This window comes from Barbatula barbatula, assembly GCF_947034865.1.
Source record: "Barbatula barbatula genome assembly, chromosome: 4".
NCBI lineage: Eukaryota > Metazoa > Chordata > Actinopteri > Cypriniformes > Nemacheilidae > Barbatula > Barbatula barbatula.
Window position 1 is genome coordinate 7,641,084 of NC_136768.1, and position 285,368 is coordinate 7,926,451.

Sequence of the window (285,368 nt, forward strand, 5' to 3'; positions counted from 1 at the left end):
CAGGTGCTCATATAGACAGTCTCATTGACTCCACCAGGATAATAATATTCAGTCCCATTCCCAACACTACAGGGGAGCTTCCTCTGTTCGACCGTGACCTTTGTGTAAGGTGGGGGAAACGGACATAGGCGAAGGTATTTTGTGCTTTAACAGTTGAACCATGGAAATGAAGAAAATCATGGGGAACTAAAGTGCAGGGAGAACACAAGACTTTCTTTTCCAAGAAAGGCACAGGAGACTAAGAGGGAAACAAATGTTATATGAGGTCAAACGGCTATGTTTTAACATGGCGATGATTTCCTTTATTGGGATGAATGAGGCCGAAAGGTAAACACGATATTTTGGTATGTTGTTTTTGAGAGGTGCAATTACATTATTCTTCATTGATGATGTCCGTATAGAGTGGGTATGGAAAGTATTCAGACCCCCTTACATTTTTCACTCTTTGTTGTATTGCAGCCATTTGCTTAAATCATTTAAGTTCATTTTTTTTCTCAATGTACACACAGCACCCCATATTGACAGAATTATTTATATTTTTGCAGAATTATTAAAAAAGAAAACTGAAATATCACATGGTCCTAAGTATTCAGACCCTTTGCTGTGACACTCATATATTTAACTCCGATGCTGTTCATTTCTTCTGATCGTCCTTGAGATGGTTCTGGAGAATCATGAGGTCAAAGAAACTGCCTGAAGAGCTCAGAGACAGAATTGTGGCAAGGCACAGATATGGCCAAGGTTACAAAAAATGTCTGCTGGCTGCACTTAAGGTTCCTAAGAGCACAGTGGCCTCCAATATCCCTAAATGGAAGACGTTTGGGACGACCAGAACCCTTCCTAGAGCTGGCCGTCCGGCCAAACTGAGCGATCGGGGAAGAAGAGCCTTGGTGAGAGAGGTAAAGAAGAACCCAACGAACACTGTGGCTGAGCTCCAGAGATGCAGTCCGGAGATGGGAAAAAGTTGTAGAAAGTCAACCATCATTGCAGCCCTCCACCAGTCGGGGCTTTATGGCAGAGTGGCCAGACGGAAGCCTCTCCTAAGTGCAAGACACAGGATAGCATGGATGGATTTTGGTGAAAAAACACCCGATGGACTCCAAGATGGTGAGAAATAAGATTCTCTAGTCTGATGAGACCAAGATAGAACTTTTTGGCCTTAATTCTATGTGTGGAGAAAACCAGGCACTGCTCATCACATGTCTATTACAGTCCCAACAGTGAAGCATTGTGGTGGCAACATCATGCTGTGGGGGAGTTTTTTTAAGCTGCAGGGACAGGGCGACATGTTGCAATCGAGGGAAAGATGAATGCGGCCAAGTACAGGGATATCCTGGACGAAAACCTTCTCCAGACCTCAAGAGAAAATTGTCTGAATACTTAGACCCATGTGATATTTCAGTTTTTCTTTTTTAATAAATCTGCAAAAATGTCAACAATTCTGTGTTTTTCTGTCAGTATGGGGTGCTGTGTGTACATTAATAATAAAAAAATGAACTTAAATTATTTTAGTAAATGTCTGCTATATAACAAAAGAGTGAAAAATTGAAGGGGGTCTGAATACATTTCCTACCCATTGTATGTTGAACTTGCATATACTCCTATCCACTTCGTTTCAGTCAGTTATGATATGAAGTTTGGATACATATTGATATTTCCTACCGGACTTTTGTAAGTGCATCGTACAATGGGTCATATTGTATATGGGTGTGAAGGAAAGGGGCACAGCCCACACTCTTTCATGCTCGAGAGACGGGTTTGGATGATTCTTGGAGCCCGAAAGTACACCACCGTCCGCAATCATAACATGTCGCTGCTTTTCTGGTCTGCTGGTTTTGTTTGAATGAGTGGTCTGAAACGAGGTTTTTGCAGTGCAGATTGTAGCTGGTGCTGGACCAGATGTCAGCCTCTTCCTCTCTTTACACAAGGTTCGGTGTTCCAAAAGATACAAGATCTTTCTGAGAGGGAATTGAGCAAATCTTGAAGAGAAAGGATTTGTTAGGATTATAATACAGTACATTCAATTATCAATGTATTGTTGGGACCCATTTTAACCGAAGATTGCCATCTGGTGGCGAGTCTTTTCACAATTAGAGAGCCTTTCCAGAGTGCAGTGTGACCCTAAATACATCATGATGTAGGATTATGCTACTGTTATATGAATCATTTGGAAAATGTGTTTCTTATTTTGCAAGGTTCGTCATTTTATGCCAGTTTGTTGGCAGAGATGATGCTACAGATTCATGGATGGGGAATGCATAGGCTATGAGTTTCTTCCTTTGAAAAGCAATGATGGGAAATGCTTACGCAAGCCTTTAAAATCTTAATTCTTTAAGCTTAAGAAGTTGGCTAGTAGTTTTAATGAGTGAAAAAAGCACTGTGATCAAAGGCGCAGAACAGAGGCCCTTATTTCATTCACTAGATTAGGAAAAAGCTTTTGAAGGAAGAATAATGCTCCTTTGGATTCCAGGAGATAGTGTGTATTTTATAACTGGATTAGGGGTTTGTAGAAATATGCATATTCGTGGGTTTCACTTTCTTTCGACAGGGTGGGATCGGGTCACAAGTTAGACTTTTTGCGTGAAAAATGTGCAAGATCATAAAAAACTGTGTCCAGAACCGTCTCCTTAACTTCATTCGGCAAGGCAATATGAATGCTTTTATAGTTTTAGCTGTCATTTTTCGATTTCGCGCTAAAAGTCAGTTTGTCCTCTTTGCGTCAGTCAGATTCATCCGCGCCAAGGAGCAACACAGAAGCACAAACCGCGTCCAGAAACGAACTGCGCAGGTATCTTGCAATTTATTTCACGTTTCAAACACACGTGGATAAAGCTGCGAAAGTTACGGATTGCCATTTTTAGACGTCGCCGAACTGTTCGGTAGAGTAAAGCGCTCCGTTCTGGCAACCTTTGTACGCGCACCCGTTGACCCTCCACAGAAGCCTTTACGCTAAACTAACAACGTCCGCAAAATTAGCGAACGGAAATGCCTGCGTTCTAATGTGCGGCGATAAGCGTTTGGAATCTGCGGTTGGAACGTTCCGTGGTTATCTTGTTGCCGTGGCAACCTAGGTTTGTTTTGAACGCGATGGATCCAGATCCGAGCTGCGGTTCTCGGAGGGATTTGTGGACTGGACCGAGCGCCGTGTAAAATGAGATACAAGAGACGATGAAGTGTTCGAGTTGGGTTTGTGGGAGCAGATGTGGGCCACTCACCCCCATTTATGACGTTCGTTTACTTTACTGGTTTCTATTTAGCACGTTCAGAGCACAGAAAAAAGGGTGTGTGTGTGTGTGTGTGTGTGTGTGGGGGGGGGGGGTGATAGAACCTCATTTACCCCAATGGATTCCGTCCTTATTTCTGAGAAATCTTGATTCACTGTTGCTCCTTATAGGTGGTTTGGCCTGTGCTGGTGTAAAAATGTTAAAACCCGGTATCCTTAGGGTTAGTATGAATGGAACAGTTGCGTGGTTGTTCCTACACCCCTCTATAGTGCAACCACGAGCTGTCAATCAATGAAGTTGCTGTGACAGCAGAGCTTATCCACTAAATAGCCTCCTTCACCTCTCCAGTCTGCTTGAGCTTTTAGGTCTGGCAACTTACTTTGAACTTATATTCAAAGTCGTTATTCATTTAGCGTGAATAAAAGACAAAAATTCATAGTCAAAATAAAGATATTTATTCTCTTTATTCCCTATTCACAGAAACACTTACTTTTGTACAAGACCTCCACTCGTGCACTATTCGTATTTGTCTAACAAGAGTTGGTGACCTAGTTTGTTTAGCTAGATATGAAGTTATTATAAACTTATCTAAGCTTATTTCTGTCCGAGTCGCTCCATTGCCTTGTGTAAGATCTTCAGGTCTTCCCTCATCTGCCCCAAAGCATTCTGGATCTTTGAAGGCTCGTCCAGAATCTCCATGCTACAAGTGTAAGGATCATATTTAATGGAGAAGGGTTTCTGAATTGTGGATGAGTATTGCCTGCGGAACAACAGCAATGTCAGTCACGGAGGAACTTTACGCTGACTGGTGTATTTTAGTTCTCCTCGGAGGGATCTACAAATGGGGAAGCAATCTGAGGAAAATATTAACACCCACCTCAGTTTGTGTTTGGCATCCTCGAAACTCTCGGACACGAAGTACACGGGCTGATACGAGTGGTCCTGGTATGGTTGGATTGCTGTCTCAGCTGGGTCGAATGGTTTGTATTGAGGCTCATTAGAAAGAGCATACTGGAAAAAGACACGATTCATTATCCAGATGTGTACGAACGCAGCCTTGAGGCCTGATTACTTTTTATGAATTGTCGGCCAAAACCCACCAATCAGGTTCTAAAGTGAACACGGGCAGCCAAGGGTGATGGCAAGAGAAGAAATCTGACTATTTTCAATATTTATTAATGTTCTTAATATCACGGTTAACTAGGAAAGCCCTTGTCATAGCCAAATATCTTAGACTAGACTGTTGATAAAAAGATAGTCGCTTTTTATCTTTTGGCTAATCTTTATAGGAATCATGTGACATGGTTTTATAAAAAGTGCTTAAGACTCTTGTTATAAATGACTAAAGAACAAACCGTGGTTCATATTGTGTTTTTGAATCAAGACATAAAAACTATTACAAAATGTATAAAAAAATATCCTACCAGAAGTTCTCCATAGGAAGACAGAAGTCCAGCACCATAGGCCTTCACTGTTTCATTCTGTTTACATAGACCAAACTCCACTGTAAACCAGTACAGCTGTGTGCAGAATTTCAGGATGTGTTGTTTAGCCATATTTACACAATCCAGTAAACACAATCAGCTAAACAATACCTAATGGTTAAATATAAACAGTTTGTACATCTAGGACGCAATAAATCTTTATAGATAATTAGCTTTTACACAATTCCTTGCAGTCTGAAACGATGTCCACAAGGGGTCGCTAAATACTTGCATAAATACTCCACACACGCGTTTATCTGCACTTTGATTATTTCCAGGTGGATTTACTAACCGTGGATAGCTTCTCAATATCCTCATCAGAAGCTCCAAGTGAGGCAAGTCCAATCTCCTGCAGGATGAAATAGTAAGTGACAAATACAAGCAGTTGTAAATGAACAGGATTCATTTATAGGTATTAAAGTAACACATTTAATGAACACTCATATTACCTGCGAAAATTGAGCAAATTCTTTGTCTGCAAGCATAGGGATATGTCCAAGTAGTTCATGGCAACAGTCACTGTGAATTTACAGTCCAGTCATGAAAATATTAATTTTGAATATAACAAAGGTTTGCAAAATGAAATGCTGTGTCACTGTACGTACGGTTCGGGGGAATGCATTGGTGCTGAGGGGTGACGAATGTACTGGGTACACTGGAACACCCTGAAGGCTAGGCTTGCAAGGAAGTCTCGAGCAGAGAGAAGCCCTGCCACTGGCCGCAACTGGAACCCTGTTCTTTCTAAACAAAGATACAAACACACAAACACACACAGGCACCAGAAATTGTTGATTCATTTTTGCAATGCATATTATACAGGTCTTTTACTTAATTTTGCTAATAAACAATGAATTTCAAAGCAGCCAAGGTTCTGTTGCAGCTGGCAGAGCATGATCCTTAATAAAAGCAATGGGTTTGAGTCCCACATGCATAGTGATAAAAAATATACACATTAAGATAATATGATAAATGTGTCAGCTACGTAAAAGAAAAGCAAAAAATAAGAATGATTTACCTTTAAGAAATGCAGACACATCTCTGAGCTGAGGAATTTTGTCCTCCCCATACAAACGTTCACTCTCCAGCTGTCCCAGGGCGTCTAGGTACTGTCTGCATGCGTGACTCGGGTATAGGCTGGTCAAGGTTCTGTAGACTTCCCTCCTGTCTCGTCACAATCACGTGGCATTATCCTTCTGTGCATATTATATATATAATAAATGCATACTAAAACTTGTCTTGTAATTGGGGAAACCTACCAAGTGGCGACCTCCTCAGGAGTGTATTCCACTAAAGGCAGGGGGTCTTCACTGCAATGAACAAAAAGACGAGTGATTTTTTTTACATATTATTTAATATAAAATAATGACATTATTATTATTTATAGTTTACTTCAGATTACTTACTGCTTGTAGTTAAAAGCAAGCTCAGTGATCAACCCTCTTCGTTTTCTGTACTCCGGATCGCTAAAACCCTGAATAATAAAATCACTGTCACTGGTAATTCTTATTGATCTGAATAAGACGTGTGCGTAGAACCAAATTATAAATTATTGGACGTAAATATTATCAGCATCCATGTTATTTCCTTACAGGGTGGTCCTGGTCAAGATCAGGGTCGTATTTTGTTATCAGATGATTGCATTTGTCCAGGTCAGCAATCTTCTCTGGAAACCACGGAACTAGGATTAAAGCATAGCAAAAATCGTGTTTTCGTTTTTATAATTCGTTTAGAAATAAATAGATTCATTTAAGATGTTAAAATTATATAAATAAATAATTATAATAAACCTACACTTTTCTTCTTGCACCAGTCGTACATCATCTGCAACTCTTTTTAGGGAGTTGATGAAGATGTCGGTATGGGAGCAGTGCACTTCACATCTCATGAAAAACTCCAGATAATCACCACCGCTGTTCTTCAACTTTCTGCTCGGTCGGCTCTCAAGATGAAGTAGTTTGGCTTCGAAAGTCTAAGTTGAAAAAAACAATTTCTATAGAGTCGATTTATTGAACTTACAATGACGCATATTTAAAACCTTTTAACACTTGCGTATTGGTTTGTCATCAAATGTGTCTAAAGGGCTCTTTTATGCCTGTATGGTTCCATAATAAAAATAATAAATAAAACATTTAACCACAGAAATGTTCTTGCAAAAAGATTATCTGGAAAAAGGTTTAACAGAATTTGTAACGCAAGCTTGTTGTTCTGGTTCTCAGGTTGTTTGGGATATACCAATTTTTTGAAATCTAATTTCAATTGAATTTATCCAAAAAAATTATCTCTGACATGGTGTGTTAATGTGTTGGTTATTAATTTAAAATACATAGGATAAATAAAGTGGCTTACCTCAAAGACCTTACCCGCTTTGAAGAACCCTGCGTTTTTCTCATTTCTGAGTGTAAAGAGGACGTTGAGAGTGACCTTGCCGCTTATCTCTTCCTCAAAAACGAAGCTGTCCCCACACCGCGAGGGTCCCGGTGAGGACGAAGCGCTCTCTCTCTCCCGCCGAGCATCTTCAATCAGACTGCGCTTTCTGCCACTGAAAGGAATATTCTGCCCTATGCTCTCCGTCTTCATCGGTTCCTTTATAAAAATGTGGCTGTATTTGTCAATGTATTCAAAATAACTTCGAAGTACAGAAACGTTTCCCCAATGCTCTGCCCAAATTTGGATAAATCTGTATGCTCAGACTAAAGTCACAGTCATGGCAATTTATATAATGAGGTGCCAAGACTTTATGCAAATGTGTTACGCAAATGCACGTCTGATTTTAAGGTGAGATGCGTCATGGGTTTGCGCTTTTCCTTTTCTGGCACCAAATAGCCACGTAACGTCACTGGTGTTGTTCAGCTATAAAATAATCAACGACACAAACCTAACAGTGTTGTTGTGAAAGATCACTAAATGAGCATTTAGTGGAAATGTGATAAATCCATCTTGATTTGTAGCATAGCCCAAAATTAAATAAAAGCAGAGAATTGAGATTGTGGTGCTCTCCAAGGTACTGAAACAGACTTCTGTGCGCATGCCGCAACACTTTTCTTTAGGAACAGCGACAATAATGATACAACAACCTTTATTGGTTACTTAAAGTACATTGTAACAATGCATGCATAACATTTCACACATAACATGAATACTTCATATAGTCACAGATAAATGATATTTTTGTCTTGACTAACGTTTAACAAAGCCATTTTCCTCAATGAAATGGCTCAACGCGTCGAATTATCCATCCTTTCATCCTGTAATTTCGGTGATTGCGGGTTCGTTAGAGGAAATTGTCTCGTAAAAATGAAGCAAGAAGCGAAAATAAGCAGCAACAGCTGAAGCAAATACTCGACGGTAGGTAATTCTTATTTCTTTACGTTTTCACTATCGAAAAAATAATCTAGTATCAATGTATAAAGTAACTTTTTGTTATTTAAAAGCGATTAATTTTGCATAGCTATTTCGTTATCTTTGATAAATATGTAGCGCCTAAATATTTGTGGACTTGCAAACATGCAATAAATATTTTCTACATGGAATACATAAAGACTACATTATGACAAGTCGCCTTCTAGAACAATAAAAAGGCGAGGACGTTGCGTCATAGATTATGGATTAAAAGCAAGACAAATAGCTAATGGATTTAAGGATTTTTCTCAAGCACACTCCAGCATTTCCTCTTTATTTTTCCTTCCGGCACTGTTTTATTCCATCTTCTGCAGGGCATTACACAAGATTGACATCTCACCTGAGAAAATGAAAATGCATGTCATTTCAGTTTCTATAACGCAGATTTCGACGCTACACCTCACATTTGCATATTATCAATTTAGTGACATATATGACAAAATATTTTAAACCAATTAATTTACATGTTTAGGGATACAGGACAATATGCTTTTAACTGAACCATTAATGTGATTCTTATTAATTTACCAACAATATCATGGATACTAATAATTTTCAATGATTTATGCTTGTGTTTAATGGACAATTAGTTTTTCTGATGTAAAATCCTGAACACACACCACTGATGCTGTCAGCCAGATTTCTCAGCTGCTGTGTGTTATCCAACACTTCAATTCTCTGTGTGTAGGCATTGTAGCGCACAGAGAATGGTCTGGGAATGGTGGTGGCGAATTTCCTACAAAACGCAAAAACACAGAAATAAATAAATGCTTTTTGAAAACATGGCTTGTTGGAGAACCATCCCTTTCTTTGGGTCTATACCTGACTTTTTCTTTGGCATTCTCAAAACTCTCGGCCACAAAGTAAACAGGCTGGAACTTGGTAATGGGATACTTCTGCAAGCAGGTCTTCTCTGGCTCAAAGGGCTGAATGTTTGGCTTCTCTGACAAACAGTACTGCAATACAGTAATATAATAACTCAATTTAAGTCTCTTTTACCAGTCTTGTTCCTAAAGTTGAGTTACTTCCATACTGTAATACTTTTCTCTATTTAGAAAGAGTCTTGATCCGGAGATTAGAGCAGGAAACAACAAAGAATATTTTGAGCACATTGTTGCCTTTTGCACACATACACACCTGCAGTTCACCAAAAGATGAGAGCAGTCCTGCCCCATAAGCCTTTATATCATTGCCTTGTTTGCACAGACCAAATTCCACAGTAAACCAGTAGACCTGCAAACAAAATTTTACTCTGTTGTAATCATCCAGTCCTTGTGTGTAAACCATATCTAAATGATCTACAGTACAACTATTAATCTATATGTTTTTGTAAATTAAAATCTAAACGCACTGTAGCCAGCTTCTCAATGAATTCATCAGGTGCGCCCAAGGAAGCTAGTCCAATTTCCTGATCGGACAGAAAACATAAAATCACACTGATCAATGCTCTTCAGAGATCACCGCATCACAGAAGACAAACATATATTTGCATCCTTGCATACAATAATGTGTGAGCATCAAACCTGTGAGAATTGTGCAAAACTTGGGTCGGCAAACAACGGAACGTGTCCCAGCAGTTCATGACAGATGTCGCTGAAAAAATACCACCAGTTTATTACCAGTGCCTTTATATGTTACATTACTGTTGACATGACACACAGTTTCTGCCATGACCTCCTGCTTTGCACATGTAGCCATTAACTGTAATTATTATTAAAAACACAGCACTCACGGTTCGGGTGTGTACATAGGCTTGGAGCTGTGCCGTATGTACTGGGTTGAGTGAAAAACCCGGAAAGCAAGTCCTGCAAGGAAGTCACGAGAAGAGAGGAGACCTGCCACAGGACGCAAAGCGAACCCGGTGCATGCTGGGAGAATCATGAAAGGATGTGTTAGTGTGCATCAGAATAAAGAGCACTTGATTTGAATAGAAAAACTTGAATGTAACCATGAATAAATGGTTTATTTTGTTCAAGTTTTATTGTTTTAAAATACGATTTATTTTTTAAATCTAATACGCAATGCGTAAAAACAACAGCCATTTGTTGGTTACATAGTCAGATTGGCTCAACCAGTTGTGTGAATTTGGGGTGGGATTATCTATATTTCTGACCTGTGACAAATGGTCTTTATTTATTATTTTAGTCATTATTTTTTCAATTCCATTTTGCTTATGTTTGTGGCACAGAAATTACACCCTTCCCCTTTAACTGAGTGTTAAAAGGGGAACCATTAATCCCGGTCTTGTACAACGTAAAATCTTACACTGCAGATAGCTTGAGATATCCTCTAGCTGTGGTATGTTGTCCTCACGATAGCCACAGTATTTCTCCAGCAGTGGAAAAACACGGTTGTGTTCACGGCAGGCGTGTGTGGGGTACAGAGTCTTTAACTCTCGAAAAACCATTCCCCATGTGGCCTTCTCTTCAGCTGTGTATTCCACATGTGGAATAGGTTGTCCACTAAGAGAAGATGAGAGAGACAATTTAAACTGAATAAAAAAACTATTTTAACAAACCCATTCATTTTATTCTATAGTGCTTTTCTGTGTTTACACAAAGTACACATGCAACAAATTACATTTGTGAACGCATCAGGGAAAATAATGTAACTTTCTTTCTGTTCTTCGCATAAAGCTATGATATGGTTTTTTTCTTTTTCAATGGGTCATTTAAGCAAGATATAGTACTTTGGTATAGCAAATTTTTAAGTCTAACAGACAGCACTAACTTTTATTTTGTTTTTGTATCCCACAGAAAATCATACTAGCACAAAGGTGTGGAACTATATGAGGGTGAGTAAATATGAACAGAATTTCCATTATTGGTTTGAACGATGTTTTTAATGCACGCCCAAATATTTGCATACAAACATATCACTGAACCCAGGGGTGTTTATTGACATAATGTGTACCAAGTTGCTCACACACGTCATATCTATCTGTTATGGTCAGATGAGTGGTGTTGTAATTGATTGGAGAGTCTATGTAAATATCCCTCAGGGGGGCGTTGCATTCAACGCTCCTGCCCTTTGTAGTGGCCGTGTGAATAATGCAACTCAATTATGGTGACAAAGCTGTCGGCGCTCGGGACCCCACTGGAACCCTGTAATTTAGCCCTTTTGTTATGCAGGGTAATTTTCCATAGAAAGTACAACAAAAAACAGGGGAAGCTCTAAAAACCCATGGGAAAGTGGAGTAGGAGGGGGAATATACGGACAGGGAACACGTAAGCAATAGTTACTGTCTGTAGTTGTATGCGATGTCAGCGAATTCCTTCCTCCTGGTGCGGTACACAGGGTCTGTGAAGCCCTGCGAATGAAAGGCAAGAAAGAGCGATGTCAGAGCGTCTGATCTGCGACCACAAAGTAGATCTACACACAGATCTGATCTCTCAGCAGCCTTTGACAGTATAGCACAGCAGTGAAATACCCATTCAAATGAAGCCTTTGTAGAGCGAATGCATTTCAGTTTAATGATCGCTGCAATTATTTATAATTACAGGGCCCCAATTAAAGCGATGACATCAATTTGAGGGCCCCTGCCCGTTTCCATTAGAATAAAGAGTGATGCTCCCATTCTGACCGTGGGCTTTTAGCATCGCACATACAGGCTAGGTTATCTTTAAAAACACTTGTGTACGCCCACACACGCATGCGTTTAAATGAAAATGAAGAAGTTTTCTCTCTCACTTTCGTTTATATATGCAAACAACCCCCCCACACATCTCACTCGTGTGTACTGCCACTTCAAAACCACAACACACACATGAAGTGCCTTACAGGATGATCTGAATCCAGCTCTGACCCGTAGCTGAGAATCTGGTTGGCGAAACGGTCCAAGTCCCGGATGTCATTGGGAAACCATGGCACTTTTGATGAGAAAAGAAAAAAGTTATTTTTCATCATTCATTCATTTCTTGTGTGCATGCTGTGTACATTTTCTGAACATCTGAATTAAGGAATTAACTTAAATAATATAATGAAAGTTCTAAAGATAAGTACATATCAAAGGTGGTTTTGTGAACACTTAAGTTTACCGTAGGCCTGTATTGTCCAAGACCATTTAGGCAGGCAGGAAGAAACTCTGACTGATATACAGTAGTGGCCAAAAGTGATTTCCAACTTGAAAATCGATGATTGGTGTCTTTGACTTTTATGGAAATATGGCATTGAAGATTCTGTAGGTATATGTATATGTTTTGTGTGCATTGTTTAGTTGTGCTTGGAGTGTAAAAACACAACACATGTGCATGAAAGTTGAATTAAGGTCCTGCAGAATGGCTGAGTCAAAAACAGAATATCAACAAAATGTTAACAATTTGTAAAACTGTAGTGAAAGTGTGCTTTTTTCCTTAGAGTCAAAATGTCTTTGCAAATATCTATTTTGTACTATGAGCTATTTTAATCTGAGCGAGCATTAAAGGCAAATATTGTATTAAATATTGCCCCCTCCTGACCTCACTTTTTCCCACTACTGTATAAAGTGATAAAACAACGTTTTAAAGGGGTTTATATACCGTTGTAAACAAAACAATAAAAATATGCACAGACAGTTCTGTTCATAGATATCTACTCAAGTTACTTTAACAATACTCCGGTTATATTTTTACAATTTAATGCAACTATGCTGAGACTAATTCAGTCTTGATCTTGTTTTCCATTGTGTGATGAAAATACAGCTTTATAAAATTGAGATTAATGAACCAAGTTCTGGATATGTGAGAAACTGGCTAATATCAATGTTGTGGTCATTAATATTGGCATGCTAAGGGAGATGAATGAGCCAGTAAACAAAAGCGTTGTGTGGAGAAAAAGCCAGAGGGTGACAACACCATCCGGACTGAGGTTAAATTCTGCTCTACAGCAGCCAGGGCTGTATATCTTCTAGATGTCTGACAGTTAAACTCTTTGGGGGTCCGGCCATCTTTGCATAGTTGACCAGTGAGGTCCAGCCTAAGGCGGTCGGGACAAAAGACCCTGAGCTTCGGCTGAAGACCCAGACTGGTTTTCCTCATAGCCCATAAATATCCATAAATGATGTTTTCTTATTGTATAGAGGGGGAAATTGTGGTGAGGTCAGTTGGTCTGTCACTCTTTGTGTTGAACTTTGACCCCGTACCCTGCTGAACTGCCTCACAGGATTTGTTCAATATGCTTTGGAGAGACATTCGCCGCCGGGAACAGACATTTCAGTCTGTTAGTGCTCGAAAGCTAAACTAATGTAATTCTGGAAACAACCAAAGAGAGGAGCCGAGTGTGAGGGTCTGTGCCATCCATCTCCATGGTGACATTTATTGGCGGTACATCAGTTCTATTTCTGCACAAAAGCTTTGTTTTCTTCACATTCCACGCTATCCTGTTCTTGCCCTCAACTGCACCCTGGCACAGAATGACCTCACTAGAGTTCTTATTTGCTCTTACAGCAATACTGTAGTACTGTAGTGGTACTGTTGTATCTCTGTTTCATCTCACCTGTGTCTTTCTGTTTGTTGCGTGTCAACTCGTGCACCTGACCTCTGATTTGTGTGCGTAGACCATCTACAATTTCATCAAGATCTTTGGAGGAGGCCGGATCCACACTGACGAAGAACTCGTATTCCTCTTTGTTCTTGCGTGACGGACGGGACTCAATGTGGGTCAGATTAATGTCTTTTTCCTGCAATGGACAAACAATATGAAAGAGAAAAAATATATATAAGGATAGATAAATTAACATCTAAGATGGCACATTAATCAAAATAAAGTAAATAAAAAGTGTGGTTTTGTTCACTTTCGTTTAACAATCTTTTATAATCTATAATAATCCATAACTGATATAATCCATAATTGATGAAACAATATAAAATATTGAAGAAAATATATCATTAAAATAATAAAGAAGTGCTTTATTATTAAGATCAATATGTTAATATTAATATTGTTACTAAATACATTTTTATACATGGTATTTTGTACTAATATAATATAAACATTTACAGTGCATCCAAGCTATTTATAATTATATTTCTAATATATTTTGGGGGGATTAACACAGAACATAGATACAGGAACAGTTTATAATATTGCTGGTCTATTCTAGAATTATTAAATTTCCTAAATTCATCAGAATTATATTCAGATCTATTTTATGTGACCACTAGATGACGCTAAAATCCTACTTTCATTATTTCCACCACAACGTGTAAGACACATAATTAGAATTTTTGTGTTTCTCCATTTTTTTTCTAATTCATTGGCAGTAAAATACGTTTGTGTACCGCATCAGTAAAACGCTGTTCCACACTGGGCAGACAAAAACATTTGTTCAGCACAAATTTTGGCACTCTACTTGACATCACAGCATTTCTTTGACCAATAGGAGAGGAGGGAGTTTTGCAAGTGTTACATGTGTTTGTTTTATGTTGTTTTGTATGTAGTTTTGCCATAAGAAAGGGAGGATACTTCGTTGCGGTTTACTATAGGTCCGTATAGGAGGCGGATGAATGTTTACGATGTTTTGGACAGTCTCGTTTCTCATTAGTTCCTCATGTTTCATCTTGTACTGATTGAATCCATATGGATCCTTTAGAAGTCACATAACAATTCTGAATACGTTTTTGCATTGTTTTTCTGCTTGTTTGTCATTGTTTTAGTGCTGGATTTGTGTAATTCATGAGTTTGAATGGGGTCAAGCATTCTTAGATCATTGTTAATGTCATCCACATTAGTTAATGATAAATTCTAGTTTATTCCGCTAAACATTGTTTCTATTTAGTATTAAGTTCAAAGTTTAGTATTAAGTTTCTTGTATTAAAAGACAGGAAAGTTTTTTTGTTATTTTACTTGCTGTTAATTGCTTTGGCTCAGGCCTAGATTTAAGGCGTTACAACGACACAAGCTTTGTACTGAGTTTGCGAATATGGATGGGCGGAGTAGGGGGTGTTTCGTGGGGTGGAGTAGGGAGGCACAGAAGGGCCAATCAACACACAGCAGCAAGGCTTTAATCTTTATTGTAGCAACAGGGGGTGCGTGTTTGGCACATAGCCATTATTGATTTGCAGGAGAGCACCAGAGAAGCACAAGGTAGCATTCAGGCTCATAAACTTTCTTCAAAAGTTGCACAAAGCAGCAGGCGTGCTTTTAGGAACAGGGAGATTTATAGCGGTATGTAAAATTCAGGATGCTTGTATAGCTTTCGACTGGTTAGTAACATTATGGCAGTATGGGTTCATTAAAACCATCCACTTTTCATCCAGTCTACAGTCACATTGTCACAAATCTAGACATGCTGTACTTTGATACAAGTGGGGCGGAATTTTGGAAATGAATCAAGAAATCTTGGCATTATTGAAAAGCACAGAGACTGTGTTCGTGTGTGTATGCACGTGTAACTTTTTTATTCCCGATACCTTGCTTGATTTTATTGATGTTTTATTAATATGTACGGAAACGTCACTTTTCATTTTTCTTTACTGAACTCGCCCTTTTTGTTATAGTATGTGTGTGTGCATTTGAAAGGTTAGATGTTGGCATCTTAAAGAGAGTTCACCTTCCAAAAAAATATTTTGTCCTATTTTCTCACTTTCTTGTTTCTCTTTCTTTTGTGTCCGTGCCCGTTTCACTTCATTGCATAATTTTCACATAGGCTACATGTAAATAGTGACTAAGGCTGTCCCTATTTATTTTACAGGAGAAATAAAGTGAAATGAATTTGTGTAAGTAAATAATGATTTTAAATAAAGAGCTGTTAATTCTTCAGATACACTTGGTATGGTTTAGCTACTGGTCCGATTTACTCTCACTATTCCAGCATTCTTTGCTCGTAGTAAAATACAGTATACCACGTTTTCATAGTAAATGTGGTATGTCAACATTTCCTTGCTGTTTCATAAGATGAGGGCGGGCAGTTTACAAACTTTACCTACAAACATAACCTTGCATACCACACATCATTACCCAATCCCTTACAGATACAAATAGTCTTGTTCAGGGTTTTTATATTTCTAGAGATATCCATTGATATTCCTCTGTCCCTGATCCTGAAGTTTTGGCTTAAAATAAATGTGAGAGGGTTGCATATTATTATTATTATGAAAGAGATGACGGACACACACACACACACACACACACACTTACTTCAAATAGTCTAAGCACCCTTGCGAGGGCACCAACCTCCTCATTCAGAGAGAAGATGCAGGATAGTACACCTGATTTGTTGGTCCGTTCTTCCAGATAAGAAGAGGTCAGGGACCCCTGTTAAAGAAACAGTGAGATATTGTTGACACCTGACTTCTGACACCTAAACACGACAAAATCAATAATGTGAAATGAATGTACTTGAAATGTGTTTGAAAGCAATCTCAGTGGCATTAAATGCATTTTATGTAAACCTGGGTTATTGTACCAGGGGAACTGAAATGACCCGTCTGTCTATTTGAACCCAAAAAAACATATTTTAAAGATGCAACACTGTATGTTAAATACTAGCAAAAGTATGTTTAATGTAACACTTTTTTCTTTGTTTCTGTAAATAGGCGTGTGTGTGTGTGTGCGCGTGTGTGTGTTGAGGTACTTTAACTCATGACCAAAGTCACACTTGCATTCCTATGAACCCACATTCCTATGATTTAATCATTATCATTACTTTCACCTTTCCCTGCTTTAATCTGCTTGATTCTCTTTAGAGAACAAAAGATATACAGGCTATACCAAAACTCTAAAACACGTTATATGTTGCCTTAAAAAATATTAATCTACACTGTGTCTTTAAATCCCTTTATTCTGTGGTCTGGATAATTCCCAAATCAGGTCTGAGAAACATATTGACATACAGATTTTCTGCACCATATAGGCAATATTAAATTCTAGTCTAGTAAACCTTTATCACTTAATTTTCAATGTTTTGTTATCCTTAAAACTGTGGAATACTAATAATTTAAAAATAATAAACATTATGTAAGGAAACATTTAAAAACGTAAAGTATTATTTAAAATGACATAAAAAGATGAATAAATGACCTTTTCCCCCTGTTCCTCCTTTATTTGTCTGAAACCTGCGTCCATTCTTGCTCAGGTGATGTTGCTGTGCTCGATGCTTCTGCCCACTCTGTGCAACCTATCCAGAACTTCAGCAATTTAACAGCACCACGTGATACCACACCCCCTGAACGGCCCGTGTCCCTGTCACGCGACCAATTTCTGTACACCCGTGCATGGGATGTTTGGAAGCTTCCACAACAGCACATCTGGTTTGTGTTGTCTAGTTTAGTTGTATAGATTTTTAAGGGGTGGTTATGGGCGAGATGGAGTTTAAAGTCAGCATTGTATAAGGATTTTTTTGTGGCGTTTAACAATGACTGAAGCATTTTTTATTCGTGGGTTATTTACATTTTGATAAAAAAATAATCGAATGCAAGAATTGTCTTGGAAAATCACACAATATGCGACAATTCTTAATATTGGATGCCATAAACACATCCTCCACATATAAAGGTTGATGTTCAGATTATACCCATGCGATGGCACCAAATACAAGTTGATTATATCCAGGTGACCGGATATGTTATCTCTGGTGGGTATTTTAGACAATTTACAGTGTGCATTTAGTTCGAAATATTTCAAAGACATTAAAATCAAGTAATGTCATTTTTAGATTATCTATGGTTTAATTTATTTTATTATGCACTGTTATGCCCAGAAATAGTGTCCGTTATATACATAGCACAACTCCACCGGAAGGTGGCAGTAGTTGTATACATTTTCGCACGTATTCTAATCGTAGTCATCAATAGCTGTCTAAAAACTTTTCTATACTATTAAGTATGCCAATTAATCCTCACATCAAAATGTAGGTCCATAACACAACTTTGATGTAGGCTATCTATGGACAGTTTAATTTTCTTTTCTTTCTTTTGGAAAGTTAAAATCTTTTCAAAGCGCTGAAACAATAACAACACAAATCAGCTGGACACCAAACACCCGCACATGTTGCAGGATAAAAGGAATTTAAGATACAGTAGCTAGACTGTGTTATAATAAAATCGAGTTTTTTACTTTTACATGACATGTCACACAAGATTTGCCTATTGTTATGGCAGTTTCTTGACGATTCGTTGTTTAAATAAAGTTGGCCAACCTTTTTGTATAGCATTGTTATTATTGGCATCTCTACTAGTAAATGTGTGCGTGTCCTAATCATGATGTAACGCATAACAGAAAGTATTATGGATTTAATGATAATAATGGAAATTGCAAAGGAAACGATAATGATTTATAGTATGCTGTGTTCTGTTGGTGGTTATCTGGTAGATGGAACCAATAGAACCCCCTTGAATCCTGCTGGAATAAGGCCCAAAACACACAATCTAAAAGGAAATTGAATGGTTTTGGTCAACAACTGATGGTTCTTAATGGTATTTTTGTTATAAAAACAATTAGAATTGTTTTTAAATACTCATTTTAAATATTTTTATATAATGCTGTGGAATCGTGTAGAAAGTGAACACAGTTAACAAATCCTCAAGTTCATTGGTGAATATGAAAACGAGGGTAGGCCACCACAGTCTGAGTCAACACGCTCTCAAAACGGGCTTTCTGAAATAGCAGCGCATAAACGACACGCACCTGCTCCGAATGCAGACCATGCATAGTCATTATAGTCAACTTGAGTCTGTACCACACAAAAAAAAACGTTACAATGTAGTTTTAACAGCTAACAAATTGAAATATAATCCCTCATATCAAACTCGGCTTTATGAAAAGAAAACAAACGGCTTTTTTGTTTGTATTATTTTAAGACGGCCAGAAGAGCTTCAATAGAAGTTCTGACGCCCAGATGTCATATTAATTATTACACCCGGGAATGACTGGAGCCTTCCCTAATCTTAAAGTATCGCGAAAGAAAGAAGAGCTTACAAAACGCTAATTGGACTCCGCAAATGCACTGACAGAGCACGGTGGATATGTTTCAGAGACTCCCAGCCCGAGTGAATAGAACCCACGCTTCTTTTCTAAACGCCCTTGCTGCGCTAAAAAAGTGAGAAGGGAAAAAAAAGTGAGGGGGAGAAAAGAAAGTTGGAGGGGGCTGGGTGCTTGAATGCTGGCCTGATCTTGAATGCCTCCTCCAACTAAGAGAAATTACACAATTTATTGCCCCCTCCCAACTCTACGCGCATCGCACACACAAAACCAGCGCAAAGTCATTCAAGCAAACTTGCCTTGGTCAGAGTAGATGGGTGTTTTCACGTCGCGAAAGCAATGTTCCATTATCATCCTCTGTGAAAGAGACGAAATCAATCGAGAGATAGTGCGCCGCGTCTACTGTAAGAAAGAAACGTGTGAATAAAGTGTAACTAATCGCGCGGAGAAGCTTGTCTTAATGCGCGTCCACAAAATAACCCATCCGTTCCGCCTTCCCAACTGTGATGATTTCCAATAATAAGAGACCAAATTCGACTTAGCCGGACAAAGATGCTTTATATGGAGCAATATTATATGGCTGTAAGATGTTAACAATGTAACGGAGGCCAGACAGTTCAGTTCGTTTTTGTGGGACAAGTGTTTTCACCACATCCTGAATGCAGGAATACCGAGTCCAATGAAAGCAATGTGCTTAATACTCTTGTTATTCAACTGTTTCGGAATTATTTGCTGTATTTGCTTAAGAAATGTTATGTTAAATGTTTATTTTTAAACATCAATACAGTAAGTGTCATCACGTATACGAAGGAGGAGATATGAATGTGAAAACTAATATTTTTTACAAAAACATTTGTACATTTTGTTTTTGTGTATTTGTGTATTGCTGGGTTCACAACGTGCATCGATTTGTGTATTTCCCATATTTTGGGTTACTTGTCTTCTTAAATTGAAGTCATCATTTTTATATTAAAAAGTTTAAAGACAAGTGTAACGTAGTTCGACTTTGGAAGATTCACGGGATGCCTTTCATGGCTGATCGTAGCTTGTGCGTGTGGTTTTGTTCTCCCAGAAACACTTGTCATAACCGAAAAAACACCTTTAGTCATTATTTACGAGAAGTTGTTTACTCAGCAGCGGCAGGAGCGGCACGCGTCTGGCGTACGCTACGCAACCGCATCTCAGTGCAAGGTGAATGCATGAGGCGAGAGGGGGCGTGGTTAGGGGGAGCGCACGGCGGGCCGCCGTCGTATTGAAAAGGCCGCGCTGTTTCCATCTCACAAATCAGAACAGGTCGAGAGTCCAGAGCACCGAGTGTCCAGTACCACTTGAGAGCGAGCGCATAAAGCCACACGTGAACGCCACGAGCAAGACGCGCGGCCACTGGGCACTCCAAACAAAACTTTTTTTGTCGCATAGCACTTTTCCTCGGGAAATGGACATCACTGCCAAGATGGAAATAAGCCTAAACCAGCAACAGTTCATGCCACCGTCCTGCTTTTTCGCCGCAGCCTCGCAGAGCATCCAACTCAGTCCGACCGACAGCCAGTGCAGCAATAAGTCAGCGTCAAAACAGGGGAAGAGGCAGCGCTCGTCTTCTCCGGAGCTGCTTCGATGCAAGAGGAGGCTTAACTTTGCAGGATTTGGCTACAGCTTGCCCCAGCAGCAGCCACACGCTGTGGCCAGGAGGAACGAGAGAGAACGCAACCGGGTAAAACTAGTGAACAACGGCTTCGCCACGCTCCGCGAGCACGTACCCAACGGCGCGGCGAACAAGAAGATGAGCAAAGTGGAGACCCTGCGCTCGGCCGTTGAGTACATCCGTGCGCTCCAGCAGCTCTTGGACGAGCATGACGCGGTTAGCGCAGCCTTCCAGTCGGGCGTCCTGTCACCCAACATCCCCCAGAACTACTCTAATGACATGAACTCTATGGCCGGGTCGCCGGTGTCATCGTATTCCTCAGACGAGGGTTCCTACGACCCCCTGAGTCCGGAGGAACAAGAGCTCCTTGACTTCACCAACTGGTTCTGAACGTATTGTGAAAGGTTCGTTTTCTTGTCTTTTGCGATTCAATTCCATCCATTCGGTTACTCTCATTCTGTTTTAAGGTTGTTTACACATGTGTATTAATCTCTGATGTTTTTCAATAGGAAAAGCCTAAAATCGCAGCACTCGCTTTGGAAGCACTCGGATGACCCCGTCCTCCAAGAACACAAAGCACTGCGTTTGCGCTGCAGTCCGGTTCGGACAGACTCACATCTAGAGATTGCCCATATAAACCGGCAGACTGACAGCCACCGGAGTGTCTAAGAACCAAAGGACTTAAGAGGGATGACGGAACCCCTGCAGAAGCCAGAGAGTCCGGCCCTTCCAGCGCATTCGCCCAAGAAATCCATTTTGAAAAAGACTTTCCACTAATCTGTGGCGTATATACAACGGCAATATATAAATGTTGTTTATCCTATGCTAAAGCTAATCAGAGATGGTTTGCCCTGTTCGTATAGACCCCTCTTTCATGTAAAACTTTAACAAGATGCTTCCAACGTGGCGAATTTTATTATATGAAGTTCTATTTGTATAAACCTGTTGAGAAAATGTTGTTTTTAAATATATTAAGCTATTTTTGTATGTAAGAGATTTATAGATGTTTTGTACACATTCCTTGTAATATGTATATATTTTTGACCTATAGCCTGCCGTTAAATGCTCATTACCTCTCGCTTCAGACTTATAGTCTCAGATGCATCGCAGCTGGCAGTTTCGGTTGTGGAGGTTTAAGATGAGTTTAAGACTCAAGAGTTTAAATTTCAGCACCGACGTGTCTTATTTATAGGAGTAATAATTGCAAATGTAATATGACTCTCGGAGTTCATAGTGATCAAAGGTTATGCAGCTATTGTCCAAACGGAACACAACGACGGTGTTTTGTGTCTCCATACTGCCTGTTCAACTTTGCCTTTAAAATGCTGGGGTTTGCTTCTCTCAGAAAATAAGAAAAATGCCTTATCTCCAGATTTTCTATACTTTAGTCTCATAATAAAAGTTTCAAAAAAATGATCTCGTCTTGAGTGTGTCTCGTGTATTGGGAAATATTCTGCTATGTTAGGGAAATAGATTTCACAACAATAGAACCAAGAAGTGATACAAAAGTGATAAGCCTGCTAACCCTCGGCAGTCTAACTGTCGTCAGGCAGGAGAAGACGTGACCAGCATACTGGCAGTTTCAGAGCTTGGGCTTATAATGAATGCCAATTTGGTGAACACATAGCATTTGAAAAATAAGCATGTTCTCATTCATAAACCGCTTGTCCGGTGTTTTTGTGCAAAAGTGGAGGAACGCATAAAACGCACGAGAACTGACAACATACTTGATATTTGTCTGTATTTTGACCTTACTAAAATGTTGCCGCTGAAGATCATTCAAATATCCTATTTGGATGTTCTAGAGAGGAAACAAGTTAGAATACTGATACATTAATGCACTTCGAAATGTACATTTGCTACATACTAATTATTTGATATTCTACTACTAGGCCTTCTTTATATAGGAACATGAACAATGGTTTTATAATAGTAGAAGTGTACAACCATACTGATTGTCATTCGGATCACCATATTTTTAACAAAACTTTAGCTGCTATTGTGATACAATTTTGAATTGGTGGTCACTATGGCCATTGGATAACATGGAAAGGAAATGTACTTTTTTTACTTCAAAAACATTTGACATCGTGCATAACTCGGAGAAAGGGTCGTGGGCTTTGACAGGTAAAGTGTGCGGGCGCGTGCCTGCCGTAATGAATTGAATGGCCCTGTGCGCGTGTGCGGCGCTCGAGTGGAGTCGGCTGAAGGCGCGTGTGCCTTTCTGACAGCAGCGCGCGACGCGCGCTCAACAACTGCCCCTTTAAAAACACAGCGTCTAGAAGCGCAGGGGCAGGTGTGAAAGACGAAAAACAAGTCCTTGGCGAAAGTAGCGCGGCCATTGTTCAAAGGTAGAGCTTTCCATAACTGTAGTTTTAATATGCATTTCTTGACGCGCAGCGCAAAGATTGTTTTTAGGCGCGTTGAATGGTCAACTGGCTTGAAATATATAAGGGTTAATCCACGAGATGGGGACAGTGTTATTACACCGTCGTGAGACAGAGCTTTTCAATTCACCTGTTGTGTGCTTCTAGTTAAACCAGAAAACGTTATGGAGACACACATTCCCTGTACAAGCTTCACGCCATTCATGCAACCTGAACTGCGTCCAAGTTTGTTTAACAGTGTGTGTGTGTAGTTGTGTGCGCAATCCATTCGTGCCCGTCCGCGTGTACATCCCTTTGTGGCAGAATGTTGCCTCCTCATTATGGCACGCCTGAATAGAGAAGGAACGGCCGCATGTAACCCACACTGATTAGTGATCTGGGCCCCTCTGATGTTCTCTCTGTTGAAATTCACGTGGACTTCTTGTGATCAGTACCCTTCAGGTCCCTTTCATTCCTTTTAAAAAGTGCAGCCATCCTTGCCTCTCAACTTCTTCCACAGACTTTGTTAACTCCAAAGATGCAGACTGTTAGACAGCACTCACTTCCTCATAAGTGCCCAGAGAGCTTTTCATGACCGTCCAATCTTTAACAGAAGACCACAGCCATTTCTTTAGGCTAAATGAGACCGGTCGGTCTCTGTTTTTCTCGCTACCTCGGTCCTTTTCAATTTCCCCCCACTCTCTTCTTTCTTATACAAATGCACACTTTTGTTATGTCTGAATGTGACGGTGCTTTCTGTGCTTGTCAAAGCTTTTCTGTTCCCTTTCCTGCGCTGAGTTCTGCAGAGGTTGTGGGGTGATTATTATCAGTGATGATAGGATGTTTATTTACTGTACAGGTCTCAGTGAAATCTCACACGATCACATTGTGAATTATAGTAATAAAGGTTCTAGCCCGCATGAAAAATGAGCTGCCTGACTCGGGCTCTATGTGCAGAGCAAACAGTATTTCAGTACCACAGACAGCACTCTTCTGCACTCCACTAGGCTAATGTTTGGCAGTGGCTGCTCGGCCTGTGTGTGCAGCCTAGTGCAGTGAATGAAACCTTTCCTTTATTGTTAAAAAATACAGCAAGCTGGTACTAATATGGATTTCCCACTTTGCAAACATCATTAATACAGTTTTAGCAGTGAATCTGTGTTGTGGTTGAATAGTGATGGGCATATATAATGTACTGAAAGAATAATGATAAAATTGTCAGTCATTTGACACTGATTTTTTATTTAGTTTGGTCAGTCTTCATCAAAATCTCACTAGTTCCATGCTATTGCTGTACTAAAGCGAAAGGGATAGTTCACCCCAAAATAAAAATCCCCATAATAAAACCCCATGTCATTCCAAACCTTTATGACTTTCTTCTGCAGAACACAAACGAAGTATTCTGAAGAACAGTCCGAATAGCATGGGCCCCATTGACTACTATTGTGTGAACCAATGCTTAGATTTCTCAAAAATTAATCCTTTGGCTTCCACAGAAGAAAGAGTCTTTTACACGACTTTAAACATTTAGATAAATTGTGACAGTATGTATTATTTTGGTGTAACCCGCTTGATTACTGGTGGAAACAGTTTTTATTAATGCCGTCACAGGTTGTTGGAGTCGTCAAAGGGATTGGCGATGACCGAGTTGTGGATGAGGATGAAGAGCGGCAGGTGAGCCAGGAAGTCAAGAAGGTCGAGGGAGCGAAGGTTGCGAAGCTCCCGTCTTACCGACACCTCATCCTCCGACCTAATGCCGCCGGCTTTGAGCTCTACAATCAGCTGCTCTCCGTCTATGCAACCCTGGGGCGCAACATCACCCCCTGTCTGCGTCTCCAGCAAGAACAGGAACAACTGCTGTGAAAAAAGCATGCATACTCAGGTTGGTGAAAAGCAGCATGCAATACAACATGCAGCAAGTTCATACTTTGTAAAGCTTAAAGGGACAGTTCACCGTCGACCAACATAGTCAGAAAAATTGCTTTTTTAAAATTGCTTTTTAATATAAAAAAGATATATTGAAGAATGTAGGAAAGCAAACAGTTCTGGGGCACTTTTAACTACAGTTATCATTTTTCCTACTATGGTAATCAATGGTGGCCAAGAACTGTTTGGTAACAAGGATTCTTCCAAATATCTTTCTGTGTTCATCAAAACAAAGACATTTATGCAGATTTGCAACAACTCGAGGGTGAGTAAATGATGACAGAATTTTTTATTTTTGGGTGAACTGTCCCTTTAAGTACGTTGGACATGAACCTTCAGTGATTTGTCCATAGATTGCAAAACCAGTATAATAGCTTTGTGTTGCACTATAGCATACTGGACTCTACTAGCAGTACATTACCATTACAAAAGTATGCAAAGTACACAACAGGACAGGACCGGATAGTCAGTGCAATGGATTACTAATTGGGATAACCTGTATATGTATGTGTGCGCGGCTGGATGCGTGCGCTCCCTTCACACGTGTGCTCTAGGAAGCTCGAGTTACAGCAGTCTTTTCCTACTCTTCTGTAAGCGCACCTGTTTGCACAGTTAAATGCATCCAAAGTAATGACTAAAAGTGAGTGTGTGTGTGTGTGTCCCATAATCCTCTGGCAAAGTGCCTCCTCTCCCTCAATAACAATTCATGCCCAGCTCCCTCTGTAATTAGCCTCCCTTCTCCGCCTTACCTCAAGACCAGGCAGGGCTCAGTTTCCGTAGCCTCTGCCTTCAACTTTTAAGTCTTCGCCCTTTTCATCGGCCGGCCCTCTCTGTTCAATGGGTCCGGTTGGGTCTGGCTACTGAATGGCCACCTTATACCTCTGCTTTATCCGAGATGAGCAGCATGTCTTTGCCTGATTACAGAGCACGCTGCACTAGATGTACACTGCCGGCTACTTTAATGAGATTACAGGCTTTAATCCATGAATACGAAGGAGGGGGAGAGCTGAAGGGAAAACGAGTGAGAGATTTCTCTTTTTTACAGCACTCCCCATCTCAATGAACATGGGAGGCGCTTGACGGAAACGGCTAGTTTTACTAAGCTCGCGTTTGAGTTTGAGGCCTTTAAGGTGTTTTGTGGTCTCTATTTCACTGTAATTAGCAACCAATAACAGCGAGAGGGGGGAGAAAGAGAGAGAGAGGGTCAGAATAGCAAAATGATCAGGAACAGTTTGCCAGTGTGTGTGACAGATGTTCATTTTTAAGGTTTTCTTGGGATGCTTAAGGGCAAATGATATAAAAACCCTTGCCTAAGTGGTGGATGCACTAAATTGTATTAAGTCAATGGCATTTTTACAGTGAAAACACAGCTCTTTTTTATGTAAATAAGGCTAATAATAGATTGCTATTGGACAGGCACTATTGCGCCATTGCTGACCACAGAATTCATGCGGTAAACAGAAATTCATTTAAAAGAGATTTGTGTGATCACAGCAGCAGTAATTCATCAAAGGATGATCAAATGATGGGGAATAGCATTATAACAAGAACATGCAAGCATGCTTTTGGCATTTTAAACAGCTGATTCAGGTACCTGGATTGCAGTGTTAAAGCAATCCTGTACGGTTTCAGCAAAACAGACAGAGCAACGAAAATAGTTGCCAGTAACATTTATGCCTAGTAAATCTCCCTCAACCACCAAATTTCATAAGTATTGACAGAATACAAACCTTGGCTTTGTAAAGCTTCATCTCCAAAGACCTGAAATCCATCTTGCTGATAAGGGCGCGCATGAAATCACTGTAAACAAAAAGAAAGACATTTCTGCACGCATGTCACTTTTTATGTTTGGCCAATTCCAGCGTTATGTATGTGACATTTTCAGTCAAAGCTGGAAATATAATTTCTTAGAGTCTAATGTATTTTAAACCAGTATATTGAATCATATCTTTATATTTTACTAAACCCCTGATGACGGAGTCCAGACATCAGAAAAATATCAATCTATGCACAAGTTTTATATTTTAAAAGAGAGAAAAATGTATGCGTTATGGATGTGACAAAAAGGGTGTACGGTCTTGGGAGACATAATACTTTCTGTATGTGAATTACAATGTGGAAACCAGATGCAATACTATCCTACAACTAGAGAAGGGATGGTTCTTTAAAGAACAGAAAATAGTTACTATTTACATTTTTGTTTGTCCATTTATGAGCAATATGAACAGTTATGGAAAACTAGTGCTTTAAAAACTTTACGTGAGACTTGACATGGATATTTTAACCACCTAATATTTACATCTCATCAGATGTTTGGTAAAAAACATCTTTTTTGACATTTCAATTCAAGTTTATAGGGCATTTTACAGTGTTGCATTGTTTCAAAGCAGCATTATAGGAATTACATGGAATTGGCCATTTTTCTAATTTTTTAATCTTTTTCTCTGTACGGAGTCGCAATAACCATTATGGAACAGGCCGCTCTTAGAGGTTATGCAAGGATAGATAGTAAATGTTGGCATATTTTGTCGGGTACTTTTTTCAGCAGGGCCGAATCTTGTGGTGCGCCGTTGTTTTGGGTGGGGGAGAAGCATTGATGCTAAAGTGTTCTGAACCCATTGTGGTTGCTCATTATGCCCTGTCCCCTAAAACAATGATCTCGAACCTAAGGCCAACCCGCCACTATAACGGATAAAAAATAGAGCAAGTTGAGGGGGTTGTTTATGGGACACGCACTCAAACAAATAAACGATTGCACACGCACACACTGGAATAATTACTCAGAGAAGCTTTTCAGCTAAGACAGAGCTCCACTGTCCAGCATGTGGCACTGTGTTGGTCATCCGCCGTTTTTACGAGCCCTTTAGTTCAGAGGGCATGATGGAAAGAGTGTAGTTACTACCACACCAAAATGCACCAAAGTGTGCACCCTGCCACTGGCCGGTTTGCCTGGGCTTGTGGTGTGGTGGGGGGTTGATGGGAATAAGAGAAGACAGGCCAGCTAATGATCATTAATTGCACTAGGTTTGCAGAAAAAGAGCCCAAAGTCTAGCATGGATAATAGCCAAGGCAGTGGATAGCGCCAGGGACAGAGAGGAGGATAATAGCAGTTCTAACCCATTTCTATTGTTGAGGTCTCCCCCAAAACCCCATCCACGCAAGCCCAAGCAGACCCCACGCTTACGTAATTGTCAGAGTTTGGCGGTCGTGGCTGGGGGGGCGTATGTAAGATATGGTTGGAGTTTGTAGGAAGGGGGTCGACTGACCCACTTAAAGTTTGGTTTAAAGAGTGGCTGGAGTTGTTTTGACAAGCATGTTTTGGCGGTAAGTGTGTTTATGTTTTAAAGCAGGTCAGAGGGTGTGAAGGCAATGTGAATGGAGGTCAGAGACAGAAGGGATGTTAACTGAGGTTGTTTCGGGTTTCCCTCCTTTTTTATTTTGTATATGTGCAGTGGGTCACGGAGTTGAATCAGACCAATTACGGCACCGATTTTACTGCCCTCGCCCCAGAATCAAAACCTGTGAATATTTGCTCACCCTCATGTCATTCCAAACCTGTATGATGTTCTTCCTTCTGCAGAACACAGAATAATTTTAAAGAACATTGGAAACTAAACATTGGTCCCCGTTGACTTCTAGCATATGGAGACAAAACCACAGAGGCATTTTGAGGCACCTATCACGCACTGTATGGAAATGTGGTGGTTAGCCACACGATTAGCTTTGGATAAAAGTGCCGAAGCAAGGACAGGTGGTGATATGCAGACCATCAAGAGGTAATAGAAGAGATTTCGCAGAGGCAGGCATTGAAAGAATATAATCAGTCGGTTTGTATTTTATCAGCCCAAGAGCATTGTGTCCACCACAGATCTCACTGTAATAAGTGATCTGACCGTGGTGTATATCAGCTAATGAATGGGGTCAAATCCATATCAGGGTTCAGAAGAGGTTGATAGAAAAGGTTAAAGCACATAAATGTCTCTATTGTGTCCGTCCCAAAGAAACACCCTTGTTCCTTTTCATTTGTTTCATTTGTCCACTAGCTCAGGGAAAATGCATCGCTCACACACTCAAAGAGCAATGCCGTAAATCAGCGGAGAGGCGTGACCCCAAATCCCCTCACACACATAACCCAGAATGGGCCCCTGGGTTGAGTTGAAGCTGTTAAGATACTAAAAAAGTGAACGGGAATGAAAGAGCCTGTGTGTGGGAATCTCTGGCATATGGGCTGTAACGTAGCATCACAGCCAAATGCCCCCAAACCCTCATCGCAGTAATGGACTTCGAGGCGACACACGACCGCCCAAGCTGTTTTGGGTCACCCTCGAATCACATGTGTGCAGGCAGAGCTGTGTGTGTGGATAGGAAGATGACTCTGGTGTGCCATGACGTGCCGTTATTTACATATGCAAGAGATAATTTATAGTCAGCATGTCATAGCAAAACATCGCGAAATAAACCTCTACAGGTCGCGAGTGGTTTTTTGTCATATCCTTTTAAAGATTGATTGTACATAGAATAATAATCAAATATATGGAGGTTTTCAGATATTTCTTGTATACTAATTTTAGTAAATTATATGCATAATTGTTTGTTCTTCACATGCTCCCCGGCATATAAACGCTCATGGACTGTGTGTGTAATTTATTTAAGGTCAGTGACTGCTCTTACAACGCTATTGTGTGAAATGCGTATGGGTGTGGGTCAAGCACTTGATCTGTCAACTCACTCCAACGTGGCTATTTTCTGGGCCAAACTGGCCACTACCGCAAACAGCCGCAGGTCTGTAAGGCCTTCTGTTACTCTGAAATCAACCAGTTCCAGTATCTGAGAAGAGAGAGAGAGAGAATATGTAGGTAATGTCAGGATATTTGGATGGATCCAGAGAGGCCTCTTTTGTATAAGATACATTACTGGTCAAAAGTTTAGGTCACTTGAAGTGAATCCGTTAAAGTTTCCAAAATATAATTATGTGAACATATTTCTTAACAAAACTAAAACGAGTTTTTTTATGTTTTTGAAACTGCCACTTGGACTGAATAACAAGGAAGAGCATAAAAAAGCATCTTAGTTTAAGGCCTCAGGAAGCTGATTGACGAAATGGCAAAAGTATATTTCTGCCAAATCTATGTAAATAATTTATTTATTCCTATATTCAAAGTTTATTTTATGTGAGTTTGCTATTATTCTCATAATTTACCACTATATATTTTTTATTATTATTTTAATTATCACATCATTGTCCTAATGTTTGTCTGCATTTTTGGCAACATTGAAAAGGAATTCATCAAATCATATTCAAATAAGATAATGAATATATTTGAATATGCAATGTACACTTTAAAAAAGCCAATTCAAGCAGTGGGGAAAGATTCTGTGCAGTCCTTTCTGGACAAAGTACGCCTCATTGCATTAGTTTACAGCATCTTACAACACCAGACCTAATTTTTTGGGTGTGTTTTTGGTCATCTGATGTGCACAACAATTGTTCTAGCAAATTGTGTACCAAAGCGATGGAAACGGTTGCTGTCAACAATCAACGCTTTCAACAGAGGCACTGCATTATTGTAGAACCCCTCACCAGACTTCAACATACGAGAACGACACAGGCGGAGAATATGCTTTTTGAAAATAAGATTTACCCTATAGACATAGATTTCCTCCTCGTCTGTCAAAAGTGCTGGGGGAATGATCTCCTTCAGAGCTACCAGCACTTGCAAGCAGCTCAGATAACCATCTCCATCACTATCCGCCTGCAGGTAGAGCATTAAACAGATAGCATCATCAGTGATTATTTTCCAAAATAGCAAAAAAATGTATTCATTGTTATCGCTGAATTGTGGAAATGAACATGGAATGTGCTTATTTTACTTACGGCCTCAAAAGCTTTTTTGTACAATGACAGCTTGTCTTGGCTAAGGATGCAGTACTTTGCAAGGAAATCAACTGTAAGGAAACAAACAAATAACGATTTATGTAAAGAAGTAAGATTCAGTACTAAATGTGAAATCATCAATGGTGTACTTGTTCTTCCATCTAAAAGTTGAGAATGCCATCACAGCTCACTAAAACTCTCTGTCAATTGAACTTTTTGTTCCTTTCAAAGAAAGGAAAAGACATAAAGATAAAACACAACGAAATAAAATATATGTGTAAGTCCAGAATAACAACTGCTTAGACAAGCTAGGCCTGTGGATTTGCCGTGTTCCTTGAATAACAATGAGATCGACCTCAAATACCGAGACATTAGGTACACGGAGTGTCAGAAAACCAACCATGTGGTCTCCAAAAGCTCACCTTCAAGAAGAGAGCTTAAAGACAGATGGGACTGAAATAAACAGTAGAAACAAGATGAGTTGCGAAAAGAGGATAAGAACAGTAGAGTAAAAAAGTTAAAGAGAAGGCCATGCATAAGCTGCCGTCACCCCAACACATGAAACGAAAGGGAAAGATGGACAGAATCCACTGAATAATAGATCTATTCATCGGCGAGACAGAAGAATAGGGAGGAAAGAGTTGATATCAGTGTGGATTTAAAGCACTGGACCCAATGAGCTGCGCCCTGTTCACAGGGGGCCGTTTCAATCTGCCATTTATCAGCTTACCCCTAATCAAACCCGGGCCTTGCGTGGCCTCTCCCATTCACATGCAAAACGTTACATTCGCATGTAGTCAACTTGACTTGTTAAAGCCTGATTGATCAAAACCTCGCGGTCCAGGGACGCACATCTGTTTGCAAATAAATGCGATCTCCGAGCTTCTGGTGTCGCCCCTGTCCCTCGACAGCGCTCGGATTTAGGTTCGAATCTGAAACAGCGATGTGTTCGGATCATTGAGCTGATCTGGATTGAGAGAATGGAGATGATTGTCTCTTTATCTGCACTCGTCATCTGGCTTTGATGATCCCAAAACACTGAATCTGCCATCTTGGGTCTGCTGCCACTGTCTGGATCTAATCCAGATTGGCTCCCGCACATGTGCCTCGGTCTGTTTTCTCCCTGTCAGATAGAACTCACATAATTCGAGAAGTGTGTTTTCTACATCCATTGAGGTCATAAGGTTGTTCTTGGGGTTATTGAGTTCATCCAAACCGTAAAAAATATTACAAAACTGTAGCCAGAGGCATGAGATAGTGTGGTGACTGCTTACAACATTTACTGTAAGAGCTGTCATACATTAAGGTTTGAATCTAGCCTGCAATCATGTCCGAATCATCTTTTTCCTAGTGTTCCTTACAATATTCCTCTTTTTGCACCAAAACATTATTTTTTTATTATGTTTATCTTTTTTTGTTCCTCGGATGTTTTAAGTCAGATTAATGTGTTAATTTAAAAAAGCGAATCATGTCATGCTGAACCTGTATGACTTTCATTCTTCTGCAGAACGTCAAACAACATTGGACCCCAAAAGCACAGAGCCATTTCTCAAAATATCTTCTTTTGTGTTTCAGTAAAGAAAGACAGTCTACGGATCTTGAACGAGGGTAAATAAATGATGACAGAATTTTTTATTCTTTTATTTTCCTGTAAGAAATAAAAATACAAGACTTGATTTTAGAAAATATAACATTTAGATAGAAAGCTCACTGACAAAATATCTTAAATTATAGTTGTTTTTCCTGCGCCATTGGTTTTAAACAACATTTACTTAATTTGATTACATTTGTGCAAATAACAATAACTATTTTGGCAATAAAGATAAAAACATTTAATTCAAGTCAACGATTCTCTGAAAATACTATACAATATATATACTGTATATACAATATATTATATATATGTATATATCAAATTTAGCTTCTTATGTATTTAAAAAAAACGTATTTATTTTTTTCAAATGCACTGGTAAAAGCACATAAATGACATTGTATTGCATAAAAGCTATGTTGAATGCTTACAACATAACTTTACATCTTATTCTTTTTGAAATGCTTCTGAAGTATTTATGATGGCGTATCGGCTATCTTCTGCCCACTGAGGTAACCCAGTGTTTATCTATTTATGCCTGCACCACTTTCTGCCCGTCTGCAGCTCTACCAAATCCTTTATTTTACCTCCTCCCGAGGCCTTTGAACTTCACTATAGTCTCCTGTTAAACTCCACTATGGATGTCTTTTACACCCCACCAGAGTGCTGCGTCTCAACTCAGGCCTGCCTGATGCAGGCAAGCGCACGGCTTGAACACAGGGGGATTTGTGGCTGATGGTGTGTGTGTGTGTGTGTGAGTGTGCGCGTGTTGGGGGGCTCTCCGCCGTGGAATCAAGGGAACAAAAGGTGCAGTGGAGTGAGAGATTGAAGGAGGAAGCACAAGCAAACGTGCGGGAAGGGGAACAGAGGGGGCACAAAGCTCCTGGGCTAACGCCTCCCGCCTGATAGCCTTATCTGATTCTGCTCCAGCGGCTGATGGCTTTTTTTCCACCCTGAGCCTTTGCAGCGCACAGGTTGGGTCCTTTGGTGTGAAGCCTAGCAGAAAATGTTAATCAAGAGAAGAAGTCTTAAAAAGAGGTGGAGAATGAGACAGAGAGATTGCAGGAATAGAACTTCTCTGGTAATCTGTAATGGGACTGACGGTAATTCAGTAGCAAATGAAAGCAGAATAATAAAAGAAGTGTGACAGGGGCGATGAGAGCCGGACGACGTGCACCCCGTCACCCATATTTGCGAGTTTGTGCTTTGTTGCTCTCTTTTTTTGATGGAGTCACTTCTTTAAGAGGCCTGATGGCCTTTAGTCTGTATCATTCTATCCGAAAGGCCCAAGATGCCATAGAAAACCACAGTCACATCCCATTTAACACACAGTCTTCAGGGAAGAACCCCACAGCTGTTTCACTGCAATGCAATGATTGCTGTTCTTTCACGTCTTAAGCCAATGAATAATGGATGTTCATTTTGTCCGTGTGATGTATTGTTGCCGCCTTTTAAAATGTTAGGGTATAAGTTTGCACATTTTTGGGGGGTCATTTGTTTGTGAAATTTGTGATATTTTATTGTAGATTGACTTTCTATTCATACTTTTATTTAGGATGCCGACCATGCTGACACGCACACACAAACACACGTTCCTGCTCAAAAACACATTATCATCCTTACACAGAGACTTATTGTGCGTATTGGGGCCGTTTTGTGCCCGTGTTTGTTTGTGCTCCATATTTAATCCCATAGCTTTGTTTATGTTCATCGTCATTTAGAAAGACTCCCTTAAAACGTTTATTAACAAGGTCAGATTGAGTATGCGGCCTATGACCTCTTTCTCAGATTGGGGTCGGTACAGTATACAGTATAAAGTGTGACAGATCTTAGTATTGTTAAAAACAAACAAAAACGTTATATATTGGACTCTAAAAGTGATGGTAAATGCATAACTTAAAATGTTGTCATCATTTACTCACACTCATCGTGCCAAATACTGCTGGTTGACGGAATTCAGCACAATGGCAGTACATAATGGCTCTTTTTAACACTCAGATAAAGCATACAAGAGTGTCAGAAAGAAAGTATGCTCCTTTGCCAAATACAAGATTGTAAAGAAAAACATTTAATCAATTTATATGTATTAATTGTTGTAATTGCTCCGGTCGGAGAGGTTTTTTATCATAAAAATATACATTGAAACTATAAATGGCTAATAACTGGAGAGATAATGACAATCAATTATAATATATTATAAATATAAAGCAATATACACTACCATAGAACTCGTGATCTTAGAAACCTTATTGCTTAGAAGGCATATGTCTTTGTTAATGATTGTTAAAAAATAATAACCAAATTGTTTTCTTACAACTTATTTTTGGATTATTTCAATGGTATACATTCTGTAAGTAATATAAATGTTATACATTTTCAAAATGTATTAATTCATTTTTAATTGTGCGTTGGACTGAATAATGAAAAAAAAGTAGCTAAAAAGAGTTTTTAATACTGTAATACTGTTTCTTCATAATTTTGATGCGCTGAAATATAGTTTTATCTCGTTACTGTTCATGTTTTACAGTTTACATAACTGTAAAACCCTAATAAACTAAATATCCATGATACATAAATTATAATGTTCAAAAACACCAGGGCAATATAAACAGATTCTTATGTGCAGATAAGCTCCTAAAGCAAGTTAGTTAACATGGTGTTCTCTGTCTTAAATGTTACACATATATCAGCATCATCATAAATATCATTTTTTTCCCACAAAGTAATGTAATCCAATTGGTTTACATTTTTAAGAATACCTTAATCGTCCATATACATTTTTGTGGAGCACCGTAGCTGCCCTCCTTAGGCCAATAGCATTTGTCCCATACCACACACTTTCTAGGCCCTTTGTGTGCCACGTGCTGAATTCTTTGGTGCAAACTTAACTGACAAATAACTTACACAGGCCGTCCAACTCTCTGCTGTGCTCCTTGATTATTCAGAAATTGGCACTGTACTTTGGTCCCTTTGAACAAGTGCAGGGGGCAAATTTTGGCAGACCTCTTGAGCGAGCTTTGTTGTTAGCCGCCGGACACGTGGCTCCTCCCCTTCACTTCCCCTGAAAAGGAGGGTGGAATAAAACAAACAAAGACACACGCAGGCCCCACACTCCTCCTGCTGGCTGTGTGCCATGTACTCTCACAAATGCACACACAAACATGCACACCACAATCCCTTACAAACCACTATACCCTGATCTCCAGCGATAACTTCACAAAGGCTAAATCATCTGTTATAACTTATCTTCAGCGATAACCCCACAATAGCCAAATCATCTGCCATTATAGCCGCAGTTCTCCTTGACATTGTCCCTTTATTAGGGGCATTGTGGAAAAGCCCTCTCTGTTTGAACGCGGTATAATAGAGTCTTTGACAGATTCACTTTTCTCCCTCTTGCTGTGAGCTTTGAAAACAGCGGGCATATTCCACGCTTCGTGCTTATCAATACCCGGACTGTTTGTTTGCCTAGTCGCTCTGAGCTAATGGTAAATAGACACAGCTATTCCATCCCTTAAGACTGTGCAAATAGCCAGTACATAAAAGGACTGTACTCTTAGACACACATGTACATGCGTACGCACACGCCTGCATACGCACACACATTCTGGTCGTTCAGGACGCTGAGCTTTTTGAAAACACCATTCATCAGCGGGAAAACAACAGTGTAGACAAGGGAGCTACATAGTGAGCCTCCTACACAGGCTGAACACTAACCGCTAGCAAACTCCAAGTGGAGTGTGTGCCAGGGTGGGGCCGTCTCAGGTCCACCAGGTGTTCCTCTTCAACACTGACATTTATAAGAGATCCCCAATCTCTCCAAGTGACCAGAGGAAGCAGATAAGGACTGTGCTTACTATAGCATTCTACCATACTACTACTCTGAAGTGTTCAAATGACTTGGACAAATGCAATTTTCAAAACAGACCCTGAATAGCAGAATTCTGAATAGCATATAATAGTAATCTTTTAATTTCTTCCTTATAAAGAAGTTTATGAGTATGCTATTCCAGTGTGGTCACTGTGTGGAAAACCCTGTCCCATGAGGCAATGCACTTTTGGAGGCTCTATTGACAGAAATGCAATAGAATTGACATAACTATGTGTTCGGAGTTGAATAAAGACCTTACATGATGAAGCGTTATGTTGTCATTACATTATAATGAGCTATTTTTATCGACATACACTGCGGGTCCCCTTACATGTTGTTTGTTGTATTATCTAATTTGTGAAAGAAGCGAACACGTGACTACATCTTAGTCCTCTTTCAGCCTCTGTATTGCTTCAAAAGGGAGGCTTGGAGTAAGCGGTTGGTGGCAATTTGCGACCTCACCTCTAGATGACGCAAAAAATTACACAATGGTCCTTTAATAGTGTAAAGAATGAAACTTGTCAAAAAGGAACTTTTGATTGCTTTAAAAAATGATATATATATATATATATATATATATATATATATATATATACACACATATATATATATATATATATTGATGAAATGTAAAAACATAAAATAATTGTAAATTTGACTTAATCAAGTTTGATGGTACTTAAAAATTGAAGACAGCAAAAAAGTATACTTTGAATTTTCCTTGCAGGTCAGCCAAATGCATGTAAAATGTAATGCAGTATGCAATGCAATATTCAATTCTGAACACAGCAACAGACAAAACAAATTCAATAAAGCTTGTGGGCTATTGTATATACAGTACATATCCAGCCAATAAGTGGATACCTACAGGGAGGGGCCACAGAGAGGGAAAGCAGGAGGGATAGAGACAAGAGTAGAAGAAGATAAGAACTGAATAGAAAAGATATTGGAAAGCCAGACCTATTTTAGGACACTTGTTTTTGTGCATTGATTTTCTAGTCTGAAATGAGAGAGTGGGTTAAAATTATGTCCAATTAGAGCTTTTCAGGTCCTAATGAGGCGCTACACTCACAAGTGTCTGAGAGGCCTCACGCATATTCATACACACAATTCACTGCCCATGCTGGAGTGAAGGTGGTCTGCAGTTCAGATCCTATGGAAATAATCGGAAAGCAAATGGCCTTGAAGCAGGGACAAATGTAGGTCAGGTTGAGAAGAATCTGTACTTTTCATATTTTCATATTTTATTAAGGAATAGGAAATGCTTTTTTTGTTATTAAAGGCGAATGTTGGGGGTACAAACAAACTCTACGTTTTTATGCACAATACTGTTTTGAAAGCAATATATAAAATATATATATATGTGTATATATATTGACGAAAGTTATATCATAAACAGAATACTCATACATATTGATTATATAAGGGAAACCTCCTTCCATACTTTCTCTCGCTCTCTCTCTTTTAAAATCCTCTCACTTTTATGTAGGCACACACACTTGTGCGATGTGAACGACAGCTGCTCGCTTCCTCCTCTTGTGTTTGATTAGAAGCTGAAGGGACCTGTCCAATCAGGCCTATTCACACAAGGCCCCTGCATTCACACAAAAAAAAACGCCTCAGCCCCACGACCTCCAACGACCCCGCTGGGGCTCCACCCCTTCACCTTGACCTTCAGTACACACCCACTCTGCTCAGCACTCCAACCGCTCTTCCAATCATCAAAAAGGGCCGCAGCCTGCAAATTAAGACCATCGAGGCAGACCAGCAGAACAGCAAGCGCAGCTAATTAAAAAATCAAGTGCGACGCTCCCGGCTCGAAACTAAACAAGAGACGGTGGCCTGACTGGAGTGTGTACACAGTGTCAGATTACAGCGATGGGTTGAGCGTACGGATGGCGTAAGCAGTTTTGTTGTCCTCAAAATGAAAATGACGGCCTGTTGAAAGGGCTCTATCAATCAACACATTTTAAATTGCACAGCGATGGTTTTGTTGGCATTGAAATTGAACACGTTCCAGTTGCAAAAGGTCCTAGTTGAGATGAGGGTGTGCTGGTTGACCCAAAAGGCATCTTGGTTACCTTAAACAGCCCTGTCAACTAGTTTTGAGTGTAACTGGTGAAGAGGATTGCTATACCGACCACTGGTAGACCAGCGCTAAACCAACCTGGACCCACATTTTTGTCGATGGTTTTTCCTAGACAGATTTCACAAAAAGCAGCTGCAACGGGAGAAAACACATCCAAACAGTAAAAACACTTTTGAGTTTGGCGACACATGCCCGGCAAATACTACTAACACAAACAAACACAGAAACATGCTGCAAACTTTTGCAAGACAAACAAAAAACGCACTGCAAGCGGCACAGAAGACAACGGAAGTGTTTCCGGGGGACCCCAAAAACTGATGCACTTGACTGGTACACGCTTTTTTATCACTGTTCAAATTCGTTTGTGGAGTTGTCAGTCACGTTGAAGGTAATCTTTTTGCTTTATTGCTTAATATAACATTCGTAACGTTCGTCCTTTGGATATTATTATTTTGAACAAAGAAACTATGAGACGTAGTAGCTGCTCGACATACTTTAACAAGTGTCACTTTAAAAAAGTTTAAAGTTCTGAAACACTTCCGTTTTCTTCTGTGCCACTTGCAGTGCGTTTCGGTCAGAGCGCTCCATGAATCAACTGTGTTCCGATTGATATGATCCCTACCCAGTGTTCACTGCTCTCTACTCCTGCACACAGGATATCGGCTGAAGTTTGCTTTTGAAGTTAACTTCAAAACACAAATTTGCGTTAAACGACTGCCTGCAACGTCTTAACACACAGAGAAAACTTACTACGGATGTTTTAAAGTGGTGGTGCAACGGTGTGTCATGAATTCTGATTTCTTTACAATGTTAAACATGCTTAACATGGTCAACTTTTCAAAAAACTAGTTGAAGGTGTTACGTAGTATTTCTGCACTCCCCCAGCGTTCGTACAGGTGTAGGAAAGTTTTTTTGAACATGAAAAATTGTTACATAACAACTTTTCTTAGTCCCTAATCGGATAATTCCCCGGCCAATGTCTCACACTCTGATTTTGCCAGTTTGCCAAGATAACAATTTCTACTATCAGAAGTCATAGATTTTAATATCTGCTGAAATAATGAATCAACATTTTGGAAGACCAATTAATTAGAGCTTCTTTATCCATTCATTTTAAGTTAAGTGTACTGTATGCCATTAATTGTCTCATATGCATTTATTTGCAAGTTTCTTAAAAACTTTTTATTTATCAAAGTACTTTGTTTGAACTTTTTGGTGAACTGAAACCAGAACTGACGACTCAAGGAAGTCTCAAACGAAAAAGCACCATCTGAGTGATCTTTTCAGAAGTGGTTTTATCTGAGTGAATTTACTTACAATCCTCAAACTTGGAGCATGGGCTCTGATGAGTGGGATGTGCTGGTTCCTTCCCATCCTGCAGTTTGGAGTAAATCTCCAGAGCTTTATTCTTCCGCTGTGTCTTCTTGCTGTCTTTCTTTTTCTTCCTCTTCTCTCTCAGTCTGTTAGAGGTGTTCATGTGATCCACATTAGCGTGGTCTCTATTGTCTGGGCGTATCTGCACCTGTGGAGTTCCCTTTGATCCTTCTTTATGGAGGAGACAACAAGCCATAGAAAAAAGCATATTAGATGAATTAGAACCAATAAATATACAGTTCCTACTTTTGAAAATCACTCATTCATTAATATAAGTTTATCCTAGATCATGCCATCAGGGGGAAAACGGGGAGAAAACAGGTCTTGGTAAAGAAGACCACACTACGGCTCACTATATATTGGGCCTTGAAGAGGTCCAATGAATTTGATCAATGGCCTAAATATAAAATCACAAATTGCCTTAAATGAAAAGAAATTTGATAAAAAATCTGAAACTAAAAAACACTTAAGATATGTAATGCATTGAGATATGTAATGAGATACGTCTAAGCCTTTGGTCTTTTTTGGAAACTATGCTTAGGTTTTTTTTGTGAATCGGATACCAATGGGCCCTCCGTGCCAAAATTCTCCTATGCTCCCCTTAATTCTTCCTTTCAAAATGCACTTATTCAGTTTCCTTCCTACTTTGCACTTCATAATCACATTTTCGGTCCTTCCTCAAAGACACCTTTCAAAAAGCAAAATGCTCTCTTGAGAGACCTGGAGGTCTGTTAATTTGCCAGCGGTCCCATGTTAGCAGCTTTCATTAGACACATTGAGAAGTCTTCACAAAGCACTTCCTGCGTTTTGAGACACAAAGAGCAAGATCGATTAGCACCGAACCTGTGGGGGTTTCTCGATTGTGTGTCGTTCACCATTTAAATTTAAAACACTGGACTGTGATGTGGCTTTGTGTTACAGTGTGAGAGAGAAGAGGCCTTTTATTCAGATTAACAAAACAGCACGTGAATTCCAGGGGTCAGTTTGTTAATAATTGGCATTGTTGCAACATAAAAATACATGTTATTAATGCTTGACATTTTTTTTACCATATTTAAAAAATACACTGTAAAATATTCCAGCAGCTGGGGCACCAGTAAAGTACCGTAAAATAAGCCTGTCACTTAACATTTTATGTCTTTAATGTTATTTTACACCCGTCTTGTAAATTTGCAGTCTATTTGTGATGTATTACATTTATCTTACCTTATTTTAAAAACATGTGAAAAAGACTGTCAAACACTGAAATTACCTAAAACAGTCTTTACAGCATATGTGCGAAAATTGTCAAATATACAGTGAAATTCTCTGAAATATACTGTTTTACTTAAATATTATGCTAGTATTATAACTGTGATATTTCTCAAATAAATATGACATCATATTTGTATTAAAACAAATGCCGGTTTGAACTCAAACCCAAATACAAAACCTGCTATATTAACATAAACATAATTTATCCTTGCCCTTTTGACAAAGTTGCCTAAAACAAGCCATTATAAAACACTGCATAGAAAGATTCTTCTCGCAATGGGTGTGTTCCCCTCAATAGACAATATGGTGTGATTATTTATAAAGATTATTTACATAGCAGCAGATATTGCAGATAAGAGCAGATGCCTCTAATCTGATCCATTCTGATCATATAACTGTGTTCTGGCTCTACGCACCTTCTGGATGCATATAAACCGATTATTCACCTTGACAGATGCCAATGCATCACGTTTAGAATGTAACGGTTAACAACAGCCATATTTTATGGTTTTGCACGATGGTAAATGAGACGTGAAAATGGACAGTTAAGCATTTGTTCGGCCACAAGACATCTGTGATCTGTTTTATGCTACGTGAGGACACTAACAAAAAGGCACCTTTGCATGAATCCCATAAGGGCGAACAGATTTATGTAGTTTATGATTCATAGTTTATGATCCATACACCACTTTGGTCTCGCAATCCAGATATCTGAGCAAGCGGACTGTTGCAAACCTGCTCTGATGTTGGAAAGTTACCTGTTCATGCAAATCTTTTATTTATCAGCCAATCACTTAAGCAGTTTGTTGAAAAAAAAGAAGATTGCTGGCAAGCCTTCACTTATGAGATTAGATTGACTCTCTGTGCAAACAAAATTTTGTCATTGCTTGAAATATACATTTCTATGAACATTGTTGACTTTACATGTCAAATTTAATCATCAGCCTACTTAAAGTAACCACAAAAAAATCATAAATAAGATGATAGTTCACCCAAAAATCTGAATTCTGACATCAGTTACTCACCCTCATGTCATGTTAAACCCCTATGACTTTCTTTCTTCCGAAAAACACGAAAGAAGATATTTTAAAGAATGTTGGTTTCCGAACAGTGGTGGTTACTTCTTTTGTACAGACACAAAACCAATGGATGAAGTCAATGGATTTGGTCACTAACATATATACTTTTGTGTTCTGCCTAAGAAAGAAAATAACAGGTTTGAAATGACAAAATGGAGAGTAAATGATGACAGAATTTTCGTTTATCTAGTTTATTTAATTTTCAATGAGTTTGGGTTTACATTGGACTCCTGCTTCTTAGTTGTTTGGGAGGTCATTCTTGAGAGTTTTGTCCTAGAGAACTTGGATCACATCCATTCAACATTCATCGATTCACTGAATTAAATATTTTAAAAACACATAAGATTCAGTCATTACATTTTTTAATTACTGTCTCCAGACCCTGACTGTTGCGTGAAATCAAGTTTCACAGGGCAATTTGCGAACCCAACTAATTCCATTCAGCGTGGCCTGTAAAACCTCCTTTTCTTACACTCCATAATCCTCCAATGCAGAACAGCGATTACCGAACGGTCAAAGCTGGAAACGAGGCACTGACCTGCTTAGAAACCATCTTAAACCCACACACGCCAGGTTACCATACCAACTGGCCAGCCTGAAAGACACAGATAGCTGGATTTGGCTGAGAGTGTCAGAGTCAAATCCTTCATCAAGCCACCGACCCCCTCCCACCCCTGACAAGGCCACAGAAAACAAATGCACCCTCGGTTAACACTCTGCCCGCCCTCCCATGTGGAAATCCGAGCATGCAGCTCACCAGAAAGAAGCAAGAAGGTCGGCCGTGTATCTCTTTCTTTGTATGTTTGAGAAAGGGATGAGCATCAACGACACAATCGGCCGGCAAGAAGCTTTCAGCCTTGCCACCCAAAGCCCAGAATAGTGGGTGGGGTGAAGGAAAAAGGGAAAATCCCCCCATGATTATTATTCAATGTTCTGATTGTCCTTTCTAAACTTTGGTTTCCCAACACGTCATTCCATTCTAGGGGCTCTGACAAGTGCCAATCAAAGAGTCGGTATCCGGGTCTCAGCACTGTCCAAACGATTGAGGATTTGGTAAACAATGGCTTCCGAGGCGTTGTGTGACAGCGCTGAAGTGACAATGACGGCGGAGTGACCGTGTCAGTGTGTGGTCCTGTTTCAGGGGGAAGCGATCCGGCTCTGAACACGGCTAATCTCTGCTTCTCCATCTCCTCCATTCACGCCCTTAATCTGTTCGGCAGTGCCTGGTGTCTTCCAGGACAATCCGCTCGGGTCAGTCCGGCTAAGTCTCTTCTGTTTTGTCCTGGATGATGGCACATTCATGTTACTGTGACATCTTCAGGTTCAGCTGAATGCTAAAGACTGTAGTAAACACTGGCGGGGGTCGCCAGAGTGACCAGAAGAAAAGCAACAGTAGCCAAACCATCACAAAAAGAGATTAGGACACCAATGAATTCATTACGAGTCGGGAGGACAATGGAGTGGTCAAGGAAGACAGAAACACCTTCATTAGCGGGTGTGAATTGCGATTTTAAAGTCACATATGAATAACTGATTGCATCTTGCTCACACAATCTTCTTTTTTTTAAGTAGATAAAAATATTATCATTTTTGAATACATAATCCACACACAACAGTCCCAAAAAGCATTTCGATGCTATTTGTATTGAAGAATAGATTCATTCGTGCAATAAATCACACACATTTTAATTTTGCTCCAATAAATTTGGAATTTGTCTTCATCTTGATTCCAATATATCCATCAATTCATAATTAAAATTTAACAAAACTTATTTTTGTGAAACATTTTGCTTGAAAAGTGAGTTTATGTCATTTAAAACTTTCTTTCTTCTGCAAAACACTAGTTACCAAACAACATTGGCCCCCATTGACTTGCATTATATGGAAAAAAAAAACACTGAGACATTTCTCAAAATATATAATGTTTGTGTTCCGCATAATATACAGGTTTTGAACGACATGGTGATGAATAAATGCGAACAACATTTACATTTTTGTATGAACAATCCCTTTAAGTTTAGCTTCAATGTATCAATCCATTCTAAATAAATACGCAGAGGTAAATACTTTGTTAATACTGAAGACTTTTTTTTACCATTTTAGTGGATTTAACAGTGAGCAACACCAAAAAAAAATACTAACCTCACTATTCTTAGCTTTGTATACTGTGCTAGGCTTTAATGGACTAGTTTTAATGCACTTATGTATTTTGTTGCCTATGTTGTTATAATTGCTTCCAATGTTTCCTCATCTGTAAATCGCTTTGGATAAAAGCTAAATGTAAGTGTAAACATCCTTCTTTCTCTCAATTTTAATTCAAACGGCTCACTCTTACATTTCTGTTTGAGATTGAGTTGTCCTTTCAAATCTTGCATATTTTTGATTCTCAGAATAGCCTCAATCAGTGATAATCCGCACACTCTTCTCAGCGGGAGGCGTTAATCTCATGTCCAGTGTTTTGGTCACATTGAGACCCCTTCAATACCCACTGGCCCTGGCGTGACCTCAAACCGACCCCACATCGACCCTCTCTCCAGGAGTGACCATGTCTTTGGACTTTGTGGAGGGTCATTGAACCCAGACCCTCCCACCGTCTCCTAGGTTACACTGGTAACATCTCTTTTGAGTTGAATTACTTTTATTTGTCTGCCTTGGTGAAATAACTTAACCTAAGGTCTTTTGATCATTTTTGTTTCGGTTCGTCTTCAGTGGCTAAATGAAAGTCTTTTGGTGTAAGGACAAAACCTGGCTTGTAAAATGCTGCTTCTGAAAGATTTTTTAGTCAATAGCCCTGTGTTAGTATCTCAAAAGCCACTCACCTGCCAGTAAAGCACTGGGAGAGAGAGGGGACCAATAGGTCAGGTCATTTTCATCTGGCTGCTCCCAACCTTAGGGTGAAAAGGGCAAAACAATTTAATAAGATCTTCAGCAACCACAAAAGCTTTGTTGGTAGCAATCACCACAAAAAAGACTTGGCCACCCACCCATTTTTATGTTCTATCTACAAAAAATAAAATAAATAATACACACTATTAATCATAAAAACACATTTTCGCTAAGAACCATTGTCACATTCTCAAGTCAAACAGAAAATCAATTATTTCTAAACTGCTCATTTGGGTGAATGGTGATCATAGCTGTCAAATACGATGTTCAAGTCTGGATTTTCAGTGAATAACAACACATTCCCAGTCTGTTCCTCACATACAGCTATCATATGGCTTAAAGAGACATCAGAAAAATTCTGCATGAGTCGTATGGACAATTTTTCATCCCGTTTAGAGGCTGACAGCCTCTGGTCCCATCCATTCCTATAAGAAAGACAGCAGTATAGAGATCCTAATAATCTAAACTGCCCATTTAAGGACCTCAAAAAAGAAAAAAAAAGAATCATCCATTTTAACATATTTTTTTGTCTTTAACGTCCTCCGAGCGGGTTGTTTTGGGGGCAGCTTTGTGCCCTGCAGACATGCCAATCTAAACTGCTAACGGAGGAAGGTGTCTGATGGAGTGACATGGAACATTACTTCCTCAACACAATGACTGATGCCGGTCATTATCTGTGTTCTGTACAGCTATCACAGATGCAATACAGTTCAGCTTCATTGGAGTGCCACAGCTAGTACTGAAATCGTTTTTTTCCCCTTACATTTAAAATGTATGTGTTATACCCTTTAAATCTCTTTGTGGGCCTTTATTTCATTTATGTACATAAGATGGCCACACAGGGGACAGGTCTGGCATTAAGCAGCTGGCAGGTTAAACAGGATTATATGGCTTAACTGTACCGGAGGCACAAGGATACCAAACACTGGCCTGGCAGTGATGAGACTTCAGTGGAGTGGCACCTTTACTCTGAAATGTGTAGTGTTTCAATGATGAACAGCTTGCATCTTGGAAATTTAATTATTTTTATCTATGTGTGGTTACCGATTTAGACAGCTGTTACATATGATTACATCACAAACAAAGTTTTTCACCTGTGGTGTGTTTGGTTATGTACCTTGTACGGGTCTCTCTTTGTTTCTGGAGCTGCTCTCAGAGATCCTTGAGTTAAAAGAACATGAAGATGATGTCCCTGATCCGCATCCCTGACTGATGGGCTAATATCACCATAAATGAAACACAGCCAAATTAAAGGGGTAGTTCAACCAATAATGTTTTCTTTGTCACCTGCCTAATCTCATGTGATTGCGAGTCTGCATGACTTTCTGTTTTCTTGAAAACTCAAAGGAACATTGGGGCCCCACTGAATGGCCACAAAACCTTTGAGACATTTTGTATCTTTTTTTAATATAATCTCATGTCATTCCATATCTGCATGACAAAACCACTAAGACCTATTTTTTAAATACCTTTTGTTTCCCACATGAGAAAAAAAATCATATATAGGTTTTGAATAAATGAAGACAACATTTTCATTTTGGGGTGAACTATCCCTTTAAAACACACATATCACAGGTTTATGTGTGTTTCAACACATAATTACATTTCTGTCCTTTGAATGTGAATATGTGTGTCGGACTCCATGAACATGCTTCCATTGTGCTAACAGTCTCCCTTCCTACGGAAGATCTATTGTACTCGGTCATAATTGACTGCAGCATATAATGCATTCATGTTTCGGGCACCATACCGCCTTTCTAACGTCTTACTTTATGAAAGAAAGATGAATGCCCTCATTCCTTTGCACATGCATCCATTGCATTAAGCCCTTTTACCCCTTGTTGACATTGTTTACCCCACCAAATTTGCCCCCTCTGCCTAGGCCTTTCAGTGGCAAAAAGAATGTCCTTCAACCCTATACATTTATTATGCATTATACCAGAATGTGATCCACAAAAATAGAACTCACAACCCTTTGCATTGCTGTTTCTATACAACCGAGGTAAAGCACGCATGATGCGAGGATTCAGTGTGAATCAGAGGAGACTAAAAGCCAAACTTCTTTCTCAATAAGAGACTGCACCTTTTTCTCTGCCCCTTCCTGTCCTGTTATTGACTGATTAGCCCCACACCTGCCGCCCAGCATCGAGCAAAAATCCCCCAGTCGCTTCTATTCAGTTAACCATGCAGAGCTGACAGCAATAAAGTCACCATGGATTCCTCTGTGGGTGTGTAGGTTAGCGGTCGTGTGTTTAAATGTTTTCATGAGGGAGGTCCTCACCTCAGGGCAATCTCTGTGTCCCTTCAAAGTCGCCAAAGAATCTTGGGCCTGGCACATGTCGCTGTTTCTACCACTTAATGGTTTGCGGCTTTCCAAGACTGCAAACAGACACACACAGACACACACGCATGACTTTGACAGGCCGGCAGACGAATTATACACACGCTTTTTGAAAGAGAAAGGGATGAAGAGAGATGATATTGAGTGAGTAATGCCTTGTATTGGACATGACTGAAGTCCTATAATCCTTCAGCAAATAGTGATAGAAATGGAGCCTCACAAACCTGCAGCAGCACCTGTTTACTCGGAGCATGCCAGGTGCAGACACGCCTAGCGAGAAGTCTGGCCTCTCCACGCGCTCTCCGCAACTCCCGCCGCGTGTTCGTGCCAGACTTTAGAAACACATTAACACTATTTCAAAACACTTCCAATCAAGATATAATCGGGGGCACGTGGGCCTCCTTTGTAGCTTTTATCTGTGGATTGCGCCTGAACAATGCACAATGAACTGCATCGCTGATAGGTGGGCTGTCGTGGCTGAGCGTGTGGATGAACCGAGGTTTTGAGTTAATGATAAACTTGACCTGCTTTTTATCTTGATTAATATGACTTTTTCATAACTCCATAAAGCTTTTTTTTGGAGGAACAACAAGCTGTTGCATCTTTATGGCTTCAGTGAAGGACTTGTAGCCGCGCGCCCTGGAACAGATGAGAGGCATGCCGTCTGTGGTTCAAAGGTAATGACAACGGGGTTACACACACACACTTTTATTTGTGTGTGTGTGTTTGTAAGGAGAAGCATTAGTCTCAAGGACGGCCGGCAATCGGCACACCCGTAACGTTATTCCCCGACGCCCTCTCCTTTGCACTTAAATGATTGCCAAATTTCCCCATCTCAAACCGACCGTTCCTCTCGGAGAACTTCCCTCCTAACAGTTTTCAGAGTTATTTAAAGGCAATCAAGACGCCGTTGCTCATGAATGTAAACATTACAATCTCAGGTGAGAGATAGCACAGCCGAACGTGCCTGCCTCGGCCTTTACGCGCTAACATGCACCCGGGCGGACAAGCTTATACGTGCACACACCCACACACAAACCGACATGCACAATCCATTCCAATAGAACGCATCCACTGCGACACCAGACAGGTGCTTTGCAGCTTGCTATATGATATGAATTGTACCTGTGGACTGATAATGTTGGGGAATGCCCGAGCTCCAGACTCGGAGGTCAGGTTCGTAGTCCTCTCCGTCTGGAGAGTTACGCCATTGCGGACTCAGGATGGAATCGGGGCTCTCCGATCCTCCCCTCTCCAGCAGTAAGAGATGCACACGGGACAAAGATCCCAGATCCCCTGAATCACAGCCCACTGTAAGAGCCGCGAGCCCGGGACTCAGATCTGTGAAATGGAAAATACAAGAACAAGAATTGTTACATTAAATATAGATGTGAAATAAAAGAACACACGCGTCTGTATGTTTTCGCTGGAATCAATGGACATCTGAGAGAAACTGTGATAAATATTGATTATATATAACCATTCAATAAATAAGAAGAGCTAGTTTAGCAATGAAACAAGTTGATCCCAGTTTAGGGGGTCTTGACTACAACCCTACTAGCTTGTAAAAATTGTTAACGTAAGTTAACATAAAACAAGCTTGCATTAGGCTACGTGTTAACGTAAATGTCGAGATTAATTAAAACACACTAATACAAAGGTAACTTCATGACAATGTACAAATTCCTCAAATTCCACACTTTAGCATTATGGCAAATGCATAGGGAATATTGTTAAGATGTTTTTATTTTCTTGATTTCTTATTTTCTTCTCTTTAATAATATTGGTGACTAAAACTATAAAGATAAAGGGATTTCATTAGTGATTCTTTTATGTGAGCCTGGTGTGACTTTTATTACAGTAATTAACCTCTCCTCACCTTCAATGTTGAAAAGACTCACTAACTCTTTAACGCAACAAAGCCTGAAACTTGGTCTAACGCTGCCACCCAGGTAGAAGCTTCCATTTTAATTAAAAACCCAAACTCAATTTGCTCAGTAAAGCACTGGTCGGATTTCACTGTACTCCACATAGTTTTGAATAAAAGAAGATTTAAAGGTGCTTTAAATAATTGTTGCAGTTCTTTTACAAAAAGGCTTGTGATCTTGACTTTATGGTAACATCTACCTGCACGAATGCACAAAACAATTGTTTTGGAATACTGATGATAGAAATGTGCAATATGTGGCTCAATTTATTTGCTTAATTTGTCCAGGTATGTTGAAGATAAGTGTGCCACCATAAACACAGAACTATTAGAATTTTGTTGTTAGTTTCATTGTAGTTTTATCGATAGCTTATTTTATATTTTTTATATGTGAAGTTACATTTTCTAACTATTTTGTGGGCTTTTGGCATTTTATTACTATTTGTTTTATATATTGTTACAATATATTGTTTCAGTTTTTGTTTATTTTTTATTATTTTATCATTCATAGTTTTGTTTTATTATTATTTGTTTATTTTATATTTTGTGTACATTTCTTTGTACATTTCTGTTTTAGTTTGGCTTATTTAATTTGAATTACCAATTGTTGTGCTTCAAATAAGCTCATATCAGTTTATTGCTGAGGCATGAATGGTTTAAGTTTTTTTAATAATATTTAGGCTGGTATGTTTTCTATTTCAAAATTAACAGAAACTTTTTCTAACCGATTTCAATTTGAAAACATTTGGAGGTTCTATGCAAAAAAACCTTATAGTAACTCTACAACAACCCGTTTTGTAAAAAACACCAGAACTGTAGATTCTTTGACTCTACAGACTATACACACGTGATTCGTAAACTGAACATTACTGTTAAAATCTTGAATAGGGCTTCTTGTATAAAAGGAGCTAATGACAAACATGACAGGCCTAATATGCAAAAGTTCTGTACAACCTGCATAACAAAACATGTGACCAGGCAGTCTGGCAGGGGAAAGAAAGGTGATAGGGTCAGGCTAGGAGGTCAGGTCATACAGATGCCCGGAAAACCCTTAACACCTTGTTAAGTGTCAGGAGGAAATCCTGGAGAAAAATCCACTTAGGTAATGCCCACCTCTCTCTGACCACAGTAAGCACATAGCAGTCATCCTCAGGACAATGTAAAGACAGACTGTCTAAACACAGGATTAGCTGTTGGATGACAACAAACAAATTTAAATGACGTCTGCAGGGCAACTGCGTCACGGACCAGTGAGGAGGCTGGCTGGTAAATAACGTTTAGTAAGCAGCTGATGGTTTTAATCTAAAGTCATATTACAATATTTCAGATCTGATTCATGGTTGAATAACGGAATAACTGTGTATTTACATGCGGGCCTTTTCTATTGAAACCAAAATGCAAATAAACTGACAAATTATTGTGACATGTCAAACCAGTATGCCAGTAAGTTTAAAAGCAAACAGGCTTATCTATTTCATCTCTTTCATCAGTCTTGCTCTGGATCAGATGGCTGAGAATATAACAATTAGTTGTTAAGAACCTCAGAATATGGAGTTCTCTCACAGTCAATGCATATCTAGGGTCCAAAATATCAGAGATTTGGATGGGGCCAGTACCCATGCACCAACACTTTCGCAAATGCATCGTAATCTGCTAAAACATATTACTTAATTGCCCACTTGTATATAATGGAATTGAATTTAACATGGCATGAGGGTCAACCACATCCTGTGTGAGCTGTGGTTTGTGAGACTGCATTCATGGTCAGTCAGTATTACCTGTGGTAGACTGAGATCGGTCTGTTTCGCTTCCGGCTGGGTGGTCCGGAGACACGCAGGGATCTGAGCGAGGAGCCAGATCATCCAATTCGGCAAATAAATCGGACTGGGACCTGATGGATTTGGAGTCAGGGGTCCCTTCCATTACAGTCTCACCTGAAAGGCCCAAATGCATTTGTGACAAGCTGAGCTCCAAAAGAACAACCAGGCAGAATAATACAGAATATTAATACTGATAGTCTTAGTATGTATTTTTGTGCTTATTGTGTATTTCAGTGATAAAATCAGTTGTTGAGTGGAATGCAATTGGTATTGCGACGAATGTTCCCAATGTAGAGCATTCAGTTATTTTTCCACGACAGTTAGGATGCTAGCACAGCTGTCTATATAAGCAGCTTTTTGAAGTATAGCAATTATGTGTATTTTTTAACAATGTACAAACATTTATTTAGCAATGGACATGTTACCCACCAAACGGTCTTAAATCAGCAAAGATCAAGAACAATACAACTTTCGGTTGTATTATTGCTCAGGGCTGAACATCATCAGCACGGACCACAAAAACAACACCCACCCCTCCAGCAGCATCTCATTTTCCTAAAGTGACTTTTGCCCTGCAGCCTCTGCAGTTTACCTAGAAATTAACAGATACGCACACTCTCACGCATGTCGCCAACAGTTTTTTAATGTCCTGAAATCATCGTGCACATCTCTTTAATAGCTGCTTATGTAAAGTGACATCAATAGACCTTTATTATGAATCCCATGTCGAGCTTAAAAGTGATAGTTCACCTTAAAAAAATATTCTGTCATTTACTCACCTTCGAGATGTTCCAAATGTGTATATATTTCGTTGGTCTGATGAACACAGAGAAAGATATTCGAAAGTATGCTTATAACCAAACAGATCTCGACCCCCATTGACTCCCATAGTAGAAAAGTTACTTCATAATTAAAAGAAGACATTTTGAAGAATGTAGGACAGCGAACAGTTCTGAGGCACTTTTAACTACCATTGTATTTTTTACTACTATGGTAGTCAATAGGGGTCGAGATCTGTTTGCTCATAAGCATTTTTCCAAATATCTTTCTCTGTGTTCATCAGAACAAAGACATGTATTCAGATTTGGAACCACTCGAAGGTGAGTAAATTATGACAGATTACTTTATTTTTGGTTAAAAAATGGAGTCCCTTTAGCATTCCTGTTTCAATATTGTATACTCTGCCACACACACACATGCATACAATATATATGTAAATCAATATATACAATAAAAAGCAGGCAAAAGCCTTCAACTAGAGCCTCTGACACATAAAAAAGTCTGTCTTACACACACACATACATGCAGCTATTGTATAGAAGCAGGCCTCGGCTTACCACTCACAGACACAATAGAGGGACTTGACTTGACACTTCAAAGCATATTGGTGCTGTCAAGCTCCCCGTCATCTTCAGCCAAGTGCTTCTTGAGGCAAACTATGTGTCTGAGGGTGTGCGTGCGGGATTTGTCTGGGCCAGCCTAAAGGCAGGGTCTGTATGAACCAGGGCCTGGGGCCAGATTTGATAAAAAAATTGAATATTTTGAGCTCATTTAGCGATTTTGAAATCAAATCAAACTGCTAAATGTGCATTTAAACATGGCAACACATTGCTTTCTCTTTTTTCATGTTTCATGACTGCGTGTTATGATATTTTGTCACAAGATACAGTAGAACCAATGAGATTTGAGGTTAAAGCGATTTGTGAGCATTTGTGAATTTAGCACAGATTTGGTCTGACTTGATTTTGAATACTTAAATTAAAATGAATCGGTATCTCTCACTAACCATCATTTCGATTCACGTGACACAATTTTTAACCAACTGGCATTCATCCATCTGGATAAAAGGTGGATGTTTGGGGATTTAACATTTTTATCCCCATATAAGAAGACAACCTTGGATTTAATTAATGGAAAAAAAATTATAGTTTGTGTTCAACCAAAGAAAATATGTCATATACATCTGGGATGACCTAAGGCTGAGGAAATTGCGGGAGAATCATCATTTTCAGTGAACTTTTCCTTCAACACTGCTTTATTTCTCTCTCTCTCTCTCTCTCTCTCTCTCTCTCTCTCTCTCTCTTTCTACTTTTTCTACTGGCCACACGATGTGAAGACTGTGAGGGTCGGTGTGTTTGGTAGGGGGTCTCAGTGAGGCCTGGGGGTCCCGCTCATTGTCAAGGACAGTTACACTCTAGAGATGGCGTTGAAAGAGGTCGCTGCTGGGTCGGCCACTGACTTTTAGACCACAGCATAGGGAGGTGACAAAGAGCCAAAGAGCTTTACAAAAAACTAAAATGGCCCACAGTGATGTATACACATAACCACACTCACAGTTGACAGAAATGATGAAAAGGTCAGAAACAGCCCCTTCTAGGCACAGATACTCACAATGTATTTTTCAATGTCTTGCTTGATTTAAGTGATATGAGAGTGGGTACATGTAAAGTAAATCTAAAATAAATGTATAGTTTAAAGCTAATAATGGCTGATCAATTGGACTAATAACATTTAGATATTTTTTGGCAATGAAATTGTGATGTTTCTTGTGATGTTGCATTCTTGAGACACCAAGAAGTTGTTGCTTTGTCATATCAGTCCTTTAACAAAAAGAGTTCAAGAGTTCTCAGCAATTTCTGAATAGTTTGCTCACTTTCATAAACACTCAGTTTGAGTCAAATGTCAGTCTTTATCCAGACAGGGTATGGTAAATTAGCAAACAGAGGGCATCTAAGAGATGGCATTGTAGCTGAGGCTTGCTCACTGTTCACCTGTCAGCGAGGCGACGGTCAGCTCGGATTTATGACCGCTGCTCCACACGTCTGCCTTTCAGGGAGCAAAGAGAATAGAGAGAAAAAAGGGAAGAAAGAAGCGGACGCGGGAGGCTAAGGCTCAGGGGAGAACGCCACACACTTGCCGCCCCTAGCCCACAACGTCACCTATTGTAAAGGCCTAGGCTGCTTTGAACTGGGGAATCAAACGGTACCAGCCTGATTCCCCGTCAAAAGAACCCCCTCGTTTTCCCTCTGCTTTTAGAAAAGTGAAAAAAGAAAATCTCCTTGCCATATTTATGATTTAGTCGTTGTGTTGAAAGAACTGAAGCTCCTGCTCATGATGTTGGACTTTGATTTTCTTTTGTTGTCTTTCATGTCTGAGGTACGCCGATTGTTCTGTGATATTTAGCCTGACTGACCCCTGTGAGTGTGCATGAATGTGTGCAAGACTATTTCTTATAAAGCATACGGTGCATGCAGGTGTGTGTGCTTACATGGGCAGGTTTTTATTCTTCTTCATAGGATTACATTTTAAAAGCTTCTCAAGAAAGGACGGCAAACTCATCTGGGTTCATAAATTGTAATATCTTATAGGGATATTTCACTTAAATGTTTTTATTATTTCAGTATTTTCTTACTGTCATGGCATTTCAAACCTGTACGACTTGCTTTTGTCCGCCGAACACAAAAGAAGGTATTTTGAAGAGGGTTGGTAACCAAACGACACACAAAACCACTAAGACATTTCTTTATATATTTTCTTTTGTGTTCCACAGAAGAAAGAGTCATGTACAGATTTTGAACAATTTGAGGGTGACTAAATTAATTCCCTTTGAAACTCACCTTGAAATTCATCTTGCTCTGACATGATGGGTGGAAGCACTCGCCAGAGGTTCCATTCTGATCGACTATACCCTGCTGAGGAATTACTCTGTCTGGACTTATTGCTGGACTCGGGACTCAGACCAGACTGGCTCAGACTGGATCGGTCATGCAAGACTTCATCCCTAAACTGCTGGATGTCCGAAGCTTGCCTTGATTGAGGGCTCTGAGTCAGATTTTTCGGGGTATAAATCGGGGTGTCATGCAGAAAAGTAGGTGTTTCTTGATTGCATGAGATAAGGGATTCAGAGAGACTTGCTTGCGGAAACCCCATCGGTGAGCTGGTCCGGCCACAACTTTCTGGAGCACTGAAGTGGGGATCAGGTGGTGAAATATCGCCAACTGTATGATCATTATTCCGGTTGTGGTCATAAACATGGTTATCTTCATCATTAGGACCATTGTCAGCACCATCATCAACGCTGAAGTTTGCTGGGAACACAATGAGATAAAGAAACATACTCTGTATTAAAACATCTGTCCTTGCTAATTGTTGGAAATCATTCCCCCAATCTACATTTTTTACTTAGTTTAAACAGTCAAGTGTGCATACCTGACAGGGCATCAGAGAAGCTGCTGTTGAGGTCAGTGCTACGACTGAACTGGCTGGATGCAGGCCGACTGAAGTCTGACAAAGAATTTGGAGTTATAGAAGAGTTTGGGGTGGCTGGTATACTTGGGGTGCCAAAAGTGGATGGGGTGGCTGGAACACTTGGGGTTGTTGGGGTGGAAATTAGGTTTGGGGTCACTGCCTCACCCTTAACCATTTCTTGGTGCCCCTGATTCAAGTATGCTGGAGCAGAGGGTGCTTCTTGTGCCTCATCTTCATCTCCGAAAGGGATGTGTATGTTGGGGGTATAGAACCTCTGAAGGTGATCAACAATCTGAAGAGTTGGAGTTGGACTTTCTGGGATTTCGGGAGAAGCTTCACTTGGAATAGGGGATGCCGGCACATGAGGTATGTCCACAGCGAATTGTCTCTGGAATCTTCTGTTATCTGGGAAAAGAAGACATTGACAGTTATGAAATTATCGTGGATATGAAGACTGTTATGAGGACAACCTGTACAGAGGGCCTCCAGTAGTTTACTTACCAGTTCTTCGAAAAGACTACTCAATGGTCAAGGTTAGGTTCACTCTATAGAAAATCTTTATTCAGAAAACAATGCAAATGGCAAGTGGATTGCTAAAGCCAAAAATCTGAAATCCTTCCCTAAACAAATCATTCCCCAACACAGAGGACTAATACATGCACATCAGACCCTAGTCGGCAGCTGTCTTATGGAGAGATGAACGCCTCAACAATCCAGACAGCCAGGGATACTCACACACTCAAACACACACTCACTTGTGTACATACACACACATACATACACACGCACCCACATACACAGCCTTAATGACAGGCATTGTGTGGGGCACACAAAAAAACGTCCTGAATAATTAACATGGGGGTCCTGCATGAGGGTCAAGCAAAAGCGTATTCATCATCATTTACAGCTTAAAGAAGAAGAGCGAGGCAAAGGCCATCCAGCCCAATAGCTGACGCTACCCCACTCCACTGAGCCTCAGAGCAAACAGTCTTTTGCCTGTTGTGGGCCCCTAGTCTCTAACAAGGGCCCTGGGACACCCCCTGCCCTTCTAAAAGTCTGTGCCCCTGCAGGAGCAGCTGTCCAGTTCCCAACTCAGTATGCAGAGTGCCTCTAAGATATGATAATCACCACTCGTGACCACTATATGAAGGAACTCACTCACATAATTGGGATTAGAAACCCCATACAGCTAATTATGAATGCAGTGACAGCAAAGCAAACAAATGAGTGAAATCACACTCTTTCGGCTCTATGTTCCCTTGTGCTGATGCCCGCTGCGGGATATTTGCAGAGACGTATATGTTGCATGATGTGCAGTATATGCAGGGCTTGTTCTTGCTAATGCAACGTTTTGGTTGACTTGTTGGCGACTAGCCATTTTTGGATCAGCATTTACCAACTCCATATTCATCATATTCATTCAGTTATTATAGTTTTGATTTTAGTTTTATTAAGTTTAATAATATTTTTAATTAGCTTTTTTAGTTTTGGTTTTGGTTTCATTTTATTTAAAGTTTTAGCAATTTTGGTAAATTGTGTCATTTTATAATTTATTGATTTATTTTTAATGTTGCTATATAAGATTCATTAATTTGTATTTTTGTTTATTTTTTGTTTTTGTTTATGATAACAATTTTACTGCTTCAAACTTACTTCAGTTTATTTTCCTCGAGTTAAGTTTTTCCAAAAAGTTTTAGGTCAATATTTTATTTGATTTCAATGGAGAGGAACGTTTTCAAAGTAAAAATTTTAGTAAACTTAAATAACCTTGGTTCCAATGGCACGAATCTACAAGTTGAATACATTTATTGCCGTTTGTTAGAGTCTGAAAGATTGCTACGCCCCGGAAATTATATATATATTTTTTTTTGATAAAGCAGCATCCCTGGCTCTCCTCCCCTATCGTTTCTGTATGGTTGTTGTCCCTCTGGCTGATCTCTTGCTCGGCCAGTGTTGTGCAAGTATCCCAGCAGGCTCCTGTGTTCAAGCAGACCAGAGGCCTCCACACAATACACACTTGTTCGACTCAGTCTGTGTCACAGAGGAGTCAGAGGACAGAAAAGCGAGAGAAAAGCATTGAGCGAGTGGTAAGAGACGAGAGAGAGAGATTGGCAGCGAGAGGGTAGAAAGTGCATAGCTGTACTGCTGCTCTTACAATACCATTGCTAGTCCATCTGTCACACTCTCACACATACACACGAATAGAGAATGCGTGTGTGTGTGTCTGTGTGCACAACATGTGTCATATCGCACTGTTGCTGCCTCACATCACCCTGCCCCATACACCCCCCCTCTCCTTGGGGAGCTAAAGGCAGGTCGGGCTTGATTGTTCGACTCTCCGAGCACCATATGGCTGTATAATTAGTTTTGGCCTGTGATGTGGATAATGCTCCCATCTCTGTTGACTCCCAAGCATGCTACGAAAGCTGCAGTCCTGATTCGCATTAATGACCAATCCTGTCCAAATACCTTTACATAGCACAGAGGCATAAAGGAAGATGCAGGATACACCACCAGGAGGGCGGCGCCAAACAAACATAAACATTGTCTTACAATGGATGCATGGCAGGTTACAGTAGGCCTATATGATTTTTATTTGATTTAGGGTTGATCTAATTGTTCTGAGATAATAATATACATAGTAATTCCATCATTTGTTCTAGGGATTCGTCCTCTAATTAGTGCAATTGAGGTCACTATAATTATATTAAATACATAAAAAAGAGAAAACACTGTAAAAAAGTCTTTGCTGTTTTAAAGGGACAGTTCACCCAAAAGTGAAAAATTCTGTCATATCTTATTCACGCTCGAGTAAATTTTTCAGTTTGTTCTGATGAACATCAGATTTCGGAAAGAATGCTTTTAACCAAACAGTTCTTGGTCACAATTGACTACCATAGTAGGAAAATTTACAATGGTAGTCAAAAGTGCCCAATGAACTATTCGCTTTCCCGCATTCTTTTTTCATTTCTTTTGTGTTCAACCGAACAAAGAAAGCAATTTTTCCTATTATGGTAGTCAATGATGTCCAAGAACTATTTGGTTACAAGCATTCTTCTAAATATCTTTCTCTGTATTCATCAGAACAAAGATATTTATACCGATTTGGAACAACTTAAAGGGTGAGAAAACATTTATTTTTGGGTGTTCCTTTAACTTTTTTATTTAAATCAACTTGGCTTTACAAGTAATTTCTAATTACATTTAAATTATATTTAGGTTTTGGCCAGTAATAAATTTATATAACTATGAAACATAATTTGAAACTGCTTAACTTTAATGTGTTGAAGTAATGTAAAATGCTGAAATGACTTTTGAGGCCAAGTTGAAGGTACTAAAATACAGTTACAGTGAAGTAAAGTGACGCTTTAAGGTAATATGTAAATGTATTTGAATGAGGAAAATCATTTAAATACTGCATGGTAATGACATTATTTTCAAATCAATGTTCCCACTGAATTTCACTTGGCTCATGAAAAAAAAACATATATTTGTATTTCCCTGGAAAGCAGATGATATATCCGACTGTTACAAATTAAAATTCAATACATTTACATACACACTTTTACATTGACACTTTTTCCAAAGCTTTCAATTATATATTTTTCATCAGTGCCTAATACATTGACATTTTCATCAGTGTGTGTTTCCCTAGGATTCGAACCCACAACCTTTGCACTGACATTTATTAAATGATGTCATCTAATCAGACTGAAAAAAACTTCTATTAAGTCTATATATTAATATAAACAAAGAGCTTTAATGAATAAATAAAGTACTGACCTGGCCATGCTTGATGTTGTGGACGAATCAAGGGCTGTTGTCTTTTTTTTTGCCCCAGAGAAATAGGCTGTGGTCGGGGCTTTGCGCTTAGGAAATGTGGGGTTCTAGAGTGAACCGGACGGGCCTCCATGTGAGCATAAAAACGTGAACACAAGGGTGGAGGGCCATTCTTTTGTAAGATAACCTGAAAAGGTTCAAATAAATAATGTTTTATTTAACTCAGATAGTAACTTTGAATATCCCTGCATAAGTTTGAATGAGTTGTTAGTTGGCAGTTTTTTTAACTGCCCTCAATAAATCATTTCAACTAAAGCTCTCTGTAGTGCCCTCTGGTGTTGACTAAATGAAGCTGCTGTAGTTACAATGGAGCTAAGCCCCTTAATATTGACTTTCATTGTGACCACCTACGTTCAGCATTCTTGCTGTGGTGACAACACAGTTCATCTTTAGATAACCTTTGTTACAATGAAAAAACAGCTGTTGTTTAATATTGACGTTTAGAAGTTAACAGCTAGCACGCAGTCATGGCCTCAGGGCAGTTTACTTTCCCTGTGTTTTTACATAATAAACAGGCAAAATGTAAATTATTACAGGGCCTTTGAACATACAATAATGTGCAGTTTTAATTTATTCTCAACTTTGCAGTTTTTGAGCTTTATCATCTTTCAGTTAGCCAAGTCTGAACGATTTGGGGATGTTGGGAAATGTGTGTGTGTGTGTGTGTGTGTGTGTTTATTGTGTGTCTTTTTTGTGAGGCCAGACGGGTGCCACTCTGCCTAAAAGCTGTAAGAGCACAAGCCCTAACCTGTGCAATGCCACAGGGCAATGTTAACAAGAACAAATACACACACACGTCCCAATGTCCTTATACCTTTTGAATTGACTGACAGTAAATTGCTGAGTAAACACAGTTTGGTCCGAGTTGACAATGTTATCAAAAGAGACACGAGCTCGCTGTTCCCTGCATGTTGGAGCCCAAAGCGGTGACCCGAAACCATTTTACACTTGTTATGGGCCTCTGACAGTAGTGAAGCTCTCCTCCGATACAAACAGATCCTTCTGACCTTTTATCTGACTTCAATCATTCTTTCATTCTCTCTGTCTGTTTCAACACACCTGTCTCAAACACTTGAAAAAGTGGCCATTCTCTTTTCTCCGTGTTGTTAAGGTTAGTGAAACATGTAATCTTCCCGGCATTAGATCACTTCAAACCTATAATTACACGTCTTTAACTTGGGCATATTATTGAGACTTTACTCTTTCTTTTTGGACTGTATCAGTGACCACATTTACACACATATATTTGTTATGTTCTAAAGCCTTAACTCTGAAAATCTTTAGAAATATTCCTGTATACGTGTAATTATTTATGCTAAGTCCTCCACATTCTTTTCTCATTGTTCTTTTCTCATTGTTAAACTGAAATTACAAAATGTATATAATTTTTTTAATAATTTATCATACTTGTTAATTGTCATTCATGTCTTTAAAACTAATGTAATGTACTAGAATGTATTATGAGATGTAAGTCATGAGACAAAAAATTGAGAAAACAACATCTTACACAACTTGAAGTCTGTAACCTGAAATAACATTAGTCGTCAAATGCGATGGCTAACTTTGGACAATTGCTTTTTTTTAAATATTTTAGTAAAGATGCATAATCAAAATTGTATGCATGTTGCATTGGTGTGTTTTATTTTTTGTATAAACTGAAGCTCAGCTTTGAGAAGAATTTAAAGAGGAAGTGACCATAATACCATCCCAGCTCAGGCAATTCCATCACCAACCAGAAGCTAAGAAGGACTACTTGTCACATTAATGCAAAATTTCAGTACTTAGTATTTAATGCTAAACTTACATGACAGTTCAATTTAATTTATATAGCGCTTTTCACGATGTGCATTGTTCCAAAGCAGCTTTACAGGAGAAAATAAGAAAAACTGAAAAAAGGTCAAACACAGCACAGTACCTGCATGGTGTTTATAGAACAAGTTGAATTATTCTAGTAAATAATATCTAATAAATGCAGTCTCCTGGTGGTTTATTTAGACAGTTTCTACAAATAAAATTCTCTAAATCACAACTAATAAACTTTCCCTATTTTTCATAAACATTTAATCAGAAACTTTGAATCAAAGTCACTGAGTGCAGCTGTGACACGTCTGAGGGGACCTGGCCCTCCCGGCTGAGACTGGTCTCCCGAGTCTTTTTTACTCCCTTTATTTATCATTGGAGTTTGGGTTCCTCGCCACAGGGCATTGTTGACTGCATTTATTAGATATCATTTTCTAGAATGATCCTACTTTTTCTTCAAACACCATGTAGTGTGCTGTGTTTGACCTTTTCTGTGTTTACTTATTTTCTCCTGTAAAGCTGCTTTGGAACAATGCACTTTGTGATATAAATGTTAAACCCTGATACCCTGTGGTTGGCCTTTTTGCTAAATAATTGTGTCCAATAAATACCTTAAAAGTTTAGTGTTTTGTCCATACGTCTCATATTTTGACTGAACCTGACCGGCATTAAATATTGTACAGATATACCCTTCTGACATCACTTCTGGCCACCTATTGCCCGTTTGTTGGACAAGAGCTGATATACTGTAAAAATGAATATATTTTAAATGTTGTGAAAATATATTAACATGCGTTGACTTAATCTTGGTTATGTAAATCCTGGTTATTTCATATACACGAAACTTTACATGAACAGAATAATATAAATAAAACAATTCTTGTGCATGTAAACCCATCTAGTGTATTTGTCTCGCACACGTCCCTCAACATCCCCAAAACTAACTATCAGGCTAACGTGCATCCGCTCTGAACCCAACCTTCATGAAAGGAAAGCATTTACTTCCAGAAGCTGTTTGTAGTCTTCTGAGAGTAGCATTGTGTATTAAACTCGAAGTGTCTTTGACCTTGTGATGGTGTTTGTAGCCCCATGTCGGGCCTGAGGGTCCTCGGGCCCAGTGTGTGGGCTTTTCAGGGGCCTGCAGGAAATGACATGACCCCCTGGCGTCAGGCGGCCCACACTGCGGGCACACACACGCACACAGCCTGTGCTAATGTCATTAACCTCGCGTGTTCGTGCCGGACGGCCTTCTGACGGAGATGGCCGATGCACGCTCATGAGTCTAGGGTGTCTGTAAGGCAGAAATCGCAGATGGCCTGCACCGAGCAGAGGCCTGCATACACTCCTCAGGCCCTTCACAAACACATGTACGTCCATATAGACACACAGACATACACACTTAATAGCACTGCCTCTGTGTGAACCCTCTGTTGGCGAGGGGAGGTGGGGGCAGAGGCAATCGGGGGCCAAAACAGAAGTGTGTCTCTGTGTCTCTGTCTGCGGGGAACAGAGGATTCCTCTCAAAAAGGCCTGACGTCTAAGAAAGCCAGGCTTAGCGCTAACAAGGTTAAACCCCGCTGAAAAAGAGTGACTTTTTCAATCAGCCAGATTTGTGTTTCTGCCTGGGCCGTAATTAGCTTTACTGTAGGACAGAGGGATGAGTAAGAGAGAAGAGGAGGGAAAGAGATGACAGTGGGGTGCATTGTGGAGTCTCCGAGATTGGGAGAACCAAATCTGATTATCCGCTCGTGTCAGAAGCCAATCTCAGATGGAGCTTAGCGTTCGAACCAACTTTCTACTTTCTGTCCCGCCAGACAATGAGGCTACTTTTCCATCCCCTCCGTCTCTTTCTTTCTTTTCACCTTCTCTTTTAAACTTCCAGATGCGTTTTGAGCAGCTCGGCCTCATACTGTGCAAAGTATTTTACCGTCTCACCTTTAGACCTTCAAAAATATGTTTCACTAATCCACAGTCAGAATTCACTCTCTTATTCAATGCCAATGCAAGCATGCATTGTCTCCCGATCAGATGCCTCCGTGTGCCATCTGAATGCCGCTCGCCCTCCTACGGTGACCTTTCTTATGTCCACAATGGTCTGGAGCTACATATCGAATTAAATTAGCAAAGGGCTTCATACCCAACCCCGAACCAAACCATAAATCACAGTGTAAACACCGGTGTTTGTCTGCAAAGCGGGGCGTGATCAGGCGTGTGTTTGCCCACCTGTGCGTGTGTCATCATTTCGCCGTACAGTATTAAGGGCCCTTAAGGATCCCAGTGATGTCGCCTTAATGTCCTGTCTCTTTGGCGACAATGTCCATGGAGACCGTGAGGCATGAAGCCAATGGGTGGGTTAATAGTCTCTCGTTTTCAATAGAATGTTTGGACAAGAATTGCAGCCGTAAAGTTGAAAAAGCATGAATGCGGCAATGCGGTCAACGTTTTATTGTCGATAGTGTACGGAGTTGATTCAGAGGGCAAAAGAATGTGCCGCTGCATAAGTGTGTGTGCGCTTATTCATACTTATGTGCTTGGCTGATTGTGTACACTGGTACGTTTGTGTGTGAAGGGCAGTCAAAGATGTAAATTAGTCAGTTAGAAGCTGGTGAATCTTTGTCCTCTTTATTTTCTGTTTGTTTATCCAGAGGCCAAGACAGGAAGGCAGCCCACACAACTCGCTGTCGCTATGGCTACCTCTCAGTTTCCTGTGGCACATTCACAATGCCTGGCCCCTTTAAGAGGGTGACAGTGAGGTAGATAGACACAGGCCATAAGTGCATGTGTGTGTTTGTTTACAGGAGTCAAATTCGTACATCAGCCATGTCTTATTAGATTATGTCAATGTACTTCATGCTCAAATTGTGCTTTGATGATGAAGCTTAATTACTTTGACTAGCGAGTGTCAGTAGTGTAACTGATATTCCTAAAGAAGTATGCATGAAAACTTACAGTGTGATGTTGTCCTCTGTTCCACAGGACCGCTTGCTTCACAAGGCAGATGTAATATGACGGTGCCTACAAAACACAAAACTGGTTAAGATATGATATATGCTATTGATAGTAATTCAACGACTGACTGCACGTTTGTGCTACAAGCATGAGCAGTGACCCAAACTGTGTGGCTTATTGGGAGCAGTTGTGTTATTATTTGTCAAACTATCCACTGTAGATGGCTCGATTGTTTTGTCTGTTGAACAATGAAACTGGAGAAAAACATACCATTGACTTGTATTACAGCTGCACGATATTGAAGAAACATTTGAAATATTATAATTTGCTTAATAATCCGATACACGATATGCGATACAATAATGGTTCAGGTTTGTAAAATAAAAAAATTTAAAAAAGAATTATAAACCCAATAATGTTTCACATTATTTCTTATAATCTCTCTGCTATCTGCATCAACCTAACATTTTGACTTTTTGATAACTTTTAAAAAAAATGGTTTAGTTACTGCAAACCTTTGTGATATGCATATGTTTGATATTTGTGCAGCCCTAACTTGCATTTAAAGAAGCGCAGAATTAAATATCTTTAGAGACAAGAATGTCAAAGAGACTTGGAGATGGATTCGGGCTTGTAAGAACCCACCTAGCAACGCCCTAGCAACCAATAAAAATGAGCCTGATGAGCTAAACACATCAGCCATTTTTGCCGATTACAGTTAAAAGTCCAGTGGGTAATTTTTTGGGGAATCTTTGCAAATGCAATATGTATTGAGAGGTGTATCGAGACCTTACATAATAAAGCGTTATGTTTTTATTACCTGAGAATTAGCTATTTCAATCTAGACCGCAGGTCCCCTTAAATGGAATTCGCCATGTTGTTTCTACAGTAGCCTTAAACAGACAAACTGCTCTAGTGTGTTTCGTAAATATGTTATTTCCTTTAGCAAAGAAGTGAAAAGATGACGACAACTTAGTTTTGTGTCAGCCACCGTAGTGCTTCAAAAGGGAAGGGTTGTGTGAGCCGTTGTTTGCAATTCGCAACCTCACTGCTAGATGCCGCTAAAATCTCCAAATTGCTCCATTAAGCTTGCTGCGACATGTTGTGTTAATTTTTTTAGGTAATCTATCTTTTTATCCACAGAGTTTAAGCACAAGCACTGGCTTAACCAACAGGAAGACTCAGACAACCCCACGCACACACAAACAGTGATTCATAGGCCTCTTTCTCAGAGCGTCAATTGACCCTCTGTCTTTGGGTGAGAGCTGCATTGCATCTCAATAGTGAATGCCGACCACTGCACCAGGCTTTTTGTAGAGTTCATCATGTTCTCATCAGCCATCTTCTCATTTAGTTGCGATACAACCAGCCTTTGGTGGCTTCCACTCCATCCCTCAGCTCCTCTTTTCTTATCCCCTCTTTTCACTTAGTCTCGGAAACTCTCATCTGTTTGACCTGCGCCCTGGAGCTCCAGCAGAGACTCATCTATCACCAGAGACACCTCTCCATCTTCTTGCATATCCTTCTCTGTTCACTGAGGTCATCTATCTCGCCGTGGCAGATGCCATAGCTTCTGAGTCAGCTCCTGCGTGGTAGCCTGGTGGTTCTTCTCTCTTTCACTGTGGTCGCACACTGGGACAGGGGATTGTGGCATATGAAGCCACCGGCCCACCTGTTGTCGCTGAGTGTGGGGCCTGCAGAGTGGGACCAAAGGGAGAATATTGAACGCCTGCTTGAACCTGTGTATTGAGGAGCATTAAGAAAAATCACTATTGACAGCTTTTGGCATTGTTCTTTAAAAGCGTGAGGTTTGGTTTGAGGTTTGGTTTATAAAAATGTATTGTTACGAATTCCCAATTCTGATTGGAGGAGCTCAATTTAAAGCTATTTAGTGCTTCCTGGTCTGTGGGACATGTGTCCACCTAGTTGGGCCATAGCGGTATTTGCTTTTCATTACCAAAATATGATTAGCAAATGTGTGGTAGGCCACATGAAACAAATACTGGACTATACATAGTATTTACTTAGGCTGTCACTGTATCAGATTTTCACTTCACGGTTATCGTGGCCATAATTCCTGGCAACGATATATAAACATGATATCTATTCAAATCTTTACTTAACAAATATGTTGAAATCAATATGTTAAAGTCAAATTCATCTTCAATTTTGTTTATCTTATTTTTTGGGTTAATGATTTTAACATCACTGTTTTTGACAGTACGGAAATAATGTGACACACATAGTATTATTACAGTTAACTTCCTAAAATGTAGTATACTGTAATATTTATACTCCGCAGTAAATGCTTAGTATGTTTCTGGGCAGCTTACCCCTATGAAGTTTGTGAAGTTCTGGCATAATTCAAATAAATGCACACTTTATGAAGTTTGTATGTTTCTCTGCATCTGGAAACAGTCAGGATTATAAGCTTGTAACCAAAATATGAAACAAAAATAATATTTATGAAAGTAACTATTTGTGATACGTATTGGGTACAGTTCATGTAGACTAGCTGTACCATGTTTAACAGAATCCATTATTAGACTTGACAATCATGATTAATAAAACTAATGCCACTTGTTGATAAACTGCCTAATAATTTTCTCTCTCCTTATTATACACTTCAGTTAAATGATTGTTGGACGTTGCACAATGACACAATCATACAGCCAAATAACATCCACTTTTTGTGGTCCCTACTTACTCCTTGAATGTGAAATCAAGTAGGTCTGGACACATATGGCTGGTTCTGGGATGGGAAAATGTGGAGAGCTTAGAAACCAGTCGGAAATACAATTTATGTTTGTTCTGTGTGGAAATGGGAACAGTAATATTCAGTTTTAGCAGATTGGCAAAGGGTACATTACAGAACCAGGTCACCTCATGAGACCTTGAGATTCATTAAAAGTCACAACCTGCTCCTGCTCAACACTAGAGGCTTCTTTTAAACATCAGGAAGGCAGATTGGTTGAAAGCGTTCTTGATTAGATGTCATATTCATGATGTAATCCAACACCCTGCTTTAGAGGTCACAGGACGAGTGTTTTATTACAATCGGAGCTCTCAAGCAAACATAAATAAGTAAGTCCCAATGAGTCAGCCCACACTCTTGTGTTCTGCTCTCTGAACTTCTCATCATTGAGGTCCGTAATGAAATTGGACAGGCGTGATTGGTGCCTTCTGTATCCCATCGTCCAATTCTCCAGATGAGATTAGGCCAATTCCAGGCAGATGGGTTTTCCATTGCCTCTGTGTCTCAGGGGCGCACCAATGCCGCTGTTATTTGGGCTTTTCCTGTCAGGAAGGCTGTTTACCATCGCATCGCACTGGCTAGGACAGGAAATGCACCAGGGACACAGGAAATGGGACGCATGTCAATTTTAAGTAGTTGGAAGAATGAAGATCCAATTATTTGATTTGTTAATAAGCAACGTCTCCTACTGCCATTTTCTGTTTCACTTATGATTTAGGAACCCTCTGCTTGATTCCTAAGGAAATGTCTTGCATCCTGACATCTGCATATTTGCTAACATTAATAGAGGAACTCAGATCTCCTATGGTGAAATATAAATAGGGACATGAGCAATGAATTTGGCAATTGCAGACCCGCAATCTTCCTTCGACCTCTTTGTTGTTAATTCAAAGCAATGCCAATCTTCCTAGACGGACAAACTTTTCAATCTCAGTGGAGTTGATATAAGCAGATCGCTGTCCAAGCTTATAAAGCAATCTCTGACAAACCACATTACACAGACATCCATGGCTGAGTCCACACCAAGAGAATTACCAAGCTAATACACAACAAACACACACCCTAACATCATCCACGCACAACTTTACAACACCCAACATCAATCAAACCACAAAAGGACCAAGAACACATGAGGAAATCCTTTTTCCCTCAAAACAATGAGGTCTCCAAACTGAAACCCTATTTAATAGTCTACAAAAGGGGGCATGCATTGATCCCCAGCATGAAGGAGACCAGCATAAAACACATGCACAAAACCGACGGCCCGCTGCCGCTCGCTGGGTCAGCTATGATGAGCTATGAATGTAACCGTCCAACCAATCGGGCTTAATAGTGTCCATCCTCGCCAGCTTTGCAGAGCCAATGGTGTGTGCGCCTTTTGACTCGGAAGGTCAGAGGGTCTTCGTAGATTCTGTGACCCCAAAAGGAGAGGAGAGAATCAGAGGAGGACCCCCACAGCCAGGACAGAGCCTTCTTTATGCCCTAATCTGCTAGCATCAGAGATCAATATGGTGAGTCGTACTGCTACAATAGCAAGAGCGGGAGTTAGCACCTTGCCCGATTCTGGAAGCTCACTAGGGGGGCATAAAGCGTGCGTCTGTATTGCCCGCTCGAAGCGATTCCGCTGACCTCTGGCACAGCCGCACCCCGACAGCTAACCTGCTTAACATTCATTACCAAAACTTGGACAGATGCTCCGATTTTAGACATGCTGTCCTCTTCTCAGTCGTCCCCTCTATCCCTCATCCTCTCAACATGGGGTTGATTCCAAGTGATTTTTAATTTCCAAAGCAGAGATCAGAGATACTGACAGGCAAAGCTTAATGTGAGCCATTGTAAAGGGTTTTTGAAGAACCCCGGTGGGGCGGAAACGTACCGTATTTCTCCAGTGATGTGGTCTGGAATCGGGTTGCCGGGCCTTGGTGTTGACACGTCGCCACGGGTGACTGATGTGGCAGAGGGGGTGAGGGCCACCCGGCTGTGCTCTCATAAATCGGGGCTTCGTGAAATAAAGGTGCCACCTGCCTTTTTCTTCAGGTGTGAGCGTGCTTTGTTTTCCATAGTTCACCTCCATTTCCTTAAGATTTTTGAGTTTATTTCAGCCAGCAATTGTCTTAAAAAGTGTTGCCGCTGTGTCCTCTCTCTGCTCGTGTCTTGCAATTTTGTTATGGAATGAATCATTTGTGTGTAAGCTCATTGCTTCTGTTAATCATTACACGAAACCAGTCACGTATATCGTTCATTTTTTAACCAAAAAATGTGTTAAGGCACATACACACACATACACAGGGCCAAAGCACTGGACAGCAGGAAAATATACACAAAGGGCTTTTCAGAGTGTGGAGAGAATGGACAAGGATCAGGTTCTGTCCTGCTGCATGCATAAATCTGCCGTCATGCTTAATTACATTACTGAGGATTTACAGAGTCGTTTTAAGGAAACCACACACACTATCAGTCCCACAAATCAAAGCTTATTAGTGGGAATGTGTGCGAGTGTGCGTTTCCCTTTGCGTGTGTCGGTTGGACCGTAGATTTATCTGCCGTTTGAATCATATCTCATTAACTTGAGAGGATTGGGAGGTTTATGCTGTGCTCATTCTCCCCTCAGCCTAAATTTCAGGAGAAATATTAACCAAGAGCTATTCAACTAAATATGAGCTTGTTGCCATGGTGGCATGATAGAAAACGCGTTCAGTCAAACATGAAAATAAAGTTTGAAGTTTGGGTTAACTGATGTCATTAAATTAAGTCACTTTTTAAGTGAGATTTACACTGCTTTGAGATTCACAGAACATCTCTCCGGATAGAAATTATTGAAATGCATTCTGGGTAATCCAGATGCAACAAAGCCAGTTGCTAAGACACTGGTGGAAAAATGCTTCTCAGATAAACGTTGCCTAGACAGACAGGCAGCGTGTTCAGCTATTTAATGTCTCATCATGTCTCTCAGTTACAACAAAACCTTGTAAACATAAAATAAACAATACAGTCGGGGTCAAAAGTTTACACACACCTTGTAGAATCTGGAATTTTGAAAATGAAGGTTTGTTTTTAATTTATTACTGAACAAGCTATTGCACATAAAAACGTTGACATAACAGACGTTTACTAATTATACACAACACAGAATAAAAATAACACAGAATGTGTTAAAAATAAACACAAGTACCAATGCAAGTCAATGGGTACCGCTGTTGTTCTGTTACAAACATTCTTCGAAATATCTTCTTTTGTGTACTGCAGAAGAAAGAAAGTCATACAGGTTTGAAATGCCAAAAGGGTGACTAAATGACATATCTTTTTTGGGTAAACTATTCCTTTGAGAAGGCAACATTATACATTAAAAGCCAGGTGTTTGTAAACTTTTGAGGGGTTATTATGTAAATTGCTTTTATTTTGTGTTTGATTTAACAATTGTTGTGTAAAATAGCTAAAACTACTAAATGCAAATATTGTATTTTACATCGAACCATAATTCGCTAAACCTGAATATGCTTTTAAGACTTTGAAAATGCATCACACAATCATATGAATGCTGAAGTTAGGTCTATAATGAATAAAGACCTAGCCATTCTACCAGGTATTGTTAGCTTAAAAGCTGAAGAACAAAAGCTGGTGGTTCTGGGCTCAGACCATCACAGCAGGAGAACCGAACCCCCTGTGAGACTTACTTACTCTCGTCCTAAACTTCATCTCGCCCGAGAGCCAACACTGAGTTGTTACCCTTATCAAAAAGATGTTTATTCAAGTGTGCTATACGTATACTTATTTTAAACTTTAAAATAGTAAAGTATACTTTAAGTCTTCTTCTAATGTACTTCTTAGAAATATACTTTATGGACTTCTCAGATATAACTTAAATGGACTCTTAAGTATACTTGAGTTTCCTCAATGAAGTATATTTGGCCTACACTTGTACTTCATCTTTTGACTTCTAAGTATACATGGCTTATTCTTGTGTCTATTCTTCTGCTTGAGTAGCCTATTAAAAAAAACTTTTCTCAAAGTTAGCAGTGCTCTTCTTATTATTTAGTTTTTTTTCTGGACAAAACTTTGCGTAGCAAACTGTTTGCCCATAAATGAGGTGTTAAATTAAGCGGCTTATACAGGAGAGTTGTGCTATGACTTGAAAAGTTACCGTGCATCGATTTTTTCCACAGAAAGTAAAGTTTATTTTCATTGGAGTATTTCAACATTCTTCATAATCTTCACCTTTTCTTCTAGTCTTTCCACAATGTTTTTTTAATTAATTTACATCTTCTAGTTTAACAAGTATGATTTGGCTTGGAATTTTTTTTTATACAAATGTGTGGAACTTAAATGTTTGTCATGATTCCGCTATCATGTCATGTTAATTCTTGGCATAGCCTTAGGTTTTGTGTGAGAAAGACATGGCTTTGTTTTGATTTTGACTTGCCATGTGCTTTCTCGTATCTCGTCAGTGTTTCCCGCCCTTTTGTCTCGTTAACCTTCCCATTTGTGTTTCATTACCTACACCTGCCCCTTGATAATTTTCCTGTGTTTGTTCCCCTTTAAAACATCCTCGTGTTCATTGTCCTGTGGTTGGTCATTGTATGTTGTTCGCTACCTGTTTCTTGGATTATTCGTGTCTGGAATTATTGTTACCCTGTGTTTAGTGGTCTGGTCTGGTCTGGTCTGGTCTGGTCTGGTCTGGTCTGGTCTGGTCTGGTCTGGTCTGGTCTGGTCTGGTCTGGTCTGGTCTGGTCTGGTCTGGTCTGGTCTGGTCTGGTCTGGGTATTTATTTTGTTCAGTCTAGTTAGTCTGTGTCCTGTTGTCATTATTATTTATCTAGCCTTGTTTTACTCCCTCGTGGGTTTTTGTTTTGTTTATTGTAATGAAACTTATTGTAACCCCTTCATCCCTGTGTCTGCCTGCACTTGGGTTCTCCCTCCTACACCGTTCCTGACAATGTTTGCCTAAACAAGTCAACAACTCTATTTAATTTATTTTGATTTGACATTTTTCTTTACTTAGTTTAACTAAGCAATGACAAGAATTATAGAACTCAACATATTCATTTAACTGTACGCACAAGTAAGTGTAAGTTACATGTGTTCCTATCATTTTTTTTATTGCTGGATGGCTTAATTTTCATGGTTCAATGACATAACAGTCATGTTAGATGAGTTCTACGTTAACATTTCATAATAGTGCTGTAATATACTGTCCTTTATCCATTGTGTTGAATTGCGATTAGCAAACTATCAATTGCTAATTGTTTTGACTATTTGTAGATGAGTTAATGTTGTTATGGGTATAATATAAGTATGAAGATTAAAACATGAATTCCAATTTGCATTGGAAAGGTAAATTTGGTCTGTGTTGTAAATTATTGATTTATAAATAGTGTTTAGTATTCCTCCATCCTATGGATTATGTAGACACATTTTGTCTGTCATTTGCAGAAGTTGGGTTCTGAAGCAAGTGAAAGTATATATAGTTAGTATTGTGTGTTGCATAAACATAAAATCTACAAGAACCACTCAAATTTGTGTCAGTTTGTATAATTCAAGTCTGAAAATGATTAAAGGTGTATTTTTTACATAAAAAACAGGTAAAGTGTGTCAGGTGGGGATTAAATCAAGGTGGATGACGGGGTGCAGTGCATGCTGGGGAATGAAGTCCTTGGGGTAAACAGTCCAGTGAATGTGAACAGGAATGGCGGGGAGAAGGCTCTGATGCAGGGGATTGTATATAATTTGTATTTGTAAAGCTGTGAAAGATTTATAGAAATTGCATAACAGAAGAGAATTTAATTTACTTATTTTGTTGGTTTAGCTTACATCAAAACCTGATATATACAATGTATTTTCCTAATATTTTCCTTGTAAGGTGAACACTTATGTTAATGTAATCAATGATTTAGAAACAAATTAGAAACTGAATAACAAAGGGTTTTGCCATTTTCAGCATTCTCAGGGAAGGGATTTTGTGAGTGTAAATAATGGCGAGATTGCTATCAGTGAAAACAAATTTGCAATTCGCTTGGCAAAGTCCCCCAACACTGTGCATTAACCATCTAAACAAGTTGTGAACAATTGTGTAGCTTTGTCATTTTGTAGAGCGTTTGTATATGTACGAGGACACATATGACCGAGAAAAATAGAGAGGTGCGGCTCATTAAGGCGAGAAACCGTGAACGTCCAAACAATATCTCAGGAATTGGGCCTGTACTCACTCCTGGACAGGCTATTCACCTCTTGTACAAGTGAGGAAGAAAAGAGAACTCCAGACTCTCTATAAAGGCCTTTCAGGAGTGATTTGTTATTCTCTTTTTTTCTTACTCTGCGAAAGGGTCAAAAGAAGAAAAGTGGGATGGGGCTTTTCAGGGAGGAGACCTGAATAAATTTTACATACTCGAGGCGGCGTACATAGTGATTGCTGCTTCCCCTAAAACTTTCTTTTCTTTCCACGCTCTCCCTTTTTTTCAGAAAACACTTTCCCCGCTGAATGGGCACCTATTAGTGACTCCATTATGGAGGCAGAGCACTTCAATGGCTCCTGGCTGTGAGGCTGTATGGTAAAGCCTCAGGCTCAGCGCAGCCCACCCCGAACCGTCTCCTGCGGTCCACACTTACTGTATTGATAGGTAGACGCGATGTTGGTTTGTGTGGGGGGGATGGGGACTCTCGTCCTTCATTTTTGTGATATCCAGGTGTTTTGGGAGAAAGTGTGGCTTTGAAAGAGAGAGAGACGGAGAGACAGAGAGTAGAAAAAAGTTGGAAGTAGGGGGGGAAGGCATTGTGCTGTGCTTTGCACACTAGTCACTTAAAACCGGAATGTAATGTTCAACACGCATTAGCTGATCTCCATAATAATCCCTACATACACCCCCCCCCCAAACACTCACAACCCAACCCAACAAAACACGATTGACATCAGGCAATCCACATGCACTGTGCAACACACCAGGGATGCGTTTCCCAAAAGCAATTTTAGCCAATGTTTATCATATAGCGCCATTGGTGTCAATGGTTCTAAAATCAATTAAAGATTACAATGCTTTTGAGAAACGCAGCCCAGAACGGTTGCAGAAAACATTTGAGGAAAATTATTTTTTTAAGGAAAAATAAGGAAGTACATTAAACACGAATAGGACACAAAATAAAGTAAAAATAACGTTTTTTTTTCTGTGGCCAATAGTCAGTGCTCATACAAAGTTTGTAATTTTTAAGAAAACACTGCTACATTAAAGTGCAGTTTTAATGAATATTAATGCTCTGAAATTTGTGATTTTGTTACATTAAATCGAAACAATAGATACATTTTATTAAAAAGGCTGAAAGTAAGAAAATAATAATAATTATATTATAATAATTCAAACGATATAAATTATAATTTAAATAATTATATTATTTTATAATAATACAAATTATTAATCCGTCAGAGATTTGGTGTTTAAACACTGCTTTATGTTGGTAAAATAGTTGGTAATATACATATGTAATATTTCATTAAAACATGGAAAATGTGCTTCTAATGTCTAAAAAATACCTATGCCATGTTTATGAAAGGAAGAATATATTTTTTGTTGAAAAATCGAAACTGCAGGCAAAAAACTGCCAATTGCAAACAAGTTTCTTTGTTTTCTTGCCTTTTGCCCACAACTCAAAGTCTGTTGACCATCCCCTTCTCGGTTCCATTTACAAATCATTGAATTATAGTTCCAGATTGTGTATCTCTCTGCAGATATGAGTAAATAATGATTCAAATTCTCTCAGCCTGAATGCTGCAAACATTGTTTGCCATTTTGTGTATGAGACCCGTCTCATGAGCGTGTCACAAAGAATTTCTTTACTGTAACAAAGGGGGCGAGCATTAGTGCGGTGTGTACGTATGGTCATGTTATTGTGACGAGGGCCAATGTGATGGTGTGTGTGTTTGCTATAAAGGAATGGAAAGGGCTCGGGTAAAAATGCTGGTGGGGTGGGTGTATATTTCGAGGTAGTGTCTGTATGTGTGCAACGGGGCTTGTGTGTGTTCACGTGTATGCGTGTGGTTAAGGATAGAGACTAGAATTCAGAAAGCAGGGCTCTGTGTTGAGTATGAGTTATTGTTTGGCCATGCTTACCTCCACGGGGAACCATCTGCTCTCTGTCAATGCGTCACCTGCTTGTCTGAGCCGTCACCACGGAAACAGGGGGAGGAGGATTAGGAGAGGTTAGGCTTCTGAGGGGAGGGCCCATCCAGGAATATGGAGGAGGTTGCCCTCGGAAACCACTATAATAAAGTCAAAATGACTAGAAAAATATCACCCTCTGCTGGTTAAAATGTCTGGTATACCATGTTAATAACTTGGTACCATGTTTATGACTTGAAGGGCTTTAACAAGTGTTGTACTACTCCATTCTTTATGGTCTTGTCTCGGTCTTGGTCTCAGAATTAGTGCTCTGGATTTTATTCCAAGACCGTTCAAGACCATGCAAAACTGTGAGAATTACACAAAATTACTGGTGGTTTGTCAGATTTATTTATTGCATAATTGTTCTATAAACCTTGAGTTAATAAGTGACCCAAGTTTTTGACACAATTAATAAAATTTGTTCTAAAATTGTTATATGTTACAGTAGGTGGGTGATAAAACCTGGAACATAAACATCTTACACATACATTTCTGCTAAATAAATCACACAAGTTACATCTATTATTATTTTATTACTTTTTAGATTGTTGTGGATCTTTTGGTGCTGGTCTTAGTCTCGGTCTCGGCCTGCCCTGGTCTTTTCTTAGTCTCGGCCCCTCAAAGTCTCGACACACTTTGGTCAAGGTCTTGTTTTTGGTGGTCAACTACAACACTAGCTTTAACTATTGAAATATGAGTCTGTATCTATGCACACTGCAATTACAAATCACATAATAACAAGGCGTTGATAGACAAACTCATCTGTCTGTAATCATGGTTTCCTAATAGTGATATAGAAGTGTGGACAAGCAACGCTAGAACAACAGACAGTACAAACACACATCTTTGTGTTTATGTGTACACTACAGGAGGCGTGACACTCCGGTAGCCTATCATATCACAGTGTTCTAATAAACAGTCCTACAGATACGGGTCTCTGTGCATTCAGAGATAAAGCAAACACGTTGAAGCTGTATTGAAAGAGCCCTGCGTGGGTGGAGACTAAATACAACCGGGTTCTGCTTACAAACATATACACGTGTCTGTCTGTTTGTCTATCTATGCACAAATTATATGACAATTACAAAGTGACATATGCACTAAAGCTAACTTTTTAGCAGGAATACAGTTTGTTAAATCACAAAGAACAGTGAAATTCAAATCAAACAGTTTCTTTAAATACAGTTTGATAAAACCATGGTGAAAAAGTATATTACACTTAAATGTAGAGACACTACCTTTTGTATTCATTTTACGAGAAATAGCTTTTAAGATTTCTTAGAGTAAACGTAAGAAGGTCTAAGTGGACAGAACATAAAAACAAGTACATAACAACTATAAGATTAATTTAAAGCACTTTAAGGACATTATGGAAGTGTACCTAAACACAGTAAAGTTCATGTAAAGTTCAACTTCATGTACAGCCCAGTATTAATAACCTGAATAGATTAAATACATATATTGTCATTTCAAGCCTTTATGACTTTATTTCTTTAGCAGAACACTAAAGAGAATATTTTGAAGAAAGTTGGTAATCAAACAGCACCGGCAACCATTTACTTCTATTGCATGCACATAAAACAATGCAATTGAATGGGTGCCGTTGCTCTTCGGTTAACAACGTTCTTCAAAATTGGCTGTTATTTCAATTAACTACTTTAAATCTTGACAGGGAATGAATTCTCAATGAAAAAAATGAGATTTCTGAAATTATTTTGTAATGTTAAAACATATCTTGTCATGACTTATTGATCACACTATAACCGTATACCCCATGTTTACATTCCAATGTGATCCTTTTTTTATTTAAGTCAGCACTATCCAGTCACACATAACTGCTCACCTGGTGACTCCGATCAGAGATCTGCAGCGTCTGCTTGAGTGACAGGTGAAAGTGACGGCAGTGTGCTTAGAAAACATCTTTGTGTTTGCTCAAGAGAGGATGGAGGGCCACCCCCTTCCACCAGGCCACGTTCAGTAGCCCATGTCCCTCACAGGCTCATCAGGTAGCCGTCGCGCTGAGCGCTCCCCTAAAGACAGAGTGTTTTGTCACTCTTACTGAGTGTTGCTTTGACGGACCACAGAAGTGTTGCCATTTCCTGTTAACACTCACACCCTGAGGCTAAAACTCTGTATCTCTCTGCATAAGGTTTCATGCCTTTATCAATAAAGTTACATTAGATACAGGGTTGCACTTTAGGTATTTGCTGAATAAGGGTGAGAGAGTATTTGCTTTTTCATTTACCTGTTATGTGCTCTGAAATAATTTAAAAACACATGGTTCCAGTCCTCAATGCTGGTCAATGGCAGTATTCCTGCCGTCTAAAATACATAATAAGAATGAAGTATCAAGTGACACGACAAAATCTATGTATTTACTTTAAACCACCTAGTTCCAAATATCAATTTAGTTAAAGTCAAATCTTCTCCACTTTGGATAATGGACGTGTTCCAATAAGTTTTGACAACCATTTAAAAGTATACTGAATATTTACAGTACAGTAGCCTACTGCTTTTATAAAAGCAATAATCCCTTGAGGCTGTATCTCACTAAGTCCGAGAACCACTTGTGTCTGTAGAAAACTTTTCTTTTGCCTAAGTTTTGTTCATCTTCATTAGCATTCTCTCCTTTACTTGGCCTCCGGGCGAGCATGATCCTGGGAGAGAGGCTGTCAGGGCCACGTGTAATGGGGGGGGCTCTACGCCGTGTGTAAAATTTGATTAAGCGGTGGGCGAGCGTGTCCGAGCGTGGCTGTTGTGTGGACCAGCTCGCGCGGCTGTGGTTTCCCAGCGTGCCGTTTGGAGGTTAAGTGCCGGAGAAAATACTCTCATTATCCCGAGTGAGAACTGCCCATGTGGCTGCCCGCTCGACCTCCCTCTCTCTCTCTCTTTCTGTCTCTCTATGTCACTCTCTCTCTCATTCATCCATCCTTCTAGGGCCGCACCACTGAAAGCCTCCCTTGACCCTCTACCTCTCTCTCTCTCTCTCTCTCTCTCTCTCTCTCTCTCTCTCTCTCGCTCTCTCTCTCTCTCTGCCCCCCTCTCCTCCTCTGCCTCTCTCTAGTCTTTATGTGTAAGAAAAGAGCTTGTATAATAGCAGAAGAGAGGCCAGTGTGGATTCTTCAGCACCCCTGTGGACTCTGAGCCGAGGGCTGTGAGATACTCCACATGTGGAGCATGTGCAGAGGAGCTGGTCGTCATCCATCAGTCAACACTGACTCCACTTTCACTTTCTCAGTTTTGCTCTTTATGGGTTCAAATGCATAGTACATTCAATGTATGAGATACGTTTCCAAAATTGCCAGTGTTACAAAAGGTCAAATTACCTCTCACAGTTTATACGGTATATATATATATATATATATATATACAATTTTACTTGCCAAATTAACTGTGTATTTTACTGTGTACTTACTTGGACAAGCATTATGCTATTGCTTACTAACAGAGATAGAAAAATTCTATTGACTTACATTCAAGGGGAGGGACAGATCTATATCTGGGGAACAGAATGATATTCATCTTATCAGTGGAGTGACCAAACTGTTTAACAACTGAACTCCATTTAAATAAAGGATATACTGTAAATAACAGATTCCATTTAAACACAGAATCAGTCTAATCTTAACTTAAAGATCTCAACTTTAAGAAAATATATCAGATGGGGATGGGCTTGGTCCAGCAACAATCAACTAACAACGACTTAAAATATCAAAGCAAATAAAAGTTACAATGCAAATGTAAGCATATGCTTAGAGTTGTTTTTTGTGGACCATACTGACAAAATTTTAATCTCAGGTGTATTTAAATCGTGCAAAACTGATTTTAACTTCTATCTATTCTAATGTCCAATCATTTCATTTTTGTTAAACGTTTAGGTTGAAATCATCAGAAGGGGGATTTTTGGTAAAGCAAAGCTTAAATGTCACAGAGCACATCTGCTCAGACTGAGGAACTTGTGAGAACAGATGCTCTGTGTTGAATCTCTATTGCAGTCCTCAATGCTTTTACATTCAGACACTTGAACCATAGACACACAGTTGTGCATTAATGCCATTTGATTACATTGCACTCGTTAAAAATGTGTGGCAGACGAAAGTGTATTTAATGGAAATAAGTGTCACATTGACACATATAACAGCTGGTGAATAAGATGAGTGAAGAGATCACACTTTCTAACGAAAGCGTATTGCTGGATTTACAGTATAGCTTGGCTACAACATGATGATGGCAACACCAAGACCACTGATACCAAAGAAACACAAAACTGCCGCTTTGGATAAAAGTGCTGGCCAAATCCATTAACGTACTTCTGATATTTAATTTAAACAAATGCGATTTAAGTTCATTTTCAAATAGGATGCTGTGTTTGTTTGTTGTCTGATGCATCTGATACATTTTTCATGAATCTTAAATCTTCTGAAAGACTATATTCCTGTGCTACAAGAAACATTTGGGAAACATCAAAACAAGATAAAATAAATTAATAAAAATAAATAGTTTATAATTGTTTTTATGCTAGCCACAAACCTGGAATCTCTTAAAGTCCCTGTGAAATTAAAAATGACAATTATTTTTTCATGAAATATTGCAGCGTTTATAGTAAATAGTTTATCAATGTGGGTCATTTTCTTTTAAAATGCATGTACCATCATAATCTCCAGTTATAATCTGAAAATGCACTCCCGCCCTGAAATGACTATCCATCTCTAATGACGTAAATTAGACGGCTTGGTTGGAGCATCCATTGACTCCTCCCCTTCAACTGTCAGTCTGCCGCCAGCTTCATTTCAAAATCAATGCAACAGCTGTTTTTTTTGTGGTAGGACAACTCTTATACTGCCGCTGCTATCTAAGCAGCACTCTATCGCCAAAATCCTACTTTTAACTTTGTTACGCCAGTAGGTTCACAAGCACCGCCCATCACCTGCTTTACATCATACAAACAAATAGGCTCTGTTACTTTACTTTTTTATGGTAACACAGGCTACTTTACTTTACTTTATCTGGGTACGCTGGTTACATCAGCTTTGTAAACAAAATCACGTGTATCGCTGACAATGGGGAAACTTTGTGACTGTATTGACGTCACACGTATCAGACAATTGCGCTTATCAACCACATGGGGTAACCATACACCGAAACGGCTCGTTTTTGCTTTTAACATGATTTTTAAATGTTATCCTTTGCTTTGCACCAATCACAAAGACAATTTAATCGATTTGAGTCAATAACAACATTAAAAATGATTTTGTAGAAATAGAGTCGAATTTGACTTTAGGGACATCAAGAGTTGAGGAATCGACTCTTTTGGAGTTGACTCCCCATCCCTTATTACAAGTGCAAATGATTTGTATAAAAATAACGATGTGCATAGATTAATAATTTGTTACAAATATGTCACTACTGTGTAAAACAATAAGAAATATCATTTTTAATAGCATGCAGACTTTAATACTCTCAAATTCATACAAGAAAATCTGCATAAATGTGTACACCCAGATTATGTAGAATGATTCTTACCTTTCAGTTAAAAGGAGAAAGTAACTTTATGCAATCTTCTTTTTTACACTGAAAGAGTTTAACTTAGATGTGTTGAAGGAATAAGTAGGAGCAAACCATTTTTCGTTTCTTGCTTTATGTCAGCCTCTTGTGGAGATTATTGTCATTGTATCTCAATAACTTTCAGTGTTAACTGGTAACCGATTTGACAATTATTTTTTATGTACCAGTTAAAACGTTAATTGCGCGCAAATTCATTTAATACGAACGGCTGTTGTAGAATTCTACGCATTTTAGGTTTTAAATAATTAAAACACCCGCGTGTTCAATATAAAAATCATTATTTATATTGATAAATATCGAATCCATATCTATTTTTATTATTGTTTACAAACATTGTTGTTTGTATATTACTGTCTGCGTGTCATCTCATGTTTAAGAATTGGCAGCAACGATTTGATGTTACTCGAACCACGCTGTACCGAGCATTTTAGTTGACTTTTATTTTGACAAATCCAATTCACTTCCTGGTTATTGAGGGCGCAAAGACTATAGAAAATACTTTCTAACAAATGAATTATCTAAAACTTGCGATTTAACGAGCGTCAAACCAAGAGTAAATGCTCCATAAATAGCGCACTCTCATGGTTAAAATGTGTTTATGTTGCAACTACAGAAGTATGTTTCGCAGAGCCATGAAAATCTAGGCCTGCGATTGGTTAGTTTCACAGGTAATGGTCGCGTGGGGCAACGAAGATTTCATTGTAGCGTAAACAAGAGAAAGGCAACACATGATCATTCACAAGTAAGTTCATCAAAGTATTTTATATTCAGCAGACGTATTATTTCTCAAACGACATGTTCTGTACACTACAGAGAATGCTTAAATTGTTAAGTATGGCATAATTTGTATTAGTAAGCTCAGTTGTTCGATCCCAACAAGTAAGTTAACGTTAGTAATATGTAAGTTAAACCTGTAAACAAATGGCAATGAAGATGTCATGTTTAATGTTTAAGATGCTGACTGTGCTAACGTTAGATTTAGGATGTATGTGTTTGAGTTGTGCACGTTGTGCAGGGTGCATCTGTGTATTTACGTACATTTGTATTACAGCCGTCACCTTGAAAGTAACTGTACACAATGGCTAGCGATATTGGTAAGTGTCTATTGTAAAGCTCATTTTTTCATGACACATTCATCATTTTCAGAGTATTTTTACCATTACAAGATTACAAAGAAAATACATTTAAAGGTCAAAACTGTACATGTGAGTGGCAGGCTGTGTCTCACACCCCTGCGGATTGAGACAGATAAACACACTGGTGTGACTCTCATCATTATGTCTCTCTGCTAAGCTCGGCTCATTACAGATGTCCAAGCGAGAGACAGGGATTTCAAAAGCAGACTGTCAAGGGAATAGCACTGAGTGCTTACACGTGTAGACGACATTATAATAACCTTGATCTGCCCTTTACTATATTTGTCTATGCCGCTAAAGAGGATGCTGTTCATTTCAGGTGATGCTCAGGCTGAACTCGACTCCGTGGAGGCGGAGTTAGATATGGTGGAACTGCAGATCTCCGAGCTGCTGGAGAAGCAGTCAAAGCTGAACTCCAGGAAAAACAAGCTCCTAAAGATCATGGAGGGAGCATGCAGCTCGGCCCAGCTCTCAGGATCCAGCAAAGCTCCCAAGACTTCCTTCAGCAAGCAGGACCTACAGCACTATGAAGAGTCAGGTACTGCTCATGTTTCACAGTAACTACATGCTGTCACATCGGTTTTTTGCATGATCAATATTTTTTTATTTCTTGACAGACTTCTCGTGGTCTAAAGAGGTTCAGGGGAAGCTGATGAGTGTCTTTACACTCTCAAAATTTCGCCCACTGCAACGGGCAGCTATTAATCTAAGTATGTCAGGAAAGGACCTGTTTCTTGTCATGCCCACTGGACGAGGAAAAAGCCTGTGTTACCAGCTGCCTGCCCTCTGTTCAAAAGGTATTCTGATTCAATTCATATTCGAAACACTGTCAATTTAAAATTGTTTGTGTTTATTTGTTTTCATGTTCCATGAATTTCTTATTCTATCTATCTATCTATCTATCTATCTATCTATCTATCTATCTATCTATCTATCTATCTATCTATCTATCTATCTATCTATCTATCTATCTATCTATCTATCTATCTATCTATCTATCTATCTATCTATCAGGTTTTACATTAGTTATAGCCCCACTGGTGTCTCTGATGGAAGATCAACTGATGTATCTGAAGTCTATTGATGTGGCTGCAGTAACTCTGAATGCCTCCAGTACAAAGGTATGATGATACAGCATCTGTATCAAAGATAAACAATTATTGGATGAGCTTTGCACGTGTGACTGGTTAAATGCAAGCAACCAATATGAATTTTCATCTGCAGGAGGACTCTAAGCGGATCTTGGCAGGCATGATCGATAAAAACAGCCCCTTCAAGTTGCTGTACGTTACCCCGGAGAAAATTGCCAAAAGCAAGCTGCTGATGTCTAAACTGGATAAAGCGTACAACATGGGTCTTCTGGCACACATCGCTGTGGATGAAGTTCACTGTTGCAGCCAGTGGGGTCATGACTTCAGACCAGGTGGGATTTTGTTTTGTTGAAGGCTGTTTGATCTATTTTAAATAAAGCTTGAAAAGACTGCTTCGTTTTATTTTAAAGATTATAAACTCCTGGGGATTCTAAAGCGCCAGTTTCCCAAAGTTCCATTGGTCGGACTCACTGCCACCGCAACCAGCAACGTCCTTAATGATTGTCAGAAGATTCTGTGTGTTCAGAATCCGATCACTCTGACAGCACCATTCAACAGACCAAACCTTTATTATGAGGTTAACATCCTTGCATTCTGCTCCATTTTGTTGCAACTTCTGTATTGTATAAGAGTGCTGACTAAGTTGATTTGATCCGTAAATTGTCATCTCAATCTCTACAGGTTCGGTTAAAGGATAATGAAAACTGTACTGATGAGATCGCTTCATTGATCAGGGAAAGATACAAAAACCAGTCAGGTAGCTGTACTTTGTAGTATTTAAATTGAAAGGTTCATAGCTTCTAATAGAGTTTATGTTGAACCCAACCGATCAATAAATGAAAAGGACTTAATAAAAGGAATGACTGCATTTTGTACATTGTGTTTGCAGGTATTGTGTACGTTTTTTCCCAGAAGGATGCAGAAAATGTTGCTGTTGACCTACGAAAGCGGAATATTCTCGCCCAGCCATACCATGCCAACATGCAACCCACCGACAAGACTCTCGTCCATAAACACTGGGCCTCCAAGAAGATTCAGGTGCACACCCGCAAGGTTACTATTACCTCCCTCTGTATGCCTGTTTGTACTAACCTCTGTGTTGTTTGTGCTTCTGTGCAGGTGGTCGTTGCGACCGTGGCGTTTGGCATGGGCATCGACAAAGCTGACGTGCGGTTTGTTATGCATCACACCATCAGCAAGTCCATTGAAAATTATTATCAGGAGAGCGGACGTGCAGGTTGGAGAACATAAGAACTGAGAATCTTTCATCAATTCAGATTAAAAAAAACACTATTTTTGTTAATTCGCTGACATTTGACTTTTGTTCTCTAGGAAGAGATGATAGCCCAGCAGACTGCATTGTGTTCTTTGGGTTCATGGACATCTTTAGAATAAGCACAATGGTTGTGATGGAGAACACCGGGCAGCAAAAGCTGCATAATATGGTGGCGTATTGTCAAAATGTGGACAGGTACTGCTTCTGGTGTCTTGAAATGCAAAAGATTTGTTTCCATTGCTTTGGTTTCTATATAATGGTTTATTTTGGTTCTGTTGAGCTGTACAATTGTAAGTCATTATTGTCTATTTAGGTGCAGGCGTTCTTTAATGGCCATTCATTTCGATGAAGTTTGGAATGATGATGAGTGCAACCAAATGTGTGATGTCTGTCGGCACGGCAATGGTGAGCCAAGAATCTCTTGTGCATGTCTCTTACCATGTAGCACCTGGTAGCCATTGTAACGGTGTGGGGTGTACTTTTTTAATGCTTAGACTATGTCACAATGGACATCACCAAGCACGCACAAGATGTGGTTAGTATCGTAGAGCATGCGAGCAGCATGGATGAAAAGTTGACCCCTCTGAAGGTCTGCGAGGCTTGGATGGGAAAAGGGCCTGCCAAGCACCGCAAAATGGCAAAGATCACGTCTCTGTCACGCTTGGAAGTGGAATCCATCATCATCCACCTCTTGGTACATGGCTACTTCAGGTACCAACTCTCATGACTTAACATTACACAGGAAGGGATTAATATGTAGCACAATTTAAACAACTAAACTAGATGAAAAGCTTCCCTTCTATTTTGTTTTGGTGTTTTATTTATTCTCTTCCTTCATCTATAAGTGAGGACTTTAGCTTCACACCCTACACAACTCACTTTTACCTGAAGCTGGGCCGTAAAGCAGCTCTCCTGAAGAACAGCAGTCACTCCATCACTATGAAGATGAGGAGGAGTTTGCCATCATTTAGCACAGTAAGACAGTTGACAGAATCAGCAGCGCTCTTTTTGTGCTAGTGATCCTCTCGTGTTTTTACCTATAGATCCTAGATTTGTAGATTGTAACATTTTTTAAATGTTGATTATTAATACTTTCTTGAACCTCTTCAGTTGTGACTAATCGTCAGATTCAATCCACACTTATTCAGATCTTTATAGTGTATTACTTGTTAAAATTTGGATAAAAACAGAAATAATCTTTAAAATCTTGTCAGTTATAGAATTACGCAAAATATCGAATTTCTATGGAAAAATATATATATTTGTATTTACTGGATCTGGCCTATAGTCCATGCTCTGTTGTAACTGTTGATCTTTTTTGTTTATTTGTTATTGTGTCTTTCTATTGTGTCTTTTTTAATATTACTGTTAGATATCATCTTAATTTATGAGGGGTGCATCACCCTTTACTGTTAAAGGCTTTTCTTTATCCTAGACATGACTCTAGACAGTGACAGCATAGTTTATATAGTGTCTACTATTTCTACTAGTTCAACTTTCTTTACCACTCTTTAAACTAATTGAAAGTAATATTCACAACTTTAACAATCACGTAAAGTTTGGTCGATCCAAACTGTATTTTAACAGTGCTTGTTTACTACATTAATTTAAACGTTAAATCCCAAAAGCCTGAGAATATAAACAACACTTAAGCAAGAGATGATGTCAGATAAATTAGGGATTGCTGAAATCTCCCAGCACTCCAGAGCTATTTTAAGCCTGTGAAAGCCCTTTTCTATCATGTTTATGATGGAAAGCTTTCCAGCCAGTAAGAAAATCAGATACGTGATCGGAAATGTTACACCTTGTATCTCTTGTTCTCCTACAGTTTATAGTGGCCACCCATACAAATGACATGTAAAACCCCACAGGTAAAGAGCTCTTGTGCCGCCCCACAGGTAAAGAAAGTGTCAGAATATGCTGGGAAGAAAACTAGTGCCAAAGTAGAAGGAAAAAGACCAGCTGAAAGTGACCATCACAAATCTGTGGCCAAGAAAGTCAAGAAAGACACTCGTCCGTAGTCCAGAAGGAGCAGAATTCAAACGTACAGTTCATTTACTCCATTATCCATAAAAAAAGAGTTTAAGGGAATACATCTTTTTTAAGACCTTTTCTTTATTTCTTGCCTGCGCTTAAGTTTGATCACAAATCTTAGATATTTTTTACATTGCACCCTATTCAACTGCATGATAGTCGTATCTATTGGGTATGAATTTGCTCATCCAGCATTTGTATCCACTTGTGGTGTTTGCATGTTACATAGTTTTAAATCAAATGAATATTGGCATTATGGAGCTAACCAGCTAAAATGTTTTGCATGGGCCAATAACCCCTAACATACTCAAGACAGCAATGCAGATAAAAAAGCTCTACTTTGCTCTCTTCTGTCTTCAGGAGGTTCAGTCAGTTGAGATGCAAGAAGCTGAGACAGCCATGATTGACATCAACAACACTGCCAATCAGATACCCAACAAAAGTAAGATCTACAAGAACCACCAGAACATGGAGAAAAGACTCACTCACAGCCTGGAAGATAATGTTGCTTCAGACGCAAGCGAGAATTTAATGCAACCCTCTGTGTTTGAGGTTAAAGTGGAGGTCAATGTAGTAGAACAAAACTGTATGACCCCCAAACAAAACTCAACGTCACCAAAAAGAACACAAAAACAACCCCAGAACTTCAGCTGCATTGGTGAGGTTGACCAACCAAAATCAGATCTGGTGAGCACCCCTTCAGAGATTTCCATCATATCTGCAGCTGCTGTTGAGGAGTTGCACCACCTGCGCAGTTATTATAGCAAACAGTTAAGGAGGATCAACTACATTTCCCATGAGCACCTGCAAAGCTCCCAGCCTGGGATGCTGACATGCATGAAAGAGCCATTCAAAAGCCTCCGCTTACCATCAAAGACAACCATAGCTAGAGGGGCCAGAAATTTATGGACTCGCGTTAGTATGAGAAGGAAACTCATACATTGATTATGATTCGGGTTTCTATTATATGTTATGGAAGGTTAAGCTTTGTTTATGGTTTAAATATGTACATTATCTTGTTTTCAGGAAATAAACCTTTTTGAGTGATTTGCTACTAGGGGCATTTTAAAACTTGTTTGTCCAGAAGAAACATTGAAAAATTGTCAATACGTGGAATCTGTTCCACTTAAGTTGTATTGGAACTGACTACAGTTGTTGATATGAAATTGTAATAATTCATATTTTTTTCTAACATTTCATAAAGATGATCTTGAAATTAGTCAAATTACTTGAGAATACTACAAATATATATATATATATATAAAATATTTACATTGCTTAAAAATATCGACATAATAAGTCATAGTTGTTAGTACAGTACTTGATTCATTTTGAATTTAAAATAAAATCATGATGATTCACTTTGCATAATAAAATAAAAAATCAACCGATTACGTTTTCCTACATTTACTCTTACTCATACTGTTAATATGCTAGTTCTTATTTAAAATAAAATAGGCTAGTTTAATTTGCTTCGTCATTTAAACTCGCTGCTGGTACATTGTACATAAACGAGAACCTGGTACTTTTATTTTGAAATAGCGAAGCTGTTCTGACTAGATCATATGTGTGTGTTTGTAGTGGATTCAATCTTTAACTGTAACTTGAATTATGATTAATGTGCTTAGATTTTTGATACACACTTTAACTTTAATGGTTATCTTATAAGGGTTTTATAAAATATGCGTTCGGTAAGTTATGTCCAGAGAGTGAGTTTGGGCTTCACAGGAACACTGTTTCCACACGCTATTTGTCTTGGGGATGCAGATAACGACTCGGTAAGTTAGAAACGTGTGCATGTGTAATTTAAGTCGAACATAAACTCATTAATTCACTTATTATATACACCTTTATATCTTCAGTATAAGTAGGCGCTTCTCTTGTTGTCATTTGTTCACAATATACAGTACATTTGTCATGTCTGTCGCAGTTAAATGAGCTGGTGGTGGGTGACACGAGTGGGAAGCTGTACATCTATAAAAATGACGATCCTAAACCCTGGATTACTCGTTCATGTGTGGGCATGGTGAGTAACATTAATGATCAAGAGGATCACTGTCATGTCTTCTCATGATGAGCATCTTTTCATGTGACGTTTTTTTCATAGTTAACGTGTGTGGGAGTGGGAGATGTTTGCAACAAAGGAAGGGTAAGTAAAAAATACTAAGGAAAAACTACCATAGTGGAGTCATTTGATCAAATTTACAAGAACAGAATTTCACTGGTATTCAACCAGACTGCCATGGCAGTCACATGGTACTTTTGGGTCCTTGGGTTAAGCTTTAAAGGACACGCACCCTATTGAAATAAATATTCCACATTTATTGAAATGTCATTTTTGATCACCGCAGAACTTTGTTGTGGCCGTGGGTGCCGAAGGCTGGTTTCATCTCTTCGATATCAATGCTTCTACAGCCAAGTCTGATTCCTCAAGCCAGCAGGACGGTTCGGTTGGAGATGAGCAAAAGCCCAGTTTCACCCAGCACATTCCTGCCAACACCAAAGTGATGCTGATCAGTGATATCGGTGAGGAGTCATGCTTAGTAATAATATGAAACAATTCGTCCAGTTATCTTACGATGGAAGATATATTGTGGACACAGATGGCGATGGACGCTGTGAGCTTGTCGTCGGATATACGGACCGTGTGGTGCAGGCATTCCGTTGGGAGGACCCTCCCGATGGTTCAGACATAAGCTCCGGTCAGCTGGTACTACTGAAAAAATGGCTTCTGGAAGGACAGGTACTGATAAAGATGACTCAAAAACATCACTTGAAATCGTGTCCGCTGCTGCTTGTGTGTGAATCAGATTTAGAAATTAAAATGTGAATGAGTAAAACTTCGCAATAGATCACAGTGAAGAAACAAAATATATATAAAAGTATTACAGCCCTTTTTTCTGGTTTCCGCAGGTTGATAGTCTTTCAGTAAACCCAAGTCCAGAAGGTCTTCCTGAACTCATGGTGTCTCAGCCCGGCTGTGGATATGCTATACTAACATGCTCTTGGACACAAGAGGGCGCTTCAGGACCTGGGGATGAAAAAACAGCCAATCCTTGCAGGTGAGAGAATAAGGATTGTGGATGTCGTGCAGTGAATCATAAACCCACTCAATTTAAGAATAATTCGGATAGGGTATGGTCGAATAATATGTGTTTGTGTGCACAGGGAAGGTTCCTCAAGAGATGTTATTCTTCGTCTTACCACCGGACGCATCCATAACAAGAACGTGTCCACTCATTTGATAGGCAGCATTAGCAGAGGTGCCCAGAGAACATGCAGTCACGCTTAAATCGCATGAAGCACGCATGTCCACCTTAAATGGTTACTGAAAATTCTGCCATTAATGACTCACCCTCAAGTAGTTTACCATCTGTATGACCTCCATTTTTGCTGGAAACACTCAAATCAGGAAGTTTTTGAATATAGTTGTTAGTTTTGTTTGTTTACTCACAGAAAGCATCATCGCATTAAATTTATTTATACTGAGCCACCAGAGTCGCGTGGACAATTTTACGATGTCTTTACGCACTTTCAGCACTTTTAAGATTGGTTGCGTTGCAATCTAAGAGGAGTCAGAAAGCTTCCAAAACTACCTTAACTAGAGGTCATACGGATGTTTAAGTACTTGAGGTTTCTTCAGAGTTACAATTTAAGCGTCTTGCTGCCAGTACACGCAGAACCTGAAGTCATGTTAAAATGACACGGTAAAGCTTTTCCAACATTTGTTTGACTGTTATTTTTATTTACATGCTTACAAGATGCAAAAAGAAAGTGTGAACGAGATTCATGTCTGTCTAAATCAAATATTAAGTAAACTATATTAGTAAACTAATATTTTAGAATGTTTAAAGCATATTATAAAATGAAATTAATACAAAATTTGAAGAATTATATTGAAGTTGAATTGTCTATTGGATTATATACCTCTTTAACTACAACAAGCCACATTTGTTGGGTACAAATTATTCACATAATCTCATCTCAAATAAATCATTTGTCAATTATAAATCAACAATTACCGTGATTGTGTTGATCTTTGTCAAATTAAGGTCATTTTATTTCAATTTAACAAGCATACACAAACACATTTCTTGAGTATTGAATGTTGTGTATAAATTGTGTTCCCTTTTTCATTTTCTGTAGGTGCTAAAGACGATTCATCTAAAGGTGGTCTGTTTGCTCTTTGCACTCTGGATGGTGAGTGTTAGTCCCATTGCTGTGAATGGCTGTCACATTCCAAAGGGGAATTGAATGATGTTGGGAGAGCATGTGCCCAGTCTAACACCACAAAAAACATCATGCTTTCCTACTCTGTCCATTGATGAATCTTGGCTCAGGTGTATATGTATGGGATGAATTTCGATTTCATTTGGATTTTGAGACTTTTTTTTATGCGGTTTTGCATTGGACAATCCACACACACGCAACTGCAGATCCATGCGCAACCGTGCAGAAAACAAGAACTACCACTAGATGGCAGGCTTACGGAAACCATAGGTGCTGGTCATATCATTAGAATATCATCAAAAAGTTGATGCATTTCACTATTTCCATTAAAAAAGTGAAACTTGTAAATTATATGAATTCATTACACGCAGACTGATATATTTCAAATGTTTATTTATTTTAATTGTGATGATTATAACTGACAACTAATTAAAATACCAAATTGATAAGGCGTTTTAATCTCAAAGACAAAGCATTTTCTCATAAAATTAATAGATGCAGTTATTAAAGTTTCAGTGCAGTAGATGAGTCGATGCAGTTATTAAAGTTACAGTGCAGTAGATGAGTCGATGCAGTTATTAAAGTTACAGTGCAGTAGACGAGTCGATGCAGTTATTAAAGTTACAGTGCAGTAGACGAGTCGATGCAGTTATTAAAGTTACAGTGCAGTAGATGAGTCGATGCAGTTATTAAAGTTACAGTGCAGTAGATGAGTCGATGCAGTTATTAAAGTTACAGTGCAGTAGACGAGTCGATGCAGTTATTAAAGTTACACTGCAGTAGATGAGTCGATGCAGTTATTAAAGTTACAGTGCAGTAGACGAGTCGATGCAGTTATTAAAGTTACAGTGCAGTAGACGAGTCGATGCAGTTATTAAAGTTACAGTGCAGTAGACGAGTCGATGCAGTTATTAAAGTTACAGTGCAGTAGACGAGTCGATGCAGTTATTAAAGTTACAGTGCAGTAGACGAGTCGATGCAGTTATTAAAGTTACAGTGCAGTAGATGAGTCGATGCAGTTATTAAAGTTACAGTGCAGTAGACGAGTCGATGCAGTTATTAAAGTTACAGTGCAGTAGACGAGTCGATGCAGTTATTAAAGTTACACTGCAGTAGACGAGTCGATGCAGTTATTAAAGTTACAGTGCAGTAGACGAGTCGATGCAGTTATTAAAGTTACAGTGCAGTAGACGAGTCGATGCAGTTATTAAAGTTACAGTGCAGTAGACGAGTCGATGCAGTTATTAAAGTTACAGTGCAGTAGACGAGTCGATGCAGTTATTACAGTTACAGTGCAGTAGACGAGTCGATGCAGTTATTAAAGTTACAGTGCAGTAGACGAGTCGATGCAGTTATTAAAGTTACAGTGCAGTAGACGAGTCGATGCAGTTATTAAAGTTACAGTGCAGTAGACGAGTCGATGCAGTTATTAAAGTTACAGTGCAGTAGACGAGTCGATGCAGTTATTACAGTTACAGTGCAGTAGACGAGTCGATGCAGTTATTACAGTTACAGTGCAGTAGACGAGTCGATGCAGTTATTAAAGTTACAGTGCAGTAGACGAGTCGATGCAGTTATTAAAGTTACAGTGCAGTAGACGAGTCGATGCAGTTATTAAAGTTACAGTGCAGTAGACGAGTCGATGCAGTTATTAAAGTTACAGTGCAGTAGACGAGTCGATGCAGTTATTAAAGTTACAGTGCAGTAGACGAGTCGATGCAGTTATTAAAGTTACAGTGCAGTAGACGAGTCGATGCAGTTATTACAGTTACACTGCAGTAGACGAGTCGATGCAGTTATTAAAGTTACAGTGCAGTAGACGAGTCGATGCAGTTATTAAAGTTACAGTGCAGTAGACGAGTCGATGCAGTTATTAAAGTTACAGTGCAGTAGACGAGTCGATGCAGTTATTAAAGTTACAGTGCAGTAGACGAGTCGATGCAGTTATTAAAGTTACAGTGCAGTAGACGAGTCGATGCAGTTATTAAAGTTACAGTGCAGTAGACGAGTCGATGCAGTTATTAAAGTTACAGTGCAGTAGACGAGTCGATGCAGTTATTAAAGTTACAGTACAGTAGACGAGTCCATCCATCCATCCATTTTCTTCCGCTTATCCGGGACCGGGTCGCGGGGGCAGCAGTCTAAGCAGAGATGCCCAGACATCCCTCACCCTAGACACTTCCTCCAGCTCTTCCGGGGGGACACCGAGGCGTTCCCAGGCCAGCCGGGAGACATAGTCCCACCAGCGTGTCCTAGGTCTTCCCCGGGGTCTCCTTCCGGTCGGACGGGCCCGGAACACCTTCCGAGGAAGGCGTCCAGTAGGCATCCGTAACAGATGCCCAAGCCACCTCAGCTGACCCCTCTCGATGTGGAGGAGCAGCGGCTCTACTCCGAGCTCCTTGCGGGTGACCGAGCTTCTCACCCTATCTCTAAGGGATCGCCCAGCCACCCTGCGGAGGAAGCTCATTTCAGCCGCCTGTATCCGGGATCTTGTCCTTTCGGTCATGACCCAAAGCTCATGACCATAGGTGAGAGTAGGAACGTAGATTGACCGGTAAATTGAGAGCTTCGCCTTGCGGCTCAGCTCTTTCTTCACCACGATGGACCGGTACATCGACCGCATTACTGCAGAAGCTGCACCGATCCGTCTGTCAATCTCCCGTTCCCTCCTCCCCTCACTCGTGAACAAGACCCCGAGATACTTAAACTCCTCCACTTGAGGAAGGAACTCTCCACCAACCTGAAGTGGGCAAGCCACCCTTTTCCGACTGAGGACCATGGCCTCGGATTTGGAGGTACTGATTTTCATTCCAGCCGCTTCACACTCTGCTGTAAACCGTCCCAGTGCATGCTGAAGGTCCTGGTTTGAAGGGGCCAACACGACGACATCATCCGCAAATAGCAGAGTCGAGATCGTGTGGTCCCCAAACCTGACACCCTCCGGCCCCTGGCTGCGCCTAGAAATTCTGTCCATAAAAATTACGAACAGAACCGGTGACAAAGGGCAGCCCTGCCGGAGTCAGACATGCACTGGGAACAGGTCCGACTTACTGCTGGCAATGCGAACCAAGCTCCTGCTTCGGTCGTACAGGGACCTGACAGCCCTTAGCAAAGGACCACAGACCCCATACTCCCGAAGCACCCTCCACAGGATGCCGCGAGGGACACAGTCGAATGCTTTCTCCAAATCCACAAAACACATGTGGATTGGTTGAGCAAACTCCCATGCACCCTCCAGCACCCTGTAGAGGGTGTAGAGCTGGTCCAGCGTTCCACGGCCTGGACGAAAACCACACTGTTCCTCCTGAATCCGAGGTTCTACTATCGGCCGTATTCTCCTCTCCAGTACCCTGGCATAGACTTTCCCGGGAAGGCTGAGAAGTGTGATCCCCCTGTAGTTGGAACACACCCTCCGGTCCCCCTTCTTAAAAAGAGGGACCACCACCCCGGTCTGCCATCCCAGAGGCACTGTCCCCGACTGCCACGCGATGCTGCAGAGGCGTGTCAGCCAAGACAGCCCCACAACATCCAGAGACTTGAGGTACTCAGGGCGAATCTCATCCACCCCCGGTGCCCTGCCACTGAGGAGTTTCTTAACTACCTCAGTGACTTCGGCTTGGGTGATGGACGAGTCCACCTCTGAGCCCTCAGCCTCTGCTTCCTCAATGGAGGACGTGACGGTGGGATTGAGGAGATCCTCGAAGTACTCCTTCCACCGACCGACGACATCCCCAGTTGAGGTCAACAGCCTCCCACCTCCACTGTAAACAGCGTTGGTAGGGCACTGTTTCCCTCTCCTGAGGCGCCGGACGGTTTGCCAGAATCTCTTCGAGGCCAGTCGATAGTCCTTCTCCATGGCCTCACCAAACTCCTCCCAGGCCCGAGTTTTTGCCTCCACAACCACCCGGGCAGCAGTCCGCTTGGCCTGCCGGTACCTGTCAGCTGCCTCAGGAGTCCCACAAGCCAACCAGGCCCGATAAGACTCCTTCTTCAGCTTGACGGTTTCCCTTGCTTCCGGTGTCCACCACCGGGTTCGGGGATTCCCGCCTCGACAGGCACCGGAGACCTTACGGCCACAGCTCCGAGTGGCCGCTTCGACAATGGAGGCGGAGAACATGGTCCACTCGGACTCAATGTCTCCAGCCTCCCTCGGGATCTGGTTGAAGCTCTGCCGGAGGTGGGAGTTAAAGATCTCTCTGACAGGAGACTCGGCCAGGCGTTCCCAGCAGACCCTTACAGTACGTTTGGGTCTGCCGAGTCTGTCCAGCTTCCTCTCCTGCCATCGGATCCAACTCACCACCAGGTGGTGATCAGTTGACAGCTCCGCCCCTCTCTTAACCCGAGTGTCCAAAACATATGGTCGCAGGTCAGATGAAACGACCACAAAGTCGATCATCGACCTGCGGCCTAGGGTGTCCTGGTGCCACGTGCACTGATGGACACCCTTATGCTTGAACATGGTGTTCGTTATAGACAAACTGTGACTAGCACAGAAGTCCAATAACTGAACACCGCTCGGGTTCAGATCAGGGGGGCCGTTCCTCCCAATCACGCCCCTCCAGGTGTCACTGTCGTTGCCGACATGGGCGTTGAAGTCCCCCAGTAGGACGACGGAGTCCCCAGTCGGAGCACTTTCCAGCACCCCTCCCAGAGACTCCAAGAAGGTCGGGTACTCTGCACTGCCGTTCGGCCCGTAGGCACAAACAACAGTGAGAGACCTAACCCCGACCCGTAGGCGCAGGGAAACGACCCTCTCGTTCACCGGGGTAAACTCCAACACATGGCGGGAGAGCTGGGGGGATATAAGCAGACCCACACCAGCCCGCCGCCTCTCACCATGGGCAACTCCAGAGTGATGAAGTGTCCATCCTCTCTCGAGGAGTATGGTTCCAGAGCCCAAGCCATGCGTAGAGGTGATCCCGACTATCTCTAGTCGGAACCTCTCAACCTCCCGCACCATCTCAGGCTCCTTCCCCGCCAGCGAGGTGACATTCCACGTCCCTAGAGCTAGCTTCCGTGTCCAGGGATCGGGCTGTCGAGGCACTCTCCTCCGACTGCCGCCCGATCCACAATGCACCGACCCCCTATGGTCCCTCCCGCACGTGGTGAGCCCACGGGAAGGCGGCCCCACGTCGCTCCTTCGGGCTGAGCCCGGCCGGACCCCGTGGGGAAAGGCCCGGCCACCAGGCGCTCGCATACGAGCACCGACCCCGGGCCTGGCTCCAGGGTGGTGCCCCGGTTGCGCCATACCGGGCGACGTCACGGTCCTTGTTTTTGTAAACATCATATGGGGTTTTTGTAGACGAGTCGATGCAGTTATTAAAGTTACAGTGCAGTAGACGAGTCGATGCAGTTATTAAAGTTACAGTGCAGTAGACGAGTCGATGCAGTTATTACAGTTACAGTGCAGTAGACGAGTCGATGCAGTTATTACAGTTACAGTGCAGTAGACGAGTCGATGCAGTTATTAAAGTTACAGTGCAGTAGACGAGTCGATGCAGTTATTAAAGTTACAGTGCAGTAGACGAGTCGATGCAGTTATTAAAGTTACAGTGCAGTAGACGAGTCGATGCAGTTATTAAAGTTACAGTGCAGTAGACGAGTCGATGCAGTTATTAAAGTTACAGTGCAGTAGACGAGTCGATGCAGTTATTAAAGTTACAGTGCAGTAGACGAGTCGATGCAGTTATTAAAGTTACAGTGCAGTAGACGAGTCGATGCAGTTATTACAGTTACAGTGCAGTAGACGAGTCGATGCAGTTATTACAGTTACAGTGCAGTAGACGAGTCGATGCAGTTATTAAAGTTACACTGCAGTAGACGAGTCGATGCAGTTATTAAAGTTACACTGCAGTAGACGAGTCGATGCAGTTATTAAAGTTACAGTGCAGTAGACGAGTCGATGCAGTTATTACAGTTACAGTGCAGTAGACGAGTCGATGCAGTTATTACAGTTACAGTGCAGTAGATGAGTCGATGCAGTTATTACAGTTACAGTGCAGTAGACGAGTCGATGCAGTTATTAAAGTTACAGTTGCGTGTGTGTGGATTGTCCAATGCAAAACCGCGTAAAGAAAGTCTCAAAATCCAAATGAACCGAACAGGATGTATGAACGCTCGTCACAGGATCCACAAATGCACAACTTCTCATTGGTTTGGGCAAAATCAATATACATGAACACAAAATAAAACATTGCGATCACAAATCTGCCTCTATTTGTACAAATCGCTTCGTGTTTATTCAAATCTAAATTTCACAGAATCAAATCATAAGGCATTTGTTTGTGAATCGTAAAATACAAATGAAACGTGTATCACGTTCACTGATGACTGTGCATGCATTTGTTAATCATTTTGAGTCGAAATTCATCCCATACATATGAAGATAGGCTTTTTACCATTTACTCTAAAAGCATAAGCTTGTATGCTACACATCTGTCACCCACCATGGCTACATAGCTGCATGGTGCCAGATCAGACCTTTTTTGTGTTCTGGAAAAAAACAACAAGTAAAAAGACAGATGTCTGGACTTCATCGGTGGAGTAATGTCATTGATTGGTTAACTGATTTTCTTTTCTTGGAATTATGCACATCCAGGAACTATTAAATTGTTGGACAGCTCTGAGAATCTCCTGTGGTCCGTACAGGTTGACCACCAGCTCTTTGCCCTACAGAAGCTGGATGTTACTGTAAGTCTGATGAGCTTATGTCAAGCTTCTAAAAATGGGGTCCTGCCTGAAAATATAACCAAACATTTAGTCGAAATCAAACTTTGATGCTCCTTATTTCATTATTAGATTATGAGACCTTAGTATAGATTTCATAGAGTCTCAAATTATTGCATTTAATAACTAAGAAAACAACATTATTTCCCTCAGCCACTTAGAATTACTTCTTGATGTATTGTGTGCTTGTACTGTAGTTCCTTCCCCGTGCCTGCCTCCAGCAGCTCGTCTTTTTCCGAATCAATCGTACAGCTGTATTTCTCTTGTATAAATTTGATCAAACTAAATAATATTTCGAAGATACAACATATGGAATACTACTGTATATGTACTCAAGATTAATATGAGATTGGCAGAATCTGCCTGTGTTATCCCATCTTTAACATCAACTTGACTTCTTTATTGGAGGTAACAGAATTTGAAGTTAGTTTAAGTTCCAAATGACATTATGTGATGTGTATTTGTGTTTGGCTTCTGTTTGTGTTATGTGTACGTGTGTGCTCAGGGTGATGGGAGAGAAGAGGTGGTGGCCTGTGCATGGGACGGTCAGACTTACATCATCGATCATACACGTACGGTGGTCCGCTTCCAGTTTGATGAAAATGTGAATGCGTTTTGTGCAGGTGAGACCTCACTCCTAATCTTTATTAGGATATACATTCAAATGATTTAAATCTGTAGGTACTTTAAGATATATTGTGACAATCAAGCACAATTGTTCAACAAATATTTATAACCACGATATTTGCTCATTATAGTGGAGTGTAGTGGTGCACCGAAATGAAAATCCTGGGCCGATACCAAAAATTCAGGATGCACTTTGACGAAAACCGAAACTGACTTTAAAAAACATTTTAAAATAGTTTTTATATAATTTTACTAATTCCACACTAAAACCACAAAAATGGAAGAGAGCATATTTTAAAACAATGCTAAATATATTATTCTTCCTTAATTATTGCAACACAATCAAATATAACTTTTTTTTACCAATCATCTAAGCATTCTAGTACCAGAATTATTATATGCGTAACAGCTGTCAAGTTAAAGTCAAACTGTGTGTACTTCCATGTAATTCATGTATCAGCACGTGAGCTGAACTGAGGGAACCAAGAAAGAAAAATTGTTCACTGAATTTATTAGGGATGCACAGATGTATAGGCCACCGAATATTGGTCTTATTGTATTTTTATCTCAACTTGTGCCTCTGTTAAAATGTTAAATGGATCCAATTCTTGTCCAGAAAAATTTGTTGAATGCAGAAAATTCAGCTTATATTGTAAAGTACTATGCAATTGACAAATATCGGTATCAGAATCGGATAATAGTTGTTTGTTAAAATGGGTATCAGCCCTGAATATTTATGTGTTAATAGAATAACATGCATGGTGGGAAAATAGCACTATCCCTCTTACATTCACTGTAGCTCAAATCTTCCTCTTCTCTCTCTCCTCATCTCTCGGCCCAACACTGAAATCGTTGCAATTAGAGGATGAAATTACGAGAGAACCGTTGTGGACAAACAGCAAGACTTGCATTCATGTCGACATTCAAATGCACTTGTCGCACACAACAAAGCCTCACATACATAAAATGTTTATCTGCTCGTGCACCTGTGCCTCCGTATTTATCCCGTGTGTGTGATGTGCGCTCATTAAAATGCAGCCATGCACTCTGTGAGTCTGCAATATGAAGGGATTGTTGAGGAGAGGTGCCTTCCAGTGAAAAACTCATGTTGCGTGAAGCCTTGTCTATACAGTACTGGTAAACTCTTAATGGCCAATTTCCATTTAAAAGTGTACACAGAAAATATAGTTTGATATACGCATTCATAGAAGCAAGTTTGTAGAGTGATGTTTTTTAACACGAAAAGCTTTTATTTGACGACTACACAACCGAGCTAGTTTTGCGTTTTTCAAGTCAAGTACCGATTACATGTGTTAAGAAAGTAAATACGGGGATTTTGATTTCTCGTTGAATGTAATATTTACTTTAGAATGTGCTGTTATTGTCTCCATTAGGGCAGTATGCCTGTAAGGAGGGGAAAAACAGCCCATGCCTGGTCTACGTGAGCTTTAACCATAAGATCTATGTATACTGGAGGGTGGAGCTGGAGAGAATGGAGCCCACCAACCTGTTGGGTGTACTGGAGGAGAGGCCTGAGTACACAGCCCTGCTTCAAAGACTGGGAGTGGGTGAGTCAACGCTGTTTTAAGCATGTGACTGTAGAGATCATGAATTCCACGATAAGTATAATAGACAGCATGGATGGATTTGTTTCAAAAAGGCCAAAGGGGGTCAGGATTTTCTGCTCACTCAGACTCCTGCACATGCACAGCTGTTAATAAATGCCAGCGTGATTTCCTGGGGCCGCTGTTAATAATTTATCCTTTAAGTGTGATGTGCCCCCGCAATGTGATTTTTCAAAGAGCGATTAGCTTACCGTGCCACAGGACGCGGACGCCCTGGATGTCGGTAGGTGAAAGGGTGCATGAAAAACTGAGAGGTGTTATAAAAACTGTTACCTACATAAACTACATTTACATATTTATGCCAAATAAGGCACATATGACCGCTCAATAAATGATGTTTGTTTTTCTTCTCTGTTGCATATTGTTGTGTGCTCCAATTTAAGATCAATCTGTACATCACAAATGACACGCCTCTAGTTGAGTCTCGTGCATTAATACAGAAGCTTTTATGTATTGGAGAGAAAAATGCTTTTTGTCACGAAATGTGTACGTGAATGTGTTTTTCTACAGTCAAAAAGCTTTTATTCCCTTATTATTGGGTGATGCTTTGGTGAATGCCCATGGGAAAATTATCTAAATTCTATAAAATTCTTCCTTCTTACCCGTTTTTTTAATAGTTTGAAAGAACCTGGTTTATAATGAAATGTTTAATAATCTTAAATTAGTCGCGCTTATCTACAATATTGGATGTATTCATTATTTTCAGCAATACTATTTATTTCATGCAAATATATTCACAAGGAGACATTTAAAAAGCATTAGAGGCATGATTATTGTGCCGTTTATGATTCAATGAATGCCCTTCATCTCCCACAAGCCATTTAACCTGGCTCTCAGATTCCACAATATCTCAGGTGAAGTCAAAAATGCATTCTGACATAAAGTAGGCTTGGTACGTGATGTTACCTTGTTTTCCGCAGTCAATGTTTTCAAATAAAAGCAGTTGTACACTTTTTACCTTTTCATTCAGTCTTGGGGAATTTTATATTAATATTTAGATACTGTATATCGGCCAATAAATCTGTTATCGGCTTCCAATGTAAAATAATTAAGTTATCGCTATCGGTCAAAATGTACATATCTGTGCATCGCTAGACAGAACCAATATCAAACATACCTAAAATCTCTGGGTTTGTTTGTATGCATTTTACAGATATCACAGACACCGATGCTGTTCGGAAGCTCGTTGGGGATGTGCTCTACGGGAACATACAGAAACACGTCACAGAATAACTCAAGACCAAGCTTAGCTTTTCTGTAAATAGTCTTAATAAAAAAAGTACAAATATTCCCTCCTTGTCTTTCGTTTGTCGTTTGCCAACATCACCATTTTCATTTTTTTCCCTATCAAGAATGAAAATGTACAGCTTCAGTTTAAATTTTATGGATTATAGCCGAGAGAGACGTAACGCCAGGTGAGGTAGCGAAGAAAAGAGCAGCCAAGACCACCGGCTTTCAAGAAAAAGCAGTTCCTGTTTCTGTAACGTGGGAGAAGCCCGGGGGGAGGATTTTGTGTCCCCCCAACCGCTCTATGCCTGTGGAGCTTTATGCATTATCGATGGATTATGGAGATACTTTGCAGAGGGACTCTCGGAGGACACATCGATTTCAGCTTTTGTGTTTGAATGCGTGTACTTCTGAGGCTAAGCAATGTTTGGCTCAGGTGTCATCATGCATTATCGGCACTTGAGGTGCAGGAGCTAGAGGAGGATTGACAGATTGAATTGTGGTCCCGTGTGGCTTCGCCCGAGGCATATCTGAGGTCTGCAGTTTACTAAACAACGCTGGGAATTCATGAGTTCTGCAGATAAAGCTTATGTTGCGCTGGAGGGCCACAATCATGTTAATATACCTACTGTCATATTTTCATAGAACATTCCTACTGCAAAATATTTGTATAGTCCATGCCCACTGTATTATATTCTCTCATATTGTATTCTGTATTTATTCTAACTGTATATCCTGCACTTGCTAACTGCACTTCTGGTTAGACCTAAACTACATTTCGTTACACTGTCCTTGTATGTTTAATCTAATCTAATAATATATGTTCATTTATAATTATTTTAATTAAAACTAGTATTCACTTACCAATCTTCTCTTATTATGTGACAATAGCAGAGACTTTGGGTAAATGGCGAATTTCCCGTATGTGTGTTATTGTTGCACAAATGTTATCGCCGTTTGTCTATTTTGAGCTCTATGATAGCCGTTCAGGGCCTTTTTTTTGCTGGCATTTGGCTTGATGCCTGATCCTCCCTGAAAATTACGGACAAAATGATTTGCCCTTAAAAGTGCAGAGTAGAATGAAAACGGAACGGTCAGCACTTTGGTCAGTCCTGTCAAAGCAGCTTCCTGTTTGACCGTAGATGGCCATGCGGTACATCAGATAAACCTACTGGTTGGGTTACAGTGATAGTTCACCCAAAAATTTTAATTCTTTCATCATTTACTTGCCCTGTGCCAACCTGTATGACTAACCCCCAACCCCCCCGCAGAACACAAAAGAACTGTACTGTATGTTTTAAAGACATTCTACATAGACGTCCTGCTGCTGCTCTGAATCACTGACCTTTCTTCTAAACGCTGTGTGAACCGAACTTTCTGCCCGGCTGTAAAGAAAATATTGGGCAAAAAAAATAAAACCGCTGATGTGGAGCAGCTGGGCAGATAGCTGACCCTGGGAACAGACCACCCCTGGGAATCTCTCTTGGCCAGCAGTTTAAAGTTGGCTCAGCTGCAGTGTCTTATTTGGACTTGAGTGATTTGTTTTTTATCTTTGTGTTTTAGAGGTTTAGGTGTAGGTGATTTTGTGTGTTTAGGCTGACAAGAACACAGACCTTGTGTTTCTGTATCATCTGGTCCTGTTGATCACTTGGTAGAGCATTGCCCACAGGGTTTGATCCCAGGAAACATTTATGAAAATGCAAATGTAAGACATTTCTTTGAACATTCTCCTTTCTGAACCTTTAAGAAAGTTATCCAGTCCTTACAGTGAAACGTGTGTATTACTGTGTGTGCTCTCATGTTGTGATGATGTAAGTAACAGATCAAGGTTAATTGCATCAATGTACAATTCCTGGTGTTTGTGGTGATTTAATGTGACTCAAGCTACGTAATTCATTGTATATTTGAAGATGTATGCTGAATCTCTGACTCATCATCAACCTACGCTCTTATTTATCATGGCTGGCAATGGCTACATTTAACTGTGATCAGAGATGCGATGTGGTATTTGGTCATTTGTGAGTTTTTATTATTTTTTAAATAAAAAATTTGCAGGGCTCATAGTAATAATAACAAATCGACACATAAGGAAGGAATGATTTTCTTGAAAATAATTAACCCTCGATTGGACAATTCATGAGAGTTTAAAACCCTCCTCCACTATCATTGTGAGGTCACAAGTTTCCATGGTACCCTTTCCTCCAGTGTCCTCTTGGAACTTCTGGAAGCAAGCCAGAGAACATTTACGTGATGCTGAGGCTACGTGTTTCACATATTGGTTTGTTTTTCCCATTTTAAAGATCTAGCAGAAGCATTTTTATTTAGGTTAAAACTTCTTCATTATTTGCTTTTTATTATTTGATTGGCTTCCTATTGGAACCTCTTTTTCCAGTTTCCTTGCATCCATGGTTTAATTTGTTCTTTACATTTATATACTGTATCTTAAGTAAAGCCATTCCATAACATTGTTTAAGTTCCGCTCGCCTTACAATCCCTTGCCTTTGATCGTTGTGGGTGAAGCGTGAATCACGAAAGATTATGCTTCTCCAAATCCCTGTAACTAATTCCGGTGTCTGTCTTCCTCTTCGCCTCCGTATGCATTTGCATTTGGAGAGCACGAGGCATTACTGCCTTTGGGTTGACAGTATCTTCGAGATGCTCAACATGGTTCCTTCCTCGTTCTGCATGTCCTGCCATTTTGTTAATGGACACTTAACTCGTCTAGTACTGGTCCTAATACTCCCTCATTCCATCATCTCATCACCCCCTCGCGGACTCCAAAAACACAAATAATTTAAGCGTTTGTCGCTCTGGCAATGGGGATTCCATTTAATAGATTCTGCGCTTTCTCCATCACTTGTGCTGATAAAGATGCATGGCTCATTAGATCTTGATATTAACTGCTGTGCTTTTCCGCTGTGTTATGTAGAAATGTCCTGCAGTTTTTGTTATAGACAGGAAGTGTTTTGTTTGGTCCATTTTTGCACATTGGTGTCCAGCATGTTGTGCACGTGCCTGTAACTGAGAGACCCCTAACTTTTCCACTGACTAACTTAACTTACTATCCAACCAAGCAATACCTATAGCTGTAGAATTGTGTGTTAATCTGTGTTCTATTGAAACAGGAAGGATATATCTTTGGTTCACCCAAAAATGAATGTTCTTTCATCGTTTAGTCACCCTCGTGTCAACATGTATGACTTTCTTTCTTCAGCAAAACACAAAAGAAGATATTTTGAACGTCATTGGTAACCGAACAACATTGGCCCCTGCATGCACACACAAAAAAACCACCAAGACATTTCTAAAAAATCTTCCTTTATGTTCCACATAAAAACTATTCACTTATAGGTTTTGAACAACATGACTATGAATAAATAATGACAGGATTTTAATTTTTGGGGGGACTGTCCCTTTATGTAACCAATAGGCTTTAGTTGCAGTAAATGCATGAACCAAGTAATATTGGGGACGTGCATTGTACTTATAGAGAGCATTTCATTGGGCAAAAATCTTTTAAGTACAGGATGAGTCATCAAGATAATTCGGCATATCACAGCACCGTAAATGTTATAAGGAATCTGGGTTGACAGGTGTAATGGATTACCTACGCAAAGCAGGCGTATTCCTGTCCCTTTCTATCAGGGCTCATTTCATCAGAATGCCAAAAACATGTCTGTCACAGCTTGACCTCTGACCCCACCTGTTTGCTGTGAGATGTTTCATTCCCTGCTTGATACATTCCTCCATCTAAACGTATTTTAACTGTATTTTTAGCTTTTAGTGTGTTTCTTTTTTATTCATATGTAGGCACAATTTCTGTTTTTGTAGCTCTTTTCAAAGATTTAGGCATAAAGACGTGGTCTCTTTTATCTTGCATGCGTGCTTTCTGCATGCAAACATGCACCAGGACACTTGCAGTACATCTATGAGGTTACTTCACAGTTACCTTGCTGACGCTTTGGCTGAGCAGCGGTTCTGTACGTTTGCGCCTGTAAAATGAGATGCACTGTATGTCTTTTAAAACCTTGACAGGATGTGGCATGTGCACCGAGAAAACGCACCAGGCCCCCGTTGCACAGTGGGCTATAAAGCAGCGGAGCCCATCTCTGTGTGAGCACTGCTCAAGAAAAAAAACATTTTGTTCTCTGCTGAGTGGCACTTGGGCTCTGCGGGATTAGCTTTTGTTCTGAAGGCCATCATTGGATGTGACAGTAAGAAATAATGGAGCACAGCACGCGGCCTGGTCGTGAAAAGATGAACTGGGTCTTATACATCATTGCTACATCGCTGTTGTCATGTGGAGTAGCATATGGGGTTAAAAGGTGATTTAATATTAAATTGTTAATCTATTTCTCCCTAAATTCTAAAAAAAGTCAGCAAGAAATAACCATATCGTACTTTCGTATTGTGCCATTTTATAAAATGATGTAGCATATTAACTCAAATTAAAATACAGCTCAGGAAGAATGCAGATCCATGGATTTTATAGTAGAATCATAATCCTAGAAGCTGTTAGTGATCTTTTTGGCATATATGTGTATGGCATTATAAAAGTAGTTTTAATGTATGGTAGTTCACCTTATAACACTTTGTAAACACTTTCAAAATGGTCCTAACCGACCCAGATCCTTTTACCATTTAAATGTGGCGAATACTTTTGAACCAATGAGATTGCAGTGTGGGCGGGGCTAATCAGTGAGCAAATTCTCCTGCCTCTTGTCTCTGTAATGGAAACTACTATTATATAAAAGTATATTTTTCTATAGTCGCTTTGAATACCAGCATCTGCTAGTTGAATACCTGTTATTGTAATTCTTTCTCTTGCATTCACAAACAGATGGACTTCATGATTTTAAATAATGTATTGTGCCCTGGCTACAGTACTTTGTGTTCAGGCTCCATGCTGGTTGTGGATCAGGAGCAGTCTTGGCTCCGTGCGGGGTCAATGATGTCATCCCTTATGGCTCTCTGTCGTTGTTGTGAGTGAGAACATCTTTTCCCTCCATCACCAAATGAAGAAACCTTAAAATAGGTTGTTGATGTGGGCAAACCAACATCACGGTCATGTGATCGTGAACCTCCACGCCAACAACGATCAGCGAGGAGCAGAACAGAGTTGTTCTTCATCTATTGTCAGTTGTGCATATGTAGTGGATTGTCATGACATGATATTAATTCTGTTCAATCAGTGGAGACCTTTGTATATCCAGAATACATATTTTATTTTGGTTAGGCAGAGAAAATACTGTTCAGAGGAAATGAAACCAAAAGCACACCAAAAATAAACTCTTTTCATACAATTGGCCCTCTTTCTTTTGTCGGCTGGCATTTTGATGGGAGCAGAGACGGGCGTTTATATGCCCGTGCTAAGACTAAACAATGAGCGAGGCATGTGGGTGGTGGAGACAAGACTTTGGTTATTAAGTTTTTTGCCTAGAAGCTGAATCTGGCCTCATGAATTGTTCTAAAAGAGCACAAACAGAAATGCTTTGTATCATTTCCTAAACGGACACTCTGGGGCTTTCAATGGTTTATCGCAAAACATCGAAGAATACAAAGGGGTCTATAAAATCATGCAGATTGGAATGTTTTGGTTGGTTTGTGGGCCCTTCAGAAGAAAACCAGTGCAAGTCCGGCCCAAGGGCTCTATTATCATTTTATTGAATTGACTGAAGCCCCATACTATCGTCTGGGGGCCGATCTAATCTTCTAAAGAAAAAACAGGATAGAAAACGAGTCCTTGGTTAGTAAAAGGCAATTTTGGAGTAGTCATTTTTAGTAAAAATTTGTGCAACTTTTGATTAAGTTTATGTTTTAATATATAAAATGAAAAGTCAGATTTTTTGGGGAGTTTAAAGCTTTTGTAAAGCTCTAAATGTTACTAAAATAAACATGAAATTTACTTGTCATTACAATCACCAGAAGATTTTACTGACGACCTTACAGAGATTAACGCAACGTGTACTCAAGGCAATTTAAAATATCAGAACTCAATCTTCCTCTTCCGCAGCCTAATAACACTTTTAATTGAAATGAATTTAGCACAGCAGAAAAAAATTACAGTTGGCAGATTTCGGTAAATAGCACAGAAACGAACAAACAACGAAGAATAATGATGTAGAGAGGAGAGAGAGGCCTGACGATGTTCATCTGGAACAAGAGTCCAGACAAAGGCTTTCCGTTTTCAACTTCCTCTCTGATTATATGGGTGCTATCAGGCGGTTGGCGGGCACGTAGGTCTGAGGTCACATGTTTTTGTTGTTGTCATGGTGATGGCACTGGCTGCAGGCAGGTGAATCCAGGAAGGGCAGCGCTTGCTCTGTGCTGTGGAGACGGAGCTCTCTGGAGTTCAGGTCCACGCAGCACTGGGAAGAGAAAGTGTATCGTTTGTGATGTAACAAAGTCCTTTTCTAAAACCTTCATTGAAAAATTCCTTTTTAAGACATTTTATTGCTGTTTTGTACACTTTTTATTTGTAATATTTTGAGAAGAATAACACTAAGTGCCACTCTCAGTACCTGGTGCCTGATAACATGGGGCGCTTGATTCTGCTCATTGTTTGTTCAGAAGTCCACATTGGCTTCAGGATAATCTTTTCTTGCGTACATTATATTTTGTTTCTCCTGACAGCGATGATCATTTGCATATATTAACACAAATCCGTCCTCCGCAGTTTGTCTGATCTAGCTTTCTCCCTCTTTATCAAGATTTTAATAGCATTCAGCCTGCTCCTCATAACTGCCTGGAATCAAGAAAACCTCAAAGGGGAATTTCTTCCTGTGACATGTAAAATGATCTCGAATTCAGCTCCACTGGTTCAATATTTAGATATGATACATGTTGTGACCCATTTTCTCTCAAACTCCTTCCTTCCTTGAAAGAGCTAGGTTATTTTCAACAAAGCATTGGGTCAAAAAGGGGTTAACCTGTTGGGGTGTAAATTAATCTATTCTGGGCGCGACTGGGTTCGTGTCTTTTTTGACCCTTCAATTTAGAGTATTATTAAATATTTGTTTTTTATCATCAGTTTAACATTATCTGGGTTAACTTTTCTCAAATTGACACACTGGTCCAGTCAACAGCACTGACTGTGCATGTTTTCTGAATTTGAATCTGATTCTTTTCCTTACTTTTATTTTACATTTACTGTGTCATGAGAACGGCCTCTTTCCCATGAGTGGCCGTGGTTTCAGTGGCGACAGCCAACACCCAGCGTTGGAGAAAAGATTTTGATAAATTATTTTATTTACGTGGATGTTTTTTTCTCCATTCAGATTTGTCTGGGAGGTTAATAACACACTTTTCTGCCAGAACACACATTTTAATGTCACTTTACTCAGACTTTAATGTAAGACTTGATCCCAATGCGCAACATAAATGGTTGCAGCTGAATACAAATACAGAGCAGAAATGGGTAATGGTGGTCTTACTTTGAGTTCCAGCAGAGTCTGTAGACCCAAACACACCTCAAACGTTGCATCCTCTGTAGACGGAGAACAAATGAGGTTTAAAATAGGGCAAGAGAGACTTTGTATCCCCTGTAGGTGGGATTTTATTCTTTGGCTAATTAGAAGAGATGGAGCTTATTAAAACTGGCTTTATTGGACTTCTTTTGTATTTGCTAATAACACAACCAATATGGCCAGGTTATGGGTTAACTGTGGCACTAAAAGTGATAGTTCACCCAAAAATGAAAATTCTGTCATCTCTTAATCGCACTTTGGTCTTTTCAAACCCATATTACTTTTTTTCGTCCGCAGAACACAAAATGAGATATTTTGACAAAATTTGGTAATCGAACAGCACTGGCCCCCATTCACTTCTATTGTTAAAACCAATGCAAGTGAATTAAAGTGAACCCCTTTCTTCAGAATATCTTCTTTTGTGTTCTGCAGAAGGAAGTAAGCCATACAGGTTTGAAATGACAAGAGGGCGAGTACATTTTGACATCATTTTCATTTTTTGGGTGAACTATCCCTTTAAAAAAATTGTAATGCGTTCCACTGCTGTCGGAGTTGGAAAAGGTCAGTTGCTCACCTCAAAAGCTGAATGTTCAAACAAGCTGAAATTATATTGCATTATACGCTTTCAGACATTCTTTAGATCATGTGTGGGTGCATTTTAAGAGCATTTTGCATACTGATGGGCCTACTTCTCCTTTTCGTACCTTGTGGAATATACTCATGTTTGCATAAGCTCTATCTTGACTGGTTCAAACTGGTTTTGTGAGCACCCAAGTTTTTAAGTGGTTATTTTGGGTTTCACTTGATTAATCATGGAAACAAGTTGGTATGGGGGTCCTTTGAGTGCTGTCGTGTCTTCGTGGATTTATGGTGAACACAAGACGTCTAACCTATGACTTGTGCGGTGCATTGGACTTTTTCCCTGCCCAGCTGCAAGGGCAGAGACTTAACCGTCTCCACCGTCGATTCAGTGAATGGCAGCTTCCCGTGGGGCTTTTCTTCATGGCTGGTTTTCAGTCTGCAATAAACACACATAAATTATATGTTCATGTAAAGTGGTACGTACATATGTATATACACATATGTAGGTCTTAGTCTTTAAATAAGTTGTGATCTTTAGAGAAGATGTTCAGCTTACCCCAGTCTTCTGCAGCATGTCTTAGAGATGCGGTTGTGTTGGCACCCTGTGTTTATGGATAGCTTCACCTCTGCGTCACCACACTGCAAAAAAAACCTTTGTTGTTCACACGGTTGCTTTATTACAGTCTTTCTTGTTTGAATTTTTACACCTTGTTTTTTTTATAGAAATACACATTATTAGCCAGAGTGGAACAACACTGCTCCGCCTGCCAAGAAGTTTCAAACAGGGGGCAAACTGAGAACAGACAATCATCTTCTTGGTCTTTTTAAATATGCTTTAGTTGTTCATTACATTGCATTGATTTCTCGGTTTTGTTTTTGCCACGTCAAGCAGTATCGCGACTGATGGCTTGATGATAATAGCTCTGGTTAATAATGGACCATCACTTTAAAAGTTTCTCCGTGGAAGCTCTTAATGTCCAGTAAGCTGGCTTATTTTCATGGTGTCCTTTAACCCGATATTCCATCAGCGCTTGCGGAAATCAGAGCTAAATTATGACCCTGCGTTTGTGCAGCGTTTGGTTTTTAGTAGACCTAATAGCCTGTTCATGCTGTTGGCTTGACCATTATGTGTAAATGATTTGTTCTGTATTTGGTCAGCAGCTTCAGCCGATTAACTGAGTGGACATCCGTTCGTTTTCAGACGGTCACACATTTTAACACATGGAAGCTACACACACACACAGAGTGAAAGCGTAGAAGAAAAAATGAAAACAAAAAAACGTTATTGTCCTCTTTTCTTTAATTTTACAAACATAGTGCAGGTTATTTGTAAAAACTATATAGTTTACTATATTATTAATAATGTATAATATATTCATATTTGTAATACTTTAATAATGATGTTTATATAATGTATGTTCAAATTAACTATGTTTTAATCTAAATTGTTGATAGTATTTTTATTTCAAATATATTTTAATGAAAAACTATTGCTTGCCTGTGCAAAACTCTGATTTCAAGGGTGTTCTGGTGGTAAATAAGGCATTACTTGATGCTCGCTAGGGTTTTGAGTGCATTAGCTTGTACGTTTGTGTTCACTTATTGGCCCGAGTAAAAAAACATCAAATCATTGATGTTGTGACATAAAGTAAACCGAGGATTATTTTGCCCGTGCATTTGTTTTGCGTGCAAAATTATAAATCCATCACCGTCGCACCATTTAATGAGTCCTTCATGTTTGTAGCGAACGTTATATTTCATAATTAATGTTAAGACTAAAGTCAAATCTCTGTTTCTCATTTTAAGCAATTGTAATAGTGATAATGGCCTTGGTAAATGACACTAATGACTTCATCGCTTTACACCGTCGGATGAAGCAACAGCTATTTTGAGAGATTTGGAACCTGTTTGCGACATATGCTTTCACAGCATGCATGAGGACTTAAACACAATATGGTTTCACCTACGCACTGGCCCACACAAACATTGTCAGGCTCTTTGAGTCTGCTCTGCACCTCTTTGCTTACTGTACAGTTAATAAGCGAGCGTCAGCACCGTCCCACATTCAAAGGAGATGAGAGGTTTGCTGCAACCTTTCTTCGCATTTCCTGTCACTCAAGGTGTGAGCTGTAACCCCCCCAACTTTCCTACCACATGAAGAGTGGGACGCAACATCTTTGGTATCAGGGCGTCAGACTCTCACCGTTTCACAGAGGGCCCCTCTCACGCGTCGTTGCGACTCTGTACTGTTTCTTTGTCTTTCCTTGTGTTCACGATCTAAACACATCCACATAGTGAAAACATTTGATTCTTTTCTCTTATGTTTTTCTTTTGTAGTTTCAGCCGTGCAAATGAATGAAAATTAACGGTTTCAAAGAAACGATACAAAACAGATTTCCTAGTTTACAGTTCAATTGAAATAATCCCCCCGTGAGCTATTATGGCTTTATTCGATCGCATATGCAAAATCTGTGTATATGTGTGCGTGCCGGGTGTGCAATAGAGAAAAAATCATGCTGTTCATAATAATGACAGCCCTGAATGGAGAAACATCATGCTTGACTTCTCAGCCTGAAAGTGAAATGAATCTTTCCAGAAGAGGAAGCATGTGACCAGTAAGGTGGATTTGCTACGCACAACCCTGTCCCATTTCAACTGCTCTTCCATATTGAAGATTTAATTTGATGCATGAATTGGAGTTTCATTTCATCTTTCAGTTTGATGATAGGAACATCATGCATCTGTTCTGGAACATTCAGTTCATTCAGAACGCATGTGTGCTGTTAACAATCTGAACAAAATGGCAGTTTATAACTATTTTATGTAATTGGTGCCTAGTTGGTATGAATTTATATTATATCATTTATACGTTGCTTTTTGACCCAGTGGTTAAAACTAGAGTGAACCTTCAATTATGATTTCTTACTAATCCATTCTTTTTGTACAAATCCCGTCGTATGAATTTATATTATATTTAGGTCGTGTTTTTTATTAGATCAGATTGGTTCTTGAACATTCAGCATTGAAGAGAATTTAGTTTTTCATATTCAATAACGTGTCTCTATGGAAAGTTTGGTCCTCAGTTGTAACATTTTGTATTCTTATTGCATAATTAATAGTGATGAGACCCCGTTACAGGGAGGGATCGCTTATGCTATGTTCCACACAACTGGGTTTTCATATATTTCCACCTCAAACCCAGAAATAAATATCTGGAACGGCAGTCGAAGTCGGACATGGGACCTCGACTCAAGATCGATCAACCCTGGCCTCAGGGAGACGCAATATATTAAGTCACACCCAAGATGCTTCCAGTGAGATTAGAACGGAGCCAGAGATACTGTTGTTATTATAGGCAGATAGAAGGGCCTGTAGTACTTCCAGTTGGAGAAAGCATAACAGATAACAACCCCCATTGACATCCTTTAAAAAAGCTTGCCTCTGTTCTTCTTTCCTGCGTTTCGCTGGAGCGTTAGCATTAGCCGTTACGCTTTTTTTGGCTAAAGATTTCAAGTTTTTCATCTGGTGTCTTTGGCGCAGAGCTACACATTTCAACAGATTGACCAATTAACAAGTGTTTATGGAATTCCAGCCAATCAAATTACAGAGGTCAAGCAGCATTTCAAATTGAAGACAGTCTGCAGGCGGGTGCTTATGACTGCGATTGTAGAGTGAGATGTGAGAAGGCAAACATAACAAAGCCAACGGTTTTACAATAGAAATGATAAATGGAAAGATTTTCAGAGATGCAAACTGCAAAAAAAGCTAACTGCTTTTATAAGTGAAAACTTATAGTGTGTTAAGTGTTCGACTTGACATGCCAATGTGACGGATGTTTATATTTACAGTGTGTTCACAATGTGAATGAATGTTTCACTAATTATCCTTCCTGTCAGTTTTTATTTTGTTTTATTTCTGTATTATTTTGTCTAAGAAAACATAATTTAGTTTTGAACTTAAGTGTTATTTTGGAAAAAGAGTTTTATGTTTAATTGTACCGACGTCATGACGTCATTACTGTTCTGGCCGTGCTGCGTCCTCAGTATACTTTGAGCGCGCTGAGGAGAGGTAAGCTGCTAGCGGTGCTCCTTCAATATTATGTATAAAAGTTTGTAGAAGTTGAATTGAGTACATGATATTCAGTTATATTCATGTTTAAAGTGTTAGAAATGTATTACGAAGTGTTTTATGCATGGATGGATTGGATTTAATGGTTTTATAGCGGAGTACAGCGGTTTGAGTATGTGTGTGCGTCAATTGAATGCGGTGATTTTGGCCGATTTATGATTTGGTCTTTGATCTGTGCAGGTGATAAAATCACAGCAGCAAACATTTCATGCTGTATCTCTATTCCATCCAGGTATGGTTTATATTTGTTCATTGTGACAATTTATTAATTGTTGTGACGATTTATGTTCCTTAAATATTGTTTGTAATGTGTCTTCATCCATTTTATTGTTAATTTGACCATTTACTGTTATTGTGATGTCCTGAGTATACTTTGAGCGCGCTGAGGAGAGGTGATAAAATCACAGCAGCAAACATTTCATGCTGTATCTCTATTCCATCCAGCCACAGAAAATAAACTCTCCAGACCAGCAGCAGATCCAGTTGTCCTATGTTTTCCTTCAATTACACAACACAACGCAGATCGTAATAGAGCCCTTAATCGTCTGATGGTCAGAATTGGGCCGGTTACAGTGGTGCCGTGACCCGGATGAAGATCAGCTCGCCTTCCACGATCTTCGTCCAAGAATCAATGCCGTTTGGTCGCCGGTGGATGCTGCACTTCACTCAAGGTTTCAATGAACAGTAACACAAATAGGTTCATTTTTGCTGAACGGGACATTTCACTATAATTAGCGCCAGTATATTTACTTTTTTTACTTTAGTATCCTACAATCATTTGTTGTGTTGGCGCTTAAGAAGTTTTCTTTTACATTTGGTGTTTACGTTACTCATTGTTTAATGAGGAATGATGGCACATGGTTTCAATGTAGACAATTTTAATGCTGATGGGAACATGTCAGATTCAAGTTTTGGGAGAGGTAGACTTTTCAGTGACCGTACATTCACACCTGTTGCAGGGAGGGGTAATGTAGAACGAACATCACCTGAACTTTGTTCCACACGAGTAATTGAACAAACACCTAGTCAGTTAAGGGGTAATCCATTGTCAGTCTGCCCAGACTTAAGTGATCCAACATGGTATAATCTCATAACACACATTGCTCAGGAAGTAGGACAGACTATAATTTCTACTCAAAGTGGGGTAGCGTATGGGGAAAGAGAAACCAGCACTGCACAGACTCGGAGTTTAGGTGCAGGTCAGTCATTCTCAGAGGCACCCTCACTTAACTTGACAGGAGTTAAACTAGTCATGCAGTCTGAAGCAAAAGAGCCTCCTGTTTTCCGGGGAGATGGAACAGATAAATTCAGTGTGCACGAGTGGGAGGATTTGATGGACACTTACCTACGGAAAAGAGGCATACCAATGTTGGAGCACCATCATGAAATTCTTTCAAGGCTGATGGGTAAAGCCAAAGACATTGTTAGAATTACTCTTCGCAGTAACACTTCCCTAAGACCCTCTGAGAACCCCAAAGTGATATTTGATATACTGAAACAGCATTTCAGCGAGGTCAGATATTCCTACATGCCTTTAGCCGATTTCTATGGCACAGTGCCTGTTGCCGGAGAAAACCCAGTCGAATACTGGGTCCGGTTAAATAAGGCTGTGGATGTTGCAGAGGAGGCTTTAACTAGACTTGGGCGAAAGATGGATAATCCATGCCAGGAGGCAGCCATGATGTTTGTCAAACACTGCCCGGACTCAACTCTGTCAGCCATTTTCAGATTGAAAGCACCAGATAAGTGGACAGCGAGCGAGGTACAAGAGCATCTTGACCGATATCAGACTGAGCAAAAGGAACAGTTGGCAGTCAAATCCAAGCGTAACTTTGCTGTGAGAAACGTTACAACTCATACCCAGTCACCTATGGAGTGTGAGCTCGCCACTGGTGTTTTTCCTGTCGTGCCATCTGATAATGTTAATGCAAACACACCACCTCATCCACAGAATGACGATAACTGCATGAAAACCCTCATCGGTTTACTTGATCGTGCTCTTTCCCAAAATAGTCAAGCAGAAATGAGGCGTCCTCGGCCAAGCCAACCTCCTGTGAGAGCATGTAAGGTATGCCATTCCTCTGAGCATTCAACTTTAGCACATTGTCGACGACAACGACTTTGTCTTGCCTGTTTCGAACCTGGTCACATAAAGAGGGACTGTGCAAATATCCAACCCAGTGATCGCAATCAGGTTGCACAGCCACACCAAGGTTCACTGACTTTAAAATAGTCAACCCACACCTGGAGAGGGGACGTGTGGGTAGAGTGGAGCAAACCCTCGAAGATGATGATCTTATGCAAGTTTATGAAAGTGCCTGTGCACAAGCTCCTGTTGAAGTTAAAGTGATTGCGCAGAATATGCAAACCCTTGAAGTGTTTGATCAATTGTTTTATGCTCCCGTCTGTGTTAACGACAAATTCCAGATGATGGGAATGTTGGACTCCGGATCCATGGCATGTACTTTCAGTGAAGCAGTAGAGAGCAGAATGCTGAGTGAGGGTGTGTTGTTGAAGCCCACACCATTGTCACAGGACGTAATGTTAATAGGCTGTGGAGGTAAAGCAACTAAGCCAAAATGTATGTATGAAGTTGAGCTGAAAGTGTATGGCGAGAAATGTTTGGTACCTGTTCTAGTTGTGCCTGGACAAAGGGACGACTTGATCATTGGTACCAACGTGATTAAGTTCCTCATGCACAGGATGAAGATCAGTGATGATTACTGGAGGATTGTGTCTAACAGTGTCTCAGAGCCATCTTCATCGTGTGAACAGTTCTTGAATATCATGGCAAATACTTGCCGCTGGAGAGGAGGAGATCCACCTGACAAGGTTGGAACTGTTAAGCTTCAGCAGTCAGTCACCCTAATGGCCAAAAAAGAGCACCTTGTCTGGGGAAAGCTGCCGAGTAATACTGCCATGTCACCAGGGAGTACTGTGATTGTGGAGGCCACTTCTTCCAGATCCATGCCACGGGACATCATCGTTGGCCGAGTTGTTACACCGTTGTGGGGAGATCGTTGGGTTCCTCTAAAAGTTACCAACCTTTCAGACAAACCTGTCACCCTAAAAAGAAATCGTAAGCTTGCAGATGTGTTCCCATGTCTGGCTGTGGAAGATTTTGAACTCTTGCAGGGTTTCAGTCATGTACAGTTGCCTACATCTGGGAATCCTTGTCAACTTGGTACCACAGCTGATTTTAAACAAAGACTGAAGGACATAGGGCTCAGTGACATCGACATTGAAACATGCTCTGTTAAGGATGCAGCAAGAGAAAAGCTTGTTCAACTGCTTGAGAAATACCATGATGTATTTTCTAAGCATGCTCTTGATTGTGGGGAGGTCAGCGGTTTTGTCCATCGCATTCGCTTGACAGACGAGCGTCCATTCCGACTGCCATACCGTCGAGTACCACCCGCTCACTATCAAAAATTACGCCAGGTTCTCTCAGAAATGGAAGAGCAAGGAATAATTCGAAAATCAATGAGCGAGTATGCTTCGCCTTTAGTTCTAGTATGGAAGAAAGACGGCGGCTTGAGGATTTGTACGGACTTTAGATGGCTGAACGCCAGGACCATTAAGGATGCACACCCACTCCCACACCAGTCTGACTGTCTGGTTGCCTTGGGTGGAAACACTCTCTTCAGTACTATGGATTTAACGTCAGGTTTTTATAACATCCCCATGGCTGAAAAAGATAAAAAGTACACAGCGTTTACTACTCCAGTGGGACTTCATGAGTACAACAGGATGCCTCAAGGGTTGTGCAATAGCCCAGCATCGTTCATGCGCATGATGTTGAGTATTTTTGGAGACCTGAATTTTAGTAGTCTGCTGTGTTACTTAGACGACCTACTGGTGTTTGCGCCTGACGAGAATACAGCTCTGGAGCGTTTGGAGGTAATATTCCAACGATTGAGGAGCCACAATCTCAAGTTAAGTCCAAAAAAGTGCCATCTGATGAGGGCATCCGTCAAATTTTTAGGTCACATCATTGATGGAAGCGGTGTTTCTGTTGATCCTTCGAAGGTTGAGGCCATAGTCAAGCTGTCAAAAGCTGATCTCATGGAAGAAGATGGGTGCACTCCATCTGTGAGGAGGATTAAGTCTGTTTTGGGAATGATCCTTTATTACCAGCACTTCATCCCAAATTGCTCTTCCGTAGCCAAACCACTCTTCTCCTTAACAGCCGGACAGAAAAGGAAGTCAAAGGTCAGAACCGAGGCCAAGGCAGGCACATACAGAAAGCTCAAGCCAACTGACTGGACTTTAGAGTGTGATGATGCCCTTTCTAAGCTGAAAGAGAGCCTACTGGATAGTGTGGTCTTGGCACATCCTGACTTTTCTCTTCCTTTGATCTTGTCGATTGATGCTTCTCTGGATGGACTTGGGGCTGTGTTATCACAAATACCAGCATGTGAGGAGAAAGCTCGTCCCATTGCATTCGCAAGTAAGTCCCTAAGTAGCTCTCAGAAGAGGTATCCGGCACACAAACTCGAGTTTTTAGCCTTAAAGTGGAGCGTGTGTGAGAAATTCAGTCATTGGTTGAAGGGCCACACGTTCACTGTATGGACGGACAATAACCCGCTCACTTATATTCTAACCAAGGCTAAACTCGATGCTTGCGAAATGCGCTGGGTATCTAAGCTTGCGGCTTACACCTTTGACCTCAAACATATTGCTGGAAAGAAGAACATTGTGGCTGACGCTTTGAGCCGAGATCCTTTTGCAAAAACAGTCAGTCACAGGCTCCTTACAGAGCGATATGGTGGTTTACTCACTGAAGCTGCAGGTGTAACTGAAGACGGAATTCAAGACACTTTCCGTTTACAAATGAACAGTCTTCAGCCGAATTCTGCAGTGTTCTGTGATCACACAGCAGTCGGAACTCATTTGAACCTCCATAATCAATGGGAGACTGTAACTGAGCTGAGGGCTATGCAGGCAATTCAGGCTATTCAGGATGCAGTGCCGCTTGGTTATGACACAATTTCTGCAATCCCCCTTGAGGAAATCCAACATGCCCAAGAGTCAGATCCAGTCATCTCAAAAATTATGCCCTATCTGACTCAGAAGAAGCGTCCATCAAGGCGAGAGAGGGTTGGAATGGATGCCAGGGCTCTAGCTCTTCTTAAGCAATGGGATCGGCTGAAGATTCAAGATGGAGTAGTCTATCGTGTCTCGAAAGATCCTCTAAGCAAGCACAAGAGGTTTCAACTTGTACTTCCTTCTAGTCTTAAGATTGAAGCCTTAACCGGCGTACACGATTTTGCTGGGCATCAGGGACAGTCAAGAACTCTCCAGCTAACCCGACAACGCTTTTTCTGGCCTAGAATGGAGCGTGACATAAGGGACTACGTCAAGTGTTGTCAGAGGTGTATATTGGCCAAAACACCAGAGCCATCTGCACGAGCCCCGCTTGAGAGCATTAGAACTTCTACCCCTATGGAGCTAGTATGTTTGGATTTTTGGAGTGCCGAGGACAGCAAGCAGCGTTCTGTAGACGTATTAGTTGTGACTGATCACTTCACAAAGTTGGCACATGCCTTTCCATGTGTAAATCAAAAGGCAAAACAAATTGCAAAGAAGCTGTGGGATCACGTCTTTTGCATTTATGGTTTTCCAACACGCATTCATACGGATCAAGGGACCAACTTTGAAAGTACCCTCATAGCAGAACTGCTCAAGCTGGCAGGTATTGAAAAATCCCACACTACAGCATACCACCCGATGGGAAACGGTGGGACAGAGCGGTTTAATCGGACTCTGGGCACTATGCTTCGTTCTCTGCCACTCAAGGAGAAGCACAAGTGGCCCGAGCAGATACAGACTCTGACATTCGCATATAATGCCACAGTACATGAGACCACTGGTTATGCCCCATTCCAGTTAATGTTTGGTCGCATCCCAAAACTACCTGTTGATGTCATGTTTGGGCAGGTGTTACATGACCCGGTGATTGTTGACCATGGCAGCTATGCGAAAACCCTCATGTCTTACCTGCATGAAGCAACTCGCATTGCTCAGAAACACACTGAAAAAGAGCAGAAAAAGCAGGCCAAGGGTTACAATCGGAAGGTTAAGGGTACATGTTTGAACATCGGAGACAGAGTGCTCCTTGCAAACAAGAGTGAAAGAGGAAAGAGAAAGCTCGCCGATAAATGGGACCCAACTGTCTATACTGTAAAGGATCGGAGCCTTCAGACAAACATATACAAACTGGTTGACGAGGAAGGCAAATCCAAAGTGGTGCATCGAAATCTGATTCTGGATATCAGCTTCCTACCCATTGAACCACCTCAAGATGACATGGACATACAGTCTAAAGCTGACAATACGGAGAGCGAGTCTTGTGTGTCTGAGTTGTCTGACTCGTTGGAAGAGGAGAGTTCTGATGAGAGAACGAGGGCATGGGTGCTTGAAGGCCGAGATGATGCTCTGGAATCTGATCATTCAGTCTACAGTCGAAGAAGTGTCTGCGAACAAAATCCCAGTGAAAATGAGGCTGTTGGGGGTTCTGATCACGTACCTGTCATAGGGATCGAATCTTCTGCTAGTAGTCCTGACTCATTAACAGAAACTGTGAATGACACGCATGATAACAGTAGTACTGGCACACAAGCACAAATTCCAACTGACACACAAGCACAAATTCCAAATGACACATTGGGTGTTAGGACCCGTGCAGGGAGGGTGGTCAGAAAAGTCAACCGTTTAATTGAGTCCATGGCACAGAGACCATTTTATGTTCAGAGAATGGGGTCATCCTTAGCAAGGAGATCAGAATCATTTCTTTCTCTATTTTAAAAGGTATTTGGTTCTAGGAAATACTGTGAAAATGTATGCAAGATGTGAATTTCACGAAGTGTAATTTAGACCAGATTATTGGATGTTGTACAAGGCAGCATACTGTTCTGAGAATGTCTAAGACTTGATCAACCTTGGACTTTTCTTGACCTGTAAAGCGGGTAACTTACTATGTTGAACTACGAATGAGTTTCGTTAAAAATCTAGGTCTGTTGGATCAAATGTGTTATTTGGTCAGGATATTAGTGAAATTCAGGAGGGGTGAATGTGACGGATGTTTATATTTACAGTGTGTTCACAATGTGAATGAATGTTTCACTAATTATCCTTCCTGTCAGTTTTTATTTTGTTTTATTTCTGTATTATTTTGTCTAAGAAAACATAATTTAGTTTTGAACTTAAGTGTTATTTTGGAAAAAGAGTTTTATGTTTAATTGTACCGACGTCATGACGTCATTACTGTTCTGGCCGTGCTGCGTCCTCAGTATACTTTGAGCGCGCTGAGGAGAGGTAAGCTGCTAGCGGTGCTCCTTCAATATTATGTATAAAAGTTTGTAGAAGTTGAATTGAGTACATGATATTCAGTAATATTCATGTTTAAAGTGTTAGAAATGTATTACGAAGTGTTTTATGCATGGATGGATTGGATTTAATGGTTTTATAGCGGAGTACAGCGGTTTGAGTATGTGTGTGCGTCAATTGAATGCGGTGATTTTGGCCGATTTATGATTTGGTCTTTGATCTGTGCAGGTGATAAAATCACAGCAGCAAACATTTCATGCTGTATCTCTATTCCATCCAGGTATGGTTTATATTTGTTCATTGTGACAATTTATTAATTGTTGTGACGATTTATGTTCCTTAAATATTGTTTGTAATGTGTCTTCATCCATTTTATTGTTAATTTGACCATTTACTGTTATTGTGATGTCCTGAGTATACTTTGAGCGCGCTGAGGAGAGGTGATAAAATCACAGCAGCAAACATTTCATGCTGTATCTCTATTCCATCCAGCCACAGAAAATAAACTCTCCAGACCAGCAGCAGATCCAGTTGTCCTATGTTTTCCTTCAATTACACAACACAACGCAGATCGTAATAGAGCCCTTAATCGTCTGATGGTCAGAATTGGGCCGGTTACACCAACAACAACAAATACGTGTGTGTATATGATAGATTGAATAATTCAAGATTTCTGCATTTTTAGAATGCCGAACTATTATCACAATTAATGAAATGACTGTTTTGTGGTAAATGTTGTATTAAATCAGCATGTACTGTATATACAGTAAATACATTTTTTTCCTTTAAGAAATTTCAGATGTGATAACAATTTGCATATGGCAACCTGCCCGAGAGTACCCGAACCTTTTTTACCCACTTCAAGCACTGACAATAATGACCATCTGCCTGTACATTACTGTAGCTGAGTTGGACAATGTAGCATTCTCTTTTAATGGTCTAATTTCATAAGAAAGGATTATTCTTGTTGTTTTAAAGCTCTCGTGTTGACACTAGACTGTCAGTTGAGATGTGGAGGCTGTGGAAATGAGCTACTCCAACCCTGTGGTTTAAGCTGCTTTAATTTCGGGACTATTTTTACTCTGCTGGAGTGATGGTGACGGAGCCCACAGAATGACACTCAATCTGTGCTACAGTAAAACAGAGAGCGAGTTTTAACAGCTTGGCTATGGGGAAGGGTCTTAATGATTCTCAAAGGTGTTGGAAAACCAGGAAACATCAGGAAATTTTTATTGTTTCTTCCAAGCCTCAAAAAGTAATGAAAAATAATTCAACTTTCAAAGTCGTAGACGAGTCGTCGTAATTTCTCTAGTAATGATAATACATTTATTTTTTCTAGCAATATTATTTATATTTTATAATCATATGTAAATAACCTATATTATAATAAGAATTGTATGTTTTCACTTGTTTTTATATAATATAATATTTTACTAAAAGTGCTGGGTTAAAAAAATAACTGGAAAAATGAATAACTTGAATAACTAGAAAAAGAATTATAGTCATAAACCAAAAGGCTTGGGAATCCTTTATCTTTGCTACTGTATAATATTAATTTGCAACTTTTATTTATTTATCTTAAATACATTCATTTTTTTGTTATACCCATTGTGTTGCATGTTAACAAAACAATTGAAATGACAGGTAAGACAGAGTTGGTCTATACAATGAGTCACATGTCCACCAGTTACATCATCTCTATTGTAAACATAACAAGAGGTGCTTCACAAATTTGAGCATTTTAGACACGTCCGGCTCTTAAAAACCCAACCAACCAGAACTGACTGCTCCCTAAAAAAAGGACCTCTGAGTCATGGGGAGCCAGAATCCTTTTCATATCACCTGCATCATGTGGACAGACAGCTTGATTTTAAAGCAACCATATCAAGTGGTTTGTTGTATTACCTTACACTGGACCACAAGAGCTGAGAGGTTGGATGCTCTCTCGCCCACTTTCTTCCTGTCTTCGTCAATGTCCTCATCCTCGTCAGACCTGAGGCTCTTCTCGCTCTCTTCTGGAGACTCTCTCTCTTCTGTGGAGTCGTCCACAGTGCTCTCGCTTCTTTCCTCTGGTTCTCCGCCCTCTTTGCTGTCTATAAGTGGAGAGCGAACGTGAGACAGGGTGTCCCGGGCTTCCCCGCGCAGACGCGGGATGTTGCCCTCCAGGAGGCGTCGCTGCACGATGCTATGGGGTTGCTGCACACGGGAAGAGGAAATGATGTCAGCAAAAAAAATTAAAGGATGTATACTACCATTAGTATGTCTGCTGAATGCAGTATACACAGATTTTCGGCATTCTACATAGAATATTTACAAAACGTGATTTTCAAACAGTACTGTTAGAACTTTCTCACTAATCAAACACAGGGGAACCTTATCTGACAGTAACATTCTAAGCCATCAGGATGAGTTCCCCCTGCTATGATGGACAAAATCAGTTATTGCTGATGCTTATTAGATGCATCAAACCCCCAAACTCTTATGGCCCAGTGGTTAGAGCATATAGTTCGGATGTTGATTCAAGTCGAGCCCAAGCTTTTTTCTTATTGTTCAAAAGGAACCTTATCTGACAGTAACAGTATCAGCCATCAAGGCAAGGCAAGGCAAGGCAAGTTTATTTGTATAGCACATTTCATACACAATGGCAATTCAAAGTGCTTTACATAGAAGAAATTAAAAATATCCATTTGATAAAACAGTTAAGAAATAAGAAAAAATAAAAGTAACCAGTTAAGAATAAAAAAATAAAATAACATAGTTTAGAAGAAATAAGAAAAATAAAAATTAACCAGTTAATAAAATAAAATAAAATATAGTTTAGATTAGATAATCAATAAAATAAAGTACAGCGCAAACAGTCGGACGGTCAGAGGCACAGTGGCACATTAATCAAATGCAAAGTTAAACAGATGTGTTTTGAGTCTGGATTTGAATGTGACTACTGTAGGAGCACATCTGATCTCTTCTGGAAGCTGGTTCCAGCTGCGGCTCGCATAATAGCTAAATGCAGACTCTCCTTGCTTAGAGAGAACCCTTGGTATTTCTAGCTGATGCGATCCTAATGACCTGAGTGTTCTTTTGGGTCTGTATTCAATGAGCATATCTGCAATGTATTGAGGTCCTAGGCCATTGAACGATTTATATACCAGTAGTAAAACTTTAAAATCTATCCTATATGTAACTGGTAGCCAGTGTAAAGACCTGAGGACTGGTGTGATATGATCATATTTTCTGGTTCTGCTCAGAATCCTTGCCGCAGCGTTCTGTATGAGCTGCATCTGTCTTATGGTCTTTTTGGGAAGGCCAGTAAGGAGCCCATTACAATAATCCACCCTGCTGGTGATGAAAGCATGCACTAGTTTCTCTAAGTCTTGACTAGAAACAAAGCATCTAATTCTTGCAATATTTTTCAGATGATAGTATGCTGATTTAGTTATTGCTTTGACATGACTACTGAAGCTAAGGTCTGACTCTAGAGACACACCGAGATTCCTGACTTGATTTTTTGTTGTTTGACCTTTAGAGTGAAGGTACGCGTTCACCTTGAGAACTTCATCTTTATTTCCAAACGCAATGACTTCAGTTTGCAGTATGCATCTCCCTGCTATCATGAACAAATTCAGCTAAATAAAGATGTTTATTTCATTCATCAAACCACCAAAGTAGTTATGGCCCAGTGTCGGCACATGGTTATATTCTATGTAATGGTGGTTTGAGTCCAGCATAAGGTTTTTTCCTATTGATCAGAGGAAACCTTATCTGACACAAACATTCTCAGCTATCAGGATGCGTTCGTCCTACTAAAATGGATAAATTTAGCAATTGCAGCCTTAACAGCTCAGAACATACTTGTTGTGGGTTATAAAATCAACATTTAAAATGTTAAGACCTATGAACTTCAAGAATTTCTATATGACTTTATGTCGTATCTGACTTACATTCTCAGGTATCAGCATGTGTTTTAAATGTTTTTCCATTTTCAAGTTCACAGATGTGAGGTGAACTGAGAATCATTGGGAGAAGAAAAAGTTAACATCATTAACCAAGCTGGCAGAACCATTATCACTGTTGTTCCTTCCCTAAAGACATTAATTTACAGCGTGTTCTTTGGAAGTGCATTTTAAAGGGGAAACATGTGTGAGACACCGTAAATAATCCAGCATCATAGAAATCTTTATGATACATCATTGTTAAACACTTCCTCTGTTTAATCTGTTCATCTGTTGGGAGAGTCCCGTCCACAAACTGGGAGTATTCAGACATTATTGTTATGAAGAGCTTCTTTCTTTTGGTTAAATTTTACTTTTTACATTAAAATAATCATGTTTTTTTATTTAAAAGTTGCAATTTTACTTAGAATGCCTTTTAATTTTCATCTTTGATTATTACACAAAATATTATAAAGCATTTGAATAATTCTGAATTCATTTGAATATTTGATATTATGCTTGTAAAATGAAACTGCATGTTTGAGGTTACATTTAAAGGTTTAATATGTAATTTTTTGAAGGATCCATTGACAGAAATGCAATATAAAATACATGTCTTAAGAGGTGTAAAAAGACCTAAGTTTATGAAGTGTTATGTTTTAATACCTTAGAATCAACTGTTTCTATCATATGCGGATTCAATTTTACATTAGCTCTTAATGGACAAACTGTGTTTAATAAATACGGAGAAGCGAACACCAACCTCACCTCTAGATGCTGCTAAATTTCGTAAACTGTTTTTTTAAAAGGCAGAGCAATCCACACATTGTGCAGTTTATATATTGCAGATTCTGATCCCTATAACTCAGCTGTAAAGACCAGACTGCAATTTTATCTTCATCTGGCACTCCAATAATTATGAGGACCACCTGAAAGTAGTTCTCACATAGGCCTACTCTCAAAGGGGAAGCTGAAAATACACAGAGAAACCTAGATTTGAATGGCCTTCTCTTTCCTTCCTGTTCCCTTTCGTCAATGTGTCTAGCATTCTGGTTATCGCTCGCTTAACACATGTGCTCCAGACCCTGCCGTGTCCCTCCCGTGTTTTCTACCGTTGTGCTTTAAATTATAACTAGATTTCCTTCAGCTAGAAACCGCATTATCGATCCACAGCTGTGGAATGGGGGGTGTTATTGTATTTTTTATCTAAAAGGCTTTTGTGTTTCCACAAAGGAGGACTTTGTTGTTTATGCGACTGGCAGTTAAGTGCAGATACGCAAACAGTTTTGTACCAGTTTGTCATACTGCTGCAAGATCAGCACACATTTACAGCATTTTTCATGAACTTGAATTCTAGGCCTACAAATCAATAGTTTCTGTTTCTTGTGTCGAGTAACGATACTGTACTCATATTTTCTTGTTCTGAAAAATGCAAAGTTCAATGATGTCTCCCGTCAACGCTCATTTTAACCTCCGTAGTGACATAACCTCCACAGGACAGATATACTTGTGACAGATAGCTAGACAGGCAGTGGACCATTTTGTTTGACTTTCACCTCAGACGGACATAGAAGAGAGAATGGTGGGGGAAAACCGAGCGGTTGGAAGGTAAATGCCACCGTTAGTACTGTTATCATTTAATCGCATCGCTCTGCGATCGGCTGGTTTCAGAAGGGCATTTTATTGATCCTCTGCCAATTAATCCTGTGATGAATGAGAATGCAGAATGAGAATCAGAAGTGACACGAAATGGAGATGTGATGATTTCGGATTTAAAGTGATAGTTCACCCCAAAATGAAAACCTTTACGAGTTTCTTCGTTCTGTCGAACACAAAGGAAGATATTTGGAAGAATTTCAGGAACCAAACAGATCTCATCCACAATCTGAGGGCGAGTAAATGATGACAGCATTTTCATTTTTGGGTGAACTACCATTTTAAAGTAGTGTTGTCCATCATAATGGCATTTGTCTGTAATGAATTATACATAATATTAGATAGTGACGGATAATACATATGCAGTGATTGGAAGCCCAAAATAAACATTCAACCTGTACCATCTCTTCTCTGAAGTGTTTAGTGTAAATACTGCAGGTGAATCTCAAATTTGTCCACAAACCGGTCCAGGTCATATTTCACCCCAGAGACAAAAGAAAAAAACTGTGAAATGATCTATGTCACTTAAACCTATTTTGACTAGCGTTTACTGTAATTTATAAGCATCCAGTATGAACAAAAAAAGATTGTATGTATTATTAAAACATCATTCTAGTATTTCTTATACTGCTTTTCATTTATGATCAAAAGAAACTTATTGTAATGCAGTACATCTTACTGTATTGCGTAACGTTTATTTTATCATAAACGAAACATAAATCATTTAGATTTTCCAAATGAAATGATGTCGTATATGTAATACAGATCCATTGTATGTTGCCAGGACTGTGACGGAGTTGTATTTATTTTCCAGGGAGAGATCATTCAGTCTGTTTTTTTAATTAGCCATGTTTCTCTTTGCTTGTTCTGGGTTCATTCACCGAGCGGAGCAGATTGATTTTGACAGGATTGATCACAGCATTATGTCTCTCTCTCCCCTCTTTCTTCTCAAAACAGGCTTTCGCTTTAACAAGTGATTCATGTAGCTGTGATTCAGAGATGCTCTTGTGTTCTACTGAATCTGTTCTACAAGTCTCTATAACCTTTTACATCTGATTGTGCAAAGACACATCAGACGCCTTAGTGAAGACATAGAGGTTGCCATGTTTCTTCATCAGGAAACATGTGCATATTATATAGTCAAGGTAAAATGGGGGGACGTGACATAATGCTGTTACATAACATGACCAAAGCAGATAAGAAAAGCATGTGTGTTCATTTTAAAATAAACTCTAATTAACTGCTTAAATTCCTATTAAAACCTCTTCTTTACTTCTAGAAATTGCTTCATTTAATTGTACAACTAGATCATTTAGACCCTCTAAATCAATTCAGAAATGTGTCCACGGACAGCCATTCATACGGAGCATAATGATCCATGATTCATTTGCATAGTTATGTGAAATAAGATGTGTGTTATTTTGAGATTGGCGACCTTAGACCGAATGAGACAAATCGCTGTCCCAACCTGACAGAGCTGATCATTGTAAGAGCAAAAAGCATGTTTGACCTGCGGGGGGAACAGCATGTGATAGGAAACACATTGTGCCGTTGAATTTTGGGTAAATAGAGGTCAATGGTTATTAATTGTGAAATGATTGTACTTGATGGGGGCTTGTTGAATGTGTCAAGGGGTGCTGTAGCTTGTTATAACTGCAGTGTCCCTGCCTTACTGTTGCTTTAAAATGAGCGGGGATATAATGTGGATCCATCGGATGTGATCGAACGAAAGCAATTGTGGGATTTTTATTTGATACGTTTTATCATATTTAAACTCGTGGTTGAAAGTAAAAGATCATAGCATATTACAGTTTCGAGTTACTAAACGTATCGTATTATTGTTTTACTATATTTTATTCAAGAATCACTATACAGTCATATTGAGATCCAAATAATACATTATTGTCACGTCTCCCATGAATCCCACCCATACTGAACATTATTAAAGGATCCATGTTCTGAAAGCTGTCTTGAAATACCCTAATATTGAAACGTAAAATGTCTAAACCCATTGTGATGCAAATTAGTTTAATTGTGATAAAAGGGATGTCATGCAGAATAATAATTTTCGACGTGGTTTATGATATACCCTGATAAAGATATTATAGTCGATATTAATCGTCTCTCTCTCTCTCTCTCTCTCTCTCTCTCTCTCTCTCTCTCTCTCTCTCTCTCTGTCTCTCTGTCTCTCTGTCTCTCTCTCTCTCTCTCTCTCTCTCTCTATCTGTGTCTGTCTGTCTGTCTCTCTCTCTCTGTCTGTCTGTCTCTCTGTCTCTCTGTCTCTCTCTCTCTCTCTCTCTCTCTCTCTCTCTCTCTCTCTCTCTCTCTCTCTCTCTCTCTCTCTCTCTCTCTCTCTATCTGTGTCTGTCTGTCTGTCTCTCTCTCTCTGTCTGTCTGTCTCTCTGTCTCTCTCTCTCTCTCTCTCTCTCTCTCTCTCTCTCTCTCTCTGTCTGTCTGTCTGTCTGTCTGTCTGTCTCCCTCATTCAGAGAGTCATGTGATGTTCCTAATGGTTGCTCTCCTCTCCTGATCTCTCGCCCCAGCACCAGACATCCTCTGACACACAGAACATGCAACTGCTATTTCTCTCTCTCTCTCCATCTTAACCCTTTGTCTCCAGCGAAGCTTTTGCACAGCTGTTTGTTTTCCCCCTGGACACAGGTAGTATTTTTAGCACCTTTCCTGGAAGAACATTTCGTTTCTCAACTTCTGTCAATTCCCGATGGAGAAACAAGTGAGACAGATGTGAGAAAAAAATGCCCAGCCTCTGGTCAGGTTACCTTTATAATTAGCTCTAATGTGTGGCTTTTCTAAATCCCGACACGGGATCATTTAATCCTTAGAGAGACCATTATTAGCTCATTATCATACTTCACACTTGTTCTAGTGTCGATAATGTGCAACAAGGAGCCTGATCGACCCGTTTGGTTAGCACATATTTTGCGGTTTAATGACCGTCCCTCTTATATAATAAACATAATTAAATAGACGTGAAATGCTGATTTGAGCTAAAATTATTTTATTATGTGAGAAGTGTGACAAATCAAACTTGGAAATATTTGTTTCTGGCACAAAAGACCTTTTATTTACATTTAGTCATTCAGCAGACGGTTTTATGCAAAGCGACTTACAAATAAAGTAATAACAATATATGTTGTCATTTGAAACCAATTGTTCAATAAATAGACTAGCCAATCAGAATAAAGTATTTTGGAGAGCTGTGTAATAACATGATTTGATAAACGTACCAATCAGTGAGCTTCATGACGGCATGCATGGTGCGCATGCAGCCCGCACGTGCAGCCCCCCGCTGTAACTCACACTTTAAACACTGGCAAATGCACGGCCTTGGATGACTAAATAAGCAATTCCAGCAGAACAAATAGACATTTCTTTATATTGCAAGAAACAGAGTAAAGCGCATTTCTATCTCCATCCGCATCCCCTGTGCATGAGTGCTGATCTGAGTGTGCCCTCGTACTGTTTTGCTCTCTATGTTCTGCTTCACAGAGAGAGAGAGAGATTGCAGAGGGCCTAAGGACCAAAGAGCTGCAAAACAACAGTAGAGTTACATAACGGTAATGATTTCACGTGACGCTTATAAGTTAATGCTTTCCTGTGACTCGGTGGTTAGAGCATGGCGCGAGCAACGCCAAGGTCATGGGTTCGATCCCATGGGATTGCACATACTCAGATACAATGTGTAGTTTAATAAAATGAAAGACGCTTTGGATAAAAGCGTCTGCCAAATGCATAAATGTAAATGTTAATGAGAGAGGCAAATTGTGAACTCTTGGTCCTCATATACACACATTTACACTCCAGCTATCTGAATGAATAGGACATAATGCCAAAAATTTAAATCTGTTTAAAATCTTCATAGACAGGGATAGGATAAGTGTTTTGCTTGAATCTCCACTCTTTCAGATAGTTCTCCTATGAAAACGATCCAGAAACATCTAATGAGTTTCAGAGAGATTTCAACAATGTCACACTGAGTTCACGTTTGCCAAGTCAGAAAACAATAGTCAATAGTATCTTAGATTTTAATGTGATCTCCAAAACCAAATTATTTTAGCGATTCGTTCATTTTCATACGGTTAAAATGTTTCAATAATGACATAGTTTATGTCCATTCTAAGAAATGATAGAAACAAATTTAAAACAAAGTTCATACTTAAATGAAACACAACTAAGGACATCATATTTATTTTCTGAGCTCTGCACTTGACCTGAGATACGATCAGTTCCTTTAATGGGTTGAATAAGTGATAAAAACACTTTTGCCTGTCATTAAATATCCGTCCGTCTCTCTCTGACTTGCCAGGACAGGCTTGACATAAAGGTGCTTCCACGATCAAAACCCGGTGATTAATTCCTTATGACAGCCATAACAAAGCAGGCAGGAAAGAGAGGACAGAGATAAAATTGTTCCTGACATTAACGCTTTTTCAAGCCAATAGCTGGTGTTTAAAACAGCTGCATGCCAAAAATCACAAATACAATATAGTATTCCATAAGACAAAACAACTCCTCATTCGGTTATCTTTAGCTCCTGCGTTTTTCTGTTAGCGTCTGTCTCGGAGAAGCTGTGACTGAGCCCTTTATAAGCCGCACAGATGAGCTTCGACTTTCCCTGCTGTGAACAGAGATAATTTTAATAGGCTGTATTATCACACACAGAAATGCATGCGTCCCTGCCTGAAAGCACATCAAGTGGTCGCATTCTGAAGGCTTTCTTGGAGTGCACGCTGGGAGTTTGGGGAAGTGCCATTTACTCCCAGTAGTGGCAATAGATGACAGCAGGACTGTTAGTTTGCTATTGAGAGAGAGAGATCGACTTAAAGAGGACAATGGCCTCTGTTGGTCAGAACGGGCTAAATGTTTGGTTGACTGGTGTTTGTTTATTTTATGTTGTGTATACAGTATATCCCAGTGCATTCCAGTGACCGTGTTTGTACATACAGTGTACACCACCCTTAGAGGATTCAATCCAGACAGTAGACAGTGTAAATTTGTAAATTTGAAAGACAGGTGTTTCAAAAGGGTGGGATTAGAGTGATTAACCAATTATATTGAATATTTTATTTGGGTACAATACATGTCAATGGGAGGTCCCCTTCATGACGTGTGCGTGTGACTGTCATCTACCCGTATGGAGGGGATGCCGAATACCGGATCTACGGATGTGTCAGAAACATTCACTGCTGGAGGCGCTAAATAATGCATTTTCTCAGCAGTGCGTGATGGGATACGTACACAACCAAACCTGCACATTATTTCGCAAATATAAACACACACACAAGATAAATACATAAATAAATCCATAGGTTGAAGTGCCACTCACCAGGTCTTTGGAGGTGCCCAACCTCTTCAAGCCATCCAGGGGCAGAAGGTCCGCTGAGTCTTTGTGCGTGAACTGGGTGGCCTGTTTAAGTCTCCTTTGCTGATGCATGATGGCTTTGTCCCTCATCTCTAACTCTTTCTTTCCCTCACTCATGATCTCCGGGAAGGTTAAATACACAAACTCGTCCTAGCTGATTAAACCCTGAACCGCTGCTTCTGACGGATGAGAGCCAGCAAAACTGTGACCCTGATACAGAGCTAGACGATTTCACACGTGCACATGAATGCATGCAGACGTGCGGATCAGTATATCTCCTTTTCTTGAAAGATTGAATATTTGACTTGATAAAAATGTCTGAGAAATAATCAATCTTGTAAGGAATTACTCCTCTTTAGTCCAGTATTATGATGTAATCTCTCGTGGCAGGTGATCTTGATATCTGTTGATTGACAGCTGTCACTCCAGAGCAGTGGTTGTCATGGTGAAGCGTGTGTGTTGTAGATATCTTCAGCCGGTGTGCGTGCCTGTGACGTTTGCTCTGTCCTTGGTGCAGAGGCTGAATGTGTCATCTCTTTCGGTTTCTCGTATTTTATCTCCCCTCCCCTTCTCTCTCTCTCTCCACCTCCCTCTTGTTTCTCCACCCGCCTCCTCTCTTAGATCTCAAACCTCGGTCCTCACTTCTCTTAGGTTGGCTTTACAAAGCAACATCCATGAATGTGTACCTTTGATTCGCGTGGAGTGACGAAATACTGAGAATGGCCTTCCTCTCATGACTTCCCACATGTAGAGTAACAATCCTACATTCAGTAGAGCGTCAAGTGTACACTGGTGCCAGATCTATAATAGGCTTTCTTACGCACTTGTACAGCTTGCCGTTTAATCCAGGACACTGTGCTGGTTTTCACTGAAGATATAAGCCTTCTCTCCTCACTTTGTCACTCCTTACATGTCAATACTACAGGTGCTTTACTGAACTATTAGTTCTTTGACGGATGGATGGATTTTACTGAATACCTCTTAACTACACTGTCTATTCATTTCAATTACATTTATTTATTTTGCTTTTTTTAAATGCATGTTATTTTAAAGCAGCTTTCTAAGAAAGGCCAAAGATGTTTAAATAAAAGTAACCCAGGACTCAACTGGGCATATATGCAAATATGATACATGATGATTTTTTTTTATCTCCCAGTGATGTAAATTGTCAATGTTTTGTAATGCCAATTTGGAGAAATTGTCCTGAAAATAATATCACAACACAACAAATTGCAGTAGTCCTTAATAGTAATTTCATTTCAGATTTTACATGAATTTTTATTATTTAATTTTGTGGTGAACTTTGACCTAAAGTCAGATTAATTTGAATAATATTAACCCTGGAAATCAAACCTGTGACCTTGCCGTTGCTCTACCAGTTGATCTACATAAAAGCTGTATGCTATGTCTAATGTTGGATAAGACTCTGGCAGATGGAGCACAGGTGTGGGGTTGATGGAGACCCAGAGGTGGACGTGGGCTAGTGAACCTCAGGATGGTATAACTCAATGCGCGACTAGAATGGAAACAGATATGGTAAGAATGTACAAAGGATATTAGTAAAAAAATAGGGCTGCTAGGGGTAATAGGGCTTTTATCTAAATGTGACACCATCGGTATCAAGCTATAGGTCTGCAGTGTTTCTGCTTCTTTACACCTTGTGTAGCTCGATAGATCAAAGTGTCAGTTCACCCCAGCAGGACACATTAAACAGACATCCGAGGGTTTGTTTTCCCAGCTCCGATTTGCTGGAGATGTTATCAGATGGCCACATACCGTATATAACAGAAAATTTGCAAAACCGACCCTCCCCCTGCTCAACCCTCCATTCCCTACCAGTACAAACCACGCTGCTGGCTATTTTAAAAGAGGTCACCGTAATGCGGAACAGTCACCTTTTCTTGTAGCCTGTTCTCTTAATATTTAGTAAATTTCTATGTTCTTTTATGGTGGGTTGTAACTTGTGTTTGTGATCTTATATTTTTTTTAAGCTAAAATATTATATTTATTTGGATTCTGCTTATTCGCAAGGAATAACAGAGCAGAGAGAAAGAAAGAGAAAGAATAAACCTTACGTTGTTGTAGTGCCACCAAGTGGACAAAGTGCTGAATCCCAAAGTACACAAATGATTTATATTTTATGTAATAGTGATATAAAACAGATTTTTTCAATGTTAGAATGTTTGTGGTTATTTTAAATGAACAAAAAACAGACATGGTAAGATTATTTTCATTACTGTAATGATTGTATTTTCTATGTATTTTCATGACACAATGCAACAAAAACGTAATGCACCAAAAATGGGCTTACTTACTGTTGGTAGTATTTCATTATTTTCCCTTTATGATCAATTTTCTATGTTTACATGTAGTAATTATTATCAGTGAAAGTGGAGTAGAATACCTATAATACCTCAAGCAAGTATCTTGTCTGGAGTTTATAGTGGCTATATTACTAACCATTAAATCATCATATATCCACAGCACCGCTGGCTCTCTACTGTATGTCTTTATAAGACAAATCGTCAGCTTTAAGACCCAGAGACCCGAGCCTGAAGACTCATCCCAAGACGCATACATTCTGGGGCACAGCTGGTGACACACCATGCAGAATCTGCACCGTCTTCACTTTAGCAGACAAAATTTACTCAACCTGATTTAACTGGTAAGAGGAGTGAAGTGAGGTCGTACCGGCCACCTATGATGACACAGCTTTCATTTCTGTTGTAGTGTGTGTTTATGGACCACTATTTACGGCATACAAGATGTGACCTCATAGGGGCTTCTTGGAAGAGGCAAAACCCTAATCACTTTTTCATTCTCGACCAGACAAAATTTCTAATCTATAACATGTATATTTGTAAATAAATACAAGTTGTCTGTACTTCAAATAGATAAACTTTTAAACCCTTTCACGCATAGAGATCACTATCGAATACACAGAATATGTCTTGATCATGCCGGAAAAATGCATGTAAGAACAGATACATCGAAAGACCTCTGCAAAATAAAGCCTTTAATTAATTTCTCTGAAACTCAATTACATTTTCAAGGCAACTGCAGGAATGCTCAAAACAACCCTCATCCATTTTGGCTTAACATAGGAAAATATGTAATATAATAACCCTAAACCGCAAAAATTCAAAAGTTAAATAGGACAAACACCTCATTCTTCACGAAATAAGTGTATTCTTTCAAGATAACTTTTCTCACCAGGTCAAATGAATTAAAAAATCACAGCGGTTTGGGTCAGGCTTAAGTTTAGATACATAATGCTTTTGTATTTGTGCAGCACATTTTAAGACTTTTTTTCCCAGATATATTATAAAAAGTTCATATAAGACTGTTATTGATAGTGTTTTTAAAGGTATAGTTCACCCAGAAATGAAAGATCTGTCATAATTTACTCACCCTCAGGTTGCTTCAAATATGTATAAAACTAAGAATGATATTTGCAATAAAGTAAGGAAAGTAAAAATCATCCACTATCATAGTAGAATTTTTCTGTTGAACACAAAACTCGATCTTTTTATGAATTTGGGAAAGCAAACAGTTTCGGGGCACCTTTGACTACCATTTAATGTTCTCTCCAATTGTCCAACTTGTCCAGTTGTACATTCTTCAAGATATCTTCTCTGTGTTCATCATTTATACAGGTATGAAATTACATGAGGGTGAGTAAAAGATTTTCATATTGGGGTGAACAATCCCTTTAAGTCCCGGTCAAAGACCATCCAGGCACAAACAGCTCACAGTTCAAAACATTTATGGTAAGGTGTATATAGAGCTTAAGCATTTGTTTATTAGTGCTCTCATTTCATTCTGCAGGCCCTTTTACAGGCTCTTAATGAATGCTTATTAGTTTTAGTAGTCATATATGTCAAGTTTTATCAAATAAAAAGTCCATACATTGGCATAAGTAACATCTGTGCATGCAGGCAATGTTTTAGTGTTTTCTCCCTTCCAATGTAAACACATATACACATAAATTAATAATAACACTTGAAATTCATGGATACCTCAAAAGACTATGGTGCTCATTTAACGTCCCTAGCAGGGAGCCTCTTTGTGCTGGCTAAACATTTGCTTTGCTGTCATTTCTGATCAGTCTGGGTTTTTGAATATGTCTCCCAGCAGTCTGCGCCTTCCCAAAATCCCCAGAGCGAGAGCCATGCACCTCACAGGACATTTGGCAGGTAAAGAGAACAAAGCAGCATGTTCTGTCCCAAAGCTGGGACACGTCGAAAACTCTCCCAAGCATCTGAGAATATGTTGTATTTGAGGAAGACACGATGCTCCAAGCTGGTGGGCAAGCTGACATCTCTGCTCATGATGTAGATACCGTCGTTGTGCAGCGTGCAGGTGAGATTCAGGCCCGACTTGGATGTGTTTTCCTTAAGCTGCAGCAGGTCGCCCGTCCGAACGTTGTAGGACTGTACCGTCAACATGTCTTCAGTCTGGTTAATCCTTCGGCGTCCCTCTTCTGCTGGTTCTAGCTCATGCGTGTAGCCGCCCACCAGGTAAATGGTGTCTTCCACCGAGAGCATCTGCTGCTTGCGTACATGAGCGGAGCAGGAATGAAACACAGACCACGTGTCCGAGGCGGGGCAGTAGCGCAGCACGCTGGTGTTCCGATCTGACACATATGGAAAGGAAGAAGGATGAGTACATTTTTATGTAAAAAAAATACAGGTCTTGCATCTATTTGTTTGGTTTCATGAATAGATCAAACCTCTAGCCGTATAACCGCCCATGACATAGATCATGCCTTGACACTCACAGGCTGAGAACTCAGCCAGTGGGTCGGGCAAAGAGGAGACACACGTCCAACAGTCCTGTTCGGGACTGTAGCACTCCACCGTACCCAGACAATGACCCCCAACTGCATATAGTTTGCAGCTGACCGCCAAGAGCTTAAAGTTGGATCTAGACACAAAAAGAATGTATGAATCTTATCTGGATAGAATATAATATAATATAAAGACTAATCTAGACATCCATACCTTTTTTGGTTTAAACCAGCGACATGATTCCATTCATTCTTGCAAGGGTTGTAGCAGTGGGCGACCGAGATCTCTTGACTAGTCATTCTGTACCCACCAACAATAAACAGGTAGTTGTCCAGAATAGCAGATCCATAACCTCTCACATTGATCATGTCCGAAGGAAGATTGTTGGCTAGAGGTTTCCATCGTTGCTCTAATTCATTATACCTCAACATGTTCCACGGTTCATCTTGATTTGCCAAATCCAAACAGGTATCGGTGAAATCCCCTACTGCAACTAAAGTGGCAATGCCTTTCATGCGCATATCTCTGATCTGATCACGGAGATCCGATGGCAACACCCGAAACTCCGGCCTGCGCAGCATGGGATGATAAAAGCAGCTCATATATTTCAAGCATGCGTGACGCAGATCGTGCGTTCCGTACACTTCAGACAGTTTGTAGAGCTCAACGCAGTTATCAAGTCTGATTTCCGACAGCAGCAGTTTCAATATGGGCGTAACCTGCAGGAAGGATGCCGTTTCGATCAGGTCCTCCAGTGTTTCGTTGGAAACTTGAACTTCAGAGGTGTTTATGAACTCCAGCACCAGCTCGAGACCGGGTGCGCTCAGTCCCTGCAGCTGCACCGAATCCTCCGCCGACTCCCGCATCCCTGAGCTGTAAAGCGCACGGAAGTAATCGCTCTTCTCTATCAGTTTGCTTTTACTCACGCTGTACGTTTTGTCATCCATCACGATCGCTATGATCTGCTCGGGCGATGACATGTCTGCTGTTCTGAGATCAGCGCTGCGGCTGTTTGTATTCGGCTGCGATCGGAGATGCTTTTCCACGGCGAAGCTTCATCCTTCTGTGCCGAAGTCTATATATGGAAATGTTTAAACGAGTTGACTTGCAGTGTCAGCTCATGTGCATCCATAAACAGCCGTGTTCTTTGTAAACAATGACTGCATTGCTGACGCGAACAAACGGAAGGGCGCTGCATGTCCTAAATTATGATTTTGAAACCCCTTTATATATGTTTAATTCGATATGCAGATAATGTAATGAGATGGGCTAACAGGGATCCATTGTCTCTTGTTGCACCAGCGATCCGTATACAGTTGGTATATATAACAATTATGGTATAAAGTAACTTTATACTTAAAGACTAGACATGCACGTTGAGTTTTCAAATGTAAATCGGTTCCTGTTTTGGTGTTGAGGTGCGTGTTGCGTCACGTTGTGTCGTACTTGCACTTATTTTACGCAGTGTTATGTTTTTCATCCACATGCTAGCTTTACATTTAATACATGTGGATATAATATTCGATATACTTGAATTGCATATATTATAAAGTTTTAACGGCAGGGATTACATTAAAATACGAAGTGAGCTATATGTAATAGGAAGCGTTGCGAATTATATGCGAATACTTGACGCGTTTGATACACCTTTACTGTGTCAGCCGTGTATATCTTCCGGAGAGGAACTTAAAAAGTGTGTATTTTATTAGGTTTATGATAAATATTTATATATTTTCAAATGTCCTTGTTTGTTTCTAGTATTTATAATAATATATGTTTAATATCTTCTACTCATACGCCTGTTTTCAGATAGACATTTTAAATAGACGTGCCCCTTAAATCTCGTGCCCCTTGTTTTGACCGGGTTTATTTGGTCGACGCACGTAAATCAACGCCAATGCTTTCACCCAAGATATATTAAATCTAACTGTTATCAAGGACCATTTAAATACCCGCAGTATGGGAGACAAGCCTTTGAGAGTGTAAGAATGTCATTTAAAATATCTTATACCTACGGTTTTTGAATGGTTATGTTGTTTATTGATAACTTTGTAATGGAGTCATAATTAACGGCACCAACGGAGGTATGTTTGTGATAAACCCACGTGTTTTTGACCACACGTGTTTATTACGTTTTAATCTTCCCTTAGACTCGTATGCGGGGACGTTGAAGGAAGAATAAATGCCTTATTCAACCGGGTGAACGCCATTCAGAAAAAGAGCGGGCAATTTGACGTAAGTCCGCATTTGTTTCCATCTTTCTTTTAGATCTCTGTTTAAAGGTCGATGGACGGGAGCGAGTTTCATTGAACCGTTTTGTTTTGTAGCTGCTTCTGTGTGTTGGTGACTTTTTCGGAACCTCCTCTGAGGCTGAAGCCGAATGGGAGGCTTACACATCTGGTGCAAAAAAGGGTAACGTCGTCTTCTGTTGTGAGATTGAATGGTATTTCTTTATCATGTCACGTTAAGAAACTGACTTTGTGATCTTTCCTGGACTTTTGAAACCCCAGCACCCATTCACACATACATTCTCGGGGCAGCCAGCCAAGAAACTGTAAAATGTTATCCAAGTCCAGATGGCTCTGAGATGGCAGAAAACATAATTTGCTTGGGTAAGAGACAATATGAACACCTATTTAAAATACATGACACAGAATAAGCTGTGTGTTTGAGCCTGTTTATTTGTTTCCCAGGTCGAAGGGGCATATTCACAGGGGCATCGGGGCTTCAGATTGCTTATGTAAGTGGCAGAGAAGCTCAACAGGAACCTGCCCCCTCACACTGCTTCACTCCTAAAGACATGGGTGCCCTGGTCACTCCGCTGCTGTCTAATTCAAAGTTTCGCGGAGTGGACATTCTTCTGACCTCACAGTGGCCTCGAGGCGTGTGGCAGTATGGAAACAGTCCCGTTAGTCAATTTAATGTGATCATTTCATGCATTTTAAATCACTTTTACACACGTTACCTCACGTGCTTGTATGATTTTATGTCCTTGTTTCTTTGTAGGAAGTTGATACAAAGTGTTGTGGGGTTTCGTCCATTGCAGAACTTGCTGACAAGCTCAAGCCCCGCTACCATTTTGCAGGACTGGAAGGGGTACATTACGAGAGGCTACCTTACAGGTGTGGTATAAGAAGTATAAGGACCATCAGGATTTATTTCTATCTTTTGAGATTTCGCCTGCTATGAGCCATGTATGTTAATTCACAGGAACCATGTGGTCCTTCAAGAGAATGCACAACATGTCAGCAGATTCATCGCCCTGGCAACTGTCAACAATCCTGTCAAGAAAAAGGTACGGGATGCAAAAAGTTAAAATTCAGTTTAATAGAAGTTATTGGGGCAACTGCAATTTAAAATAGCGGAAACTAATAACCGCTTTAATACCTCCTTTTTAATTAATTAAAACAAATTATGTTCTGTTAATCTTCTATTGCAGTACTTGTATGCCTTTAACATAGTCCCAATGAAAACCATGGACCCCACTGAATTAGTCAAACAGCCACAGGATGTCACAGAGAATCCCTACAGGAAACCTATGAAAGATGGGAAGAAAGAAAAGCCGCCCTCCTTTGTGCCTGAGCCAGAGGTATGTCCCTACACGTTTTAACTGTTGTTACTAACCCAAATCGCATGGAAACACAGCCTTGATGATTTTCGAATTAAGCTTCTGAGATCATAGTATCCTTTCTTTATTAGGAGGAACCCGCTAAACAGTTCTTCTTCGACATGGGTCAGAAGACACAGCAGCGTCAGAATCATGGCAGAAAGAGAAACTCTGATGGAGACTGGTCCAGTCAACACAAACAGCCCCGCAAACCACGTGAGTCCACTTGCCTCCCCTCTTTCTCTTTTGGGATTTTCATTATCTTTAATTTAGATAAATAAGTTACAACAAATAAGTTTGTTGCTTGAGCATTACAGATAGGATTCTTTTAGATCATATTTAAAATGTTGTTGACCATGTTTGCAATGTTTTTTTGTGTCCCTTTTTAGTGACAAAGCATAGATAGCATATGATACATTATCTCTCTCTCATAATAGCACAGCCCACTGGACCCTGTTGGTTCTGCCTCGCCAGCCCAGAAGTTGAGAAGCACCTGGTCATAAGCATCGGAACGCATGTGAGAACACAGCCTTGTTGTTTTTTTGGTTGTGATGTTTCTTGTTGATTTACCATCGGTTTGTGCTCTGTAGTGCTACATGGCTCTGGCTAAGGGCGGCCTCACCCCGGACCATGTTCTTTTGCTGCCCATTGGGCATTACCAATCTGTTGTGGATTTGGCATCTGAAGTGGTTGAAGAAATGGAGAAATACAAGACTGCCGTCAAGAAGTTCTGCAAAAGCAAGGGCTGTCGGTGCGTCCTCTTTGAGAGGAACTACCGCAGTCAGCACCTTCAACTGCAGGTCTGTTACCCTTCCCTGCTTATAAATATGGTATTTTGATAAATATGCATGTTTTGAGATTGTGGCTTCTGCCCAAACAGATAGACCTGTACAGATCTCAGGTCAGTCTAAGCAGAACCACATATATGATAGAGAGCCTGGTACATGCATCAATGTGGAGAGCATGAGAGATTTCAGTTCTTCACCAGTCACAGGCTTTTACATGCATTTCATCAGTTTAAGTCTGAGTAGATAGTAACTGTCTGCCCTGATGAGAAGTTCTTTCTGAGGGATACATCCCCGATGATGACCAATAAATGTGACTTGTCAAAGGCTTCTTTATGTGAAAGTTATGCATAATTGGTTCAACAGTAGTGTTTTGTCTTCATCCTCAGGTAGTGCTGGTACCCATGGAGAAGTGCAGTACAGAAGACATCAAAGAGGCATTTATGACACAGGCTGAAGAGCAGCAGATGGAGCTGATGGAGATTCCACCTCACACAGACCTCAAGCAGGTACAGTAGCTGCCAATCTTCTCTCAAACTGACTTAAATCAGAATAAATTTGTTACACTAATGTTTCCCAATTGCAGATTGCTCCTCCGGGAACGCCATACTTTTACGTGGAGCTGGATTCAGGCGAAAAGCTGTTTTATAGAATAAAGAAAAATTTCCCTCTGCAGTTCGGAAGGTATTTGCAAACTTGATACGTTTCTGATTTTATGGGAGATGGCCATTCATATGTAGCATTTCTCTTTATTGTTTGGTGAATGTTTGTAGTAGACTTTGCATAACTGTAAACTTTTTTTGTGCATGCATGTTATAAACCTGTGTATGTGTGTCTGTCCTTAGGGAGGTGTTGGCGAGCGAGGCGGTGTTGAACATCCCTATGCGTGCTGACTGGAGAGAATGTAAATGCACGAAGGAAGAGGAAGAGGATTTGACCAAACAAGTGCGCTCTGACTTCCAGCCCTTTGACTTTGCCCTGGAGGACTAAGGAAACATGCTGGATACATTCAGCTTTTAAATTCTGTTAATAAACCTCGCGAATGAGGATATGATGTCCGTGTACAGTGTCTACAAATATACATTTTAAACCTTTTATGATTTTAAAATGTTATGTTGGATGTGGTGGAGTTTATGTTTTGTGACAAATTAAAGTCATTTTTCAAGTTTGTAATCTCAGTCTTTCTACTGTTTGATAATGTTGTGCGAGTCTTTTGATGCTGTGACTGTCGTTGGTTTTAGAATTAAAGGACTGAGCTGAATATTCTGCTTTGTAGCAGAAAGCATAAGCATTTGACATGCGTGGCATCATAGATGTTTTTACTGGAGTTGTTTATGTAGACATTACTACACAAACCAGTGTTTGAGGTTAGACACGGTATGTTGACTATCTAGTTTTGACTATTCTTTTTCTGTCAAAAAGGAGAGTAAAAATAAGATTCATTGTATTGGTGTCACCGATATTAAATACGTTTAGGCAAAGCACAAGCAGATTCGAATGAATTCATTTGGTTAATACTCCTTTATCAACGTCGACAAACGTCTTTTTTGTATCTGACTCGACTTTTATGTCCTGAAAGCGGAAGGCTTGAGGACTTTTATTATGACGCGGAACTGTTCCTGGTCTCGCTGAAGTCACGTGAAGTCTGTTTTCACAGAGATGCAGTTGTCTCACTGTCCTGCATTTAAAGCGTAAATCTGTCTTAAGTTAAAACGAAATATAAGTGACTGACATGGACGAGGACGGGTTGCCCATTGTGGGATCTGGAATAGATCTTACAAAGGTGAATTTAACATTGTAATATCAGTTACGGTTCACATGATTGTTTCCTCTCTCCGAGTGTCTGTAAGTTACTGTAATATATGTTTATAACACATCTGGTGTTCAGTGAATATTGTGTATTTGTGGTAAGGTCCCAGCGATTCAACAGCGGAGGATAATAGCTTTCCTTAACCAGTTCATCGTAAATACTGTCAGATTCCTGAACCGATTTTCAACTGTTTGTGAGGAGGTATGCTATGCTATGCTATCCTAGCTACCACTTCATTCTTACGTTTCCTGTGAATGTCAAGCGAGCAAATGACGTTTGCTTTTCCAGAAACTGTCAACGGTGTCTTTACGGATCCAGCAAATTGAAACCACGCTAAGCATATTAGAGGCAAAGGTAACTCAAGTGTCTCAGCTCGTTTTCTCCATACACTTCTCTTTTTAACATGATCTGTGTGAACTTGCAGTTGGCCTCTATACCTGGCTTAGAAGACGTTACAGTGGATGGACTGCGACCTTCTGCTCAAACGAATGGTGCCACAAGAGATGGCAGTCATGCCACGGGCTCCCCTACTGTTCCACCTCCCGAGGTAACGGCTTGTTACCATGTTTAAACATTGGTGGTTTCATTTATCAATCCAGTTAAATGAGCTTTTAATGAACAGATAGATATAGAAGAGACGCTGGAAGAATAGTTTGTTACTAATAACATAATTTTGCGTTCAAGGTAACTCAGCAAGCACAGGGGGTCACCCAGGAGCCGAAAGCAGAAGCCCCGGCGGAAAATGTGATGACTGTTGCAAAGGACCCACGATATGCCCGATATCTTAAAATGGTGCACGTGGTATGTGTGTTTCTGTTAACAATACTCATAGACTCGTTCTCTCGCAGTCATTTATCCATCACCATTGCTGTTGCTCTGTCACACAGGGTGTTCCAGTCATGGCTATTAAAAATAAGATGATACTAGAGGGTCTGGACCCCAGTTTGCTTGAGTACGTACAACTGCACGTGTTCTTCTGCTATTATATATTTTCTGTGTATATGTATTGTGTTTCATGTGTATCTGGAACTGTGCCTCTTTTAGTAGCCCTGATGCGCCTGTTCCAGACGCCGGCAAAAAAAGGACTGAAGAGCAAGATGATGATAGTTCAGGCAGCGAATCCTCTTTTAGTGACTGATTGGTCCCTTTACCATGAGCTTTGTATTTAGCAGGCCTTGCACAGGTCAGCAGCAACCGTGTTCATGTCATAGCAGGGTAAATGCACTTAAATGTCCTTACACAGGACGGTCTAGTTAAGGCACTAAGGTTGCAACAGCGTGGAGACAGTGTACCACACGTTCTGTCCCTTAGTTGCTGAGGACAGATGCTCACTAGGTGAGATTGCGAATGATTTTGTCATAAGTCAGTTTGTGTCTGTTTAAGTGCTGCTGTCATTTGTGTTACATGCCTAACATGTATATCTCATACCAATATATCTAGAGTTTGGTTCCATAATAAAAATCAAAAATCATGTTTTTTTTTTTTATTGTGCATTCCAATTAATATCAATCAAACTGAAGTTGGTTTCTCCTGATTTAAGCCACAATAACTAAAAAATACAGCTACCTGACACAATAAAACAAAATAAAAACACGATTTCTGATTTTTTTGAAAAGCCGAGTTATCTCGTTTTGGAACCAAACTCTTCATATATCAGTGACTATGTTGAAATAGACACAATCAGCAAAATGTTATTTAGTATAATATAGATTTTTTTCATGTTGGATTACAAATTTAAAAAATCCTTGGAGTACAATTTAGTAATATCAATAACATAAATGATATTAAGCCTTGTTCGGTAGAATTGCTGAGTTTGTAAGAATAATGATTGTTTCACAAAGACGTTGCGTGTCTTTTTCAAATGGCATTAATAACAACATTTGTTATTAAAATCTTGCTGTTATACAGAAGTTGGGTACAGTGAAGTTCCTTTAAAAACAATAGTTTCCTTTCCTAAGAAATGCTGAAGCTGGCACTTTGTGATTTTTAACCCCACCCGTTAAACTGTTCATTTATGACATTGCTGTAATGCGTTTTTATTTAATCATTATAAAATCAGACACTCATATTGCAAGACCACATTGAATAAAGTGCACAATTTAAACACAGTTGTGGCTATTATTAGCTGCAGTGAAGTAAAATGATTTAAATAATTACACAAATACAGAAATAACTGACATAGCATGACATTCTAATATAACAAAAGCAAGGGTGGTTTTACACGTAGTACAGAAATCAAGGTAAACATTTATCTAAGAAATATTCTACGGTTTATAAATATACACTTTTATTGTCTCGGTTATAAAATGCTTTAAAAAATTCTTAATCATGATCACACAGCAGGTGCATGACCCAATGATATAAAAACATGATATGATGTTCACAAACTGGCTGTAGTACAAACAACACATGTATACGCTGGAAATTATCACAAGACATCAGACCTTGAAAATGTACAAGTTGTATAAAAATACAAATCAAGAAAAAAATGCACTTAACACAGTAAACAAATTGACTCATGCAAAACCGTGATGCTGGGGTCACAAACACTCTCTCAAGTTAACGGTCAGTTTCAGGGTGAATTGCTGAAAGAGAAAGAGTCATATGACTTATGATTCATACCAGAGATACTTTTAATGTCTCCACACCCAATGATAAAAATGAGTTAGGGTTAATCTAGCACCAGGATTAGAAAACTTTGTCTTTGCCTGTCCTTCAAGAAACAGTAACACCACATAAATATGTTAAATGGTGTATCCTCACCTGGAATTCTCGGATGTAGGTAAAGAAGAAGAACACAAAACTGAAGGCAGTGATCCACTCGCATGTAGCACTCACAATATGAAGTTTGTATTCCTTAAAAAGAAGTTATACGTGTGGTGAATTATATACCTGCTTGTGTTTGAGTTTTTGGGGCAAATCCGAGTACTGAAATGTTTGAAAGGTGACATATTTTACCTCATCATCACTGTTCCAGTGAAGTTTACTTGTTCCGACTAGTACAGCACAGATAATGGCTGAAAGGGTGCGTTAAAGAACATCCGCTGATGCTATATTGCTGAATTCAGATTCATATAAATATGCAAGCTGCTAGAAATAGCGTTCATTTACTCAATAGCAATACTTCATCTAACATTTCGGCCTGCATGTGAAATACAGATTCTTTTGTAAGTTAATGGAAGTGAAAGGATACTGGGAAATGCTGTCAGAAAGGACACTGCAGCAAAGGCTGCACGGACATGACACACGGCCTTCGAAGATGCATAAGGATGACCACGGTATGATATCACGCTTTGAAGAACAGTGTATACAACTCCACTGACGAAAAACAGTAATGCCCCAAAATCATGAGCGTAAACCACTGTTGTCTCCTAGAACGATACAGACATACAGTCAGATTTGAACTAATTCCCTTAAAAAGTCCGTAAACCACTTTAACCAAGAAAACACAAATCTGTTTATTTGGCACAAAAGAGTTTTGTTTAAACAGAATGTTTAACCTGTTGCTTCCCATACTATGCAAGTGAATGGTGACCACGGCTACATTTTAGTAACATTTTCAGTGAATATCTACTTCACTTTCAATCTGTCCCTCAAACAAAGCTCTTATCTGAAGGCTTTGAATCTGAATGTCTTTGGAAGAAAGTGAGTCAAGCGTATCTGCGTGTGGATACGTGTGCGTGTGTAAACATTTTTGAGTGATATATCCCTTTAACCACACCCACATATGAACTTTTAAGAAATGATATATAAAGCCTTTAACTTGACGTACCTGAAATGTAGCGACGAAACACATGCCAACACAAGATATGATGCCGAAACCAAAAGAGGCCTTGTTCAGACAAGGAGACACTGCACCTGTTGTCTCATGTACCCTCTCCACAAACTTATATTCTGCGTACATGGTGGCAAATGCTGGAAAATAAGTATTATGCATTGATTAAAGACAGAAATCATTATGTGTATGCAGAATGGAGTGAAAAGATAACCCAGGATTAAGTTTCATTTCTTTAGGCGGTGTTTTTTTTGTTTGTTGAAAAACTGAATTGCAGCTGTGTGTAACTGATGGGAAAAATTCCGTTTTCGTTTTTGACAGAAAGAGAAGTGAGACTATATCGGGAGAGATTCCGTTGTTACTAAAGAAAAAGTACAAAGTCATTCCCACACATTCTCTTTCGCGTGTCAAAACCACACAGTGTGTGCAGTTGACTTAAAATGACACAATTTCCTAAATGATTGTGACACCAGGTAACCGTAACCTCCTGAAGCTTCTGCAAGGGAATTTCAGTGCTTATGAAACCGTGTTGTCTGAAATATGACTGTGAGGTTCTGGAGGAGATTGGAAAAAGTGAATTGCATTTATATACATTTATTAAATAAAGGTAATCTCACCTGCAAAGGCTGTAATTGTAGACATAAACCCAAACACACAGCTCTCCGGCGGAGTGGCTCCTGTATCACTAATGGAAACATTAAAAGACTGATTTTAATATTGTATCAAAAATAAGATTCAATGCACATCTAAATAAATGCAGTTTATGCAAAATAGCAGTGAGACTAAAGGACAAGAAGTTTTGTCATGTTTATAAGGGACTTATAAATGAAAGTTCTTGTCTTTGAAGCTTATTAGTGCAAAGTTGTGGTTTCTTTATAGATCAGTGCTTCTCAAATTGTGGTAGTTGTAGGCGTTGAAGAGTGCACGTATGTTTTTGTACTGACTGTCTACAATTCAGTTATATTACGTGTTTAATAGCATTAAAAACTGAAATGATCTGAAAAATGATCTGAAGCAGGAAAGCAAGCGGCTCGATCTGGTGACACAATTTCGGAAATGATTGTGACACCAGGTAACAGTAACACCAGGTAAAACAGTAACACACGCAAATCAACTTTACATTTCGTGTTATAAATACACTTTTAAGTGTTTAATACATGCACGATAAATACGGAATCTCATTTAGTTTTGACGCCGTTTTGAATAGGCCTACTTCCAGAATAAAAATGTTTAATGTGATTAGACACCAGGAAAATATATAATCAGAAATTGATATGCTTTATTATAACGTATATTATCATTCATATATATTCTTTTGTGTCAACTAAGGATGTGCGTCTAAAGTCGCCTCCACTGTTAAAAAAGTGTCTAGCTAAGTGGAAAACGAAACTAAACGAGCTCTTTGGAAAAACTTACTTTTTTCAGGTTTAATAAACAACAATCACAAATAACATACGTATATAGTCCAGTCGGCTCGATGCATAACTTAATAATTCCTGTTTTTGTGGTACTGAGCTATGCATACTGATCCAGATGTGTAAATCAAGCCAAGCGCAAAATCTGACATAAAAATCACACACATCACTTACCTTATATACGGGAGGATGATATCAACATCTCGCCGAAACGCCGCGATGATATAAGAAACTATGAATGTGCTCGATGACCAGATGACCAAAAAAGTAGGTAAAAAGCACATTCCTTCCATAAACCAAACCATCGTGCCCGCGGGGTGGATGTAATCCGCGCATCACCATTCACAAACACAAAAGAAAAGTGATTCGCAGAAATCAAACATTACTAATGGGTGTTGCGTACAGTACTAGACACGATAGCCTGCCGTTTATAACGTTAACTATTGTCACGTGTTCACAGTGAATATGTTTCTCTTCCTCATTGTTTTAGATTGATGAGAGCAGATCGAGCATCTTTCTTTCTTCGGATAATTGTTTTGTTGTGTTTCCGTTTTTAATGCTATACATTTACATTTAGTCATTGTAGATGCTTTTATCCAAAGCGACTTCGGGGAGCAATAATCGATATAAAGAGCAAAACCCCAACTATAGTACAATAATAGGTGCTAATACATTGTGTGCTATTAAACAGGCAAATATAACTGAATGTAGACAGTCAATACAAAATGACTCAAATCCTTTATAGTGTTTTATAATAATAAATGATACAATTATTGTTTTTATAAATTTACTGTCACACATGATTTATGTATTTCTCTTTTATTTTTATTCCGTAGCCCTAAGTATACTTTTTCAATGTATTGTACACTTTTTGCACACTCACAATATAGATAACAAAGTGTTAAATAAAGTGTAAAATTCATATGACTAATTTTTAGAAGCAAATTGAGCCTGATACAATTATGAAAACCGTATGTTATGAATAAAATAGTTTTAATTTAATACTATTGCACAAATATAAGTTCAGATAGCAATATAAGCAAAATCGCTGAAATATTATATCAAATAAATTATACTGTAAACGGAAAAAGATGTGTAAGTTTGACAGTATTGGTAAGATACAATACCTGTCTTCCGGTCCGCCAGAGGGCAGCAGTGAGTCTATCACGTAAAGATAGCGCTCTTCACATCACGTGGTGAACTGCGTATCATCGCCAATCAGGAACTATAACGCCTGAATGGTTATCGTGCTGTTGTCATGTGTCAGTATGTTTTAGTGTAGCCTGTCCAGAAATGGAACTAGTTTTAATTCACCGCGCGTCCAAATGTTTATAGGGGAGGATATGTCGCTGGCCGGGAAGAGTCATGGTGATCATTAATTCGATACTCAAACTGGTGCAGCGACAGACATACACCTGTCTGTCACACCGCTACGGTCTGTACCTGTGTTTTGGAGGGCTTGTCCTCATGATTGTGTCTGCTTTTCAGTTCGGAGAGGTATGTGCATTATCTATGGCGGTGTCCGTCCAAACTTCACTCGTGTCAAAAAGCTCCATTAAAATCGCATCGGGTCTCATTTTATGTGCGAATACAGTTGCATTCTCTTCTGAAGTTCTTACTGATCAAAGCTGATTGTGCAATGTGACCCTGACCTGTCGCATAGTGGTTAGGAATAAAACATACACACTGTCATTATGTAGTTTTATTGTTTTATAGGGTTTCCAGGATGTTCATACAGGTACCATATGCTGTGCTTTACAGGTGTTGTGTGTTTGTTTACAGGTTTTAGTAGAATGGAGTAGAGACCAGTATCATGTTTTGTTTGATACTTACAGAGATAATGTTGCAGGAAAGTCCTTTCAGTCCAGGTGAGAAACATCTTCAAAACTTCTTGTCGAGACATTGACACATTATTAAAAACTGACGAATGTTTGGTGATAACTGATATGTAGATGACAATAACTAGAACCGTACAAATAGATCATGTTTTTCTGTGTTTGTCTCTGTAGTACTCATACAAACTTACTTGCAATAAACAGGGATGAGTGTTATCTATTCACAACTGTTGATTTTGTAACTGGGAGAAAGAAATAATTTGTATTCTTCGTATGCATGTAATATTTCAGGCTTTGCCTGCCGATGCCCATTGATGTGGTGTACACCTGGGTAAATGGAACAGACACAGACCTGCTGAAGGATCTCCATGCTGTGAGACAACAGTTGGAAGAGGAACAAAATGCCTTGAGGTTCACCATCACACCCACTAAACAAACACGTGCTTAGTAAACTTCAATTACAAACAATATTAGAAGAAAAACATTGGGTGTCAATGTTTTAGATTGGTGCATTCATGCATGAGTATTGTTTGAAGGAGTGAGCGTCCCTTAATCTTGTCGACAAATGTATATGTTGCTCTTTTAGGGAACGACTTGAAAAGAATGGCTCTGAAATGACTGAAGCTCCTAAAGGAAGGTGAGTGTGGAACACAAAAAAAATGAATATTTCTGAATGAAAAGATTTGGATAAAAGCATCCACCAAATGCATAATTGCAAATATCTTGATTCAGTAGAAATGTTTGAATTGTGTTTATATGTCTGCAGTAAGCGAATAGTTTTGTGTGGTTTGTAGATTTCCTGTTTCTTAGTGAGAAAGGGCCTTTACTACAGCCACAGTATTTTCATGACACTCGCTTTCCTGTGTTAAGATGCCTTCCTGTGTTAAGATAATTTCTGCAGATCTCATCTGCTGCTCTCTTTGTAGTTTAGATCTAGTTTTTATAGACCACTAATATGAAAAATGCGTGTTCTGTAATAGGCCAGAATGTCTGTTGTCCCACTGCATCATGGCTCCAGTGTTAGTGCTTGATCCAGCTCTTCCATCCAACATCACATTAAAAGAGCTGCCGATGATTTCAGCTGCCTTCTCCTCTACGAAGCAACTCTTGCAAGTGGCCAAAACCCTCCACCCTTCCACAAGCGTGTCTGTGCTCATATTTCACTCGCACAGCGAAGGTACAACCATAACCTACACTTTCATACACCCGCATTTAACCATATACTTCTTTCGTGCATGAAACATTTCAGTAAAATACAGAACAGCTTGGGGATACCTTTTGAAAATATCAATTACGTTATTACAATATATTAATATAGTATGACCAAAACAACACCATTTGTACTTTTTTGTTGTCGCACTACTTGCTTAAACGCTCGATTCTGATTGTGCTGTTTAATGTATTGTTATTTATCCACCGCATATCTGGGGCTTTAAGTGATATCAGACTGCTTTACTGTTGCTTAAATATTGAATAAAACATTTATTATTTTATTTGATCTCAAATAAATATTTTTGTTCGATTATTTTTGCGGTAGACCGAATGAAAAAACGTACCCCTTAATCAAATTTTGTATGTACAGTAACATTGTTTAATTCAGGTTGATGTTTGTATGGTACTCATTGAAACGAACATAGCTACCGGTTTAGGTTTTAATCCAACTGTAGCCTTGAAACGGAACACCTGGGCTTTTCCATTTTCAAGCAAAGAAAACTCAGTGACCTAATTTTAGATTTTATCTCTTCTGTTGTAGCTGAAAAGGCTCACACAGATGGTCTGAAGGACAGCCTGACATGCTCCATCAACAGAGGTTACCTGGTAAGGAATGGAAATGGTGTACTAACACTTAAATGTCCAGTGTCCAGTTACGTCAACTCTGAAAGTTAAAATTTGCTACCTGTAAAAAGTGACAAAGGCAGCAATTTATAAACTCCTAAAACATAACGTCGTATTACCATTATAGTAAAGTCTCATAGACGCAAGGATGTGGTCTTGTCAGCATTATGTTTTGTAGCATCCAGTGACAGTGCTGACAAAAGTTTATCAAAGGATATTTGATTGGTCAATCTGTTCTCATACAGCACGTCAAGGAATTAGTTATAAGTTATAAGCTGTTATATCGTGCTCTTTATACTTTTACATATCTGCTGTGCAGAAACTTATCTTCAGAACTGTCCACATGTATTTCTCTTTGTGGTCTTGTTGGAAATGACCCTGTAATTGCTGCTTGCAGCTATATTTATTTGAAAACATGTGGTTTAGCTATTGCAAGAGAGTATTTTATGAATTTTCTTTTATAATGATAACATTTTTACCTATCCCTTTGTTAAAGTTATGTTTTAAGCTTTAAATATATAAAAACATAGATAAAGTATAGAAATATAGAAACACTGCAAATGATGAATTCCCTAGAAAGATACTGCTGTGTTAATTCAGTACTGACTATAGAACTTCACCGCCTTCTCTTTGTTTCTCCTGCATACAGTGTGTCATTTTAATCTTCTACTTTATTTACTCGCATTGTTGCTTAACCGGTTCAGTGTACAGAACCCTGAATGCAAAAAAAGTTACCTTCCAAAACTTTATACCACCTTACTTATTTTTATTACCAACGCATTTGTACATTTAGTGAGTGTAAAACACTTTTGTGTGGCCGCTTATGTGTTTGTTAGTTTTTAGTTTAGGTGTTTTTGTTTGGAAGGCAAATTGTTGTGAAACTTCCAAACGTGTGATTATTGTTGTTTTTTGTTGACAGACAACAGATAAAGAGGCTCCGGGTCTGGTCCGCATGCACACACTGGCCTACTTGAGCGGGTTCCCGGCATCTTTGAAGGAAACTGAGCAACTCAGGGTTAAACTACCGGCTGTAGTGACAAATAAAATCAAACAGGTAAGACATTTGGTGAGCTTTGAGCGCAGTGTTTTTAAAATGTCCACAAGGTGGAGCTCTAGATTATGAATTCCCTAGAAAGATACTGCTGTGTTAATTCAGTACAAGCTGACTAGAGAACTTTTTGCCTTGTTCCCATTTGCACCCACACAACAACATTACGAGAAATGTCACAATGATCTATAACCGGCTCAGATCACGTAATCCTCAGTCATTTGTTGATTTACACAGATAGCGGTGCTTTCTGGATCAGTGTTTATCAAACTTGTTAGGACAATTCTCTGTCCTCCTGTCTGTGGTCATGTGATAATAGCTCAGGGTATTGCATTGACATTGGAGCACGGGGGTGTAATCGTACAACAACTGTTTTAAATGGCCCGGCGCCAGCCTGCCGTCGGAAAGGGAGCACAGTTAACATGACCTTCCATATCCACGTCTCCCCTGTATCTCCACAGATCTCTCTGCATGTGACACCGCCTTCTCTTTGTTTCTCCCGCATACCGTGTGTCATTTTAATCTTCTACTTTATTTACTCGCATTGATGAAATTCTGCACACTTTATAACTCAAGTCTTTGATGTTTGTCTTTCAAAGTTGAAATGTCAATTCATCACAGGTTTCTCACATTGGGCCTTTGATAGGGTTTTTCACCATTATTGTGTGTGTGAGTGACATGAGGTTATAGGTAAGATTGAAGCTGGGCAACAGATATATGAAGAGAAACTGCAATTGGCTGTTGAGTGAGAGAGCGAGCGAGCTTGTATTTATAGTACATGTTAACCATTTAGCAATGTTGTTAATAGCTCTCTCTTGACCTCTGTCAAATGCACACACTGGTACACTAGAAATACTTTTAACTGAAGTGTTGGTTGGGGTGGGTGGGTATACTTGGATATGGTCTATAGACCACTTGTCCCCAGTTGAATTTGAATTTTTTTAGCACAATTCCTTTTTAAAAAAAATTGTAATATTTACCTAATAATAATCAGTATTGTAATGCAAAATATTACTTTGGCAGTTGGATTTTGTTAGGGTTGAACTGTAGACCGTCAGATGCACGCATAACTGACCCCCAGTTAACTTCCGGTTTGTGTTTGGGTGGTGTCTAATAATATAAATATTTATATTTTATTTCAAATATTATGTTCAAATAATATTATTATTTTAATGTATAATAATTGTATTAAATATACATTTATTGAATGGGTCCTATAAAAGTGTACTGTTAATGGTAAGGTTTATGGGTATTTTTAGTTGCAGCTGTATTCTGAGGCCAGCATCGCTCTGCTCCACCTCAACACGGCACAGGATTTTACAGACCTCATGCAACAGGCCAAGAAGAACCTCACGCTGGATGGGAAAGAGCTCACTGTCAGCCCTGCATACCTGTTCTGGGATCTGACGGCCATCTCTCAGGTACTCAGGTTAAATTAAACTGTCGACCGCTCATACAAAGCCATATTACAGTTATATTTGTGCATATGTGAACATTAATTTTTTTCTATTTACCACATTTATATGACACAAATATATGTTGTGTAAATAACAATTTAGCTGTCTCCTTCAGTCCAAACAGGATGAGGACGTGTCTGCCAGTCGCTTTGAAGATAATGAGGAACTCCGTTATTCGCTGCGATCCATCGAGAAACACGCTCCCTGGGTTCGGCATATCTTCATCATAACCAATGGTCAGATACCATCTTGGCTGAACCTGGATAATCCACGTGTATCCGTGGTTACTCATCAGGTGAGCTCTCCATACCGTTTGATGTTTATCACGGACACACCACATACACATTTTTTAAGTAATTCTTGTGTCTCAGGACATTTTCCAGAACCAGTCTCACCTGCCAACGTTTAGTTCTCCGGCCATTGAGACTCACATCCACAGGATCCCAGGACTCTCGCAAAAGTTTATCTACCTCAATGATGATGTCATGTTCGGCAAAGACGTTTGGCCGGATGACTTCTACAGCCACTCCAAGGGTCAAAAGGTCAGTGTGTATTGTAATGTTAGTTGAATTTTTTTTTTTTTGAAGTTGTTTGCACATGATAATAACCTGTGTTGACAGGTGTATCTCACCTGGCCTGTTCCAAACTGTGCTGAGGGTTGCCCTGGCTCCTGGATAAAAGATGGCTACTGCGACAAGGCCTGCAATAATTCTGCTTGTGACTGGGATGGAGGAGATTGTCAGGGTAAGTTTATTTATTTATTATTTACAATAAATCTGTTAACATCACATCCTCACATTTGAGATAATATCAGTTGGAGAGATTTGTGAGCACCTTGCATTTGGTGAAATTCTCCTGGTTTTCTGCAGCTCCGTTTTTTGCAACCTGTAACTTTTTTTTATTAAAATGAGTTATTGAGAAGTACAATAACTAAGCCCGATTCACAACGGAAAGCTTCTAGTAATGATTTATCATTTGAAATAACCGGTAATTTAAGGATTCAAAATTGGGGCAAAAGTTGTAAATTGCAACTTTAAATATTCCTTTCATCATTTCCAATTTTTTTGACAGGTGCTGCGGGCAGCAGTCGTTTTGGAGGAGGGGGCGGTTCTGTGATTGGAGGCGGGCAACCTTGGCAGTTTGCAGGTGGTCTGGGAGGACTGGGGGGCTTGTCCTTTTGTAACCAGGGCTGCGCTAACTCTTGGTTGGCTGATAAATTTTGCGACCAGGCGTGCAATGTTCTGACCTGCGGGTTTGACGTGGGAGACTGTGGACAAGGTGAGAGTCTGAGTCTATGTCGAACATGTATAGTTGAATCTTATATTTTAATATTTAATGGGAATCAAATTCTTCCGTTTTGTTTTCATCAGATAATTTTAACCAACTGCACCGTATCATCCTCAAGAGGACCCAGACACACTATATCCTGCCTCAGGGAGAAATCCGACCATATTTTAGCTTTTCAGGCTTTGCGAACCGTGTATCTGAAGCGCAGGTCAGTGACAACCCTGTGATTCGTCATACCTCAGTCGCCAACAAATGGAAGACCATCCACCTTCTTCTTCTGCCGGGGTACAATGCCACCCAGATCAACTACAACATTACCTTCCAAGGCACGGACAACCACGATTTCACCATGAGTTTCTCTGTCGCTGTGGATACCCGAGAGCTCCCGAAGTCTAATGTGTCCAGTCCAGTGGCGGAGAAGGAAGATGAGCCCAAACCCACTGTGTTGACCCCAGAACCAGACGTCCAGTTTGAAAACATTCAAATAGAGAAACAAGGTCCAAGAGTTAGAGACAAAGCGCAAGGCGGGTTGGAGACAGTGCGGGTACCTGCATTAAACGAATCACTTTTACCTGAAGAAGTGAAGCTTGAGTTACAAAAACTAAATGAGAAGTTGATGGTAGGTGACATCACTATTAAAGGCTATAATTTGACCAAAGCTCAGCTGTTGGAGCCCTACAAGGACAAAAGTCAGTATCTGCTTCGCAAAGAACTGAGAGAAATGCAAAACCAGAGCGAACAAACAAACCCCTCAAAGGAAGTACACAACAAAGTCCAGAAAGCTTCTTTGTTAAGAAACGGTTACTCTAAATTGGAGGAAAACACAAAGATGCAAGTCACTCCATCTCTTGTCCCGGTCCCGATTGATGAGGTTATTCCCAAAGCCGATTCACAATTGTTTGCCGCGGAGAGACCTCAGGTATCTAAGCTCCTCAACACGCTGGTGGGGAACATGTCTAAAAAAAGAGATTCCGAAAATGAAGCCCACCTCCAGGGGTGGCCCATGAGTCGTAAACTCCAGCACTATATCAGCGCAGACCGGGGCTTTCTTCCTTGGGAGAGGAGGAAGTTTTTTCACAATCTGCTAGAGGTGAGATGTGGTTGTGTGACAAAACAATTGCCAAAATGACTAAAATAAGGCCAAACATTGCAGCTGAATATGGTTGTAATTCCTCTTAAAGTGCTTTATTCTGTACTGTTCACACAGACATTAAACTGAATTCGCTCCCAAAACATTCACCTGCTCAAGAAAACGCTTATGAATATTTAACTAGCTGATGTCAACACACAACACAACTTGTCCCTTTTTCTTCTCAGGAAGTGGAGCGTCTTAAGAATGAGCTGCAGTATACAGCTGACAGCACCGCCACCGGACGAAAGTTACAAGATACGTTTGCAGACTCGCTTCGCTACGTCAACCGCCTCTTAAACGCTCAATTCGGCTTCACCTCTCGTAAAGTTCCCGCCCACATGCCTCACATGATTGACAGGCTCATCATGCAGGAGCTGCAGGACACGTAAGAACCTAGCAACATACTTGTCTCAGCGCAGGCAATGTGCAAAAGAGGAATCATTTGTTTGTTTTGTTTCCTCAGCTTTCCTCAGGAGTTTGATAAGACCTCTTTTCATCATGTGCGGCATTCAGAGGACATGCAGTTCGCCTTCTCCTATTTTTACTTTCTGATGAGCGCCGTACAGCAGCTCAATGTATCTGAAGTTTTCGACGAAATCGACACGGACCACTCCGGTGTGCTGTCCGACCGGGAGATCCGTACGTTGGCCACACGCATTCACGAACTCCCTTTAAGTCTTCAGGTAAGCACCGCTAGCAATGCATTGAGGTCATTTTACGGTTTACGGGATTTGTAGAAAGTGTACATTAAGTATGTTTATAATTTAGTTTGATGTCAAGTGATTTGTCTCATGTGTTGAATGACGTCTATTGTGTTTGTTTGACTTAACAGGATTTGACCAGTCTGGAGCAGATGCTGATAAATTGTTCCAAGACACTTCCATCCAACCTCACGCAACTTCATTTTGTCAGCCCCACCCAGGAGGCCTATTATGACCCCAGCATGGTATGAACCATCTTTCAAAGTCTTAACAGATCCAACCAAAATTGTGGTCTTTGTACTTATTCAGCCGCTGAAATTACTAGTAAATCAATGCTGTGGTTCTTGTTAATAATACAATAAACCAAGACTGTCATTAAAGCAAGAAATCTATTCTTGGATTGGGCAATTCATTCAGTTAAGGTTTATATGTTATCCTGGAAATTGAATCCATGACCTTGGTGTTGCCAGCCCTATTCTCAGTCAAAACCGTGTTAATACTGTTAATAAAATCAGTTTTCTTCTGTCTGCAGCCACCAGTTACAAAAGGTTTAGTCATCCACTGCAAACCCATCACGGAGAGGGTACACAAAGCCTTCAGAGACCAGAACAAATACAAGTAGGCCACCTGCTTTTAAAACCACACACGCTTCAGCTGAACCAGTCCAGTGCATGTGATGAGCAGTCTTGTTCTGTTTCAGGTTTGAAATAATGGGGGAGGAGGAGATCGCGTTTAAGATGATACGCACCAACGTCTCGCATGTTGTCGGGCAATTAGATGACATCAGGAAGAATCCTAGGTATGTGTAGGGTATGTTTTGTGATGAGTAGTCCCCATCATTAAATTGGGCATTTACATTACACTGTATATTATTGCTGTATATTAAACATCAGCTATATTCTAATTGACTATGTTCGTTTGACATGCAGTATAATTATCTTTGCAAAACGTATTAAAAAAAGAAACCTTCACTCAGATGATGTGACAGAAAATAAATGAGATTGTGTTGTTTTTATCATAAAATATTAAAATCATAAAAAATTAATGAGAATTTACCAATTGTAATGCCTATGACACAGTATGCATATCTGAAGACAATCTTAACATTATAAAAAAAAAAGTGTGCAAGTGTGCACACCAACATTTTTTTGTCATGACATCATGACAAATGGTGCACGAACCACAAAAGTGCGCTCAATGGCAGTAAAGTTATGCTAGGCTCTAAAATCTACAATTGACTATGAATGATGTCTCATTCAGACATTTATTATCGAAATGTAGTAAAGCCATGGAAATGTGTTGGTCAAAGGAGGCAGTAACCCTGCAAACCACAGCTTACTGCAGACACGTTACGTAGAGTTTTCTATCATTTGAATAGATGGTTGAGGTACCAAACTCTCACCATTTGTTTTCCATACAGGAAGTTTATTTGCCTGAACGACAACATTGACCACAGCCATAAGGATGCTAGCACAGTCAAAGCTGTACTGAGGGATTTCTATGAATCAATGTTCCCGCTGGCCTCCCAGTTTGAACTGCCCAAAGAATACAGGAACCGTTTCCTCCACATGACAGAACTACAAGAGTGGTAAGACTTTAATAAACAAATGTCTATAACAGAAAGTGCTAGTCTTTAACATCATGACAAAACGCATTGCAGTTGGGTAGACTGTGTGCGTAGAAAGAGGAAAAATGTAAGGATGGACAAAACCGGTTACAAACAGGTGAAACTGGTGTGTTTGCATACCACATATTATCGAATCTGAAAGATGCAGGTGAAGTCATACCGGAGCCCAAAAGAGAAAGCTTATATACTGTATGGTGGATGATCAGACCAATCTTTCAAATCACAACTGAAGTTCAGTTATTGATAAAATTAACCCCAATGCTCGCAAATATTTCACAAATCCTTCATTTTCATATGGTCCTTTAATGGTTTGTATTGCCTTTTTTATTTTTACACTGTGTATTTTTAGTTGCGGTTGTGTAATTTATATCCTGTTACTCCTGTGAATTATGATAGACAATTCTTACTGTCATCACCGTTAGAGAACGGGCGCAAGCTGTCAACTCAATACAGAATTCTGGGAATGGGGAGTTGGTGGAGGGATGGATTGTGTGGCCGTTGTTCTTTGGCAGGCCGCAGGCTGAAAATTTTGACTGGTACATTCACCATTCATGCACGCCCAGCCAGAGCAGATCTCCGTTACACCCAGGTGTCCCATAAAGCCTTGTGACCCGCCTGCCCGGGCAGAAGGGCAGGGTGTTATTTTTGGGCACCATCATGCTAAGACAACCCCATTGGTTCTGTTTTATAGCTCTGTGTCCGTGCAGATTCGACAGACACAGGTGACAAAAGACTAATGGATCGGATGATGTCACCTTGTCGTCCTGTCACTCCGGACAGCTCGTCGGGTGACATCAGAAACTGAACCAAAGCCAGTGGACCAGGACGACGCTGTGAAGTGTCAGTCGTGTTGATGAATATGCCGTTTTGATTTTGGCAAGAACGAAGCCATCATGTGCTGATAGCTGTAAATATCAGTCATTTGTTGTTGAATGGTTTCACCATCTATTTTTTTGGATGTTTAACTGCAGGAACGCATGTCATAACTGGAGTCAATTCTGTTCCTATGCACTGAGCTTCAAAAACTAGAAATAGCTGCTCTAGTGCTAGCTATATGGCTTGGACATGCTAATCAATCTAACCTTGTGCTCTTGTTTTGCAGGCGGCTATACAGGGACAAGCTGAAGTTCTGGACCCACTGTGTGCTAGTGACCTTAGTCATCTTCACAGTCATGTCTTTCTTTGCTGAGCAGGTCAGTACGGTTCAGCTTACACCTCATTTTGCACTTCTGTTGTCACTTTCTCACACGCACACCCGAGTCCGGTCAGGTGAGTCTGGGTCGTCTCAAACAGCATTTATCAAGATTAACTTTGAAGCCCTTCGAAAATTTGTTCTTTTTAGGAAGGGCTACTGTAAGTGCAAACTGTCCTACTGACATCATCTTGATGATTGATTGACATGTCTCAGGCTCGACCCAACGGCAGGCGGTAAATATCGGCGGTATTAGCTGCCGTATCATCTGTTCTCGGTAAGAGGGGTCAGGTTTCTTTCTTTCTGATCCCACGAGAGGTTAACAGACAGGGCGACCTTTTAAAGGAGCCCAGTATGTCTTCTGTCCATGGTGACAGAATGGTAATCTGGACATTCAACATGAATATAAAGACGGAGGCGATACATTATCAGTGGATACTCTCTCTCTTAGCGTACACGCATGTGAAGACATGTTATGTTTAGCGTTTGGATGCAGTCACACATTAACATTAGTCTTCAGGACAGATTTGCAGCCTCTCTTCTCAAACCCCTAAAAACATGCAAACACTTCATGACAAATGGTGCACGAACCACAAAAGTGCAACAAGACTTAAATGTTGGTTAATTTTTTTATAATGTTGACATGTCATACTGTGTCATGGGCATTAAAATTGGCTTGGGTCGGTATGTTTCGAAGAGACTAGCAAAAATCATGCTAGCTTTGAAAGCATTGAAAGGAAAAGAAAGACCCACCCTTACTTCAGCACTCTGTGTGTTACATAAAATCAAACTTGATGTAAATATTATTGTGTCTTTAAAAATGTTACAGAAGATGAGAATATAAGTCATGGACACTTCATTGTTCCACTATTCCTTCATAATACTCGAGTATTCTGTAAAATGTTACTCTGTTTAAATTATAAGATATAATGCACTGGAGACACGTTTCGGTAATGATAATTTCAGCAGTAAAAGCTATAAAAAACATAAATAATTTATTCCTATGTTAAAATTTTGCTTTGTGTGAGGTAGAGAACACAATTATGTTTATTATAATTTAGTTCAACAAAAAAATTATATGTTATATGAAGGAAATCCTAACCATGACGTTTCAGTGGTTTCGTGAGAACGACCCACTCGGTAGAAAGAAAAGCAGAGTGGCAGATAAATGATTGTAAATAAATAATTTTGTTGAACACTCCCAAAATATTCATATAATCTAATAATTTAGTTGATATAAAATGACGCATGTAGTATTTCTATTTCAATTATGCGCTTGGCCCTGCAGCCACTTCCTGTTTCTTTTAATGTGCTTCCCACACACATCCATGACGTAGAAAGATTTTGTAAGCATTGATCTTTTTGTTTTCCTTCCTTATTTTCATCCATCACATGTCGTTGTCTTCTGAATGTATCAGGTGTCCGTCACATGCAACGTTCACAGCTTTAGCTGACCATTCTTCCTCTTCTTTCTGTCCATCAGCTGATCATGTTGAAACGGCGGCTTTTTCCCAGACGCAGGGTCAGCAAGGACGCGAACCCTGAACGGGTGTGATGTTCACATCCTTACTCCAATCTCTCTCTTTAAACCCCGTTTTCCTCTGGTGGAGCGGGCATGGCAGGAGACCTCTGACTCTCCACTTCTCGTGACATAAACCGCAAACAAGCACGTGGTTTGGATGTGACAAGACCACGGGTCTTTAATTCAAGCTGATGGAGAAACTTTGAGGACTTTGATAGCCTCCTCCACTGAGGGGCGGCAGTGAGACACTTAGTGATTTTCCTGTGATCACAGTCCAGGTTGTGCATCGACTGTGAATTGAACTCAGTTGGCCCACAGTCGTGTTTAAGAGCAAGAATGCGTGTTGCCATGTGACCTTGGGTGTTTGAATTGTTCTGATTTGACATAGGATTTTAATTTACATGGGTAAAGGTGGTACTGTACTACCTACATGAGGGTTTATAATGATAATTTATGTACTTCAATTCGTCCTGCTCATTCGTTCAGTGCCTTTTTACCATAAGAATGAAGCCAGTGAACATTGATACACGGCTGGGTTCCCTTGTGCTCGGCTTTTACGCATTTGTCTCAATCAATTTCTCTAATCTCATTGAGCGTATCTGAACCTAAAAAGCAATCTTGAGCACATTTAGAGGATTGATTTCAATCAGAAATCATCGATATGTTTTCTCTCTTTTTAAACGCATGTCGTTTACAACTTTAGCTCGAAGTCCTTCACATACTTGTCTCTTAGCGGGACATTAAATAGTGACTTTGTCTGGAATTCAGATGCCTCCGCCTGTGGCCCTGTTGTGTATTAACTCTTCACCTTGATTTGTCTTTTGGAGACGCATCTTTTTTGCTTGCATACGTTGTACTACTGACTCGGTCTATGTGGCACCGAGTGAACTTGGTAAACAAAACAGGCCTGCGTGTATAAACGGTGTTGAATAATAATGTTGATTATTAAACAGATTTCCCTGTTTAATTTATTTGGTTATATAGGACTTAATCATACCAAGATGACTCCTTTTGTGTTTTATTTTGAACATATATGTTGCCAAAATTCCTGCTGTAATGTGATTTTTTTATTTTTTATTTTGTTAACTGTACTAGAAAAAAGTCCCATGTTTTTTGTCAGGGACAAAACCCCAGTTTAATAATTGTACACTTAATATAATCTTGGTTGAGAATGTAATAAAATACCCAAATGTATCATTTAAAAAGATCTCTCTTGTTTTGGAATTTCGGCAAATTTGTTCATATGATCGAGCCTCAGGCTCCATTCATCTTGATGACTTGAGTCTTTACAGCAACAACATAAATAACCAGACTTCACACTGTGCTCTATTCAAATCACACAAAGTTTATTTGTTTCATTAGCCCTTTGGGAGGAGATGATTCTAAGCAGGCAGACCTGTCAGTTAGTGCATCATTAAACAGACACAAAAGAGAACCACCCCCTAAACATCACCTTAAAACACGCAACCCAGCTGGAGTAAGTATATACACAACAAGAAAGTCACAACTAACTGGGATTGGGTGACTGGGAGAGGGGGCGGAGCTCTCCTCAAAATGAGGCGTGTCTGTTTTTAGCACATAGCCACAATCCTTGACAATTAAATACTTCCAATTATTTCAATTACGTCTTTTAAACCAGCTTGACTTGATTTCACACTTAATTCAGGCGAGTTATTCAAATAAATGCAAACACTGTTATCACTGGACAATCACAAAAAAGTTCATTCTGAAAGCTACAATGGCTGTTCGGGCATTTTTTCAGGGTCTTATTTACTTCATATAGTCATCTTGTCTCTACAAATAGCTGCTTTAGTAAAAGCAGTAACAATACTTCAGAGAAAAAGGTTTTGTGGTGGCAGACTACTGGCAGTTTGGTGATTTACACAGAACAATGTTTTTAATACTTATTTTTGATTTATTTTAACAAGATATATTATATAAAAAAACGTTGTTCTTCTGTAAAGCACAGACCTAAATGAATGTGTGAACTGTATGATTTACAAAAACAACAGCGTTTACATGTTAATTGCCATTAACGGATGCCCAAATGGCACTTGTAGCTTTCTTTTGTCTCGATAAATACTATTGTAAAAATTTACGAAAAAAATTCTTCCAAGATTTTCGGGACAGATGTTCTAAATTAGACAAGTGACAGGTCAAATTAGGTACAACATGTTGAACTGTTTACTATACATTTTCGACCAATTAAACAACAGTTTAATTTAACGTGATTGGATTTCTCATAATTACCGCTTTGTATGGATGATTCGAATGATTTGTGGTGGATTCCGCACAAAACGAAACGATTCGAGGTGATAAAAACGTTTCTAAGCCTCTATGGCCCCTGAAGCTATTCTCTAGATTTCGTTTAGTGCCTAAACTCTTCGTTTTTATCCAGTGAGATACAGTCCAGTGTCGTTAAAAAAATCAATGCGCTGGTCATTCTCAAGATGTTCCGGTCAAACCTGGCAAAACAATGCACTTTTTTTCCCTTATATTAGTCTGTGGTAGTGATACTGTCAAGGCCATTGAGGTTTTGTTTTGTTGGGCTTTCCTGCTCTTGATTAAGAAGCGGGATGAAGTCATCATCCTTGAATCCTGCTTCCTCCTCCCGCCGGGCAAATTGTCAGTCTTTGTGGGCGTGGCCCTGCGAGGTGATGCTGAAAACCCGGATTCGTAAGTGGGAGGCGATTTGTAGGCATACACTCGTGCAGTAACGCACCAGATCCAAACCGGAGAGCACCTGAACATCACGGAATAGAGAAGCGATAACTAGCTTGTATACAATTTCCTGAAACATCATAAATAATATAAAGCTCACCATGGCAATCCACAAGACGATGTACTCATCAATGAAGCTGTTAAAGTACTGGTTCAAGAAGAGAAGTCCAGGACCAATAAAGGCTGTGTCATGAAGATGAAGTTCACTCTTGGTCATGTGGGCCACCTGTACAATACGGCATATTTCTTAGTACACCTGATCCACGCTTAGATTTTGGATCAACTTTTGACAGCTGTTAATGGAAAAGGACAACAACAATGGCTTTAAATGATTTTAATTCTACCTTATTACACCAGCACCACCTACCACTAGCTTATTGGAGATCTTGGCAATCACCATGCCAAAGGTCAGTATATAAAGGCAGGGATGATGCTCAAAAAGCTGACTCGAGGACTTCTTAAAGATAATGAAGGCCAGGGTAAGAGCAAGGCCAATGTGTAGACCTGGAGACAATACACTTGTGTCCTGCGGAAGACATGCACAAAGTCAACATGATGTCAACGCGTTTTTTACTTTAATTGATGTTTTTTTTATTAATTGTTAATCCTTTTTTTTCAAAAAACAAATATGTTTGTATTATACAATACTTTTATTTTCAAGTGACATCACCAAGCCCTGTATCTTATAGATATCTAAAATCTTTTCAATGTCTTGTTTCAGTGAAATATGTAACATTACAGCCCGAGTTATTTAATGTCTAGAGACAGAATTGCATATTGATATTAAACAAAGTACAGGTTAGTGTATGAGTTAGTAAAGTATGCATGAAAGCTTCTGTCTTTATGTACATTGCAGATACAAACTTTCTGAACTAGACCATAACATTGTTGAATGTGCAATTTATGGCCACTGTAACAGTTTGACACTGAGGCACGCAATGCTAAGGCGCACTTACTGCAACAGTTGAGCCGTTCTTGCCCACACCTCCGTTGAGGATGACATAGAAGTAGCAATATGTTGAATACAGGAATCCGCCAATGATGCCGAGAATCGGAAAGGTTTGCAGATTCACGCCGAGCACAGGCACCTAATGAAGAATTCCATAATTTACTGTCTGGATACCACTAATATGGCTCTTCATTTGGGCAGGGAGGTAAACGTGGGACAGAAGCTGATGCTTTAACAAATGGGAGGGATAAAAAGGCTGCTGTGCGTTGACATCATCTGCTGGTTTTGTAGCAAGATCATGACTATGGGTGACTGGTAGCCATGGCAACAGTTTTCACCTTTACCTTTTCACAGTGTGATTGTCTTCTGAAGGAGGCAGAGAGTAAAAACAGAAGTTCTACATAAAGAACAAATTCAGAAATTGGGGCTTAGTAAGGATTGATATTTTTGGATGGTTTGCCGAGAAATATGATGAAAGCATTTCTACTTTGAAACAGTAGAACAATGGCTGTTGACCCCTTGTAAAAACATTATACGTCAACCATTGACGTTTCATCACCAGATATCTATACTTGTAGAATAGCTAGTTTTGAGCTTGCAGCCAATTAGTTTAAAGTAAAAAAAGACTTTCTTCTACTTGATTGAAAAAATCCATATATTGTAATATTAATATTCGTAAAAAAGTATTCTGAAAGTATCCAAAATAGCTGTGCACTGCGACTAAAATAAAAACGTGTTATCCATTAATGTTGATGTTTAATTTCCATTGCCGGTACTTGTGAGAAAGTATTGACTTATTATAAAGTGAGCGATTCAGTTCCAGGGTAGATGAAGTATTTCAAGCATCACCTAATGGTATGGTCTTTATATAAGAAGGTGCAGGGCCTTACCGTTGTTTCCCAAAGACTCACACCTCCGAAAGCTGACATCAGATACATGATTACAATAGCAATCTGGACCTCTGTCACGTCAACCCTACAGAAAGCAAGAGAAAACCGATCAGCGATGATTTCACTCGGACAGGCATTTGGTCAGAATGCCATGAACAGATGCACTCACAATCCAAAGCGGAGGGTTCCAGACACGTATGTTTGCCAGTGCGCGCAGAAAAACATGAACATGCCCACAAAGCCGCAGAAAAACATCCAGTCAGGATAAGTGCCGATCCCGCAGGATATACACGTCCCCACGGCAACAAACACTGTAAGGAAAGCGATGCAATTAGTGTGCTGTACTAAATATTTCTACTCAACAAAACAATGGTAGGTTGGACAGACTGAGTATACCTGTGGAGACGGCATCACAGCCATGGTCAAAGAGCTCCCCAAGAGCAGAGCTGCTATTGGTCCGTCTAGCCTGCTTGCCATCAATGGCATCCAGTGATTGATAGATGAAAAGGCCTAAACCGCTGAGAAAGAAGGCCCAACCTGGAGCCTACAAAGAGTAGATGATGTGACTGAGAGAGAGAACGAAAGTATTGCACTTAATGTTGATATTATACATGTTAAATGTGAAATGGCAGATGCAGATTCAGTGTTTTAAGTCGCCATATTAACCGATTCCAACACTGATAAAATGAAACGCACAGCAGCATAATGGAAAAACAGTAAACATATTTTCCGCTCAGGTCACCACACTCGGGCAACTATGATGAGAATGCAAGGTCATTGTTGTCAAACACCAAGATAGACTAAGGTTGTTTAAGCTAACTCGATATCAAGCAGTTAGAAAGCACTTCTAGTTTTTCTAGTTTGACTGGGCTCAAAGCCAGTGAGGCATAAACCATTTGATAATATTAAAATAACTTTTTGAAGGGAATTAGCTAGAGTTGTTAGTAAGCTGTATCTGATCTTTATTTGCAATTTCAATTTGCAGTGTCAGATGTTTATTTGCAAGTTTGGCTGTAACCTGTGACGTGTTTGAGTAGACAAGTCTCTTGTGCAAGGAGAGAAAACAAAGCGGTAGACTAAACTTTGATCTCTAACTGTAGATATGGATGTGCTACTGGCAGCTGGATGACTTGTATTGTTTTGTGTGTGCAAGAGAAAACTTATCAGAAACATTTTTACAGAAGGACCCAGTTATCTTGTTTGCTTTCATAGATAATATATCTACACCGTTTTACTTTCTTCAGAAAGGCCTTATTAGAAATGCCAAGAAGACCTTCAGTCATTCACATAATTCAATGGAGTAAAAATAATCAAAGAAAATGAAACGAAAAATAATGTAGCTACAAAAACGAAATTACTTTATCCCTTTAGGGACAGCATAATTGCCTGCTCCATATAACCATATATTCCTTGCTTTCACATTCTGTTCCTTTTTTATCTAGTAGTGTACTTGCTTATCTAATAGCCACACTTCATTCACTATGTACTTTGTAAAGCCTAAACATTCAAAATCAAACAAACAGTGTATAGTGTAATATGCATTATATTATAACAAAAGTAGATAGTGTATAAATAGAGTATTTCATACTATAAGATGAAATAGTATGACAAAGTATTTAAGATATAGACTAATTGAAGTTGTTAGTTATCAGGAGTTATTAGGAAACAGAATCATGGCCTTCGGTAACCAATATGTTGTTGTTGAGTGCTGTGAAATGATGCATAATTCTGTATCACGTAAAATTATATAAATGTAAAAAGGAGAATCTATTAATGTGTAATAGTCTGACATTGGCAAATTTCCAAAGGACTCTGCTGGATCAATCCTACAGAGAGATAACATACAGGACTGCACGGTCATATAAACCTACAGTGTGTCTGAGAACACTCTCCTAAAAAAGTGACTGTGGGTCCACATTTAGGCTAATGGCAGAACACAGTGCTTTACATTATAGGCCTATGCAGCGTTTAGCCACTTCGGAAAAATAAATGACAAATTACATTTCTTAAGTAATGTGCATTATTCATTTACATAATCTAAGTAATTGGAAAGAGATTAATTCAGTCGTAGATTTCATCAAATAACCAATTATAGTTTGTGCATGAAATATTAATGTTGATACTCTGAATAAAATACATTTTGTTCATTGTTATAATACAGTCATACTTATTTTATTTTAAATAAGGCATGCCATTTGTCAACCTGTGCATTTGTCTCTGGGCAAAAGTTCAGAGTCCCCTTTATCTACATTCCACCCAGGCAACAGGTGCATTAAAGACATGCCTTCATGCAACTACGTGCAGCAATAAACTATAAACAGCGGAATCTGGACTTTGTCGATGGACTATAGACTGTGATTCTAGAAATATGACACGGGGTAGCCTACGTCCACACGCACACTGACACTGACATGAAGTCACGGTGATCCCCGGACTACCACAGAGGCTTTGTTGTCAATGTGATGGTTTTGAATGCGTTCAGTAACTCAGAATTTAAAATCAAAACCTCTTAATGTTTCGCTGTCAATCGAAAGAACGTCATAGCTTAAACGATAGAGAACTGCGTAAACATACAGACTGAAATCGCTTTGGTTCGAAGCATAGGCCAAATGCATAACAAATGTAACTGTCCTCTTCAATAATTGCTGCTCGATTATGACACGAACCGTAATCGCGATTATTTTGGCCAATATTGAGATCCCGATTATTTAACATGAACATTAACCTATAAAACAACATAGGAAATAAAAAACTTTGCTTTCATAACTCCATTATGCTAGGATCCTTTAGAGAGGATCCTAGCATAATGGAATGCGGCACAATAATGTTTACCCCGATTATTTAGTTGTTGTAACTGATGAAGGCCAAAATGGACGATTACGATTAATTTTCGATTAATCGCACAGCCCTATATTCAATGTAACATTGATAATGGAGCAAAAGCAACTGTGCTTAGAAATAAACACAATAATGACCAGTCTCGCTCCAGCACCACCGCCTATAGCTACACGAAATGTTTATTTATATATCTGACGCGGCAGGGTGTTTAAATAGAACGCAACGCGTCACCTGTCAATCAAACGAGCGAAGTTTCGCCGCTCGCCAAACTGAACTCACCTCCTCCGTGGCCGTAGGACAATAATACACGAGAACGACCGTCGTTATAACGTTCACAAGGAGTCCGATGATGGTGAGCGTGTTCGGCGCGACCCAAGTCGGAATTTGCTGGACCAGCCAGTTCCAGTATATCTGGCAGGGCGGCTCGAAGAGCGAGCGACCGGACGCGCTGTACTTGTGTTCCTCCAGACGCTTTAGCTGGACGGCTGACAGCGGCCCCGGACACGCGCACTGTGGCATTATGATCGCTCTTTTGGCAGGGTCGACGCGACGTTTTGGTCCGAATCCCCCAGCGTCCACCTGAAACGAGGCATTCGCGTGCGGCGGTTACGTGTAGCGAGTCATTTTGAGAAGCGGAACCGTCAGTCTTCTCCGTCCCTGATAGTTGAGATCAGATATACGGAGAGGCGCAGGAAACGGAGGTCCGGAAGAGCTCTCGACCGGGAAGTTTGAAAGGATGCAGTATCGTTTCTGACCACTAGGGCGTTTGTTTGTTTGTTTGTTGATTTTAAGGGGATTGGTGTACAGTTATGGGGCTTTAAATAGGTTTGATTGACACCTGTGGTAGTGCGTAATGATCCCGGATTGTCTGTTTTTGCCATTTTCTGCTCCAAAAGATTTGTTTTGGCTAGTGTGTGCGGATCAAATGTGTGCGGACGCATTGTTTCAAACCAACGTAGGCATTAAATATGAAAGACTTTCTTGGAAACGTGGTTTCCTTGTCTCAAAGGACTTTTTCGTCTTTCACGTTTACATTTAGTCATTTAGCAGATGCTTTTATCCAAAGCGACTTACAGATGAGGTAAACAAATGGAAGCAATTGGAACAACAAATAGCATAAGCGCAGTCCAAAACTGGTCTCATATAGACTGCCACAGTAAACCGAGCGAAGTTTTTTTTGAAAAAAGAGTAGAAAAGAGAGAGAACATCTTTGCACATAAATAAAGAAACAAGTCTTCCTTCATACAGAGACATTTATTAAACCCAGTCATGCTAAATTGAACATTCTCTATGTAATTTCAAGACATACGAGTCTAGCACATCATTAGACGTCTTACGGATGTCTAATCTGACAAAAGGACATTATCGGTATTTCAGATCTACAGTAAGTGTTTGAAGAGTTGCGCAGAGAACAGTTCCGGTACGTTCAACACAGAATGAAGATGGGGTTGCAAAAACTCAAACATCTGAGACATAAAAGAAAAACAGATTCATCAAAGTCTAAAATTTGTGCTCTATTCGATCCACCCTTCTCTTTTAAACCCAGAGGAAAAGAAACAAGGGTGCTTTATCTGAATGCTCTATGTCTTTCAGTCGGTGTAATGTCTATGTGTGTATATTTTAAAGCTAAACCCAGTTTACTAAAGGCATGCATCTGAGATTCAACGGCGCTTCTTAAAACAGCTCATACCACACAGGATCTCACAGTGACAGACAAAAATGATAACAAGAATACTTTCTATGATAACTATAGTTCCATGTCTAGACACAGCATGCCATGCCTGAATTTAGACATATGTGCCATTATTGATAGTAGTGATAGATATTCTGGGTGAATTGGGGGAATCGGCCATCATTCGAATCCCTTCTTCTCTGACTCGGAGGTCTTAGACTCTTTGATGTACTTATCAATGAGGTGTAAGGGGACGCCTCGCTTCATCAGCTCGTAGAACGTAAAACCTCCTGAAAGAAGGGAGAGATCAAACCGAGTTTAGTTCGGGCTGAGATGGAGGAGATACAAAACAGAAGGATTATGTTGGTTTGGAAAAAGGGAAAACGGAAACCGTATTGAGGTCAGTGCATAGCAGGCCAAACGAGTGAGAACCTTGTTGTCAGTTGTCAAAAATCTAAATTTGTTCTTCACAACATATACAGAAATTAAGGGTTTAAAGATAGAAACACAGACAAAAAATGGATGGAAAGATGAGAACGAAATGGTCATTGTTCGGCAAGCGCAGCACATGTTAAGGCAGTAAATGCATTCATATCTCTGCAGGCCTTTTTTGGGAATAGAGCTTGTTTTTTAACTAAGAAAACAACTTGACATACTTGAGAATTGTTTGGTGGAGATGGAGAAAGAGCTTCACGGTTTGTTTAACCTGACTGTTGCATCACCAGTAGTGGTAAATGTTCCTTATTTCTAATTTTAACATGCATGCAAAGTACGCAATCTGATTATGGCAGCAATTCTCTTACGGAAAATGTTGCAAGCTTGTAGTTCCTATGAAACATTGCTTATTCTGAAATGTAATCGTTGGATTCTAAGGTCACACGCCAGCAGGAGCAAAAGCAGAGTTATTGGCAACCAAGGGGGTGCAGAATGAATGAGAAAATAAGCTTCATATGCCCGAAACCATATGAAAGCTTACCTTGAATGAGAACAACAAAGTAACTATTCCTGTGTGATGACTGGGGGAGAAAAGAAAATAAGGATTAAAACCAAAGTTTACATGAGGGAGTTATATGTGCCTCAGGGTACATTGCTGACTTAGTCATTACAGATTTAACATGACAGAGTTAAAGGGTGTACCACATGAAACAGAAGTCTATCAACACAACAGTATGGCAATGTATGACAGAGTATGGGAGTGTGTGATACAATATGCAAATACTGTGTTTAATTAGAGTTTTGGTCAGATCTACGGGTTTCCAGACCTGCTTAACAATGAGCAATGGGAATGAAATTGAATAAAAAGGTTTGCCGTCTTAGTTGTGGTGCATTATGGGATTTGTGGTACAGTGGCTGTGGTGAGATGATGTTGCTTTGGAAATTTGCAACAGCATGCAGCGAATCCAATGTGGGCCAGTTATGTGACAGATCGGCATAGTGAAAGGATCACATCTTGCTGTGAAAGATCACAGCTGTATAAACAGTATAAAGGAGATGAAAAAATATATCTGAAAATAAAACAGCACAATAGTCAACGGTCATTAAACTGCAGACTGAAAGACATTTACAGCTACGGTATGGTATCTAAAAGCTTTTACTGATAAGCAATACGCATTGTATTATGGTTAACAGACAGATGATTACAATAAAGTCACTTTTAAATACAATGGGGTCAAAATGATGAGACCAAAACTCTGTTGTGATACTGGAAATAAAAAATATGCATAACCACAATGCAACATTATTCAAATTTAGAAATATTTGTAATTCTGCACTATTTCATGGTAAATTTGGGTACTTTTATATAAAACCCAAGCTATTTGTCAAGATTCCAAAGTCAGATTGTTGAAGTTACTTATTTTATGTTAAGTCTGCGAGAGCTTTAGTGAATGCTGAGAATGCAAACAGGTAAAACTGAAAGAAGCACTCTGAGAGCATCGATCCCTTTCTATCTAACGTTTTTAATGGCTCTTCCACACTTTCACTTTAATAAATCCACGCTGACTGTTTTATTACAGACATTTGGTCAGCTACCTGTTTGGTATCTACTTCAAGATCAACTGTAATATCACATATTTTACATGACAGACATATATAATATGGCCAAATGTGTCAGTGGCAGCTATATTCATATCCAACGATTTGTCTGACTAACCTTTGACCTCAAGTTTGCAGTTCACCTGAGCCTCTCCGAGCTCATTGGCCGCCTTGCAGGTGTACACGCCCCCGTCAAACGGGCTGGGCTTGCGGATCTCAAGCGTGCACACGCCCTGATTGCTGAACATGCGGTAGCGTGGGTCGTCTATGATGGGAATCTTGTTTTTCATCCAGAGCACTTTTGGCTGAGAGCAGTAATGGAAGAAAGAACACGGCATAATGCAAAAAAATGAATATCAAAGTGTGAGAACACTGTAGACAACAGAGCTGTAAAATGATTGGTTATGAATGGGTAACATCCATTAAGTATGAATAGATAAGTGAGTAGAAGTCAATATAAGTGCTTGAATAATGGTTGAAATAATCCAAATGTCCCATAATAACCCAGACTTACCTTTTGGAGACAACTTTTGATTGAAAAAAGTTCCTTATAACCTCTGTGGTGTCTTCTAAGTTACCTACCCTTGGGTTAGCACGCACGCTGCAGTTGAGGGTGGCGTTGTAACCGGCGACGGCGAAGGTGTCGATGAGAGGTTGAGTGAAACGGGGAGCCTCGGTGAAGTCGCGGTTGCTGTACTCTGGGTTCTTCAGCTGCAGGCCTGATCGAGAGCGAAGGGAAGAGGAGGAGGAGGAGGAGGAAGAGTGAGAGGGGAAGGGAGAGAGGGACTTTGCATGATACGAGCCGAGGGCTGTATCATGGGGCAATTTCCCTTATGTGATGAGGAAGAGATAACACGTCATCATCAGCACAGCGTCTTTCACGAGTCTGTTAAGGTAGGATCTGCATTTGTGAAGATGCACATTTGTAGTTAAAAATAGCAAACTCAAAATAGAGTTTGAGTTTGTAGCATACTTGTCTAAGCCTCCACAATTGCAGATGATGCCTTACCAGTCTGGTAAAGTCTTTGAAGCTTGATTCAGTCAAAGTCTTTACAGTAGGTGTGCTCAGTCCCACTAAACCTCGAACTTAGCATGTGTGATTGTATCGAACCACAGTACTTCAAAGGGCTCATCGGATGCCCATTTTCCCAAGTTGGCATGATTTAGTTGGGTCTTCATGAAATGTCTGTAACGTATTTTGCTTAAAAACACTCAATGGCTGTGTAAACGATACCCTTTTTTGCTTTGTTCAAAACACCTCCCACAATATTTTATATTCAACCTGATTTAACTCATCAGCTTGGTAATATTATTATAAGAACCCCATCCTATGTCACAAGGGGGGCGAAATCTGATCGGCTTGATTTCTTACATGTTCGCCGAGAAAAGCTCATCAAAACAAAGTTACTGGGTTCTTCTTTTTCACATTTTCTGAGTTGATAGACGTACCAGGGACCCGAATATAGCACTTAAACACAGAAAAAGTTGGATTTGTATCCGATGACCCCTTTAATAGTTGGGGTTACAAACCTACCCAAGTACTATTCTATTTCCAGTGCAACTGCTTACATCCAAAAGTACAAAGTGCAACAACACATCTGTGGTATCGATACATATTTACAACATTATACTATACTAACTGTGGTGTGGTCTTATACTAGAATGTTGTCTGACCGGCACTGCAATTCAACTCTTTAATGCCCTGCAGGCTCTATTTTATTTACTATATAGTGCTTTCTAAGAACAGAATAACCCATGATCTCTCAGATTATCACAAACATCATGTCAGTCAGTCCTTTAGTACCATTGTAGAGGAAATCTGTTAGATTTGAGATGTTTAGGTAACATGAGATCCGATTTAAAATACATTTTACTGTCAAGAGACCTTGTAAAAATCTGCATTAAACAAATGTACAAAAAAAATGTTGTAAATATTGGACAGTATCAAGCGGCAGTAGATCAGATTGGATGCTTACCTTCCTTCACGATGAGAGCGCTGTCTTTAGTAGCTGTGGCACTTTCGCTCGATCCAACCAAGTTCTCTGAATAGATCCTGAAGAAATATTCATTTCCCACCACCAGATCTGTGATTGTGATGCAGGTACGATGGTAGTGCTCCACACAAGTGTACCACTCCTGTGCCACACACACACACAGAGTAAAGTCTCACTACATCAGAGAGGATGTTTCAAAAACTTCCAAAGACCAGGATTATATTCATATTGATAGTTTCTACTTCCTAAACCTCACACAAACCTGTTGACTTTGTTGGTTGTAAAGTAAAACTAACTTGGCCAATTTGCCATACAAATATTTTATATGGACTGTTTTAGGTATAGTCAAACTACATAAAAGACATTTCTGCACTTTTAGTTTTTTAGGAATGAAACAATTGTATTCAATGTTAGATATCTATATCACAATAAAGGTGATCATCAGACCATTGTCTTTTTATCAGCTTTCTGAATGGTGTAGCCTGTTATGGCTGCGTTGCCGTTGTCCTTTGGTGGGCTCCAGTCCAATGCGACATTATTCCCCCAGACCTCCTCTATTTTCACGGCCTGTGGTGGTCCTGGAAGATCTGGGGAAGAGATACCACAGGAATATTTAACCTAAAAAGGCCAAATAGAAAAACATTCTTGTCCAACATTAAAGAGTCATTTAAAATTTTAAATGAATCATTATTAGAAACATGTTATCAAAAGGTAAATACATGTCGACAATCCCAGACATCAGCAGTCGCATTCACATCGAAATGAATTAGAAGTCAACGATATTGAAGAAGAACTTTTAATATATCAACTAACCGACTATCTGGATGTCCAGCGTGGCCGTGTCAACATGTTTCTCCACCTGTACGGTCAGTTCGTATTTGCCAGAATGCTTGCGCTCTGCCTTGCGGATGAACATGATGCTGTCGCAGTCTGAGTTGCGAATGTTGATGCTCTGGTCAATAGGCTCACCCTCCTTCATCCAGTTGACCTTTGGCCTTGGTTTTCCCTAGAAATAGAAAAACTTTTGGTCTTCTGTGAACAACCGGGGAAGAATTTCAAAAAGTTTAAGAATTTGTTTTTTTGGCCTACCACAAAAGGCACAACGAGGTTGACAACTTCACCAACTTTCTTAACGTGTGTCTGCTTCAGGTGTCGAGGTATGCGAATCTTAGGAGGCTCTGCGCACCCAAAAAGAGCATTTGTAACCAAAACTAATTTTCTCTTCTGTCATTGGTTAGTCAAACAGATTTTCCCGTGTTTAAATCACACCATTGGTTGACATAATGTTGCTATTTCGGACTGGGTTGGGATGCCCAAACAAAAACAACAATGTCTAGTGGCACACTATTATTGTTAAGAAAAGTATGACTATTTTAAGATTTATCATGTATGATAAAATGTATGACAGTGGGACCTCACCAATGACCTCTTTCACCAGAATAGAGTGTTGGGTGGTGCGGGGTGTACTGGCCCCAGCAGCATTTATGGCTTTTACACGCACTTGGATCTTGGCCTCCACTGGCAGACCGGTTATAGTGTACCTCAGTTTTTCTGTCAGCTCTTCATTAGCTAATATCCATTTGTCAGCTGTAAAATTAACCACATGAAAGCACATGATCACGTTGTAATGGCTCTATAAACATATATAGATACCTTATATCATAGCATAGTGTTTCTCATAAGTCTTACTTCCTTCAATGCAGTATTCAACTTTGTAGCCATCAAGACCTGCAGCACCAATAGTGTCTGGAGGCCTCCACTTCATGGTCACTGTATTGTCTGTGACATCATCCACCACTAGCATTGTGGGTTCACTGGTCACAGCTAGTGAGAATTTTGAAATTAGAAAAAGTTTTAGCAAATATCCTTTGCGTTCTTTTATCACAACCATGTAAGAATATACAGTGGGGAATAAAAATGATAAAATGATAAAAATGATTCGGTTTAGATTCAGTTCATTCATTTTCCAACTACAATTTATAGTATCGTTATAACAAATCAAGTAAAAACATTGAAATGGAAGGTAGACATGTTTTCCCGTCATTTTCAGTTTTTTAAATTGTGTTTATTGAACGTTTGCAATATTGAAATGATAAAACTCCCTCATCATTAATATATCACATATATCAAACACACAATTTCCCACATTTTTAAATAAAAAAATGTATACGAGAAAATGAAAATTGGAGAAACAGGTCCAAATAACAGAAAACACGCTTCTTAAATAAGACCTTAAATACTGCAAAGAAAATCATATTCACTTTTATAACAGTAATATTTTTTATATATTTTTTATGTGATAACCTCGACTTGAAATTCAACAGACACTGGACTGAAAGGACCACACTACATATAGAAATGATGATTTGAAATGGTCTCTTATTTTTTTTCTGCGGCTGTATATATGTTTCTAACATTTAGCTTGTTGTGGACTGCATGCTATTTTTGTTTCCAATCCTTGTTATATACATTAATTATATTTATTGACATTATTATAATTGACATGATTTATATGTTTAAATTATTGAACAATACATATTTGAAACTGGCTTAAACATTACCATTATTGCATCGGCTGCCATAAATAACATAATTTTTTTATGATTCTGGTACATTTCGAAGTATTACTTAAAGTTATGTGCATGAATGGAAAGAGTTTTATTTCTAATAAATGCATGTATTCACACAAACCGACAGAGAGGCACCTAATTTCATAACACTCCCTATGATCCCTATGATTTGGCAGCTGTTATAAACCCAGACTCAGTATCTTCTAAATCTTAAGACTGTCCTGTGGAGGTCACAGTCCAAATGTTTTGGATTCTGGTGCAAGCCCATTACAAGCTGTTACTTAGCAACCTGACAGGGAATGGACAGGCTGTGTATTTTTATTGCGCTTTCTGGGATATGCTTAAATTGTATCACCTCGTGATATGTTACATAATAGAGTCACCATTATGACATAATAGATTCCTGTACTCGAGCTGCTCATAAACTCACCCAGGGGAATGAAAGGTTTGGAAGGTTCACTGGGTTTGGAGACACCAATGGCGTTCACCGCGAAGATCCGCACCTCGTATGGCACACCCTCGATCATCTTTTTGGGCTCGAAGGTTGTTTCTTTGCAAAGGTCAAAGTTCAGCCTCATCCACCGGGAGCTTTGTTTCTTCTTTCGCTCAATGAAATAACCTGAGAAATAATAAAATTGATGTCAACAACCTCTGAATATTGATTCAATGGAATATTATTTTGAATTTTGCGGGCCTAAATGTTGTTGAATTATAACCAAAATAAAAAATGTACAATCTGTGTAACAATGAATCGATACGCGTTATAATGTATAAACTGTAGTTACAATTGTTCATGAGACATTATAAGGTGCATTACAAGGCATAATTAATACTGAACAAATAACGAATCTTATCATTGAAAAACTGATCAATAATCCAAACTACTTTCATAATGCATTTTACATATGTGCTTTAAGTAAAGCGTTACATTTTCTTTTTATACAAAAATAAACCAGTGCTATTAACTTGCAATATAAGATTTAATACAATTGATTTACCAAGGATGGGGGAACCACCATCATTGTGTGGGGGGTCCCATGTCATAGTGCACCAGTCTCCACCCACATCAGAAACCAATGGGGCCTCAGGGGGATCTGGGATGTCTATATCAAAAAATCAAATGATGATTTCATTTACGGCTCTAAATGCCACACAAGCAGATCGAGAAATTGTCTTACCCACAACTTTGACTTTAATGCTGGCTGTGTCCTCTCCGGCCTCATTCTGAAGGACGATCTTGTAGTTTCCAGTGTCTTCTCTTTCAGTGATATCAATTGTGAGGCAGGTGTTGTCTGCGAATGTCTCTGCACGAACTCTGTTACCTGTATCGAGGATGACCTAAAACAGCACATAAGCCTAGCTTAGCTGCCGTCTATTGTAAAAAGCTGCCCACATACTGGGACAGTCTGATCTTTTTCTCTATCGCTTTTCTACTCTTCGTCTCCACTCACCCTTTCTCCTTTCATCCAAACTACTCTGGGTGCTGGTTCTCCACTGATGGGGATCTCCAAGCGGAGCTTGTTTCCAGCTACTATGGTCACAGTGTTGTCCTGTACATTCAATGCCTCCAAATGCACCCTGGGAGGATCTGCAGAACGAATCAGAAAGTCATTTACTCAATACTCAGCATAGTGCTAATATGCATTATTGAATATTAATTACAGTATATTGAGATTTTGAATAAATCTATTATTTTTATTTTAAGCTAGGCTGTAGTGAAAAGCGGATTGTTGCTGGTACCAATGATATGCACTTTGGCAGACAGTGTCTGTGAGTATCCCTCAGGAACAAAGGTGTAGTCACCAGAATCATGAATAGATGAACTATCGACACCAAGGCTGTGATACCTGCAAAGGTTGAATAAAAAAAGTAATTTGATCAGTGTATTTGTGTATGTATATAATGAAATAATATTATATGCAATATAGTGAGATGTGCGGACGGGCGTAATTGTAAAGTCCATTATTAGATGAACAGGTGGGATGTTTTAGCGGTACACTGGCTCAGTTTACATACTTGGCTTTGTGCATAATGTTGATGTGGTCATTAGGCTGGATCAGCTGACCGTTCCTGTACCAGCGGCCCGGAACATTCCCAGGGTAGATCTCACAGTTCAAATTAAGAGGCTGACCCAACAACACGGTCATGTCTTGTAGATCATGCAAAATCTTTAGAGGCTTCACTGTTTCAACAAATAGCAAAAAGCAACAAAAACAAGGAAAAAAGAGGAAAGGAAATAATATTAAGAAACTAGAATAAAAGTTTGATTAGAAAAGTATATGACTATAGCTCTTTTTCTCCCCCTTCGCTACATGAACAAATATTTTCATACAGTCAACTTGGACGTGGGCCTGAGTGGTGCCCCCAGTGGCCATCAGAGAGTATGTGCCAGTGTCATCCCTGGAAGCATCATCGATGATCAGCCAGTGCTTTGTTCCCTCAGATTTTACACGGTAGCGTGATCGTACCCCTGTGGGGACCTCCACCCCATTTTTCATCCTGCATCAGACAGGCATAAAAATGTGAACGCTTCAGTATCTTGCTTTGTAAAAAAAGCCACAACCTCTAACATTCATGAAAATACCATTTTATTTTCGCCCCTTCCTCTGAGACCTCACACTCCAGTTCAATTCTCTCGTTCACTGTGGTTTTCACAGGCTCCAATTCCTTCAATATGTTCACCGGCAATTCTGCAGGAGGACCAGAAGGAGACCAGAGTTACATCTAAAGGGATTTATCCTTCATTTTTCTTACTTTGTATAATGTACCCATAGTAAATGTTTTCATGGCACGTACATGCTTTTTAAAATATGTGTGTCCTCCTCCTATCACCAGACTAGCATCGTGATTCTTTAGTGACATAACTAAAGCTTATTTGCCATTAAAAAGGGTTTGTCAATCTAACTGTGTTTTTGCAGAGATTGGCTGTATACCTTTCACAAAAAGCTCAGAAGTGCATTTCTCATCCCCTGCCACGACTGAATATGCGGCGTCGTCGTTCATCTGACAGTTATTAATAACCATTATCCTCTGGGTGCCTTTGTGCTCAAAGATATACCTGCGCAATGAATTTATTATTGAATTAAGATACCAGAGACTGTTTAACATAACATTCCTTACTAACAAGCAAAGTACTGATATAAAGCGTACTGACAAAACTGAAAGCCAGCTGTGAAAAAAAATCTTTAGGTTTAGTTTTTTTTTTACCATTTTCTTACCACATCAAATATCAGCCTGCATAAATCTGCTTTGCATCACAAACACAAAAAGTTTATCTCAAACATCTTTGTAGATTTTTCATAAATATAGACTCACAGTCCTAGCGTTTGACACACTTACTTCCTGTTACTTTATGGTGAACAGAAGAACCACAACAGAGCCGGAACACAGGATGGAGATGGTGGAGGTGGAAGTTATGGTACCATTGCATAACAGACAGAAAGAATACACAGACATCATGCCTAGATCAAACAGGAACTGGAAGAGCTATTAGTGTTTGAACTGGGAGAGAGAGAGAGGGGGAGAGAGACTCTTCTGATAAACGGGGAATTGTGGAATATGCATTATTGAGGATAAGCAACCAGAAAACTGCAACCACCCAAATGGCTTTAATTTGGTTGCTCTGAACAATTGATGTTTAAAAAGCTGCCTTAGTTTCGACTAAACTCAAAATTATTTCTATAATATTATGTATTTATTAATTTAAATTCATTCAAAATATGTTAAAAAAAACTTTACGTGCAGAGTGCTTTGTATTGTGTTTTAACAACTGACTAATTATACATTTGTTCACCGTGTAAGACAAATACAGAATATTCAGAGAAGCAGCTGTTGCTATTAAAGTCCTGTGAGGGTGGTAGTGCTTTTTCCTCTAGAGATAGACCTGTTGTTATTTACTCGTTGAACACTACACAACTTCAAATGTAGCTCAAGAGCTTTGCATTTGCCTTCAGACGAGTAACTTTCTTTAAAAAATTTCCGGAAAGAAATTCAAAGAACCGTTACGCGTTGGCCGGACATGAAATAATGAGGATTCACTTGTGTCTTTCATGTGCAAAAAAATTTGTTTGCCGTAAACAAACTTTTGCCAACAAACGAAGAACAGATAAAGTGTGTGCATGTGTGAGAATGCACATCTAAAAAAAATCACATAGGAATAGAGTGACATACTTTGGCGTAGGGCGGATCTCCTGGCCATTCTTGTACCATTTTAACTCCACAGTCGGGTCGGCAAGGTCCACCACTAACCGGATCTTTCCACCTTTGTCCGCCTGATATGCAGGTTCTAATCTCTTGGCAAATGCTACAAAGTTAATGCAGATATTTTGTAAGACAAAATATGGAAGAATGGATGTCATAAGCTGCACAATTCTTTTGGAAATTGCTTTTGTAAATAATGACAATAATAGTGAATGAAAGACCGAGGCATTATGTGACGATGACTTTAAGTAAGCACCTTCACTCTTTTTCTCCTCCTTCTTGGTTTTCTTGAGCCGTTTCAGCAGGCCTCTGAGATCAGTGATGCCGTACTCAAACGCAATCTTCTCATATTGATCTGGTCGGGCGTTTTTCAAAATCTCCCACACGTCAACCTCCGGAGTTTCCTCTAGCTTGACTTCCCTGATGCCACAAAGCAGTGACATAGCATGAGGTCAGAGGTCATCGGTGAAGTTTACTCAACATGTAATGAGGAACCAGTCTCCTATGTGTTTGCAGGCTTACATATGGCGATGGAGACCTTAAGTCACCATTAGTTTAATTGATCTTTTTGGCGTTCCTCAGGACATGTCACACAAAGAGATGGGCGGAATCTGTATCTGTATGTCACTGGTGAGATGTTACAGGATTTTTTACAGGGTGAAAGGGATCGACTGTTTATGGAATAATGGATTGTTGGAGACAAAAAGACTTGTTATAATGAGGGCCGTCAATCGATAACAAATACTGAACAAATCAGATAAAATGTGTGGATTTATTAAACTATCACTATTCATTGCACAAATATATAATAAAAAAATTACATTATTGTGAAAGACAAAAGCATCGAGTAGACATATATACAGAATTTGTTTTATTGATCTTAATATAAAATATTTGTAATATTTATTATTTTTAGCATGCAATATTGAATGCATTAAATTGACAGCCTTATTATAACTGCATAGTTGTTATTAATATAAAAGCTTTATATCTTAATGCGCTCTTGAAATTTAGTGAGAAGCTTCATCATTTTACATTTCACTTCCAGTATGACTGAAAATGGTTTTGTCGAGGGGAGGAGGTGTGCGGTGACATTATATAAAGGTTATCAAGGAAATCAGGGTTTATGATTAACATCACTAAATGCTAAGGACGAATGTGATGTAGTGTTCTATTAGAAAAACAGGAAGGGAAAACTATAACCATTCACTCTGGTGCTAAGTGTTCACATCTCTTTGCAGGAGTCCTATCTAAACACATGGTAAAAAAGTTGTTTCTATTGTATTAGGGTTGTTATTATTACAGGTCACGGACAGGGTTTATTAGGAGAGAATAGAATTGTTAACACACATTGGTTAAAAATGATCAGGGTGTGAGACTGTTAAATTAGTTCATCAATAATCATCAGCTTTTGTCAACCAGCCCCGTTTTTACACAGACATTTCCCAAAATGTCCGGAAGTACATTATTATTTTCATATTTTAATGTGTGTTTGTAGTTTTGTCTTTCAGTCAAGTATTAAGGACACATTGCCAGTTGCAGTTTGTTTCATTGAGTATAAAAAAAGTAGCCATAACACTATTTACAGCTTCATGTCGAAGTGATCCAACAACATCTCGTGAATGATCGGACAATAATTCCCTTTTCGATGAGACTTAAAAGGGTCATTTCCATCATTTCTGAGCATTGCTGATCCTTTATGAACGCTGTTTAAATAAAGTGTTACCGTACTACTATAGGCCAACACTCTTGATCGTACAGTACAGCTCCTATACAGGTCATGCTTGGGAAGCTAAAGGATTAAAATACTCACCGCTCGACAAGGTCTAATGCTTTAACTACCTACGGTACTAACCTGTTGTTTCTGAATGTGTGGGGAAGAGAAAAAGACAAGCCAAAATGATTTTCGAACCGCTTTCTCTTATGCAGGGCTTCGCCTGTGCAGTATTTACCTGACAGGCAAATGTGATAGCAAAACCCAAGACAAAAAGATGTTCCCAGAGGCAAAACCAAAAATGAAGGTGGTGTCGGCAACAAAATGCGTTTGATGGAATTGATGTATTTTTAATTACTCTGTGAAAGGAGAAGTTCACTTACTAAATGAAAATTCTGTCATCATTTACACGACCTCTTGTCATTTCGAACCTGTATGACTTCCTTTCTTCTGCAGAACCCAAAAGAAGATATTTTGAACATTCTTCAAAACATGTTCTTTTCTGTTCTGCGGATAAGAAAATGATGACAGAATAAATCTTTTGAAGGTGAACTACTGCTTTATTGATAATCTGGCATATGTAATGTAATTGCATTAGTGTTTTATAATGGGTTGTTCTGAATACATTCTTGGTCTCGATATTTGACATGTACTGTACATACTGTATATGTACTGTATAGACATAATGTATACACTGATGACGTGACACGATTTCTCAATGTTGGTGGAGTGGTATCAAGACTTGTGTGTGATGTCACAATGGGTATGAAGAAATCGTTTATGTAAAGAGTGTGAAAATATACTGTTGGATTTGAACAAGAGCGCAAATACCCCTGCCAAAAAAGACAAAATGCAAAAAAAAGAAGAAGAAGAAGAAGAATGATAGCCCTCAGGGCCAGACTGGAGTTCTCACCTATGTTTGAGAAGCCCACTAAAGTCAAGCTCGCCTGCATCCTCTTGGCCTTCACTGCTGTTGTTAACAAGAGGAGATTAATGGAATGAAATCAGAAAGTTTTACAAACACAAAAATCAAACAATGCTAGAACAACGCAAGAGCCTGCAATCCGTGCATTAGCTGTGGTTTAATGCATGATTGAGGTGTACACAAAATAACTTTCGCTTTGCGGCCAAGAGCACATGAGCACTGGCATTGGGCGAACTGATTTGTGCACAAGCTACCAAGAATGATCTTAATGGTCTCATGACTGATTCTCCCAATGCTGCTGTGCAGGTGTTTTGGAAGAGCAGTATGAGCTTGGATAGGTTGCGTTGATTTCTGACACATTGTCTGGGTTTCCAGTGCAAGCGTTGGCCTTTGAACAATCCAACACATTGGTTTGGCTTAGTTTGGCTTAGTTTGATTGGGTTGTTGTTTGGTTGAAGGACTGATTTTGCTGGTAATCATCTTTCGCTAAAGGAATTACTGAGAACTTTCTGGTAATCCTGCCCTTTATCAAACCATGTCTATATGCTGGTTTGTTTAGGATTACTGGAAAAGTCCTGTTAAATTGAAAAAACATTCAGAGAGTAGATTATATGACATTATCAACATTTAACCTAGCAGTGAATGCTTTACGATTTGCTTATTTAATACTAAATAAAATGCATGTGATTTTTTTAAACACTAGTGGTGGTTCTCAATTCATATTTGCTATGGTAACTTATATTGCTTCGTAATTTTAGACAAAATGCTTAATCTTAACAAAGACCATTTGTTTAGTTGATTTTCTTGTTAAAAACGTTTTCGCTGCAGAAGATGGTCCCACCAGATGGTCTTTACCTTCTTTTGAATGCTGAGCGGATATCAATGTTCTGAGACTCTGGGATTTCTAAAAAAAGAAATATGAAAAAATATGTAGGAAACCACAATAGATATTATAGAAATGTTCAAATAGAGAACACACCTTTGACCTCCAGGTCAAAAGAGCAGCTATCAAATTTGTCTTTGTAGTTGACCTCGCATCGGTAATTTCCTGCGTAATTCTCCTTTGCCTTGATGATGTGCATCTCAAACGTGTGTACCTATGGAAAAGAATAGAATGGACCATTTTGCAAGATCTTAACAACACTCCAAAAGCACTTCCTGTTTCAGTTGTTTAGTTTAGTTTTATTTCACATATATAATTAGGTCTTAAAGATGTTCGTTTGACATTTTGATTCAGTTGTAAATATTCCGTTGGTTGTAAAACAGGAAGTGCTTCTGGCCAAGTGTTGTTTACCTCTTGCAAAATGGTCTGATGGTTATGAAAGCGTTAAAAGTGTTTCGTAGGACGTCACCTTTGTTATGCGATCAAAAGATTCTTTTAGCTGTAGATGCTTCCCAGTCTTGCTAGCCAGATCCATCCATTTGCCCTTGAACCATTTGACGGTTGGCTTACGAAGCAAATCTTTCGCCTCCACCTTAGCAATGAAGGAAATATCTCCACCTATTTAAACATATAAAACATTTGTTTGGAGCTACATACCATATGTGAAATAGGAATTCTTAAACAGTTCAGAAACTGTTTCATCAAACATACAACACATACTAAATGTGTATGAATTCAATACTTGTAAACTTTGGAATTAGCTGCATACTGACCTACAGTGATGGAGCCACCCTGCGGCTTTTCAATCAACAAAGTTGAGAGGGGCGGGCTGTCAACCTGCTTGTCCATATCCTCAGGGTGCTGTCCATCCCCCAGAGACCACACTGGCCAATCAGGAGAAACATAACTTTAAATACCTTTTACATTCTTGGCAACTTTATAGCAACTTTCATCGACAAAATATGCAATCGTTCTATAATACTTAACAAATCATTAATAAAAACAGGTATTGAAGTTTACAAGATTCTGATCAGATCTGATAAGCATAAAGTTTGATACAAACATCTTAATGAAAGTTTTTATAAAGTGTTACCAAGTATTTTATTGTCATCCCTTTTTCACGCACCCAGTTGTTCAGACTTATACACATGCAGCCAGACATACTCTTTAACAGAAGTACTCCACATACACACAAAGACATCACTGTCACACACTGATGCCACAAAGCATTTAGCAACATGGAAAGCATCGACATTTAACAACATTGACCTTAAAAAGGGAAAAAATAAATTTTAGTTAACATGTGTACAATATACAATGTAAACCCCGTTTCTGTAGGAACTAGTTTTAATTGCTCATTGAGTTTTCACCGATGTTTTAGTCAATGGTCAATGATTAGTTAAAATTCCTAGTCTATTAATACACATACAAACTGTGCCATTTATTTTCCCATGGAGTACGAAACAGCAGATCATTTCCAAAACCACACCGTTCCCAAGGATTCGCAATTATGGTGTTTCGCTTCTAGCCAAATGAACCCTCATGTGCAAATATTGTCAAGTTACATTTGGCTTTCCACTGTGAGAAAACAGGCACCAAAACGTTTAGGTCTTCGCGATATGCATCCTCGCCGCAGCCTGTGTTTCCACTGTTTTCTGATGACCGGTTAAAGCTTCGAAGGGGGTTAATGAATTACCTGAGTCTTTTCTCCCCCTGGTTGACTTAGGGTCGCTATCATCTAAACAGAGACAAAAATACATTTACAGCATATTATATGTAATATTACTGTAAATTCCATTAAGTTAAACACACTTTAACACACAATGACACGTTAACACAAGGGGTAAGCAGTGACAGATTGTTAATGCTGTAATCTAGAATTCTGACACCTTTCATATTGTACCTAATTGTCTTTTGAGGAAATAAAGAGCTGCCTCCCAAAACTCTGAAAAAATCAATTGAATTTTGTTGTGGCTAAAGTAAAATTAATAAACAGGGTCTTCAGTGTCGTCACACTTTGCTTAGGTTTGGTAGAAATATTCAAGCAAAATAGTATTTTGTAAGCTAACTTCTTGTGTTGCTTTTTGGGAAGCTTTTTAAACAATTTTGATGGAGTTTCCATCTGTACTTTGCTCTAAATGGCCACTTTTTTTTGTAAGTAATACATTTAAAAAACATTTTTTATTAAATAAAATGCTAGTTTTGTGATGAAACATTCTAATATGTTTGACACAGTTAAATGTTCATCTGCAACACTAATTTTAGAAATTGCATGCACTGTTAAATAAAATTTATATAAAAACATTTTCCTTTATTTTTTACGGACATTTCCGTTCATGTTATATTGTGCCTTATTTTTACGGATTTCTTTTTGAGTGTGTGTTCTCAGATCAAACCGCTTTTAAAGGGGTCAAATGGCGCGAATACGTGTTTTTCTGTGTCTTTGGTGTGTTATAGGTTGCCCATGCATGGTTTAGACACACGTAAATTTGCAAAAAACACTGTCGGAACAAAATATGCATTCTATCTAAAAGCGAAAGCTCACCCTGATCTGCCTGAAACGCCTCGTGTTGCCCCACAAAAATATATAGCGGTATGATTTGACTAAGTGTCATGATTCCGCTATCATGTCATGTTTATTCTTGATCTTACAGCGGAGTCATGGCATAGCCTTAGGTTTTGTGTGAGAAAGCACATGGCTTTGTTTTGATTCTGACTTGCCATGTGCTTTCTCGTGTCTCGTCAGTGTTTCCCGCCCTTCTGTCTCGTTAACCTTCCCTGAGTGTTTCACTACCCACACCTGCCCATTGTTATCTCCTTTGTTAGTTTTCCTATAAGATGCCCTCATGTCTATTGTCTTGTGCTCGTTCGTTGTACTTGTCTCCTGCCATGTTCCCCGGTCATGGTCATGTTCTTGGTCTTTGTATGTAGATACCCTAGGTCGTTAATTGTTATTCCTAGTTGTTTATGTTTGCCCCCCTTGTGGGAAGTATTTGGTTTCAATTTTGTATCTTAGTTTTGTTGGTGTTTTCCCCCATCGAGGGTGTTTTTGTTCTTGTTTATTAAAGTCTGTGTGTTAACCCCTTCACCAACGCTGCCTGCAATTGGGTTCTTCATCCACAATCATGACACTAAGACCGCCCGAATGTATCCGCAAGTAAGCTGGGCGTACCTGTCAGTATAATTGCTTTGGAACCTGAGGTTCCAAATATGGTAAGAGGTGTTATATTTATGTCACACACTTGCAGTACTCGACCAATCACTAGGCACTGGTTAACTGGCCAATCATAGCACACCACGCTTTTCAGAGAGGCGGTGCAATGAAAAATACAGCGTTCTAAACCTTAAATCATGAATACACATTGCATGACATCTAAAACAAACGAAAATATTCTTTTTGACTGCGTCATATAACCCTTTTAAGAGAAACATTTCCCTAGAATGACCCTAAACTTTTAAACTGTATTGTATGTGTTGAACATTAAATGTACTGTAAATGCTCCTCTTTCAATCTACTGTCAATAACCTCATTGCTCCTGAACTTTTGCTCATTGCAATAATTGAATTCACACATAATCTAAAAATAAACATGTCTTTGAATAGGCAGTCATACAGGGTTTACTCTTTAAATACCATCAGGCATTAAATAGTAAAAGACTCTTACTAGGAAGGTCAATAGAAAGTTTCTTGGGTATGTTGCCATCCTCTGTGAAAGAAAACAAAATATGATTCATCAGTGTGGGTTTTTCCGAGGGTAGGACCGTTTGGCGATGTGTGACGAACTTTTGTTTTCAGATAAAGTCCTACACTGTTTGCCATTGATAAGTGTGACAGACAATATAAACATGTTTTAAACATAACAGATATGTGACAACAAAAATAGTTAAAACACATATACATATTTTATATTATATACAGGTATTAAGCATATGAGTACAAACATGGTTTATGTGTATACATTTATCTATACACATACGATGTCTTCAGCATCTTTTCCCTTATATGGGTATAATTTTGTATTATAGAGATATAAAGGGTTTGAATGCTTGTAGGAATCAGGCTGCATGTTTATGTACAACAATGATTAAACACACGTTACCTTGTGGTAGCCTCAGTAAAAAAAAAATCTATATTTCGAAAAGCCTTTTCTAAAACCCTTTGTAATTCATTCTGTGCTATGTTCCTGATTTAGATTTTTTTCTGTGGCATCAAAATTAGTGAAAGAACGATATGTTGATGAGGACATCATGGTTACCAACCTGCTGGAGGTGGAGGTGATGGGGTTCTGGTGGTGACATCATCATCTTTATCTGAAATAAAGGTGTGATTGACACTTACACCCTCCTATCACTGAGCTCCATTTCCAGCTTAAATCAACACAACATGCGCAATTCATTAAAGACTACATTTTATTGGAGCACTACCCCGATTGTGAAAAAAAATGGAAACCATGGTGGGGTTCAGTGCAATGTGGGTGTTTTTGAAGTGAAACTATGTCAGGCGTGATATGAAGTCTATGTGGCATTAAGTGTCTCTTTATGTCAATGTGTGTATGGTATGTAAAGAGATAGTTCACAAAAATATTTACAGCACTTTCCATTATGTTGTTCCAGAAAGTATATCATATTTACCCATGTTCATCATTCACTTTCATTGTGTGGAACAAAATGCAACAAAAGTGAATGGGGGCCGAGACAAAAATTGCTTTCCTTTGTGTTCCGTGGAAAGTCATACAGATATGAAACAACAGAGCAAGTTATGAAAACAAATTGTTTTGGTGAACTATTTCTGGATGTGGTTGTGAGATAAGCAAGTCTGTGTGTTTTGCAAGACAGAAGCACTATGTTTATTGCACCACATGCTTATCTTATTGCCTGCCAGGTCAGGAAGGAACACACGTGGATGGAAGGAAGCATGACTTTTTTGCTGGTGAAACTCAAGAGCATTATTTTGCGCATGGTGAATATACCCGCATCTCGCACCATACCGAACACTTACATACAACTTTCAACGTCATCCTTTTATGCACTTGTAGAGGTAACTTGTCAGCATCCATATCATTAATTTAAGGTCCCACTCAGTATCAATTCGAGCGTTATGGACACATAAGCAAACACACAACATCTTGAGCTAGACTTTCCTCCCTTGTTTGGACATTGTCAATAAATATAAGTGATGTGCCACTGCCGTTACCATGAATAGGAAGGGAATGTAACGCTCAATATGGCAGCTCTAGTAAAGGAAGTCCCGCCCTCCAGTAAAAAGAAGCAATTGTCAATAGATAAAGACCAATGATTCTCGGGGGCGGGGCTCTACACAGAGCCAACATGTGCACATGTGCAGTGGGTAAAACATCTTTAATAAAATGTGTTTTTTTAGTGCATTTTAAACTTAAGAATGAAAAGTTATGGTATATTAGATGTGAGGTGTAATTGTTGGTCAGATATATGCTATTACATTTTTGCCAGCCGTGTTTTTGCCAGCCATTTCAGAAATGTATGTCTTCCCCATTCAAGAAGACTGCTATGACTGAAATAGCTGCCGTTGTAAACATGGCCACCAAGTGCCCCGACTTCCGTAAGGACTTTGACTTGATCTGGACTTTACTTCACACAACACACACTACATGCTCACGTGTATTTGCACGGTCACTATCAGTATGAAGTGATTGATTAGTAAATGGATGGATGTTGCTGAATTTAGGTGATCATGAGCCAGATCTTATGCAACTTGAGGAGTAAAACATCTTTTAACAGTGTAGCTTTGAACCAATCCAGCTACAGTTTCATTGCTGATTCCCCAACACTCATAACTTGATATTGACCTTCGCAATACTCACCATTCAGTTGAGGTGTGCTGGTCTTCTCCTTTACCCCACTCACCTCGACAGGATTGTTAGCCACTATTGGCTGTGATTCCTTCTGGCCATTCTGTACAGGCGGTACTATTAGCTGCGGGTCAGTGACCTCTCCCACTATTGTCTCTATTTCAGTCACCTCAATTACTATTGGATGTGGCTGAGGGACCTCAGTAGGTATCGGCACTGTTGCCTCGGAAACCACTGGTTCTGTGATAGTGACTATAGCCTCTGTGTCTTTGGATGCCGCTGTAGCAAACACAGTCAGGCTAGAACAGTAAGACTTCACGAAGCCATCTAGAAATTCCAAACACTCATATAGATGTATAGTGACTAGATTTGCCATATGATTGCATTACAGAAATAAGTGAGGTGTAGATATAACCATTTTCGCATTTACAGACACAGAATAAATAAAGAGACTTATTTTCTCTTGAATTATTTTCACAAATTTCAAATAGAAATATTGTTTCTTTGTGCATTTATTTGAAGAAAATGAATACTGGAGAAACAGGTCAAAATGAAATGAAATGAAAACAAGTTCAATATTCACTTGTGTAGTTGTCAAGCAATTTGCACATGTTAGGAAACGTTCAAAAGTACTTTTTTATGTGATAACCTCGATTTTTTCACAGCTTTCATGTGTCTTGTCCTTCCTAAAATTTTATTTTGTTGAAATTCAACAGACTATGGATAGAATTACCACAATCTAGAAATGGTGATTAAATTGCCATTTGGAAAAGTCTCTTAATTTTTCTCAGTTTTTAAGGCAAGTGTATGGTAATATTATCAGGTATGTTTTATACTTTTGGACACCAAAGCAGATTTTGTCACTATAAATTCCCAAAGAAGCAAAGTATGAAAGATTCAGAAAGCAGTCTTTGTTTTCATGTCTAGATTTACTGTAAATATCACTACTGTAAAAATGTTTCTGTGAAAAATACTAGTTTAGTTTTGTAGTTAAAATGCACTAAATCCAATTATGTCTGGCTAATATGTATATGTAATATGTGGTTACACTTTGCTTCTTCGCAATATACTGTACCTTCACATCAAACCTCTTCATATACAGATGTGTATTTACTCAAAAAGTCTTGCCTCCACAAAACAGATCAGGCATTAGTACGGGCTCAGGTGTGGGTTAGGAAGTGGGCAAGCAACGTGTTTGTTGGTTCGTGTGCTTGTATGCTTTGCGTGCTTGCATGCTGAACCTTGCACAATATATAAGTATATGCATGTGTCTGTCCGCATGTGCAATACTTGTGTGACTGTGTGCATTGATGTATGTACAGTGTATTTACCTGTCACATTGAGGACAAAGTGATCATTTTGGTGGAACAAACTAAATACAGTGCACTCTCACACATGTGAGGTAAGATTGCTGTGGGTGAACACCAGGAAGCAAAGGGTAGAAGACCTACCTGTTCGGATCATTTCAACAGAGTTCTCGATTGGGGCGTCAGCAGGGGCTGAATTGTCTATGTGTGTGACAGACATAGCGGAAAAATGCAAATGCCTCTTTCAAAGCTCGAAGCAGCACAAACAGACGTGTACATTTGCTGAATGACAGAGGACCATACACTCACAGACACATACAGTATACAACGTTTCATTTATATACAATGATATAAATGTCATCACATTACACATTCACACAAACATACAGAATGGACCTCATTTATGAAACCATGCATTTCTGTGTGCTTTAATTGATCGTAAATTAAATAAAACGTCTGGGTGTGTTTCATAAATGAGGTTCTACGTAAATATAGAGGGAAAAAATTGAGACTCTCAAAAAAATGATAGTGATTATTATTGTGGTGATAAAATGGCTTCGGGGAGGGTGTATATGTTGTATGTCATCATCCCAAATATTTTCAAAACCAAAAGTTCTTACTTTGACTGATCACACCACTGTGTGTTACTGTAATGTAATAAATATAAATAAATATTACAATTCAATAAGCTCTACTGTAACTTTCGTGGACATTCATCACCCATTCGCTCAGAAAGACCTGGCAAAGATTTTACACCACTCACCTTCAGGTTGGCCGTCATCTGTCAGGGAAAGAATGAAAACATATCGTGAGTCTACTTCGTTGCTAAGTGTTTAAAGTGAAGCTTTAAACTTTCCTGCTACAGAATTCGCTTTACAGTGGCCTCAAAAATTATTTGGACACATAAACTACATAGAAAAAATGCTTTGGCCTTTAATCAGCTTGTCTCAAGTCATGATTGTTTTGTGGAGGTATAAAATAATTTCCTTACATGGAAATGTATGTGTTATCCACATAAAACGTCCTCAAAATGATATTTTCTTTGAAATGTTTTGCTTGATAAGTGTTGATCAGATATGTTGTTGTTTAATAGCTTTATCAATACAAATTTACTATTATTAAAGAATCCAAGGGTAATTTAAGTGTCACATGTATAAAGAGTGTTCGACTATAAAGCATTCTGTTTCAAAACCGAGTCAGAACTGTGTTAGTTGATATGCATACAGTAAATATAGACACATACAGCAAGCGTAACAGTTTTAAGGGGCACATGTTGACTCAACATTACAGTAAACTCAGCATAGAACCATGAAAGTGTTCTTAGAGAGCCTAATATGATTAGAAGACTTGAGACCTAAAGTAATCAATGAGTTCATACATCTGGTATGATAGCTCTAAAACAAACCCTCTGTTTTATTTATAGATTACAAACATTGACACGTGACGGGCACCTGACTCTTTTCAGAGGACAGAGCTTTATTTCTTTCATGTGATCTTGAGTCAGTGCAAACGATATCAATGCTGAATTCAAACGTTTATGAAAATCCCACCTTTAAAAATACAGACAAAACGTGTATTTCATTATTAAATGTCATGTATGTAGTTAAGTCATGGGATTTTGGGAGTTATTCAATGTTGAAAGAAATACAGTGGGGTTTGTATTACAGATGAGCTACTATTATCTCAGCAAAATCTTTGTACTATGACAAAAACAATTCTGAACATGTTGACCCATCCTCTATTGACCCAACTAACAGCTCTGCATCAAACTCACATCGCCGTGCCAGGCTGGTCAGATGTTTAAACAAACAGTGTACAGTAACATGCACTTTTTGGGGAAGCGAACTTACAAATGGCTTGGCTTACAGAGATATTTATGTCTGAGTATTACGTTGAAATAGGAAAATTTGTTTCTTTTCAACGTACAAACACACACTTTAAAGGGATAGTTCGGCCAAAAAATTTAATTCTGTCATCATCATGTACACATTTATTCATTTCTTTCTTCTGCTAAACACAACGAAAGATAGCAGGAAGAACAGGAAAGAAAACTATTATGGTAGTCAATATACCCCCAGAACTGTTTCGTTCCCATATTCTTCAGAATTTCTTATTTTGTGTTCAACAGAAAAAAGAAATGTATACAGATTTGGAACAACGTAATGGTAAGTAAATGATGACAGAATTTTCCTTTTGGGTTAAACTATCCCTTTAAATACGAACTATGAAAGAACAACCTCTGGATTATTGCACGATATAAATGTCAACTGCTTTGTCTCTGTCACCCACCCCTGGTAACTTGGCATGGGCTCTTGTGAATTCTGTGATGATGCCAGGCCATGCCGAACAGAACACAAAGGGAGTTCTGTGAAACGGCTTCATTCCTGCCCCCTGCTGTCAGGAGCTTTCTCTGTTACAGGGCCAGCATTAACACCTGAGCTCTTCGCTCAAAAACATCATCATCTCTGACCTCTTTGCTCCCTCGTTTGCTTTGCCGCGTCTGTCAAGCAATCTCTCGTTTTTGCCTTTATTATATAGTGTTTAGCATCCATATAATAGATACATGGCAATAGGAAAGATTTTAAAACACCCACAGGTAATACACCCCACTTATCAATTATCATAAAATAGACAACCTCTGTTAATTTAACCCACTGGTTGGAAAGGTTTAAGGTTAATTCAACCCTGGGTTGAAACACGTGTATGCATGTTGTTTTTGTGTAATGTAATGTTAACCAAAATTCCATCACATTGTGATACTTGTGGGTATTTTCTGCATAAGACTATTACTGGGTTGTTCAAGCATCTCATTAATGTTCAGGCTGACAAGGTGGATCATTTTCTCAATGCAAAAAATATTTTATACATTTTATTGTATTTGAATAGCTATTTGATAAGATACAATAAAAGGGAAGTCAAACTCACAGACTTCTCAACTGATGTTAATATTGTCAATACTACATGAACTGATACATTAGGATTCAAATGAGTCTTTGAAAGCACTAAACCTTTCGTTTTCTCTCTGTCTCTCTCTCTATTTTTATTCCCTAAGCATGACGCCACCGCCAGGTCACGCTGGTGGACACCTCAGCTCAGATTTGGAAATGACGTGGATCCTTCCACCCATTAAAGAGCCGTTTATGTGACAGTTGAGCTGGCTGGCATGGCATTTGGCCCATTGCGAGATCCCCGATCTCATCCAGCAATAACAACAATTCTGCAAGGTATTGTTTTACTCTCCCACCACAGCACAGCAGTACGCAGGTATGTTCAGCTGTCTCTACTTCTGCAGTGAGGACAGACGGGCTCATGTTGTCGCCGCACAGACAAACGGTTTCAACTGCCCCCGCCAATAAAATTATACCCCTTAATTCAAACCTCATTAGAGCATTTGTGAATACGTGCAATTGTCTACCAAGCTAATCTACAGTGACTGATGTGTAATAGTCAGTGCTGACTAAAAGTACACTGACACAGTTGCCGTTTAAAGGGATTGTACTCCCAAAAATGATGTTATGGGCTGTTATCATTTTCTCACTGTCATGACGTTCTAAACCTGTATGATGTAAGTCATTGTATGAAACAAAGTGCGATGTTTACACTCTTTCTGTCATCATTTACTCCTTATGTAATTTCATACCTGTATTAATGACTTTGTTCCGATGAACACAGAGAAAGATCTTTGGAAGAATGTTAGTCATTTTCAGTTCCAGGACATCATTGACTACAATAGTAGAAGGAATACAATGGTAGTCAAAGGTGCCCGAGAACTCTTTGTTTTCCTACATTCTTCAAAATATCTCATTATGTGTTCAACAGAACAAAAAAATAAAAAAATATTTCCGGCTATGGTAGTGGATGATGTCCCAGAACTGAAAGTTGCTAACGTTCTTCCAAATCTCTTTCTCTGTGTTCATTGGAACAAAGAAATGTATACAGGCTTGAAACAACCTGAGGGTGAGTAAATGATGACAGATTTTTCATTTTTGGATGAACTATCCCTTTAAGGTTAAGAGGGTTGGTTTTACAACATGGCTCCATAGAATGACGGAGCAGATCACAGCTTGAATGTGTTGTTTGTCTGTGACTTGATTTATGAGGAAAGGCTCTGACATGAGAAATTGACACTGTCTTTGACCGATGAAAGCTAGAGAGAGTGATATGCACCCTCCATCCGACTGTAGAATAAGACATGGGGTTTCCTTCACCCTTAACCTTATCTCTAGTCAAAGGCCACCTTTCCCTAACCAAGATATATATAGGTTTGTTATGTTTTTTCTATTGTTGTTTTCCTCAGAGATGCTATTTGTGTTGCGGTCATATGCAGCATTGGGTTATATCCCCTATCGTTTGATATTATTTATCACAGAGATCAAAGTTCAAGCAAACAGGAGCTCAAGATTCTCAGCATGATACGGTCATATAGTCACTAGATGAAAGATAGAAGGAATAGAGAGAGCGGGCGAGTGAGAGGAATGGGGATTAAAAGTCTGCTCATTCTGAACTATTCCCGGGGTCTGGAATTCAGTTCCCCGGGGGTCTAGTCCTATTCATCCCTCATCTTGCCTTTTAAAGCTTGGAGTCGGCGCTCCACGGCAACCCCAACCTCCTCTCCCCCATCAGCTGTTGCCTCAAATTTATGAGAACGATCATTTTTACAGACACTGTCACAAAGTCTAATAATCTGCCAGAAAAATCAGCCAAAATCAATATTAGGATTGATTGAATTTACTGTTCCTTTTTTTAAGCTTTAACAGTAACCACGTAGAAGCCGTTGTTCATTAACACTAAAGTTATTCTGTGCAACAAATAATGATTTTTAAAAACCTGCCATGTCCATTATTTGTCGTAAAAAACACATAGCTCCGCCCTTAACTCTCATCATTGGTTGATCTATTATTGTTATGTTGTTCTAGTCAGGATGCAAAGATATGCAGTATTCAGTTGTCAATCTATGACTAGCTCGGCTAATATATTGGGTCAAGACATTTTAATATAAAAAAATGATTGTTCTTTATTATCAGGTGATATTAAAGGGATAATTCACCCAAAAATGACAATTCTGTTGTCATTTACTCATCCTATTGTTTTTTCAAAGCCGTATGACTTTCTTTCTATCGCAGAACACAAAAGAAGATATTTTGGAGAAGGTCGGTACAGGGCGGGCACCCGTTCACTTCTGTTGTATGGATACAAAACCAATGCAAGTGAAGAGTTGCCAGTTAACAACATTCTTCCAAAAAATATGTTCTTTTGTGATCTGCGGAAGAATAAAAGTCACACAGGTTTAAAATGACATGAGGGTGACACGAGGGACAGAATTTTCAATTTTGGTTGAACTATCACTTTAACCACTGGTCTAGTGCATCTTCTTCAACGTTTTTGGGCATCTATGATATTTACACGGCCTGCTGACCGGGAACATTTGTGCACGTCTTCAAACCTTATACAGACATGGATTGCGCCACCTCGCTGTTTACGGCCATGTTTATGAGTATCATCAAAATAGCTGCCATAGCACCAGTCTCTCAAATCCCCTCATTCTACTCCATAATCCCCATTGTTCGGAGGTGGGTGCGAGTGCTGTCCTGAATGGATATGTTTGGAGGCGGATATAAAAAATATGAGTCATCCTCAGAGCATAGCTATATTTTACATTTAAATGCGTAGTTCACAAACAAACTCTCTCAAATAATCCGTTTTTAGTTTGATCCATGGTGCACATGCGCACAAATCTCTAGAACGTCTAGAGTTTTTTCTCTACTAACAAACAATGTACAAGCATACATGCAACACTGCGATAAATGTTTTCTGGATCCATCAATAAGGCATTTGGAAGCTGATCTCCACACATCTTCGTGTACTCAGCTCTGAAATATTTATCCATCAGTAGTCGTGATCTCAATACTCGCCGTCAGCATTGCATCATCCATCAGTGATGGCTCTGTCACTACAGTAAAGCCCGGCTTGTAACCCAGGGCCCGGTAAGCCAGCGCCATTCCATACCCAGAATCCCATATAGCTCAGCTGCCTGGGCTTAGCTCACCTTGACTACGTGCCATCCGTCATAGCAACGGTCATGACAATGTTTGCTTTTTTTTTAAAGTTGTACGGGTCACCTCATCATCATTCAACACAATGTCATTTCCAAAGTCGCTCGCAGAATTCCCTACCGTCTCTTGTGTCATGTGCATGGGTTACTTTGGTAGTACTTTGGTTTAAAGCAGCGGTAATTCTAGAGTAACGCAAGACTAAAAGAAAATCATGACCTATACATTGTTAAAGTACATTATTTCTCATGCAGATATATGTTTGACTAAAAACCCTGTAGTTCCTTTCTTTCTATAATGCAGTTTGTCATATGCAGTAGTTTCATCTTTGTGCAAAATGGTTTGCATAAATACGATTCAGACACAGATTAGACATTAAAACGTTCAAGCACAAACACGTTCAGCATTAAGTAACACAATGGGTTTGTTAGTAAACAAAAACCCTCTTCCTCAATAAGGGTTTTCTTTCGGCTTTTTATACAATCCTGAACTTGCGACAAAAAAAACCTACAAGGCAGTTCTCACACGTCTTCAGTGGCCAGCTTTTGATTCTCACCTTTCTTTGTGGGCTCAGGCATGTTGAGCCGTTCTTCGGTCGACCGGGTACCAGTCAGAAGGGTTCAGGGTTCAGGGTTCAATCCAGGCTGCCAGCCCTAGGTCACTGTTTCTATGTAAGGAGGGGGCGAGGTGAGGAACGATGCACCAGAGAGTGTGGAAGTATGTGAGGATGAGTTGAGGGCGATGCAGGAGCGTGAAGGAGAATGTAACAGATCTGGGGGTGATGAACAAATGGGGTTTATATACTGTAGCACTTGTCCTGGCCACTCCTCTAACTGTTTGATAACGTAGCCCAAAAACACGTATGACCCTCCTCCCTAACCTCCTGAAATCCTGGGGATTACATGCGGCTCGCTTTCCTCTAGTCTCCTCACCAGCTGGAGACAGACAGTATGAGGGACTTGAATATCAGTGGATAGGAGAGAAGGAAAATACATTTCAGAATGTGCCATTATAGAAAACTCTTGTTTTCAGATTAGGGGTTTATTAATTTGGATTTTCTTTTTACCAGTTATTAAGATTTTACCTTTGGATGCTCTTAATACGAAATATTTGGTAACCCTGCTTCTTGGAATAGCTTGTAGAGAAGCCATATCAACTTAAAAGTGATTTTTGCAGATCTAAACACACTGTCGCTTATATGAGGACAGATCAAGAGTATTGATGACTCATCCTGCACTCATGGGCGTGTCGAATTTCTCCAAGTTCTTTTATAAAATGTGCTCTAAATTTAGACCAAATAAATCCCCTGTCTTTCTCGAAATAGTTGCCACAATGCAGATTTCCTGTTTCCAAACTACATTCAATCCATTCAATGGGGTCTTTAACAGTGCTAAAGTGTTTGTAATGAACAGGCAGCCCTGCTAATGACATGTTAGGCAGTGTGACATGCTTTACTTCATCTGAACCTATTTCAAACAGCATCTCTTCAGTTCTTGTTGAATTATTATAGATGTGAAACCAGAATTTTTCAACTTAACTGGTCATACTGAAGTATGTATATACATATACATGTATTTAAAAATGTCATCTTAAATGTCAACAAAAAAATCAAATCAAATACACCAATACTTAACCCTTAACACAAACGCAACTGCCGTCTTTAGGACTCGTGTCAAAATTTGTCACAATATTCACTTTATTAATAAAATTCACTATTATGTTATATTCACTATAATGTTTTTTTATGTTATCATATGTTATTTTGTGGAGTTGTTATTACTTAATCACGATAAAAAAACACTGTTATCTGTTTTTGCAAACAAACCCTTCATATCACATGTATCAACATATGATATTGTTGTCACCCAGTGGTTTCAGGTTCTTTAAGCTCCTCGCTTTCATTTAAGAGCAGCTACGGGACTTTATGGAAAGAAAAAGGAAGCATTCATTTAACATTTATGCCACGTGTCAGAGATCAGTTTGATCCAGTGAAGGCCATGTGTGGTAAAATGATCAGGACTATAAATTCTGTTAAGATGTCTAAGCAATGCTTTTATAGTCCATAATTATACCACACTGAACTCTGACATTTGACGTAGATGTCATGGGAAGATGGTGGAACAGTTGCGTTGTTATTGTCCAGACTATAATTCCTCTGTTAACACTTAAATTCTTGCCATAAATCAGGTCTTGTGTCTTATCGACGTGACAACAATTCACACAGTGGGGCCATGAACCCTAATGGTTCTTAAGGGCTGCCTTTAAAATATTTTAACACAACATTTAGACATCACAATTCTTCACAAGTCCCTCGAGAGGAGAACATTCTATTTAAAGGAACAGTTCACCTCAAAATGAATGTTGGAGATACCATTGGTCCTTTCTGAAAAAATGTATTGATTAATTCTAAAGACCAAAGTTTTTTATACCAATGACCTTTAACCTCCCTTGGAGCCTGGATCATTCTGATCAAAATTGTCAAAACAGATTTCCAATTTAAGGTTTAAAAATCATTTGAGTTACAATTTGTAAATTATTTCCAAATACCAATTTATTATGAGATTAAAAATGAAGTAGATCATTTTTGTCTTGCCTTACGGTAAAACCACCTCTTAATATTAAACCATATTAAACTGCAAAGCTATAAATATTAGATGTCCGACACTGAACTCCTCCCAAACACTATTCTGCCAAAGACTGATGGGATAAAATGTCAACATCTCAAATGGTCGTATGGCACCATAACTTGTGGTCATATTACCTAAAGTATACCAAAGTAATTTCAGGCCGTTCTTGTTCTGAAAGACAGGATTTGGTCATCGGTCATTCAATCCATAACACACCGTACTTTAGAGGATTTAAATAATACCTTGTTTAGAATGGGAATTTTTCACAAGATAATATCACACCACAAATATGTGGATCAAAATGCTCTCTGAATGGCATGTGTATAATTATCTACATCGTCTATCTAAAATCTGCATGCGATGTCCCATACATGGCACCATTACCTGATTGCTTGATTTTTAATGATAATTTTTGGTCTTTATTAGTAGCAGATGCTCCATTGTAGCGTACTATTTATAAACTTGTGCTTACAGCCCTAAATGCAGGGTGTTGAGGAAGTATTATGTGGGCCTGTCACAAAGATCAGCCAAAACGATTTGGACCTCACTGGTGAGCAAGGGTTCATGTCGCCTAGGGGGATTTAGCTTTTGCAGTCAACATAAAAAGCTCAGACGAGAGTGTCACAGTGACATCTGCCGAGGGCCTTCACAAAAGCGCATGCACGCACAAACACACACACACACACACACACACCAACATACACTGTATACTGTGTACAGAACGAACATACACAGAGAAGAGCAGATATCTGTCAACATCTCATTAAGAGTCAGAGTCTTCTATAAACCACAAGTGTCCCCCTATGGAGCAGGGAATACTTCAGATGCAGTGATGCATTATGGGAAAGATAAATACTGGTTACACAAATAGATTTCACTTCTCCGTGGTCATAAAACACTGTGAGTGATATATAGATGTATTGTGTAGCCATGTCTGACTCTCTTTAAACAACATCCGGTCTGTTTCAGCGAGGTGCTGTCACCAACCTTGTGTTCAGCTTCTCTCTAGCCTTCAGTTTAAGCATTCTGCATGCTGGTAATCCAACAAAAATCTCTCAAGTAAGGCAGTGGCCCCAAATTTAGACAACTAAGCCACACTAGGAGGGGCATTGCTTTAAATGATTAAATATCAAATCATGCGAGCAGTTTTAAGGAGATCTGGCAACCCTGCACATGGCATTTGTATGGAAAAACTTTGTATGAAGTTTTTTAAGGTTGAAACAATAAAATAATGTGATGTTCCATTAGGGAAGACAGTATTTTGATGATTATATATCAAACCCAGCAGAAACATGTCAATGATTATGTGATAAGCTACCTGTTTACCACCATTGTAAAATTGAAGAACACATTTTATGAAATGACCGTGGGCCAGTGAAATAAGAGAATGGCACAAATGTAAAAAATGGGAAGAAAGGTGTTCTGAAGAAAGTTTGTCTGATAAAGGTCCTGTGTAGTTTGTTTGCAAATGCCACTTTGTTTTGATATTTAGTTATTTATAATCCAATGACATCATTTTTTAAGTTTCAGAAACAGGAATAAGACGAATATGTGTTTTTCTCATAAGCCTCCTTCAGTGAAAAACAGTGTCTGTGGTCGACCATAATAATAAATTCAGTGTGACATCATTGCCACCCGCTGGGGACAAATAAGATGTGCCGAAGGAAATATATATTTGTATGTGTTCTGAGCTTGTTCTGCTTTCTTTCTAAATCATTTATTTTCAAGTGCCAGTAAAGGAAAAAAATTATATGCTAAAGAAAATTCAATAAATAATACTGGTGGTTAAAATTTCTCCCAAATTTGAAAAGAACATATATATGAAGAAAGGCAAAACTGGAGTACTCTCTTAATTTTTCCACGGCTGTATATACAATACTTTATGAACATTATGAACGTAATGGTAACGACATCATCTTAAGCATCAAGCAATGTATTTCTTATTTATACAATAAATGTTTTAATTCATGTGTTGTAAAGGCATCAAGATGTCTATCATGCAAACACTACAAAATATACACACCTTTACAAATAAAGGTGCTACAAATGTTCTTCCCAGCAGTTCCATAGAGGAACCAGTCAGTCAAAGGTTCTTAAACTAACCATATCTTAGTTTTTATATTCTAAATAAACGTTTTTCACTATAAGAACCTTTTGTGAAAGAGGACGGTTCAGTGTATGTTAGTTGTTCTTTATGGACCATACAGTTTCTTCTATGGCATCATTTAGCACCTTTATTTTTATGAACGCATAATGTAATCAAAGGAACTGTAAATGTAAATTTATTAAGAATAGTTAATGAAAAATACATGACCATAGCTTAGTAGAACCCACAATCGATAGCAAAGCAGGAAAAAATAGAAACTTGTTTTAACCTTCTTCTGTTACCAAGTCACTTGAAAGTCATTAGAGTAGAAATGGATCACCACGTCACAATGGCGACGAATGTAGGCGTGTTGCTTTACCATATATTAGCTGTCATTTAGATGGAATTTAGCTTCATATGGAGCGTTCTTTATATCGCGTTGACTCTTTAAAGTTATAAGAGTAGCAACACTGAACTGGTAAGTCAGTTTCTTTTTCACTTTAATGATCTCCCCCGAGCGGGCGTAATTTCTTAGGGCACGGGACATTTTCTGGTAGGTCATGGGCATTCTGTTGCCCTTCCTTTGCCCCCAGAGCTCCGCAACCCGCTCCTTGTGCCTGGCTGAAAAGCGGAAAACTCCGGTCAAAGCTGGTACCCAGGACACACAGTGGGCCATGTTTGGGTCCTCCAGCACTTCAAACAAGAAGTGGAAAAGACGTAGCTTTTTCCCTGAAATCATAGAAACAATTGCAGTCAAACACTGTGTGTGTGCTGGGTGTTAGGTCGGGGCCTATGAAAACTATTTCCCTTAAAACACACACGCTCTTATTTAGATGCATAATTAAGATAAGCATCTCCCTATCGTTGTTTACATGAGACCGGAGAAAACGAGGGAGAGCTGTGATGCTATTGGACGGTTGTGACTGGAACGGGCCGCTCCCAAGCTGTAGTTCCTCTAGGTTAATTCACCACTTAGAGATAGCATCAGAATAAACCACAAAAGCAGAACTGACCTTTCTGTGCAGGTGTATTGCCGGCCAATGGTTTAGTAGTCTTTTCAGGTGTCGTATTTTGAGTTAAAGGTCTCTCTGGTCCCTTTAGGGCATTTAGAACTGGCCCATTGGAATCATGGGGAATGCCTAACGCCTGGTTGGTTCCAGCATCCAAAGAGCTGTTTGCTTTGATCTGGTAAAGACAGAAAAGTCCTTCGTAAAAAAATAGAAATCAAGGCATTAAAGCCACCAATATGTTGAAAACCATTGACTTGTTGGTGTACCTGCTGAGCCACAGGTGCAGAAAACTGCAGCTGGACCTTTTCTTGCTCTAATGCACAGCTGAAATTCTCCTCAGACGTGTCCACAACTTCAGTGGTCGACGTTGCACAAACATCCTTTGCTGGTGAAACATTACAAAAATAGTGTAAACTGTCTTGTTTGGGACTTAATTCTAAAGCTGATTTCTTACCATTGGGCCATAAGGATTTCCTTCCAGATTCCTGCCTGTAGTGCTCTTCAAGAAATTCCAGAATTACTTCCAAATCGGTCTGGTATTCCTGCGTACTGTTCTGATACGAAAACATGTGGTCCTTGCTGTTTTTTTCTTTATCGCTCAAGCGATAGGAACAGCGGCCCTCAAAAGTATTCAGATCCTGAAATCACATTTGAGAAGGTATGAAAGTCTTTGCATTATGACAAATGTCAAACCAGCAATCGTGTATTTTTAAAAGCATAAGATCAACTGCTAGGCAAAACACTTTAGATAACAACAACATGTAGTTTTCACTTATGACTTTTTTTATTTTCTCCACCATGAATATAGCCTTAGATGGTGGAATGGCGTAAAGAATGAAACAATAAATGAAATAAGAAATACGTTTTTCTTTTCTCCCTTTTTAAAAACACAAATTCCTTATTTCATAAATGCAATTTATTTACTTTCACAGACCAGGTAAACCGGATAATGTTGTTGCAAACAAAACAAGAACATGAACACCATACCAGGGTCAATGTGATACACATTCTTTGCTATTTGCTATAGGACACATTTGTGAACCCGATATGACTTGATCTATCCACCTGATCTTTCCTCTAAAAGTTTCCACCAGGGTAAAATGAAGTGCAAACACAACAAAGATAGAAAAGCACATTTAGTTTTGAGAAATGTCCAATATCATTTGTTTGCAAACACCACTTGATTTGACATTTTGCTATCCGATGCAACAAAATACTTAAATTTGAAGAATGGCTGTGAAAATTTCTTACCATGTTAGTGTTACGTATTTCCCGTTGCTCTTGTTTTATTGCCTTTGTATTCATTTGTAGCCAATAGACGAAATACAGACTTGACCAATACATTTAGTGCACTTTACCAACAAAACCTTCTTTGTGCAGTGTTGCAGACTCCCTTTATCAATAACAAGAGTCAGGGGAGTGAACAGGCCTATGATGTACGGCCACACATAAATTACCAGCGATCTTTAGACCCAGAACCCCCGTTTCTGTCGGTCCAAAGATACCCACACATCCCTCTAAAACACATCTGCTCCGTGCACCTTTACGAAACCAGTAACCACATCCTCATCACTGCTAGAGATAAAACGACCACAAGCATCTAACAATGACAGCCGGCCCACACAAACCCTGCACACATTGTGCTCTGAGGTTCAAGAACTTTGTGATTAAAAAATACAATGTGAGAAGCAACATTTAAACTATGAAATGAGTAATAAATAGGTTTGGGTGAGCCAAGTGTTTGTTGTATTAGCGTTTGATCTTTATCTTACAAAGAGGAAGGTATTTCAAGATCGGTTTGTAATATGACACACAAAGCAGTGGTACACAAGAGCAATTGTTAAATTAGATAAGAGCTCACTGCATTTGCAAAAAAATCAGGGTAGGCGTTTATACTGTGGCTTAGTGTATCTTTTATAGATAATTTAACAAGCAAATGAACTGGCGTTCTCAAGTTTTATTCGAGAGATAAAACAAACGATCTGTTTGAGTCTTTCATATAAACAGTTCTAGAGAAAAAGAGATCTGCATTACATTATACATTGTAATGTAGGCCAATTGCATCATTTTATAAGAATAAACCAGGACAAACTTAAAAGTTGACATGGCCATGCATTCTACATGAAATATCCAACAATGTGTATTTTTTTAATCTTTTTTATTTTATAGAAAGCACACAACATCACATTTTTTAAAGCAGAACATTTTTTCACAATATCATTTCGAAAATGTTTTACAGTTGACGGGCTTGGCATAATTTGTTTGTGTGCTCAGCTTGATATGTCATTTGATGGAATTCATTCATTTTTAAGTAACTCGGGTGTAAAAAATGCAATAAAAAAAGCATTTTCGTACAGTGATCACATATTTAAATAGGGACTGTAGAAAAAGAGAGTGTAACATATTTGAAGCATCATGAACTTTTAAAAAGAGACAGTAAACACTTTGAAGTATGGATTCAAAGTGATTGATGGTTTCATTGAGACGGAACGCTTGTTTTTGGGTCCTGATGCGTTGTCAAGACAGTGGCGAGGTCATAATCGCTCTGGTAAGAGTACTGGCTGTACCAGTAATGACAGTCAGGGACAGAAGAACTGTAGTACACATGCTCAGCAGACGTTTGCTGATGAAGGGCAAGATCTCTGGACGAAGGGCCCGAACTGTAGCCTGATGCTAAACTCAGTCTCTGCAGTATTGCCGGGTTAAATTGGTATGTGAGTTTGCGACGCACTTTCACGATCTCGCCCGTGCGGCTGTAGTTGCGGAGGGCACGTGCCATTTTCTGGTAGGTCATTGTTTTGCGATTGCCCTTGCGTTGACCCCAGCACTCGGCCAGTTTCTCTTTATTTTTCGAGATGAAGTGAAAGATGCCGCTGCCTCTGTCCGTCCACTGAATGGAGTCGCCCATGTTGTCGTTGTGGAGGGCCTCGTGCAGATACTCGTATAAGCGCAGCTTCTTGCGGCCTAATGAGGAAGATAAATGCATAATGAATCTTGTCGGTTAACGTGAACTATTACTGTAGAAATGCAAGCAGTAAAGATTAGTCAATTTCTATTGTGCCCTGCTGCCTTTCTACAGTGAAATCTGACTACTTTGGATGATGCCACCTAATGTAGTATAATTTTAATAATCACACAAAATTAGGATTCTTTTAGGTTATCTAAAAAATCACAGAAAACACACAATGCTAAAATATGACACTATACTAAATAAGGGTTAATTTGAATTCACAAGAAACATCCCAAATTACACTTATCAAATTAATGTGAAATGTGCAAATAACACATTGATGTCTTACCTTTACTGTGGCGCTGTGGTAAATTTGAGTAAAAGGCTGAAGGCTCAGTTGAACCCAGGGCACCTAGAGACACATCTGGCACAATGTGAGACCATGACTGCATATACAGGAAAAAGATTTTTAGTAACAAAACATAAGGATAAAAGCCTCACAACTTAATGACAATAAGCAATTGTAAGAGTTACATACTGAAGATTCATTCCAGTCATACGCAGGTCCTGGGGGCTCAAAATGAGGTGTGAACTGATAGTATGAGATGGCATGTCTACCAGATGACTGTTGACTTTCCAAATTCTCAAAATATTTGTTTTCTGCAAGAGCCATACAAGGAGAATGAACAATATAGGAGAAAAACAACAATACAATAATAATACAAAATATGATTGTGTAAATTATTATTATTATTATTATTAGTAGTAGTATTTTTTTGTGGTATTAACAACATTTATTGTCACAAAGTATATACATTGGTATAAACAAATTATTATATATGGAATATTTATATTTTTATGTTATGTTGTATTTGATCATATACCTGTGTCGTAGTGCAGAGAGTGGTGCTGAATTACATCAATGGCATCCTGAAAATCTTGATTGATGTCATTTTCAAGAGATCCCTGCAAGAAATCGACATACATCATTTCATATTTTATAGTAATATAAAATGTATTGTGTGAAACAATGGTATTTATATAAAAGACTATAATGTATGAAGTTATTATGGTTATTGTTGAAGAGACATATCCGTTTAATATTTAACATAATTATGCAAAAAATATACCTAAATTATTCACAACTCAAGGAAATGATAAAACATAAACTATACTAAGATTGAGTTAAAGTAATGACAACTCACCATTTTGGCACTTGAAAACTTAACACCGCATCTATGTGGAGATCAACAGGTAATGTCCTCTATGTCTCTATGTGATTTTAAGTGAACACATATATTGATGCAACTACCGTTTTACTGTCCAACTATGCAAGTGGCCTGTTATATACAGTGGTCCATTTAAATGTGCCACGTCAACATAACACGGCCCAGTCAATTTAGCATGATACACTTCTCTTTTTGGAAATATAGACCAGGTAGGGCTCTAATAGTCCCTCTTTTTTGATATCTCCATATCGCCATCCATTAGAAGCGAGCAAGAGGGAGATAGAGAGAGAGGATCCTAACCAGATGTTTATCCAGGAATCCTCCTTTGCGTTGGAATACATTTGCATTTCTGGTCAGAAGTTGTTAACGGCACTTTAGTTTATTGTCCTGTAAAGATGTATTGAGAGGCCCCAAACAATAACTGCTCTGATAATCACAGCAAGAATGACAACAAGCTTAAGGAATTCTGGGAAATCCAACGAGTGTTTGGAAAAACTGCATATTTTCATAGGGACTTTCTTATCTTGAAATCGAATACATATCTAACCTATCAGGTGTTGTGCAAAACGACCATTTCCTACTTCTGGTCAATAAACATTTATGTCAGCGTGAATGTTAAATAAAGAGACAAACGATCTTGTATCTTTGTATTTTTACATAAACCACACGCTGAATGCTATTCATATAAATATCTCGTAAAACGAATACCTCTTGCACACTTGTTTTGTTCTGAGCTCATAAAACAACAGTTAATTCATTTCATGTCCTTTTGACTCGAGTTTTAAATATCAACCGACTGACTCACGTAGTTCCCCTTTCAGGTCTGCAGAGAATGAAAGTAAAGAGCTTTACTGATAATAGAACGAGGTCAATTTTATGGCTCTCTGGCGCCCCGGCAGATTGAGGTAATTGCTCCGTTCTGGTGCATAATCGATACAACAGCAGTGTACTCGATGTTAAATATCTTACACTTTGTAAACAATTCATCTCACTGACGGTAGTTTCTCTCTTTATTTCATTGTTGTCCCTGGCAACCGATCTTCTGCACTTCTCTCTTGCAGCGCCATGCAGTCGCTTTCTTCTCAAGTAACGAAATCATTACAATTCCAATCAAATGCCATTTATTTCATAAATATTATATGCAGTATCCACTTCACATTTAGGTTCTGATCAACCTTTCTTGATTTCATTTGTAATATACATTATTGGTCAGATGTGTTCTATTATGACGCACATTGTGTAATAAACAAATTAAATGTACATACAGTACATTGCCACCACTGTATGTTTATTCTGTCTGTACTTTAAAGCTCCATCTATGTTATGGTGAATAGGTCATGTTTAACATTTTTTTTTAATTGGTGAATACATATTAATAAGCTCTGAATGTATTATTATTATTATTTTACAAAAGTTTTCCATAGCAAATGTGGGCATACTTGTTTACTGGCTGCTTTGAAAGATTTAACTGGTTATTGTTAGTGTCAGTGACTGTTTTTTGTACATATTATTAAACAAAAAAGTATGTTTGTTAAAAATAAAAAGGGAAATGAACATGTAAATATTGAATATATTATATGAATAAAGACTATAAATAGGATCATAAGATCTTGTAAAAACAAAGAGTCTGTGGTACTTTAGATATTGTTTTTTACACATCTCTCTCTCTCTCTCTCTCTCTCTCTCTCTCTCTCTTTCTCTCTCTCTCTCTCTCTCTCTTTCTCTGTTTATGTCCATTTTTGAGTTGATAGGTTTCACGCCTGCCAATGTATTTACATTTGCTGGCAATGCAGTCGCGAAGGCTTTATCTTTTCAAACAAAGAGCTGCCTTCCTTCCCCTTCTCCTCAACTCCTATTCAAAAGGACCATTAATACCAAACCCAATGAGGGAAGGGCCGCCTAACCACAATATAGCTCCTATTCAACTTCTTTATTTACTGGCATTCAATCAAAATACAAGAAGTTCCCAAAGCGCCCGGACATGTAAACATATCAGTCAAGCTGTCTGAAAAATTTACTGATTCTGGGTAGGAAAACAATTGGTCCTGTAATTATTGGGCTTGGTCTGTTTCCTTTGCATATTTTATGGCTAACCTGTGGTGTCTTTCCGAATGGAGGAGGCTGTCATCGGAGTCATGCATCCATTTTTCTTTTGATTTCACATGCAAATGAGTTACGGTTCTTTAAATGATTATTTTGCAGTTAAAATGAATGTACTCTAGGTTTTCTGATAACTACACAGTTATTTCTGATGCATGTTTCATCATTACATAACCGGATTTGATGGTATATCTTACCAAAATGTTACTCCATTTCATATTCATCTTCTTCTGATAGATCAAGTTTGTTTTATATTCCTAACTGATTTTCCAAACGTCCGAAATCCTTGCCTTAAACTGGACTTCACGTCTCTGGAACTTCCCAGTTCACCTATCCTAATGGTGAGTTTCTTGTACCAGTCACTTTCTAACCACCACAAACCCAGTGTTTTAACTTATTAAATACCTACAGTCTTGGGGGCCTGTTATGTATTGAAATATTTCCTCTTGTGATGACACAGACAAATTTCTCTTCTGAGCGCATTTCGTAAATACGTTAACTCCTTCGGCAAAGAAGTGAAAACGAGATGACATCTTTGTCTTGTGAGAGCCACTGTAGTGCTTTGAAAAGGAGGGGTGGAGTGAGCCGTTGGTTGCAATTTGCAACCTCATCACTAGATGCCGCTAAAATGTCCTAATCTATCCTATAAATAAGACACTGCAGATAATGTACTGTAACTAAATGTTTGTCTGAATTGTAAATTTAAAGCAGATTGGCCGATTGTAATAATGACTGGTAATGTTGTACGTTGATGTTTTACATTTGCATATCAATAAACGTATATTTGTTTATGATGGAATCAACTGCTTAGTTTTAGGCTTGGTATATATAGTGTTTGTTTGCGTGGAAAAACAAGTGTACATTCAGTAGTAACAAATAACAACATTTTAACACAATGCAGATTTTATGAAAACAAAACATTACAGAACAAAGTGACAGAGACTGAAAACAAGGAAACAGATCTGCATCAATAACAGGTGCTTGTTCTAATATTGCATGACATTTTAAAGCTTTAACACGAGGTAATTGTTGTAACAAATGGCACAGAAAGTGTGTAAGGTTTAGCTCCGTGACAAATGTTTAAAAGAATTGACAAACCAGCCTTGTTCTTTTCAACAAAACAAATGAAGCCATGTTCACGGAATTATAAGGAGTGTCGAATATTTGGGTTTAACCTGAATGAATGTTTAAACATGGCTTGTTCTCATGTCATTTACAAAGTGGCCTCGGGTAACTGTCCCAAAATCAACTTACATGGAAATTAAACATGATACCAAAGCTGATACAAAAGAGCAACCATTTTACGGCATTTAATTTGATCCTACCGTTGCTCTTTTTACCAGGAAAACCCTACAGCTAACAATATCCCCAAACAGCAATGATATTGCGATAATTATTGCACATGCAGGGTATTTCCCCTTTACAAGAGCACCAGCTTGCTTGGGTGTCATGTTAGCTGAGATGGAAGATATACAAATTGATGAAGATATTTGCTTGTTAAGAACATTACAGTATACAACAACTGCAAGTAAAGAGATTGCTATCAACATTGTGCAATATTAAGCAACGATTCAGTCAAACCAAACACACACTTTCAATATGGAAACGAACATACACGTTTGCGGAGTTGTAAAGCTCAGGATACAATACAATCATGTCTTTGAAAGGGCCCCAAATTTTAACCAACATGAAAGATGTATGAATTTAATTTGAACTGAATTCTAAATCCTTCATACAAATTATGGAGAATTTAAAAGAGTTATTAATAACCAGATTAAAGTGCAATTTTAACCGCAGGTCTTTGTATTCGCAATGTTGAAAACTAAATATTTGTGTTTATCATGAATATATTGTGTATGTAATTAAGCATGCATTCTGGTTATTAAGTTCGATTGAGGTTTTCTGAACTATGAAGGTGTGCGATTCTTGTCAAAGACTTTACAGCGGTAATAAACACCCAAAACAAACAAAAACAGAATTATTTTTAACACAGCACACATGCTTCGTTTCCCAATTTAGGTTTGAACTCAGGAGCAGTCGGTGTACGTAGTAACCATGTTGCCCCTTCGTTCTGTGACGGTCCTACAACGCGGTCTTCCAGAACTGTGAAACTTGCTCTGAGTCCTTGTTTGGTGTCCATCAAACGAAAACATTCTTTCCATGTCCTCAAACATATCATCAAACATACCGCCACCAAAAGAGCTTTGAAAGTGTCTGCTGTGCCTGCTCTCTGTCTCCTCCCGAGCTTGAAAGTGGCTCTCGAAATGTCTCTTATTGTGGGATTGAGAATCGTGTCCAAAAACGTCAAAGCCTTTGAACATATCGTCAAAATGAAAGCTGAATGGTTGACGGAAGTGGTCGCCGCCTCCTCTCGTGCCTTTTCCGGAGAATGGACCGCTCCTCATCTGATCATACTCCTGCCTTCGCTTGTCATCTGATAATGTTTCGTATGCTGTAAATAAACAACAAAATCAGATGTTTGAACGATTTTGTCTGACCATTCGAATGGAATGTGGAGCATCACATGACTGTCACATAAGTGTTTAGAAAGGTGTGTCGTGAATGGCCTTTTTGACGTCACTGACAGGGAACTCACCCTCAGCAATCTCTCTGAACTTTGCCTCAGCGTCTGGGCCTTTGTTTTTGTCGGGGTGATACTTCATGGCTAATTTGTGGAAAGCTTTTTTGATCTGACGGTCTGATGCGTCTTTGGGTACGCCCAGTATCTCATAGTAATCTTTGTCAGCCAGAATCAGCTCTGCGATGAGCAGAACGCACACAGCAGTTAACACCACATGAGCTGTCGCCATATCTGCTGTCAGACCTGTAAACAGGAAGGAAATGGTGTTCACACTTCATTTGTGGTGTTTGTGAGAAGGCCTGCCACAAAAGGCTGTCATTAAACATCAGAAAAAGTTGAAAAAGCTAACGTTAGCTGTTTTCACAAAATTTGTCTCGGGTGTTATTCAACTGGAATAATATAAATATAGACACATGAATGATATGAGAGGCTAAGAGTACAGAACTCCAAAGTAGTCCGTCTGTCTATCTCAGACTTTCCAATGATGTCTCGTTGCGCTTCAGCAAAAAAGTGAAATATTAAATTAAAGGTTTTGCTTGCCCATGTGGGTAGCTTTGTAGATAATATCTGTCATTAAAGTCCAAACTAGAAAAATAAAAAAGATGATCATTTCATACGTTAGGCAAGACATGAAACTTAAAGACTTCAGTTATTCTAGAACAAATCTGAGCAGGTCAGTTACAAAACGAACTGCACTAAGAAATTGATTAGCGTTTTAAACGTAATAAAACATCGATCTTATTACAACCTAAACATTAACGTTATATGTTTACTTACCCTTGACTAGCAAGCGATGGTCTTTCTCCAGACGTTACATCAACACACGACCAGTTGACCGCTTTTCTAAGCGAGCTTTCTGACAGCGCAAAAGTCAATGTACCACGACTCGCAACGCGATTGGTCGAATTCGGCGAGGAATGACTTGAAGCGGTTCGATTGGTCCAGATGGGCGAGCACATGGCACGCTGTTCCCCGCGTCACTTCCTGATGCTGTAGGCGGAAGTTTTGTCAATGAGTGAGTGAATTGACAGCTCGCGTGGAACGATGCTGCGCTTTGAAACTTTAAAAACAGAGGAACACGAAAGAATAAGACTATATTTGTGTCTGAACCCGCTTAATGATCCTGAAGAATGAGATTTCAGCGTTTGGACCAGATGGACTATTTAGATAAATTACCTTGAACAGTTTCAGAATTAAGAAATTTCCAGCACAAGCACGTGTTTGCATAATGCATTTGTCTGTTACTTAAATTCTACACTATATTGCCAAAAGTATGTGGAGACACAGACACACACACACACATTTACTCATTCTCATGTTATTCCAAACCCGCATTAACACAACACTTAAACAGAAATGCTTGCTTCCAATTTTACAGCAACAGAATGGGCAGTGCAGGGCCCTTGTCTTCATTCTGACAATTTCCCTGTGCACAATACGAGTTTTGTAAAGAAATAGTTGTCTCTGAAACTTCACTGGCCCACCTTTTGTTGTATGTTGATATGTCATACAGGAGCTATAATACAATAGGTGCTAATACTAGTTTTAACAAATGTTAGAACAATACCTGTTGAGAGAAAGAGAAAGGTGTTTTTTTCTCATTTGTCTGTCAAGTATTCACAGAAGAGATGGATTTAAAGTAGTTTTTTTATGTTGTGAGAGATGTGGTTGACCGGACTGAGTTAGGAGGAATGAGTAAAAGTAATGACAAGACTAATTCCAAATTGTACAACGCCAACAGTCAGCTCATTGGTTCATCCACTCCACCCTGAAACTGCGACAACATGCTGTACAAAGGTGAGGTCTTTAGAATGTGTTTTACATTTAACGGGCACAGCCTTCATTGCTGATGAGATAAGGTGGTCCATATTTATGCAGAATATATACAATGTTAAGGGCTATTGCCCCTGAAATGTATCTGAATTGGCAGCTTTGACCACATAATTGCCAGTTAGTCGCTGTGTACTTTGATGCTGATATATTGAATTTTAAAATCTACAATTTTTCTAAAATTATATCTTACAATGCTTGTATTTTGTACATTTCCTGACACCATATTATATTTGATAAGGTTAACAGAACGCTGTGATTGTCTTTTTTGCCTCTTCCAAGATCCCACAGCTGCAATGGTCTGTACCATTTATTGTTTTAATCTCATTTACTAGCAACTGTCTTGGACACAGTGAGCCTTAGGCTTTCATTTGCTTCCGTTTGAGTTGGTGCACTGAAAAGGCAAACCATCTTGGTTATACCGTATCGCTTGGTTGTCACACAAAGGTTACATGCTTTCTTTCAGTCATAAAGCCTTGCTATTGAGTATCATTTCTATGAAAAATATAGTCATTAATGTGATAGGAATGTCACTAAAAACCTTAAATGAATAGTCTGGGTGGCTTGGTTAGGTAATATTCGCTTTATTTAAGGATTCAAACAGATTTTAGGAAATGTGTGAAGGCATCGTGTAAACAGTGACTTTCACAGCACACAGGCTTTGAACTGCAATGAAATTTGTAGCCTGAGTGCAAATCAGTTTGACACAATCACTACAATATGACAAGCACCACATAGAATTTAAGTCCCTTAGAGGCTTTAGTAAATTCAATAATTTGCCTTTTCAGAAGGGAATTATAAACACATGAATTTAATAACTTTAATAATTACGCACGTTACTCTACAGTGACATATTTAGCTTCTTCAGTGGCTGCAAAAAAATAACAAAGACATTTTAAATATCGTTGTATATACAATTTCTGAAATAATTATGCATTTTTTTTAAATAAATAAATGGACTTATAATACTGTGAGCCAGTATAGACTCAAAGACACAAAAGAGAAACAAGACTGCGTTATTTAAAGTATCTGTGTGGCACAGTCACTTAGAAGTTAAAGCATCTCCATCACACAGATCTCAGTACCAGTAGAAATTATGTATTTAAATCTGTAATTAAAACAAATGTGTTAAACCACATTTAACTGTATACGCAATTGCACCGTAGGTCACGTTTGGCAACTCTATAGAAATGACTGTGCACATAAAGCTGGGAGGCGTCTCGACTGATGATAGCGGCTGATGTCTTTGCAGGTCTAGCTGTAGTAGAGATAAATCCATGGGTTTGTGCAGCTGTTAAGACTGGCGAGCAGCATTATAGTAACAAACAACGGCCCTGTGGAGCAAGTAAAGAGTCTGTCAATAATCAAAGCAATCACAGACAAAATAACGCGCTGCAGGAACACTTACAAGAAAATTGTAGCTGTTTGAACTTGTAAGATATTGTATGCTATGTGCAAAAATACTACCTGTGTGCACACTGGGGTGTCTGATTCTGTGTGCACATCTGGGTGACCAGATAAGCAATTCAGTCTGATTAAGTGTGCCAATGGTCTCGCTTTTCTAGAAGTTTGAGGTAACAGTAATGGTTGTGATTCATCATATAAACATTTAAACTTAAAATGTTATGCTTTTGTCAAAAGAGGAAACATATGGTCGCTACAGTATATTATATGTTTGCAGATCCAGACTGTACTATACTATCCTATGCTAAAGAATGGAATTTTTTCGGGTTTAAACTAGACATTATACTGTATATTAAAACGTCTAGCACTGTTTATAGATTACCAAACAAATGTGTGACATTGACCATGTTCACTCCTTTGTACAGAAATGATCTTTGGAACATAACATGGATGTCACACAAATGATGGAGTCTGAGAGCCATTAAGGTATAGGAGAGGAATGCCATACAGTATACTAAAATATTCAGATATTTTGTATACATTTTAGTTTATTGTATCAACCCAATCGGTATTCTTATCATTTCTAATTAAATATTTGCATAACATTTAAAAAGTCTCAAACAGAAGCATTTTATTTTAATGGACTTGCAGACCTCACTATATACACTTGATTTACCTTGTGCGGGTGCACTGTTTGGACTCCATGCTGACCACAGCTGGACAACAAAAAACGGACTCCAGCACAGGGTGTACACCAGGATGATAACAAATGTCATTTTGACAGTCTTCAACATAGCGTTGGATATCCCTTTAATGCTGGAGCGCCCATCACCTGTGCTGCCCTGCAAGGTTTTCCTCTTCATGTTAAAATAAATCCCCGCGCATATCTTTATCTGACAATACATCAAAATCATGGCTGGGAGGACAAACACCGACAAAGTAATCCAGGTTATATATGTTCTGCTTCCCCAGGGTTCAATAAACGTAGCCCAACAGTCGTAAACGTTCTTCTCAACTTCTTGAAGAGAAAAGATGAACATCTGTGGCGCGCTAAACGCCAAAGAGATGAGCCACGCCGTGCTTATGTCAACATATCTACGGAACGATCCTCTTAAAAACGACCCCATGGGTTTGCACACCGCGTGATAGCGATCTTTGGTCATAGCCACTATCATGTATGTGGATGCGAACATTCCGACCACCTGAAGATACTTAACTGATCTGCACACCAAATCCGAGCCTCTGAATCGATGCGTAATCTCCATGGATAGCTGCGGTAGGACTTGGAAAAAAGCGACCACCAGGTCAGCCAGGCACAGGTGCAGAAGAAACAACTGGGTTCGAGTGCGTCTCTTCCGCCACTTCCAAAGAGTGTGAAGAAGCAACAAATTACTAAATGTTGCCAGCACAAAAATGGAGCCCAAAACTGCAGCTTTCACGAACGCAAAGTGTCCCTTGGATAAACCCGTTTCGTGCGCGCTCGAGCAGTTCCCGCTGTTGCAATCAATGTTATCGATCATGTTAATATTTTATTAAGTAAATATATTAAAGTAAATGTCTTAATGTGACGCTCAAGTGACTCCGTCGATACATCGCTGACGCAGAAACCACGGTGCGCTATTGCGCAAAGATTCCCAAACGCCAGCTACTGTGTTCATATGCGTCACCAGGGAACTGTCAGTCATGGATTTATTTACGCCTGATTAAACACTTGACACATTTTTATACAGATTCTAACTTAATGAACTGGTTTTCCCGCAGTTGTAATGCTATAACAATTTTTTAAAAGTTATCTTATTTAAGTGTTTCTTTATAGACACTTTGTTCATGCTGTCTTTCTCATTTAGTGTATCGGCTCTTATCCTGAACCCTGCGGATCACCACTAGACTTTAAAGTCTGCTCAGCCCTTCACTTTATCATCAGCAAAAAATCACAATCTGCCCGACACAAACCACTGACCGCAAATATCGTTTTAAGATAAGGAAAAAGCTTGCACTTAAATTGCATGTCTGGAATGCATCAAGGCATCAAAACATAATTTTAATAGACAATATTCTACAGACTGAAATCAGTTTATAAATATAACACACGAAAAAGGACTTTAACATAAATATACCAATATTACCAGCATGCACAGAATAACAGAATAATGACATAATAATAATAAAGAATTTAAGATAAAAAAACAATAAAATGAAAGTACATATCAAGCTATCAAAACGGACTTAAACATAACATATTGCATAAAACATATATGTTATACATATATATATATAGGCCTATAAAAAGCGAAGAATTAAATCTTTTATACTGTAAAATTTGTAATGGTCCAAAATGATTATTATTTAAATTACAATAATTAAAAATACTACATCAAAGCACTTAGAAGCATCCCTTTGTCATGGGTTCGTTTTAATGAGGCAATCTCCATAAATCAAATAAAAAACACGATAATACTGTGCAAGTGTGTAATTTTTTTTCTATTAGATTTTAATCTCGAGTTTCATTTTCTTTAGTGAAGCATAAAAAGCTTTACATTTTATCCTCGAGTCTGTTTAGTATTCTGTGTTCTGCCTAGTAACAGACAGCTGATTTTACCCAACTCTGCATTACCTCATGGCGTCATGTGACTAAACGGCGCCTCGCAATTGGTCAGAGCGAACCAGGGACGCTGCTTGCGTTAAGGAGCAGGAAGCGTAATGTTTATAGGTGAGGACAATTGACATTTCAACATCTGTAGGTTTTCTAATGGAACATAACTGAAAATAAGTCATATCAGTCTACCAAGAAAAGTATTGATCACATTTCTCGCTATTCTGCGGGAAGCACAGTACCTGTAAGTATATTTGATCTTTGAGGAAGAACTTTACATTTTCTTGTCATGTTAAGGTAAGTCATCTGATCAGTTGACAGTTTCTGTATGACGTCTAATAAACCACATCGAGCTCAAGCAGGTACATGTGTTAAAACTTGACTTTGTTTTAAGCTTTAGTAACCTTAAAATCTTAACTGAATGACATTTACGAATTGACGTATGTCAATGTATTTTCAACATTATGTATTATTTGTCGAATATACAGTGCTTGTTTTTTAATAACATCACAGTAAGACTGTGTGTCCACGTCAGTTATTGTTGTTTTGTTATTTTTGTTCTTGTTTTAAATTATGAAAAGCGTATCAGTATCATGTTGAGTACGGAAGAGGCTTGTTTTGGTTTTGGTTTAGGAACAGGCTTTGGGTTTAGAGCTAATAAAAGCTTATTTTGTTTTGTAGACTTACATAAATTGTATGTGGATATATAAGTGGTTTATGAGAATGACTGGACCTGACGAATGTTGAAACAAAGGAGCATTTCACTTATTATAAGTTCTTTAAAAGAACACCCATATTGTCTTTACCTATACTTTGAATAAAACCATATAAAGTATCGATTAGCTAAACCGTAAGCAAGTTTTAGACACTTCGTAATTCCCATTCTTACACGTGTGTCAAATTTGTGATGACATCATTGTTCGAAAATGTGGAAAATTGGCAACATTTAAAAATAAAAGAATAAAATGTCTTAACGTGGGACTGGTGCGTACTCTATAATATCAATATGACCATTATATGTACATCATTGTTTGCATCTGTTCGAATTTCCTATGGAAATGTAAATAAAATGTTTAATTTATACCCTCATTCTTTCCTGTTAAAGTGGTGTTGATCCCTAGAAGAGAGCTGCGGAGATGGAGGAACGAGCCCGCAGCTGTCTGCTGCGTTCCAGAGAAAGACTGGAGCTGGACATCAAAGCGTCCTACCTGATGGATCACATGATCAGCGACGGGGTCCTGACAAACGATGAAGAACAGCGGGTTAACAGCAAGGTCTGTTGTACTTGACGTTGCAATACAAGTGGGTTTGTAACGTGACCTAACAGCGTTGTCTCTTCTTCTGCAGGCCACCAGGAAAGAGCAGGCTGCAGATTTGCTGGATATACTGTTGAGGAAAGACAACAGGGCCTACATCTCTTTCTACAATGCTCTGATCAGAGAGAGTTATGGAGATTTGGCCAGCCTCCTTCATAATGACCTCCCTCTGCTCAGCCTTGAGGGAGAGAGAAGCTTTGCGGATGGAGTGTCCCCCTCTGGTAATAATGTAATGTTTAGATCATGTAACGTGTTTGAATATCGGCTGTCATTTATCACCTCTGGAGTATGTATGAAAATATTTGTATAATGTGCGGAAACTAGAGTTGCTAATCTACATTTCCTGTGCTCTCTGAACTATTTGATTGGTCAATTGTACAATTCTTTTGTTGGAATTGTTGCACAATTGCTGTTAAACTTTTTCATATCTGCATTTCTAATAATCGTCCAGCACGTTTTGTTTGACAACGTTTTGACAACGTTCCAGCATCTTATAATGTAATATACATTTATAGATTAAAGTGCATTCAAGGTACATTTTATCAGTTTGTATGTGCCCTAGAAATCGAACCTGTAACCTTGGAGTTGCGAGCACCAAGCTCTTTCAAGAATTAAACAGTGGGATCCTTTTCGCTGCAATTTCTAGTTCAGATGATTCTGAGTGAAGGCGGGGTTCCGCAAAGACCAGTGGTGTTCGTGAGCCGACCGACTTTGCTCAACCTCATCCGGGACAAGCTGCACCGTCTGCGGGACACGGCGGGCTGGGTCACTGTGTTTGGCATGGCGGGCTCAGGGAAGTCTGTGATCGCTGCGGAGGCTGTTCGTGATACTGCTCTCATTAAAGGTAATGAATAAAAGTAACTTCATTTGAAAAATGTTGTGATTTCCACAACAACGTGTTATCTTACACAACGCACAATTCAAGATATAGCAGTGGTGGATGTTGACGTTGTGATAGAACATGCAATAAAATGACAGATTTACTCTATTTCTCTCCTCCACAGAGTGTTTTCCAGATGGAGTTCATTGGCTTTCCATTGGTCAGGGTGAGCGAGCCGATCTTCTGGTGAGGATGCAGTCATTGTGTTTCCGTTTGGAACAGGTTCAAAGTTCAGATATCAGTCAGCGGCCCCCCTCTTCTGTGGAGGAGGCCAAAGAACGCCTGCGTTTCTTCATGCTCCGCAGGTTCCCTAGGTGAGTTCTGTGAAGATATTGCTATAGCCAGTGTTTTTTCAAAAACGTACAATGGTTACTCTCTGATTTGCCCGTAAGGTCTCTGCTGATTCTGGATGATGTTTGGGACACCTCGGCTCTCAGGTCCTTTGACGTCCAGTGCAGAGTCCTCATGACCACGCGGAATCGAAGTCTTACCGACTCGGTTAGCGGTGAGTTGTTTATTTTAGTTCAGAAGTGATCGCCTGCTTGACATCGTCTTTGGTCATAATGTTCATCTCAGGCGATCTGATCGCAGGTGGTAGGTGCTTAATACACTCAAACCACATTTGTTAGTTGGAATGCCAGCTACATCACATTTGTAGTGTAAACACTAATTCCCGAAGCAAAGGACTTTCTTGCACTTTTTTGCCGTGCAGTGTCACATAAATGATTTATGTAGTTGCAAATGTGGTGTTGTTCCTCTTGAAATCCAATCATACATGCGGTCACAAGGGGATGTATTTGAGACGCACGTTGAGTCGCTGCCAGCTGCCATCTAAATCCTGACCACTTGTGATGGGATCACTTAAACCGGATGTTAATATCTGGTGTAAATGGCCCCTGTGTCTCAGACCCGAAAGCACGTCCTGAACTCAATGATCATGAACTTAATTATATTGAATGGAGAACAGATGGCCGTACCGGCTCCTATATCTAATTCAAGAGATAAGCAATTTTCAGCTCGGGTTATGAGAGAATGTCTATAAACAAGTGCGTTGCTGTTTTCTAGATGTTAGCTTGCCTTATAATTCAGTTGATCTTGAAGTGATGCTTTAATTTGGTTTGTTTGTGCTTCTGCTTGTTTTTCTGTAGGTAAAAAATTCGAAGTACCCGTCGAGAACGGTCTGAATGAGGAGAAGGGGCTGGAAATTCTCGCTTTGTATGTGAACGGCAAGCCGCAGAAACTTCCTGAACAGGCTCGCAGCATTGTTAGCGAATGTAAAGGTACGGATAACCTGTTTTATGCAAAAAGATTACTGCAAAAGCGTTATGAACTTTGACCCGGTTCCCAAGAAATACTCGTTCTATAAAGTAAAAGAGTTTATGCCCATGCAGTATGTTTATGATAGATACATACAGATACCCACTTTTAACATTTCTCTCTCTGTTAGGTTCTCCTCTGGTGGTCTCTCTGATTGGTGCCCTGTTGAGGGAGTTTCCCGACCGCTGGGGCTATTACCTGCGGCAGCTCCAGAAGAAGCAATTCAAGCGCATCCGTAAGTCGTCTTCTTATGACTATGATGCTCTGGATCAGGCCATGGATGCTAGCCTGCAGGTGCTGGAGCAAGAGCACAGAGACCTGTACAGAGACCTGAGCATCATGCAGAAGGATGTCAAAGTTCCTGCTAAGGTCAGCCAGAGTTGTGTTCGGATCGGTGCATCCCTAGTTGTGTTAGCTCGCCAAGCTGAGTGGGCTTGCTGGCGGGTATATGTTTTTAAAATCGGCACACAAAACAATTTACAAAGCTGAGCTACAGGAATTCTCTATGTGCATTCTGTATTTAAACTGTATTGGTGTTGATTTCTTAATGTCTTATGTAGGTTTTGTCAGTACTATGGGGCCTTGAGTTAGAGGAAGTTGAGGACGTTCTGCAGGAGTTTGTAAATAAATCTCTGCTTTTTCGGGACTGTAACCAGAGGCCGTACCTCTATTACCTTCACGATCTGCAGCTTGACTTCCTGGCCGAGCAGAATCGTGATCGCATGACGGTGAGTGACATATAGTAATGCAGTTCAATTCAGGAGATATTAGATGACCAACGAGTGCAGAGCATCTATGATTTTGTCTTTAAACCATCTTTGTGGTTTGACGATAGATTTATACAGTCAGAATTTGAGATTTTTAATTGAAGCTATAAACTGTCTCTTATAGGAACTACATGGAAAGATGGTCCGTCAATACAAGCAGTTCTACGACATAAGTGCGCCCAGTGCCGGAGATAAAGAATGTTTGTATTGGTATCACTTCCTCCCGTATCACATGGCTAAAGCTGGCCTGTCTAAGGTAACCATATACTGCAGCGTGACAAACACGTACATTTTCAGTCCTATGGAGTTCATGTTGAAGCTTCTGAAATGAACAGCTTGCTAATGCTACATTTTATTTTTTGTTGTTTCTAAGGAGCTTTATTCTCTGATGTTTTCCTTGGACTGGGTGAAAGACAAAGCACAGGTTATGGGATCTGCCCATCTTATCAATGACTTTGTGGAATACGGTGACATGCTAGATAAAGAGGTACTTCATTATACTTTAATATAATTTCTGATTTAAAATATGTACACATAACAACAATTCATTTGAAATGACACAATGCAGTAATAATGCATGTGTGGTTCTGAAGAAATCCTATTCTTCTAAAAACCTGTGATGATGTTAGAAGGCGTGATTCAGATATTATCTCTACTTGACTGTTTGCATGTCTTTGATTATCTCCTGTAAATATGATGAATGTATTGTTGGACACACAGAATAGTGAGGTGAGGCTGCAGTTTCAGGAGTTTCTGTCTCTGAACGGCCACCACCTGGAGCAGAGGCCGTTTCCTGATGTTGTGCAGCTGGCTTTGTCGCAGCCCACCCACACAGAGGTCTACAGACAGGCTTTGATGCAAGCGCAGCAGCGGGCCAGCAGGGGGCAGCTCTATCTCGATTGGGTGTATGTGATATTCCGGGTGTTCTTACGGTTCATTGCTACAAGCAGCACATTTTGTGTGCCCTAGATTGTAAATTAAGCTGTGTCTGTTTTGCCTTTTTAGCAACAAAAATAGCATGGACAGTTTGTCCCGACTGGTCATGCACCCGCACCAAGGATCCATCTACCACGCCTGCTTCTCCAAAGACGGGAGCAAAATCGCTTCCTGTGGGGCCAGCAAGACACTTCGGGTAAATATCCATCTGCGTCCTGATGTTGGTCTTGACCCTTCAGGTCTAGTATTATCTGGCTGCTTTTGGACTGCACAATTGTTTTGTGGGGTTATCTGTAGGTGTTCAAGACCATATCTGGAGAGAAGCTTATGGAGCTTCAAGCTCATGATGATGATGTTCTGTGCTGTGCCTTCTCCCCTGACGACCGTTACATAGCAACCTGTTCCAGTGACAGGAAAGTTAAGGTCAGTGTGCATCTTCCCCAGCCTGTGTATCTACATAAACTTCTTTCTCAAGGTTCATTAATCTTTCTTTACAGCATTGTATCTCTAAGGCATATAATTTATAGTCTATAAATATTAGATATTATTGAGTCATTGTAATTGTCTACGCTCGCATAGCCTTTAGTTTAGTTTCCTAGGGATTTGTGTGAAGTTAAGGGGGACTAGTCCAAAATTTTAACCTGAAAATAGAGTGAGACCTTAAGATTGACTGATATTAAAGAAAACCGCGGTGTGTGTTTGTGTATTTTACAGTTGTGGAATGTCGAGCAAGCCACACTGATCAGAGAGTTTGACGTGGAACACGATGAACAGATAAACCAATGCCAATTCACTAACACCGGCCGGCGTGTCCTGCTTGCCACCTGCTCGAATGACAAAATCACCAACACTAAGGTAAGAACACAGCGTGTGTGAAAGTTCCAGAACAGAATCTCACCTCCATGTTTTTTGTACCTCTTCCACATTTAGAATCAGGTTTAATAAATACGGTATGTGTAATGAGTGTGACAGCTGGTAGGACACTCGCCCGGAACTGCAGAGGAGGGGAACGGGGCAGCCGTGTAATTCTACATCTTGTGAAATTTGCAAAGAATTGTGGGAGATCTGTAGGAGTGTGACAGCGGGAGCTGTGTTCATTTGCTGGTGTGAAACAGCGAGGGAAAATGGATGTCAAAAACATAATGATAGCAAGACCCCCCCCGGCAGAGGCGCGAAAACAAAAGCGGCATTTCGTGGCACATCTCAGTACGAGGAAAAACATGAAATCTGATTTGAAGATCAGGAGATTGTAACGATGAATGTGTTGAACACAGGGCGGTTTTAGCCGACTGAATGTGGACTTAAACCTGTTTTACTGTATTACCATACATCTCTTACTCTCCTGCAGCTGTGGAACCCAAACAAGAAGAGCTCTAAGAACACAATGTTTGGACACATGGAACCTGTCAATCACTGCTGCTTCTCTCCTAATGACGCCTACCTCGCCACTTCATCCAGTGATGGTTTTTTAAAGGTGTGGCCATGTGAAAACTGAGCTTCTGATTGGCTAGCTGTTTCTTGTTGTCGCTGGCCTTGTTGGCATTGTTAGCCCCATGCTCTTACCACTGAAAAAACTGTATTGAACAATAGTCTGATGGTCTTCTTTATATATTTAGCACATGCGTTCTCTGCTTTTTATATGTGCTTGCTTGTGTATTTGTCAGCTGTTCGAGGTGTCATCTGCAAATGAGTGGAAATCGATCGATGTCAATAGTTTTTTCCAAGAGAGTGACGATGAAATAAAAGTCATTGTGAAATGCAGCACCTGGTCGGCAGACGGCTCACGGATCATCTGTGCAGCCAGGAACGCCGTGTTTGTAAGTGAAGTACAAAAAAAGATTGGACCTTATTCAAATGGAATAAATAACAAGAATAGCTTTATAATAATGATTTTTGTTATACATTTACAGTGTATGCATTTTGCAGGAGTACATATATACGTTTTTATGTCGGCTCAATTATTATCTATTCCGAAACTATAAAGGTGTCACTGTGTTGGATGTGTCATAGGTGTTTGATGTTGCGACATCAGACATGCTTTTGGAGATGAGGACGAGTCGTCTCAGCACAGTGCAATACTGCCATGCCTGTCCAAATAGCAACCTGCTGGCCGTCGCTCTGTCCCATTACACTGTAGAGGTGTGTCACACAGACAGAATCACAGTCAGCGTTTGCTGGAAGTAAAAATCGATATTGTATAAATTCATAATCAAAATGAAGCGATGAATTTTTGTCCAGGCAATATATAATGAAATCTCTAATATAACCCTGTTCTAAATGGCGTGTTTTGGACTTCAGCTATGGAATTTTGAAACCAGTAAGAAGACAGCAGAATGCAGCGGTCACCTGAGCTGGGTTCATTGTGTCCAGTTTTCTCCTGACGGCTCACTGCTGTTGTCCTCTTCTGATGACCAGACTATAAGGGTGAGCCAGCTTTGTAGTTGACATACATAGAGTTGTTTTGCAAAGATTTTTTTAACAGTATTGACCTGCCATCACAACATGTGTTCGCACACTTCTCTAGCTATGGGAGACAGACAGAGTTCACACCTCGTCTGCTGCGGCTCTGAAGAGGGACTCCGATGTCCTGTTTTCACAGAACGACATTACAGTAGTGGCAGCCGACAGCAGAAACCGACTTCAGGTACAGCTTATGCGTTTTGTTTTTGTTTGTTTCATTTGGAAAAGCAGAATGAGGACATTTAAGAGTCTTATTAATTGTAAACAAATCTGTGACATTGACCATGTTAATTCTTTGGGACAAAAGGTCACATTTCCTTGCCATTCTTGATTTCTAAGAATTTCGGAATATTCTCAAAGCATGCTGTAATATCAATATATTGAAAAATACTTGGAATGAACTGTATTTGCTGCATTGTGAGTGCACTGTTGCATTTGGGCCACCAGGTACGCAAAGGATCTGATGCTTCGGTTTTCTTCGAGAGTGACAAGTTGCCGTCCAGGATCCGCTGTACGTGTATCAGCAGAAGTGCTCCTCACGTGGCCATTGGAACTGAGGATGGAAGCGTTCAGGTACCACAACTCTATGAGACTTCGTCATCGGACAGTCAACTGTCTTTAGCCAATATCCACATGTTATATTTCTATATTGGATAGTTGACTTGTTGGATTGGGTGTGCAAAGCATGGTTGGTTAAAAAAGCCATCAGGCTGCTTGTGGGTGTTTTGACTTATCCAGCAATGAGATTTACAAACGCTGTCATTCATACATCCTTTAATTCCCACCCTGGTCTCTCTCCCTCTCTCTCTCTCTCTCTCTCTCTCTCTCTCTCTCTCTCTTTCTCTACTAAATGCTGGAGGCAAGTATTGTCCTACTGTGTTCTTCAGTAGTGTAATAGATGCGATGGGTGTGTTTGGGACAGTGGCAAAGCCCAGGGGTAACAGCAGGCTGGTGGAATGAAAGTGTGTGTGCTCCCAGTCACCCTGAGCTTCTCCGCAGTCAACATTTATTACACCTTTTTACTGCCAACCAGCATCCATTTTACATCACGTTCTTTCTAACTACCTTTCTTTACTTCAGAAACAAAGTGAGAGAGATATTTGGATATTTGGGACATGAGCTTTTTAAAGGACACTGTGTTGCAGTAATTTGGTTTTATGTTAAGTTAAGTTAGGTGGAGTATATTTGAAAGAGATAAACATTCCTCTAACAATCTTTGTTTTAGTGTTGAAAACAGATGCGTGATTTGCTTCTAACTTTCTACAGCTTCTTTGTCTGCATTATAATAAGGCTTCTGTGACGTCTGCAGTAATGTCAGTTCTGTTATTTTACACCAGGTGGCAGCAGATTGTTTGGAGGTTTTGCAAGAAATAGCGCAAACAGTTTCAGTAATAGCTGTAGGTCTGTAATGCTGCATTTCTCGCATGTTATATTCTTCAGTAGAGCATGCAGTTAGTTCAATAAGAGAGAAAGATACAGAGTTGGACTCAGCCACACCTGTTTATTTGTGTGTGTGTTTGATGTATGTGCAGACAGGAAGAGTGAAGGTTAGACAGTTTCTGAAGAACATTGGCTGGAGAACTATGCAGCTGCTGGCCTTACAGCGTGATTTTGTGCTGGCAGTAGGGCTAGAGACAGGTACAGTGCAGGTATGGTACGCGGTAAGTGTGTGTGCGAGTATGTATCATGAGCTTGAAACTTATTTATTGATGGAGCTCACCAAGAATGCCCTTATATTAATGGTACCCGCACAAATAATGGCAATATTGTGCTTTTTGAAGGGAAAAGTTATTCCATAAACATTAGATCTGTGTCTATTTAATGTTCATTTATATTGTTCATATATTGCATGCAAAGAACAGGGAAACTTGCATTCCCGTATGTATGTATTCCTATTGATAGTAACCACAGTGCATCATCTGACACGCCCCCATCGCATCACCAACAGTCAATATCACTCGTTTCACATGGTATCTAGAGCTGTCATTGGAAATGAGTGACATAAATGAATTTATATAAAAAAAGTTCAAATGTCATAGTGAGTATGTGACTAATTGAAAACCTGCATAGATCAATTTAAAAATCACATCTCAGGTCGCAGTTTACCTTGATGGCTTCATCGACGCTGACATCATTATTTGCATCATCTCTACACACACACATTGATCCACAACCTCTAAATCCGCATTACTCAGCATTCGATCCAACAGCGTGAAGTTCACACGACGCAGAAACATCAGCCCCGGTTCTGAAGCCCCCGAGCACCGGCATACGTCTTATATATTTTCTAAAAACACAGCGCACGCACTGGCGGCCCCAGGCAGCTTTTGATGTTTGCGTTTCGAAGCTTTGGATCCAATAGGGAGGGACCATATATAGCCTGGTCCTTCTGTTCACTGACAGAGAGAAGATAACTAACCCACTTTCGACTGATCTGTCATAAACAAAATGTCTTAAAAATGACATTTACAGAAGAATTCTGCAGAATGTGAAATCTGAAGAAGGGATCTGAGATTGTCGCTTTTAAGATGGGAGTTTAGGCCTATATATACAGGTTATTTTGAGGTTAGCTGAGGATGCAAATATCTGTGTGTGTGTGAGGGTTGCAACTCTTTCAGACTAAATGTTGCTAAGAAAGCCTGATTTATGTCATATACTTTGATATTTAGCTTTTACGTTTACGTGCAGCAGACACATTTATTCGAAATGACTTGCAATGCATTTATGATGCATGTTCCCTCTAAATGCCTGATATTTTTCCTCTTCTAAGCTTTAAGTTTTTTTTTACTTAGAATATGTTTTGTTTTTCTTTTTCTGTGTCCCGTTTATTTTCGGGTTTTCATCTGAGTCTCTCTCTCTTCTCATGCAGGTGTTGGAAGTTCCGTCTGGAAATCCTTTAGGGATGCTCTCAGGTCACACCAGAACAGTTCACCACTGTCAGTTCACTGATGACGGTCAGACCCTCATCACATCCTCGGAGGACGCCACCATCCGGGTAATTCAACTGTAGCTGCACCTGTTTCTCATCACCACTGGGATTAAATACTTCAAATATAAAACCGCCCCACAGGCTTGGGTCTTAAAGTACAATATATAGATATTAAACAACTAAGCACAAACGCTTGTCGTTATAACTGATCAGACATTCTTGTTTTTAGTATAAGCTCAATGGGCCAATTTTATTTTGTAGATTTAAGCGACTAGGCTGCTGATTTAGTTTAATAATGCAGTTTAATAATCTCACCACATGCTCACAAACATTTACTGCAGCTGTTCTGCTGATTGGGGAAGTTCTGGGCGTCGAGTCGTTTCAGGGCTCATTGGTTTGTTTTGTCTTCGATGACTTGTGTGTTCAGAAAGCATGAGGAAGCTGTGTAGCAGGGGCGATTTTAGGGTCAGAGCTTTAGGGGTGCTGAGCACCCAATGAGCCCCACTGCCACCACCCACCCTCTTTTCACACAAAAACAAAAAATGTGTCTATTGAAAAATAACTTAATCATTTTAACATTGATTCAACTAACTCCAAAATCCAGATTGTTTTTGACACCTTTTTTTGCTGTACAGAACTCCTTGCATGGCAATCCCTTTAAAGTAAGAACGATAGAACGGAGCTGTTTTAACTAACTAAACCTAAAATACTGAATGAGTGGTCGCTAACACATCCAAACAAGGTTTGAGACCTTTTCAGAACACCAGCTTAATTGTGAGAGTTCACACAGACAGCCCCCTGTAACAAACACAAAACCTTCTTCACACAGCATTTCCTGACCCTTAACTCCATATTCCTCCTTCTGTATCAACAGTCATCAGATTGGTTAGATTAGATCTTTATTGTCATTGAACAAAGTAACAGGTACTTGGACAACAAAATGTAATTCACCTTCTGTAAATTATTTACAAATGACCATCTCTAACATATTTGGTCGCACACCAGTCTGAACTTTCATAAACCAATATAAGTCATCAATAAATAAAAGGTAAAACCAAAAAGTCCAAAATATCCAGATAATTTACAGAGGTCTTGAAAATACTTTGAAAGTAAAGATATAAAAAAAGAAATAGAGGGAAATCTTTAAAGTACTTCCCCTGAATCCCCATTTGGCTCTACTTTGGGAGAGTTAATCTATGTCGCCGCACTTTGAGGCTGGCAAACCTGTCAATGACCCTTTGGGATTCAATTATTTCAAGCGACTCCTTCTCAATAAACATCACAGCTAGGTGCTGGAGTCTGCTTTGGCCTGTGGTCCTCCTGAGCCATATATGGATCCGACGCAAGGCACTAAAAGACTTTCAGTGAAGGGAACACGAATCTGAACTGTACCAGCCTCACTCTTGCGCTTCAGAAAGAATCACTTCCTCTGACACTCTGGTCCAAACGCCAGGGCGATCATGTTTCCATGATGACTGACCAGAAAAGTTTACATGACTCCAGACTGTTAAAATGAGTATCAAATGAACAATAAACTTTAACAACAGAGACACAGGTCCGCAGTTTAGCTGAGCGGTAAAGGTACAGAGGAGAAGTAGAAGAAGAGAAGAGGATGACACCATTTGCTAAGCTGGGATGTTTTTTTTTCATCCTTAACACATACATTTTAAACAAAAAACTACGAAGTATGTTTTGGACATAATTTAACCTTGTAAAAGACGATTTTTTTAGAATAACAACATTTCTTACGGGTGCTGAAGCACCCCTAAAAAGGGGCTAGCTACACCCATGCTGTGTAGTAATGGATTGCTGTGAAACGCTACATGCACATTTAAACATCCATCAAGGTCTTTCATACTGTGAATTTGAGGTTAAGACTTTTGCCTGTGCAGGTGTGGAAGTGGAGGACAGGAGAGTGCCTTGTTCTGGAGGGTCATAAGGAGCCAGTCAGAAAGTTCCACCTGTTGAACTCCTCATCTACCTCTCCGCATATTCTCTCATGGTCTTTTGACGGCACTGTCAAGGTGATAACAAAATCATTAAAACAAACAGTGCAAAATGTGACTCGGCAGCTGTTTTACACATCATTAAGCCCATGTTTTGTTTAACATTTTAAATATTTTATTTATATAAGAATAACTGTCACCACCACCTTAACTCATATTTGACACTTGCATACACGGTTACAGTCAGGGGCTTCTGTGTAAAACCTGGCATATTGTGTCACTTCCTATTTTGCTGTTCTGGAAATAAATATCGGATGATGTTGCATTTTGTCTCTTGAAGGTTTGGGATACAAACAGCGGACATAAACTGCGGGACCTCACATGTCATAAGGGAGCCGTGCTGTCATGTGACGTTTCTTCGGACGGACAGCTTTTTGTCTCCACCTCAGCTGATACGACGGCCAAGGTCAGAAAGAGAGGCTGCAGCTTCCAACATTGGATCATCTCTCGCTGTCTCTCTCTGTTCAGACCCAAAGCTCTCACTGTGCAAACACCTGTTCCTGTTACAGCGATAGATTGTGTTTACTTTAGGTGTGAGTCTGTGTGCTTGTGACAGTTGGTTTTATTAGCCAACGGAGTGTGCAGCTCGGTTGTGCGTAAAACTTGCACGCAAATGTTTTCACACAGAAATTGCGATTTATTAATACTGCAAGTTGGCACTTGTTTCTTGAATCTACTATGGGGTGAAATCGACTCGAACTTTCCACATTACATCCTTATCCCAAAGTTGATTAAATTAAGTATTTTCCTCAAAAGTCTACAAACAATACCTCATAATGACAACGTGAAAGTTTGTTTGAAATCTTTGCAAATTTATAAAAAAAAAACTGTAGGGTAGGGATGGTATTGGGCAGGTGATGAGCAGTGCCTGTTTTCCTCCAGACATGACGCTTGCCATTCAGGCCAACGAGTTCAATCTTTGTTGTTTCATCAGACCAGAGAATTTTGGTGGAGTGCTCCAGAGATGGTTCTTCTTCTGGAAGGTTCTCCTCTCTCCCCAGAGACATGCTGGAGCTCTTTCAGCGCGACCATCGGGTTCTTGGTCACCTCCCTGACTAAGGCCCTTCTCCCCAGTTCAGTTTGCCCGGGCGACCAGCTCTAGGAAGAGTCCTGATGGTTCCAAACTTCCATTTACAGATGATAGAGGCCACTGTGTTCATTGGGACCTTCAAAGCTGCAGAAATTCTTCTATACCTTTCCCCAGATCTGTGGCTCGATACAATCCTGTCTCGGCGGTCTGCAGACAAGTCCTTGGACTTCATGGCTTGGTTTGTGCTCTGACACGCACTGTTAACTGTGGGACCTTATCTAGACAGGAGTGTGCCTTTCCAAATCATGTCCAATCAACTGAATTTACCACAGCTGGACTTCAATTAAGTTGTAGAAACATCTCAAGGAAGATCAGTGGAAACAGGAGGCACCTGTGCTCAATTTTGAGTTTCCCTCAACGGCTGTGAATACTTACGTACATGTGCTTTTGTGGGTTTTTATTTTTAATACATTTGCAAAGATTTCAAACAAACTTTCTTCACGGTGTCATTGTGGGGTATTGTTTGTAGAATTTTTAGGAAAATAATGAATTGAATCCATTTTGGAATAAGGCTGCAACATGACACAATGTGGAAAAAGAGAAGCGCTGTGAATACTTACCTGATGCACTGTACACATGGGATATTTTCTACATATAAATCCTTATTTAACCTTAATCCTGGCTAACATAATCACTGCTTTTTGAAAATATTGCGCAATGTGCGCGCAACACTTATATCGCTTATTGCTGCCTGAATTCTTTGTAAGTCGCTTTGGATTAAAGCGTCTGCTAAATGACTTCATGTAAATGCGCCCAGACGAAAGCTCATTTTGAGAGAGCTGAAGGATATGTTTGCAATTCACCGTACTGATCCTGATTCATCAACATTAGAGAGAATGAAAGAAAGTTTTAATTATTGAATGAGACTCAGTAAGGCGTGCGTCATGTGACTTGTTTGGAGTCGTTTTCCTGAGCACAGGATGCTTAATAATGATGCTATGTACAGCCAAATACGTCCTAATTAACTCAGCGGGTCTTGAACCACGGGCTCACTACGCACACACACGTTGTGTCCTCTGTCTGTGGTATTAAAGGTCAGACTTCCTCATGCTCATCTCAGATCATAATGAGATGAAGTTCTTTAACTCCATCTGACGCCTCCTCCAGAAGAAGAGCTTTGTAATGAGACGCCATGTTCACGTCTGACTGCCAGAGCAGCCAACTGGTCTGAAAAAAAGGGAGAGAGAACGCAAAGTGATTGTTGAGAGCTGATCAAATCATTCACGCTATTTGGATTCGCCTCAATTAATGACTAATTCCGACTAAAAATAGAGACGGAAGACAAATCCTTCTGGTTTTGTTAAGATGAGCAACAAACCAGTTTTTCTGTGTCATCCAGTTTTTTATCCGTGGTTGGTTTAAGACAATTTTTTACATTTTAGCACTCACTATGTAGGGATTGTGGTGAATAAGTGAACTAGTCAGCCGTTTTAGACGCAGTATTTGCATAAATGCGACAAATCCTCTCTTACTTACGTTCACGCACCCTGTGAGTTCAGCACTGCGGCGAATCATGATAGACGTGAAAATTTAAAAAAAATCTTGACATCTTTCATGCAGTTACATCATTACTTTAGCAACCGATGCAGATAGAGCAGATATTGACTACACTGCCTGAACAAATACCTCGCATTTCGCCACTTAAAAGATGACAATACAGTAACAGTCACTCCAAAAGATTGGATTTGAATACCAAATCAGATGTGTGTGCGATGTATGAAAAGCTAAACTTAATGACAGGATAAAATGTTGGAAACGTAGGAAAAAATGCTTTATACATTTCTTTGTCCTGTTGAACACAAAAGGAAATATTTTGAAGAAGCCCTTAATAATGACAGAATTTTCATTTTTGGGTGTACTGTGCCATTCAATATTAATGCTTAAATGCTAGCGGTCTGTACAGAATATTTGTTTGCTTTTATAAGTTTAGCTCGGCTCATTTAGCGCAGGAAAACAGACAGTAACTGCAGATTTTGTTCCCTCAGGTTTGGAGCAGCATCTCGTGGGAAATGGCGTTTCTGCTGAAAGGACACAAAGACTGCGTGCGGAGCTGTCGTTTTTCTTGGGACAGCAAGCGATTGGCAACGGGCGATGACAACGGAGAAATAAGGGTAAATACAGCGGAGTGAACAGATGAGGATGAAGTGATGAATATGAGAGACCACGATTTAAAGAATGGATCTATTTAAAGCTGCAATGTGTAACTTTTAAGTTTAAAAAGAAAACATGATCGGTTGAGTAAGTACGTAAAAGGAAGTGTTGCCTTACCTTACTCTGATTCACAACCTAAGTTGGGAAAAATCTCGGGAAAAGTCTTGTAGTCTTGAAATGTGACACACGTATTTCCAAATGTTATCTAGACCAAACTTATACAATTGAATAAATAAAAAGAGGAATGCAGAAAAAAAAGGAGCATTTAAAGGAAGATTTACCTACTTCAAACTCAAGCTTCAACTTTCATAGTTCTCTCCAGTAAAACCCACCTGTCGTCTTAGCCAAACCGCCTGGCTGTCTCTGTAAGCGCCTCTCGGAAGCATAAAGTAGGAAAGATCTACCTCATCAATTAAAGATGCTGCTCCGAGAGAGGAAAACAGAGAAAGCGGGAGAATCCACAAAAAGTGAGGGAATGGCACGCAACGCTGTGATGTTATAATTCATGGCCTGTGGTGCTGTTTTTCAAAGCTCAGCCCTCAGTTATTTGATTCTCAGTAACAGGAAGTGCAATACCGAGACACCTCGATGTAAAGTGTGAATCAGACTTTAATGCTTGCAAGTCAACAAACTGATGTTTACAACCAATAAATGTTATTTTAGCTTCTTACCAACGATCTTGGGTGAATTGTTTTAATAATATATTACAAGTACACCTCAGGGAAGAGGGGGAAACGTCTTTATTTTCTTTGGAATGGAGCTTTATTGCCATTGTTTATCCTTGCGAGCTAAACAGTCTTTCATTGTTTTTGAAGCATTGTACAAAGCAAGGACACGAGCCATAAATACAAAATCAACAAAGTAAATAGGCAAAAACGTAAAATTCATGCATTTGTCTGTTTCAGCTTTGGAGCATGATAGATGGAGCCCTGCTGAAAATCTGTTCTCGGGACAACAAAGACTCCATGGATTCCTTCCACGGTGGATGGGTGACCGACCTGCACTTCTCGCCTGATAACCGAGTACTCGTCTCAACAGGAGGATACATCAAGGTTGGTTTCATGTTAGTTTCACAATATTTCCTGTATGATGATGTCATACTGTTGGCTTAACCCCCTCCATACCCTTAAACCCCATAGAGACCTTTAGATATACGGTTCCATTAATATTATTACACACATTAATATTATCAGGCGGATGTTCGCTCAATCCCTCATGTGACAGAAACACATTATCATGTCAGAAATGGTGCATCACTTGCTTCCATCAACGTTGTCACTCATTACCCATAATGCATCGGGATGTCTTTATTAATACACTCAGAGGCGTCTGTACATTGTGTAAGTGTCACAGGCCTAATGATGTTTCATCATTCATCAATCAGTCAGTTTATCAAATGTGTCTGCGACAGACTGCCCCTACGCCGCTAACCTCTGGAGCCGCTTCAGACATGTGTGTGTTTGTGTGTGTTTGGGGGGGGGGGGGGGGGTGGAGCGTGATATATCCTTCTGAGGCCCGATAATAAGCTCTGATTGATCACTGGCTGTCCTCTCTCAAGATCCCGCTGTCTGTAACATCAGATGATAAATTAATCATCACACGCGTCGCTTTCGCGTCCCCAGCCATCTTCCTCGGTGAGACTGAACCAAACCTGCTGTAAATCTGTTGCGACCACACAAAGCAAGGAGGTGGCCCGTATCACACTGCGCTTCCTGCTGGATGAGCGCTTCTGTTCCGATGCAAGAATTTACGTCCCCTGCAGGATCCAGTTATATATCAGAGCTGATATTGCGCGATGGCGGTTTTTCATTAGAATGGCACATTACGGTTCGTTCTTTATGACGGAATGGTTTCCTGTAATGGAGCCGGTGGGATACTTCACTGTTTCCTGTTCATGTCGCGTTCCTAACGCATTCCGACATATGATGCGGACAGCTGCTTCATAAACCTCATGTCACGATGCATGATGCGATCCTGTATCAATCTCTCGCATGTGGCGTTATTGTTAACAAAAACTAAATGTGTACAGTATCTTTAAGGAAGTGTTGCAAAAAGAGGCGCCTTTGTGAACAGAATATTGCGCAATGGCGCTCATGTGGGCTTTAAAGGTTCAACTTTGGCATCCTCTTCTATTCTCCATCAATCAAGTGTTACCAAAAATGTGTTTATTTCACAATGAATTGAAAAAGCCACTAGCTCTTGCTTGCTCTATAAAACACCCCGTTCTACATCATCATTCAGATGGGAGGGGTGGGTGTACGAATCGCTCTGCCCAAGCTTGTTCTGCACAGCAGATCTCAGCATCGTCTTTGATGAGGTGATCTGACTTTGTCGCTGTCATGCATCTCTGTCTTTGATGTCTGCCTTCCACGGTTTGTCAATGGCGTGTTTCTATTTGCAACGAGCCCACAGCGATGGCTGTTCCTTGACACATTATGCAGTTCAGCCCACCTGGATATCAAAACAACGCTGTATTTGATTGGTCTGTTACCATTCGCATCTATCTGCAGCCAACGTTTTCTTCTTTCAACATCATTTTGTTGAGTGCGTTTCCATCTTTTAAGCAAGCAAATATCACACAAAAAAAGTGTGATCATGTTTAGTACAATGTCATGATCATGCGGGTTTTTTATACAACAGTAGATTTAATAGTTATACCAATCATAATGCTGTTTGACCAATCAAATTTAACATACAAAATGTTATATGTTTTTTGCACCCATTTCCTACTATCTTCAGTCAAAAAGCAGATGATTTTCTGAATGTCAAACATAAAACCTAGTATTAATCCGCCATGTTTGTGAGAGCTCTCCCTTTCGCCTTTTCTCTGTCTGTCCTCATTAAGACAGCAGGACATGTTCTATCTCTGGTCCAACCCACTTTTATCCGCTGAGGGCAAACCAGCAGGGTGCCTCTTTTTTGCTTGTATTCCTTCATCTCTGCTTTTCATTTCGATCATCGGCATCGGTCCGTCTTAATCTGCACATCACTCTTTCTATCAGCCCGACGACCGTCAAGCCACGTATCAGGTCATTCTTTACTCGTGTTTTCTGCGTACGAACCGTAGACCGATCCCCGCGTGTACGTGTTCAGAGCCCTTAAATATCACATTTTGCCTTTCATTCCGAGAGGTAAATGTTTGGGGTGTGCACGTTTGAGTGATTTATAACAGCTTCTCTCCATCCTAGTACGGTTGAGCCTTCGCTCAGAAATGGAGTTGTGTATGTGTGAGGACGAAGTGTTCCGCTGCGTGAGACCAAAATATTTCTTGGAGGAGAGAAGAAGAGCATGAGGTCAGCCAGGATATTACACTTTTACGGTAGAACAAGCTTAACTGCAGTAAATCACGCCACACGTGAAAAGCTATGCTCCACGCACACACAAACATCAAAATTTCAAGAGAATTCACTATCCACTAATATACATAAAAATACAAAGCAAGCACAAAGAAATGTTGGATACAATATTACATTTTTGTAATATTGAACTGTTGAAGTTGCAATCCGTATCTTATAAATAAAAAAATATGCTTTTCAGCCAGTATATGAATATGAAGTTACGGATTGCATCTTGAATCAATACTTGTATGCAATAAATGTTTATAGTGTATGTATACTTATCTGTTTCTGTTGCCTCAACACAATGCATTCTGGGATCGCATCATGAAGGTTCTCTTTAATCTGACCGAAATGAGGTTACTCATTTTAGGCAGCAAAATTAAGTTGAAACACCTTTTTCATCACCTGTTATACTTGAAAATTCTGCATCATGCGGTTGCTTACTGGGTTTTGAAATGTTGCTCATTCTCTCGAGGTTTGTTCTGCGCTTTGAAGACCCAGAGTAATTCACACACATCAGCTCAGGGGCATTCAGACCTTCACCTCTACCAAACAGAGAGCTTTTATCACAACGGTTTATTGCTTGGAGTCCCACAGCAGCGTTCAACTGCAAATGAGAGACTCCTTATTTCCTTTGTCTGGTTCTGCTGTCAAACAACAGGGGGGGAAACATGTTGGATTGTTTTATTGCTCCATCTACTCTTGGGGGTATAAGACACAGCGGTGGAAAACCGCCTGTGTTTTGGCCATGCTGTCGAGTTTTTCAGATGTTCACTGAGGTGTGCGGAAGTGTCATTTAACAAGCGAGATTGTCTCGAGTTTATGTCCCACGGTTACACATGTCGGTTCAGCACACACCGTCGTTTTGTCGTGGAATATGTGACACTGGAGTCATTTATTCAGCTTGTACTGTGATTCAAAGGAAAGGTTGTTAAAGGGACGGTTCATCCAAAAATGAAAATTCATTCATCGTTTACTCTCCCTCATGTCATTTCACAGAGACATTTCTCAAAATATTTTCTTTTTAGGAGTCATATACAGGTTTTGTTGGGGACTCAATGATGACAATTTTGGGGGCTGAACTATCCCTTTAAATTCTTGATGTGATTTTTTCTGTTTGGGTAACTATCCCTTTAATTCGCTTGTAAAAATATTCTGCATGCCCTTTCTAGCTCCCATCCCTGGTGTACCTGATGTAACATCCTGCATTTTACTGTCGTCCAGAGGAGAGACGCTCGACTTTGAGTAAGATTGCTTCTGTCAGACTCTGGCCATTTTGGCATAAGAGACAGAAGACAACCTTGAGTTAAGAAACAAATTCACAGACGGCACCTCATAAACATTCTCTTTGAAACCTGAGCACCAGACAGACTTACCTTCTGCGAGAAGAGACTTACAAAAAAGAACTGTGGATTTCAAAGCCTGTGAATTGTCATGATTTTTATTGCCTCTAAAGCCTCAATGTTGGCTTGATAGTGATCCAAATTGTGACCTTCGGGCACACACGCGCAGACACTGGTGCCATGGCTCAGGGATTTGGTCATGACTCCTGGCAGATGACCTGTCAGAGTGTGTTCACACAGGAAAGATACTATAGAGGGCTGACAGCACTGTATACACTCCATTTCACACAACACACATGCACAGAGAGAGAAAGAGAGAGAGAGGAGATGAAAACAAACAGCAATAGAGAAAGGAGAGAGAGCAATTGTGGAGAAAAGAAATTGTTTGCATCAATTTGTAAGCTTTTGGCCTCTTAAATGAATTATTTAGCTTTGGAGTGTTTGTGTGAGGTTTTCTCTTATGTAATCTGGCTTTAAGCAAAATAAGCGACTGTGTAGTCTAGAGACACATGATAAACAAACACAATGAATGCCATTTTTCATTACACATAGACTCTGTTACACAGATACGAGAACAGTGCTGCACGTATGCATGATTTGTATGTGCACTTACATTTATTCATTTAGCAGATGCTTTCACCCAAACCAATCTAGAGACAAAGAGTTTGTGTGTTTGGCTGGTTAGCATGACCCGGTTAGCTTTTGGCGCTAGATGTTAAAGGGACAGTTCACCCAAAAATGTCTTTGTTTTGATGAACACTGAAAGATATTTGGAAGAATGCTTGTAACCAAACGTCTTGGCCATCATTGACTACCATAGTAGTCAAAAAAATACAATTTACATTTACATTTACATTTAGTCATTTAGCAGACGCTTTTATCCAAAGCGACTTACAGATGAGGAAACATTGGAAGCAATTATAACAACATAGGCAACGAAAATACATAAGTGCATCAAACTAGTCCATTAAAGCCTAGCACAGTATAAAAGCTAAGAATAGTGAGGTTAGTATTTTTTTTTTTTTTTTTTTTTTTAAGAAGGAAAGGGAAGAGAATTAGGAAAAACTCAATCAGCAACGTGTTGACGGAAGAGATGCGTTTTTAGGTGTTTTTTAAAGATGGCAACCGAGTCTGCTGATCTTGTAGCAGCTGGTAGATCATTCCACCAATGTGGAACAGATCCAGTGAAGGTACGGGAGAGTGACTTTTTTCCTTTTTGGGATGGTACCACTAGTCGTTGTTCCTTTGCAGACCGCAGTGATCTGGCAGGAACATAGATCTGCATTAGCGAGTGGAGATACGATGGTGCAGATCCGGTGTTGGTCTTGTAGGCCAGGAGCAAAGCCTTGAACTTTATGCGGGCGGCAACAGGGAGCCAGTGGTAGTTAATGGTGGCCATGAACTGTTTGGTTACAAGCATTCTTCCAAATATATTTGTCTGTGTTCATTAGAACAAAGTAATTTATACAGATATGGAACAACTCGAGGGTGAGTAAATGAGGACAGCATTTCTGTTTTGTTTGAACTGTTCCTTTAAAACTACACTGTAGCATTGCACTAAATTGATGACTGTTCAGTAGAATGTGTTTATAAACTACCGGCAAGCAACATACAGACCACAAATATTATATTACTGTCGATTTTGTGGAGATGCAGTGACAGTGCAGAGCGGCGAAGCACATGTTAAAATCCTCTCGAGGGACTTGCATCTCTAAATCCATTATGCATAAATCAAAGCAGATGAGAAATAAATATGATGGGAATGATCGGGACGGATGGATTGATTTCTTGGTTTCACATCTCCTTGCTTAGAAACGAGAGTACAAGCAGAAGCTGTTCAAAATGAGAAGCAGTACAGGCTGTGCTACCAGACCAGATTTAACTTGAGCACTGGGAGAGAACAATGCTTAAACGGGAGTTCGCGGTGAAGTGTTGTAGAGAACCTGTTTTACTCTGTGAAATGCAAGAATGTGAATTAAGTGGTGGAGAAAGAGTAACTGAAGCTGTGGTTTGAACATTGTGTTTGGATGTAGGTTGGAAGTTCATTCCATCACAGAGAGACAGCGAGCGCGGCGGAATATGTGTTTTTCAGGTTAATGTGAAGATAAGACTCTTTTATGTGTGCTCTGTATATGCATGCATAGTGGCTTTAAAGCAAACCGAGGTGTGTGTAATACGTACATTGCTACTATTTATGATGGCAGATGACAAACTAGTTTATGTGACTTCGAGACCCAGATGTTTCTTTAGGAATCTTCTCACTTGTCACCCTCATCACCCAGGAATATTAAATATCTTATGTCCAATTTTAATGCAAACATTTTCCTCCCTTCTAAGCTTATGATACAGTATCTTTGCCTCAGCGTTCTTGCTAAATCAAACCGGTATGGTGTTTGTACACTCATCTAGACATTTCAGTTGTACCGTTTCCATGATAAAGGGTGATGCTAATTGAACTGTGGAAGTTAATACTTGTTTTAATACGGATAGCCCTTCAAAGGACAGTTCACCCAGAAATGGTTCCTCGTTTACTTACCCTCTTGTCTTTGCACACAAAAGATTTTTGGAAGAACATTGGTACCAAACAAAAATGTCCCCCACTGGCTTCAATTGTATGGAAACAAACCAAAGAGACACTTCTCAAAAAATCAGCTTTTATGTTTATTGGTGCAAGAGGTAGACAAGTCAAATTATAATGAGTTTTTCTTTTGGGTGAACTGTTGATAATAGTTGATAATACTCAAGCAATATAATTATCACAATGACTACAGTATCAACACAATAGCACAGCACAGTCATTTTTTTATTCTCCTGTTTTACTCAGACATGTCAGTCTTTGGATGCAAAATAGGATGTGATTGCTGTTTGGTGTTGACCTTAGAGAAAATCTGCTCTGCGTCCGGAAGTGGGCTGATGATGCAGTCTGGGCACCGCAGGCGGGGAACCAAAGCGAACAAGCTGGTGCAGGGTTGATGTAGCCACAGTGCTCTTGGGCATGTCGCTCAAATCCACATCTGCCTGCTGGGTCAGAGGATGACAGCTGACCTCTGACCCCTCTCACTTTTTATATGCTTTTGTGTGTGAAGATGTCACATCTCTGGAAGAGATATCTTCTTGCTCATTGACTTGAGTGAAATCTTCTTACTGGAAAACGCATTTCCCTTTTTTCCTCTCTTATCATTAATCCAACAGAAGTTTGATCTCTCACCAGTCTTAATCCAGTTCTCCTATTTCTACCCTCATTTTCTTACGATATCACGGTCTGGTCCTCTCCCCTCCCTTTTCCCACTACTCCTCCAACCGTTCCAAACCCACCCACCCAGCCTTTCTTACGTCCCTTTATTTTATACGGACCACACAAACATAATAATGCTGTCTGTCAACTCTGAGAAACTTTGCTGCCTTTATTATTGATTCTTGAATGCGTGGCACAGTCACGCATTTGGATATCATAAGAAGAATAGACTGGAAGGTCAAGTGCCTCCATATCTTGCTTGTGATGTCATCTGCTGAACAGTTTAAGGGATAGTTCACCCAGATTAAAAATAATGTCATAATCATTTCTCACCCTCAAATTGTTCCAAACCTGTATACATTTCTGTGTTCTGCTAAACACAAAGGAAGATATTTGGAAGAAGGTCAGTAACCTAACAGATCTCATCCCCGATTGACTCTCATAGTATTTAATTTCCTTACTATGGCAGTAAATGGGGGATGAGATCAGTTTGGTTACTGACATTCTTCCAAATATCTTCCCTTTTGTTCCTCAGAACACAAAAATGTATACAGGTTTGGAACTACCTGAGGGTGAGTAAATGATCACAGAATTTCCCTGTTTGGGTGAACTATCCCTATTCACATGTAGCCCCGCCCCCAATGGCATGCTATTGGTTAAGTTGGAAAGGGATGCGTGAAGTCAAAATATTAGTATTATTGTTTTAATATTTACATAACAACCACAAATGTTAATGAACATTTAAATGTTTTCTAAATATACTCATCTTTAATAAGCATTATAAAGATTTAAGGTCTGTAAATGTTCTTTGTTCATGTAGCTACTATTGGCAGGTGTTGCAGAAAATGTGTTTTGCAATATGTCCACTCTCTCAGAGGCCAAGGGAGGATAATATAAAACAAGTGTGGAGAAAGCCGGATTTGGCCTTACCCTGGTGAATAATTAAAGCAGGTCTGGTTCCTTTTCTAGTGACATTTTACTTTGTTGCATAATAGCACTTCTCTTCCATTCTGCTCTGTTTTGACATAGTATATAATTAAGTTTGCACATATTTATATACCCTACGCATATATGCATATTCCGAAATGTGAAGTTGATTGTGTTTGGAAATGGACAGAAAATGACTCTTCCATCTGCTGTCTTATTTGGTCTGTTGTCGTCATGTTGATGATGGGGGGGCTCTGACACAAAATAATGCGGATGCCATTGCATTTTTATCTCTTTATTTCATCAAAACAGACACATCTGCGCCAAAGCATCCATTTGCATGCAGCACATTATCTTATTCGCCATATGCACTCATACTTTAGGCACCTAGTTTCTTTCTATGGCACGGGGCGACTTATTTTCCTCCTGTTCAGCCAGATGGAAGACTGAATCATTTTTAGTTGTATTCAGATGGGACTGTTTTCCCTGAGGAGGTTAGGAAGATGATTCACAGTCATACTTGAATCAGATTGTAACATCGGTAAGTTGAATCACAACGTCAGTAAATTTTTTTAGTGTGCATGGTTTAGATGGGATTTTTTGTCTTAGACGACCCCTTGGAGGAACTTATTCTTATTCAAATCTGAATTTCTTGTGATTGGATAGGCACGCGGACATTTTTATTATTTACCATATACAAATACTGTAATAAATGCTGGGTTTCTTTCATTGGGTCAAAAAGCTGGGCCAAGGGAGGTGGTAGGAAGGCTCAGACGAAACACAGGATAATTCCCAAAAGGATTTTTATTAAAGCATATGAAGAGGTTTGGGGTGACAAACCCATAAATTATAACGTGAGTCAAAAATAAACACAAAAAAGGAATAACATAACTGTACATTCAGAATTCTAGGTACCCACTTGTTCAAACTGACTATGAACAAAACATCTGCTGTAGTAGCAAAACCGACACTAGGTATAACACACTGTCACCCTCCTCTCTCTCGAGTGTCTAAGAGAGACTGACTTAAATAGACCAGGTTAAGCACTGGAACATACCATTCTAAAATCAAATACAAATCAAAAAGAGGAAAATTGTATTAATATGAATCAGGAAGAAAATAGCACGCTTAAATATAAGTAATATACTCTCCTAACCAATAATCACTGAAACAGCTTTCCTCCAGCCATTTTAACAAAAAGAAGAAAAGCAGCCCCACTTATTGTAACGTGGTTCCTTACGGCCCTTTAAATCTGCATCTGGGAGAGCACCCGACCTTTAGGAAGACGCACAGCAACCTGAAGCAGGCGTCAGTGGTGCCAACAACCCAAGAAAGCAGGTGTTAACCAGCACCAAATACATCCGCCTTACTGTTCAAACAAACTCAATAAATGCTAAAGTAAAAAGAATGTGTATTGTCATTATTTTATAATAACTAAAACACAGGCATCCTCATAAACCAGTTATTATGATAATCATGTTCAAAATGGTTTCCCTTACTGTTTACTGTAACATGCTATAACCAGCATGACATACAAACTACTGTAACATGCTATAACCAGCATGACATACAAACTATGTGAATTGATTGACACTTGTTGCACTACTACATCAAACATAACTACGGTGACGATGCCATACCGCATCTTATCATCACAGGCACACACGTTGGGCTAAATCAACCCAGAATAAGTTCCTATTTGACCGAACAATGGCTTTAACAACGCAGCATAGGTTAATTTACAACCCAACAGTTAGGTTTGTCCTTTATGACCCAGCGCTTGGTTGAAAAATAACACAAAATGTTTTAGTCTAATGTAAGTTTTCTTGTTTTTAGATGTATGTCACTCATATTTAAGTATAATTGCTTAGAAGTGTGTATAAACAGCAATGGATGACATCATCTTTAAAAAGGTTTCACTGTTGAGAACTGTTTCAAGTATGACTGGGCTGAAATAATCGTCTGGCCGCATCTCTATCACCATCTTCAAGCCTCACACGCAGCAGGACATGATCTCATAACATATAATTCAATGTCTCCAGCACCATCTGTGTGGGCATGAATGAATGGCTATGTTATGATGGAGTGGGATTATGTGTATGTGTGTGTTGGGGGGGCCAGAGGTAGCGCTTACTCTTTTGTGCTGACCTCTCATTGTTATTACTTGGATGCAAGAAAACATTTCTAAAAGGAAATCTGCTTTACCCGCACGCAGCAATCTTGTGTCTCTCTCTGGATGTTCTTTATTGGGAGGTTGGTACAGAGAGCAGCTGGCTTTGTGTCGGTGGTAAGATTTCCACGTGAAGCCGTAAATTCGGCTGAACGAGCCTGTTAGATGCAAATGAGATGCAATAATTCAGTCATAGGGCTCCGTGATTAATGAGTCCGACGGGGGCCGAGTTTGCGTGCATGCTTGTGGAGGCTGTAAAAACAAGCTCGGTGTTTGAAGGCATCTGTTGTCATCGTCACTGACGGCCGGTAGCTGCGCGATGGCCTCATTTTTTCAGCTTGCCGAAGTCACAACAGTTGTGCTACTGAGCTGTACGGTATAAAAACTCATTTTGCCCTTGTTAACAGGTTTTTAACAGTATTTTGTTCCTTTCAACAACTTGCGGGTGAGTGAATGATGAGAAGGATACAAATAAAGAACATTCTAAAGGCATTTTTTTAACATTTTCAATCTGATTGAAGTGTTTTGTTGGTTGTAGTATGTTGAAACATATGTGAAGTGTAAAAAACGAAAGTTTTTATGGACCAGTGTTCTACTAAGTGGTCTACAGAAGCAATTGCTTGTGGGACAATCTCAAAATCGACCATTCACAGTTCATTTTCAGTGTCTTGGGCGTGCTGACGCTCTGACGTAGATTGAAATCTTATCTTGTATTTAATGAATAATCATGTTATTTAAACATGTCATCTGGCTGCGTGTCTGAGCGAATGAACTGCACAGTTTAACGTGCTACACGCGTGATGCTCGTGAGTTTTTCTGCGTCTGCGCTGTATGAGGACATGAACACATGAACATAATCTCCATGTTCGTTAAACTGAGAGTTTATTTCATGAACATGTTATTGTTTGAGTGAAGAAACAGACATGCTACAAAATAAGAGTCTTCCGACAACCTGCCAAAATAAAAGTTAACCACAGTATTTTTATGTGGACATATATATTACTATTTAGTAGTAAAAAAAGAACTAAAACTAAATTATATAAACAAAATGCATCATGCATAACCTGAAGTTGAAGTTATTCTTTCTATTTTTATTCATGTTTCTTATTTATATTTTATTGCACTTTGAATGTAATATGGTAATGGCATGTACTAAATGGGTTTAGTTTTCACACATATGTTAAAGATTCGACCGCTGCAGCCCTAGATTCCACACTTTGGAGCGTTTTATGTTGTCATATTTATTGAGCTGTGTCAGATATATCCAACAGTATTCCTTTAAAATACAATATCCTATAAATGACGAAAGGCTGTTATTTGACTATAGCTTCCTGTACATTTTGCTTTTGCAGTGGTGGAGCGTGGACACAGGAGAGGCACTGCAGACGTTCTACACAATGGGAGCCAATTTGAAGAAAATGCACGTGTCATCTGACTTCAGCACTTTCGTCACCATCGACAGTATCGGCATCCTCTACATGTTAAGAAAAGTGGAGGGAGGCAGGGCCTGAAGGAATTCCCCGCACAGTGTCTGGAACATTTTTAAACAATCTTTTTGATGCTCTTAAGAACAATGAAGGAAACTTCTCTCACTTTGTTTCTGGACTTTTAGGCACTTTAAATCATATACGTTATGAGGTTTTTGAAAATCACCTGTCTTGCGAGCGGGTTTCATATCTTGTATGAACAGTCAATGCCTTTCTGGGACAATCGTAGTTTCTTGTTGATATGGTAATTGAACACAAGTAGCCTATGACCCACATTAATGCAAACCCTCCCTTGTATATTCATCTTTTTTTAGAATGCCTAAGCATTTCACTGAGCCCATGCATTTGAATATGACTTAACGCCTTAATATTCCTCAAAATACATCTGAAAAAGGCACATCCTTAGTGACGTGCCACAGTTTTTAACAGTTTTGCATAAGGCTCAGGTTCGATTAGGGATTTGTAAAAGCTGTGACCAGTGTTTCATGCAGGGGCATTAAAACCAACTCCCAAATTAATGCAGGCCTTTGTGCCACGATATGTCCTTTCAATGGCTGTGGACTGCATTTTTCTGAACGGGTGCTTTCGATGCAGTCAGGCTTCCAGGATGTAGCACTGTAGGACAGGCAAGTGCCACAGAAGAAACGCAAGCAGTCTATTCAACACTTTTTAAATCAATGTAATTCCATATTTGGTGCTTGTAAGGAAATGTGACGTCCACTGTCCACTGAAAATAAAAGTTGTTGTTGTATACTCAGGTGAAATCTGAGCAAGTGTAATTTTTGGTTACTTTTTTTACATACTTTTCCTGGAGTCTTATATCATCTTGTCCAGACACTAGATTTTGCCACGGATCACTTGCTGACACCCATGGCTCAATGCCAAAGTGTCTCCCACCAGTACTGCCTTTGTTAATGGTAGTCTAGGAGATGAGGTAACAGTAACTTTAGTAATAAAATAAAATAAATACCAATGCCACACCACTGCTGCAGTCAGTTATTGGTAGAACTTTTGAATCCCAACGCATTTATGGTTTTTTTGCAACGTTAAACAGGGATTTTTACCCAAAATAATGCGCCACGCTACTGCCAAAATGGGTTAGTGGTAGAACTTTCGTGCATTGTACATGAAAGTTGTGGTTTGAACCCCATAACATTTAAGGTTCTTTAGGAATATTAAACAAGGAAGGGATTGTTACCAAAAATTAACATCATTGGTTGAAGTCTGTTACATTTAAGGTTCTTTAGGAATATTAAACAAGGAAGGGATTGTTACCAAAAATTAACATCATTGGTTGAAGTCTGTTACATTTAAGGTTCTTTAGGAATATTAAACAAGGAAGGGATTGTTACCAAAAAATTAAGTCAACGAGCCACTGCCGCAGTGGCTTAGTGGTAAAACTTTCTAACTTGAAATTTGAAGCCCTAAGCATTTACGTTTTTTTTACCAATATTAAACAGGGATTGTTACCAAAAATTTACGGCGTCACGCCACTGCCACAGTGGCTTAGTGGTAGAACTTTCGTGCATTGTACATGGAAGTTGTGGTTCGAGCCCCCACTACATTTAAGGTTCTTTAGGAATATTAAATAAGGAAGGGATTGTTACCAAAAAAAGTCGACGAGCCACTGCCGCAGTGGCTTAGTGGTAAAACTTTCTAACTTGAAATTTGAAGCCCTAAGCATTTACGTTTTTTTTACCAATATTAAACATGCATTGTTACAAAAAAATTACGGCGTCACGCCACTGCCACAGTGGCTTAGTGGTAGAACTTCCGTGCATTGCACATGAAAGTTGTGGTTCGAGCCCCCACTACATTTAAGGTTCTTTAGGAATATTAAACAAGGAAGGGATTATTACCAAAAAAAAAGTCGACGAGCCACTGCCGCAGTGGCTTAGTGGTAAAACTTTCTAACTTGAAATTTGAAGCCCTTAGCATTTACGTTTTTTTTTTTACCAATATTAAACAGGGATTGTTACCAAAGATTTACATCGTCACGCAACTGCCACAGTGGCTTAGTGGTAGAATTTTCGTGCATTGTATAAGGAAGTTGTGGTTCGAGCTCCCCTACATTTAAGGTTCTTTAGGAATATGGAGCAAGGAAGGGATTGTTACCAAAAAATTAAGTCAACAAGCCACTGCCGCAGTGGCTTAGTAATAAAACTTTCTAACTTGAAATTTGAAGCCCTAAGCATTTACGTTTTTTTTACCAATATTAAACAGGGATTGTTACCAAAAATTTACGGCGTCACGCCACTGCCACAGTGGCTTAGTGGTAGAACTTTCGTGCATTGTACATGGAAGTTGTGGTTCGAGCCCCCACTACATTTAAGGTTCTTTAGGAATATTAAATAAGGAAGGGATTGTTACCAAAAAAAGTCGACGAGCCACTGCCGCAGTGGCTTAGTGGTAAAACTTTCTAACTTGAAATTTGACGGAGGACCAGGTGGTTCAGGGTTCAAGGCCAGGTTGTTAAGAGTTGCATTCTTCTGCATTTTCCCCATGTCTCTAAAACGTAAAGCGCAAGACGAACACGCCTGGAGAACTGTCTCAAGTGTGCAGGTCACAGTGGCTCAGTGGTAAGAGCACTGACAGAGGGTTCAGGGTTCAAGGCCAGGTTGTTAAGAGTTTGCATTCTTCTGCATTTTCCCCATGTCTCTAAAACGTAAAGCACAAGACGAACACGCCTGGAGAACTGTCCCAGGTGTGCAGATCCCATTGGCTCAGTGGTAAGAGCACTGACAGAGGACCAGGTGGTTCGGGGTTCAAGACCAGGTTGTTAAGAGTTTGCATTCTTCTGCATTTTCCCCATGTCTCTAAAGCGTAAAGCGCAAGACGAAAACGCCTGGAGAACTGTCCCAGGTGTGCAGATCCCAGTGGCTCAGTGGTAAGAGCACTGACAGAGGACCATGTGGTTCGGGGTTCAAGGCCAGGTTGTTAAGAGTTTGCATTCTTCTGCATTTTCCCCATGTCTCTAAAGCGTAAAGTGCAAGACGAACACGCCTGGAGAACTGTCTCAAGTCTGCAGATCCCAGTGGCTCAGTGGTAAGAGCACTGACAGAGGACCAGGTGGTTCGGGGTTCAAGGCCAGGTTGTTAAGAAGTTGCATGCTTCTGCATTTTCCCCATGTCTCTAAAACGTAAAGCGCAAGACGAAAACGCCTGGAGAACTGTCCCAGGTGTGCAGATCCCAGTGGCTCAGTGGTAAGAGCACTGACAGAGGACCAGGTGGTTCGGGGTTCAAGGCCAGGTTGTTAAGAGTTTGCATTCTTCTGCATTTTCCCCATGTCTCTAAAGCGTAAAGCGCAAGACGAACACGCCTGGAGAACTGTCTCAAGTGTGCAGATCCCAGTGGCTCAGTGGTAAGAGCACTGACAGAGGACCAGGTGGTTCGGGGTCAAGGCCAGGTTGTTAAGAAGTTGCATGCTTCTGCATTTTCCCCATGTCTCTAAAACGTAAAGCGCAAGACGAACACGCCTGGAGAACTGTCCCAGGTGTGCAGATCCCAGTGGCTCAGTGGTAAGAGCACTGACAGAGGACCAGGTGGTTCGGGGTTCAAGGCCAGGTTGTTAAGAGTTTGCATTCTTCCGCATTTTCCCCATGTCTCTAAAACGTAAAGCGCAAGACGAACACGCCTGGAGAACTGTCTCAAGTGTGCAGATCCGAGTGGCTCAGTGGTAAGAGCACTGACAGAGGACCAGGTGGTTCGGGGTTCAAGGCCAGGTTGTTAAGAGTTTGCATGGTTCTACATTTTCACCATGTCTCTAAAGCGTAAAGCGCAAGACGAACACGCCTGGAGAACTGTCTCAAGTGTGCAGATCCGAGTGGCTCAGTGGTAAGAGCACTGACAGAGGACCAGGTGGTTCGGGGTTCAAGGCCAGGTTGTTAAGAGTTTGCATGGTTCTACATTTTCACCATGTCTCTAAAACGTAAAGCGCAAGACGAACACGCCTGGAGAACTGTCTCAAGTGTGCAGGTCTCAGTGGCTCATAGGGTATGAGCACAGACCCTGAACCAGAAGGTTCAGGGTTCAAGGCCAGATGGCTGACCTGCACATCTTCACCGCAATCCGTAACATGCAGGGTGGCTCACCCATGTGTGAAGTACGTACTCCAAAAAAGGGTACCCATAGAAGGGGGGAAACACCGGAGCGTGTGTCTCCCCGAGATTCCGGAATGTGTAAACAGGGGGTTATGCACCAAATCTCAATATTGTTTGCGAAAAAAAAAATTAATGACCCTAAAAAAATTTTTTACCGAACCACCCCCCTCCATTCTTCATGCTGCGCCGCTCGAACCGATCAGCGGATGACATATCAATACCGCGGGAGAAATTAAAAAACCTCTCTTGCGGTAATGTGATGTCATCTGCCAATCGGTTCTTGCGAAGCCGCATGAAGTCAAACACACCTATTGACTATACTTACCTCCTCCAAGGTGCTGCTCCTCCTCCCTGGTGTCAGGCTCCTCCTCTCTGGGGTCAGTCTCCTCCTCTTGGTGCTGCAACAACTCCTTGGCTCAGGCTCCTCCTCCACTCTTTACCACCATTCGCATGCAGGTCAAAACCCTGGGCTCTTGATCTAGGGCCATTGCAGGTCTCCTGCAACACATAAGAAATGTCAGAACGCTCAAACAAGTCAGGCTTCAGTGCCACTTCTCATACCTCTGAGCCACTGGAGTCAGCATTTCATATTTTTCTCAATACCTTCATAAGACATGTTAAAGAGCCCTCAAACTTATGATACAGATGAAAGCTTCACTTGCGACAGCACTGCATTGATTTGTTTAGTAACTTTTTTGGCAGGAACAAAACAGATTCTAATAGTCATTTAAAAAATAATTATACGTATTTCCCTATGTTTTGACCTCAGTGGGATGTCTGACAATACATTTCATAAATGTTATTTATTTTTATTTGTTAATGGGTTTGGAGGTGGGGTGTTTGGCAAAGTGGATCCTTTCTGCCACAGTGACAGTTATATTAAGTTCAGTTTATGATCGCGTTATGTCCTCCACTATTTCCATACGAAAATGTATCTCGCGGGTTGAGAACCACCGGATTACCGGATGGCGTCAAACTGATGTTGTGAAAGAAGACTTCAACAGTGCTGGTCCAGAAGCACTTCCTGCTTTAGTTTTTTTACCCTTCGTTTTCACATATTTCATAACATCTTCTAGATTAATTTATCCAATTCAAAATGTTCTCTTGCTTGAATTTAGTTTTACCATTATTTGAGTCAAAACTGAACAAGCATTGTTTACATTTACAAATAGTCTATAGATATAAATTTAAATTAAACTAACCGTTGTTTGTTTTGCTTCTACTGCTATTTAGGCCATGTAAATATGAAATCAATAGTACCACAACAGAAGATAAATGTTCAAAATGTTTTGTTTGTCTAGTTTAAAGTTTGAAAATCCTAATTACACACATATATCTGACAATACGTACCAACTTATTACAACACATTACAACCAACGATATATTTAAATTATTATTAACCACTTTTAAAATGTAAACAAAAAGGTTTCAACTTTAATTATATATATGTGTGTATATATATATATATATATATATATATATATATATACGATTTAAAAAATAACCTTAATTACACAAATAAATGAAACCGGAAGTGCCTCTGGAATAGTGTTTACATCTTGCAAATGTCTTTAAGGTCCCGAGTGAAGCGACTTCCGACCTTGGCCTTGCCCAGACCGCCCAGAGCCCCAGTGTCATCCCAATACACCTGTCCCTCTAGCTTTTATTTTGTCTGAGTCAGCTGTGCAGCCATCATCTGTTCTCTCCTGCCTCTTTCTGAACCTTGGCCTAAGCATGGTTCCTGTCAGCCGGTCTCTCTGAGGGAGGTGACTTAATGGCTCACTCTCGTCAGGTCGAGTGGCTCAGGTCCAGGCGTGTGGGTATGAGAGAAAGAGAGAGAGCAGATGCCAAAGCCACAGGTCAGAGTGCCGGCAGTATTTTCTGCTGTAGCCCTCTTGGCAAGGTAACGCGCATGGACGGAATGCTGCTCTTAAAGGGATAGCTCAACCAAAACTTTTGATTTTCCAACATGCTTCAAAATATATTGTTTGTTCTGCAGAAGAAAGAAAGTCATACGGGTTTAATATGTCAAATAGGCGAGAAAATGATGACATAATTTTGGTTTTTGGGTGAACTACACCTTTAAATTTGTATATAAAATCAAATTATCTAATTAAAATAATTATTGTTTTGATAAATAACCACGTTATTTATGACACCACCAGGCAAGCGGGCCTGCAAAATTCTGCAGCTTTTATGAGAGCTCCTACAAAGGCCTCATTTTATGCTGATAGTCACGAAGTACCTTGCATGGTAACAGGTTTTACGTCACCCATTATGAAATTTTATGCATCTCACTGAACTTCAAACTAAAGCAGACCCACGCGTACCTGACGTGGACACAAACATCTGGTAACACTGATAGATCTGACAGTTCTTCACGCTTTTTTATCCTCTCTCATCATTGGTCAAAAGCTGATGAGAAAGGGGCTTTACCTCCTCAACAGCCAATGTTGTCATGGCCTCTAGGTTTCTGATGCTGGGCATTCTTCCAAAGCCTGCTCTTTCTTTTCACCTCTAATGCCAGTGCCAGCAGAGGCGATTAACAGCACGACTACATGTTTGTTCGATTCAACAACGATTCACAATTAAAAATAAATCGATTTGAAAGGTTATAAGTAAATATAATAACGTGATGTCATCGGAACAAAAAAGCGGAACCGCGCGAGAGAGCTGCAGCACCCGGTCCAGTTAGAGAGCGCACACATCGGAGATACACGATAAAACTTTTCCCAAAACCTGTCACTGTTTAGACTTAACAACATGATCATACTTCTGTAAATATGCAGTTTGTTAGCACATGCGCTGATCGAGACAAATACAGTAATATTGCCAAAACCACTTCTCTTGTGTGTATGACAGAGGATGTGTCAATTCGTGACTGACTGACGTTTAGCATGTGGCACTAACGAACCGCGTTTATTTACTATTATACACTTGCTTTAAAGGGGTCATATGACACGGCTAAAACGAATATTATCGTTTGTTTGAGATGTAATGCAGTGTTTACACACGATTCAAGGTTCATTATGCTGTGTTGTCCACATACCTTGCATGTTTGTATCTCCTCTTTGCTCCGCCTCTCTGAAACACGTGGACTAGACCCAGAGAGCAGTCTGGACGATGGGGCGGGGCAACACATTTCCCGCCCACTTCACTTTTCATTGGTTCATGATCAGAAAGAGCTTATCGGTGTAAAGCTTTTACAGCTTATTACATTTATTGACAACATTGTGACCCTATGCTATGCCTATTTATATGTGTTAAAACCGTAAACATGTACATTATTTACATTTATGCATTAGCAGAATCCATAGCGTCCAAGCTGTACGTTTTTACCAATGTGTGTGTTCCCTTGTTCCCATCTACCACTGAGCCACAAGAACACATAAATCCTGTTAACTATGCATGTACAGTATGAACAACTTATCTTGCAATATCAGTGTTGTCAATTATGTAAAGCGCAAGTAATATAATAAACGACTAAACTATTTCGATTCTGCATCTCTTTTATTTGTGTATCATTAAGTATTGAGCTGTGTGTCTAGGCATAGAAGTTGCTGTCAAGTGCAGATTCCCGGATGAAGAACAGCCTTTACCACAACATGTGCAATAAACGATCCCTATCAGGTTTTCTGACACAAACTTATTTTTTCTAAATACATACAGTAGGCCCATATCCACACTGCTCGAATATCACTTTCTATGCGGTAGCTTTTTGATGTAACCAGAACACTGTTTGTATTCGTGCGTATGACTTTCTTTAATGTTTGCTAGGAACCCCAAAATTGCTTTATTGTTGACATTTATACTAAATGAAACATTCCATATATTATCGTTGGTTCTATAATTGTCGCTGTTGTCTTCTTCCTCATTCAACTTGTCCAAAGCATCACACTTCTAATGAACCAATGCAAGTTGAAGTGTGTCGTACCGCCCCATCGTCCAAACTGCACTCTGGGGTACTTGAATTTTATACCAAGCTCATCCATCTGAAAAGCGAGGTGTGCTATAATTGTTAACCAGTGCGTAGTGATTGGTCGAAAACTGCATGCGTGTGACAGAAATGTAACTCCTCTTACCATATTTGGAACATCAGGTTCTTGCGTATACATTTGTGCGGTCTTAGTCAAATCAAACCACGAACTGACGCAGATTTGTGGGGGTGTGGTTACATGAGGCATTTCAGGCAGGTCTGGGTGAGCATTCGCTTTTAGATAGAATGCTTCTTTTGTTCCGACACTTTAAGTTTAAATGTCTAATACATGCATGGGCAACTTATAACACCAAAGACAGAAAAACACATATTCGCGCCATATGACACATTCAATGAATGGCTTCCGAGAGAAGCTTCTAATTATAAGCAGACTGTGATTCTTTTTTAGAACTAGAAGGTTCACATTATTTATTTATAATAATCATTTTAAGTTTGAAAGAGACTTAGAGTTCATAAGCAAAAGCATCTGTTCCATCGGACATCCTCTGAAATTAGGCTTTGAAGTTTATATTAAAATATGTTTGAACTTTAGGACCTATTCCTTACAATTTAAGTGAAATCTGAATCTGAACCTAAACCCAGATGAAAACACGATTTTAGAAGATTTGAAGAATGAAAATGCACCCTAAGGGTTCTTTACTTGCTCTCCATATTAGTTTTTTACATTAAATGTACTTGAAATGTAAACTTGAGGCTCAGTATCTTAAAACTGCTCAGAATGAAGATAGAACCTTATATTTCCAAGGTGACAATTTTTTTACATTTTAAGTGTGGAAAGGGATTTCTATGACATGTTTTGACACATTTCAAAACATCTATTAGCCTTCTGGACAGAACAATGTACAGCATTGAGTCACTCAAGTGTTGAGACCATAAAAATAATTGAAATTAACTATTTTTCACTATTACTATTATTATTATTAATAACCATAAATCCTTAAATACGAACCTGCCTTGAGCTTTCATTGTCAGATGATTTGTGCTCGTGTCAGCCAATCAAGAGACGTTACGATAACCATGGCAACAGCAATTACAGCATTCACCACACCTGTGACTTTCAGCCTCGCTGTGCAGCATCATGTTCTACTCCACAAACTTTGATCGTTTTTAAAGACGTTTATAGTGTTGAGAAATAATTGTTAAACGACAATGTACACGCTCGCGCATCAAAAAACAATGTTTCATGGGCGCACGTCATAACGGACCGCAGACGCGTGCCATCACGAAGTAGTGACAGAACTTACGACGCAGGCACAGTTTGCCAGTTTAACAGTTTACAGAAAGTATGTTTTGTTTATGTACTTGAAGAACCGAGCTTTATTTGACAAATGTCACGTTGTGTGTGTTACAGTAAATGTTTAATGAGTTATTTACATTCGCATTTTTTCTCTGACACTTAACGTTGCGTTAATCGTAACTCAAGAAAAACGGTGATCCATCAAAAATGACTCGTGGGACCTAACATAACAGGTAAGTATCAGTATACGAAAAGGTATTTTTCTTGTCTAACGGACGTGCACGGAGAGGCCTGCAACACCACACGTTTCAGGACACACGATCCAGACCACCAGTCTCAGGCCGGAAATGAAGGCGAACCATATATGGTTTAGCGCAGATCGCGCTCCCAACTGTTTTTGTAGCTTATGTTCTTATTTTCGCATGGATTTAGGTGATTTATGTACAATATCTCAAAATGCATGAACTATAATTTTTATGTAGTTATTATTATTTGCATTGTGCTAGATGTAATATTTGGGTAGTGTTCATAATATCTACATAATCAATATCTGTTCATTTTGAAACAAACACCTGGGCAGTGGACACAAACTATTACTTTCAATGTAAAATATACTTTATTTTGTCAGAATTAAATTTCTTACTTGATGTTCATTATTCATATATAAATAATAAATAACTGTTCAGTTTGTATAGACGTTTAATGGCAAATATACATTATTTTTCAGAATTCAAATAAATAGAAAATAAAGTCCTGCATTTCTTAAATGAACCAACATTTCAACAAACGCACTTAAACTGAACATATTTTAAACATTTTATAAGATGTATAGTATATGCATAATTGCAACAGAAATAAAAACACTTAGACATTAAGACTCTTCCTGGAATGAAAAAGCTAAAATGAGTCTTAAAATGTAAAGGGCTTCGTTTAATGGCAGATATACATTATTTTTCAGAATTCAAATAAATAGAAAATTAAGTCCTGCATTTCTTAAATGAACCAACATTTCAACAAACGCACTTAAACTGAACATATTTTAAACATTTTATAAGATGTATAGTATATGCATAATTGCAACAGAAATAAAAAACACTTAGACATTAAGACTCTTCCTGGAATGAAAAAGCTAAAATGAGTCTTAAAATGTAAAGGGCTTTCTGGAACCTTCCCCAAGAACACATGAGGGATTGAGAAAGAGCTTTCTTATGCAGCAACGTAGAAAACAAAAGATAGTGGTATGAGCACTAACACTAGACCAAAAGGTCCTGTGTTCAAAGCCCTGTAGTTGACCTGCCGAAAGAACACAGGACGGTGTGATGAAGAGCTTTCTTATGCAGCAACGAAGAAAACAAAAGTTACAATTACCAAGAGAACTGTCAGACATGTGCAGGACACAGTGGCTCAGTGGTGTGAGCACTAACACCAGCTCAGAAGGTCCTGTGTTCAAAGCCCTGTAGTTGACCTGCCGAAAGAACACAGGACGGTGTGATGAAGAGCTTTCTTATGCAGTAACGAAGAAAACAAAAGATACAATTACCAAGAGAACTGTCAGACATGTGCAGGACTCAGTGGCTCAGTGGTATGAGCGCTAACAACAGCTCAGAAGGTCCAGTGTTCAAAGCCTGGTGGTAGACCTTCCGCAAGAACACTGGAGGTTCTGATAAAGAACTTTCTTATGCAGCAACGAATGAAAACAAACGATAAAATTACCAAGAGAATTGTCAGACATGTGCAGGACTCAGTGGCTCAGTGGTATGAGCACTAACACTAGACCAGAAGGTCCAGTGTTCAAAGCCTGGTGGCTACCCTGCACATGTACGCTGGAGGAGGGTGGAGCAGAAGCAAGAGGAGGAGACTGATGACAAGGAGCTGGAGTAACAAGAGAGGTAAGTTGAGAGGGAGAAGGGAGGTAGAGAGAAGACAATGTGGAGGGTTATAGGTAGAGAGTCAGAGGGACAGAGAAAGAGACAGGGCCAGACAGGCAGAGGGACAGGTAGGGAGAGAGAAAGAGACAGGGCAGAGGAACATGGAAAGGCAGAGAGGTAGATAGAGGTAGATAGAGGTAGGGAAAGAGAAAGCGGGACGGGCCAGAAAGAGAGGTAGGCAAAGAGAAAGAGACAGGGCCAGACAGAAGGTAGGGAGAGAGAAAGAGGGAGGGGTAGGGAGAGAGAAAGAGGGAGGGGTAGGCAGAGAGAAAGAGACAGGGCCAGACAGAAGGTAGGGAGAGAGAAAGAGAGAGGGGTAGGGAAAGAAGCAGAGAGAAAGAGACAGGGGCAGACTGAAGGTGGGGAGAGTGAGGAAGAGACAGAGAAAGAGGGGCAGGGCCAGAAAGAGAGCTAGGCAAAGAGACAGGGCCAGACAGAAGGTAGGGAGAGACAAAGAGGGAGGGGTAGGGAAAGAGGCAGAGAGAAAGAGACAGGGCCAGACAGAAGGTGGGGAGAGTGAAGGGCCGGAGGAAGAGAAAGAGAGACAGGGCCAGAAAGAGAGGCAGGCAGAGAGACAGGGCCAGAAAGAGAGGTGGGCAGAGAGAAAGGGACAGGGCCAGAAAGAGAGCTAGGCAAAGAGACAGGGCCGAAAGAGAGGTAGGCAAAGAGACTAGAGACAGGGCCAGAAAGAGAGCTAGGCAAAGAGACAGGGCCGAAAGAGAGGTAGGCAGAGAGACTAGAGACAGGGCCAGAAAGAGAGCTAGGCAAAGAGACAGGGCCAGAAAGAGAGCTAGGCAGAGAGAAAGGGACAGGGCCGAAAGAGAGGTAGGCAGAGAGACTGTCATCTCCTCTTCACCTGGCACTGTCTCCTTCTCTCCGTCTCTCTCCCTACTTCTGTCACTCTGCGTCTCTCCCTCCATCTCCTCTTTTCTCTACCTGGCCCTGTCTCCTTCTAGCTTTCCAACTTCTCCGCTGTCTGGCCCTGTCTCTCTCCCTCCTCTTTCCCTACCTCTCTAGCCCTGTCTCTCTCCCTCCCTTCTCTTTCCCTACCTCTCTGGCCCTGTCTCTCTCCCTCCATCTCCTCTTTTCTCTAACTCCCTACCTCTCTGTCTGGCCCTGTCTCCTTCTAGCTTTCCACCTTCTCCTCTGTCTGGCCCTGTCTCTCTCCCTCCCTTTCTCTCTCCCTCCTTCTCTTCTCTTTCCCTACCTCTCTGGCCCTGTCTCTCTCCCTCCATCTCCTCTTTTCTCTAACTCCCTACCTCTCAGTCTGGCCCTGTCTCCTTCTAGCTTTCCACCTTCTCCTCTGTCTGGCCCTGTCTCTTTCCCTCCTTCTCTTCTCTCTCCCTCCCTCCCTCTCTTTCTGGCCCTGTCTTTTTCCCCTCCTTCTCTTCTCTCTCCCTAACTACCTGGCCCTGTCTTGATACTCTACCTTCTTGTCATCAGGCTCCTCCTCTTGTTTCTGCTCCACCCTCCAGCATACATGTGCAGGGTAGCCTCCAGGCTTTGAACACTGGACCTTCTGGTCTAGTGTTAGTGCTCATACCACTGAGCCACTGAGTCCTGCACATGTTTCACAATTCTCTTGGTAATTTTATCTTTATACATTTAAGGTTCTTTAGGAATATGAGACAATGCAGGGATTTGTATGTCGACGTTCCAATGCCGCAATGGCTTAGTGGTAGAACTCTCATGCTTTGTCCATGAAAGTTCATGTTCAAATCCTAGAGCTTCCATTCGGAATTTACCCCATGTATCTAAAACGTAAAGCACAAGACGTGCAGGTCTCAAGTGTGCAGATCCCAGTGGCTCAGTGGTAAGAGCACTGACAGAGGACCAGGTGGTTCAGGGTTCAAGGCCAGGTTGTTAAGAGGTTGCATGCCTCTTCATTTTCCCCATGTATCTAAAACGTAAAGCGCAAGACGAACACGCCTGGAGAACTGTCTAAAGAGTGCAGGTCACAGTGGCTCAGTGGTAAGAGCACTGACAGAGGACTAGGTGGTTCAGGGTTCAAGGCCAGGTTGTTAAGAGGTTGCATGCTTCTGCATTTTCCCCATGTCTCTAAAACGTAAAGCGCAAGACGAACACGCCTGGAGAACTGTCTCAAGTGTGCAGGTCACAGTGGCTCAGTGGTAAGAGCACTGACAGAGGATAAGGTGGTTCAGGGTTCAAGGCCAGCTTGTTAAGAGGTTGCATGCCTCTTCATTTTCCCCATGTATCTAAAACGTAAAGCGCAAGACGAACACGCCTGGAGAACTGTCTCAAATGTGCAGGTCTCAGTGGCTCAGTGGTAAGAGCACTGACAGAGGATCAGGTGGTTCAGGGTTCAAGGCCAGGTTGTTAAGAGTTGCATTCTTCTGCATTTTCCCCATGTCTCTAAAACGTAAAGCGCAAGACGAACACGCCTGGAGAACTGTCTCAAGTGTGCAGGTCACAGTGGCTCAGTGGTAAGAGCCCTGACAGAGGACAGGGTCGTTCAGGGTTCAAGGCCAGGTTGTTAAGAGTTTGCATTCTTCTGCATTTTCCCCATGTCTCTAAAACGTAAAGCGCAAGACGAACACGCCTGGAGAACTGTCTCAAGTGTGCAGATCCGAGTGGCTCAGTGGTAAGAGCACTGACAGAGGACCAGGTGGTTCGGGGTTCAAGGCCAGGTTGTTAAGAGTTTGCATGGTTCTACATTTTCACCATGTCTCTAAAGCGTAAAGCGCAAGACGAACACGCCTGGAGAACTGTTTCAAGTGTGCAGATCCGAGTGGCTCAGTGGTAAGAGCACTGACAGAGGACCAGGTGGTTCGGGGTTCAAGGCCAGGTTGTTAAGAGTTTGCATGGTTCTACATTTTCACCATGTCTCTAAAGCGTAAAGCGCAAGACGAACACGCCTGGAGAACTGTCTCAAGTGTGCAGGTCACAGTGGCTCAGTGGTAAGAGCACTGACAGAGGACCAGGTGGTTCAGGGTTCAAGGCCAGGTTGTTAAGAGGTTGCATGCCTCTTCATTTTCCCCATGTATCTAAAACGTAAAGCGCAAGACGAACACGCCTGGAGAACTGTCTAAAGAGTGCAGGTCACAGTGGCTCAGTGGTAAGAGCACTGACAGAGGACTAGGTGGTTCAGGGTTCAAGGCCAGGTTGTTAAGAGGTTGCATGCTTCTGCATTTTCCCCATGTCTCTAAAACGTAAAGCGCAAGACGAACACGCCTGGAGAACTGTCTCAAGTGTGCAGGTCACAGTGGCTCAGTGGTAAGAGCACTGACAGAGGATAAGGTGGTTCAGGGTTCAAGGCCAGCTTGTTAAGAGGTTGCATGCCTCTTCATTTTCCCCATGTATCTAAAACGTAAAGCGCAAGACGAACACGCCTGGAGAACTGTCTCAAATGTGCAGGTCTCAGTGGCTCAGTGGTAAGAGCACTGACAGAGGATCAGGTGGTTCAGGGTTCGAGGCCAGGTTGTTAAGAGTTGCATTCTTCTGCATTTTCCCCATGTCTCTAAAACGTAAAGCGCAAGACGAACACGCCTGGAGAACTGTCTCAAGTGTGCAGGTCACAGTGGCTCAGTGGTAAGAGCACTGACAGAGGACAGGGTCGTTCAGGGTTCAAGGCCAGGTTGTTAAGAGTTTGCATTCTTCTGCATTTTCCCCATGTCTCTAAAACGTAAAGCGCAAGACGAACACGCCTGGAGAACTGTCTCAAGTGTGCAGGTCACAGTGGCTCAGTGGTAAGAGCCCTGACAGAGGACAGGGTCGTTCAGGGTTCAAGGCCAGGTTGTTAAGAGTTTGCATTCTTCTGCATTTTCCCCATGTCTCTAAAACGTAAAGCGCAAGACGAACACGCCTGGAGAACTGTCTCAAGTGTGCAGGTCACAGTGGCTCAGTGGTAAGAGCCCTGACAGAGGACAGGGTCGTTCAGGGTTCAAGGCCAGGTTGTTAAGAGTTTGCATTCTTCTGCATTTTCCCCATGTCTCTAAAACGTAAAGCGCAAGACGAACACGCCTGGAGAACTGTCTCAAGTGTGCAGGTCTCAGTGGCTCATAGGGTATGAGCACAGACCCTGAACCAGAAGGTTCAGGGTTCAAGGCCAGATGGCTAACCTGCACATCTTCACCGTAATCCGTAACATGCAGGGTGGCTCACCCATGTGTGAAGTACGTACTCCATAAAAGGGTACCCATAGAAGGGGGGAAACACCGGAGCGTGTGTCTCCCCGAGATGCCGGAATGTGTAAACAGGGGGTTATGCGGCAAATCTCAATATTGTTTGCGAAAAAAAATAATAATGACCCTAAAAAAATATTTTACCGGACCACCCCCCTCCATTCTTCATGCGGCGCCGCTCGAACCAATCAGCGGACGAGATATCAGTACCGCGAGAGAAATTAAAAAACCTCTCTTGCGGTAATGTGATGTCATCTGCCAATCGGTTCTTGCGAAGCCGCATGAAGTCAAACACACCTATTGACTATACTTACCTCCTCCAAAGTGCTGCTCCTCCTCCCTGGTGTCAGCCTCCTCCTCTCTGGTGTCAGGCTCCTCCTCTTGGTGCTGCAACAACTCCTTGGCTCAGGCTCCTCCTCCACTCTTTACCACCATTCGCATGCAGGTCAACACCCTGGTCTCTTGATCTAGGCCCAGTGCAGGTCTCCTGCAACACATAAGAAATGTCAGAACACTCAAACAAGTCAGGCTTCAGTGCCACTTCTCATACCTCTGAGCCACTGGAGTCAGCATTTAATATTTTTCTTAATACCTTCATAAGAATTGTTAAAAAGCACTCAAATTTATTATACAGACACCAGATGAAAGCTGCAGATGGCACTGCATTGATTTAGTGGCGAAAATTTCAGTCATTTGTGTCAATAGATGGCTAGACAAAACAGATTCTAATATTCATTAAAAAAATTATAACTCTGGGGATTAGAAATACGCATTCCTCAGTGGGATGGCCAACATGAATTCCATTTATTTTATTCGTGACTGGGTTTTGCAGTGGGGTGTTTGGCAAACTGGATCCTTTCTGACACAGTGACAGGTTTATCAAACAGTCAAACCACCTGTATGCCAGCAGACAAATACTGAATTTATATATAAATCTGACTTTGAAATAGTACAAATACGCCTTCTTGTTCTTTTGCTTCACGTTATTGCCGTTTCTTTCCGCTACAGACGCATAGCTTCGTTTTGAAGCCATGGCCATATGTAAAGACGCACCATCAAACATCATCACCTGCGCACTGCATGATGTCCGAGTATGTCACACAGTAATTAAATAAATTAAGTATTAAAAAGGAAATTTCCAAATGATTCCTGTAAAGTTTTTGACAGAACAATCTGCGTCTACATCAAATCTGTTTACATTAGTGTTTTTGATTCGGTACTCAAATCAAGGGTTTCAGGGGCCCTAGACAACTTGCATTGTTTGAAGGTGAGTAAATGAGTTTTCATTTTTGCATGAATTATCCCTTTAAGCAAGAGTTTTGCTTTTTCTATAATTCAATCAAATTGCTGTTATTATCATAACAATGAGGATACATCTGTCTTATGCTATTTTAGATTATGGACCTAACATTATGAAATTTGATGCATCTCACTGAACTTCAAACTAAAGCAAGGACCCAAGTGTACCTGACGTGGACACAAACATCTGGTAACACTGATAGATCTGACAGTTCTTCACGCTTTTTTATCCTCTCTCATCATTGGTCAAAAGCTGATGAGAAAGGGGCTTTACCTCCTCAACAGCCAATGTTGTCATGGCCTCTAGGTTTCTGATGCTGGGCATTCTTCCAAAGCCTGCTCTTTCTTTTCACCTCTAATGCCAGTGCCAGCAGAGGCGATTAACAGCACGACTACATGTTTGTTCGATTCAACAACGATTCACAATTAAAAATAAATCGATTTGAAAGGTTATAAGTAAATATAATAACGTGATGTCATCGGAACAAAAAAAGCGGAACCCCGCGAGAGAGCTGCAGCACCCGGTCCAGTTAGAGAGCGCACACATCGGAGATACACGATAAAACTTTTCCCAAAACCTGTCACTGTTTAGACTTAACAACATGATCATACTTCTGTAAATATGCAGTTTGTTAGCACATGCGCTGATCGAGACAAATACAGTAATATTGCCAAAACCACTTCTCTTGTGTGTATGACAGAGGATGTGTCAATTCGTGACTGACTGACGTTTAGCATGTGGCACTAACGAACCGCGTTTATTTACTATTATACACTTGCTTTAAAGGGGTCATATGACACGGCTAAAACGAATATTATCGTTTGTTTGAGATGTAATGCAGTGTTTACACACGATTCAAGGTTCATTATGCTGTGTTGTCCACATACCTTGCATGTTTGTATCTCCTCTTTGCTCCGCCTCTCTGAAACACGTGGACTAGACCCAGAGTGCAGTCTGGACGATGGGGCGGGGCAACACATTTCCCGCCCACTTCACTTTTCATTGGTTCATGATCAGAAAGCGCTTATCGGTGTAAAGCTTTTACAGCTTATTACATTTATTGACAACATTGTGACCCTATGCTATGCCTATTTATATGTGTTAAAACCGTAAACATGTACATTATTTACATTTATGCATTAGCAGAATCCATAGCGTCCAAGCTGTACGTTTTTACCAATGTGTGTGTTCCCTTGTTCCCATCTACCACTGAGCCACAAGAACACATAAATCCTGTTAACTATGCATGTACAGTATGAACAACTTATCCTGCAATATCAGTGTTGCCAATTATGTAAAGCGCAAGTAATATAATAAACGACTAAACTATTTCGATTCTGCATCTCTTTATTTGTGTATCATTAAGTATTGAGCTGTGTGTCTAGGCATAGAAGTTGCTGTCAAGTGCAGATTCCCGGATGAAGAACAGCCTTTACCATAACATGTGCAATAAACGATCCCTATCAGGTTTTCTGACACAAACTTATTTTTTCTAAATACATACAGTAGGCCTATATCCACACTGCTCGAATATCACTTTCTATGCGGTAGCTTTTTGATGTAACCAGAACACTGTTTGTATTCGTGCGTATGACTTTCTTTAATGTTTGCTAGGAACCCCAAAATTGCTTTATTGTTGACATTTATACTAAATGAAACATTCCATATATTATCGTTGGTTCTATAATTGTCGCTGTTGTCTTCTTCCTCATTCAACTTGTCCAAAGCGTCACACTTCTAATGAACCAATGCAAGTTGAAGTGTGTCGTACCGCCCCATCGTCCAAACTGCACTCTGGGGTACTTGAATTTTATACCAAGCTCATCCATCTGAAAAGCGAGGTGTGCTATAATTGTTAACCGTAGTGATTGGTCAAAAACTGCATGCGTGTGACAGAAATGTAACTCCTCTTACCATATTTGGAACATCAGGTTCTTGCGTATACATTTGTGCGGTCTTAGTCAAATCAAACCACGAACTGACGCAGATTTGTGGGGGTGTGGTTACATGAGGCATTTCAGGCAGGTCTGGGTGAGCATTCGCTTTTAGATAGAATGCTTCTTTTGTTCCGACACTTTAAGTTTAAATGTCTAATACATGCATGGGCAACTTATAACACCAAAGACAGAAAAACACATATTCGCGCCATATGACACATTCAATGAATGGCTTCCGAGAGAAGCTTCTAATTATAAGCAGACTGTGATTCTTTTTTAGAACTAGAAGGTTCATATTATTTATTTATAATAATCATTTTAAGTTTGAAAGAGACTTAGAGTTCATAAGAAAAAGCATCTGTGCCATCGGACATCCTCTGAAATTAGGCTCTGAAGTTTATATTAAAATATGTTTGAACTTTAGGACCTATTCCTTACAATTTAAGTGAAATCTGAATCTAACCCTAAACCCAGATGAAAACACGATTTTAGAAGATTTGAAGAATGAAAATGCACCCTAAGGGTTCTTTACTTGCTCTCCATATTAGTTTTTTACATTAAATGTACTTGAAATGTAAACTTGAGGCTCAGTATCTTAAAACTGCTCAGAATGAAGATAGAACCTTATATTTCCAAGGTGACAATTTTTTTTTACATTTTAAGTGTGGAAAGGGATTTCTATGACATGTTTTGACACATTTCAAAACATCTATTAGCCTTCTGGACAGAACAATGTACAGCATTGAGTCACTCAAGTGTTGAGACCATAAAAATAATTGAAATTAACTATTTTTCACTATTACTATTATTATTATTATTAATAACCATAAATCCTTAAATACGAACCTGTCTTCTGTTTCATTGTCAGATGATTTGTGCTGTGTGCTCGTGTCAGCCAATCAAGAGACGTTACGATAACCATGGCAACAGCAATTACAGCATTCACCACACCTGTGAGTTTCAGCCTTGCTGTGCAGCATCATGTTCTACTCCACAAACTTTGATCGTTTATAAAGACGTTTATAGTGTTGAGAAATAATTGTTAAACGACAATGTACACGCTCGCGCATCAAAAACAATGTTTCATGGGCGCACGTCATAACGGACCGCAGACGCGTGCCATCACGAAGTAGTGACAGAACTTACGACGCAGGCACAGTTTGCCAGTTTAACAGTTTACAGAAAGTATGTTTTGTTTATGTACTTGAAGAACCGAGCTTTATTTGACAAATGTCACGTTGTGTGTGTTACAGTAAATGTTTAATGAGTTATTTACATTCGCATTTTTTCTCTGACACTTAACGTTGCGTTAATCGTAACTCAAGAAAAACGGTGATACATCAAAAATGACTCGTGGGACCTAACATAACAGGTAAGTATCAGTATACGAAAAGGTATTTTTCTTGTCTAACGGACGTGCACGGAGAGGCCTGCAACACCACACGTTTCAGGACACACGATCCAGACCACCAGTCTCAGGCCGGAAATGAAGGAACCATATATGGTTTAGCGCAGATCGCGCTCCCAACTGTTTTTGTAGCTTATGTTCTTATTTTCGCATGGATTTAGGTGATTTATGTACAATATCTCAAAATGCATGAACTATAATTTTTATGTAGTTATTATTATTTGCATTGTGCTAGATGTAATATTTGGGTAGTGTTCATAATATCTACATAATCAATATCTGTTCATTTTGAAACAAACACCTGGGCAGTGGACACAAACTATTACTTTCAATGTAAAATATACTTTATTTTGTCAGAATTAAATTTCTTACTTGATGTTCATTATTCATATATAAATAATCAATAACTGTTCAGTTTGTATAGACGTTTAATGGCAAATATACATTATTTTTCAGAATTCAAATAAATAGAAAATAAAGTCCTGCATTTCTTAAATGAACCAACATTTCAACAAACGCACTTAAACTGAACATATTTTAAACATTTTATAAGATGTATAGTATATGCATAATTGCAACAGAAATAAAAAACATTTAGACATTAAGACTCTTCCTGGAATGAAAAAGCTAAAATGAGTCTTAAAATGTAAAGGGCTTTCTGGAACCTTCCCCAAGAACACATGAGGGATTGAGAAAGAGCTTTCTTATGCAGCAACGTAGAAAACAAAAGATAGTGGTATGAGCACTAACACTAGACCAAAAGGTCCTGTGTTCAAAGCCCTGTAGTTGACCTGCCGAAAGAACACAGGACGGTGTGATGAAGAGCTTTCTTATGCGGCAACGAAGAAAACAAAAGATACAATTACCAAGAGAACTGTCAGACATGTGCAGGACACAGTGGCTCAGTGGTGTGAGCACTAACACCAGCTCAGAAGGTCCAGTGTTCAAAGCCTGGTGGTAGACCTTCCGCAAGAACACAGGAGGTTGTGATAAAGAGCTTTCTTATGCAGCAACGAAGAAAACAAACGATAAAATTACCAAGAGAATTGTCAGACATGTGCAGGGCTCAGTGGCTCAGTGGTATGAGCACTAACACTAGACCAGAAGGTCCTGTGTTCAAAGCCCTGTAGTTGACCTGCCGAAAGAACACAGGACGTTGTGATGAAGAGCTTTCTTATGCAGCAACGAAGAAAACAAAAGATACAATTACCAAGAGAACTGTCAGACATGTGCAGGACTCAGTGGCTCAGTGGTATGAGCGCTAACAACAGCTCAGAAGGTCCAGTGTTCAAAGCCTGGTGGTAGACCTTCCGCAAGAACACTGGAGGTTCTGATAAAGAGCTTTCTTATGCAGCAACGGATGAAAACAAACGATAAAATTACCAAGAGAATTGTCAGACATTTGCAGGACTCAGTGGCTCAGTGGTATGAGCGCTAACAACAGCTCAGAAGGTCCAGTGTTCAAAGCCTGGTGGTAGACCTTCCGCAAGAACACTGGAGGTTCTGATAAAGAGCTTTCTTATGCAGCAACGGATGAAAACAAACGATAAAATTACCAAGAGAATTGTCAGACATGTGCAGGACTCAGTGGCTCAGTGGTATGAGCACTAACACTAGACCAGAAGGTCCAGTGTTCAAAGCCTGGTGGCTACCCTGCACATGTACGCTGGAGGGTGGAGCAGAAGCAAGAGGAGGAGACTGATGACAAGGAGCTGGAGTAACAAGAGAGGTAAGTTGAGAGGTAGAGAGAAGACAATGTGGAGGGTTATAGGTAGAGAGTCAGAGGGACAGAGACAGGTAGAGAAAGAGACAGGGCCAGACAGGCAGAGGGACAGGTAGGGAGAGAGAAAGAGACAGGGCAGAGGAACATGGAAAGGCAGAGAGGTAGATAGAGGTAGGGAAAGAGAAAGCGGGACAGGGCCAGAAAGAGAGGTAGGCAAAGAGACAGGGCCAGACAGAAGGTGGGGAGAGTGAAGGGCCGGAGGAAGAGAAAGAGAGGTAGGCAGAGAGACAGGGCCAGAAAGAGAGGTAGGCAGAGAGACAGGGCCAGAAAAAGAGGTAGGCAGAGAGAAAGGGACAGGGCCAGAAAGAGAGGTAGGCAGAGAGACAGGGCCAGAAAAAGAGGTAGGCAGAGACAGGGCCGAAAGAGAGGTAGGCAGAGAGACTAGAGACAGGGCCAGACAGAAGGTGGGGAGAGTGAAGGGCCGGAGAAAGAGAAAGAGAAAGAGGGACAGGGCCAGAAAGAGAGGTAGGCAAAGAGACAGGGCCAGAAAGAGTGGTAGGCAGAGAGACAGGGCCAGAAAGAGAGCTAGGCAAAGAGACAGGGCCAGAAAAAGAGGTAGGCAGAGAGACTAGAGACAGGGCCAGACAGAAGGTGGGGAGAGTGAAGGGCCGGAGAAAGAGAAAGAGGGACAGGGCCAGAAAGAGTGGTAGGCAGAGAGACAGGGCCAGAAAGAGAGCTAGGCAAAGAGACAGGGCCAGAAAAAGAGGTAGGCAGAGAGACTCTGTCTTTCTGGCCCTCTTTCTCTTTCCCTACCTGTCTCTCATCTCCTCTTCACCTCTCTGTCTGGCACTGTGTCCGTCTCTCTCCCTACCTCTCTCTGTCTCTCCATCTCCTCTTTTCTCTACCTCCCTACCTCTCTGTCTGGCCCTGTCTCCTTCTAGCTTTCCACCTTCTCCTCTGTCTGGCCCTGTCTCTCTCCCTCCCTCCCTTCTCTTTCCTTACCACTCTGGCCCTGTCTCTCTCCCTCCATCTCCTCTTTTCTCTAGCTCCCTACCTCTCTGTCTGGCCCTGTCTCCTTCTAGCTATCCACCTTCTCCTCTGTCTGGCCCTGTCTCTCTCCCTCCCTTCTCTTTCCATACCACTCTGGCCCTGTCTCTCTCCCTCCATCTCCTCTTTTCTCTAACTCCCTACCTCTCAGTCTGGCCCTGTCTCCTTCTAGCTTTCCACCTTCTCCTCTGTCTGGCCCTGTCTCTTTCCCTCCTTCTCTTCTCTCTCCCTCCCTCTCTTTCTGGCCCTGTCTTTTTCCCCTCCTTCTCTTCTCTCTCCCTAACTACCTAGCCCTGTCTTGATACTCTACCTTCTTGTCATCAGGCTCCTCCTCTTGTTTCTGCTCCACCCTCCAGCATACATGTGCAGGGTAGCCTCCAGGCTTTGAACACTGGACCTTCTGGTCTAGCGTTAGTGCTCATACCACTGAGCCACTGAGTCCTGCACATGTTTCACAATTCTCTTGGTAATTTTATCTTTATACATTTAAGGTTCTTTAGGAATATGCGACAATGAAGGGAAAAATGTATGTCGAAGCTCCAATGCCGCAGTGGCTTAGTGGTAGAACTTGCATGCTTTGTCCATGAAAGTTCATGTTCAAATCCTAGAGCTTCCATTCGGAATTTACCCCATGTATCTAAAACGTAAAGCACAAGACGTGCAGGTCTCAAGTGTGCAGGTCTCAGTGGCTCAGTGGTAAGAGCACTGACAGCGGATCAGGTGGTTCAGGGTTCAAGACCAGGTTGTTAAGAGGTTCCATGCCTCTTCATTTTCCCCATGTATCTAAAACGTAAAGCGCAAGACGAACACGCCTGGAGAACTGTCTCAAATGTGCAGGTCTCAGTGGCTCAGTGGTAAGAGCACTGACAGAGGATCAGGTGGTTCAGGGTTCAAGGCCAGGTTGTTAAGAGTTTGCATTCTTCTGCATTTTCCCCATGTCTCTAAAACGTAAAGCGCAAGACGAACACGCCTGGAGAACTGTCTCAAGTGTGCAGGTCACAGTGGCTCAGTGGTAAGAGCACTGACAGAGGATAAGGTGGTTCAGGGTTCACGACCAGGTTGTTAAGAGGTTGCATGCTTCTGCATTTTCCCCATGTAGCTAAAACGTAAAGCGCAAGACGAACACGCCTGGAGAACTGTCTCAAGTGTGCAGGTCACAGTGGCTCAGTGGTAAGAGCACTGACAGAGGATAAGGTGGTTCAGGGTTCAAGGCCAGCTTGTTAAGAGGTTGCATGCTTCTGCATTTTCCCCATGTCTCTAAAACGTAAAGCGCAAGACGAACACGCCTGGAGAACTGTCTCAAGTGTGCAGGTCACAGTGGCTCAGTGGTAAGCGCACTGACAGAGGACCAGGTGGTTCAGGGTTCACGGCCAGGTTGTTAAGAGGTTGCATGCTTCTGCATTTTCCCCATGTAGCTAAAACGTAAAGCGCAAGACGAACACGCCTGGAGAACTGTCACAAGTGTGCAGGTCTCAGTGGCTCAGTGGTAAGAGCACTGACAGCGGATAAGGTGGTTCAGGGTTCAAGACCACGTTGTTAAGAGGTTCAATGCCTCTTCATTTTCCCCATGTATCTAAAACGTAAAGCGCAAGACGAATACGCCTGGAGAACTGTCTCAAATGTGCAGGTCTCAGTGGCTCAGTGGTAAGAGCACTGACAGAGGATCAGGTGGTTCGGGGTTCAAGGCCAGGTTGTTAAGAGTTTGCATTCTTCTGCATTTTCCCCATGTCTCTAAAACGTAAAGCGCAAGACGAACACGCCTGGAGAACTGTCTCAAGTGTGCAGGTCTCAGTGGCTCATAGGGTATGAGCACAGACCCTGAACAAGGCCAGATGGCTGACCTGCACATCTTCACCGTAATCCGTAACATGCAGGGTGGCTCACCCATGTGTGAAGTACGTACTCCATAAAAGGGTACCCATAGAAGGGGGGAAACACCGGAGCGTGTGTCTCCCCGAGATGCCGGAATGTGTAAACAGGGGGTTATGCGGCAAATCTCAATATTGTTTGCGGAAAAAAAAAATAATGACCCTAAAAAATTATTTTACCGGACCACCCCCCTCCATGCGGTGCCGCTCGAACCAATCAGCGGACGAGATATCAGTACCGCGAGAGAAATTAAAAAACCTCTCTTGCGGTAATGTGATGTCATCTGCCAATCGGTTCTTGCGAAGCCGCATGAAGTCAAACACACCTATTGACTATACTTACCTCCTCCAAAGTGCTGCTCCTCCTCCCTGGTGTCAGCCTCCTCCTCTCTGGTGTCAGGCTCCTCCTCTTGGTGCTGCAACAACCCCTTGGCTCAGGCTCCTCCTCCACTCTTTACCACCATTCGCATGCAGGTCAACACCCTGGTCTCTTGATCTAGGGCCAGTGCAGGTCTCCTGCAACACATAAGAAATGTCAGAACACTCAAACAAGTCAGGCTTCAGTGCCACTTCTCAGACCTCTGAGCCACTGGAGTCAGCATTTAATATTTTTCTTAATACCTTCATAAGAATTGTTAAAAAGCCCTCAAATTTATTATACAGACACCAGATGAAAGCTGCAGATGGCACTGCATTGATTTAGTGGCGAAAATTTCAGTCATTTGTGTCAATAGATGGCTAGACAAAACAGATTCTAATATTCATTAAAAAAATTATAACTCGGGGGATTAGAAATACGCATTCCTCAGTGGGATGGCCAACATAAATTCCATTTATTTTATTCGTGACTGGGTTTTGCAGTGGGGTGTTTGGCAAACTGGATCCTTTCTGACACAGTGACAGGTTTATCAAACAGTCAAACCACCTGTATGCCAGCAGACAAATACTGAATTTATATATAAATCTGACTTTGAAATAGTACAAATACGCCTTCTTGTTCTTTTGCTTCACGTTATTGCCGTTTCTTTCCGCTACAGACGCATAGCTTCGTTTTGAAGCCATGGCCATATGTAAAGACGCACCATCAAACATCATCACCTGCGCACTGCATGATGTCCGAGTATGTCACACAGTAATTAAATAAATTAAGTATTAAAAAGGAAATTTCCAAATGATTCCTGTAAAGTTTTTGACAGAACAATCTGCGTCTACATCAAATCTGTTTACATTAGTGTTTTTGATTCGGTACTCAAATCGAGGGTTTATGGGGCCCTAGACAACTTGCATTGTTTGAAGGTGAGTAAATGAGTTTTCATTTTTGCATGAATTATCCCTTTAAGCAAGAGTTTTGCTTTTTCTATAATTCAATCAAATTGCTGTTATTATCATAACAATGAGGATACATCTGTCTTATGCTATTTTAGATTATGGACCTAACATTATGAAATTTGATGCATCTCACTGAACTTCAAACTAAAGCAGACCCAAGTGTACCTGACGTGGACACAAACATCTGGTAACACTGATAGATCTGACAGTTCTTCACGCTTTTTTATCCTCTCTCATCATTGGTCAAAAGCTGATGAGAAAGGGGCTTCACCTCCTCAACAGCCAATGTTGTCATGGCCTCTAGGTTTCTGATGCTGGGCATTCTTCCAAAGCCTGCTCTTTCTTTTCACCTATAATGCCAGTGCCAGCAGAGGCGATTAACAGCACGACTACATGTTTGTTCGATTCAACAACGATTCACAATTAAAAATAAATCGATTTTAAAGGTGATAAGTAAATATAATAACGTGATGTCATCGGAACAAAAAAAGCGGAACCGCGCGAGAGAGCTGCAGCACCCGGTCCAGTTAGAGAGCGCACACATCGGAGATACACGATAAAACTTTTCCCAAAACCTGTCACTGTTTAGACTTAACAACATGATCATACTTCTGTAAATATGCAGTTTGTTAGCACATGCGCTGATCGAGACAAATACAGTAATATTGCCAAAACCACTTCTCTTGTGTGTATGACAGAGGATGTGACAATTCGTGACTGACTGACGTTTAGCATGTGGCACTAACGAACCGCGTTTATTTACTATTATACACTTGCTTTAAAGGGGTCATATGACACGGCTAAAACGAATATTATCGTTTGTTTGAGATGTAATGCAGTGTTTACACACGATTCAAGGTTCATTATGCTGTGTTGTCCACATACCTTGCATGTTTGTATCTCCTCTTTGCTCCGCCTCTCTGAAACACGTGGACTAGACCCAGAGTGCAGTCTGGACGATGGGGCGGGGCAACACATTTCCCGCCCACTTCACTTTTCATTGGTTCATGATCAGAAAGCGCTTATCGGTGTAAAGCTTTTACAGCTTATTACATTTATTGACAACATTGTGACCCTATGCTATGCCTATTTATATGTGTTAAAACCGTAAACATGTACATTATTTACATTTATGCATTAGCAGAATCCATAGCGTCCAAGCTGTACGTTTTTACCAATGTGTGTGTTCCCTTGTTCCCATCTACCACTGAGCCACAAGAACACATAAATCCGGTTAACTATGCATGTACAGTATGAACAACTTATCCTGCAATATCAGTGTTGCCAATTATGTAAAGCGCAAGTATTATAATAAACGACTAAACTATTTCGATTCTGCATCTCTTTATTTGTGTATCATTAAGTATTGAGCTGTGTCTCTAGGCATAGAAGTTGCTGTCAAGTGCAGATTCCCGGATGAAGAACAGCCTTTACCACAACATGTGCAATAAACGATCCCTATCAGGTTTTCTGACACAAACTTATTTTTTCTAAATACATACAGTAGGCCTATATCCACACTGCTCGAATATCACTTTCTATGCGGTAGCTTTTTGATGTAACCAGAACACTGTTTGTATTCGTGCGTATGACTTTCTTTAATGTTTGCTAGGAACCCCAAAATTGCTTTATTGTTGACATTTATACTAAATGAAACATTCCATATATTATCGTTGGTTCTATAATTGTCGCTGTTGTCTTCTTCCTCATTCAACTTGTCCAAAGCATCACACTTCTAATGAACCAATGCAAGTTGAAGTGTGTCGTACCGCCCCATCGTCCAAACTGCACTCTGGGGTACTTGAATTTTATACCAAGCTCATCCGTCTGAAAAGCGAGGTGTGCTATAATTGTTAACCAGTGCGTAGTGATTGGTCAAAAACTGCATGCGTGTGACAGAAATGTAACTCCTCTTACCATATTTGGAACATCAGGTTCTTGCGTATACATTTGTGCGGTCTTAGTCAAATCAAACCACGAACTGACGCAGATTTGTGGGGGTGTGGTTACATGAGGCATTTCAGGCAGGTCTGGGTGAGCATTCGCTTTTAGATAGAATGCTTCTTTTGTTCCGACACTTTAAGTTTAAATGTCTAATACATGCATGAGCAACTTATAACACCAAAGACAGAAAAACACATATTCGCGCCATATGACACATTCAATGAATGGCTTCCGAGATAGAAGCTTCTAATTATAAGCAGACTGTGATTCTTTTTTAGAACTAGAAGGTTCATATTATTTATTTATAATAATCATTTTAAGTTTGAAAGAGACTTAGAGTTCATAAGAAAAAGCATCTGTGCCATCGGACATCCTCTGAAATTAGGCTCTGAAGTTTATATTAAAATATGTTTGAACTTTAGGACCTATTCCTTACAATTTAAGTGAAATCTGAATCTAACCCTAAACCCAGATGAAAACAGGATTTTAGAAGATTTGAAGAATGAAAATGCACCCTAAGGGTTCTTTACTTGCTCTCCATATTAGTTTTTTACATTAAATGTACTTGAAATGTAAACTTGAGGCTCAGTATCTTAAAACTGCTCAGAATGAAGATAGAACCTTATATTTCCAAGGTGACAATTTTTTTTACATTTAAGTGTGGAAAGGGATTTCTATGACATGTTTTGACACATTTCAAAACATCTATTAGCCTTCTGGACAGAACAATGTACAGCATTGAGTCACTCAAGTGTTGAAACCATAAAAATAATAGAAATTAACAATTTTTCACTATTACTATTATTATTATTATTAATAACCATAAATCCTTAAATACGAACCTGTCTTCTGTTTCATTGTCAGATGATTTGTGCTCGTGTCAGCCAATCAAGAGACGTTACGATAACCATGGCAACAGCAATTACAGCATTCACCACACCTGTGAGTTTCAGCCTTGCTGTGCAGCATCATGTTCTACTCCACAAACTTTGATCGTTTATAAAGACGTTTATAGTGTTGAGAAATAATTGTTGAACTACAATGTACACGCTCGCGCATCAAAAACAATGTTTCATGGGCGCACGTCATAACGGACCGCAGACGCGTGCCATCACGAAGTAGTGACAGAACTTACGACGCAGGCACAGTTTGCCAGTTTAACAGTTTACAGAAAGTATGTTTTGTTTATGTACTTGAAGAACCGAGCTTTATTTGACAAATGTCACGTTGTGTGTGTTACAGTAAATGTTTAATGAGTTATTTACATTCGCATTTTTTCTCTGACACTTAACGTTGCGTCAATCGTACCTCAAGAAAAACGGTGATCCATCAAAAATGACTCGTGGGACCTAACATAACAGGTAAGTATCAGTATACGAAAAGGTATTTTTCTTGTCTAACGGACGTGCACGGAGAGGCCTGCAACACCACACGTTTCAGGACACACGATCCAGACCACCAGTCTCAGGCCGGAAATGAAGGCGAACCATATATGGTTTAGCGCAGATCGCGCTCCCAACTGTTTTTGTAGCTTATGTTCTTATTTTCGCATGGATTTAGGTGATTTATGTACAATATCTCAAAATGCATGAACTATAATTTTTATGTAGTTATTATTATTTGCATTGTGCTAGATGTAATATTTGGGTAGTGTTCATAATATCTACATAATCAATATCTGTTCATTTTGAAACAAACACCTGGGCAGTGGACACAAACTATTACTTTCAATGTAAAATATACTTTATTTTGTCAGAAATAATTTTTTTACTTGATGTTCATTATTCATATATAAATAATCAATAACTGTTCAGTTTGTATAGACGTTTAATGGCAAATATACATTATTTTTCAGAATTCAAATAAATAGAAAATAAAGTCCTGCATTTCTTATATGAACCAAGATTTCAACAAACGCACTTAAACTGAACATATTTTAAACATTTTATAAGATGTATAGTATATGCATAATTGCAACAGAAATAAAAAACACTTAGACATTAAGACTCTTAAAAAGAAGAAATGCTCCATGTCTTCCTGGAATGAAAAAACACGTAAAGGGCTTTCTGAAACCTTCCAGGTGTTCCATGAGACTACGAAGGGCCATTTCAAGAGTCATAGACGCTTTATTGATAAAATAAATGTTACAATGCCAAAGCTTTTATGAACAGTCAATGCCTTTCTGGGACAATCGTAGTTTCTTGTTGATATGGTAATTGAACACAAGTAGCCTATGACCCACATTAATGCAAGCCCTCCCTTGTATATTCATCTTTTTTTAGAATGCCTAAGCATTTCACTGAGCCCATGCATTTGAATATGACTTAACGCCTTAATATTCCTCAAAATACATCTGAAAAAGGCACATCCTTAGTGAGGTGCCACAGTTTTTAAAAGTTTTGCATAAGGCTCAGGTTCGATTAGGGATTTGTAAAAGCTGTGACTAGTGTTTCATGCAGGGGCATTAAAACCAACTCCCAAGTTAATGCAGGCCTTTGTGCCACGATATGTCCTTTCAATGGCTGTGGACTGCATTTTTCTGAACGGGTGCTTTCGATGCAGTCAGGCTTCCAGGATGTAGCACTGTAGGACAGGCAAGTGCCACAGAAGAAACGCAAGCAGTCTATTCAACACTTTTTAAATCAATGTAATTCCATATTTGGTGCTTGTAAGGAAATGTGACGTCCACTGTTTGTTGTAAATTGGAATGTTCGAAAATAAAAGTTGTTGTTGTATACTCAGGTGAAATCTGAGCAAGTCTGTAATTTAAAAATTACAAAAATCTGTAATTTTTAGTTACTGTTATTTATCATACTTCTCCTAGAGTAATATATCATCTTGTCCAGACTCAAAATCGAGATATATTTTAAAGAGTCTGAAAAAAGAAGTGACTACTCAGAAATTAAAATAGAAATGGGGCAAGGAAGATCCAATATGAATATGGATAAACCAACATACAGAGAAATGAGGAAGAGGTGGGGAACGGGAAGTTAACAAGGTGTACCCTATTTAAAAGAAAAAGCCAACTTTCCAGAAAACGGTACATTCGGTACCACAAAATTAGAGAAAATAAGAGAACACATGGGAAAAATAGACAGTTAAAATGTCTAAAAAAGAAAGAGAAAAATATGATGAAGCATGTAAAAGTTTAGAATTATGGCAGAGGGAAGCAAATAGACGTGACCATGTTTTTAAAGAAAAGGCTTTGGAAGAACTGCCACCGCCGTGTCATACACCCCCACCGCCGCATGCTCCATTGTACTCTGTTTTGCCTGGATATAATGATTTAACCCCTCTGTCTCCTTTACCCCATCTATGACGTGTTACAAACACCAACCGGAGGATGATTGTGTCCCTCCTCACCGACATCTGAACCCGATCGAGGCAGCTCCAGTGCCCCCATCAGTGTCTCCACCAGCACCAGTGCCGCACATGCCACAGCCCGTGGTGACCCCAAAGCAAGAAAAAGCCTGTCCAGCCCCGCCAGTCGCCAGAGTTCCCGTGACGAGAGGAGCGACAAAAAGACAGATGCTCCACCCATTTGGCAGAATACTTCACTCGACTGGTATCCCAAAGAACCTTTTGATGAAAATGGACAGCAGTTCCCTATGGTCGAGGTGGCAGGTCCAGGGGGACCCAAACTAGTTTTTAGACCCTGGACCAAAGCTGAAATGAAAGAGCCAGCTGAACATCTCAGTTCATCAGAGAAAGGGGTAGTATTGATGGCAACTGTTGACATTTTGCAAAGAATTCTCCCCCTCAACGAGAGACTGTTGAAAGTCAAACTGAAACCATCTGACCTTAGAAAGCTACTGGGAAAATGGCCTGTGGAGGATATTAGAAGGGAACATGTCAACTGGTCGCACGCAGGCAATGCTGAGTACAGGAGGATTCTGGAAGAATTCTTAGAAGGGCTAATAACTACGTTTCCCAAATCTCTGAACCTGGACAAGATCACGGCTTGTGTGCAAAAAACGGATGAAAGAGTGGAGGATTTCTTGGCCAGGCCGGAGGAAGTATTTAAAGAACATTCTGGACTTCAACCGGGTGCAGACGGACCAGACATTAGTCCATTCGAAAGACATCTCAGATCCGCTTTTTTGCGAAACCTCCGAGGAGAGCTGAGACGAGAAGTGGAAAAAAAATCATGCATCGAGCGAGAATGAATGAGATCGTCCGTCATGCTGTACACACCGAAAGACAAACAGGCAAGAAAGAGCATCAGAAGAAACATACACAAGACAAAGACCTCCACATGGCTCTAATGAATATCGAAGGAGAGCACGGTGGAAAAGGAAGATGGCGAGGGAGAGGAGTAATTAAGCAACCCTCTAATAATTATGATCCAGAGAAGTGTTTCAAATGTGGGAACACGGGGCACTGGCGCAGTGACTGTCCTGAGCCTCCAGGAGCACAGAGGTCAGGTAGATTGAAGTGAGGAGGTGAGGCATCATTCCGAGGGTTGTGAGTATGATTTCCCCTAGCATATGCAATGAAGAAATGCTTTTTCCTACTGTATGCAATGAAGATCTGCTTAGCTCTTTTTTGTTGCACGCCCATCGTGAGAATCATGCCTGTCTGTCAGCAACAAGGGGACTTGAAGTGTTTTCACACACAAAAAGATTAATGATGAGTATTGACATACCAGAAATTTTGGCAAGGTGCCCGTACAACTGTGGGTAACAGGAAAATATTATGTTGGGTTGATTAGGAACTGTGAGCCTGTTGTGATAACGCCCAAGGGTAATTTTCGTCCATGCAAACAGCAATACCCCCTCAAATCAGAAGCCTCAAACCAGAAGCCCTCAATGGCATAAGGCCAATATTTAATGAGTTTAAAAAATATATATATATAATAATAAAGGCATAGTTGGCCCATGCCCAAATTCACAGGTGCGCAGGCCTTTGTATCCAGTTAAAAAGATAAGAGAAAAGAACACAAAGTAAAGTCCAGCTGGCAAAACAATTTGTTCATTTTTTGGGTCACGAAATTACTGGCCGCGGCAGACAGCTTTCTGCAAAGCGTGTCTGCAATTACAGACATCGCACGTCCAAAGCAAAGAAGCAATTGATATCATTTTTAGGTACCATTTCTCTGCTCAGACAGCAGAGCTTATTGCACTAGATATGCATTTGTTGTAACTCATGATTTTTGGCACACTGTGGAAACACAGAAACTTTGTAAAAGCTGATGGTTAAAAACATTCTTAATCACACACAGGTTGCTGATATGCTCTCTGCCATTCTTCTCCCATCAGCCATTGTTGTGTGTGACTGTGCCACACACACTTTTGTATCTGAAACAATTTTTGCAGGAAGCCGACGAGCTGACCTTGCAGCAAAGCAAGCAACATCAGAGCCACAGACAGATTTTCTCCAGAAATCACTAACAAAACTCTTTCTCTTGCAGAGATGCAAACATTTTGCAGAACCAGCTGAGCTAGCACTCTGGAAGGAGTGCTCATGTAAATACACAGACAATGTTTGGGGGGCCCAAATGGCCTCACCTGTTTGCCAAAATAAAATGTCCCTGCGTTTGCAATTTTGACGCATGGCCTAGACCACATGTCAAAAGGGGAGATGTTACAGGCAATGTGTTTTTGCTCTCAAAATATTTGTGCAGGTCTAAAGAGCAGTAGCAAACGGAGCTGACAAATCATTACACAGCTTCCAGCCAGGAGACTTCGTGGTTGTCAAAGATTTCAGGACAAAGTCGTCAGAAAGACACACCTCCCACTGCAAAAAGGGATGTCCAAGGAGTGGCAACCCCAACCATAGGCCCATCACAATGGCTTCCACATGGTCTTCGCAATGGTCGTGCTGACTCGAGCGACAGGAGGAGCGGCGCTGCTGGTGCTCGCAAAGGGAATCAACTGTTCGAGTCGGGACGCATCGAACCCTGAGAAATTAGAGATTATAGAATTTTGTTTCTGTGCAACACTATATTCCAAGTTTTATAAAATGGTATGGGCAGGGACAGTGTTATCCTAATTCTGCTAGGTACTGGGGAAAAATATGTATTTGTGTAGAGGTACGTGTACCTCAGGTGATGTGGAGGATAAGGCAATAAAATTTGAAAATGTGGGCCATTATGTCCCCTGGGACGGCCAAATAAAAAGGGAAAAGAGAAAGTTTTCGACTAGCTCTAACTCAGAAAAATGTTAATATGAGGGGACGGGAGGGACTCCCCAAATGAGAGTAAGAATATGGAATCTGACATGGAAGATGCAGGGCAGTATTGGTGTATGTGGTTAACAGAGGGGAAGGACACAGGTCAGAAGGTTCAGATATCAGTGCAGGCATGGAAAGTCACCCCTCTGAAATTAGAGGATGGGAAAAGGCTGAAGGGCTGTAGGAGCAGCTGCCTACGGACCTAGAAAAATTAGAGAAAAAAGAGATTTGCTTGACATTAACAGCATGCCCAGTACATATGAAGGGGCATGGCTGATGGACCCTTGGACAGGGCACTGTCCTGTGGAATATTTTTGGAGGTCTTGGTGGAGCCATAAGCATGACAAAATTGAACGGATTGGCTTGGCAGGTGTTGGCATTGGCAAACTCGACTGAAAATGCCTTGGGTCTATTGAGCAAGGAAATGGCACAGATGAGGGAAGTAGTATTACAGAGCAGATTAGTTTTAGATATGCTAACCGCAGAGAAAAGCGGTGTGTGTGCAAAATGCTCAGGTCAGTTGTTGTTTCTACATTCCGTAACAGACATTATAAAGCACATGAAGAATGCCATCGGGGAGCCGGATGATATGAGTAAACAGCCTGTTGAAGTGGTGGAATTGCCAAAGTTGGGGAGTGGGGCTAAAGCAGGAGGTGTTGCCGATTCTTATAGGGTTGTTGTTGGTTATGATTATGTTACCATGTTTAATTCACTGTTTTAAGAACTGTTTAGATTATAAAGTATAAAGATTTTGGTTATCATATATGATAAAAGGGGGGAATGTAATGGAAATTTTCTAGTCTTGCTTCATGATATGTCTATGTTCTATGTTTTCGGAATGTTATCAAGTTTTTCTCTATACACGTCATTGCACTCTGCCCTTGTCCTCGAGCAAAGCAGAAGACATTCTGATAAAGATAAGAGGTCCTCACGTATTGTGTGGACCACAGAAGCGTTCTTCCTCGAGGGGAAAGGTGGGGAGGGGTGTCACGTTTTAATCATATATAAACTCTTGTGTGCAGGAGGAAAGAGCGCCTTTTCTCTGCACCATCTCATTGCTTATGAAGCAGATTAAACGACAATAAAATACTTTGCAAAGTAACCTCACCTCTTTGTGTACTGCGTTTTTCAAAGTAGATTCAACCTAAATTAAGCATTTATGTTTTTTTTGCAACGTTAAACAGGGATTTTTACCCAAAATAATTCACCACACTACTGCCAAAATGGGTTAGTGGTAGAACTTTCGTGCATATTCTTTCGGAATATTAAACAAGGAAGGGATTGTTACCAAAAAATAACATCATGGTTTGAAGTTGTGGTTTAAACCCCCCTACAGTTAGGGTTCTTTATGGATATAAGACAATGAAGGGATTGTTACCAAAAAGTAAAGGGACCATGGAATTGTGCATTGTACATGGAATTTGTGGTTTAAACCCCCCTACATTTAAGATTTTTTAGGAATATAAGACAATTTTTTTAGGAATATAAGACAATGAAGGGAGTGTTCCCAAAAAGTAAAGGGAAAGCACTAATGACGCAATGGCTTAGTGGTAGAACTTTCCTGCTTTGAACTTGAAACTTGAAGATTGAACCCCAATGCATTTTAGTTTTTTTTACCAATATTAAACAGGGATTGTTACCAAAAATGTATGTCGTTACGTCACTGCTACAGTGGCTTAGTGGTAGAATTACTGTGCATTGTACATGAAAGTACTGGATCGAACCCCATAACATTTAAGGTTCTTTAGAAATATGAGGGATTGTTACCAAACAAATAAAGTCAACGCACCAATGCAGCAGTGGCTTAGTTGTAGAACTTTCGTGCTTTGAACGTGAAACTTGAGCACTGACAGAGGAACCGGTGTTTCAGGGTTCAAGGCCAGGTTGTTAAGAGTTTGCATTCTTCTGCATTTTCCCCATGTATCTAAAACGTAAAGAGACAGACGAACACGCCTGGAGAACTGTCTCAGGTGGACAGGGCTCAGTGGTAAGAGCACTGACAGCGGATCAGGAGGTTCAGGGTTCAAGACCAGGTTGTTAAGAGTTAACATCCTTCTGCATTTTCCCCATGTCTCTAAAACGTAAAGCGCAAGACGAACAGGCCTGGAGAACTGTCTCAAGTGTGCAGTGTGCAGGTCCCAGTGGCTCAGTGGTAAGAGCACTGACAGAGGACCAGGTGGTTCAGGGTTCAAGGCTAGGTTGCTAAGAGTTTGCATGCTTCTGCATTTTCACCATGTTTATAAATGTAAAGCGCAAGACGAACACGCCTGGAGAACTGTCTCAAGTGTGCAGGTCTCAGTGGCTCATAGGGTATGAGCACAGACTCTGAACCAGAAGGTTCAGGGTTCAAGGCCAGATGGCTGACCTGCACATCTTCACCGCAATCCGTAACATGCAGGGTGGCTCACCCATGTGTGAAGTACGTACTCCAAAAAAGGGTACCCATAGAAGGGGGGAAACACCGGAGCGTGTGTCTCCCCGAGATTCCGGAATGTGTAAACAGGGGGTTATGCACCAAATCTCAATATTGTTTGCGAAAAAAAAATTAATGACCCTAAAAAAATATTTTACCGAACCACCCCCCTCCATTCTTCATGCTGCGCCGCTCGAACCGATCAGCGGATGACATATCAGTATCGCGAGATAAATTAAAAACCTCTCTGTGATGTCATCTGCCAATCGGTTCTTGCGAAGCCGCATGAAGTCAAACACACCTATTGACTATACTTACCTCCTCCAAGGTGCTGCTCCTCCTCCCTGGTGTCAGGCTCCTCCTCTTGGTGCTGCAACAACTCCTTGGCTCAGGCTCCTCCTCCACTCTTAACCACCATTCACATGCAGGTCAACACCCTGGGCTCTTGATCTAGGGCCATTGAAGGTCTCCTGCAACACATAAGAAATGTCAGAACACTCAAACAAGTCAGGCTTCAGTGCCACTTCTCATACCTCTGAGCCACTAGAGTCAGCATTTCATATTTTTCTTAATACCTTCATAAGAAATGTTAAAGAGCCCTCAAACTTATGATACAGACACCAGATGAAAGCTGCAGATGGCACTGAATTGATTTAGTGGCAAAAATTTGAGTTATATGTGTCAATAGATGGCTAGACAAAACAGATTCTAATATTCATTAAAAAATATATTACTCGGGGGATTAGAAATACGTATTTCCGTATCTTTTGACCTCAGTGGGATGGCCGACATAAATTCCATTTATTTTTATTTGTGACTGGGTTTTGCAGTGGGGTGTTTGGCAAACTGGATCATTTCTGACACAGTGACAGGTTTATCAAACAGTCAAACCACCTGTATGCCAGCAGACAAATACTGAATTTGTAAATCTGTATTTATAAGACTTTGAAATAGTACAAATACGCCTTCTTGTTCTTTTGCTTCACGTTATTGCCGTTTCTTTCCGCTACAGACGCATAGTTTCGTTTTGAAGCCATGGCCATATGTAAAGACGCAACATCACACGTCATCACCTGCGCGCACTGCATGATGTCTGAGTATGTCACAGTAATTAAATAAATTAAGTATTAAAAAAGAAATTTCCAAATGATTCTTGTAAAGTTTGTGACAGAACAATCTGCGTCTTGTTTACATTAGTGTTTACAATAGTGTTTTCGATTCGGTACTCAAGGAGGCCCCCTAGTGGTTCAGGGGCCCTAGACAACTTGCATTGTTTGTGTATAGGAAGGATCGACTCTGAACAACTCGAAGTTGAGTAAATGAGTTTTCATTTTTGCATGAATTATCCCTTTAAGCAAGAGTTTTGCTTTTGCATAATTCAATCAAATTGCTGTTATTATCATAACAATGAGGACACATGAAGAAAGAAAGTCATACGGGTTTAATATGTCAAATAGGAGAGAAAATGATAACAGAATTTTGGTTTTTGGGTGAACTACCCCTTTAAATTTGTATATAAAAGTAGAAATCATGCAACAAGTGATGTATTTGCATATTGCCTTATGCTTGCTCAGTTCTTATTTTAAGTGAACAAAAAAAGTACTAACTGCAATGCTGCAATTAAGATTAAACCAGGAAAGATTTGTTTATATGCCTTGTGCACAATCCAATTAAAATAATTATTGTTTTGATAAATAACCACGTTATTTATGACACCACCAGGCAAGCGGGCCTGCAGAATTCTGCAGCTTGTATGTGAGATCCTACAAAGGCCTCGTTTTTATGCTGATAGTCACGATTTCCACGCTATTTAGAAACATGTGCTTCGGTTCCCAGGACGTGTTAGAATGCAAAGCCTGTTAGACTTATTGCAACATCTAAACCTACAACTTGCTTATTAGACCCCATACCAACTAAATTATTAAAAGAGTTACTACCTGTTGCAATTGAGCCCATTTATAACATTATCAACTCGTCAATTAATCTAGGCCATGTCCCAGGACCCTTTAAAATGGCCGTCATTAAGCCTCTAATCAAGAAACCAAACTTAGATCCAAATGAACTAGGAAACTATAGACCGATCTCAAATCTCCCATACCTGTCTAAAATTCTAGAAAAAGTAATGTGCTCTCAGTTGTGCTCTTTCTGACAGAATAACGACATACACGAAAAATTTCAGTCAGGCTTTAGACCGCATCATAGCACTGAAACTGCGCTCAGTATAATTACAAACGACCTGCTTATAGCATCAGATTAAGGTAACATCTCACTCATAGTCCTGCTTGACCTTAGTGCTGCGTTCGATACTGTAGACCATAACATACTTCTAGATCGTTTATACAATTATACCTGTATTGAGGGACAGGCACTACAATGGTTCAGATCTTACTTGTCAGACAGACATCAATTTGTCCATTTAAATGGGGAATCATCAAATCTAACGCAAGTAAATTATGGATTACCTCAGGGATCTGTTCTGGGACCTGTGCCGTTCTCCATATACATGCTGCCCCTCGGAAACATTATTAAAAAACATGGAATTAGCTTCCATTGCTATGCAGATGATACTCAGCTATATATCTCATCAAGACCAGATGATTCCTCCCAGCTATCCAAATTGGCAGAGTGCATTAAAGATATAAAACATTGGATGACCTTTTATTTTCTTTCTTTTAAATTCTAATAAAACAGAAATATTACTTATCGGACCAAAGACACGCAAACCGAATATTTCTGATTATAAACTGCAAGTTGAAGGATGTACTGTTACTCGAACAAATACTGTAAAAGATCTAGGCGTTATATTAGACAGCAACCTGTGATTTCGAAATCACATCTCAAATGTCACAAAAACAGCCTTTTTCCACCTAAGAAATGTT

At 39.9% G+C, this 285,368-nt stretch overlaps 19 protein-coding genes and 2 long non-coding RNA genes across 40 annotated transcripts; 7 read left to right on the forward strand and 14 right to left on the reverse strand.

The window, feature by feature from the left end:
• Positions 1 to 3,658: 3,658 nt before the first annotated feature.
• th2 (tyrosine hydroxylase 2) lies at positions 3,659 to 7,389 on the reverse strand. Its single transcript, XM_079455413.1, has 12 exons — positions 7,055 to 7,389; positions 6,500 to 6,677; positions 6,298 to 6,386; positions 6,112 to 6,179; positions 5,965 to 6,015; positions 5,724 to 5,869; positions 5,314 to 5,449; positions 5,158 to 5,227; positions 5,001 to 5,057; positions 4,649 to 4,744; positions 4,102 to 4,235; positions 3,659 to 3,984 (listed from the first exon to the last, which is right to left on the reverse strand). The coding sequence occupies exons 1-12, from the start codon at positions 7,283 to 7,285 to the stop codon at positions 3,819 to 3,821; spliced, it is 1,422 nt and encodes a 473-aa protein (XP_079311539.1). The 5' UTR covers positions 7,286 to 7,389; the 3' UTR covers positions 3,659 to 3,818.
• A 378-nt stretch (positions 7,390 to 7,767) lies between these two features.
• On the reverse strand, positions 7,768 to 17,361 carry pah (phenylalanine hydroxylase). 2 transcript variants are annotated; one of them, XM_079454065.1, is made up of 13 exons: positions 17,105 to 17,361; positions 16,223 to 16,339; positions 13,622 to 13,763; positions 11,888 to 11,976; positions 11,350 to 11,417; positions 10,373 to 10,569; positions 9,840 to 9,975; positions 9,631 to 9,700; positions 9,459 to 9,515; positions 9,245 to 9,340; positions 8,930 to 9,063; positions 8,728 to 8,843; positions 7,768 to 8,447 (listed from the first exon to the last, which is right to left on the reverse strand). In XM_079454065.1, exons 1-13 carry the CDS (start codon positions 17,147 to 17,149, stop codon positions 8,404 to 8,406), a joined length of 1,311 nt encoding a protein of 436 aa, XP_079310191.1. In that variant the 5' UTR covers positions 17,150 to 17,361; the 3' UTR covers positions 7,768 to 8,403. The 2 variants fall into 2 exon arrangements, with proteins under 2 accessions (XP_079310191.1, XP_079310190.1); XM_079454064.1 differs by having other exon boundaries at positions 13,580 to 13,763.
• A 2,934-nt stretch (positions 17,362 to 20,295) lies between these two features.
• ascl1a (achaete-scute family bHLH transcription factor 1a) lies at positions 20,296 to 22,051 on the forward strand. The gene is made up of 2 exons (XM_079454066.1): positions 20,296 to 21,049; positions 21,155 to 22,051. Exon 1 carries the CDS (start codon positions 20,439 to 20,441, stop codon positions 21,033 to 21,035), a length of 597 nt encoding a protein of 198 aa, XP_079310192.1. The 5' UTR covers positions 20,296 to 20,438; the 3' UTR covers positions 21,036 to 21,049; positions 21,155 to 22,051.
• A 2,177-nt stretch (positions 22,052 to 24,228) lies between these two features.
• Positions 24,229 to 35,472, reverse strand: LOC306893063 (uncharacterized protein). Of its 2 annotated transcripts, none has more exons than XM_079454552.1 (6): positions 35,308 to 35,472; positions 30,813 to 30,883; positions 30,580 to 30,690; positions 29,667 to 29,764; positions 26,668 to 26,737; positions 24,229 to 24,868 (listed from the first exon to the last, which is right to left on the reverse strand). In XM_079454552.1, exons 5-6 carry the CDS (start codon positions 26,728 to 26,730, stop codon positions 24,617 to 24,619), a joined length of 315 nt encoding a protein of 104 aa, XP_079310678.1. In that variant the 5' UTR covers positions 26,731 to 26,737; positions 29,667 to 29,764; positions 30,580 to 30,690; positions 30,813 to 30,883; positions 35,308 to 35,472; the 3' UTR covers positions 24,229 to 24,616. The 2 variants fall into 2 exon arrangements, with proteins under 2 accessions (XP_079310678.1, XP_079310679.1); XM_079454553.1 differs by having other exon boundaries at positions 24,233 to 24,868; positions 35,163 to 35,342.
• A 45,308-nt stretch (positions 35,473 to 80,780) lies between these two features.
• On the forward strand, positions 80,781 to 87,123 carry recql (RecQ helicase-like). Of its 5 annotated transcripts, none has more exons than XM_079455296.1 (16): positions 80,781 to 81,089; positions 81,399 to 81,441; positions 81,803 to 82,021; positions 82,101 to 82,280; positions 82,498 to 82,604; positions 82,708 to 82,906; positions 82,985 to 83,151; positions 83,256 to 83,331; positions 83,464 to 83,612; positions 83,694 to 83,811; positions 83,907 to 84,045; positions 84,164 to 84,255; positions 84,345 to 84,561; positions 84,696 to 84,825; positions 85,749 to 85,894; positions 86,245 to 87,123. In XM_079455296.1, the coding sequence occupies exons 2-15, from the start codon at positions 81,426 to 81,428 to the stop codon at positions 85,869 to 85,871; spliced, it is 1,932 nt and encodes a 643-aa protein (XP_079311422.1). In that variant the 5' UTR covers positions 80,781 to 81,089; positions 81,399 to 81,425; the 3' UTR covers positions 85,872 to 85,894; positions 86,245 to 87,123. The 5 variants fall into 5 exon arrangements, with proteins under 5 accessions (XP_079311422.1, XP_079311420.1, XP_079311421.1 ...); XM_079455297.1 differs by having other exon boundaries at positions 81,082 to 81,226; positions 86,245 to 87,101; XM_079455294.1 differs by lacking the exon at positions 85,749 to 85,894 and having other exon boundaries at positions 86,245 to 87,096.
• Positions 87,124 to 87,408: 285 nt separating this feature from the next.
• itfg2 (integrin alpha FG-GAP repeat containing 2) lies at positions 87,409 to 133,455 on the forward strand. Of its 5 annotated transcripts, XM_079455236.1 has the most exons (13): positions 87,409 to 87,662; positions 87,815 to 87,910; positions 87,992 to 88,033; positions 88,236 to 88,410; positions 88,488 to 88,627; positions 88,798 to 88,946; positions 89,053 to 89,147; positions 90,031 to 90,084; positions 96,713 to 96,804; positions 97,346 to 97,463; positions 98,862 to 99,035; positions 100,246 to 100,349; positions 100,445 to 100,533. In XM_079455236.1, exons 1-12 carry the CDS (start codon positions 87,567 to 87,569, stop codon positions 100,323 to 100,325), a joined length of 1,311 nt encoding a protein of 436 aa, XP_079311362.1. In that variant the 5' UTR covers positions 87,409 to 87,566; the 3' UTR covers positions 100,326 to 100,349; positions 100,445 to 100,533. The 5 variants fall into 5 exon arrangements, 4 of the variants coding, with proteins under 4 accessions (XP_079311362.1, XP_079311364.1, XP_079311363.1 ...); XR_013786568.1 differs by lacking the exon at positions 100,445 to 100,533 and having other exon boundaries at positions 98,867 to 99,035; positions 100,246 to 100,383; XM_079455238.1 differs by lacking the exons at positions 100,246 to 100,349; positions 100,445 to 100,533 and adding an exon at positions 133,275 to 133,455.
• nrip2 (nuclear receptor interacting protein 2) lies at positions 105,523 to 131,567 on the reverse strand. The gene is made up of 6 exons (XM_079455239.1): positions 130,755 to 131,567; positions 121,730 to 122,020; positions 108,924 to 109,006; positions 108,676 to 108,803; positions 107,753 to 107,805; positions 105,523 to 106,687 (listed from the first exon to the last, which is right to left on the reverse strand). The coding sequence occupies exons 1-6, from the start codon at positions 130,905 to 130,907 to the stop codon at positions 106,568 to 106,570; spliced, it is 828 nt and encodes a 275-aa protein (XP_079311365.1). The 5' UTR covers positions 130,908 to 131,567; the 3' UTR covers positions 105,523 to 106,567.
• A 330-nt stretch (positions 133,456 to 133,785) lies between the features above and the next one.
• Positions 133,786 to 136,988, reverse strand: klhl42 (kelch-like family, member 42). 2 transcript variants are annotated; one of them, XM_079455234.1, is made up of 4 exons: positions 135,794 to 136,988; positions 135,523 to 135,716; positions 135,308 to 135,426; positions 133,792 to 135,092 (listed from the first exon to the last, which is right to left on the reverse strand). In XM_079455234.1, exons 1-4 carry the CDS (start codon positions 136,558 to 136,560, stop codon positions 134,895 to 134,897), a joined length of 1,278 nt encoding a protein of 425 aa, XP_079311360.1. In that variant the 5' UTR covers positions 136,561 to 136,988; the 3' UTR covers positions 133,792 to 134,894. The 2 variants fall into 2 exon arrangements, with proteins under 2 accessions (XP_079311359.1, XP_079311360.1); XM_079455233.1 differs by having other exon boundaries at positions 133,786 to 135,426; positions 135,794 to 136,986.
• cwf19l1 (CWF19 like cell cycle control factor 1) lies at positions 136,198 to 141,455 on the forward strand. 4 transcript variants are annotated; one of them, XM_079455226.1, is made up of 15 exons: positions 136,690 to 137,273; positions 137,390 to 137,562; positions 137,731 to 137,815; positions 137,908 to 137,992; positions 138,091 to 138,192; positions 138,274 to 138,488; positions 138,587 to 138,702; positions 138,791 to 138,875; positions 139,020 to 139,169; positions 139,280 to 139,403; positions 139,625 to 139,704; positions 139,778 to 139,987; positions 140,362 to 140,481; positions 140,559 to 140,656; positions 140,818 to 141,455. In XM_079455226.1, exons 2-15 carry the CDS (start codon positions 137,540 to 137,542, stop codon positions 140,960 to 140,962), a joined length of 1,638 nt encoding a protein of 545 aa, XP_079311352.1. In that variant the 5' UTR covers positions 136,690 to 137,273; positions 137,390 to 137,539; the 3' UTR covers positions 140,963 to 141,455. The 4 variants fall into 4 exon arrangements, with proteins under 4 accessions (XP_079311354.1, XP_079311352.1, XP_079311353.1 ...); XM_079455228.1 differs by lacking the exons at positions 136,690 to 137,273; positions 137,390 to 137,562 and adding an exon at positions 136,198 to 136,470 and having other exon boundaries at positions 140,818 to 141,342; XM_079455227.1 differs by having other exon boundaries at positions 137,257 to 137,562.
• Positions 141,456 to 141,576: 121 nt separating this feature from the next.
• washc3 (WASH complex subunit 3) lies at positions 141,577 to 143,799 on the forward strand. 2 transcript variants are annotated; one of them, XM_079454082.1, is made up of 7 exons: positions 141,577 to 141,755; positions 141,885 to 141,983; positions 142,071 to 142,136; positions 142,207 to 142,329; positions 142,467 to 142,583; positions 142,670 to 142,734; positions 142,827 to 143,799. In XM_079454082.1, the coding sequence occupies exons 1-7, from the start codon at positions 141,705 to 141,707 to the stop codon at positions 142,918 to 142,920; spliced, it is 615 nt and encodes a 204-aa protein (XP_079310208.1). In that variant the 5' UTR covers positions 141,577 to 141,704; the 3' UTR covers positions 142,921 to 143,799. The 2 variants fall into 2 exon arrangements, with proteins under 2 accessions (XP_079310208.1, XP_079310207.1); XM_079454081.1 differs by having other exon boundaries at positions 141,588 to 141,755; positions 142,670 to 143,690.
• Positions 143,271 to 147,452, reverse strand: dram1 (DNA-damage regulated autophagy modulator 1). Its single transcript, XM_079454083.1, has 7 exons — positions 147,147 to 147,452; positions 146,175 to 146,242; positions 145,555 to 145,697; positions 144,976 to 145,153; positions 144,741 to 144,799; positions 144,546 to 144,638; positions 143,271 to 144,367 (listed from the first exon to the last, which is right to left on the reverse strand). The coding sequence occupies exons 1-7, from the start codon at positions 147,275 to 147,277 to the stop codon at positions 144,323 to 144,325; spliced, it is 717 nt and encodes a 238-aa protein (XP_079310209.1). The 5' UTR covers positions 147,278 to 147,452; the 3' UTR covers positions 143,271 to 144,322.
• A 705-nt stretch (positions 147,453 to 148,157) lies between these two features.
• On the forward strand, positions 148,158 to 161,810 carry gnptab (N-acetylglucosamine-1-phosphate transferase subunits alpha and beta). Of its 2 annotated transcripts, none has more exons than XM_079454206.1 (21): positions 148,158 to 148,469; positions 148,755 to 148,840; positions 149,099 to 149,218; positions 149,394 to 149,444; positions 149,788 to 149,984; positions 150,561 to 150,625; positions 151,563 to 151,697; positions 152,951 to 153,112; positions 153,264 to 153,443; positions 153,520 to 153,690; positions 153,769 to 153,892; positions 154,220 to 154,426; positions 154,519 to 155,525; positions 155,753 to 155,952; positions 156,031 to 156,250; positions 156,400 to 156,513; positions 156,801 to 156,886; positions 156,969 to 157,067; positions 157,689 to 157,856; positions 158,998 to 159,088; positions 160,571 to 161,810. In XM_079454206.1, the coding sequence occupies exons 1-21, from the start codon at positions 148,338 to 148,340 to the stop codon at positions 160,640 to 160,642; spliced, it is 3,687 nt and encodes a 1,228-aa protein (XP_079310332.1). In that variant the 5' UTR covers positions 148,158 to 148,337; the 3' UTR covers positions 160,643 to 161,810. The 2 variants fall into 2 exon arrangements, with proteins under 2 accessions (XP_079310332.1, XP_079310333.1); XM_079454207.1 differs by having other exon boundaries at positions 148,171 to 148,469; positions 153,532 to 153,690.
• A 124-nt stretch (positions 161,811 to 161,934) lies between these two features.
• On the reverse strand, positions 161,935 to 168,802 carry chpt1 (choline phosphotransferase 1). Its single transcript, XM_079454208.1, has 8 exons — positions 168,287 to 168,802; positions 165,566 to 165,713; positions 165,339 to 165,480; positions 165,170 to 165,254; positions 164,287 to 164,418; positions 163,698 to 163,856; positions 163,431 to 163,556; positions 161,935 to 163,352 (listed from the first exon to the last, which is right to left on the reverse strand). The coding sequence occupies exons 1-8, from the start codon at positions 168,524 to 168,526 to the stop codon at positions 163,236 to 163,238; spliced, it is 1,149 nt and encodes a 382-aa protein (XP_079310334.1). The 5' UTR covers positions 168,527 to 168,802; the 3' UTR covers positions 161,935 to 163,235.
• A 442-nt stretch (positions 168,803 to 169,244) lies between these two features.
• mybpc1 (myosin binding protein C1) lies at positions 169,245 to 197,957 on the reverse strand. Of its 2 annotated transcripts, XM_079454212.1 has the most exons (27): positions 197,711 to 197,957; positions 184,773 to 184,883; positions 184,469 to 184,617; positions 184,096 to 184,213; positions 183,972 to 184,020; positions 183,105 to 183,161; positions 180,734 to 180,897; positions 180,448 to 180,580; positions 179,211 to 179,335; positions 178,862 to 178,967; positions 178,610 to 178,776; positions 178,294 to 178,459; positions 178,018 to 178,124; positions 177,729 to 177,865; positions 177,456 to 177,615; positions 177,276 to 177,380; positions 176,708 to 176,896; positions 175,397 to 175,531; positions 175,127 to 175,294; positions 174,797 to 174,885; positions 174,521 to 174,713; positions 174,155 to 174,294; positions 173,690 to 173,849; positions 172,296 to 172,432; positions 171,832 to 172,018; positions 170,656 to 170,695; positions 169,245 to 169,969 (listed from the first exon to the last, which is right to left on the reverse strand). In XM_079454212.1, the coding sequence occupies exons 2-26, from the start codon at positions 184,846 to 184,848 to the stop codon at positions 170,679 to 170,681; spliced, it is 3,234 nt and encodes a 1,077-aa protein (XP_079310338.1). In that variant the 5' UTR covers positions 184,849 to 184,883; positions 197,711 to 197,957; the 3' UTR covers positions 169,245 to 169,969; positions 170,656 to 170,678. The 2 variants fall into 2 exon arrangements, with proteins under 2 accessions (XP_079310338.1, XP_079310337.1); XM_079454211.1 differs by lacking the exon at positions 170,656 to 170,695.
• A 3,799-nt stretch (positions 197,958 to 201,756) lies between these two features.
• On the reverse strand, positions 201,757 to 204,311 carry spi2 (Spi-2 proto-oncogene). 2 transcript variants are annotated; one of them, XM_079453997.1, is made up of 5 exons: positions 204,158 to 204,311; positions 203,361 to 203,544; positions 203,173 to 203,291; positions 202,910 to 203,081; positions 202,078 to 202,625 (listed from the first exon to the last, which is right to left on the reverse strand). In XM_079453997.1, exons 1-5 carry the CDS (start codon positions 204,248 to 204,250, stop codon positions 202,282 to 202,284), a joined length of 912 nt encoding a protein of 303 aa, XP_079310123.1. In that variant the 5' UTR covers positions 204,251 to 204,311; the 3' UTR covers positions 202,078 to 202,281. The 2 variants fall into 2 exon arrangements, with proteins under 2 accessions (XP_079310122.1, XP_079310123.1); XM_079453996.1 differs by having other exon boundaries at positions 201,757 to 202,625; positions 203,173 to 203,544; positions 204,158 to 204,310.
• Positions 204,312 to 204,849: 538 nt separating this feature from the next.
• Positions 204,850 to 207,177, reverse strand: spic (Spi-C transcription factor (Spi-1/PU.1 related)). The gene is made up of 5 exons (XM_079454158.1): positions 207,062 to 207,177; positions 206,741 to 206,822; positions 206,395 to 206,516; positions 206,206 to 206,302; positions 204,850 to 205,870 (listed from the first exon to the last, which is right to left on the reverse strand). The coding sequence occupies exons 1-5, from the start codon at positions 207,062 to 207,064 to the stop codon at positions 205,383 to 205,385; spliced, it is 792 nt and encodes a 263-aa protein (XP_079310284.1). The 5' UTR covers positions 207,065 to 207,177; the 3' UTR covers positions 204,850 to 205,382.
• Positions 207,178 to 209,890: 2,713 nt separating this feature from the next.
• Positions 209,891 to 212,802, reverse strand: dnajb9b (DnaJ heat shock protein family (Hsp40) member B9b). The gene is made up of 3 exons (XM_079454859.1): positions 212,544 to 212,802; positions 211,782 to 212,009; positions 209,891 to 211,637 (listed from the first exon to the last, which is right to left on the reverse strand). Exons 2-3 carry the CDS (start codon positions 211,993 to 211,995, stop codon positions 211,213 to 211,215), a joined length of 639 nt encoding a protein of 212 aa, XP_079310985.1. The 5' UTR covers positions 211,996 to 212,009; positions 212,544 to 212,802; the 3' UTR covers positions 209,891 to 211,212.
• Positions 212,803 to 214,850: 2,048 nt separating this feature from the next.
• avpr2l (arginine vasopressin receptor 2, like) lies at positions 214,851 to 216,520 on the reverse strand (the record flags this gene model as incomplete). The annotated part of the gene is made up of 2 exons (XM_079455418.1): positions 214,851 to 214,930; positions 215,677 to 216,520. The coding sequence occupies 2 exons, from the start codon at positions 216,518 to 216,520 to the stop codon at positions 214,851 to 214,853; spliced, it is 924 nt and encodes a 307-aa protein (XP_079311544.1).
• A 1,135-nt stretch (positions 216,521 to 217,655) lies between these two features.
• On the forward strand, positions 217,656 to 246,712 carry apaf1 (apoptotic peptidase activating factor 1). 2 transcript variants are annotated; one of them, XM_079454210.1, is made up of 27 exons: positions 217,656 to 217,710; positions 218,699 to 218,867; positions 218,941 to 219,130; positions 219,556 to 219,753; positions 219,914 to 220,103; positions 220,182 to 220,294; positions 220,938 to 221,069; positions 221,237 to 221,475; positions 221,667 to 221,834; positions 221,998 to 222,129; positions 222,247 to 222,360; positions 222,594 to 222,778; positions 222,879 to 223,005; positions 223,107 to 223,232; positions 223,524 to 223,664; positions 224,158 to 224,283; positions 224,474 to 224,626; positions 224,820 to 224,948; positions 225,108 to 225,233; positions 225,334 to 225,453; positions 225,717 to 225,842; positions 228,139 to 228,264; positions 230,091 to 230,222; positions 230,485 to 230,610; positions 233,280 to 233,405; positions 234,351 to 234,497; positions 245,811 to 246,712. In XM_079454210.1, the coding sequence occupies exons 2-27, from the start codon at positions 218,730 to 218,732 to the stop codon at positions 245,967 to 245,969; spliced, it is 3,789 nt and encodes a 1,262-aa protein (XP_079310336.1). In that variant the 5' UTR covers positions 217,656 to 217,710; positions 218,699 to 218,729; the 3' UTR covers positions 245,970 to 246,712. The 2 variants fall into 2 exon arrangements, with proteins under 2 accessions (XP_079310336.1, XP_079310335.1); XM_079454209.1 differs by having other exon boundaries at positions 217,659 to 217,837.
• Positions 242,590 to 272,908, reverse strand: LOC306892874. The gene is made up of 5 exons (XR_013786512.1): positions 272,847 to 272,908; positions 250,371 to 250,543; positions 246,749 to 246,867; positions 243,831 to 246,672; positions 242,590 to 243,793 (listed from the first exon to the last, which is right to left on the reverse strand). It is a non-coding gene; the product is annotated as an uncharacterized lncRNA (long non-coding RNA).
• LOC306892873 lies at positions 255,963 to 263,595 on the reverse strand. Its single transcript, XR_013786511.1, has 5 exons — positions 263,537 to 263,595; positions 261,664 to 261,836; positions 256,648 to 256,744; positions 256,303 to 256,572; positions 255,963 to 256,070 (listed from the first exon to the last, which is right to left on the reverse strand). It is a non-coding gene; the product is annotated as an uncharacterized lncRNA (long non-coding RNA).
• Positions 272,909 to 285,368: the final 12,460 nt, after the last annotated feature.

Bases quoted from the DNA above. Each gene is read 5' to 3' on its own strand.
- th2 (XM_079455413.1), bottom strand. From the start codon at position 7,285: ATGAAGACGGAGAGCATAGGGCAGAATATTCCTTTCAGTGGCAGAAAG. The intron at 6,387-6,499 runs GTAGGTTTATTA...CTTTAATCCTAG, and splicing joins ACTGGTGCAAGAAGAAAAGT to TTCCGTGGTTTCCAGAGAAG. The intron at 3,985-4,101 runs GTGGGTGTTAAT...GTTGTTCCGCAG, and splicing joins GATGCCAAACACAAACTGAG to GCAATACTCATCCACAATTC.
- pah (XM_079454064.1), bottom strand. From the start codon at position 17,149: ATGGACGCAGGTTTCAGACAAATAAAGGAGGAACAGGGGGAAAAG. The intron at 11,418-11,887 runs GTAAGGCACTTC...TTTCATTCGCAG, and splicing joins AGCTGGATTCAGATCATCCT to GGCTTCACAGACCCTGTGTA. The intron at 9,064-9,244 runs GTGTGTATGTGT...ACTGTATTGCAG, and splicing joins CATCTTTTGGTGAACTGCAG to TACTGTTTGTCAGAGAAGCC.
- ascl1a (XM_079454066.1), top strand. From the start codon at position 20,439: ATGGACATCACTGCCAAGATGGAAATAAGCCTAAACCAGCAACAGTTC.
- LOC306893063 (XM_079454552.1), bottom strand. From the start codon at position 26,730: ATGCGCGCCCTTATCAGCAAGATGGATTTCAGGTCTTTGGAGATGAAG. The intron at 24,869-26,667 runs GTTTGTATTCTG...CTTTTTTCACAG, and splicing joins TGAAGCTTTACAAAGCCAAG to CAGTTGTTCCTGTTCTTGCT.
- recql (XM_079455293.1), top strand. The intron at 82,605-82,707 runs GTATGATGATAC...TTTCATCTGCAG, and splicing joins TGAATGCCTCCAGTACAAAG to GAGGACTCTAAGCGGATCTT. The intron at 83,332-83,463 runs GTAGCTGTACTT...TTGTGTTTGCAG, and splicing joins AAGATACAAAAACCAGTCAG to GTATTGTGTACGTTTTTTCC.
- itfg2 (XM_079455236.1), top strand. From the start codon at position 87,567: ATGCGTTCGGTAAGTTATGTCCAGAGAGTGAGTTTGGGCTTCACAGGA. The intron at 88,411-88,487 runs GTGAGGAGTCAT...TTGTGGACACAG, and splicing joins GATGCTGATCAGTGATATCG to ATGGCGATGGACGCTGTGAG. The intron at 99,036-100,245 runs GTGAGTCAACGC...TGCATTTTACAG, and splicing joins GCTTCAAAGACTGGGAGTGG to ATATCACAGACACCGATGCT.
- nrip2 (XM_079455239.1), bottom strand. From the start codon at position 130,907: ATGAGTGAGGGAAAGAAAGAGTTAGAGATGAGGGACAAAGCCATCATG. The intron at 109,007-121,729 runs GTAATACAACAA...TTTTTTTTGCAG, and splicing joins CTCTTGTGGTCCAGTGTAAG to TGTGGTGACGCAGAGGTGAA. The intron at 108,804-108,923 runs GTAAGCTGAACA...TGTTTATTGCAG, and splicing joins ACATGCTGCAGAAGACTGGG to ACTGAAAACCAGCCATGAAG.
- klhl42 (XM_079455233.1), bottom strand. From the start codon at position 136,560: ATGTCATCGCCCGAGCAGATCATAGCGATCGTGATGGATGACAAAACG. The intron at 135,717-135,793 runs GTATGGATGTCT...TTTTGTGTCTAG, and splicing joins GCTGGTTTAAACCAAAAAAG to ATCCAACTTTAAGCTCTTGG. The intron at 135,427-135,522 runs GTTTGATCTATT...CATATGTGTCAG, and splicing joins GGGCGGTTATACGGCTAGAG to ATCGGAACACCAGCGTGCTG.
- cwf19l1 (XM_079455226.1), top strand. From the start codon at position 137,540: ATGGGAGACAAGCCTTTGAGAGT. The intron at 137,563-137,730 runs GTAAGAATGTCA...ATCTTCCCTTAG, and splicing joins GGAGACAAGCCTTTGAGAGT to ACTCGTATGCGGGGACGTTG. The intron at 139,705-139,777 runs GTGAGAACACAG...TGTGCTCTGTAG, and splicing joins TCATAAGCATCGGAACGCAT to TGCTACATGGCTCTGGCTAA.
- washc3 (XM_079454081.1), top strand. From the start codon at position 141,705: ATGGACGAGGACGGGTTGCCCATTGTGGGATCTGGAATAGATCTTACA. The intron at 142,137-142,206 runs GTAACTCAAGTG...GTGAACTTGCAG, and splicing joins TAAGCATATTAGAGGCAAAG to TTGGCCTCTATACCTGGCTT. The intron at 142,330-142,466 runs GTAACGGCTTGT...TTTGCGTTCAAG, and splicing joins CTACTGTTCCACCTCCCGAG to GTAACTCAGCAAGCACAGGG.
- dram1 (XM_079454083.1), bottom strand. From the start codon at position 147,277: ATGGTTTGGTTTATGGAAGGAATGTGCTTTTTACCTACTTTTTTGGTC. The intron at 144,800-144,975 runs GTATCCTTTCAC...GCACCCTTTCAG, and splicing joins CTTTCTGACAGCATTTCCCA to CCATTATCTGTGCTGTACTA. The intron at 144,639-144,740 runs GTAAAATATGTC...CTTCTTTTTAAG, and splicing joins ACTGGAACAGTGATGATGAG to GAATACAAACTTCATATTGT.
- gnptab (XM_079454206.1), top strand. From the start codon at position 148,338: ATGGTGATCATTAATTCGATACTCAAACTGGTGCAGCGACAGACATAC. The intron at 149,985-150,560 runs GTACAACCATAA...CTTCTGTTGTAG, and splicing joins ATTTCACTCGCACAGCGAAG to CTGAAAAGGCTCACACAGAT. The intron at 153,444-153,519 runs GTGAGCTCTCCA...CTTGTGTCTCAG, and splicing joins TATCCGTGGTTACTCATCAG to GACATTTTCCAGAACCAGTC.
- chpt1 (XM_079454208.1), bottom strand. From the start codon at position 168,526: ATGCCACAGTGCGCGTGTCCGGGGCCGCTGTCAGCCGTCCAGCTAAAG. The intron at 165,255-165,338 runs GTGAGTGCATCT...TGCTTTCTGTAG, and splicing joins GGAACCCTCCGCTTTGGATT to GGTTGACGTGACAGAGGTCC. The intron at 163,857-164,286 runs GTAAGTGCGCCT...TGTCTTCCGCAG, and splicing joins AGAACGGCTCAACTGTTGCA to GACACAAGTGTATTGTCTCC.
- mybpc1 (XM_079454211.1), bottom strand. From the start codon at position 184,848: ATGGACAAGCAGGTTGACAGCCCGCCCCTCTCAACTTTGTTGATTGAA. The intron at 184,214-184,468 runs GTGACGTCCTAC...TCTTTTCCATAG, and splicing joins CTTTTGATCGCATAACAAAG to GTACACACGTTTGAGATGCA. The intron at 177,616-177,728 runs GTGAGTGGAGAC...GTGCTGTTTTAG, and splicing joins TTTGGATGAAAGGAGAAAGG to GTCATCCTCGATACAGGTAA.
- spi2 (XM_079453996.1), bottom strand. From the start codon at position 204,250: ATGTATTGGTCAAGTCTGTATTTCGTCTATTGGCTACAAATGAATACA. The intron at 203,545-204,157 runs GTAAGAAATTTT...ATGTGATTTCAG, and splicing joins AAATACGTAACACTAACATG to GATCTGAATACTTTTGAGGG. The intron at 202,626-202,909 runs GTCAGTTCTGCT...CTATGATTTCAG, and splicing joins CAATACACCTGCACAGAAAG to GGAAAAAGCTACGTCTTTTC.
- spic (XM_079454158.1), bottom strand. The intron at 206,517-206,740 runs GTATATGATCAA...TGGCTCTTGCAG, and splicing joins CTCTCTGCACTACGACACAG to AAAACAAATATTTTGAGAAT. The intron at 205,871-206,205 runs GTAAGACATCAA...CTTCCTCATTAG, and splicing joins ACCACAGCGCCACAGTAAAG to GCCGCAAGAAGCTGCGCTTA.
- dnajb9b (XM_079454859.1), bottom strand. From the start codon at position 211,995: ATGGCGACAGCTCATGTGGTGTTAACTGCTGTGTGCGTTCTGCTCATC. The intron at 211,638-211,781 runs GTGAGTTCCCTG...GTTTATTTACAG, and splicing joins GTTCAGAGAGATTGCTGAGG to CATACGAAACATTATCAGAT.
- apaf1 (XM_079454210.1), top strand. From the start codon at position 218,730: ATGGAGGAACGAGCCCGCAGCTGTCTGCTGCGTTCCAGAGAAAGACTG. The intron at 220,295-220,937 runs GTGAGTTGTTTA...GTTTTTCTGTAG, and splicing joins TCTTACCGACTCGGTTAGCG to GTAAAAAATTCGAAGTACCC. The intron at 223,665-224,157 runs GTAAGAACACAG...ACTCTCCTGCAG, and splicing joins ACAAAATCACCAACACTAAG to CTGTGGAACCCAAACAAGAA.